Below are 262554 nucleotides of genomic sequence, written 5' to 3'. Positions count from 1 at the left end.
TGGAAGCTGATCTCACAACAAGGAAAAAATGAATTTAAGTTGGCGAAAACTTAAGTCACATAAGCTTTCATGATTCACTATGTTTGTGTATTTAGTGATGACTCGACTAAGAATATGGGATTAGCCAACTACAAAATAAACTGCGTAACATGGAGCACAATCAATTTAAATTTGCAAAAAATCAAAATGTTAAAAATAATAATAATAATAATAAAAGAAGAGATTTAAAATTTGGTTGTAAAATATGTTTTACAACTTGGTTAATTTTTTTTTTATTATTAGTATTTATTTTGCTTCCTTTTCTTCACAAAGTAAAATAGCTTTCCAGCATTCTTGAAACAATCGCACGAAAGTTTGCGAGACTTACAACAAATTTGTTTAATCCAACTTCATTCGTGTAATAGAATAAAGAGAAATTTTTTTTTTAGAATGAACACTTTTTGTTCACTTTTTTTTTTTTTTTTTAGTATCTAAGAGTTTAAACCACTGGGTTTTTGTAAATGTCTTTTAAAAAGAGCTAAATCCTGTTTATTGTTTTGACCTTACCAAATTTATTTAACATAAACATTTACATCACCAAGTTTAAAGAAAAAAGAAATTTAAAGTTGAAATAAAGAAATGATAACATCACCACACTTCAAAGTAGCATAGTTTCATATCTCCTTATCCAAGTCGTTCCACTCAAAAAACGTGTTATAATGCAACCACGGATTCATATCTGGACGGCTAATACCGTAGTCCAGAGCCCGAGGCTTAAATAAATAAACTGTAATACGAACCCTCCATTATATGAACATTGAACACAAAACTTCCTTTTGCATTTTTTTCCTCCCGTGGTGTTTTCTAATTATTTTTTAGAAGTCCCAAATTATTTGAATATTTACTCAGTGGAATGAAGTTTAAATATTTTTTAAAAATAACACAACAATATTTATGATTTATTTAGTTAATCACAAATTGAAATTAAAACAGCGAACGTTTAGGAAACAGGAAATGAGCCTCTTACCATTAAAAATAAACTCAACTTGTGTTTCCAGAACAAACAAAAATATTTTTACTTGCAAAAAAAAAAAGCAAAAAATTTGTTAAATTTTCAGAGAGTAGCTTTTTTTGGTATTCTCAACGAAATAAACATTTTCAAAATTAATAAAGAACGGCGTTGTTCTTTTTAATAAATTATCCATTTGTTACGAACAAAATTATTTACAAAACTGTCTTTACTAATATATATACTCAGGGTTTTAGAATTTACACAAAAACTAAATGTTTTTGGGTTCTGAAACTCTGGTCCCATTTCTTTTTTTCTTATCTTTTAAATTTCAAAAAAAGCCTTTTTATATTTTGCAACCTAAAGATAATTAAAATTGATTGGGTTGTAATTTGAGTGAGAATTTGAAAGAGCTGATCAACATTTTGTTAAAATATACGAATTAGGCATCGGCGTTTTGTTTTCCTGTTAACAACAAATAATAAAAAACAAAAACAAGTAAAGTATAAGCAATATTAGTTCTATATTAGTCATTTCTATATTAGTCATTTGAAACAAATTGAAATCAAAATATTTTTTATCTAAAACATGCAAACATTTATGGTTCCAGAAGAAAACTTGCGATACCTCGTATACCTCATTATTTTGTTCCAATCTTTCAAAGCATTATTCACTCTATTAAGTCAGTTCAAATTGTATTTCAAAAATTACATATTATGTATGAACATAAAAATTACATATTATGTATGAACATAAAACTTTTCGACCCAAAAAATCTTCCTGTTTTAAACGCTTAAAAAGTTAAAAAAAACATTCTTTCGATTTATTTATAAGGAAATATATATTTACCGCACGGTATAAGTATTTATTCATTAGAATACATACAACAGTTAGAAGGTCTTGCTAACTTAAATTTGCTTAACAAAACTTCAACAAATTTTGGAGTAAACGATAAATAAAGATTTTAACAGTGGATATAAAACTAGAACCTTGTACGTGATTGGACCAGAAACTTTAAAAGATTTAAAAATCAACCGAAATAAATTATTCTTTTATATTTTTTACGTTTTCAGTAATAGAACAAATAAAACAACATAACTCGCAATTTTCCTAATTTGCAGTCTGTCTCAGTTTAATTACCATGCGGTATTTGAGGTACAGCTGGAGAAATTGGATTTTGCTAGATCTCAAACCTGAAATAAAATTATAGTAAAAACAGCTTCAATTTTTTATTGTTATTATTCAAATTATCTCTAAGAAGAAGAGCTTCCAAGATTGAGAAAGAATGAATGAATTTGCTGATTAAATTAGGGGATGGTCTTCAATATACCTCTTCTTGAGCCAATAATTCTTTGCTAAATGTGTAAAAAAACGTTTTATCGACCGTAGATGGTTAAGGAAGACCCTGTTTATCAAATTAATAACTTTTATTTTTAAGGATGTACAATAGCGGTGGACAGTTCTTTTCAAAGTCATGTTTTGTAAATATGAAAGAGGAAGCATTATTCATGCAAAAACGATCATTTGTATCAAATAAAATATAAAGCAAATATAAAAAGTAAAACATACAACACTTACGAAATGTTTAACTAAGTAATGAGAGTTTACATGCATTTTTTTTTTTTTTTACTCTCTCAATCCTAATGCTTTAAAAACAAAAAGTAAAGATTTACATAGCAGCTGAGTTATCGAGGTTTTCTTCTCTTTACAAAGGGGTTACATACATATATGTCACATATGCCATGACATGCATATGTTTTACATACATATGCCATGACATGCATTCATTTTACATACATATATGCTCTATACATATTTGTTACATACATTTGTGTTGCATACATAAACATTTCAGATTTGTTTAGAACGTTTACTTATGCACGTTTCAATCATTTTTTTTGCTACGTCGGTGTTTTTGATGTTTAAAATGCGGTGTTTAAAATGCGAGACTCTTCTTTCTATTTCGTAATTTATTATAAGAAAGAAAGAAGATAGAGAATGTATATGTATTATATATATATATATATATATATATATATATATATATATATATATATATATATATATATATATATATATATATATATATATATTCTAACTTCTTTCATTTAATAAACAACTTTCATTAAAGTAATTTTGCATTTCCTTTAAGTGTTCAAATTTTCTCAATCTCTCATGTACATTCTGATCGTTTTTCCGGCTGAACTATCAAATTGCTTCCCAAATTAACAGCTCGCTGCTAGAAAATAATTTTTTTTAAATATTTCATTGAATATTTTTTCATTGTTTTAACATCGGAGAAAAATATCGAGATTCTTCCTATCGCTGATCATTTTTCATTTTCATTTTTTATTTGCGAACAAAGTGAATTCGTTAAGATTTTTTGAATTCGTATAATAAAATAATTTTAGTTTTTGATTTCGCGAGATTTAATAATATGATCGTATTTGTTAAATAAACAGATAGCAAGCAAATTACATTTCATAGAATCATTTTTAATGTCAAAATGTCATTTTAAAATATAAACCTTTTGTAAATGTTATATATATATATATATATATATATATATATATATATATATATATATATATATATATATATATATATATATATTGTTTCAGAATAAATAGTTAAAGTACTTTACTTGTTGTGCTTTGCATTTAGATAATTTTTTTTCCAATCATTTTAATCCATTGATGAGAGAAAATAACGTCGGACGTATTTGTAACAGTTTCATATACAAGCAAACACGGATCACTTCACGATGATAATGGATACAAGCACAGTCTTTTGCGTATAATTTAATATGAGGCTCTATGGTTCAAACTTGCTGCACCTAAAAGCGTCATTACAAGTAAACAAATTCGAAGAGATATTTTTGAAAGAAGTTTCTAATTTCCTTTTTTTTTTTTTTTTTATTCTTTAAAAGTGCATTATGTTCTGAACACAATTCCATTAATTTTTTTTTTTTTTTTATCGGACAACGGCCACTAACTGTAACATTTATGACAGCATTTTTACTAATAATATTATCTCTTTACATAACTGTATATATGTATATATATATATATATATATATATATATATATATATATATATATATATATATATATATATATATATATATATATATATATATATATATATATATATATATATATATACATATACATATACATATAAGTATTTGTGTATAAGTTTACATATAATTTATCTTTTATTTCTTAAATTTATTGGTTCAAAATTTGTACGGCAGCGCTTTTAGTTAATGTCTAAATGTAGATTTCCATGTATACATTACGCTCTTAGCTAATTTTCTTGATGCTTTTTGTAAACTCTTCTATTTGTATCTTCATATGCAATATGCCTTAGTTTCCATCGTATATTGACGAAAAGGAAGTGAAAAATGATATTTAACAGTAGAAAAGGAGAAAGTTAAAAAAAAAAAAAAACAGTTACTGAATTTACATATTAAAAAAAATATTAAAGGAGTTTACAGATTAAAAAGTATTAATCAAATTAATCAAATTTAAAAGCAATGAAACATTTTGCTAGCAAGTAGGAGACTTAATTAAAAAATGTTTTCACCTTTCCTTACTAGGTTGAACAAGAACGAGAGCCACCATGTAGATGTGGTTTGGTTGCTACAAATGAGTATTAATAGAAATTAAACTTAAGAAATCATCTGACATTTTTTGAGTAAACCAAACTTATGTATGAGCGCAGAAGATAGTAATAGGAAGCATTTAGAGAAGCTTCGGATATGATTTACACATGAGGATAGAATAGAAAATGTTTGAAAATTGATTTTATTACCTTTCTTTTAACAAGTTTATATTTCTGCTTTATCTCATGTTTCAAGATTTTTTTTTTAATAACAAATGAAATTAACATTTAAAATTACAAAACTCCTTACAATAAAAAAAAAACGTCGAAACTCCTTTTTAATTTCTTTTATTATTATTTTTCTAAATTTCACAATGTTAAGATTTTAAATTGCTTCATGAGTTTTGCTCGTTTAACAGCAAGTCAATAATAGAAATTGAATTCAATTTATCCAGTCAAATTTGAACGTGGATTTTTGTTTACGTTTTGATTTTCTTTTCTTTGTTAAAAATAACGAACACGAGTCACATCATTAAACTTATCTTAACTAAGCAAATATAAAACAATCAGTCACCAAGGTTATTTCACCATTAAGTCCATCCATCCGCCAAAAAAAAAGTTGAAGCCCCTGACTGAAATTTAAAAGAATGATTCGAACGTGTTACCTAAATTACCCAACCTTAAATAATAAACTTGCATGAGATTTTTGAAAGTTAAAAAGACTTATTACATGAAGCTGAAACTTCTATAAGTTTATTATTTAGATGAAGAAAAAACTTGTACTGTAAATTAGTAAGAAGCCAGATTTGCTTGAACGAGAGTTCTTGATTGGTTATTTTTGGTAAGTGGAACAGTCAATGCGGGATGAAGAGAGCGCTGAGTTTAGGGACCTAAATCAACGTTCATTAAACTCTAGAAAGGTAATCCAGACAGAAAGAACGTTGCTTGAAAGTCAAAATTTGCTAAGGAATGTGTAACAGAGCATTTGTTAAATCAACCCTCTCAGAAAATGGATGGCGCATAAGCATCATACCTATACTCAGCCATCAAGGCAAATGGTGAAGGTTTGACAAAAAGTAAGAAGTGGTGGTCCTGGCTCAGCTTTTGGTTGAAATAGCAGTGTAAATCTTGGTGATAGTTAGAAATACTAAAATGAGAAGTTGAGAAAGGTTCCGTGTAAACAGCAGTTGGACATGGAAAAGTCCGACATGCTAAGTGATACTAAGAGAAAGGTAAATCCGGTTTAAAAGTGTGTGATCCGCTATAGAAAAAAAATCGGAACTCCGAACCGTAATACGGATATTCTTGCTTCATTGTTAGATGTATGTTAGACTGAACATTCTGTCTGTTTATTATTTATTTGAAGTAGAAATTTGATACTTTTGTAAGTTTATTTATTTTAAATCAGAAAAAAAATATTTATTTTTCCCACAATAATTACCTACATAAAGTGTCAATATTTGAGAATCAAAATTATAATTGTTGGGTAAATATGTAGCGGCCCCGTTTTTTTATGAGATAACTTCTACCATTTTAATTATAGGCTGTCACTAAAGACGTCACTCTTAAGCCTTCAGTGCCACGGAGACTGATCGTTTACCTATAAATCGTAATTTAAATCAAATCTTTGTTTGTTTTTCTTATTTCTATAAGCTTAGCGATGTTTACATATATATATATTAAAAACTCCCCTACAAAATTATCCACAAACACAGGTTCAATTAATTCTAATAAAATCAATATTAATAAAATCAATATTAATATCACCTGGAGCAATTACCTCATAATAATTTAAATCAATAACATGAAACGCAAATCATATTTAAAAATTAAAATAAATTGAATTAAATACCTAATAAAACCCATTAACTGTAAGTAATCTTACAATTAAAAAATAAATTATACTGAATTATACTTAACTATCCACTTAAAGTAGTAAGTCTAAATAATTCTTTTTCCTTTTAACATCAGTGACAAAATATACGTGGAGAAATCGCCCCCTCCCCTGGTCTACCATACTGTTCTGCTCACGCTAGTAAAATAATTTAGTTTAAATCAATTTTTTTCTTCGTGGTTTTGTTAAATAAAAAGAGCTATCGTTAATTCAAAACCAATGTTTCCAGCGAGATTACATTCGATCACAGCGAGATCACTCAGCAGTTGATAGTGATGCTAATTCAGATCATTTTTTTATAGTCATTTTCGATCGTAAAATAACTTTCTGTAAACTTCAATTAAATAAAACTTTTTGACTGATTGAACTAAAAACCAGGGGGTGTTTTAATCTTAGTAGAATCTGTATTTGTATTTGATTTGGACATCGCATTTATGTGTTGGTAATTGCATCAAACTTGAAGCTGGCTTCCTTTAACAAATTACCCCTTGATGCTTGACTTAATTTGTAAACTGCTTTCTGTTTTTTAAATTCACCAGATGACTCAGCCATGATTTTCATCTTAAGTTCAATTGAGTACGGATTGGTGTAGTATCATGCAAGGCAGGGACAGTAAATATAAAGGGGTTGGTACCTTATCAAGCATGTTATTTATGCTTACTAAAGCCTAATACATGCGCCTATGAAAGCCAAATCCCCTCCCCTTCACCTTTCATCCTAAATTTGGAAATTTGTCTACGTCGATAAGTATAAAATATAGATTCTATCTTTTCTCTTAAATAATAGATCAATCCAACTTCAATATTTATATAGTGTGAATTATTTTGTATAGCCAAAAAAAAAAAAATAATAACTTAGGATTGAAATATCCAAATAAGTCTTTTATTAATATTTTGATTAAGAATACTTAAGACAAGATTTAATTTAGAACAAAATGAACGTTTTATGGCAGACTTTTTTAACAAAGGGGAAGTAAAATTCCTGGGTGATTTTTTCTCACTTTGGAATATAAGCTTTTTTTTGCGTATAAAACGCTCGCCTCTGTTGTTTTGAACCAATCAAATTTCAATAAATATCGTTTAAATGTTTTCATCGCAAATTAGTTCTTCCAATTAACCGAAATAAACACGGTGATAGAAACAGTTGCAGGATATTATATAACAACAGCATATATTGTATTTGTAAATCGCTTTTTATGTAGTTTTTTTTTAAAGGGGATCATCTTTAACTAAACCGGAGTCTTTTCTCGCGCTTACAGCCAAATCCATTACTGTACTTAATGCCAAGAGTTTGAAACGTTCAACTGTTGCTTTAAAATGATATTTGAGGGTCCAAGTATGTTTTAACTTTAAACAGTAGTGATTTAATGCCTCATAAGAGCCACGAGTGGCATTAAAGTTAACTTCTTCAATGGTTTCGCTAAAACATACGTCGACGTCTTAAATAAACGTCGACATCTCCAATAAGCTGTGAATATTCCAATTCTTCGATTTTGAGAATGCCAGTGTTGAGAGCTTGCAAAAAAAAGTTTTTGAATCCCACTGAAATTTTTACCAATAAATGGTAGTTACGCAGGAATATTAATTATAATAATTATAAGGTATTACAAGAGCACTAGCTCCAAAATCAAGAAGATCACAGATCATTCAAAATCAAGAAGATCACGAGCACCATTTAAAACGGGGCAAGAGAAGAATCCATTCTCCAGTTAGGGAAAATTCTCGTTCATTTTTTTTTACGAACAGCAACCATCTTAATTCCTCCCCTTCCCCCTCCCCCCTCTATCTAAAACACTTAACCTTTCTTGCATTCATTAACAGGAAACTTCAAGAAGAACTGTAAAGGAATTCTTAGCTTAGAAAAATACAGTAGCCGTTCGGGAAATTTTGTGAACTTTTTTTCGATCACCAACAACTGGATTGATTTGTAGTTCCTAACGCTCTAACACTTTCAGTGATTTGATCAAATTTTCCGCATCAGTAGCATTCCATTGTAAAAAGAACCAAATCACACGCATTTTATTGGGACCTAATTTATTCAAGTACAGCAAGCATATTCTTAAAGTGCTTTGTTAAAACAAGTTTCTAATAACAACAATCTTTTTTTTTCATCAATGAAATGAATTCTCAACTTTTAAGTTTAAAAAAACTTTTAAGTAAAAAAAAAACCAATAAAATAAAAAAATAAAACTAATTCTGCTTCTTCTTCTTATTTTCTAATGGTTCTTGATCTCGATTTATCCAGCTACAAACCTTCCTGTACACACACCCGTATGTCCCCTACGACTGTAACTCGTCCTTCCCGTTTTAACTCTTCTGCAACCTCCTCGTAATCTGACTCCTAGCTTCTCTTTTCGTAAACCCATCCTCCCTTCTTTCGCCTTTTCATGCCCTCACTTTATGCATTGGATTCTTTGTGTTGGGCGTCGGCGTCTTTTAATTTTCGCTGATTCGTGTTTTAAACGATGTTCGATTTAGGTGGTTAAGCTACAAGTGGCATCTTTTTTATATTTTCGACCGGAATTAGTTTCCTAACAGAGATAAAGGAAATCGTATAAGAAAGTATTTTGAATAATTTTTTAAGTATTTCGACGAGTTTCATGAATAATGAACAGGTTTTTATTAGACATTGAGCTCTTTTGAATGTTAACATTTTTATTTAAGTTGCTGAAAGATATTTTCTTCGTTTTTAAATCAATCGGGTAAATATTCTTAAATACGATATCAAAGTAAATACATATCAATGATCGAATACTATTTACATCAATCACGCTTAAACGATTATCAAATGATTAAAAAAGATATTTCGGTGTTATAATCTCACCAAATAAAAAAACTTACGATGATTAATAGCAGCAGATTATAATAAGTTTTTGCGCTTTTAAAAAAAATGTTCTTTAAACTTTGTGTTACTCTTGTCTTAATTTTTGTTTACCTTACATAGCGACATGAATGCAGTTTATGCAACTTATATAAAAGTCTTGTTTTTTTTGGCTATTTACACCATCGTCCTCTTTCGAATTCTTTCTTATTCTGTTTTACCATATATAAACAAGGAAACTGTTGTAACTTATTCCTGTCGACCGACTGTTATACAAAATAAAAACCGTACTACAAATAATGTTCAAAATGGCTACAAAAAAAAAGGTAAATATCGTCATTGTCTTTCGTTTGTTTCTTTGTTTTTGTGTTTTTTTCTTAAGGTTTTTTGTAAACAATTGTACATTAATAAATTTTACTTATTATGATGTATATGAAAATTGCCGGAACGCCGGTATGAAAGTAAGTAAGAATATAGTTGTCACCTTTCACTGTCTTTTCGTTATAATCGCTCTTGCCAGTTGGCAGTGGTCTTTTGTGCACTCTTGTGTGAAGAAGTTTTTTATTAATCATAATCATTTTTAAAAGATTGTATATTTTGTTTTTAAGATTATGTTTGTTTTTAAGATTGCATATGTTTCTTATTAACCATAATCATTTTTGAAAGATTGTATATTTTATTAGCATAATACAAAATTATGCATTTTACATAACAAATTTTTATGCAAAACTGCAGAATGTTTTTAAATGACGAAATATTAATCATTAAAATTGGCAATAAATATTGATGTATATCAAAATAAATAAACAATAAAAATTGAAATAAGAAAAAAGAGCTGTAAAAGATTTGCACATTTCCTCTTTATTTTTTGATTACACAATTAAGCAATTAAGGTATTCATTACAGTCATTATATTTATTACATTGTTATATTTATAAAATTTGATATATTTGGCTTGTAGATTCAAAACATCTATTTATTAGCATATTTAAATATTAATTAGATAGTTAGACCGATTAAAATAATAAAATAGATTCTCATGATATCCTTATGATATATGCGTCTGTGGCAGGCTAAATAATCTCTTAGAAAGGCTTATTTTCCCACTGCAAGGTTTTCTTCTTTTCACAAGAAAAGTTATTAAAATTTTTTCTTTTCATTTGAAGTTTGGAATTAATTAGCGTTTGTTGGTGAGTAGGGGAGGATGGGTAGGAGTGAGCCTAGGGTAGGAGTGAATCGTTGATCCTACAGCTAAAACGGGAAATTAATATTTTAATCCAGCTGCACAGCTTGGGGAGGAATGAGCCATTTCTTCACGGGTAGGATTGAACCGCGGGTCACTAATCACGTTAAAAAAGTTTTGACTTCAGCGTAAAAACATATTTAAGTTTGACTTTTATATCTTACTATATCATTAGAAAACTCGTGTGCAACATTATATTCATTTTTACCATATGTTATCATGCCTCAAGTCTATAAAAGAACCATTTCGAAAGCAAAAAACTTCCAGTAAAGATATGAAAGATGCATTACATTTAATCCAAAAAGGAAAAAGTATTAGAGAAACTGCAATAACTTCCGAAATACCCTATCCAACGCTTCGTCGGTATTGGAAAAATTTTTTGCTTGATGAAAATAAAAGACTTACCCCGAATTATCATGTTAAAAGAATATTTACAGACAAGCAGGAATTAGAATTAAAGGAATATATTTTGATTTGTTCAAGAATGCTCTATGGCCTTCCAATTAAAGAATGTCGGTGTATAGCTTTTGTATAGATGTATGTATAGATTTTGTATAGATTTTGTATAGATGGTGTATAGATAGTTTTATTACATCTTAACATTTGGAAATAATCATTTTTCATAGCAGATTTTCTTGTTATTTATGTTACATTAGTACTTAATTATGTTATGTTCAATTATAAAGTATTTGTTACTTACTTAGTTTTCAATAAATTAGTTAAAGAAAATATCTAATTTTAGTTTTCTAGTAATCAAAGATAATGGCTCACTCCTACCATTTGCTTAGTTCACTCCTACCCATGAATGGGTAGGAGTGAACCAGTAGCAACACCTGCGTTAATGTTCAAGTTATTAAAAATCTGAAGATATTTTGATATTTCATCTAGTACTATTAGAAACCTAATACCTTAGGCTCCTTATCCTATACTTTTTACACTTTCGGTTTTCTTGATATAATCGATTTAAAAAAAAGTAGCTCACTCCTATCCATCCTCCCCTAACTCTAGCAGCGGTTGCATAGTTTTAGATAATTTTTTCAAACACCGGTGCTTTGGGAATCGTTTTTAAAAAATATCTTTTTTTTTTTTATTGACTAGAACATTCTCCACGGTGTACGTTAAAAAATTTTTTGAACAAACTTACCCTGATTTTCCGTTTCTTTATGACTCCGTTTTTTTCATTTTAAAACCCTCAAAATGGTTTTATATATCACATTAAAATTTTTGATTTTAACATATGATTATTTATGTTATCTTTAATTTGATTCAAGATAGCAAAGCAACCCCCCCCCCCCCTAAAGGGACATTCTGGGATGAATACGTTTAAAGCTGTCAACGTTGCTCCAACATTTTTTTGCTTTTTTGAAACACTTATCAAAAAAAGTTTCTTTTAGCAAAAAATCAACTGTTTAAATGGAAGATAGAATTTCTGACATGTTCTTTTGGTCAAGTTCAGATCTTTAAGTCTCATATTAAAGCGACTGTAAATCTCGTAGATTTTTTTTTTTTTCTATGAGAAAAATGGCCTAAATAAAATAATAGTTTACATAAACAACGAAAAATTACTTATATCAAAAATTTAATTAAAAAAAAAAAAAAAAAAAGATTAATTCAAAAAAGTCAAATTGTGTCATTTAAGCTAAATTGTTATTGCAATGATATTAGAAAGGAGGCGCCAGCAGTTTTTTTTCTTTTCTTTGAATGAGTTTTTAATTTTAAAATGAGCTTTATAACTATTAACCAAAAAAAAATATTTGAAACTCGATTTTAGGAGATTCAAATATGATATTTTCGCTAAAACGGTCTACCAAGATCTACCATCTTTTTATAAATATTTTGATTGTGTTCTTAAAAGTATGAATGCTGGACATGACTAGTTTATCATTTTCGGTCAAATATTTATTACTGTCTTTAAATAAATGATAGCACAAAATACCTAGGAAATTTGAGAAAAATGGCTTCACCTTCAAAATATAATGTTTGTTGTTTTTTTTTGCATAAACCAGGCGAATTATAAAGACACATTGTACAGAAATTGGAAATCTCCAAGGAAACTATGCAAAGTACTCTGGAAATCTATAAAGAAACAAGCGACTATAAAAAAAAAAAAAAAAAAAAGCACCGTTAATCCTTCCATGACTACAAACGAAAGCGTGATATTTAATTCGACCGACACTTGAAGACGACGATAGAATAATCGAGAGCTGATGGCAGAAGTTGACAAAAGTATAAGTTAACAATGATATATTTATGAAGTTTTTAAGAATTGGATTAAAAATTTGAAATGCTATGAAAAAATCATTGCTACGTCACCAAAAGGAAGTAAAAAAAATAGGTTTTGGCTGCATTGCACAAAAATTAAACAATCAACCTACAGCAGGACAGATGAATCACAACTTCAAATATTTGAGTCGAACGAGGAGCTCTCGTTCGTTGTCCTAAGAGTATATTGGTGCATCGGTGAAGCATCGAGGCAGATCAATCATGGTTTGTTATTTTTTTGGGAACAATCAGGAGTAGAGGGATATTGTGACAATTTAAAGTGTGACAGTTCAGAGTGCACTGTCTTCAGGGGAACGTTTAAAAGGGCTAGGATTTGTATTTCAGAAAGACAACAGTTCTAAGAACTCTTTAAAACTTTCCAGAGTAAAAAGATGCACGAAAAAGATAGAAGACGAACGCTCAGTTACATGAAACTATTTACCTCAATTATCAAATTTCAATTTCATTGAATTGTTGTGGGAGATCATCTATAACAAACCATCTGCTCGAATAATTGAAATCTAATCTTTGGAAAACACCACGAGTTTAGTGGAGCCAGATTGAAACCTATATTGTGAGGATAGCGTTTCTTTGATCCTCGAGATGTTGAGTTTGTTAGTTTTGTTTGACTTTTCCTCAGTATGTGAGTGGGCGTGTGAGAATGCGTGTGGTTCGTACTTCTTACACTGTAGATCCTCGTAAAAATTAAACGCAAAAAACTTAAATAGCATGATTTACTAACTTCTAAATCGAAATAAAATAATGGTACTTACAGCAGGTTTTTCTGATCTTTAAAAATACTTAGTAAATACTCTCAAATAATGCTAGCTTTTTCAAATATAGATAGTAGTATGTATTCAAACGTCTTTCAGAAAAAATTCTCTTTTACTTTCTTCGAAGTTATTAGCCAAAGTTTCTCTTTATATTAGAAGTATAATCAGCATGCAAGTCTTCTGTTCTTCCTATTTGAAAAAATTGTATAAAGTTGGGTTGCATTTTCAAAGTTTTTACTCATTTGACGTCGAATGACTGAGTTATAATTACAAGTGCTTATAACCATCATAAATGTTTTATATTACATACTATTGCAAAAAATCATTAATTAAAACTTGCCTCAAGGTTTTTTTTTTATCTAATGTTCTATTTCAGGTTTTTTTAAAAAAAAGATCTTAAAAAATAATTACTGTCATTTAGCTTTGGAACCGATCTTTCAAAAAGCTCTCAGGAAAAAAAGAAAAGTAACTCCAACACATCCTCCGTTCAAAATACTCAATAATAAACTAGGTATGACTTATAGTTTTTTAAATATGTATCGAATTGGTCAATAAGTCCAGGGATTGATCGACAGATGGCGCTGGGTGGTTTGTTGAATTTAAACGTGGCCGTACACACCAGTTCGGAGAGCCTCAAAACATAAAAGTTTGAGTGTTTTAAGCTTTGAATCATTTCTAAGTTTAAAACACTGTGTCAAAATAAAAAATTTATTAAAATAGTGTCTATAATTAAACTTAGGCAAAGGCTGTTTCAAAATTCTAAATATTATAGGTTTTATTTACTGTGGGTTTTTTTACAAATTACAATTACACACAGATTGAACAAATATTTAAAAAAATTTAATCTCATGAATAAATTTTTGAATCAGTTTAAATAAATCCATAGGTATTTTCTCAGTTGATTTTTTTTGTCACAAACACTTATTCTGAAGTAGCAAGGTTTCAATGTTCATTAAAGATGCAAGAGACATGTTTCACCTAAATGTGCTTGCTATTGTATTCAACCACACGTCTTTCAAGCCAATTTCCATATTGTGGATGTAATTTTGAATGTTTGTATCTTTTCCACTGAACAGAAAAATCGTGATGAAGAGTTTCTAAAGATTGTTCACTGAAAGGACCAAGGGATTTTTTCTTCATTCTGATAAAATCATCAATGTGAAAAAAAAACGATGTGCACTTTTGGTGTCACACTTAAAAATCCTAGACTTAAAAAAGATGTCCGAAATTCTTAAACTTTTTTTTCATATTCCTTGTCAAGGACTTTTCCAAAGCAGGCTCTAACAACAGCACTAAATTTTTTGAATGCATCAATAATGGCCAAAACTGATGAATCTTGGTTCTCAAAGAGCTGATCTATCATTTCAATATTTTTCAGGAGTTTTTGGCTATCATTGCCAGCAAACTGTCCGCCATGATATGGTTGGATTATGATGTTGAGTCTTTTTGGCCACTCATCTGCTTCTGGCAATGCTTCTTTTAGTGCTTTAAATAAGTGATTTACTATCCCAATAAGCAGATGAAGTTCCATTGGGGATTTAGTTCGAAAATGAATTTGCTTGGATCAACTTTTAGAAGCGGTTTATGGACAACATTGTTGAAAAACGTTGCCCCACTAACGTCACCACCTTTTGAACGAAAGTCTGTGTAATAATTTTGAAGGTTAGACAGCGTCCTGAGCGCACCTTTTTCAGCAAAGTTCTTTGCTTCACTATCACTGTATAGGCATGGATGTGAGCTTGAGTGACTTTGCAAACCACATAAAATGTTAGAAACTTTCAAGTCGCAAGAGACCACAAAGTCTACATTTCCAGGTTGAACAAGCTTAATAAAGTTTTTGATGTTGCTGTAATTCTCATGTAGATCCTCTGCAACTGCAATTAGAAATTGCTTTTTAACTTCACTGTCTTTTAGAGCTCGAGAGGTGACACTTTTTTTTGAAGGTGGACTGCTTGAATCATCTTTATCATTCATTCTTTGAAGACTTACTGTAAGCTTTAGGAAGCCTCGACCTCCATCAATCCCAACTTTTATGAGATGACCTGCTTGAAGTTGTCTCTTAAGTGAAATTTCTGTTAGAAAGTCAGAGAGATTTTTGCAGTGAACAACTGTGTACTCTTTGTATGGCATTTTTTCGCCTGATGATGCAATTGTAGTCTTTGTAAAAAAATTTGCAAGTTGCAACCCTGCTTCATGAAAATTTGCACAATAGTTTGGCTCAAAAAGAGGCGATTTGGAAACCAAATTTAGTGTTGTTGCAAGTTTTTTGACTCCAATATTAGACATGCCTGTAGCTTGCTAAATTTGCACCAGGTCTTGGCCACTTAACTTATACTTTTCTGCAGTTGTTGATTTTGAACATGATGCTCCTAAAGACAAATTTTAAAAAACCTTGTGATGAAATGTAATCTTAGAACAGACAAAATGGGACCATTAAAAACAGGAAAGATACAAAATTTAAGTTACTGAGGGTAACAGGTTTTCTGTTGAAATTTCTCTAAGGTTTAATTTCAAAGAAGTAGAGTTGCATTTATGAGGTAAACCTTTCCCTTGTGTTGACAAACAATCTGAAAATCTTTCTAGGGGATTTTTGGGATTTGAAGTTGTAGAATTATCCAAAGGATGTTTTTCAGTCAGATTCAGCTTACCAATTTGGCAGTTACAGTTGGAACCTCTTGTCACAGTCTTGACATAGATAGTTTGAAAATTTTAAAGAGTAGGCAGCTTGACAGTAACTCCTCTTTCAACCCTTCTAAGTTGATTTCTACACGTTCCACACATTTCAGTTGGAACTCTAGAGTCCAAAAAGTCAATGTCTATTGCAAAAATGTTTTTGAATCTCTCAAAAACTGCACCAGAAATTGGTGAATTGCACTTTTTCATACATAAAACACACTGTTTTTCTACACTCTTTGTGAGATTTGGCACCATTGGGTATTTTGAAAGAGTCCAAATAAAGTTAAAATTGCAAAAAGTACTTGTTTGTGCTTTCATTTGATAAAGCACTTATTTTATTGTCAGCAACTAATAAAAAAATTTATGCTTTTACAGCTTCTTTATTTCACTGTTAAATGACATAAATATGTAAGACTGTAACATTAAGTACTAAGCAATAAAATGGACCTAGCTATTCAAAAAATATGGGCTTAAAAAACGTTTAAAACACTTGACTTTTGAGAGAAAGCGAATTAGCAGGTAAAGATACCCCTCGGGTTATGCAATTTAAAATGGATTAACAACAAAAGCAATCTAGTTTCATTTTGCTTATTCATTATGGTCATTTTTTATCAAATTTTATTTTTTCTAGGGATTCTCTATCAAGTTTTATAGTTATTCATAAATAAGTATCATCTTTTCTTCCTTATGCCTTTAGGAAAGGAGCCAATAAGATGAGAAAATTCAAAGTCATTTTTTTCCTTGGACGTAAAAAATGACTTTGAATTTTTGAAAAAAATGACTTTGAATTCCTTGGACGTAGGCCGATGAATTGAAACACGGATGTATGGGCTACCAAACCCAATTGGTTTTATTTTTTGAGCATGACTTTTATGTTTTGAGGCTCTCCGGACAGGTGTGCGTAGCAACATCAATGATGTTGAACACCAGGGATCCCATTATCAAGTGACTACACTTGAAAACATCCCTCAAAAAAAGTGAAGACAACTGTTAAGTGAAGTTGCAGGGAAGAACTGACATCCTAAAAATATTAAGAAGCGATATATGTAATATTTTGCATGGAACATATGTGCGTGAAAAAACTATTTTTCCAAATGGGCGTTGTGTGTGCTGTGGGGCAAAATCAAAAATGCGTTGATAACTCGGAACACTCTTTGGAGCTATTTAGATTGAGTAAACAGTGTATTTTCCGTTGGTATAAAATATGGGTCCCCAATTACTCTCCAGAGTTAGGTCGGCTCTCAGTTAAAGGGTAAAAAGCCGTCCGAGCGTGAAAGCCGCCCGTCAAAGGTACAATAATTGGTCGGAAAGGTTAAGGCGTGTTTTTTATAGGATGCGCGAGGCAAAATATTCACTGATTGTCTGTATAAAAGAAAAAATATCAATAGTAATTTACACAGCGTTATTGGAAAGATAGATGAATGAAAACCGAAAAGAAAGGTTCCAAAATGGTAAAGAAGAAAGTTCTTCTTCACCACGACAATCAATTGGGCTTACCATTGCTTCCTTTCCCATTTTACTCTCTAAAACTGGTCCCAGCGCCTGTTAAATACTTACAAATCTTAAAAGAATTCTCCATGGAAATAGATTAAATAACGAAGTCATCATAAACTAAAGCATTTTTTAGAGGTCTCGACAAATCCTTTAACAAGAAGTCATTGAAACTTTAAAAAGGCTTTTGAATGAATGACTTGAAAATCTTACAGCAAGAAATTCATCAAAGTATTACAAAACAGTTTGAATGAGTTACTCTTTCAGGAAATTATGTTGATGAATAAAGTTGAACTTAGCAAAAAAATTTTTTTGATGTTTAGTCCCGGGACTTTTTGATCGATGTGTCCATCTTCAATTTTGAAAGGACGAGTTTTATGTATTCACACCCAATCTCAAAATAACAAGTGGGGTGTAAAAGTGGGGTGTAGTTCTCTAAACATTGTATTAGCATATTTTTCTAAAGTAAGATTTGTTTTTCAATGATTTTCAAGTCAAAAGGACTTTTATCATTTAGATTTTTTTCAAAAGGTTCTCAGCAAAAAAGTAAAAGCCGTGCAAGCTTCAACAACCCATTCACCAATAAAGGTGTCCGATATACAGGACGGTAAGGTTTAAAAATATGAAATTTTTTAGGCTGCCGCTTAATTTTTTTATTTGCATCTTTTAATAAGCCAGCTTTAAGGTTTAATAGAATGTAATTAATTCTTTTCAACAATACAAAAAACATTAACTTTAATATTCAATTTTGTTAAATTGCTGACGCATTTTCCTTTTTTTATTTGGAATAATTTCAATAAATCCTCTTAGAAAAAAACCATATTCATACACTACTAATGCTTTGAGCGAAAACTTTATTAAATGAAAACTGACTCACAGAACTATATAAGATAGAAAATGTTTATGTTCAATTTTAAAAAAAAAAAATTTTTTTTTTTTCGTTTCTACATTCAAAATTACTCAACCGAAAAGTGTTAGTTTAGTTTTATTTCCTTTGGCTTATGTTTGTGAAGTTTTGGATAACTTTTCCTTCGTTATATGAAAATCGGTAAAGTCGACGTAAATAAATCTTTCAAGTTTGAGTTTAAAAAATAGCATAATACTTTTTATCTTATTTACATTCATAATGGTATTGTGTTTCAGATTCTTTAAAAACTTATAAAACATTTATTCGTTTAGAAAAGAAACAGAGGTTTTTTAAGCTGAAGGAGGGTGTCCCGTACTTGATTCTAACTTTCACCCCTTTTTTTGGTTCTTCGCAATGGCCGTATTTCAAGCCATCCAAATGCAAGTTTAATACCTCATTTATTCAAATAACGCACGAAAAAATGGACTTCAGTAAAAGTAACTTGGTGTTTTTTCATTCTCAAAATATGCCATCGATTTCAATGTTGCAAAATCTTCATAGAAATCGGAATAAAGATCAACTGTGGGTTTACTTTACTGCTGAATCTATAATCAACAACCCTCCAGTGGATGACAAAGGCGAGTTTTTTCAAATAATTGCAACATATGGAGCAAGTAGTGATATTTTTATGCCTTATAGATTTCATGACAAAATAATTGCAAGAAAAAGAAATGCTATAAAAAAAAACTACTTTGTCAGTAAAACAAATGAAGTCGCATGGCTTGTTAGTAATTGTAATGGATTTCATCGAAACGAACTGGCAAGAAAACTTATGCTTTATGGAGTCAAGATTGAAATGGAAGGCCAATGTTCGCATTTTTTCCCAAATCAGATTTTTAGATCGCACCCGCTTGATTTAAAAACCTTCAAGTTTTATTTTTCAGCAGAAAACTCATTGTGTGATGGTTACGTAACTGAGAAGTACTGGGAAAACCCTTTTGACTATGATATGATTCCAATTGTGCTGGGGGGATCCAACTACTCTAATCCAATGATAGCTATTCCTGGGTCCTTTATTGATGCCATGAGTTTTGATTCTCCTAAAGCACTAGCGGAACACATTTTGGATGTTAGTTCAAATGCGACCAAATACAACTCCTATTTTGAGTGGAAAAACAGTTGGAAGCTGGACACAGACAACTATTACTGTTCATTGTGTCGATCCCTTTTAAAAGGATTTGAACTTCGAAAAGATGCTCTCGCTACTACAATGGATATTCAAAAGTGCTCTAAACCAACTCAATTTTTTTACTCTTGGATTAATAAAGCAAGCTAAATAGTTATATATTAATACTTTAAATATAAATATTTTATTTTTAATTGAAGTTTATTTTGTCTTTAGTGCTTCTGCGCTTTTAAGAAGCTTTTTTTTACTGTGCTATTACGAACAAACGTAACTGAATGACTGGGTTCACTGAAATAAATAGTGTTAATGTACTAATTGTTCACTACATTTTGTACCTTAAATTTTAAATTGATGAGATTAACAGATTTATTTCAAATCTATTTTCAGCAGAAGTCAATATTATAACCGAGGAGAAGAGTTCTCGTGTATTGGTACAACAATACCCTCATTAATGCTTAACTCCCCCCACCCCCGTCCCCCCATTGAAATGCTTTCTGACAACCAGAAAACATTAAAATGATAGTTGCGACCTTAAACTGAGCATTTAGATTAAAGATTTAGTTGAAAGTTTTGAAAAGTTTCTTAAATGAGCCAACGCAAGTTTAAAAATGAAAAGAGGTTTTTTTACATTCGTGAATCTACATGGCAGTGGATTATTCAAATTATTCATTGTATGATCAGATCTTAAGGACTCGATCTTAATGACTCGATCACTCGGTCAGATCAGCCAGCACTTAAACTTTTGTTGTTGTTGTTTTTTTTATATATATATATATAAATTAAATCAATAAAATTACATATTTAAAAAATCAGTTTTCTAAAAAAACGCTCCCAATTAAGAATGTTTTTACATTTTTAAAAAGTTGGCGAAATTTGTAAATTCTAAAAAAAAAAATTCCGAAGGGATAATTTCAAAATAAAATCATTTATTTTGAGGATTCGAGGACAAATTGTCACCAAATTTACATTTATACAATTTGAAGCCGACAAGTTGTATAACGTAATTTGACTGCAATAATTATTGCTTCACTTTCAACCGAGACTCACAAAAAATTTGCTTAAATTCAAGTCTTAAAAACCTGTTCTTTTTAAAACTTTTTAAAATTTAAGACAAACATGCTTTCACAGCGCGTGCAGCAAGAATGAATTAACCGTATGAATATAGCAAATTATACTTCCTTTGGGAAATTTACAAATCTTAAAAGAATTTTTAATTTCCCAAAGGAAGTTTAATTAAAATTAGAAATTTAAAATTAAGAGTAAAAAGTTACAATAACACGTCTTGAATGACTCCGTCTCCTTCTTAAAACGTGTGTATTGCTCATTCAATAATAACTTTTGACTTCGAGTCAGTTAAATTTTGTCTTTCTTTGAACTGCTTCAGAGACAACTTAATGAGGGTTTTTTATTGGTTTGTGTTCTCTTAACTCGTTAACTTTTTAATAAAGATTTTCTAACAGCGGTATGCATTTAAATACTAAGCGACGTGAAAACAAAAGTAAATGGTTAGTTGGAGAACCGGGGCATCGATCCCCGTACCTCTCGCATGCTAAGCGAGCGCTCTACCATTTGAGCTAGTTCCCCTCTCTAAGCGCAGAAAATATTTTTTTATTATATAAATTTAGTAATAAAAAAAGATAAAAGTATGGTTCTGGACTGATCTTGCTTCATGGCATTATTCTAAGAAGAGCGATACAATAGAGATGTTGCTTCATGGTATTATTCTAAGTAGAGTGATACAATTCGAGAGAAGAGCGATACAATAGAGATCTTGCTTCATGGCATTATTCTAAGTAGAGTCATGGCCTACTTTATTTATACGGCCGGATGTTTTGCATTTTGAAAAAAAAAATTGAAGGCCAGTTTTCAAAATCGTAATGTTTCGAAAACTTAAGACTTTTTGAATATTTGCAAATGTATTTTACTTTCTAAATTTAAAAAGTCGACAAAAGTGGTTTATATTCATAAATTTAGATACTAAGCGAATATTCTATAAGAAATAAATAGATATCAAAACAAGCCTTTATTTTAAAACTTAGAATTTAAGTAAACAGACACAATTTAAAAAACAAGAATATTTATATAAAATATTTAAATCTTTTTCTTTTTTCATCAAAATAAAAAGTAATTGTATTATATATAATTTATTGAGTTTTTTCAAATTTTCTCTTTTTAAAAGATTTTACATGATCAACAGCTACTTCGCTGGTAGAGATAATTCTTTTATTATTAAGGAAAATGTTGATAACAATTCTTCCAGCAAGTTTTATCCCAGTTTTCTCATGCATGGGACAAGAAAAAGTCTGAAAAGAGTCACAAAAGTGATTTAACAAATATTCTAAAGCTTGTCTTGCATGTAAATTAAGTTTCTTTATTTTGTTATAAGAGTAGTCAATCATAGCAAACGATGTGCAAACATATTTTCTGACTCGAGTTAATTATTAGAATTAAATATCTTGCTACTATACAATGTCTTGCTACAATACTCGGTGCTAGATTCATGATTTCTGGAGTACACTGAGTTGTATCGATATCAAGAAGAAAGTTTTTCAAATCTGTTAAATTATTTTCTGACTTGAGTGGTACTTTCAAACTATCATCAAAGTTAATACTTTCTTTAACTATACTTTTGATTTTTAACATTTTTTCAGAAATAGAGACATCTTTTAAACCAACCAAAAATCTTCCACCACTCATTTGTCTATATTGTCCAAATCTCCTTTCTAATGGGTCACTTTGAAACCTCCCAGTTAAAACAAAGTTATATCCGTCATTAAGTAAGTCCTCAATCAATGAGGCATGACAATTAAGTGTTCTTATCAATGCTGCAGCTGTTTGAGCACTTAAAGTAAACTTCTCACAGTTTGGTACCTTTTGCAATTGCCAAGCTTCAATCCAGTGTGCCATTTCCCTAAGAAATTCAGGTTTTTTATCTCCAGAAACAACTGCATTACCTAAAATATTACACGTTGAATACTGACTTTTTGAATTTGATAAAACCCACCACTTGTAAAATAATGTCAAAAAATCTGCACTACATTTAAGATCAGGGAAATATGAGTGAATTGCTGCAGAAGTAGTTTCATCAAAAATTGCAAGTGCTAAAGAAACGTTTTGTTTAAAATTGCCTGGATGTAATACTTTCATTGTTATTTTTGGTGCTTTACGCAAACCAGCATCAAGAGCGAGGTCTTTTTCATAAATATTGTGGAAGGTGCTCCATTTTATTTCTCCACCACATACAATTATAGGATCTTTAAATCCATCAAACTTAAAATCTGGAAATAAAAATCTTTTACAATTTAACAAATTATTTCTGATATTTTTAATAAGATGTACAACATCAAAACAAAGGTAAATCTTTTTTAGATTGTAAATAAAAAACAAATCTTCAGCTTGTTGATTTGATGCACAAAGGATTTTTTAAAACAAGAAACATTAGAGGAATGGTTGTCACACACAATAACTCTAACATTAAATTCACATTCAGTTAGAATACGAAGACATTCAAAAATTTCTTCTTTCAACCATTCAGCATTGATTGTTTTTTTAGGTGATGATTTAATCACATATGGAATGTTTTGTTTCAGGCCAACTATCATAAAACAAACTATTCCATTATACAATTCTCCAGACTCATCACTACCAATCATCTCTCCACCAAAATACTCTTCACATTTTTGCAAGTACATTTCATCAAAAATCAAGCAAATGTCTTGAGATATCTTCCCTTCTAATTTTAAATGTTTTGCACAACTTAGAGCATCAATATTTCCACTAGTTATTTTTTTAAGTAAAGATATTGATGGTAAAGGCAATTCTTCACGCAAAAGTTGGTATGACTGTGTAGAAGTATATCGTAACATCAGTGAATACTTTATAATATTGACTGAAAAAATAGGTTTCTTCATATACTTAATTTGCTGTAATTCAGTCAATATAGATGAAAATTGTTCAGCTTGTGATTTAATGTAGGTAGGAAAATTATAAAGCATGCTTTTACGAGATAAACAACAATCTCTTCCATGACAAAACCACTGAGGTAATGGTAGGGGTGAACCTTTGTAAAATAATTTAACATGCATCTCATTGTTTATGCGAATGCACTCTGTAACTTCAGAAATAGATAAAGTACTATGACTCAATTTATAAAAAATTACATGATCATCATACTTCAAGAATGAAAAACCATCTGGAGCAAGACTTTCAGTAATATCATCAAAGTTTATAATCAAATCACTCAATAAAAACTGTCCATATTGATCTGGCTGAAATATTCTTTTAGTTGGTGATTTTCTTAACGAATTAGAAGATTTTATAAGTTGTGATGGACTTTCTTCAGGCAAATTTGTGCAATCAAAAATAGTTGGAATAGGCTTTAGCTTTTTTATTAATCGAAAACGTTGATTCGTATTACCTTTCTTATAATATTTTTTTTCAAAATGTTTGATGCATATTACGGAAGTATTTGTAGGTGTCCAATCTTTTCTATTTACAAATTTAATCCAATTTTTTTTCAACTCTTCATTTTTTGGAAACGAAAATACTACTGTAGATACTTCACCATCATAATTTGAACGACAATTCACAATACAACATTTGTTAACCATATTCTTTAAAACTCCAGTTGCTCCTTTAAAAGCGCTTTATGAAAAAACTGGCCTTCTATTTTTTTTTTCAAAATGCAAAATATCCGGCCGTATAAATAAAGTAGGCCATGGTAGAGTGATACAATTCGAGAGACACCAAGTTCAAACTAAAAGGCTTAACCCTTTGTGGTCCAAGGTGTGACAATGATTTTTTTTTTTAAATTGTTTTATTTTTTTTTTAATTTGTGATAAATCTACATACAAAAAAAAAAAAGATTTAATTTTTTTATTTTAGCTGTCTTAAAAATTACTATGGGACAAATAAGTCCCGACAGGCATTATCTAAACCAACAAAAAGTGTATATTATTTACAATGTACAGATAAAGTTGTTCATTCATGAAACTCTTTAAAGCAGTTTCTTTTATCATTTATACATAAGAAAATTTTACAAGTGCTACACTTGAAAAATGGCCTTGCTTCAATCTTCTTTTTTGAACAAACTTCGCACCGTCCTCGTTTTCCATCATGATGTGGCCAATGAATTCCAAGATGTTCTTTACGAATTGATGGCACTACTGAATAATTTGACTTTCTTCTTTTGTTAGTAGTAAGTCTGTTGGAAGGAGATGATGTTATTGGTCTGCCAAGATTTGGTGGCTTCCCTTTCATAACCATGGATTGTGCAACTGATCTTCGAAAGTCAAGAAGATTTATATTTTCATTGGACATTTTTTTATAAACAACATAAGCATTGCAGATTGTTCGCTCAACAAGACCAAAAAAAATGCGATGCCACCACTTTTTGGATTTTCTAGAAGTGCCATATAGCGAACAAAGCATGTCAGCTTTATCAACCCCTCCCATAAAGGCGTTATAATCTTTTACTGCTTTTGGACCGCAAATCATTGATATGGTTCCATCCTTGTTCTTTCTCTTTATTTCTGATGTATCCGTTCCATGATAGTTTGAAATGACATGAACAGGTTTGTTATCCTTCCATTTAAAAACTACAATTCCATCTTTGGATATTCGATAATCAAAGTCGCCTCGCTTTAGGCACCTATCTTTTATAAAGTCTTGTGGCAGGTACTTTCTTTTTGTACGCAAAGTTCCACAACTTAGAACCTGATTAGAGAGTAAGTATTCCATGAGCGGAACAGATGTGAAGTAATTGTCAATAAAAACTTCATGAAACTTTCCTTGCAATGATTTTGTCATTTCATAAATGACTTTTTCTCCTAAACCAAAATATTTAGGCATAGCAGGATCAATTCTACAATTATCTTTTCCTTGATAAACCTCAAATTTGTAAAGGTAGCCATCCATATCTGCTAAGGACCAAAGTTTATAACCTCTTTTTGTTGGTTTCACAGGATTGTATTGCTTTAATGAGCTGCGCCCTTTGAAAAGAATCATGCTTTCATCAATACTAACGGAACGTAATACACTGTACAGTTCAGTAAACTTTTTATTCAAGCTGTCAATTAGTGGTCGCATTTTATAAAGTTTATCAGTATTGGTATCTGGAACTGCGTTATTGTCATTGACATGGATATTAGATAGTATCTGCAAAAATCTATTTCTAGATAATGCATTTGAAATAAACGGTACAGACAAATCTTGCTCGCCATTCCAATAATGTTTCCATGATGGTAACTCGTGATACCCCATCACCATGTTAATCCCCATAAATGCGAATAATTCAGCTTTTGACAATGCAGAAACTCTTTTTTGTGTCTGATTGATATACAAATTACTTTGGAACAAGATGGAATCCATTATTTCATTATCAAAATATTTTAAAAAGTAATCAACTGGTTTTTGGCAGTCAGCAAAATGCACTTTGACAGGTCCTAAAATATTAATGTAAAATAAAGTGAAATCATGTGCTTAACTATTACAAAGAATAATAAGAAACAAATTATAAATGTTATTTGATTAGTGAATGTATGTGTACATTCACATTCAGAAAAAACTCATAGAGAATATATGTATATATTCTCAATGAGCTTTTTCTGGATGAAAAATAAGCAAAACAAAAAAGCATTTTGAATTAATAAATAGAAAGGTACCTTCCGGTTGATTGAAGCTTGAAACAAATTCATTCTTTTCAATCTTGCTCCACTTTCTATCTTGCTCTACATTATAGTCATTTTTACCTGAAAAACTATTATAAGTATCACAGATATTGCCATCATATGAATACTCAGATGACTCATATTCAGAAACATCTACTTCAACTTGATTGGATAAGTCATCATTACACTGTTGTTCAGCTTGCAGTTTATCTAGTTCAAAATTCTCATCATCATCTGAATAGTCAGATAAATCACTGCTGTCTCCTAGGGGAATATCTTCTAAGATTATTTTTGTAGCTTCGGCAGCAGTATAATACTTTTTATGTTTCATTATTATTATCTCTTGAAGTAAATAAAATCAAATTAATAATACCAAATTAAATAAAATACATCCAAAACAGAGTTCCATAAAACCTGAAGGGACATATATGTCCCACAACAAAGTAGTGAAAATAAACAACCTAGAACAAACTTTCACCTATAAAATTTAATATATATTGATCATATTACTATTAAAGAACACAACAAAAAAGTTTGGGAATTCTGTAATAATTTGATAATGAATAATAAAGTTTTTTCTTCGTACTAAAATCAAAAACATGCGCATATCAGTTTACCTTTTTAAAAACTAGTATTTATGCCATAAAAGTACTATATATGCCGCAAAAAGTTGGTTTGAGATATAGCCAAACAATTATAGAAATGACATAATCAAAATATTTGACTTTCTTAACTTCAAGTGAATCGCCATAGAGCCTTAAGTAAACTGGGACATTTATGTCCCGTCGGACCACAAAGGGTTAAACCGACCAAACTGCCCCACAGTTCCGTCCCATTGAGAAATTTGGGGAATTGGCAAAGGATATTTGCGTAAGAGTGACAAAGCAATAAGTACAGCTAAAGATTTGATTAGAGAGTGGACATTAGTAGGGAAAAAATTGCCAAAGACACTGTGCAGAAGTTGATGTCGTCGACTAGCGTAAATGTTCGCTTATTTGTTCGAAATAATATAAATTATTAAAATAAAAAGCTTTTTTATAATCTTCAAGTTCCTTAGATTAAAAATAATATTGAAGTTTTTGTATTAGTTTAATTATTATTATTATTATTTTTTTTTTTTTAAATTTTTTAACATTCTGAATTTAACGATTGCATGCTTTAGGATTTTTTTAGAAATCCAGGAATTGTATAAATGTTGGACTTGCTTAAGTTCTTGAAATTTCATGTTTTTTACGGCTTTTCTGGACTGATGCAGTTCATTTTTTTTTAACTTTACCAGTACAGAAGTCTTTGCGATAATGTACATGCATGGTTACGCCAAGGTTACGCCATGGTTACGCATGGTTACGCCAAGGATATCTACGATAAGTAAATTTGTCAAAGATTTCGTATCCAAAATCCTTAGCGAATATGAAAATAGTCATATTAATTTTTCGTATACATTCAGATAATCCTAAAAATCCAAATGATATAAAAATAATGGATCCCCGTGGAAAAACAAATAGAAGCGCGGTAAATCACGTTTACTTTACTTATGTTTTTCACCTTTACTTATGGTTTTCGCCTAAAGAGACCTCGCTGTGGAGAAAAAGGTAGAAAGATAAAAAAGGGAGAAATGTTTCTGATGTAAAAAAAACTCTTTTCTTAAATTTCCTGTTGTTAAGTAATTTTACATAAAAAGTTTCAGCTGTTAAATAACTTTATATATGACCTAAAAATCAATAAAATAACTGAAAAAATAAAAAGCAACAAACTGAATAATACCGACTTTTTCACCAGCAGCAACAAATCGTCAAAAATAACACAAAAATGTCAAAAACGAAGTAATACAAAACTGTCAGTTACAACGTGAAAGTCGTCAGCAAAGTGGAAAAAAAACATTGCAGAAAATTAGTGTTTACCCCGCAATAGCTTCAATTTTTCAATGAATTACTAAAACCCTGAACAAAGTCATGATGGTAAAAAACGCAGCTCCTTTGATAGTCGCTATCCCTTTCAAAACTGGGAGAAAATTGGATTCTCTTAAATTCAAATATCATCAAGAATTTAGGGGTGAAAAATCAGTTGATTTTTTATTGAATCAGGGGTGAAAAATCAGTTGATTTTTTATTGTGCAGAGAATGTCTCTTCAATGAAGTTCCTTCAGTCGAACGAAAGCTGTATATTTGCGTTCGGACGTAAATTAGATAACTTGATAATAAAAACTTTTGCAGTCATATTTTCTTAAAGCGATTCAAGTTCGAAAAAATGTGCCTAAATAAATAAAACGTTTTATTTAGGCACATTTAAACTTTTGGAAAATTGCTTTGCGGACAGATAAGTTTAAGTTTAATTGTTTCCAGTCTGATGAGGAAGTATATGTTTTTATTTAAATTAGTCTATATATCACGGATTTTATTGCATCACGAAAGCATATATCTCGGATTTTGATGTATTACGAGAACATATGTCATGGATTTTGTTGTATTACGAGAGCATATATCACGGACTTTATTGTATTACGACTAATTAAATGTAAAACTGAAAAAAAAAAATGAAAAAAAAATAAATAAATAAATATGTTAGGCGTCACTACTATGACTTGCCGATTCTGACGCATTGACATTTTCTTAATACCGCATTGACATTTTTATAATTCTGCATCCTGATTTTCTGTAATCATGAATTGTGAATTCTGGCGCATTGACATTTTTATAATTCTGCATCCTGATTTTCTGCAATCATGAATTGTGAATTCTGGTGCATTGACATTTTTTTAATACTTAATGAATTCAAGATGGCGTCGTGTTTTTAATTTTCTGCAATTATTTTTGTTGACTTACCTTTTTGTGTCTCTACCTCGTGTTCTGAGCCAAAGAGTTGATCATAGTCCATAAATGTAAAGCACGGTTTTAGTTTGTAATGTCCAATGGCTAGCGTGTGAATTCCGTCTTGCAAGATGTGTCTTTTGTCATCGTTAGCGCTGAGTGCGACTTTGTTGATTTCTTCGGTGTAAATGTTATGCTGATGTGATCGGATAACGTTCATAGCTGCAAGCTTTTCATTTCCACTTAATAAGCAGTCTTTATAATCTTGATGAGTGATGTGTTTTTGAACGACTTTATTTTTAACCCCTTTGCATCTTTTCTCTTCTTTTTCATAGGTTTTGTAAGAGTAGAGCTTAGGACGAAGTCCAACAAACTCTTTAATTATTTTTCCACAAGCCTCGTCTTTGAACATACCTATAATCTTATTATTTAACCCTACTTTAAACCCAGCGTTTTCAATAGCAGGATGGTCTTTAGAAAAGTTGCTCGTGTCAAATTTGGTTTCAAGATCGCCAGAAATGTCTTGATAAAAATCTTCCGTTTCGATTTCATAGATGAGCGAGTCAGTGTCAGTCATGAGTAGTTTCGCGCGATCTCCGTATTTAGGTTTGATATAGTTGTAATGGAAATCAAACATCAAAGTTTTGCTTATGTCTAGAACGCTTAGTCCTAAGTAAACAGGCTTGTTGTAAAAGAGTTTTGTTCTTTTCATATGAACTGCAGTAAGGTTTTCATCAAAAATGGTATTTCTATCATAATTAGACTTTCTTGACAATTTCAAGACTTCTTTTCTTGTGGTGATTAGTTTAATATCAACATGCTTTCGAATATTCTCCATGGTTTTTCCAAAGACAGAGTTATTCATGAGTTTAAAAAATTCTTTTTCAAACTCGTTTTTAGCTTTTGCTCTTAATCCAGTGTTGAGATCGATGTATTGTTTCATGAAGGGTTCTTCTTCAAAGGTAACACCTCGATGAATTTTAGTAGTGATCAATCCAAGTCGTTCATAGAGTTTTAGGTTTTCATGATGAATGACGTATTTTTCTTTGTTGTTTAAATTAGGAACGAGCTTGTCCACTTTATTAATTTTTAGTCTTTCAGGAGCTAAAGGATAGTCGTTGTGTAAATCGTGTAGGCTTTCGGGATAGGTTAAATCGACTTCGAGAATACAAGGCATGGATTTCCAATTAGCAAGCTCCTCTTCAGTCATCCATCTGAATCCTCTAAAAGGAAGAGGCTTACACATAGCCCATCCATATAAATTATTTGCGTCTAAATACTGAATGAATTTCGAAGGTTGTGAAGGATCATAATCACTCATGTATTTGTTATTAGCAGTTCCATGTCGTTTGCTGATCATGCAAATTCCACCGCGTATCCCTTTTTCTATCATATTAAGCATATCAATATCAGACAGAAGCTCTAACCGAATTCCAGTTAGTTTTAACATGGCATCCCAACCCAAACCAGGTGAGGTGTAATACCAAGCAGGATCAAGTTTGTAATAGGTACGGCACACGTCTCTGAAATTTTCAAAGATATCAGCAAGTATCAGCACGTCTGACTTGTTGTACAGTTCTTGGTAATCTTTAAACGTTTTACATCCAAATACATTCCAAACGTTTTGCGCATGTGCATAGTCTTCACAGCTTATCCCCTCATCATTCAGTTTGGAATAGAATGCTTCAATAGGAGGTAATTGCGTTTCGGAGAACTTTTCAATCGAGTCCACCCAGTCATAAGGGTAAATACCTTTTTTTCTTAATAAATCAAACTTTTCTCCAGAGTAATATTGAGCAACGTTTTTACATTGGTCGTTGTTTAGATTTTTAGCTAGATCTTCTAACTTGAAACTCATGAACCTGTAGCTATCGATAAACCTCAATTCTTTCCATACTTCCTGAAGTTTACCTTTCTTATTAATAAATTCTCTTACTTTGATTTTTTTCGAGAAACTGATATATTTTTCTTCATTGTTGGGTATGCAATTGAGCTTTCCACCTAATTTCTTGATGAACAAATGACTGTCATAACCGGACAAATTATGGAAAATGATGGGTATGAATTTTGGAAGTTTATAATTCAAGTTGCATTTGTTATGAGCAGCTCCTCGATACTTTCCAGTTAAATGACAGTGATCCCATACTTTGTCACTGTTAAGATCTGATTCACAAATATGACATAGAGTTGCAGTCTCAAAATTCTTTTCATCCTCATCCGTTACCACTTTCTTTTTTACTATATCAATCTTGTCGAGAATCTTTATAAGGTCAGCTTCAAGCATGGTTATAAACTTTTGAGCTACGTCATCCTCTTCGCTTTCAGCTGTGTATATGACTGGTTCTCCTTTTTAAAGGCTATCGTCAAAGCATTTGATATAATAGCAGAAGGAGCTTGGAACGTGCTTTTGATATTGTCTGGTGTACGACTCTTTCGAATTCGGTGTGCAAGTGTTAAGAGGTTTGATGAAACTTTCAAAGTCTGCATATACAACGTATGGAACTCTCATAGACTTGTTATAGTTTTTAAAATGAACGGTCGTTCTTTCTTTAGGAAGTTCGATTCTTACTGCATCGTTGTCATAGCAATAAGGTTGATGCTGTTGAAGCTTTTCTTCCTGGTCATAACCTTGTAAGCAATTTCTGCAATAATACATTTTGTGCTGATGATTTGATGTTTGTGTAGATAATAACCGACTCAAACTTCTAATCACGCAATAATGGTCAGTGTCTTCGTTTGAAATAAGCAACAAATCAATGCAGTGCTTTCGATCTACAAAGTCAGATATTTTCAAAGGGTAAAGTTTTTTATTTTCATACCCAAAGACGTTGATGCTAATGTCTGGATTATTTTTCTCAAACTTATTGATTTTATTAAGCTTGACAGGAAACTCCATTCCTTCCCAATTCAGTTCTTCTGATTTTAGAACCAAGTCTTTATCAATTCTTTCGTTGTCTCTATTTTTTAAATTCAACGCTCGAGTGACTGACCATTTAAAGCATTGATCGTCCTTGTTTTCCATGTTGATGATTGCCTTTTTGTCTTTCAGCTCTTTAGGCAGCTCAATATAGGAAGAACCGCTGATAGGCTCGTAATCAGTAAAGTTAATGTCCATTCTTAAAATCTTAGATATAGTGCAATTAGATCCTAAAGCATTGTATTTAACACTATTTTCCAAGACTTTTCCTTCCATTTCATCCATGAGCTCTCTTACATTTGTAGTTGCTAGAACAATCTCTGATCTTGATGAAAAGCTTGCTTCCCGAGTCACTTCTTCACCAGTCATCATGCTTACAGATTTCATTTCACACGTTAAAATAATTCTTACCTTTGTATTTCTTTCCCCTTCCATGGTTTGAATGGCAGACTCTCTCACCAAATTAAAAAAGGATGCAAGGTCTTGATATCGAGAAGAAGGTCTATAAGAAAATTGTCTCACAGAACCCTCCGCTGAATGTTCAGTCATTTTAAACTTTACTTTAATCGGCTTTGGCAAGGGCTGTTTGTATACTGTTTTTGATACAAGAGATTTGATAGACTGTATCTTTTTATCGATTTGTTTTGCTGATTTGCTTACCTTCTCCTTGACTACTTCAGGAACGTAGGGTTCTATCCAATCTTTAACATCATCAAACTTAGTTTTAACATAGGACGCCACACTTTTTGCAGCTGTCTTCAGACTTGAAAAAAATGAAGGTCTTGGTGTAGGAACTGGTCTAGGTGTTATGGCAGGTGTTAAATCTAAAACAGGTTCGTCAAGGATAGGCCTTTGCAAATGAATTGGTTTTGGAGCAATAGGAGGCTTTCGCACAACAGGTTTTGGCGCTATAGGAGGCTTTTGTACTGCAGAAGAAACAAGCCTTACTTTTGTTGGCTTGATTGAAACTTTTGTCGGCTTGATTGAAACTTTTACAGCCGGTCGAACAAACCTCATCACAGTAGGTCTACGAAAAGAAGCAGGAGCAGAGACAACTCTAGGAGGCTGCAAAGCCATTATAAGTTCCCCCTTTCTCATTTTAGAGTATCCTCTTATTTTCTCCTCTTTAGCAATTTCTTTTAATTCTCTCACTGTTTTGTTTTCCATTTTATTAAAACAAGATTTTATTTATATCATTTTTCAATTTTTTAAATTCGATATAAGAATTTAAAAAGTTCTTACTCCAGAAATCTCATATTTGTATCCATCTACTATTTTTCCATTTCTACTTTCAAAGTACTGCCATCCATGTCCAGTCTTTTTCTGTGATTCATAAGCAGACTTGTATTCCACCACCTCACCAGTATCAACATGAGTTATTTTTAAATTTAAAGGATTATTTCTAATTAAACCAAGTCTAACATATTTAGGATCAAGAGGCTTCTTTTCTTTTTTCTCATTTTTTCTCGGTCTTCCCACTGGTCTCACCTCTTTCGAGTTTTCCAAAATGGCATCTTTATCAATCAAGTTGTTCTCAAACGCAATCATCATGAGCGACATTTTATTGTCTGACGTTTTGGAAACATTATTTTCTTTTAACAAATTTTTCAAAATCTTTCTTGTGTATGTCATATTTTATTATATCAAGATTTTATTTAAATCAATTTTTTCATTTCTAACATCTGAAGAATTTACATGGATTTGAAGGATTCTAAAGTTTTCATATACAATGTCATTGGAACCTAGTGAATGATTTAAAATTGCGCTTTTTAGATTTCCAGAAATCTTTTTCTTCTCCTCGAAATCACAATCAAAACCAAGCACATAATTGTCAATCATTCTTAGCTTTTCTTTTTTAGGCAAGACTTTCCAAGTACTGAGATGCTCTTTGATTTTCTTTTCCATTCGTGAATATTCTGTCTTACCACTCCATACAAGTAGGTAAAGCTTGTCTCTCTCTTCCTCACTGTACTCTTTTGGAATATTAAAATTTCCGTTTTCAGTGACGTAAACAGATTCGTGAAACACACCTGTTTTTCCAAAAGCAAGAAGCTCAAGATGTCTTTTTTTATTTATGTCAGTCTCTTTGATACTACATTCTAGAAAAAATGGGAAAAACTGTTTCATTTTATTCTTACTGCAAATGATTTAAATCCTTTTTCGGTCTACCCACAGGTCGATCTTCCTTCACGTCTTTAATCAATATGTTTTTATCAATCAAGTTGTTTTCAATCGCAAGCATTAATAATGACATTTTATTGTTTGACGTTTTGGAAATTCCGTTTTCTTTCAGTAATTTTTTCAAATCCTTTTTCGTATATCTCATTTTTTATTTTAAAAATATTATTTTTGAGTCCTTTGAACTTAATAAACAACATTCATTCTGCTTCCATCTGATTTAAGCCTAAGCATCTTATCGGAAATGAGAACAGCAAAGGCTTGCGTGTTTGCAGGAACGTTTGAGTTAAATGTGGCTTTTATTTGCACATCTACCACTGAAGTTTTCAACCTCTCTGCCTGCTTGCTTACATCAAAAACAAAAAGAGGACAAATGTATCTATAATTTAGAGCAGATATATTGGGTTGAGCTATAATTTCGTTTGTTCCATAAAGTTTATTGTCAAACTTAGAAGCATCTCTATAAGCTCTTGAGTATTTGTTGTTATTAAAGTCTAAATTGTAATCGACAGCAGGATACCTTTCACTGTTTAAAGTGACATATATGTTCTTCAAGTCGCAGTGATTAAAGACTGAAGGATTCTCTACTTGACTTCCAGATTTATTGGTTTGAAATCCAACAATGACATACCTAGGTCTTTCACTAGCAGATCTTGCGCTTAACCTCCAACTAAAGTTGTTGGATACTGGAACAGCGATGGTGTCACATTGTCTAGATCTGAACGAAAATGGAACATCTACTTTTGATTCAATGATTTTGTAAAGATTGTTGCTAGCTGCTACAGAGGGTGTGACATGAGGCATAAACAAAGATAATTTAGTTAGGTCTACTTTTCCTGCAGCTGTTGCTTCTGTTCTAAAAATAGCATCACTATCGCTCTTTCTCACAAGAGCAAGTGTATGCTTAAATCCATAGAGCACTTTATCATAATCATCGCAAAATCCAAAAATGTGTTTTAAAGGGATGCAAAACGAAAACGTTCCTTTTTTTTCACCTTGCTTGATGATGTAGTCTTGTCTTTGCTTAAATCCAGTGTTGTTGACAAGATCTGCTAAAGCTGTTGTGTCTCTTTGCCACAGCTGATTCATTCCTTCAGACACTTGGAACTCTACTGGATATTTGAGGTAACCAATCATGGTGGTAGCTTGTCCAGGTTGGTAAACAGTCTCCACCTCTTGATTCGACAACTGATAAGAAATCTGACTGAACATATACATAATACCGTTGTTAACAAGAGCAACGACGTCTGCATCAGCGTAGGAAGTTCCATCCGTTTTTAAAAGTATTCCTTCAACCAAAAGGTAAGCCTCAGATGGAAGCGTGAACAAATCTTGCTGTTCAATATTGATTCTTATTTCTCCATCCATGTTTAGATCCTTATCCACTGACTCGTATTCATGAAACTCGAATCTCTCAATTCTTTCATCTACAATATTCTCTTCTGTAAAATTTAAAACATCGGAATTTGCCATTTTTATACATCAAAGAAAAAAAATTTTTTTACATCCTCATGCAATCAAAAGTCCATTTCCTCTTTTTACCAAGTCTTGTATTCTAATCACGTTGTTCTTTGACAATCCTGATCCAAACATAGAATATTCATCTATAACTGGTGGTGCTGCTGCTTTGTTAACAATACTTGAAATAATTTCCTTGCTTTTAAGACTGAGATCATTCTTTGCAGCTTCATGCGGTTTTGGAGTTCCAGTCTTAGCATACAATTTCTCAATGGTCTTTTTACCTTTATCAATAGCTACGTCTTTAGCAGTGGAAATGGCTGCAGAAGCTAGCTCTTTTCCTGCAGATTTAGTAGCCATGATAGCTTCTCTTCCTAGTTCAGTTTTTGCAATTTTATTAGCTAAAGTAGATGCTGCTCTTGAAGCGCTTGAAGATGCTGCTCTTCTCAAGAAATTCTTAAGCGTGTCTATTATTCCACTTCCACCTACAATATGCTTCTTAACATATCTATTTCTATAAACGATCATTTTTTTATTTCCAAAGATTTTTTTATTTCATATCGATATACGCCATCATAGCCTTGTACTCGTCTTTATTAATCCTATTCTGTCTCAACAGCTCGTCGCAAATGGAAACAGCCACATTTCTAGATCCTTTATTTCCAGCATGCCATGCAGCGATGCTCAAGTTCAGATTTTCCACAAGAGCATTTGGATCGCTTGGAAGAATAATCACACCATTACCTTTTTTGACTTTGGTTTCACTTTTAATTTCTTCCCAAATAGGCTTTATAAGCTCTCTGTATTTTAGACCTTTGGAACCTTTTATCTTGTTTGATTCTGAAAAAATAGCACCAGAGTTGAAAAGAATTTTTGTATAGTTATCCTTATCTTCTTTGCTTATAGCGCTGCTGTTCAAAAACTCTTTTGAAATGTTCGGATTGGTTAGCAACTCCCAAAGACCTTGTGTTCCTTCATACTTTTCTCCTCCAACAACGATATCATTTCCATCCACCTCTAACCCCATTTTTCCAATGTACATTTGTTTACCATATCTATTAATTTCATAAGTTCTTTTTTTTTTAGAACTCTTATACTTATTTAAATAGACGGATGAAATGTCTCCTAAATGATTTGTCTCATCAAAACTAGGAGACACTTGTTCATTGCGACTTTCTTCAATGCTCTTGATCATCTTTTCATTGCTTTCAATCAGAGGCTTGTAAAGCTTGCTCAAATCAGTCTGAAGATTAGCATCATAAATATTCTCATTCAAACTATCTTGATAGATTCTTTTTCTTCTTTCAACAAATTCTTTCACCAGTTCATCCCTCTTGTTAGGGTCTAGTATTTTAAAAAAGGACATTTTTTAAAACGCAAGAAAAAAAACCTAAACGTAAACTTATCTACGTTTAACGACTACGTTGATCCTTTTTTAGATTCGCTTGCGAATCCGTGGAAAATCTATGATTTTTTAAACATGTTGTTGAACGCTTTTATTGCATCTTCTCTTCCTTTTTGTATCAACGACTCTTTAGTTATCTCGTCAATGTTGATTTTTGTTTTAGTTCTTATTTCTTTCATCAGACTCTTAAACTTTTGAAGCTCGTCTAAAATCAATTCATACTCTGAATCGCTCACAATGTTGTCTACTAATGCCTTTGAAATGTGGGTGTTGATGGTGTTCAATTTCGACTCGGCCAACACTTTAATCTTTTCATGCTTCTCCGCTTTTAATGTCAGTTTTTTGTTGACTTGCCCTCCTACAATGGATAAAAACCCCATTCCAATAGCCACACCTTCACACGCAATCGCAATAGGAGTAGCAGCGATGGTGCTCAAAGTTCCAATTCCAACAACTCCAAGTGCAACACCACCTGCTTGCAACGTAGAGTCTACAAAAGAAATGATTCTGAAAGCGCGATGATACTTTTTGCTGAGATGCACTCTCTTTTTCCTCTCGTTGTCCATCTCTTTTTGAACCTCGCTTATTTTTTGAAGACGGTAATTATGTCCTCCATCATCTGCAGGAGCTGTTGGAAGAACTGGATAAAGTTTAGATTTAGCATCGTGATTGTATTCCATTTTTATTACAAAAAAAATATTTTTTTTTTCACTCATTAATGAAATTGACAAAGCCTAAACTTTCCCCTTTTTTAATAATAACATCTGACTTGCTGTTACTATGAATTTCCATGATCATATTATCCACCGACTCTGATAGTATGATGCTTTGATTGAAATAATCCAATTTAGATTTTATGCTTTCTCTCAAATTCACTAAAGCTAATCCGCTTTTAAGTTTTATTCCAAACATAAAATTTAATTTCTGATGACTCAGACGAAGTAGTGTGATGTCTTTTTGAGCAAATATTTCATACTTACTTCCCACTTTTACAGGAGGGTGCTTCAAATACTTGTCGAAAAAAAGATATGATTTATGACGAGCCTTTCGATCGTTATTAAATAATTTTTTATACACACTATTTTCCATTTTATTATCACAAAAAAATTATTTTTATAATACACCATTTTATTCTCCACATGTAAAGAATAAAATGATTTTTTAAGCAGCAGAAGCACACACTCTCTCTTCATCCTTTTTAAAACCTTCAATCAACGCTTCAATCTTTAATCTATTTCTTTTCTCCTCCTCATTAATGTATTCTACGCTTACATTACGCATATCTTGTAAAAATTCATTATATATATAATCATCATATTCATTTTGTTCTTCAACACTCATCGAATTGTAATCTAAAACTATAGTATCATTGTAATGTCCATTGTAAGACAAATCTTCAGGATCATCATCATCTTCAGCGTCAACAAATATAAGTCTATTGCGAGGACGTATTCTGTTTGCACTCGCTTCAATATTATTGTTAGGTATATCCTCTGGATCATCATCTTCAGGATCAACCAACATATGCCAATTGTAAGACCTATCCTCAGCATCATAACTATCATCGTCTTCGCTTTCATAGAGTTCATCGCACTGATCTTCTAAAAATTCATTATCTGACATACTCATTGTTATTTTTTATATGAAAAGAAATTTATTTAAGTCATTTTCAATTTTTTCTTTCATCTGTACATTAGATCCGTTTGCGGATTCATGGAAATCACTAGTGATTTTTAAGCGTAATAATAGACTTGACCTAGAAGAAGGTAAAAGCTTCCGGATTGACCGACTTGAGCATCACCAGAGTTGAGCGTGACAACGAGTCTTCTACCAGCTGCGACAGTAGGCATAGAATCTGCTTCTCCGAAATTTCTGTAAAAAGAGATGGTAGATGTAGAGCCGATGGATGAAGTGGATTGATACAACAGCCCTGTCGATTTGTTGTTGAATGAAGTTAAATTTGCTCCATTCCATGAGGACAAGTAAAAATCTTCCAGTCCTGAGGAGGAAAAGAAGCATGTGCTGTCACCGTCATATCCTGAAAAGTAGGTGTAATTGTTGGTGTTGTATGGTGTCCAAGGAGCGAGAACGGTTCCGTTACCTGGAGGTACATTTCCGTCGTACATTCTGACTCTAGACTCCCACCAGTTTCCAGAAGCGCCAATGATGTGCATCCTGATGTATTTCAACGACACGCCATTTCCTTTTCCGTTGGTGTTCAGCAAAACGTATTCGCTGCCATAAGCGGTGTTCAAATATCGAAACGTTCTGCAGTACAGCTTGTAAAGAGGGATGGTTGCAGGAATGGAAGCAAGTGTGGAAATGAACGGTTGAATCCAATACGTGATGGCAGTAGCATTTCTGTTGACGAGCTGAATGGAGACGTCGTTTCTGAAAGGCATGTCCAATGTGAAATATCCTCCCAAGGAAGTGGTGTTATACATGTTGCATCCCTGCAAAGAATTGGCGTAAAAAGCTCCTCCCAAAGGAGAAAAAAGCAAATCAGTAGCAAGTCCTGTTTGATCCACACCGACTCCTTCTGTTGTTTCTGCATAATTCCCTACATTGATTTCTCCGTCAGTAAAGATTCGAATAAAAACTTGGCCGGGAATATTCGTACCAGAGGAGCTGTATAAAGCCAGCCACAGTCTTCTCAACACTCCTGATTTTCCAGAAAACGCAAACACCGGCGAAGTGGTTAATGCTGCCACTGTCTGAGACTTAAACCCTAAACTGGTAAAACTGGATCCTGGAACGACACTGGTCAGACTCGATTTTTGTAACAATAAGTCTACATAATTCTTTGTCGATCCATCTTGCGCGTTGGTTGGATCAGTCACGTTGATCAATTTATGAGAATTCAAATCCAAGTCTGCTGCACCTACAGTTGTTCCACCTGAAGCATGCGTGTCTACGTAATTTTTCGTAGCTGAATCCGAAGCTGATGTAGGCTCAGCTAAATTAGTTAATTTGTGCGACGTCATGTTAATGTCGGTGTATGAAATAGTGTTGTAAGAGACTTTGGTGTCTACATACCCTTTTGTCGCTGCGTCTTTTAAAGCGGTGGGGTCGGAAACGTTGATCAATTTGTGGCTATTTAAATCCAAGGCTCCAGTGATCGTGCTTGATCCATCTACTTTCACATTCATGCTCGAGCTGACGTCAACATAATTTTTTGTCGTGGCGTCATGCAAATTAGTAGGTTCGTTCAAATTGATCACCTTGTGAAAATTCAAATCCAAGTCTGCAGTTCCAATCGATGATCCTCCTCCTGACGAATGCGTATCTACATAGTTTTTCGTAGCAGCATCGTGTGCGTTAGTCGGTTCACCTAAATTGATGATTTTATGAGAATTGTAATCCAAATCTGCAGTGATGGTGCTGTTTCCATCTGTCCTGACATAGAGATCACCTGTTATGGTTGTTGATGAGGAAGGATCATAAAAATACCTTCCTAATTCAGTTCTTCCAAATTTGTCAATCATTTTTTAATGAGAGGAAAAAATTTTTCACCAAAGTGTGTTAACAACGCTTTGAAAGTTCACCCCTTCCTGTAATTTTTTCAAGACGTAGAGACACAAGTGACCACAATAAGACGTATCACCAAATTGAACTCTCTCGCTGTTATAATAAGCAGGGCTTTTCAAATAATGAACGAGCTCGACAAGAGGAGGCTGGGCATAAGAGTCAAAGCTGTATTTTTTGTCTCCATCTTTATACCAACAGACCCAATGAAATCCATCTGTGCTAGAATCTCCCGTGTTGGTAATTCCACATTCTTTTTTTCTTGGCTTTTTAGGCAATTCATCCCTCACAAAAACACCTCTAAAGTTTTTAATTTTTAGCTTTTTTGCAGCCTCTATTAATTGAAAGTTGGTAAGAGGTTTGTTCGGTAGTACAATCCCTTCAACGTTGATCATTTTTTAAAATTCAGAAAAATTTTAAAAATTTCACATGTGAAATTCTATGTATTCAAAGAATCTAAAAAAATTTTTTAATCCTGCTCTATTTCATCTGATTCTTTCACCTCTAAATCAAAGTCTTCACACAGCATCATGCTATGAGGCAAAGACGCATTTTTTATGATGACAGCCTCCACCAGTTTAACTTGAATAGACACAATCGAAGGACCAATATACACCCCCTCAATTCTAAGTCCTCCAATAGCATAACATCTTTGGTTGATAAAATCATGTCCAGAGCATTTGACCAAATTTCTATTACTGCGTTCTCCTTTAACTCCATTTTGTATATCAAGATTTGTTTTCTTTCTATGGAATAAAGAAGTAATGAGTATTTCATCTTGCACATTTTTAGTAAACGTCTTTGCATAAAAGACTGGTGCAGATTCAGCATTATCAGCTTTATATTTTAAAATACTCAATTCTTCTGAATTAATTTGCTTTTTTCTTCCTCCTTTTTTAAGTTTGGTTGACAATTTATCTACTTCACCTCTAATGAACAAAGTAATCTTTTCCATCATGCTAATAAACTTTGCTTCTTCTTCTGTCTTTTCCTTTTTAGCATCAAAGCAGACAAAAGACATTGAATAACCAGTCAATTTTTGTGTTGCTGGTTCTTTATTCTCGCATACACCATACGAAAATAAGATGGGAGATCGTAATACAAGAGGAGCGTCGCCATTGGAATAAGAATATTTTAATGGTATTTTTTGATAAGTTACTGGTTTGGTCGCTGAGTAAATTTCTCCAACTGATAATTTGCTCTCATCAAAATTTTCAATTGTAATAAAATTCATTTCTTTTCTATATACAAGATTTTTATTTAACTCAAAATAAAAAATTTTTTCTTGCCGTACAAAACGACGCGACTATTTTTGCAAACGTATCAATTCTTCATTATTCACCCATGAGTTGAAAGAGTCTGGATATCCTAGCCATTTGACTAAAGATCTGTTCTTTTGCTTTCGAATGACTTTTTCAATTCTGAATATGTCTTGTTGCGTCTTTTGCATTTCTTGTTCATAAAATGTACCTTGTATTTCTTCATTGTTAGCATCAGCTATTTTATACGTAGGTGGATTCGTATGCTGAACATTTGTCACGGTAAAAACCTCTTCAGTCCATCTCGGCGTATACCCCTTTTCAAAATGAGACTTCTTTTTTACGATCCTCACTTTGTCACCCATTGAAAATTTTGGTTTTGCTGGTAATGTTTGATCCTTTCCATACAGGTTCCACCATACCCTACCTTTATTCTTTTCATCGCTAGCTTCCACTGGAGTCATTTTGATGGAAGAGTGCTTTGTGTTGTTGTAATTTTTCACCATTTCATCTAATACGTCAATGTATTTATTGGTGTTGTTGGCTGAAAAATATTTAAACATTCTCTCTTTCATCGTTCTATTCCATCGTTCAACAACAGAACTTTTTTCTTCATTTTCAGTGGAGTATAATTGCACACCTAGAGCTTGTACATGCTTGTTATAAAACTCTTTACCTTTATCCACCCACATCTTTGTACACTTTCTCTCCTCAAATATTTTTCTTAGAGCGTTAGCTACATCAACTCCAGTTTTACTCTTTAACGGAACGATCCATCCATACTTTGAAAACACGTCGATCACCATGAGCAAATATTTTACCCCGTTGTTGAATTTTGAAAACGAATGCATGTCAACCAAATCAGCAGCCCATATTTCGTCGATGTCGTTCACAAACACTTTTCTTCTTTTAAAATGATGAATGACTGGTTTATGAAGCTCGTTTGCAAGCTGATCCGTCCATTTCAAGTTCTCCGGTGCTTTTTTTTTAGACCTAATCCGAATTTAGCTTTGGCTTTGATGATGGGAGTGATCAGTTTTCTTTCGTTAATCTCTTTTTGAGTAGGGTTTGGAATGGAGTTCATTTCTTCAAGCATCATTTGATCTGCTACATTTCTGCTTTTAACATCGTTTAAATATTTGTAAGCTAAATCGTGGTGGTATGCTGCATTGTCCACTCGATCTACTGGTTTGCTCCAATCTTGATACATATCGGTGGATGTGAGTCTTTTGTCCAAGTTTGTGCCAGGTCCTGCAAAATTCATTCCTGGAATGTGCATTTCTCCTGGAAACTTTGCCCATGGAAGCTTTATTTTTTTTGAAAAATTGTTGATCGATTCCACCAAGTCTCCTCCATTGACTTCATTCGCAGAAACAAACTTGCATTTGCCTCTTCCGCAGACGGCACAAGCTCCTTTAAGCATATTTCTATTGCTTTTGCTTATAGAATGGTATAAGTTGTTCGTTTCTGTTATTTTTTTACATTTGACACAATACATTTTTTTATATTCAACATAATAAAAAATGGAAGTGATTGATTTGTCATGGAATGTAAATAAAAGCAAAAGGAAAAACAACAAGCTTTTGCCTAGAAGTATACGCGGAATCATTATTGGGAAATCAGGATGTGGGAAAACAACGTTGCTACTCAATTTACTTTTAAGACCTGGATGGTTGGATTATAACCATTTGCAAGTTTTTGGAAAATCTCTTTTTCAGCCAGAATATAAAATACTCAAAAGCTCGTTCGAGAAGAAATTGCCAAAGGGAGTTATTCTTGATTTGTTTAACATTCAAAGCAAAATTGAGGAATTAAACGTAAGCCCTGAATGTGTTATTAATGAAATTTCAAAAAAATGGGATAACACGGAAGATATGGAATGCCAATTTTTCGAAACGGCTGACGATGTGCCTAATCCTGAAGATATTGATTCATCCAAAAACAATTTAATGATCTTTGACGATTTGCAATTGACAAAACAAAACAAATGTGAAAAATATTACATCCGAGGAAGACATTCTAACGTTGACTGCTTTTACCTCGCTCAAAACTATTTTATGCTGCCTAGACAAACCATTCGAGAAAATGCCAATTTCATTTGCTTGTTTCCTCAAGACTTTAAAAACATAAACCACATTTATCAAGATCACGTTTCAAGCGATATGAAGATAGAAGAGTTTAAAAAGTTTTGTAAATATTGTTGGTCTCAACCTCACGGATTCGCCGTCATTGATTTATCCTCTAAAAAGGATTGTGGAAAATATCGAAGCGGATTCGACAATTTTTATTTTCCCAACTCTATATAAAAAGATGAGCGGATTTTATCTCCTTGCAAAAGCAAAAAAAGAAACTCCAACCATAAGAAACAGCGTCATCCAAACCGAGTTTGACAACCCTATTGAATTTGATCCTAATAAAAAGTATGAAATGGCTCTTGTTGGCTTTGACACTATTCACAGCTATACCAACATCAATTCGACAAATAATGTTTTCAGATACAGTCCCAACGCTGGTTCAAACAGCTACACCATTTACATCGAAGAAGGTGCGTATGAAATTAGCGAGATTAATGATTATCTTCAGAAGGAAATGGAAAAACAAGTTGGAACCTTGTATAGAAAGGATGGTGTTGTTATCGGTGGAAACCTAATGACTTTAAGATCTACTCTGAAATTTGGAAAACCTGGAACTACAACAAAATATTGGGTGGATTTCAACGTGAACAACAGTTTAGCTCCTGTTCTTGGATTTAATAAAGCAGAATATACCTATGTAGAGAAAAAAGAAGATCCAACAGATCCAAATAAAGTCACAAGTTATATTGACTATTACGAGTCTGAAGCACTTTCGAGAATAGACGATGTAACCATCATCAGAATCACAAACGATGCGATCGGAGCATCTTATGATAACGGAAAAAGAACATCTGACATTTACTCTTTTCATCCTGACTCTCCTCCAGGCTACAAAATTAGCGAAAAACCCTTCCACTTGATATACTTACCTATCGTGGTGGGTAGAATTTCAAGAATGGAAACAACAATTTTAGATCAAAACAATAACTTGATCGACTTTAGAGGTGAAGACATTATCCTCAGATTTCACGTTAGAGAAAGAATAACATCTATTCTTCAAGATCTTTTTACGAGCAGCGCTGTTCAACGATAATTTTTTTTCTTTTATTTAAAAAATGAGTTACCAAAAAGTAAAATTAAACATTTCACAAAGTCAATCTGACAAAATAAAAAAAGCGATTCAAGACAAGACTGATGTTAATATAAGACTATCTCATCAAGACTTGAACGGTGAACATATTCTCGCTATCACTCATGCACAATTGAAAAAAATTACAAAAGCGTATGAAGCTGGTAAAGGTGTTACACTCAAACTGAGCAAAAGACAACTTGCACACAACTCAACCATTGAAGGTGGATTCATCGGAGCTCTTCTACCGTTACTAGGTATGTTAGGCAGCACACTTGCAACAAGAGTAGTTCCAGCTCTCGCCACTGGATTGTTAGCAGGTGTAGGTTCTTCTGCTGGCTCTGCTATGGTTGATAAAATTGCAGGAAGAGGAATCGTTTATTTGAAAAAGAATGGAAGTGGGATGAAAATAACTGCTGCAGGATCAGGAATGTTTTTAAGACCTTGGGTGAAACCTACTATTGGTGAAGGACTCTTTGTTAAAAATGGAAAAGACTATCAATCTATTGGATCTGGATTATTGCTAGGACCAAACTCACCCTTTAATAGCATTCCCTTTTTAGGTGCTATTCTATGAAAAGCTATTGTAAATTTTATATATAAAGATATATAAAATTATTCTTTACTCTTATCTAAATTTGCTTTCATATGACTAACAATTTCTCCATTATAATGGTGATAAATTCTTTTTGCTGAGAAAGCATTCGATAACCCTTTAACCTTTGTTTTTCTCATTTCAATACGATTATATTTATCAAAAGTAGATTTTAATCTTCTTAAAACTTCTTCTAATGGTGTTGTTTTAATCATTTCTATAAACGATATTTTAACACACTTTGGAATCTTTCGAACGTTTTTTTCGAATTTAATATATCGACTAGATTTCTCAGTAGAACATTTCACTTCTTCACCACTAAGCATGTTAATAAGATCATCTTTATATATCGTATCCATTTTATATAAAAAGAATTTTATTTAAGTCATTTTAAAAAATTTTTTTTTCAGTATCGTCAACAGTAATAGAACAAATACGATGATGAATTAAAAGAATGAACTCGCTCTCATTAAAAAAATGAGCATTGTCTTATTAAACACGAAAATCATGGAAAAGTTTGACAAGGATAACATTGACGATATAGAGCACTTAAAATCCATTTTTCTTCTTTTGGAAAACAAACACAACCTGTCAGAAGAAGCTCTAAAACATCTGATGGAGATCAAGGAAGAATTGGATAAACGTAAGACCGAGAAAATGACGTTTATCGCCAAGACAAACCACCTTATCCAGCGATATCAAGACATCCTGCAGACGCAGCTTTCGTTTGAGGATCGTGCTAAATTTGACGAAGAAAAAAACCAGCTTCAACGTCAATATTTTACCATTGCAGAAGAAACGCTTTCTCAACGACAGTGGACTGATATTAAAATCACTCAGAAACTAGTCTCGCGCACCAAATGTAAGTTTTGCATCAACGATGACCCGAGTCAGTTTGAAATGGACGACAGCAATAAAAAATACTGCCTCTTGTGTTCAGGACAACAAGAAATGTTAGAAACGACTGTCCCGTATAAAGACTACGACCGATCCAATTCAGTGAACAAGTACACTTACTCGCGCATCATTCATTTTCAAGAATGCATCAAACAGTATCAGGGTAAACAAAAATGCAAGATTCCTGAAGAAGTCTTTGAAAAATTGGAGAAAAAATTCAAGGCGCTCAACTTGCTGATCGATTCTGAAAACACCAACGTGAAATACTCTCGCATCACCAAAGAACACATTTTGATCTTTTTAAAACAACTCAACTACACGAACCAGTATGAAAATGGCAACTATATCTATTACATGCTCGTCGGTAAACGAGACGATATAGAATATCTGGAAGAGCAGTTGATTAAAGATTTTAAGGATCTGTCTTTCTTGTACGATCTGGTGTATGGAAAAGACAAACCGAAGGAATTAAAAAGAAAAAGTTTCATGAACGTGCAGTACATTTTGTTTCAGCTGCTCCAAAATAGAAGTCATCCATGTCGCTTGGAAGATTTTTCAGTTTTAAAAACCATCGACAAGAAAAGATTTTACGATGACATTTGCTCCCATTTGTTTGAAAAACTCGGATGGAAATTCACACCCACCTTTTAATTATAAAACCGTGCTTTACATTTATGGACTATGATCAACTCTTTGGCTCAGAACACGAGGTAGAGACACAAAAAGGTAAGTCAACAAAAATAATTGCAGAAAATTAAAAACACGACGCCATCTTGAATTCATTAAGTATTAAAAAAATGTCAATGCACCAGAATTCACAATTCATGATTGCAGAAAATCAGGATGCAGAATTATAAAAATGTCAATGCGCCAGAATTCACAATTCATGATTACAGAAAATCAGGATGCAGAATTATAAAAATGTCAATGCGGTATTAAGAAAATGTCAATGCGTCAGAATCGGCAAGTCATAGTAGTGGCGTCCAATGAAGCAAGAAAACAACCCATCGCATGCTCTAAAGACGGTGGTGGTAATATTAAGGTTCGGGAGCTATATCTTGGTATGGTATCGATGTGCTGGTCAAAATTGATGGAAATTTGGATCAATATATATACAAATATATATTACAAAACCAAACTGTTACTTGGGTTTTGAAGCCAAACATTTTTTAACAGTTTGCTATCAAAATGTGCTGAAGTAATAAAGAATAAGGGCTGCACAACAAAATATTAATGTTAGTTTTAATGTGTTGATGAAAACCTTTATGCAGCGCTATTTGATTGATGTAGTATATCTATGATCATAACTTTTCGTTGTACTTTGTAAACATTTCAATGAACTATAACTATACCTCAGATAAAAATGATTTTTTTTCCTAGTGGTTTATAGATAATAAACGGAAATTAATTAAATATTGTTTTTTTTTTAATGTTCATAATAAAAGAAGAAATAATGTTAATTATTTTGCTATTTCTGTAATTACTACTTTATATATATTGTAGTTTCGCATAAAAAAGATCGTTTTTTAGTTGTGCGTAAACGTCGATGTATCTTTGTAAAATTCAACACAATTTATGTACAAATTAATTCCCTAGGTATTCACACATATCTTTTCACACATATAATTATTTACAAGTAGGCATTCCCTAGGCATTCACACATATCTTTTCAAAAATACAATTATTTACAAGTAATGCTATAAGGCATTCACACATCTTTTCACACATACAATTATTTACAAGTAACGCTATAATGACATATTCTTTACACATAACTTACGCACATAACTATTCACAAGTAACGTTATAATGACATATCTTTTACGCACACAATTATTCACAAGTAACGCTATAATTACACTCCCTCTTGGTCATAACGACCACTTCACCTCACGGACTATATCGCTCAGGTGCCATCCTTTTTCGGGTGCTTCTTCGCAACATTGGCGTCTGGTTTGTCTCGTCTTCAGGTAACACAACGCACAGTTCTTCATCATCCTCTAGATCCTCATTCGACTTGTTATCAACTCTGACGGGTCTTAGGTCGCGTATGTGCCGGCATACTTTGTCCACTTCTACCGTTTGCTCCGAAATGATTCCTGTAATTCTCCCAATCTTGTATTGAGAGTCACATCGGTTGTCCGGGGGCTTTACCCATACTTCATCGCCAAGTTTAAACTTGTTGGTGATCTTCTCATGAGGTTCATATGCGTTTTTATCGTCGTCAATTCCTCTAACTCTAATTTCGTAATGGTATAATTTATTTGCGGGTGCTGTAGATGACTTACAATGGTCTTTTGGGCTGACGTTATACCAATAAACTGCCTCGGGTATGCTGCACGGAACTCTCTTCGCCGTTCTTTTCACTGTTCGATGGCACCGTTCTGCAATTCCATTCCCTGAAGGAACGTAAGCGCACCTGAAGCGAAGTTTAACGCTCCATTTGTTCATAAATTGTGAAAATAATGTGCTTCGAAATGCTGTATCATTATCCGTCAGAATTTCGTTTGGACCGCCTCGTTCAAGAAAGATGGCGTTTAATTCCTGAATGACACATGCACTAGTTTGGTCTTTAAGATATTATGCCATATTGCATATCGTGAAGGCCCACAGTCATTCAGGGTAAGAAAATGTTGCCCCTTATAATGAGTTATATCCATACCAAGCCGTTGCCACGTCCCTTTTACTTCGATCTTCCCTTTCGGCCACTTTATCGGACTTGGATCAATTGATTGGCAGGCTACACATTTTTCAACCACTTGCCTGACTTCTTCCCTGCTTACTGATGGGTCAATTCTACGAACAAAATACAATGTTCTCTTCACACCATAATGTCCCGTGGACTTATGAACATGGTTTATTTCTTTGGGAGATAGAGAAGCACTAATCGTTCCACCTGCAGCAAGTTCAGTGGGCTTATCGATCATTTTCAACCAACTTCCAGGCACTCGAGTAAGTACATCGGCTAAGTTAGACTCCGAGGGTACTAGTTTAATATCCACTCTGAGTTTGTATTCGTCCACAATATTCGTAATGGTCTGAAGCCGTCTTCTAATCAGCATTTCGTTTGAAGCCTTTGTCTTCAATCTAGATTTTCCAGTCAGTGCATCGGTGACCCGATGTAATACTGCTTTCGAATCAGTGCAAACATGCAAGACATTCATCTTCCAATTGAGACCCATGTTTAGTCCTTTGATTACTGCATCGAGTTCAGACATGTTTATATGTGTTGTATCATCTTTTCTTAACCAACAAGCGTCTTCGATTATATTGCCATCAACTTCGATACTCACACCTAGCGCTAGTGAACTAGCATCCACCCACATTGTTGCCTCGTTGCCATAAACATTTCAAACTCCTTTGGAAATGAAGCTGTGAAATCCTGAGCCGTTATATTCATATCATGAACATCTATTGACAAATCGCTTTTTAGACCAAGTAAACATGTTTGTTTTATGAAAAAAGAAGCATGTTTACTTGGTCTAAAAAGCGATTTGTCAATAGATGTTCATGATATGAATATAACGGCTCAGGATTTCACAGCTTCATTTGAAAAGAAAAATAGAGAATGGATAATTGCGTGGAAATGGAATACCAAACCTGAAAATCTGGTGAATAGAATTGCTGAATATACCATCCCCATCGGCATAAAACACGATTACGAAAAAGAAATTGAAGGGTGGATAGTGAAAAAATGGCTGCAAAAGTACGAAGCGAAAAAACACGGTCCAGTAAAAGGTTTGGTTCCACTTATGGCAGTGGTGCAGCAAAACAAAGGGAAAGTGCGACCAGTGTTAGACTTCAGGGAGCTGAACACGTTTATTGAACCATTTACGGCGAACACGGATGCATGTGCTGACAAACTTCGAGACTGGAGACGGCTTGGAGAAAATATTTCAATTATTGATTTATCTTCGGCCTACATGCAACTCAAAATCAGCGAGGAACTCTGGGCTTACCAAACTGTTGTGTTGCGTGGACAGAGATTTTGTTTAACACGTTTGGGATTTGGCCTGAACGTTGCGCCCGTTATAATGAAAGCAGTTTTGGACAAAGTTCTATCGCAAGACGAAAAGATCTGGAAGGGAACATCATCATACATTGATGATATTCTTGTAAATGAAGACATCGTATCAGTTCGCAGTGTACTTGATCATTTGGATATGTATGGACTACATTGTAAGCCGGCGGTTCGTGTGTCCGAAGGGGCGAGAGTTCTGGGATTACAAGTTGGAATTGAAAATAAGAAGTTATTTTGGAAGAGAGACAACGATTTTGGTGAAGTTCCAAGTTCTCTAACGAGGCGAAAAATCTTCTCTTTATGTGGAAAAATGACAGGGAATCTTCCAGTTTGTGGTTGGTTGCGTGTAGCTTCGTCATTCCCCATACTGGCCACCATTTCGCCGAAATAGCTTGTAGTTTCGCATAAAAAAGATCGTTTTATTAGTTGTGCGTAAACGCCGATGTATCTTTGTAAAATTCAACACAATTTATGTACAAATTAATTCCCAAGGTATTCACACATATCTTTTTACACATATAATTATTTACAAGTAATGCTATAAGGCATTCACACATCTTTTCACACATACAATTATTTACAAGTAACGCTATAATGACATATTCTTTACGCACATAACTATTCACAAGTAACGTTATAATGACATATCTTTTACGCACACAATTATTCACAAGTAACGCTATAATTACATATATATATATATATATATATATATATATATATATATATATATATATATATATATATATATATATATATGTTTAGCAAACGATTTACCTAGATTAAATATAGAACTTATTGGGAAATGAACTTAATTTGTTTTATGGCAATATTTTATGGAACGACTTTCTTATTTCTGTTGAAATTTTATCTAATAATTTCTTAATTATTTTATGTTAAATTCACTTAACAGATTGCATAATTCATGCAAATGGATTGTCTAAATGCCTTTCATATTTTTCAGCTGCACTTTATAATGTTGTTTTTTTTTGTACTTTAAAATGTAGGTCAGAATTTTTAAAGAATACAAAAATTATAATTTATGTTATTCAAAATGCTTTTTAATCTTGCTTTTAATCTTGTTTTTAATCTTGTTTTTAATCTTGCTTTTAATCTTGTTTTATCAAAGGAAAATGCAATAGTATTGTATATAACCTAGTATAATATGGACCAATGGAGGGGGAAAACATGGACCAATGGAGGGGGAAAACCTTTTAGAAGCGGTAATTGAAAAAGTAAATGAGAAAACGAAAAAAGACGAAAGAAGCAGATGAATAAAAAAAATGTCGCAATAAAAAAAGAACAATTTATCAAATGCAAAGATCAATGTCAATGTAAAAAGAAGGTGTTTTTTATCTGGCTACAGCAGTGCCCTATTTGCAATTATGTTTTAAAGTCAGTTTGTACCAAGCAATCCTGCAAAGTTGACAGTTTTAAACTAATAAAATGATCGAAGCCTCTGAATCAATAACCAATATCAAGAGTTAACATTTTTATGAACCGTTTTTTTTATGAAACTTTTTCTTATAAAAATTTCGTTTTTTTTGTAAATTTGAAATTTATTTGATTTTTGTTTAACAATTCTTAAGATTAAATTCGACAATTCTTAAGATTAAATTCCACAATTCTTAAGATTAAATTCCACAATTCTTAAGATTAAATTCGACAATGAAACCCAATGTGCTCCTTAAAGTGCAGGTCAAACGTTTTTGATCATAACTAGAACAGTAGTAGAATTTAGATCTTGTTTCTAAGTTGAAACTAATTCCTTCTACTGTTAACGGTTACCATCTATAGTCTTTACAATTCAGTTCTTCATTTTAGATATCAACTTCATATTTTACCGGTAGGACACGATGAAATTCAGCGCCCTTTAATCGTTAATTACTCGAAAACTACTTAATACATTTTTCTAATTTTTTTTTTGTAAGAGGAAGCTAATGTTTGTTGTTTTATTGTGCTGATATTAAGTAGTGGTTGTAATTGTTATCGGGTTAAAACGAGTTAACAAATATTAAATTAAGAAAAGATTTTAGAATTTTTTCTTCAAAATCTATTTTTGTCACAAGTTGACATTTCAAAATTGACTCTTGTTGCTCAATCATCAGTTGGATTTTGCGGCGATGTAAAGAGAATTTTTATCTATTGAAAAAAAAAAGCAGGAAGTGGAAAGAAGAAAGGATTTAAAGATGGATATAAAGCGAAATCAATCATTCGCTCCATAAAGACAAGTTCATGCTAGTCCCAGAGATCTTGCAAGACAATTTAAATGCAGACAAGTTTTGATTGGAAAACTACTTAAATCTGAAGAATGTAAAGCAAAAAAAAAACTTAAAAGCGATCGATTAATGGAGAAATTAAGCAATTTGTCTTTCAAAAAAGCTATACAGAAGTTTAACCCGAAAAAACTTCTTACAATTGCCAAGCCAGCAATATTTTTATCAATCGGGTGCACCATAGATTACTCGTAAGACTTTGAGTTCAGATTTGTATATAGAAAAAGCTTTAAGAAACGCCTTTTGCCATTTAATAAAAAGCATGTTATGCCCACAATGTTTTGGCCTGATTTGGCTATAATCCAAGTCTCTAGAATGGTATGAATAAAATGGCGCCGAATTGGTAACTAAGGAAGCAAATCCTCCAAATTTTCCTGAGCAGTGAGTTATTGAAAGTTATTGGTCAATTATAAAAGAAATTCTATTGAAAACCAAAAAAATCATCTTCAGATAAAGAGGGTTTTAATAAAAAGTGGACAGCAGCTTCTAAAAAAGTAACACGAAGCATGATCTAGGAGATGATGTCAAGTACTTGCAAAAAATATTCGGTTTCTATCTAAGCGTCCAATTAAAAATGTAAAAAATGATTGAAATGAATAAATGATTTAGTTAGTTTCCTTCTGCAAAAAAATGAGAAATCTGTTGAGTAGTTTTCGAGTAACAAACAATTAAAGGGTGCTGAATTTCATTGACCAACTATGTCAAGAATAATCTCATCCAGTAATGTTAGCTTTTGACCCCCCATACAACTTTTGTTAGAACCTGTCACCTTTGTAGTTCCACATTTGATGTTGTCCAGTTGCCCTATATCTAAGTAATACATTTTAAGTTTATAACATTTTACAACATTGATGACATCCTATACTATGAGTGCATTATTGCAGTGTCGTAGCATAGATCTCACACCGTCACTATTTACAACTTGAGCAATAGGTCACTTTTATACTATAAAAAAAATATTGCCAGGTAGTTTTTATATGGCCAGCAAAAGTCCAAAATGTAAATAAAACAAAATAAAAAAACAATAGATTAACTAAATGATCTCTTTTGGTATTGAATGAATCCACTAATTTTTTTATCGGCAAGTATTCACGATTCGAAAAAATATATTGATAGTGGAGCTGATTTGGGGTCATTGGGTTTTCGTCAATTTTTTCGAATCCGAAGAAATTAATCGGTTTTAAGATTTTTGTAATTCCGATTGGAATGAGTTTGATAGTAGAACCCCAAGGTTGGAAAAAAACTTTGCTTGGGTTTCTTGAAAAGGTTAAAAGAACGATAGAAGTGGAATAAAATAGAATGATTGAGCAGCGTATTAAATTTCATTTGAAAATGATTACAAAATGTACTTTTTAAAAATGTAAATTGATAAAACTTTGTTGTTCTTTTACAAGGTTTTTTTCTACGTAGATATGATCGAGTGGATGGCCTTCGTTGTTCAAGTTATAATTCGCGATCAAACAGGATAGCTAAACAAACGATTGAAATGACGTCGTAAAATTTAAAAACTTACGCTCTCGAATAAAATCGCAAAACCGTGCGGAAAGCGGTTTCGCTTCCGTATTTTTTGTAATGCAATCCTATTTATTTAAACATATAATCAAAATAGCAGCCAAATAAATAGCTTGAGCTATTTAAAAAGACAATGTTAAAAAATGAAGCTTAATCATTTCTTTTAAAAATATCAACAAATAATTCAACGTTTATTCACAGTGAGTCTTTACAAGAACTGCATCAAAGTCTTCGTTCCTGTTATTATATGTGAAGATTTTCGAAAAGTTACCCGGTGTTCAGTATAGGTATGTAATTACGCGCTGTTCGTTGTATTTGTAAAGGAATAAAAAATATCTTCAAATAAATTTGACTTTAAACTCGATCGTCATCTACGCCGAAACTGTGTCTGTTTCGATCGTCATCTACACCGAAACTTTCTTTTTCGTGACAATGGATATATTTTTTACAAATCAAAAACAAAACGTGGATGCAAATGTGAAACTTTAAAAGCGGAAAAACATGTAAACATGTCTTTATAATTTAGTTATTTGCCTCAAACGTAAGCCAACATTCATAAGGGGTTGGTTGAATTCTTTTTAAACGCCGTTCTCTTTGTCGTTTTATCCACCACACTGCTATCCTTTTGAAAGGATTCGTGACTCTAATCATAATTGTTATGATTACGTGATGCTGATGCAGAATTGAAGAAAATTACAGCTTTTGGTTTGGTTTTCAATTTTGTTAGTTTGTTCAACGCCTTTTTAACCAAATACTGCGCTATTATTATTAGTGGGGAAGTATTTTTATAACGTGTTAAATATCACCTATCAGTTAATGACATTTTTCACTTGGACATAATTGGTGCTATTACACTAATTGAATCAGTGTTTTTTAAAAGGGCTGGTTTGCTCAAAACCCGTTTTTGAGAAAACTAAAAAAAACTCTTTATATCTTTTAATATTAAATATACAGAATTTGTGTAATACATTTTTAAAAAATATATGCAAGAGTAACATCTTAACAAACTTTGATAATTGTTATAACATTTCGTTTGTTAACAATTAATGTATGAAATTTCGAAAATTTGGCCCTTTTAAAAAAAAACGAATATTTCGAAATCGAAACTGCTTACATTTTCCGTGTTTTGCGGCTAAAAATACTAATCAGCTGGAGAGTGATTTTTTTAAAAAGGGCGTATTTGAAGCAAACTTGCCTTTTTTAAAAAAATCGAAAACTTTCAAGTGGCTTTATTTGTGTAAGAAGATAAAATTTAAACACATTTTTAACATAAACTGATGAAGCCATCAAAGAAGGACACAAAACACACAAAAAGTGAATTTCAAAAAAAATGTCAAATCAGCCCTTTTAAAAAACACGGATTCAATTATTTACAATATTATACAATTGAACTTTAAATGTTGACGATATTGTTTTGTGTTATGTATTGTGTTAGCTTGAGGCCAAGGACCTGAAATGTAAACCAAGTTACGAATGTAGTTGACGGATGTTCGTGAGCCACGAAGTAAAGTTAGTAATTTACGGACATTTGTCCGTATATTACGGACTGTTTTCAATCATGGAAAAACCAATGTAACTACGAAAATTTTTCTGTAGATAGATGTGGTTAACAAATGAAATAAATCAAAACAAAGTCTTTTGGCAACTATGGATACTTTTTTTTTTTTTTTTGCGGGTAAAATTTTTCAGTTTCAAAGCAAAAAAGAGATGATTTACTAATTACCTTTGATATCCTCCACTTTTACTAACTTCACTGCTGGTTGAATTTCAAGAAATCTTTAACGTGTTTTTGTTGATCTTCATCAATTGAAGATCATCATTTTCTTAGAGATAACTTTTTAATAAACCTTGCAATCATGCGAATTTTTTGGATAGTGGTTTTATTTCCATTCAGCTCAACAACTTCTTCATTAAGTGATAATTCTTCTTAATTGGTAGAAGTTTGATAGTTTTTTTCATTATTATCATTGTCAACTTCTTCAGTATTTTCTTCTACATTGTTACTACAAAAGTCTTTATCTTCTACAGGGTGCGTAAAAAGTTCCGGCACTCCTCTGGCAACGACGTTATTTCCCTTATATAAAGCAAACCGTTTATTTTTCTGCATTATTTATGCTCTTCTCTAATCTTTGAATATGTTTTAATATTGAAGTTTTTAGGTTCCATGACGAAATTAAGAGATTTGCGGCCGGCATTCGAGAGGCTAGCTAAAGAGAAAAAGAAAGCATCGGAGATCGCTCGTCTTCTAAATGTTTCGCGGCGTGCGGTTTACGATTGCTTGAAGCGACTTGAAAAAACTGGTTCCATTGATGATCGTCGACGTTCTGGAAGACCAAAAACTGCAACTTCGGGTAAAATTGTCAAAAAAATCCGCGACAATATTCGGTACAACCCAAAACGATCGATGAGACAAATGGCCAATGATGAAGGGATTTCGGAAGGTTCAGTTTGGCAAATCGTCCACATAAAGCTCGGAAAATACTTGTACAAAATTCAAAAAGCTCACGGACTTACTAAGTGGGTGAAAGCCATTTGTTTGGCCCGTTGCAAGGAGCTTCTCAAGCGATTTAAGAACCCGGCGGACGCCTCGACGATTCTCTTCACGGACGAGTGTCTCTTCACTGTCGAGCAATTCATGAACCATCAGAATGACCGGATAATCGCTGGAAACGTTCAAGAAGCAAACCAGAAAGGTTGAATTGCTTCAAAGACAGCTCACCCCCAAGCAGTGATGGTTTTCGGAGCGATTACAGGAGACGGCAAGATGACATTGGTTTTTGTCGATCAAGGAGTGAAAATCAGAGCTCAAAATTACCTGGATGATATTTTGAAGACAGAGGTATTAACTTGGACCAATTCACACTTCGGACAGCGGTTTTGGACGTTTTAACAGGATTCCGTCCCAGCCCACAAAGCAACGGTCGTCCAGGATTGGTGCAAAGCCAACTTTCTGGGTTTAATCACACGAGAAGAGTGGCCTCCAAACAGCCCGGATCTTAATCCCCTCGACTATTCCATTCGGGGAATTATAAAGGCCAAGGTTGGAGCTGTTCGTCATCCAAGTTTGAACTCTCTACGGCAAGCACTCGAAAAAGAATGGGCCACTCTTGACGATGATATGGAGTCCGCCGCGGTTGAAGCATTCCCAAAGCGCCTCAGGGCGTGTATCAAGGCGAAAGGAGGACTTTTTGAGATCTGACTTGTTTTTGTTGTTTAGTATGTTATCAAGAAAAAATGTTTAAACTTTTGGCACATTATGATGATGATGATGATGATGATGATGATGATGATGATGATGATGATGATGATGATGATGATGATGATGATGATGATGTTGATGATGATGATGATGATGATGATGATGATGATGATGATGATGATGATGATGATGATGATGATGATGATGATGATGATGATGATGATGATGATGATGATGATGATGATGATGATGATGATGATGATGATGATGATGATGATGATGATGATGATGATGATGATAACTCTACGTGTTTTTACGTCGTAAATACTGAGTGCGGTAACTTTTTACACACCCTGTACTAGATCATTTGCTTTTTCAGAAAATATATCCACTTCTGCCGAGTAAATTCCCTGAGAAAGACACGGAATCAGTTGATGATTAACTTAGACAATCTTACAGGTTTTTTTCATTACACTGGTTCCATCTGTAACTATGACAGAAACATGATTATCAAGATTTAACTTACTACCTTCAAGTTTTGTTTCAATCAATTTAAGACCATTTTCAGGTTTGATTGAGCCAATTATCTTCATCATTCCAAGGCAATATATTATCCGACAAGCGTAAACTTATGCACATAAATCTTTGATTTCAATTGAAAGTCAATTGATCCAGAGTAAGTTATTTGGCTAAGTTTAAGTTAGTAAGCTTATTTATTTATTTTAGTTATTTAAATTTGGTTTCTATTGATCATTTACCATCATTTTTAATCTTTTTTTTTTCAAATCATAAACCGTTTTTTGAAATTTTTTTTCTGTATTTCAAAAACATTGAAGTCATAATTTGAGTTGAACGTGGAACTTTAAGACCTTAAGCTGCCAACCCCTTTTTAAGGGGTTATGCTCATTAAACTTTTATTAGTAAGTTTCTTGGAAAATTTTCTGTTGAAATGTTCATGATAGTTCTTCCCATCTTCGTAGAAAATGGGAATGTAATGTAGAAATTTTATTTTTCACTTTTTTCATTTTTTAAGTTTTTCAACTTAAAAAATGAAAAAAGAAATTATTAGTCACGCAATGTTAATCTTGTGTTAACAATCGAACAGAAATATCGATCCATAAAAGAACAAAAAAATCAGTCAAGTTAATTACAGAGTAGAAGTTTAATTGCCTTGCTTTGCTTCCAACAACCATGTTACTTCAATAACCTAAGTAAAATAATTTTTTGTTATTTCTTGTTATTTTCTTTTTTGTTTCTTTACTATCTATCCTTAAGGGATGATAATTCATTAAAGCGAACTTATTGACTGCATTTATACAACTTTGAAAATCAGGGAAAGTATCTCCTAACTTTAAATTTGCGGCCATTTTTAAAAAATAAGTATTTACAAATGATTTTGCCATGGAAATTTATTTAATTTCAGTAAAAATACGCGCGTGTCACATGCCTAAAATAAGGTGATATGATTGGTGCACTGTAATAGCAATTTTTGCCGGTTTATTACCAGGGGCCAATGCTATAAACATAAAAAACGAAGTTTTTTCCGTAAAACACGAAGTTTTTACCGTAAAAAGCGAAGAAAAAAAAAGTCCATTGCTATAAACATTCAAAAAATTCCGTTTTTAAGATAAAAACTTCGTTTTTAAATCCAATGCTATAAACGAACAAGGGAATCGCCTTTTCAGATAAAAAATGCGTTTTTTCGAAAAAAAACTTCAGATAGATTTTTGATCTCAATTTTAGATATTTTCTTCGTGATTTTTGGCGGCCATTGCTGGAACAACGTTAGCGTTTCAAAATCATTGAACATTCTTTGTTTGTGTTTTTATGTAGATATTTTATAGATAAAACTGAAAAGGATTTTGGTAACTCCATAATAAACTAATTACTTAAAATCTGCATTTAATCGATTATTCAGTTCCTTGTTGTTTTTCCTTGTTAGGTTTTCGATAGTAATTTTGGTTAAACAAATTTTTCATAATGTTTGACTAAAGAAAAGTATAAATAGTCAACAAATATGCCATATAATACACAAATACACAAAAAAATAATACACAAATACACAACAAAATAAAATGCTGTCTAAAGAACTTAAAATGATACTAGCAATAAAGATTAGAGAAAACAAAGAGGTTCTTCTTGGGAAGCTTGGTATGTTTTAATTAGCAAACTATTTAAATAAAAATATGTATAATTGCATTATATTTTATATATATATATATATATATATATATATATATATATATATATATATATATATATATATATATATATATATATATATATATATATATATGTATATATAGGTAAGCTTTTTTAGGTATGATTCCTATTATAAAATAATATATTATTATAGAATATTTAGTATTTTACTATATAAGACTATATTATACTATATATTGATTATTTATTTCATCTACTTTTAGGTCCATCTATTACTATGAGGCATAGAAATAGAATTTGGGAAGACATAATGTCACATTTAAATAGTTTAGGGGCAAAAATTGAAGATATCAATCAGCTACATAGTAGAGAGTGGGATTATTTGCAAAGAGCTACAATGCAAAATTTTGCTAAGAGTCTAAAAACAGGTATAGTTTTGTTATATATATATATATTTATATATGTCTGTGTGTGTATATGTATATATATATATATATATATATATATATATATATATATATATATATATATATATATATATATATAATTAAATATTTTTGTATATATATATTATATATACAAATATATATATATAATTTTTTTTTTTTAAGGTGCTGCAGGGAGACAACTAACAGAATTAGATAATGTTGTTTTAGACATTATTGACAGGAAGTCAATAAATGTATCTGGAATCGATGTTCCTGATTTTAATATCTCTTTTTGTACAACAGATGATGCATTGTCATCCACTCCCAACCAACTTTCCACTCCCACTGCCACCCTTTCTTCATCAAGTAAAGAAGTAAACTTTACTTTGAAACAATCTTCTGATACAGCTTCTTTTATTTCGTCTATGTCTGGTATATTTTTCTTTGTTGGTTAAGACTAGTTGTGTTATAAAATACATATATATATATATATATATATATATATATATATATATATATATATATATATATATATATATATATATATATATATATATTCTATTTCTATAGTTTATAGAGTTAATTGATTGTTTATATTAGATGCAAGATTTGATTGTATGTCCTCCCCTAATTTAGACAATACCACTCTTGTTAGTGACAGTTGTCAGATACTTCAAGCTAATGCAATTTATAAATTAATTTTTTTTAAATCTCAGTTGTTTAATTTAGTTAATTGTAGGTTTTAGACTTATAATTATATAACAGACAACATCAATTTGTGCTTAATTTTTACACAACTAGTATTTCCAAAACCATTAAAAACTTCTTATTTTTAAAGGAATCTAAACCACCTTTCTTATTATTTTAGTTAACTGATCTTGTTTTGACACCTAGAATTAAATTTTAGATTCAATTCAAAATAAACCATCAAGGGGGGCATTAAAAAAAATTAAAAAGAAAACAAGCTAGAGAAAGTCTCCTGGTAGATGGAAGTTTTAAAAAATTGAAAGTAAGTGTTTTACGGTTAGAAAAAGAAAGATTAAAAAAAGAACAAGAATTAAGAGTAAAACTTCTGAAATTGGACGTTGCTCTCAGACAACAGCAAATTCGAAAAGAAAAGGCTTTAACAATATATTACACAACAGCAACAAAGCTAATGAATGAGAAATTGCAACCTTCAAACCAGCAACATTTTGTAAATACAGAAACGGTATTTTAAAATTAATTTGTAATAATATTTAGTATGACTTTATCATTAACAAATTTTTTGTATTTAGTATAACTTGTAGCTTGTATTTAGTATAACTTTATCATTAACAAATTTTTTTTGTTTTAGGAGGAAATTCTTGAGCATTAAGAGAAGAGCTACATCATAATTTTATGTTAAATTTCGAAAAATGTTGTATAACTATATTTAAACATTCACCTTGAAGGTATTTAACTGTAAAGCCATGACCAATTACATTTTTTAGTAACAATAAAAATATAACTTCAACCTGAAATTGTTCTTGTTATTTCATTTTTTTTATCACCATTACCTTACAGTAATAAGTTCTGTAAAACTTCACACAAACATTAAGACCAATGCTGTTGCGATGTGAAATAGATACAAGCATCACAACTATATATAACTATATATAAGGTATTGCATTGGCTAGTGGTTGATTTTAAAATTTAAACAAAACAATATCTTTCATATTTTAAATTTATTTTGTAATCTAGTTTAATATTAATACGATCATATCTTAATTTTATGCTATTAAGCATTTTTTACCTTTTTAAAATACTCTTAATAAGAATTGCTCCTAACAACAAAAGCTAACAAATCTCCTAATTTTTTTTTAAGCGTGTTCTATAAAAAAACAAAATACACATACTATATAAAAACAGATATAAACATATATTTTTATGGTCTAATATTTTATAAAAATTTCTTGCATTTATTAAAAAGTCATTGTGTGAATTTTTTTCCAATTTTAATTCAACTAATTTAGGCACAAATCTATGATCCATGTCCAAACTATTTTGATAGATCCTATGCTCTAGAGCAAATTGTATATGAATTTTTAAACAATACTTTTAAGTAAAGTAGTTAAGTAGCTGTAATCGTCTATTCAAAGCTCCATCATTCTGATTTTCTTGAGCTAGATTTTCATCAGCTTGTTCTTCTTCGCGTTCTTCAAAGTCATTACCGTTGTCTCCATGTTGAATACACAAGTTATGGATAACAAATCCACACATGATAAGCTTAGAGGCATCTTCGACCTTATGCAAACGAATTCCAGTTTTCAAAGCATAAAACCTGTTTTTGACAATGCCAAAACATCGCTCAATTATGTTTCTAGTTTTTCTCTGTGCTTTGTTGAAACGTTTTTGAGCTCCGTCTGGATCACCAGGAAAAGGTGGAATTAACCATTCTCGACATGGGTACGCAGAGTCAGCCAAAATTACAGCTCCATTAAATGGAAGCTCTCCAATTTCAAACTTGTTCCATAGGTTACAATTTCTTAGAACCTAATAGTAGTAAAATCACAATACTTAAATTTACTGTAAGTTACATTATAATACATTATATTAGTTAGTCTAAGTTACATTTTAATTAGCAATCATAATAGTTCAAATAGTATGTTCAATATGAACATACCGAAGAATGTCACGTACTAGTTGAATACCCAGCATTAGTGAACTAACAGTTGTAAAATATAACTTAGTGACAGGCTTACATGTGCATCATGCCACCTTCCTGGACTGTTGGTCGATGCATAAAATATGGACGTGTCGGGTCCACATACTGCCATTGCATTTATGCTATGGACATGATGGCGATTGATTAGAGAATCTTCATCTGCTTGAGGAGGGTTAGAAAGGAGTATATGAGACCCATCCAGAACACCACATACGCACGGAAAACCTCCGATTTCCATAAACTTTTGTGGAAGAGTGGAGCAATCATTCGGCCATTTTATGATCTCTTGTCGAATCTAATCTTATAAGATAACAATTTTTCTCTTTACTAAACTTAGTTTTTAATTTTCACACTAAAATAAAAATAATAAGCAACTTTATATGACATTGTAAAACTTTCAATAGTTTTATTAACTTAATACACTAACATTGAAAATAGCTTCTCCTACACTGTGTATAATACGATAAATTGTGTTGGTAGAGATTCCATGACAGTCTCTGAGAACATGAAAAAAAACATTTGTGCTAATAAAATGAAGAAATACCATTATCTGGAAACGTACTGAAATGCTTTTATTTCGCTTAGTATAATGTTGCAAATCATCTTTAAGCCTAGTTTCTAAAAAATCTAATACAGCTCTTGGTACTCGATACTGTTCTCGAAAAACGTTGTCAGAAACATCTTCGTTAAAAAAGCGACCATTAAACTAAAATGAAATTGAAAAACAAAACAAAAATATAATTTCTGCGCATATTTAGTATGATTTCTGATTTTGTTCGATAAAAAATCATTAAAAAAAAACATCAAAATTTATTAATTTTAAGTAATGTTTTAAACACCAACCTCTCGAGGCAATCGGTGGCGAAGCTCATTTTCATCAACTTCGAAATCTAAGTCTTCATCCGAAAAAATTAAATTCATGTTTCTACTTTAATTTTACACAGATTTTTTAAACACCGAATACTAGAATTTAAAAATATTCATAAAAATAGAATAGACAGTACAGCATACTTAATGACTAATAAAATTCATTAAGTAGGCCTAATAAATAAAAGTTACAATAAAAATTACTATTATATTACTCCTATATATTACGGATAAAAAAAGTTCGTGAATTTCAGTGACGTTTACGTTTTATGCTTTATAGCAATGGGCGAAAAAAATACAAACAGCGATAAATTCTTCGAGATTACGAACTTTTTTTCGTACGTGAAAAATTGCGTTTTTACGAAAGATTTTTTTTCTCGAAAAAAACTTCGAATTGTTTATAGCATTGGCCCCAGTGTATATGCACTGGTAATAGCACTGCCAAAATTTTTAAAACTCGAAAAACTCGAACTCGCCAAATTTGGCGAACGCATATGTGAACATGAACGTTACATGTGAATAAGAACATATAAATGCACATTATTAAATGCAGAAAGGATTCTATTAAATATCAGTTAGTTCGATTTATTTTAAAAGGCTGGTTTAAAAGTTGTTTACTATTTGTTACTACTATTTGTTAAAAACCGAAAAACCAAACGCCAATGATGACTTTTATGGTGAATATTATCTTTTAATCGGTCACTACTTAAAGTTTGCTGACAGGCTTACTCACTAACTATAAATATGGTGTAAATAAGAGAGTTGGAAATGTTGCCACAAAAGAAAGTAATTTTTTACATCTTGCTTTTCATTTTTGCCCTTATGGTTACAGTAACATATGTTTTTCTTCCGAATATCTTCACCCACCCAAGTTTATTTAGTAAAGAAGTTTGCAAGATCAATCGCATTACAAGCATTATAAATCCGGGTAAATTTTTTTGTTTTGCTATATATATATATATATATATATATATATATATATATATATATATATATATATATATATATATATATATATATATATATATATATATATATATATATATATATATATATATGATGAATATTACAAATGACATTTTTAAGTTTCATTATTATTCTTTTTAGAAAAACTACGTTATATTAAAATCAAAAAAGGTTTTCAATATTCTATATTGATATATACACCATTTTTTGGGTATTTACAATGGCCATATTTTTCTCTATCCAAATGCAACTTTAACACCTCACTCTTTCAAATAACATACAATAAAGCAGACTTCTGTCAAAGTGACTTGGTCATTTTTCATTCTCGAGATATGCCATCAATTTCTGAACTTAAGTATCTTGATAGTGTTAAAAGAAAAACTCAATTGTGGATTTATTTTACAGCTGAATCTATACTCAACAATCCTCCAGTAGCTGATATTAACAAATTCTTTCAAATAACTGCAACATATGGAGTTGGTAGTGATATTTACATGCCTTATAGATTTCATAGCAAAATAGTTTCAAGAAAAAGCAATGCTATAAAAAAAAACTACTTTGTAAACAAAACAAAAGAAGTTGCATGGTTTGTTAGTAATTGTGGTGGAAATGCTAGAAATAAATTGGCAAATAAACTTATATCTTATGGAGTCAAGATTGAAGTTTCAGGAAAATGTTCACAACTTTTCCAAAACAATGATGATTCAAAATATGTTCCGAAACCAAAATCCTCCCATTTTGATTTAAAAAAGTTTAAGTTTTATTTTTCAGCAGAAAACTCATTGTGCGATGGCTACATAACTGAGAAGTACTGGCAAACTCCTTTTAATAATAATATGATTCCAATTGTGCTGGGCGGATCCAACTACTCTAATCCAATGATAGCTATTCCTGGGTCCTTTATTGATGCCATGAGTTTTGATTCTCCTAAAGCGCTAGCAGAACACATTTTGGATGTTGGTTCAAATGCGACCAAATACAACTCCTATTTTGAGTGGAAAAACAGTTGGAAGCTGGACACAGACAACTATTACTGTTCATTGTGTCGATCCCTTTTAAAAGGATTTAAACTTCGAAAAGATGCTCTCGCTACCACAATGGATATTCAAAAGTGCTCTAAACCAACCACTGTATTTAACACTTGGATTAACAAATGATTTTAATGTATTTCTATTAAGTATTCTTTAATGCACATAGTGTGTGTATGTGTCTGCCTCTCCATAGGAACCATATCAAATTTTTCCTTAGTCTGTTTTTAATGTCAAAGTTATTTACAAAGTTTTTTATGTTCTCTATATAAAATTTGATTATCTTTTTTGAACTATTTTTTATTTTTTTAATTTTTTATATTTTTGGTTTTTGATTTTCTAAAAAAATGTTAAATAATGTTTTGTTAATGTTTTGCAATTTTTTTAATAAATTCTTTTTCTGTCCAATTTATATTAATATATTTTAATTATTAAATTTGTACATCATGTATATATTGTGTTTACATAAATAACCAGTAAGTTATAGATTCAGGTTTTTTTTCTAGCATTAAAAATTGCTTGAAATGCCTGACAGTACCAATTACCTGCAGTAAAAATATTTACAGCTTATATTTGCAGTAAATTTTACATTTAGTTCAATTACAATTTTCTAAATATAAAGTGTCAAGTGTGGTATACACCCAGAAAAAAACTCCTCGGCTGTACCTTTTTCCCAAGTTCGTCTATGTAAACGGCATACAGAAATAATATTGTAAACTGCTTATCTGATGAAGTATACTACAGTAACAAAATATAGCAACAAAATATAGCCACAAAAATTTATTACTATGTTAACAAAAGTTAAAAGTTTTTCTTTGAAAATTTTTGTCGCAATTTTCTATATAATTCTGATTATCGAAACAAACAGCGCATAATTTGTACAATTAAAACTATTAAATTAATACCCCTCCTTTTGTCTGAGAGCACTTTCTCCGATCGCCCGAGCATCGCTAATCACAAGGTTTTTTGTTCTATCTGTAGTAACTTGCGCCGATTCTATTGTCTGTTGTTAGTGTCGTCTATAAATTTCGTCAAAATTTTCGTTTAAGTTTTTCCGGTGTGAGGTAAACTTTTTATGGAGGTAAACTGAGTAAAGGTATTACGTCATACAGAAGAAACTTCTTAACCAACTTATGCTTGAAATCATTAAAAATTTGAAGAAATAGGCGTGGGTTTAGTGCTAGCGTAAAATAATAGCAGCGTCGGTGATGAGGATAGCGGTGACGTCTAGAAAAATATTCTTAATGAAATTATTCACACTGCAAAAAAGATACAAATCATTCCTAATAAAATTTTTTCGCTCTTGGAAATATTTGTGATGAAGAAATCGAAATCGAAACGCTGGCATGCGTTTTGTATGGTGGAGAAATGAAAACTCATCAGCCAATTCACACTTTGTCAGTTGTAGATGTACTTTGATACAGCCACGTAGTTAATTATCATCTATCTTTAACAACCGGTTATCTTAAAGCTCTCTAGTGAATGACTGAGAATTTTTTTCCAAAAATATTCGCCGAATACTTTTTTTGTGTGATGATTCACACTGAATTAATTACATACAATTCTGTGTGAATCATCACACAAAATTACGTCAATTAGTAAATACAGTTACCTTGTTAAAAACACAAATAGATTCTTAATGCAAATAATAAAACCATTATTTCCTCAGTTCAAAAAATATAAAATACTTATTATTCTGCATTATAGTAACTACGAATAGTATTTTTTAAACACATTATTCTAAACCGATATTAGGCTCAAGATAGCTTATTATTACTGCTATTATTATTATCAATTATTATCATTATTAATTATCATTAATTATTATTGTTATCATTATTATTGTTGACATTATCATTAGTAATATATATTTGTTACAACAAAAAATAATAATAATTGACAAAATACAAATTATAGATTGTCAGATTACAGTTAGTTTTTGTGAAGCTCATATTGCAACTTTTTCTAAGGAAAGCTGCGAGCTGTAGTAACATTAAAGCTTATCGAGGTTCGCTTTAAAACTGTTGACAGTTGGAGAACTAATTACTTTATCTGGTAACATGTTCCATGCCTTGGCAATGCGGTTGTTAAAAAAGTGGAAACGAGCTAAATTGTTTCTGTACTTCTCACGGTGATGAATTTCTCTGTGATTTGCTCTTGGTGGAATTGTGATGAGGGGAAAGTGCCAGTTGACTATGTCGATGTTATTAGTAAGTTTATATTTTTGAATGAGGTCACCTCTTTTACGACGTTCAACTAGAGAAGATAGGCCAAGATGTAAACATCTGGACTTGTAGTCTAACTTTTTCAGTTTGTCTGGTACTTTTGTTGTTCTACGCTGTATTAACTCAATAGTTTGTTCATCTTTCACCAAATGGGGGTTCCAGGCCGGAATCGCAAACTCAAGTAAAGGACGAATGTAGGTGCAATAGAGCTGTTTCCATAAAGAAGCATCACGAGATTGGAAAGTGTGTTTTAGGATGCCTAGCATTTGATTTGCTTTGCATGAGGCAATGATGGATTGGGTTTCTACTTTAAGATCATTGGTAATTTGAATTCCCAAGTCACGCTCAGAGGTGGTTGCTTCCAATGTAGTTCGAGTCGTTATTGAACAAGGGCCTAATTACTCCATTGAGTACTTGAAAGGAATTAATTTTTTTTGACCAAAGTGCATAACCTTGCATTTCTTTGCGTTTAACTCCATGAGCCAAGATTTAGTCCAATGAACAATTTGGTCAATATCTGATTGGAGTTGAAGTTGAGCAGCAAGTGAGTTGACAATGCTTAGGATTTTAGTGTCATCAGCGTAGATCTTACAACTGTTTTCTTTGCTTATTACATCCGGCAGATCATTGATGAAAATGACAAATAAAATTGGACCCAAGACTGATCCTTGTGGAACTCCACTTGTCACAGGTAACCAATTCGATTGAGTGTCACCAAGGATGACTCTTTGAAACCTGTTGAGTAGGAAAGCTTTTATCCAATTGAGAAGATTGCCTTCTACATTTTTAATTTGTAAAGCATTCGTTGATGTGGGACTTTGTCAAAAGCTTTAGCAAAATCCAGAAATATGACGTCAACTGGTAGCTTTCTGGCTACATTTCCAGTCAAGAAGTCCATTGTTTCAAGGAGATTTGTAACGCATGCTTTTTTTTCTAAAAATCCATGTTGACTATTTGATAAAAGTTTGTTTGATATTAGGTGCTGCATAATTGCCTTCTTAACTAGTTTCTCCATTATTTTACAAGGAATTGAGGTGAGGGATATTGGTCTGTAGTTTGATGGGTCGATTCTAGAGCCCTTCTTAAATAAAGGTGTTACATTTGCTTTGGACCATGAGCTTGGAATTTCACCATTGTCTAATGACTTTTGGAAGATGAGAGTAAGTGGAGAAGACATTGAGGTAGAACAATAGCGTAAAACGTGAGGACTGACATTGTCTACACCAAGTGATTTAGATATATCTAGTGCTGAGAGTTCCATAATTGTGGCCAGAGTATCGAAAGATATATTATTGAGGATTGCGTTAGTTCTACGATCAAAACGGGGAAGATTGTCATTAGATGGCTCTTTGCTGAAAACTGATTGAAATTGATTGTTAAGTGAATTGGCTATTTTAATTTTGTCAGAACTAATGATCTCACTGGAACTGGTGATTCGCATAGATGAGATCTGATTTATTACAGAGCGTTTACTATTTATGTATGTAAACAGTCTTTTAGGGTTACGCTTATCATTGGCAAGGGCATTTTCGAAGGATTTCAGAGAAGAACGACTTAGTTTTTTAACGAGCTTTCTAGTTTCTCTATATTTCACAACCAGGGATGTAATTTTCCATTTTGAACTGACGTTACGAGCCCAGAGCGATTTTTTAAGTCGAATAAGAGATAATAGTTCTTTTGTCATCCATGGTTGTTTTTTGGGGGATGGTTTGTTCGGCACACGAGGGATGAATTGATGACAACATTCATTGTATTTGTTGAGCCAAAGTTGGTAACATTGTTCTACGTTTAAGTCTTTAAAAATAGATGACCAGTCAACCTTATTGAACTCTTCGTTGATTTTTTCGTAGTTACCAAACTTGTATACAAATTTAGAGCTGTTGAAATGTGATAATTTTACACTGGAAGCCAGTTTGTAATGCCAGGTGATAGAACAATGATATTGGTCAGACAGACTGAGTGGAGGACCGATGTTAATTTCACTAGCACGATCAGGAGAGTCACATATTATGAGATCAAGAGTGTTTGTCATAGGGCGATTAGCAGGCTTGAAAGTAGGGACAGTGACGATTTGGTAAAGATGACAATCTTGAAAGAGAGAGACAAATGAAGAGCTGAGACCAATTTTACTAGAGGAAAAGACTGAATTGGAAGTCCAAGTAATCTCTGGAAAATTAAAATCACCGGCAATGATGATACCATTGTATTTTTTGGTTGTTACTAAAGTTTTGGCATGGAAAATAGCACTTGAAATCTCTGAGAAAGCTTCGATATCGGAGGATGGAGGTCTATAAATGCAGCCTAGGAGCAGAGTTTCATTCATAAGCTTTAGTTCGATCCATAATTGTTCTGAATAGTAACGAATAAAATCTTTGTGCAGTAGGGATTCCTCTATTTGGTTTGAGATGATTTTATTGTTTGTGTATATAGCTACACCTCCTCCAATTTGGTTGCAACGGTCTGAACGATAGAGGTTGTAGTTCGGAAGAGAGGGAGTTGATTGGTCATTGAACCATGTCTCGGTGATAAAAATAATGTCAAAAGAGTTGTTTTCTGCAAGTAAGGACAGTTCGATGAGTTTTATGGGATTGAGGGAGGTTGCGTTGGTGTAAAAGCACGAAAGATTAGATAATTTAATGGAAGAGTTGGCCTTATTAAGGAATGAATTAGTGGGATTTTGAGAGCGACTGAATGGCTTCAGCAGCTGACTTCCATTTGAGGATTATTATTTATATTATTATTATTATATTTATTATTATTATTATTATTATTATTATTATTATTATTATTATTATTATTATTATTATTATTATTATTATTATTATTATTATTATTATTATTATTATTATTATTAATATTATTATTACTATTAATATTATTATTATTATTATTATCATTATTATTATTATTATTATTATTATTATTATTATTTTTATTATTATTATTATCACCATTGTTATTTTTTGAATATATATTTCTTCTTTTTGATAAACGCCGAAGACTAAATTTCTGTTAAACAACATTTTAAAAAATTTACATAATTTTCAATCATGCTCTGCAAATTTAGCTCACTAAAAAAGTACTGTACACAGGTAAAAAAAGTTGATACTTTTCAAACCATGAATTTTTTAATATCAATGAATATTTTATTTTCAAACTCAAGCCTATGCTAAAGTTTTTTTCACTTTTCTATAATTGAAAAGCTAATTAAAAAATTGACATAAGTTAATAAAATAGTTACAAATAATGAAAATCGTGCTGAAACTATAATTTAAAAAAGGACATCTGAATATCATACTCAAACTCAGCTCATTCTATTAATTCAAGAGTTGAAGATTTTGGTTGGTTTGGAGCACTTTTGAATATCGATTGTCCTAGCAAGAGCATTTTTTCGTAGTTTAATTCCTGTTAGAACTGTCTGACAAAATGAAAAGAAATAATTATCAGTGTCGAGGTTCCAGTCTTTTTTCCAATCAAAGTACGAATTGTATTTGGTTGCGTTAGAACTCACAGTCAAAATGTGTTCCGCAAAGGCTTTTGGGGGATCAAAACTTAAAGCATCTATAAAGGATCCTGGGATAGCTATCCTCGAATCTGAATAGTTAGATTCTCCAAGATCTTGGTATTGGATCAAGTTATTGATATAATATTTTTGTCTACAATGCTCCAATACTTTCAGTTACATAACCATTACATATCGAGTTTTCAGCAGAAAAGTAAAACATAACTATGCAAATCTAAAGAGCAAAGTCCTCTGTCGCATGCCGGTACAAAGTGTTTAGGATAACGGTAAGAAAATTGACCAGCAACTTCAACATCAACACCATAAGACATCAACTTTCTAGCCAAGATATTTCTTTCATCACTATTGGAATCGCTATGAATCCACGCAACTTCTTTAGTCTTTGTTCCAAACACATTTACTGTTTTAAAGTTGTTCGGATTGTTGCCTTTGCTATGAAATCAGTATGGCATAGAAAAATCAGTTTCTATTTCGTAAGTTGCAGTCAAATCGAAGTATTTACTAGTCCTGTTCACGAAACAATTGTTTTTAATAGACCCTATTGTAAAGTAAATCCATAATTGTCCTTTTTTTCGATGTTTCAATAGTAAATCTAGTTCAGATATCAAAGGCATATTTTGCGAATGAAAAAATTACGAAATCACTGCTTTTGAGATCATTTTTATCATAAGCCATTTGAAAGTTACATGTGTCAAAACCGCAATTGTTTGATGATTGGAAGAATGGCCAAACTTTTGCATCAAAAAAAGATGTATAAATCAATAGAAGATATTGATCATTTGACTTTTTAGAACCATGTGAGACATCTAAATATAAGATCAAAATAGTAAAATATGTATCTACACATCCGAGTGCTTTCCTAGAAAAATAATGAATATCGAATGACGAAGAAGTTCTATTAAAACATTAAAATAGGTGTCTAATAGTAATAAAAATATTAATAATAATAATAATAATAGTAATAATAATAATAATAACAACAACAATAATAATAAAAATAATAATAATTATTATTATAATAACAATAATGATAATAATAATAATAATAATAATAATAATAATAATAATAATAATAATAATAATAATAATAATAATAATAATAATAATAATATTATTATTATTATTATTATTATTATTATTATTATTATTATTATTATTATTATTATTATTATTATTATTATTATTATTATTTTCGTTATAAAAATAGTAATAACAATAACAACAATAATAATATTATTATTATTGTTGTTGCAGTTATTGTTGTTGTTGTTGTTACTGTTGTTGTTGTTGTTGTTGTGATCATTATTATTATTTTCTTTAGTATTTTTTATAATCATTATTTTTTTTATAATATGTATCCCGGCATTTATTTACATAAAATAGCCATAAGACGTTCTTAGCCCTAAAAATTAGAGCTCAGTCGTTATATAGAAGATCTTTTTTTGAATATATGAACTTTTGTTAAAATAACTTTTTTTACTAAAATCTTATCATTTCGATCAAGATATACCTGCATTCTCTATAATTGACTATTTCTCTGATGTTACTAGATTTTTCTTGAAATATTCTTGTTATTAAGTGTTTTGAGTAGATTTCGCTTGCTGATTCAAAATAAACATATATATATGCAATTGTTTCAAAAAATAGTATGAAAAGAAATACAAGTTTAACAACAAATTTAACTGTTCCATAATTTTTCTTTTTCTTTGTCCAAAGTCCAAACCTTTTAGTTGTGTTCGATCATGCAATCTCAAATAAAAAAATTTTTTTCTTCAATTTATATGCATATATATTTTTTTCGATTTTTTTCGAATTCTACATCGAGCAGAAGTCTGAGTGCAATCGGAAACCGATATCGAAACCGATATAATCTGAAGGGAAAAAATAGAATCTTCGATTAAAATGGATAAAAAACTGATTAATATCGATTACAAAATTGAATTAAAAAGTGGAACTTTTTTCCCTTAAAATCTTTGTAAACCAATTATAATCGATCTAAAACAGATTTTTTTTTCTTCCCCTTTTGAATACGCGGCAGAGAGTAACGAAAAACTAATTTTTGAGGTAAGAAAAATTTTTCTCCTAAGTTAAAAAGTTATTAAATTATAAATTTACAATTTTTTATTACATCATCGTTTTGTGTTAATTGGTTCGTGTTTGACTACATTACACATGTAAACGTCATGCGATAAGAACAATCTGATTTTTCATTGCTTCTACTAAGACATTTAGAATCACTAATTTTACTTTCGCTAATTTTATAATTTAACTAAAGGAAACTTTTCCTTTTAAAGTTTCGACTGAGTGTTTTTAATCGACACTAGGCATTCCACAATATTAGTTTTAGGAGTAGTAACCAGACTAGTCTATGGATAGACTTACAACACAGACATAGACAATTCTGTATGTTGTAATGGACACAACAAATGTTTAATTTTTTGTCCTTGTTGTGTCTATCAAATTTTTGATGGTGTCCTAAGATTGCTCAGTTAAAAAATAATTTTCACTTCATAAGTCTACAAAGCATAATTTTTTGTCTATTTGGTGTCTATGATTTTGTCTAAATTTACTTGATTTCATAAAACCAGAAATATTGATTTTTGCCAATAAAATCTAAATTACCCAAAAAATCCCTTAGAAACAAAAAAGAAAATATACGATACATTATATTTGAATTTTATTTCATGGTAAAAATGACTTTTATGGTGACAAATTTAAAGTGGTGACAAATTTTAGGACGGAATATGACAATAATGTTTCCACAAATAGTTGATTTTCCAAAATTTAGATCCAATCATAGTCAGATTCACAGTCTGAGGATAGAATGTTAAGAAAAATCCCAAACTGGAGAGGGCATTTTAAAAATAAATTTTCACGCACATTCACTGAGAACTGAAAAACAACTGAACTGAGTAATTAATGAACTTCAATTGAGCACAAAATAGTCCATTTTGAGGTTTTTAAATAGACATTAACTTTTTAATCAACAGCACACGCTGGACAAAAAATTAAAAAATGAACTTCTGTTAGAAAAACTGTATTTTTAATTTTGTGCTCGTTTTCAGTTTTTGAAACGATGCTGCAGTGAAAATTTAATTACTCGTTATAAGTCCAAATTATATATGAAATAGATCTTCTATACCTCATTAAAAAATCGAGATTGTTCATTTAGTGTCCGTTTTTAAAATGATTGTCTAGAAAGACAAACATTTTTTATAGACAATTCATTTTTGATAGTTGTAATTAAAATTGTTGCAATTAGTGCTTTGTCGAAGTCTATTTTTGTCCTTTTATAATAAGGCCATTAGAGATTGTCTGGTTGCTATTTAGGAGAAGGCAGACGTCCTAATTGTGTGGATATCGCATTCTAATTAGCATGATGTCGCGCCAAACAGAGTAAATTACGATTCATTTGGATTTTATTTCTTTTCATAATGTATAATATGCCATAAATACATTGGGACTCGTGGGACCATAGTGTGCGTAAACAAACAGGATAGCAATATAGTATCTATAGCAAGGGTTGTTTGATATATACTTCCTTTGTGTATTTATTTTACCATATTTGTTTTTTTAATCACCATAGTAAATACATAATTTATACAGTAAAATGTATGTGTAAATAATATGTATAGTGAGTAGTTATACTCACAATATATGTTTATATAAGTTACTAAGTATGCATACTAAATATACATACAAATAAAACTAATATTTTAATGTATTCATACTTAACATATAAGTAATGTATAATAATAGTTATTATTTACATGTAACATGTGCATATATAACATTTATGTAATGCATAAAGCATATACTGTTTTGTGATAGAAACCTTTAAACTAGGGTAATGACTTTTTCCCTTTTTTTATTATATTCAAATGGCCATGGAATCATTAGATTCGGTTTTGTTCACAGGTAAACAAAAATTTTTAAAATTATTTATTTGGTAAAAAAATTGCCTATGAACAAAATATTCACAAATATGGTTGAGATTACTTCATTTAATACATAAGCACTTTATGTTAAAGACTATTTTTTAAATTATAACTGAGAATAAATTCTAAATATGTAGCATAATTGTCATCAAAAAATTAAGTATTTATATATTGATTAATTTTTTTGTTTTTTCATTTCAAAAAATCAACATTAAAGCAAAACATTCTTTATCCTAGGACAAACAAATTATTAGATGAATCTGTCAGGATTCCTAAATGAACTATTTTTCTTAAAAGATTTTAAATGTAAAATTATTGCTGGAGAATTGATTGCAATCTAGGCCAAATTGAATATCCCTTCAATAACTCATAAGTCAGCTACTAGGATGGTGCAAAATCTTGTTTCAAATTATCAGAGAAAACATTAAAATCCATAGGATCAAAAGGTGCTAGTAGCTTTTTCTGTATTAAGTATTCTATATTATGTATCTGTATCAAATATTCTATATTATGTATCTGTATCAAATATTCTGTATCAAATATTCTATATTATGCATCTGCAGAAAATATTCTGTATCAAATATTCTACATTATGTATCTGTAGAAAATATTCATCTAGAAAGGACTGCTTATTCCACAATGTTTTGGTTGTCAACACCAGGTGCTAGATCTAATTTTTAGACATAAAATGGATTTCATTTTAAAAGATAAAATTACATCACCAAAGATCATCTTTTTTTTTATTGAAGAATTAGTGATGCATTACACTCAATTGATAAATGAATTTTAACAACCTAAGATTTCTATTCGTTCCGTTATATGGTGTGGTGATATGAAGTTTTTGTGGAAATATGGACATTACTATAAATATTATTTGACACATAGAAAATTTCCAAAAATACACTTTATGGCTCTGCATCATCTGAGTAATGCTAGGTGGAACTTCAGAATCATATCTTGCTTTCGTTCTGATTTTGTTCTGCAGGCCAATTAATCAAAAAGTATGTGACTTTATAACAGTAACATCAATGAACATTTGGTTTTCTGATCAATATTACCAATCTCAGACATACACTAAAATCTCCATAGCTGTTTAGAATTAAGAAAGGGTTAATAAATGTTTTCTTTAAAATTGGCAAGATGATTACACAACACTTAACCTTATACTATCAAATATACATGCAGAACATGTCATAAAATATGTTCAAGATATTATAAAACAAAAAAATCCTATAAAATATGAACAAAAGGTTCCTACTCTACAATTATTTATCAAAGTGAACTACTAACACAAGCCATTGGTTTTTATCAAGCATTTTATTGGACATATATATTAGCAACAATTTTTGGTTTACGATTTTTTTTTGAGTTATTAGGGGGGGGGGGAAGGATCTTTCTGATAAAATCACAAATGAATGTTATTTTGTTGAGTTTTGCATAAAACCTCAACTTAGTAAAGCATGGCTGTGATGGTTTCAAAAAGTCATCACCCTACTGTATATGCATGGCTATTTGTCTATGTTTTTAAGTAGTAATTACACTTTCTTTTTTTACATTTTAGATGAGTGCTGCAATTATAGCATTTGAACAAGATGTTGCAGCATTCATGCTAGAAGTTAAATCCAAAAAAAAATCCAAACGCAGCAATAAAAGAAGGTATAATTTATTGACAATATAAGTTGTGATAGTGATGTTGATGGTGATGGTGATGGTGATGGTGAAGGTGATGGTGATGGTGATGATGATGATTTTTAAATAGTATTTTTTTCCCCAGTGTTCCAGCACTAATTAAACTTTGGGATACATATGAATCAAGTGTTCACAAAGATCTTTTTAATCTGAAGCTGCTTATGATGGGGGATTTTTTACAAGCTGAAAAGGTATTATTCAAAATAATGAAATCTGAAATGTTTTATTGTAATTTAATAAAAATAGCCATGCTTATATGTCAAAAGAAATATTATTGTTTGTAGCAGTAAATCATAGAGCTTACATGTTAATAGAAGTATTAGTTTGTAGAAGTTTTTCAGTTCATCCAGTTGTAGAGAACATCCCCTGATAACTAGAGTTAATGAGTGTATTATAAAAACTCAATGAAGTTGCATAAATATTTTTAACAAAATATCCTAAACTTGGGTTGTGGAATAATAATTCTGTACCAGAGTGGTATCTGGCAATGTATGCCTTTCCAGATAGTTTGAGCCCCAGTCAATTTAGCAAAATGAAGTTTTCTTTATACAAGATTTATAGCCCTATTGAAAAAAAAAACAACTAATTTTTAGATATATAAATCAAATTAGTGAATAAATCAAAAGTTTAATATTATTAAGTGAGTTTAAAACTTTAAAAAAGTTTAGAATGACTATGAAAATTAAATTAACAGATACAAAAACAAGTTTCAGTCTTTGAAAATTTTTGCTATGAAGATTTAAAATCTGCTACAACTAATTTTAAAGGTTCCATTTGACTTAATTGACTTGATTGTTAACCAGAAGGAATGGTGAAGGCTAAACTTATTTATTTTTACGGTCAATGTACAATTACAAGTAGCTTGATAAATTCTTGTTTAACTCAGTTTGTTTAAAATCTACTGTTTACCTGAATGAACTTGCAAAGTAATATGCAGAATTTTATGATAAGATTTAGAATTAGAATAGAAATCAGAGAATCTATATTCCAACAATATATTTGTGACTTTTATTATTAAAATTTATAGTTTTACAAAGAATTATCTTAAGTGCTGTTGCTAGTGTATTGTACTAACAAGTGTTGCTAGTGTATTGCACTAACAAGTGTTTCTAGTGTATTGCACTAGCAACAGCTATTGCTAGTGCAATACACTAGTATTTGATATATAGTAATCTAATTGGTATTTACATATGTTTTACTTTACAGTGTTATGTTTATTAATTTTAAACATGCTTTTTTAAAATGGTTTTTTAAAAGTCTTTTAGATAAAGGGTTTTTTTTTAATGCTTTGATCCAGTATTTATTATGCACTTTTTAATACAAATGATCAAGACATAACAGTGGATCTAAGAAACTGAATTTTTTTAAATTGGTAATACACAGGTTTACAAAATGAGGTAGTGTATTATTAATATTTTTTTGATTGAAATTAATATAAAAGCATGAATATATCTTTAACGATTTGTTTTTTATTTGATGTTTCAGGAATTTGGTATGGCGGCATATTTTTGTTTCGGATGGTACCTTCAAAAAAGACATTCCTTTAAATATGAGGAAATATTTGACACCAATCATTATATCACCACATTATTCAGTGGCAAAATACTTAATGAACTCACGGTATGTCTTTAAATTTGAAAATACCCTAACACTTAGTTACAATTATCTATTTAGCTAATTACCTAAAATACTACACAATTTTGGATTCACATAATCATTAAAGCGAAGAGGTCATATTACATAGTTTTTGCCTCGTTTATTTTTGGGTATAGTTTTACATAAAATAACACAAAAAATTTTACAAAGTACTCTCACCAAACTACTGATAAAAAAAATTATTTACAAAATGTTACATCTATTTCAGTTAAAAGCTCTCATGAGTTTTGCTTCTTGTATGGCATTTTATTATATTGATGAAGATCCTTGCTTTCAGGTGATGGTTAATTATTTTCTTTTTTTTTTTGAAAATGACTTTTAAGTATCATATGAGTGCTATTGTAATGTTACATTACAGATTTCAACATCAAATACAAAAATTGAACAAATGTTGAAAATATTGCAACAAACATCTGAGATGGCAGTTAAAAAGAATGCTTACTGTTGGCTAGTATTTAACTGTAAGAATAACTTAAAAATGATTTTTTAGGGTTTTTTCACCATGCATTCAGAATTTGTTTTAGAGTACATCAGAGGTTTTAAAAAAGGTCATCAAATGTTATTTATATAATAGGTACTTACATATGTACAACATTTGTATAAAACTGATGCTTCAAATGTTATTTGATATAATAGGTACTTTACATATATACAACATTTGTATGAAACTGATGCTTCAAAAATTATCAATGACAGCTATCGACTATCTAATATGGTGTTGTGTTTGTATGGAATCTTCTGTTCCACTAATGACAGTGAAATATTTGAAATGGCGCACTCAATTGTACATAGCTACAAGTGAATGTTACTATAACTTAAATTCAGGTGTGTGTGGTGAGGAATTTGCAAGAAGAGGGCTACAAAAGGTGATAAATAAATAATTAGTATTAGAGGAATTCTAGTTTTTTTTTAACTAAAAAAGTTTCATGTGTTAGTTGTGTTCATTCTCTTTCCTTTTTTTTTCTTGTCTCTAGGTTATAGAGTTAGAAGAAATTGAAAAGTTAAGTTCATCGTCACCATGCTTGAATAGGCTTATGATATTTAAAGAAGCTTTTCTTAAACTAAAAATTACAATTTTTAAGAGAAATGTTATTGAAAGTAGAAAGCACGCAAAAGGCCTCCTGCGGCCAAAATTTAAACTTGCTTTTAATGATATTGCTCATGTGAGTTTTAATTTTTTTTTACAGGTTGCATTTAAAAACCTCCTATTTTCTACATTTGTATTATTGAAAATACTGCTTTATTACATGTAATTTTTTTAAAATTTAGAATAAGTGGCCACGTACATTGTGTGAGCGGTTACTAGTTGAGCATTTTAATGGGAGAGCTGCACAATTCTTAGCTGTAATAGAGACTATTGCAAATAAAAAACTAGAAATGATCAAAGCCAAAATTGTTGAACAAGAGCTTGATGATTATGAAGAGGAAGCATTATCAGAACTCTTTTTTGCAGGTGCTGAGCTGGCCATTTTTGGTAGCTCTGCTGAAACTCCTACAAAACAAGTTAACAAAATCACAACAAGCGAATCTTCAATTTCATTAGCTGCTGCAGGTTTATTTTTTGAAACTTAAATTTTTTAAATTTTCAAAATTCTGCTAAATTATATAATAATTGTAAAACTTGTCACAGAGACTTCAGCATAAACTTTTGAGCAATTTAAGTCAAGAAATAAGTTCAGAAATGGACAATATTCATCCAGCATTTCAGAATCAAACAACAGTTTTGTCTGATCATTTGCAAATCCAGCACTAATGCTATACCCATTATTTGTTCTTAATCTTTATTCTAAATATTTATTATTATTATTTTAAAAGGAAAGTTAAGGGAGACAAAGTTTAATATTAAAAGGGAAGTTAATGGAGGCAAAGTTTAATTTGAAAGTATTTAAAGTATTTTGTATTTTTTATTTTCAAATTTGAAATTTTGTTTATCTTTCTCTCATGTGATAAATCATGAATAAGGTTTAAAAGAATTCCAAAGCATTTTTGAGGAGGTCACAATTCATAAGTAACAGTCAATAAACAGTCCAAAACTTCAGAATTAAGAAAAAAAAAACACTTTACTGGTGTTTTAAAAATATTATTTAGACTTAAGAATAGGTTTGTAGCTTTCTTGCAGAGAACACAATGTTGCAATTGTAAATCTTCTTTACTCATAATAACTGTGCTCTACAAAAGTTTTGCACTCAATTTATATTTAACAAAAATACCTCAAATATATTCATAAAGAACTGCTTAAACTATACTTACAAGATTTCCAGGAGACTATGTCGATTTCCACTTTACATAATTGCTTCCGCTTAGTGTAATTATAAGGTCCTATAATAATATGGTGAAATTTATTTTTATATAATGTTCCCAATATATTGGTGAAAATTTAAATAATTGGTTAGGAATTATGACTAATATTTATGTGATTTATTTGTTTATAGTTCTGGTATTTTTGTGTTATTCACAATAAAACAAAAAAGTTGTTTCATTTTGTAGATGTGTTAAACAGTATTAAATTTATCAAAAAAAATTATCTTAAAATATCAGTTCATAGTTAATTTAAACAAAAAATACATGATTTTTTTAACCTTATTATATAATTTAAATTTTATTCAAAAAAGTCATTTTTATTGAAAATAAACTTCCCTAACCAATATGATATAAACTTCCCCTAAACAATCTGAAGTTTAATGTAAGATTTTAAAATTTTTCTGTTTGCAAACTCAGTTTTTTATTTTTAGAATCTGATTACATATCTTTATCTTCACTAAGCCGATTTTTGATGCTGGTGTTTATGCACGAAAAGTGGGAGATTTTTGACAGTTTAATATTGCCAGTTCTTAATGAGTACGAAAATGTTCAAGAAGACATCCAACATTTTCTTGAACGACAAATTCTGTTGATTCTATCAGCACTATCAGTTACAGTTCCATCCTATCTGATAAAAAAGTTTGCGGGACAAAAAATAAAGGATAATGAAAAATCAAGTGAGAAATTTAGTTATGGATTATAAAATATTGGCAAAATGATTTTTTTTAAATCATCAGAAAATAACTTTATGTTAATATATTTTAACTATGGCAACTACTTTTTACACTTCACATTTTTTTTTTTTTTTTTTTTTTTTTTTTTTTATATAGAAAAAGAAGTCAGATGTTCTGTAAATGAATTGCTAACTGCTTCAAAATTGCTTTATGATTTTTTATCAAACAAACACTCAGTAGGTTTAATTTACTACTGTCACTTTTTTTATTTTTTTCTCTTTTGTAATTTGTTTTTATACCAGTTTTTCATTTTTTGAAGGATGTTCAATAAGTTTTTTGTTGCTTGAAGGATGATATCATTTTCTGTTTTTGATGCTGAGAAAATTTGAAAAATAAAATTAGATATCAAGTTTGATCTTTGTCCCTATTTTTTCAGGGTATTTTTATTTCCAAATATTACAATTTGCTTGTGGATATTGTAATTTTCATATGGTCCGCATGTAAACATCACTTTGCTCATACAGTACCTCAAGGGTCTTTTCACACTTTGCTTCAAGAACCAGATTTTTGTGTGGTATTTATTGGCTTTTTATTCAGTAACATTTTTATGTACATTATAAACCCTTTCTGTAATCAAATGTTTTACAACAACTATAAAAGTTAAAGTAAATATTACCATTTATCTTTGTTTATATTAATCACAATATTAATCACAATATTAGTTATTAGACGTTCTAGTCAAGACTCAACATATGATGGTGCAAGTTGGAATTCAGAATGTTAATTTGAACCTTTTCATAGAAGCAGCACTAATTACATCTATGTTTATTGAGCAGGTAAAAACATTGAAAATGTATTTTTTTGTTTTAATGTAATTACTGTTTATTTGAATGATAATTTTTTTAATTTTATATTAAATATGGTAACTGAGAACATCAGGTTAACAATTTGATTTATTTTTTATTTAAAGTTAATTCAAAAGACACATCTTGACGGTGGTACATCTGTTTCAATCCCACCTGAGATTGTTAAACAAGCTGCATCTGTTTTGAACATTAAAGAGAATACTCTTTGCTTCTTAGAGTTCATTGATAAGTTACTTTCCTCTTCTTTGAAATTTGTACAGACTGCAAGAGATAGTTCTATGAAATTCAAAGTTGGTGTTGGTGATAACAATGTGACAGGAAATAATACTATGGTAAAGTTTTAATTGGTATAGTTTTTTTTTTTTTTTTTTTGCAATTAGTACAATATTTTATTATTTGTTATATTATTTCTACTTAATATGATAATAAAATATCAAATGGTTTTTAAATATTGAATGGTAATATTAAATGTGCTCATGATATTGTTAAATTTTATAGTGTGTAATATTAAATTATAAAGGAGAATATTGTATTATAAAGGAGAATGCTAACGAAGAAGATTTGAATGCAAGAAACTGTGTGGCTCTACATCTAGAATTAATGTTTAAGCAGCATTATGTGGCAACATTAATTAATTTTTTTGCAACCAAAGAAGGTATCTTTTTTTTAACATTTTAATGAATAATTTTTTTACAGGTTAAATAAAAGTATGTGACTTCAAACCCCACCAGCCAAGTAAGTGATTGTAGATCCGCAATCAAGATTACTATTTACATCATCAACCCAAAACATTAAAATAGTTAACACTGCCATTAGGATATTATGTTTTTTTTTATCTGTTTACTCTTTTATTACTAACAAGATTTTACAATATATTTTATGTTAAAAGATTAATTAGTTCTGTTAAAAATTTGATTGAGTTTGTTTCCTCAAGAAAAATAGTTTACAATCATTTTATTTTGACTTTTTTTTAAAGTAAAGACCAAGTCTACTCCAACAATGAAGAAATCACAGTTTGCTAAAAATAAGCCAAAGGTAATTTAAGTTTAAATTTTTACTTAAATGAAAGGTAGATTTCAAATTTATGCTAAAATACTTTTAAAACTTCCTATTTTTTCATTTTTTAAACAAAAGTTGTGTAATAATTTGTTCATAAAGACAGAATTTTGTTTATGGCAAACTATTCTTCTGGGTAAAGTTACTGAGTTTGATTTTTGAACTCATTTTAAAAAAAAAAGATGTAAGCTGAGCCACTACCCAAAACATCTCCGTTGATAGCAGTGTTTTACACTGATGATACAGTTTTGTATAAACATTAAAAAAAATAGAAATGCAAATGTATTAACATGTAAATAGATATGTAAAAGTATTAGAATTTCAAATAAATAGAATGTTTAAATTTCTTGAATAATTTTGTTCTTTTAGTATTTCATGGCAAATGATGTAAACAAAAACAGTCTTTCAAAGGCTTTATTTATAATGTCAAATGCATTGGTGAAAAATAACTGCTCTGATGAAACACTTGACTTATTAAAGGTTAATATATCTCATATGAGAAGGTTAATATATCTCATATGAGAAGGTTTTCTTGTTTGTTGTTGAGTTGTTGAAAATATAAATATTTATTTCTTAGGGTTTTTAGTATAAATCTAAATGAATAGAAAATTGACTGAAACTACCCTAATATACATAAATATGGAACATAAATGTATATATATATATATATATATATATATATATATATATATATATATATATATATATATATATATATATATATATATATATATATATATATATATATATATATATCATTCAGGATCTGTTGTTAAAAATTAGGAATTTATCAAGTGTTCTTTATTCTTTTTGTTCCATAATATTTACAATAACATATGTAAATAATAATACCTACAATAATTTATGTGCATAATAACAATATCTACAGTATTTTACGGAAATAGTTGTAATAATAATAATAATATCGACAATAATATATGTAAATAATAATAATATCTACAATATAATATGGAAATTTATTTTGGCTTGTGAGAGTGTAGAAGTTTGTGAATGTAAAATAAAAATCAGCCAGCATAGCTCTTCTCTTTGCTAAAAAGAAAAGTTTTGTTTGAAACAGTCAAAATTTTTTGCAAGGGCAGAAACATTTCTGAATAAGTTTTGAAAGTTAATTTCTAAACAGAAACTTATGTTTAAATAGGGGATACCATTGTTGACTGTCTGTAATTTTTAGATATTTCAAAAATATATATACTGTTTAAGATGCCTTATAAAACTAAGGTTTTTATAATTAAATGTTCTCAAATTTGGACCCCATTGTGGCAGTACTGTCTGAACACTTTGATTATTGTTTTAGTTTTTTAATTTACCTACAAACATATTGGATATTTGGGATCAAAGTTTTTTTGAAGCCCCCTTATGTTCTTATGATATTCAGTATTATTTTTATCTTTTTAGAAATCATCTAAGTTGCTACAAAAAGAGTTATGCATTAAAAAGAAGCTAGTTGAAAGTTCAAACATGTTAAAATTGCACTTGATTCCTCCTGCACCTATAATATTATCCCAAGGCTCAAACTATGTTATATTAAAGCCAGCAACTTTTGTTCCTGTAGATGGTATAGTCTCATACTACTCAATTTATCTGCGTTCAGCTGATGGAGAAAACATAACTGTGAGACAGGGTGATGTTTCATTTGAAGGAACAGGAGAGTTGGTAAGTTGAACAATTTTTTTATTTTTTCTTGTAATATTACAAAAGCTATTCTTACAAAAAATTTTAAAAAAACTTTAGGTGAGAAATACTTCTGATTGCTTATTCACAGTTAAAGGTTTAGTCCCAAATACAGCATATGTTGCTGCTGTTGCAGCATTCAATGAAAAACTAACTTTAATTGGAGGATCAATTGGTCATGCCACTAGTCCCTTTTTAACTATTAACTCATTCCCAACAATGCAGGCTTTTGCTTATCTTACTCAAGTAAGTGGTTAATTTGTTTTGAACTAGATGATGAATCAATCTATTTTGTTAAAAATGCATTTAACTGTATTTTAAAGATAAAATTTTTTGTTCATTTTTAAATAATGTTATTTAGGTTGCATACAAGTGTCGTGCATTTGAAGTTGTAAAAACTACTGCTGAAACCATTTGGAAGTATTTTGTGTTACAAGATATTGAAAGTACAACAACTTTACCATCCAAACAGAGTAAAGAATTCATTTTGAAAAGGTTTTTAATTAATTATTATGTTTATATAATGATAACTCTGAAAATACAGTAAATATTCTACAGTTTTGTATGTTCACTATATTGCCAGAGGATTATTTCTTTATTCATTTTCAGATGAGAAGATTATTTCTTTATTCATATTCAGAGATCATTCAAAAATGAATGATCTCTGAATATGAATAAATTCAACATTAATGAATTTTCAAGAAAATAAAGCATGAGTTTAATTTATAGCAATTGTTTATACTATTAGTGATAGTCTTAAAGCCACCTTTTGTGCCTTTTAAATAATAGAAATTTTGAATCAGACCTGAAATTAATATGAGTTTTGAATAAATCAAAAGTTCTATATGATTCTGTATGATTCTATATGACTCTATATGATTCTTTATGATTCTCTATGACTGAGAAATATTTTTTCAAAAATGCCATTTTTATTCTTTTCAAGAAAGTTAACAGGATTTTTTTTACTTTTTTTTTTTTTACACAAAACATCATAAAAAGTTAACAAAATATAAAATAGAAATGTTAAAATTTTATTTTATTTTTTTTGAAAAATAAAACTTTAACACAATACATAGTTGAATGACTTTTTATTGATGGAACACAACCTCTGTTCATTAAAATTTTAGATAATTTGGAAACATCCTTCTTGACTTTCGATAAAAGAAATTTAGTTTGTTCTAGTTTTTTTTCTTTTTCTTTTTTTTTTTCTTGACTTGTAAGAAATATTAAACTAGTAAAGTTATACACATATATACAACTATGTATGTATGTATGTATGTATGTATGTATGTATGTATGTATGTATGTATGTATGTATGTATGTATGTATGTATGTATGTATGTATGTATGTGTTTCATACATATTTACAGTGGTTTTTAAAATGATCATATTTGTGTGTGTGTGTCTATATATATATATATATATATATATATATATATATATATATATATATATATATATATATATATATATATATATATATATATATATTCCATCACAAAAGTTTAGATTTTTTTAGTTCTTGCTGTTATTTTTTGGAGCAAATAAATAAAATTTTGACAACAATTTTATTTGTTGTCACAAATTTTATTTGCTCCAAAGCTTCACAAATGAGTAGAAAAAGTACTTAATGTTGTGTCAAGCACCTCAACAAGCAGCCTCCCATTTTTTAATACTTTCTTTTCCTTTGTTATAAGATATTGATTCATCATATTAGTAAAAGTTATGCAATTAAAGCTTGATTTTTAATCATTTTTTATTGATTTTTTTATTTTTGTTTAATATTTTTTTAAAGTATGTTTTAAGTTTTTTTTACATTCTAACTCACAGTGGGTCATTTTTTGAAAGTTATTAAAGTAAAGTTGTTTTATTAAGGTTTTTTGTTAATGTTTTTAATTGAAAAAAATTCATATCTAGATTAAATGAGACAGCATTAAACAATTCATCAACTGTTTTGAAACGACTTTTTGTACAGACTGTGTTCATCAGTTCTGATGTTATAATTGAAGAAGAAAAACTATATTGGTATAAACTAACTGAAAAAGAGCAACTTGCTAACAGCCAGGTTGGTGTTTACAGTTTTGTAATGATAAGTTTTTAGCTTGTATAAACACAAAGAAGAAACCAAGATCATAATGTGAAAAGCTAACTTTGTTGATGCTTTAATGTAATCTGAATGATAAAAATACAGCAAAACTTTTTGAGGCTTACAAAATCCAATATAGGTTTATATCTTCTTTATGTTACAAAAAGCTGCAAAAATTTGAATTTCAAAAATTAAATTTCAACAGTATTAAAAAGATGTTTATAGGAAAGGAATGCGCTTTACTCCTCTTGATAGTTCACTAATGCTTATTTAAAACAACCACATATCAATGATCTGGAGAACAGTAAGCCATTTAACAAATAAAGTATATGGTTTATTATTAAAAACAAGAAAGAAACTGGTCAAGTTTGGTCAATTAGAAACTATCAGGACAATAATGAATTGCATCTTCTACTGAACACAGAAGAATTGCTCCACAAGTAAAAGAAATAGACTGTTACTGCCTCAGAAATTACAAATAGTATGAATAGTTCCTAAGAAGATCCAATACTGTGGTAGCAGTGAATAACAACTGCCTCGATAGATGGATGCAGGGCTTGATGATAGAATAGCTGCAAGGAAACTATTTCTTTGGGCTCAAAGTAAGAAAAAATGATATGAATAAATCATGATGACACAGTGTGGGTGCCAACTAACAAACATGCAGGTAGTGTCATGGTGTGGGGTTGTTTTGGTTGTAATAATACTGGTGGGATTGTTAAAGTAGACAGAGTAACAACAAAAGAAGTGTATTTGGGCATTTTTAAAAATCAAGCCATTCCTTCGGAAAGTTAGTAATTTGAAGAACCATTGATATTTCAAGCATTTGTTAAAGTTTTATAGATATCATTGAGTGAATTAAAAAAAAAATAGTTGAAAGAATAATTTGCCCTTTCCAATCACCCTATCTTTCCCATTTTGAGCTTTTATGGGATGAATTAGAAAGGAATGTCAAAAAATTAATCCCCAAGAGTGGAAAAGAAAAATGGCAAAAAAAAGATGAGAAAAAGATAAAACGTAGTTATGTATACATTTCAATTAGAAAAACCATTTTGGATTTTTTCATTAGATCCTGATATATAGTCAGTAGTGATATATAATTGAGGCTTGTCAGTAGTGATGGTGTTTCATTGTTATCACCTTATAGATCCAATAGGATCCAATTATTAACAGTTTTAAGCATGCAGCCTTCACATTTAACACAGCACAGTGTAATGCAGACATTTTATTTTCATCTTGAATATCAAGGTTTCTACTGGCTGTAGTCAAGAAGTTTTTTTAACATAATAACCTGGTGCTACTAGTAATAGAGAAACAGTGACTTAACTGCCTTCAATCAAGACAAGCTATATGACCTGTTGAATTACAAAAATCCTGTATTATGTTTGTATATTTCAGCATTATTGTATTTTCAGCATTATTGCATTCTCAGTGTATACTATAATGTCTAAATGTTCATTATCATTCAAGCAAATTATGGTGTTAGTTAATTTGCAAATGATAGTATTAACAATGCTTGGCAATAAAATACTTATTCTTGATTCATAATAATATGATTTTAATTAAGTTTTAAAAAAGGGCCAGAGTTTTGCTATGTATGATATTTTTGTTAAAAGTTTTAAACTTTATTGACCTTGAGGAGCCTGTAAATTATATTTAATTATAATGAATTTTTTTATTGATTATCCTAAGATCATAGAAGAACCTTTTTGGGGGTGAGTGAATATTCTCAAAAAACAAAAATTTTTGGACACATGCATATTCATACACAAGTATTTCCTCATAATAAATCATTATATTTACACATATACAGTTGTATATATTTAGCAAAGACTGCTGTAGTACTAAATACAAGTTTAATGATAAAGTATTAGCAAAAAAAAAAAAAAGCACTATTAATCAGTCTTTTCTTCTAAGAGGCTGATTTTTCAAAATAGGTCTCACAAATAAGTTCTGTGAGATTTATTTTGAAAAATAAATCTTAGAGAACAATGAGAAAATGAATATCAAATGCTTATATTAATGAATACATTGATATAAAATGATTATTCTTAGTACCAGGTTCTTTAGAAGATTTACATAGCAAAAAAAGATAATGAGTTAAAATTCTTAAATTTATGAACCTCAATTTTTTTGTCTAACATCTTCATCAACTTGTAGAAGTATTTTTTCTTAGTCCATAAAATTCATAGACTAAATCATTCTTTTTTTCAGCTGTTTCATTCTTTCAGTCTTTACGTGTGTAATCTCTGGTCAGTGGTTATATGAGATTTTTTAATGTTTGATCTTTTAAGTTGCATTTTCAATCATATTCAAATTTATTTCAAATCATATTCAACTTTTTCCCTAATATCTCTTTTTTCATTCAATACTTTTGACTTTTGGTCCTGAACCTTCTGTTGCTGCAGCAGTTTTCAGTTCAAAAGGTGTTTTGAATTCAACATGAAATCTATCTGGCCTAAGTAAATTCCTTTTTTTGTGCTGATGTCTGCCTTACAGTGAAATCCTAATAAATAAATGTAATTATTATTTTTTTGTTATTACAGTTACTATTATTGTTAATGTTACAATTCTTATTATTATTGTTTTTAACATTATTATGACATTCAATCTAATTTCATCAGGCTGTCCTGTTTAAGCTTTATAGCATCATGTTTTATTTTGTAGCTAAAACGTATAAATTTGTGTGTAAAGATTATTCTTGCAATTCAAGTCTCTGCAATGTTAAATGATGAGTCATTATGCGTGCAGGGCTGTGTGCAAATATTTGAATTATTATCTCCTATCATTTATTGGAAACTATTGATTTATCCTGTTTTACAGGTGAACTTTTGACTCTTGGTTTAATTAAAGTTCACTCTGTTTTAACTTATTATATTAAAGATCACTTTTGTATTAATCATTTACTTTAAAAAATATTAGGTCTTAGAGTATTTATTTGCAAGTTTACAAGAAATAAAAAACTTTCAAAGATTCAGCAGTTTATATTCAGATCCTCTGCAACAAGTAGTCAAGTGCATCACTAACTATGTTTCTAAGGTATTTGAGATTATGGGTGGATATTTTTGATAATAAATGCATGAATGACTTTGCATTTGAATGTATTTTAATTTTTTTACATGTTAAATTTTTAGGTTTTTATGGGTCTTAAAAATGAATCAGCTGCTACTCATGTGTTACAGCTTGGTAAAAAGATTTGCTCTGGGCCATCAAACATCTCTTCAAAAAATGTTGCTCTTGTCTCATATGATAGTGTTTCAGGTTGGTCTTCAAAAAGCAACTTAATCTTTTCATTTTTTTGTTTCAAAATGTGCTGCTTTTATCAAAATATAGAAGCAGCACATTTGTTTATTGATGATATTTTTTTGGCCTAAATTACCTTCCATTTTTAATTTTGTGCCCTTGATGTGTTTACTAAATTTTTTATGGTTGGTTAAGAAAATATGTTTCAGAAAATATGAACCAAGAAGGTATACCAACTGATTGGTTTCTTATATTTTTTAAAAAGTAAATAAAAATCTGAATTTCTATATTGTTCAGTACTAGCTTGAAATTAGTAGTCACTAAACCACAGTTGCCAGTGGTCACTAAACCACAGTTGCCAGTTGGTCTCCTTAGATTTTTATTACTTCTGGTTAAAAAAAAAAAGACCACTACAGTCATGTGATGACACAATGGTGCTTTTTGTGTTATCTGTGTTTTTCAGATTACTACGGCTTTTTTTTTTTTTTTCTCAGTTAAAAAAAAAGGCATTGCACTTTTTGTTTTATGTTTACTCAGAAAGAAACCCAAAGATTAATGAAAGGGAATATCCGATTATTTTAAAAACCTCTGGAGATAATCTAACAGCATTGCAGGCATATAAAGAAGGTTGGCTGTTTAAAATGTTTGTTTTTTTTAAACCAGTTGTAGAATTTTATCCATGAAAATTAAAATAATTAAAGACTTTAATTTGTTTGCAAAGACTTTTGTAATCTTCAAAGTGTATTAATTTAATTTTATTATAGCAAATGCAACAGTATTTATTGAAGTTTTATTAACCGTTCAACTTTGTGCGTTATCTTACTGAAACATAAAACTTTTACACCATTTAATATGTTGTAAAATATTTAACAGAAAACTTTTCACCATATTTTTAGCAAAAAATATGTTAAGGCACATGTGGAACTAGGTTTTATATGTGCCTTCCAACTCAATTCAAATTAGCTCAATTTAAAATTTTTTGGATTTGGTAATTTTAAAAACAACATTCTCATATGTAGAAGTGTTTACTTTTAAGAATGTATTCAGGATTATACCTGTTACATAATTAGTTGAGCACTATTAATCCTATTTGTATAACTGGTGTTATTTATGAAACTGGTTTAACACTTAATTGATCAAAATTAAGATCAAAATTGATTAATTGATCAAAACACGACTTTGACACTTTGCCGAAACCAAAATGTTAACGTTGAAAAATTGATATTATAACTTATTTTGATATTATTTACTGAAAAAGGAATAAACTACATAACACATTAAGAGATGTACGTTAAGTTGCGATTAAGCTGGATCGATCAATCTACTTTAGGGTTTATAGGCATATAAAAAATCTGGGGCTTCTAGTGTTAATTTGGCATTACACCAGTTATATAAACAGGGTTAACAGTACTGTATATCAAACAACATGTAATTCCAGTTTTTTTTACTCTATAAAATGGTGTAATATATCAGCTTGTTTTGTTAGATATACATTTTAAGATAGGTTAGGAATTTTACTAATGCTAAAATGGTGCTTGAGATATGAGTAAATATTTTGAATCAATATTTTAAGTCCAAGTTTGATTCAATGTAGAATTTACTGATTTCTTGTGGTCTTATAAATAGTTTGTAAGTTTCTTTTTCATCAGTTGTTAAGCTCAAGAAGCGGACAGACTACCTACAAAATGCTGTACATGTTGTTACAAAAGCTTTTAATGAAAGATCTTTTGAAAATGTTATTGAATGGACTGAAGAAACATTGAGCTCAATAAAGAGGTAATCAAGACAAAAGTTGTAAAATAGACAAAAGTAGTTTATGTGAATGTGGTTTAAATGCTTGAAATAATTGTTTGCTGAAGTTCTAGTATATGATATCTGATTCATGTAAAATTATAATTTAACCCTATGAAACTTTTATTTTAGGCGAAATGAAATGCTTTTAATTGATACTGTAAATGAAAATAAGCTTTCTTTTGGAAATAATGAAGAGGTACAAGTTGCTAAAATTCACCTTTTTTTCCTAAACATTTAGGAAATGTTTTTTTATTTTTAAAGTTTTTATCTGCACTTGTGTAAGTTGGAAGTGTTTTACAGAAGAAGTTTTTTAACATGTCTTTAATTTGCATATTTTCCAGGACACTAACAATAGTTCTGATGAGAACAATAAAGGTGGAAGTCAAAACATTCCTATTCAAACTAATAAACTGAAACAAAGGTCTAATTTAAGCAAGAAAGGAAAATCCAAAACATTGGTATTTTAAAATGAATTCTTTTAGAATTTTATTAAAGCTTTATATTTATAAGGTTAGTTCCCTAATTTGTAAAGGTATCCACTAGGAGCTTTTTTCATTGCAGAACAATTCAAAGAAAAAAAATATTCCTAAAGAAAAGGTTTCTGCAGAAGAAAATTTCAAGGTATCATGATAATAACTTTATAGCTTGAAATTATTTATAAAATTTAATAAGATATTTTGAAAAGTTATTAGATGGCTATTATTTGATTATTAAAAGTCATTAATTGCTCCTTAAATCTTTACTATAGTCATCTGTAGATATTTTACACAGACATGACAAAACTTTTACACAGACAGAAAATAAAAGATGCTCACAGAAACTGTTTATATAATTAAACAAGTTATTTATACAAATTAAGTAATTGTAATTGGTCACAAAAATAAATACCTAATACTTGGTTGCTATCCCCTTTGCTCTTTTTAATGCAAGGATTCTTCTAAGCATGTCAGTGATGAGTTGACAAATATCATCTTGAGGAATTTCTTTCCATGTTTGAGTTAATAATCCTAAAAGTTTGGCCTTAGAAGATGGCTTTTTTCCAAGGTTTAAGTTTAAGATGGTTTTCTGTAATATAGAAGCATATTAGGCTGAATTGATGTTTCCTTTGCACTGGACAAGCTCTGAGCAACCATCTCTCCAAATTGCCCCTTATACAATTACTGAAAAATCCCCATGTTTTACTGTTGGCTGCAGTCTTTTTAAATCAAAATCTTGGCTATAGAGTCTCCATACCCATACCCTTCCACTGTCGGAAAATAATACAAATCGTGATTCATCAGAAAAAGTTATAGGGTTCCAAAAGGTCACAGGCCTCTTCATTATCTCATGAGCCCAATCTTTTCTGTGCTTGACATTAGCTGGATGGAGTAGAGCTTTTCCTTCTTGCAGTTCTACCATAGTAGCCCAGCTTGTAAAGATACTTGTAGCTGTTCTTTGACCAAGATCAGCTTGTGCTGCTATGTCAGAGGCCTTGAATCCATTTCAACATTTTTTTTTTTATAAGATTTAAAGTTCTTTCAGAGGGCCCAGGGCAACCTGGATGAGGTTTTATGCATTCCTTACTTTCTCCGGTGAATTGTAAAATCACTCTATTAACAGTAGAAAGGGTTATTGAAAGATTTACAGATATTTTGTGTTGACTAAGACCACTGTTATGTTGACTCACAATGCATCCTCATTAAAATTCATATAGGTCTGATGCTGTTTTGGTTTGTGGCATGTTACAATATTTTTATATTCAATTTTAGTCAAGTAAGCTAAATTAACGTAACAATTTTATTACCTGTAAATAATATTAATCATGAATTAAAAGCTGAACATTTATACCTGGAATTTCTGCCATGTCTGTGTACTCTAATAGTAGTAATTTGAGTAGAATACTACTGTATTATCTGAGGGATATACAATAACCTGTGTTATATTCAGTGAATGCAATCCTCAGTATTATACCTAGTAACTAAACTTCATCATTCACAGGATGCAGTCAGTAAAGTTTTGCCTGGAATACTGACTTTTTTTAAAATGAAGAAGCAGCGAATGAAGTTTAGGAAGATTTCTCTTATTGAACTAAGATGGCGATGTCAGGTGAATGACAACATTTTTATAAGTTTTTAATTTATACAGAGTATTATTACAATATATCTTATCCATAGTATGTCTGCAATGTAGATTAGTATTAGCTATTCATCAGATAAATTTTTTTTAGTTAAACATAGTCAATGGTGAATGTTTTTTTCAATTAACATTGGAGGAGTTTAATAACATAGCAAAAAAACTTGGCTACTTAAATAGACAGCTTTACTATTCAAGTGATCAGCTTGAAAATAATGTTGATCGTAGTATAAGGTACACATTAAATAGTTTCAAAGTATTCTACTTAATATGTTAAAAAAAGATAATAATAGTTTTTTTTTCTATGTAATTTTTTGTTTGGCTTTGTATTTTATGATATCCTGGAAAACTTTCTTACAGCTTTCTGAATACATTATACATTCAGGATAAAAATAGTTGTCAATTAATAATTGCTGTAAAGAACTTGTTTTTTATTTTAGGGTCATTTCTTCAAATTTATTTACATTGGGATCAATTGGTGTATTACTTGTTGATTGGCCTGGTAGTATGAATGGGCCTGTAACAAAGATTGATGAAGCTGTTGAGGTTCAGAATGTTCTAGATACTTGGTATATTGTTGCATTATTTAAGATTTAAAGGCAAGCAGAAATTGTATGTTTCTTAAGTCTTATTCTTAAAAACATGTTTCTAAACTATATTCTTAAGTTTTTAGTGATTTGAATTTAGCTCACCAACTTCATGTACAGAAATTAATAATCAATCAGAAAACATCTACAACGGGTTTATTGAGAATTTTAAACAAGCTTGTTTGTGTCTTAAGAGAGCAATGGTTGGTTCTTATTTTGTCAATATTTTTGTGTAAATTTTCTACTTTAAAGAACAAGTTTGTGTAGCAAATTTTTATAGGGGCAAAAAAACTTAATTTTGTTTGTTTCCAAACTGATCACTAGACAAAAATTTGTTTCCTTTAAGTTATGGTTTCCTTTAGGGTTTCTTTAGCTAATTTTTTTATTTCTCAATGGTTTTTGTTAAATATAATGCTAATGAATCTATGATTAATGACTTTTTTATGAAAAGTTTACAAAAGTTATTTCTTTTTGCCTTAGAAGCATGCAAAAAATAATTGTGCGTGTGTTGTTTTTATGTCAAAACTTTGTTAAAATTTAGGTCCTTGCACACAGAGGGAAAAACTGGATGTTACTTCAACAAGCTTGTAATAATCTTTTTACCTACACTCACACATTAATTACAAAGGTGGTAGTGGTCAACTCCACTTTGGACAAAAATCAACTATTTTGTGCAAACTATCTTAGATCATTTTTCTACATGAATTTTTTTCATGCTGCTGATTTTATTTTGGATATGATGTCAGAAACTATGTTCAAGGTTTTACTGTTTAATTGATTTATTAATTACTTTGATTTATAAAAAAAAATCAACTATAATACAATATAATAAATATTATATAAAATATTATATAAAATAATAAATGTAATGAAATGTTTATTTAGGAAATGTAACAAGATTTTGAATTTCATTAAATTACTTTTAGAGCAACACTCAGCACAAGCAAATTTTTTCAACAGACTTTCTTTATGAAAACTCTGGAATAAGCCTTGCTGAAATGATGCGTGTGGTTTTTTTTGCAATTGAAATTTTGTTTTATGAGAAAAAGTTTGAGAAAGTTTGTTATCTTATCATTCAACTAAATGAGTTAACACAGTTGCGTTTTTGAAATTTAGATTATTTTTCTGTCACATATTATTAAGATGACAATAGTAATAATAATGATAATAATAGTAATAATAATAATAATAATAATAATAATAGTAATAATAATAATAATAATAATAATAATAATAATAATAATAATAATAATAATAATAATAATAATAATAATAATAATAATAATAATAATAATAATAATAATAATAATAATAATAATAGTAATAATAATGATAATAATAATAATAATAATAATAATAATAATAATAATAATAATAATAATAATAATAATAATAATAATAATAATAATAATAATAATAATAAAAATAATGATAATAATAATAATAGCTTTGATTTATAGTAATAAGGGTTGTAATGGTGATGCCTAGGTATTGATGATAAGGAAGATTATGGTGATAATAGTTTGAGGATGAATGTTGATAGTAATGGTGAAAGTAAGTTATGTAATCATATTAATAATCTTTCTATAGAGGATTCTACTCTGATGTTCTTCTACCATTGCTATCTTACTCTAAGCAATATCTAAATGATCAAAATGCTGGATGTAAAAAAAACTATATAGATATTATCAATCCTGTTGAGGCAACTAAATTACCTTCTAAAGCAAAATATACTTTAAAATTGCAAAATAATGATCTGAAACTCAAGATTACATCATCAGACTGTGAAGAAACCATAAAAAAGCTTTACAGTTCTTTAGAGATAAAAAGTTCCAGTTTGAGATCATTAGAACATAGCAGGCAGTTGCTGCATGCCTACTTAGCTGGAAGAATTGGTATCTTTTTTTTTTCATTTTAAAGTTGATTTAAATCTTTTTAGATTATTTGCTGAACCTATTTTATCTTTGTTGTAACCGTATTTATTTTCATATTAGGGGCTGGTAATGATTTCTTAGCCAATAAAAAAGCAGTTTCACATAACCCTGCAAATTTGCTAGAGAAAACTTTTGAAAATTTAGAAGAAGTTGAGTTCTATCCATTGGTATTGGACACTGATATAATAATAGTGGTGAATTCTTATGAGAAAACAATCATCCAGCTTCTACAACAACAACAGACAGAGGTTGCAGCACAAGCTATGAATGAGCTTGGAGATGTTTTCTTTCATAAAAATGATAAAAAGTGAAGACTATTTTAGACATTTTTACTTTCTTATACTTTTTGTTTTCTCTTTTTTATTTACAAACTTTTTACTGTTTTCTATGAAAAAAAACTTATTATTTGTTCTTTGTAGAAGTGCTAAGATCTGGTGGTCAAAAGCTATTGATTGCATCTTAAAAAAACCAGAGGGAATAAAATCATGGCGTGAGCTTGTAATAAAAGATGAAAAATCAATCCATGCTTATAAGGAGTTATTTAAGAGATGTAATGTCTGGGGATGTCTTTTAGTTGGTGTGCTTGCTGCTAAAATAGCAAAGTAATCTTTTTTATTTTTTTGTTATTTTTTTTTTTTTTATTGTTACTATTTGTTATTGTGGTTGTTAGTATTTATTTTTTTATTCTATTATTAACACCTTTGGTATTTAAATATATAAAAAGGCATAAGCTAGTTATCTAGCTGCCTATCTTTTCTCATAAAAACTCTAATGCTTTTTAATTAAAACAGATATACTTATGAGAGCAATGTAAGTTTGTGCATTGATGCATGTCAGATGTCAGCAGCTTTCTTTAAGGTCAGAGTTAGTTGTTTACATTACCTATACTGATCTAAAAGGATATTAATCAAAAGTGCTTGTCTAATCAATGCAGCAAACTTTTGTATTTATTTTTACAGGCGATATTTTGCTGCTCTTTAAATCATCCTTTATTATTTGCTTCATACATAAGTTACCAGATTGGTCCAAAACATCCAACCAAACATATTTTACCTGGCATTAATATTTTTTTTGATGTTCACCGTATCAATTGTGCAAGTTTAATTGTTAACATGATCTGGGTTTGCAAGCAACTTTTAATGGTGGGTTTTTATATTGAAATTCAGCCATTACTGACATTTGCGCAATATCTTTCTAGTCAAGTCTGTCATCATTTGTTAAGTGCAGTTGAAGTAAAGCTCATGCGCATATCCTCGCTTGTTCATCTAAGTTTTTTAAATCTTGCTGTAAACAACTTTGTAGATATTGTATCAGGTATTGATCTTCCTGCTCCAGCAGATGTTATTCGTAGTGAGTTTTCTTATGATTGGCCTTTAGTTCAGGATAACGTTTTAACTTCGTATGATTTAATTTTTGCATTGTGCAAGTTCAAAGTTACTTCTTGTCATTTGGTTTCATTTGGAAGTTTGTTGTGTCATCAAGTATCCATACAGCAAGCTGCATTGTTGTCAGCATTAGCTTCTCTTATATTTGATTATCCAGAATTTACTAACTGTGATATGAATTGCAACAAAATTCACAGCGCATCTGAAGAAGATCAAAGTAGCATCCTGAATAAGAAGAGCTCTTCTTTAAAAGGTTCTGAGAAAGTATTAAATTTCAGCTTGTTATCTACTAATGTTGATCAAACTTTAACATTGAGTAGTGCTCAACTAAGAGGCAAGTTACTCTGCACATCTACAAGGATTTTGGTTGATGTCTTAACTAAAGTTTCAGAAAATTGCTCAGGTGAGCTGACAATAAGTAATTACTTGTGTGCTTTGTTAATTCAACTTGATATATATATGTGTTTGGGTTGCTCACTTTCCATAGACAAATAAATAAGGCCATTTTATCAAGTTCTCTTTTGTTTTTTGCTCTTTTTCGTATAAGTATTAGGATATTAACATATTTAGCGCTACAAATAAAGTTTTTGTGTTTAGTGCTGCAAATAAAGTTTTTATATTAAGTGCTGCAGGTAAATCAAGACGACTATATTTCCTTTATGGTTATCTATCTCTTTTTTCTCTCTTGCGCCGCTTATACGTAGTTATACAATTTATATACATTTTCCGAATTCTATAAGGGCCTGTTTATATGGACAAAGGCTAGCCCGGAAAACGAGCCAGTTTTATAATTGCGTTTACATGAATTTTTGCCAAAAAAATAAAAAATGGTATCGAGGTCAGCCTGGCTTTTTCTAGCAGGGCTGGCCTCTTTATCGGTAAAATAATAACTTTAAAATCGTAGTTGCTGGTTTAAAACTGGCAGAACTGATTTATGGTGGCATAATATAATAACTGGTGTAGCTCCCATTGATGTATGGAAAACAAATTTTAGGCTTTCACGGTTTTTTTTTCATGAATCTGGTTTCAGAGTTAAGCCCTTATTTATCTCCTGACCCTTTTGAGAGTTGTCAGCAGTATAAATAAAACTGCAAATAATAAAATCGAAAAATGATTGTAAATTATAAAAGCAGAACAACTAAAATTTTAAGTACACGGAAGTTGCCAGTTTTATTATTAAATTTATTATTTTACGCGGAAGCTTTCAAATTAAAAAATGTTAGAATTTGTACGCATGCGTACAAATTTGTGTAAGAAATAAACCAGCCCTTTTGCCGAGATCTCGGCAAAAAAACAGTGAGATCTCGCTATCCGGGCTAGCTCGTTTATTCATATCATGGACCTATAAGAGATGGACATGCAACTTATTGTTTTACATCAAAGAGGCCGCAGAAATCAGCGAGCCATGCGAGTTTCCGACAAACTCTAAATTTTCACCCGTCAACAAAAAAAAACTACTAAAATGGCTGCCCACAGATTTAAAACAGAAACTCTGATCACGTGATATTAGTTTAAACTTTTATAGCATTTGTTTAATAAGACTGTTCAGGATAAAGTAACTACTTCACGTGTTGACAAATTACTAAACAAATTACACCAAGGTAAAGGAAATTAGTTGTCGGCACGAACAGATTGATTATTTTTCCAAGATAAATATTTGTAAATTTGGGATTTTTTTTCGTGTAAATAAAGTTCCGTCAATGATAAAATAGACGTTTAAGGATAATTTTAAAATGACTAAAAAAAGTAAATAAAATATAAAGAAGATTAAATAAAATTTTTTGTCTAGGTCTGGTTTCATTCAACTCCTTGGTCCTTCATTCACCAGCCTTAATTTTGTGTATTTTTTGAGTATTTTTTCCGATGTGTCGCCATTTGTTGCCTCGACAACTCTCTGAGCTCCATAATATATATTCCAGTATGCATTATTTTTTAGTAGGTGTATTTTCTAAAGGGATTTTTTATAATTCATTTGATAACGCAAAACCTTTTAAAAAGTTATTCAAGTTTATAATTATCTTTCAAAATGTGGCCAGATATTTCATGTTTTTGTTTTTCATATTTCATATATTATTTCATTTGTTATAAAAGGCACATAATAACCCATTTGTTTTTGTGAAATAAAAATTAGTTTATATATAGCTGGTAAATCATGTTATGTTAAAATTAAATATTTAGTTACTCTGCGGTTTGCCATAAATTGGCTTTGCTAAATTCTTTAAAACTGTGACAAATTATTTTTTTCTTTATTGTATTTACATTCATTTTATGTATAAGTTATTTATCCTTAACTGTATATATTTCTGTTGTTAAACATAAAAATAGAAAATTCTATAATATTTATAAACTAGAAGTCTACAGCAATATAGTAGATGGAGTAGTTCTCTGGACATGAAATCAATATGCTATAGGTAGCTACAAAACTAGTTGATATTTTGTATTATTTATTACATCTCTAGTTATAGATGTACTAAAGTAGTTAAGTAAATGATCTCCGTTTCTGTATTATAATCAGCGTTATTTCTTAAAATATTAAGAATATCCAGATATATGAAATTAAGCTTAAAACCTGATTCTATTGCTGTTATCTTGAATAACTAAAAGGAAGTTGATGTGACTGGTTAGACGAGACCAAAAACTTTCGACGAATCCGACAGACTTTAATATAATTTAATTTCTATTCTTTAAAACAAAAGATTTGTAACAATGCGCAACGAGCATGGTTCGCAAAAAAAACAATAGGTTGCACGTCCATCTCTTCTAGGCCGATGTTTATATGAGCTTGGTTTCCAATAGTTGTAGGAATGTCGTACAACCATGGGCGCCGGCAGGCAGGGGCAAGCGGGGGCAGCTGCCCTCCCCCCTGGAAAAGTAAAATAACAAATTTTAATATTCACAAAATTTCTTTTAACTTTTAAAAGATTTTATTTCGACATCTCATCAATTTAATTCATTTATAGTTTACTCACCGTAATGTAAATGACTACAGTTTAAATGAAATATTACTATCAAATGCAATAACTTCCATGATGGCGGAAGCTTTTTTACAAAGGCATATTTTATATTTAAAAAAAAAGATGTTTGAATGAAAGTTTAAAAAAAAGTATGAAAGAAAAATAAAAAAGGAATAAATAGAAAAAAACAATAGATAAATGAGAAGTATAGAAAACAAAAAGAAGAGAGGAAGAAAAAAAAGGAAAATAAAGGAAATAATAATAATAATAAAAAAAAAGAAATCGAATTACAATACCAAAGTTCTTACGCAAACAAATAAACTTCGAACTAACGAAGAAAGAATTGGATACAGTGATCAAATTTTTTAAATTATCTTTTAATGTGTCAGTTTCATTTACTTTTTATGCTGTTGTTTTTTTGTTTGTTGGCAAAATGTTTTTTGTTTGTATTGTATTTCTATTTTTTTTTTTTCCAATTTATTGTGTTATATTCATTTTAACAATACCATTACCTTGTGTTTTTTGCTAGCTAAATGTTGATTATTATAATTATATACATGGCCGCTGAGAGGGGGTGGAGGTGGGGGGTGGACGGGGAAGATTTCTGGGGCCCCGTGTGTGAACAAATTATTTTTTAAAGTAGTTTTTAAAAGATTTAAATAGTTTTGACTTTTAAAAGATTTAATTAACTTTTATTTTTAATTTTCAATGACCAGAGCACGCTTCTTTTGGTCCTGGGTATATAATTGATCATAATGAGGGCCCCTTAAGAATACTTTCCCAGGGCCCAAAATTTCTCTCGGCTGCTATGATTATATATATTTAATTTGATTAATTTGCATTAACCTGCTGTATTTTAATTTTTGTTTTGTTTTTTGGAATATGTCTAATTTGTATTTAATAAATCATTTAATGTTTTTTAACTAATCATTTTATTATTATATAATCTAGCATTATTAGGTATAATTTAGCATTAGCATTATGAGCGTTTTTCTGGGCTTTGCATGCTGAGCGTGCATCGTGAAAAAATACGCTCCAGAAAATCTGAATTTATGGAACAAATTGTAAATAAGTTTGGCAGTGAACGCAGACGACTGCAATTTCTATTTACTGAATAACAATGATTTAATTCTTGTTTTTTTATTTTTACATTTTCTTTAATTTTCTATTGCCACTGGTCTAATAAAATGACTTGATTAATTGATGCATTTATGTAGTTTTTGAAATATCACTGTTGAATTTTATTTTGCCCCTCCTTGTAAAAAATCCTGCCGGCGCCCATGCGTACAACAGTTGCACAACAACTTTGTTTTATAATGGAAACATTTTCTAGTGTAAGTTGCACAACTTAACGTCGGTTGTACAACAAATTTTATGTTGTACAACTGCAGTTGTGAGTTTTGAAAAAAATCTATTTCTGCAACGGTATTTTGTGTTTTTTGTGCAAAACGCGCAGCTTATTTTTTTAATGGAAACCACACAATAACTGCCGTACAACAATAAAGTTTAAAAAGTATCGCCATTGTGAGGAATTATTTTAACCTCCCCTGAGACACTAATGAGTCATTACTTTCTTTATGAACTTGACAATATTTTTCCCATCTGACTGCGAATCATACAATTTACAAACTCCACTCCCCTTTTACACAGTAGTACAACCGCCTTATTTTAACACATTGAATACATTAAGACCATACATACATTAACAACTACATACATTAATACCTACACACATTAGCACCTACATACATTAACACCTACACACACGCAAATTGCATCTTGAAGACGTTATTCACAACACCATAATTTACAAAGCATGGCGACGGTTCCATCTTGTGTGTTAGAAAAAATCTCTAATGCAGATTTTATGAACGAAGTTCAAAAGTTTCCAGTTTTGTATGACAAGTTTGATAAGGAATTTAAAGACAAATGGAAAAAGAAAAATGCATGGGAAGAAATTGGTTGTCTGTCAAACTTCTCTGCTAATCAAGCGGAAGAAAAGTATAAAAGCATTCGAAGTAGTTATGAAAGGTCGCTGAAATCAAAATGAAATATCTCATCAGGTTCTGGAAGGAATTCAGTTCCACCTCAGTTTCTTCAGCTCGATTGGCTAAATACTTTTATAGAACACCGTAAAACAACATCGAATATTTGTTCACCTTATGATTATAGATTAAAAACAACGAATTTGGAGGAAAACGTTGAGGTGGTTTGTGAGCAAGTTGAAAATATTCATTATTCATTGAACAAGGAGCTAAATAATCATTTATCTGAAGATGTGACTGAAAAAAACGATTATGTTAATTCTTGTGTGCAAGTAGAGTCAAGTGAATTGACAGTTCATACTGATAACTTAAAGAAAAAGAAAAATATTAGATTCTGATGATTTACTTGACAAAACTTTAGTGAAAACATTAGAAATGATTTACTCCAATATTGAAAATCCGACTGAAGAAGAGCAGGATGAAGATTATTTATGAAACCATTAATAGCACAGCTAAAGCGATTAAACAACTATTCCAAAGCCTCGGCTAAAGTTCAAATACAAGCACTTCTTCTCAAACTAGAGTTTTCAGATAAAGATGAAACAATCGAGCCTCTCTGTTTAACCTATTAATCTGAATAAAAAATGTAAATATTACATTCTAGCTTATTATTTTCTTAAACCAACTGATGTGAAAAGCTACACATTCTGTAAAATCCTTTGTAGTTGTAAAAAGAAGAACCTGATTTTGCAGGAGCCTCAATGCGTACATGTTTTCCATCAATAGCTCCTATGCATTGTGGAAAGTTCCAATTCTGATTAAACTCTTTAATGATGTTTTGCCATTCTTTTATGTCATTTGGGGCTCTTGGAAATATTTTTTTGAGAACTTCCCATATAGCACAACAAGTTTCTTCGATTATATTACAAACTGTAGCTCTCCCAACTCGAAAATAAAAGGACTGAGTTTGTTGTGATTCTCCTGTAGCCAGCTATCGAATTGTAATAATTACTCTTTGCGATGGACATAGAGACTCTCCACTGGGACAATACTTTTTCGTTAATGAAGATCCGATTAATGAGAAAAGGTGTTCAAGTCTGTCAGGAGACATTCTAAAGTATCGATAAAAAAAAGTTCCCTATCGAATAGCATTATTTCTTGCACCAAATAACTAAACGCACCTTGCTTAACGCGAATTTTAGATAGTTCTCTGACCCAAAACATATGCTTTTTTTTCTTTACGCTTTTTCGGCGTCTTAAAATTAAAAGTTTAAGAAAAAGTCGATAATTTAGAGTGAGATTTTTTTTTATGACGGCCATTTTTTGTTTGTTTACACTGTTTTTTTTTGAAAGATTTTTGCGCTAATTCAATCTAATGGAAAGATTGCGTTGCACAACAATTTACCGCACAACAAATCAAACGAACTTTGCACGATTTTTGTACGACATTTCTACAACTATTGGAAACCAAGCTATAAACGCAAAATAAAATTAGGTTAAAATATTGATGACGTCGATATCTCGGCAAACGGGCTGGCTCCGCAAACGAGCCAGCCCGCTTTCCATATAAACAGGCCCTAGGCTGTAATACAAATTATCTTACGCAATTGTTGTGACATAAGTACAATAATTAACCGTAATTAAATATAGTTATAAGCTATTACAACACTGTAAATAAAGTTTTTATGTTTAGTGCTGCAAATAAAGTTTTTTATGTAAAACCAGCTAAATTGTTTCTATGCAAAATGATTTTTTATGTTTCGAAAAAGAGATAGATAAATAAAGCACATAACAAGTGCGTTCTGACTTTAATAATTAAAACTGCAGATTTATGATTGTTCATTAGTTACTTATTCGCTTTATTAGTTCAATCTGATATGTATTTAACACAGATATCCACATACACACACATGCATAAGAAAGTACCAGTACTCACAGACAGTGTATTTATTCTATTAAAGCTACTACCTCATGGCAGTTGGGATTGTTTGTTCAATGTCATTTGGAGTTAGCATCGATTTATGAACAACGGTTACTATTTACTCAATCTATTGAGCGCATATACTTGTGTCTTCAAGCGATGACTTTTTGTTGTGTAAATGAAAATCAGTAAGTATGTTTATTAACTTTAATTTAATGGTTATTGCAAAAAAAAAGTATTTTAACATTAACAAATATATGAAGGGTCCAGGGGAAAAACGATGAGATCTGCTCATATCTCCAAATGAGAACCAAAAATCTCATTTGGAGATATGAGCAAAAGAAACTTTAACAACTGATTAAAACGTGTGCGCATATTAAGTGCGTATAATATAACTATTCCGAGATATAAGGCCGGGTGAATAAAAATGAGCAATTGCTTTTACTCAGTAATTGGTCAGCTTTACGTGAACAAAAACTTCAGCAGTTTGTCTCATATTTTTATTCACGTAAAGGTAAGCAATTTACTCAGTAATTGCTCAATTTTACGTGAATAAAAACTTAAGAAAAGTTGTTGAAGTTTTTATTCACGTAAAGCTGACCAGTTACTGAGTAAAAGCAATTGCTCATTTTTATTCACCCGGCCAATAGACTTTGTAGAATAAAGTCCACTAATGCGTTTTAAACGGTAATAACGCGTATTTATCATTCTTAAATTTCTTTTAATCAATAAACTTCATAATAATATATGTTAAAGTTCAATTAATACTAATTTAAGCAATAACTTACAGTAAAAAAACTAAAGAGAGACAATGTATGACGCCACGCTGTAAAGAGATGGGATGGGCAATTTTAAAACGCATTTTTTGGTAGGATTGCCATCGTTTTTTTCCTTTCGCAATACGATATTCTGAAAGGCGACAAAAAATGCTACTAGATGGCACTAGCACAATTTTTTCAGGCAAATTTGGAATCTCATCGTTTTTCCCCTGGAACCTTCATACTAATTATATTAATAAACATATTTTTTGTAAACTTCTCGAGTTTTAACTATAATATTGAATAGTTAACTAAAAATTTAACTAAAGTATTGAATAATTTAACAAATTCTGCATTTTTTAAATTTCAGATTAAATGACAACTCAAACGCTGTAGGTGCTAAATATACTCCTAATATTCGTGCATTTTCTGACCTAAGTGTGATTACATGGATGCAATGTAAGATTAGATTATGCAGTTTTCTACTCCAAACCACCGTTTTTCAATCCACAAATGTTTCAGTTAATGATTTCTTTGAAAATCTCACGCAAGCTTTAATTGAATGTAAAACCTTCAATGATTCTACATCTCTACTTGAGTTTGAATTTTTAAAAACAAAAAGTAACGTGCGAAAGGGTGACGTGCCAATTGATGAGGTTGTCGTTAGTTTAGAGGTGCATGTTTGTTTATAGCGTTTTTTTTACTTTTTTTTGCTGTTATAGACTAATTTTCTTTATTTTTTTTATTTTTTTTATTTTCTTTTTTTTTAATATGTAACTGCATTAATAAAAAAAAAAAAAAAAATGGGCTGAATATATTTTATACATTCTAGGAATTAAAAAACCTTATTCTGCAACTTCCTGAAATATCTCTACCAACAAAACATTTACTCTTTGAAGTTGAAACTCTAGAAGCTGACTTCCGAGCGCTGGATTCTTTGGATGTAGCCATAGAACGCTTTTTATCATTAGAGAATGATATATTGCAAGAGGTAAGCGTGTGTATACATGAATTATGATGACGGCTTTGTGTAAAATAGATAAGCTCATGACCTTGCGTGTGACTTTTTCTGAGCCAAAAAATCTTTTGTGAGTGTAAGAAATTTTAATCCAAAATTTTGTGAATTTTAAGAAGTTTTTTTAAAATTGAAAAAAAATAAAATTTGTGTAAATTCTAAGAGATTTTTCTGAAATTTATCCGAAAGTTTAGTATAGTTTTGTATACAAAGAGATTTTCTCTTATTTCCGACTTGCAATATTTATGATTTGTTGTTTGAATTTATCCGGTGTTTTCCGAAAAGTTAAAAAAAAACTTTCAAACTTTAGCTTCACTTTGTATCACTTCATATTATCCGAAAAATGTATTTTTACAAAAATATTTATTGCTAACATTTAAGTTAAGAGCTTTAAAAATTTGCGTGACAAATATTTAATTTATTAATGAACTGAATTGACTAATCGAGGATTTGCATTTCTTCGAAATCATGGAATTTTGTGTTAAAAATGATTTCATATTAAAAAATGTAACCAAATGTAAATAATCCGGGGGTTACATTGAAGTTTTATCCATTTTCGTGAAACTTGTTAAAAATATTTTCGTAATCTGATTGTACTGAGTTATGTAACCTTATTTCATTTAAAAGCGAAAGAACACCTGTTATTGAAGTCCTGAAAATGTAAATTATTCAAATAAAAAGAGATTACTTATTTTTATATCAAAAAAATACATTTTTGTTTATTTCTAAAAATTTCATGTTATTTAAACTAGATGAAATTTTTTTTTTTTTCTTTTTTTTTTAATTTGTTGTTATTCGTTTATTCCCTTAATAAATTCGATCACTTCCAAAACGTTTTTTATTATTATTTATTCGAAAGTATTTCGAAATAATTTTTTCCGGTATTTCAGAAAAACGTTTATCCGAAAATTATCGGATCTGAAGCTTAAACTAAGTATCTAACGCAGGTGCTTATAATACATTTATAGAATTTTTGATATATTTTTTTATCGCACTAAAATAATTTTTTGTAAACAATTGCGTTCAATTTATTTTTAGCTGCTAATTATTTATTTAGATGTTTTTTCGTGGCCATCAGCTAAATGTTGACTGCAAATATCCTCTGTTGACTTCTGAACACTCGAATTCTCAATTGTTCTCTATTTTTTTGGCAATAAAATTTCGTTCCATACGCATTCAAGCTCTCTCTATCTTCTCTGCTACAAATTATGCGCACAAAGAAGATATCCTCTGCCATTTACTGGATGACATATCTTTGTGTTTATCAACTTTTTATTCGCTTGCTTCAAAGGAAGCACTTATGGCTGCAGAAATAACACTTTTGAAAGGTTTTTAATTTAAATCTTTTGCTAAATAAAAACTGAACTGAATTCTCTAAAATCTAAACGGCTCGCGGGTTATATTTCTCTCAAAGTTATAATGAGTGCTTTATAAGAAAAGGGACAGATTCAAACACATGTATGTTTGTATATTTCACATGTGCGTTTATACATATCACAAACGATGATAAAAACAGATAAGAGTAAAATTTAAAGTATACACATGGACGTAAGAATTAAACAAAGTAAAAGATTTTAAGTTAAAAACTGTAACAATTTTTTCATTTGTGTAATTATCATTTACGTCGATAAATCTAACTTTAGTTAAATCTATTTAAGAGTTTAGTTATTAACTTCTAAACGCTAATTTTTTTAGGAGGGCAAATCATTTTGCGTGGTAGCGTATGTATGCATTATATATTATCATGCATGTGCCGTTTGTGTGTAGACAGGCATTACATAAGTGTATAAACATAAATCCCTTAATTCATATAGAGTTGTTAGTATTCCTTGAATTGACGATGGGCTGTTGTGGGTCGTAGTGTTTCCACCTCTGTTTAAATCTAACTTTAAACATGATTACGAATATTCTGAGCCTAACTGTTGTACTTTAAAGACTTGTAATAATATTCTAAGTATTTTATAGGAAAAATTCAGCGACTTCTATTGGAAACAGGCCGATTAGAGATTTCCTCGTGTTTAGAGACCTTTGCGGACATTATCTCAACAACTTGTTCCCTCACTGGCGATCTTAGGTAGGTATTAAACCCATGTGATGCACTGTATATATAAGTGATGCACTGATGCACTATCTCTCTCTCTCTCTCTCTCTCTCTCTCTCTCTTTATATATAATATATATATATATATATATATATATATATATATATATATATATATATATATATATATATATATATATATTTGTTTATTTATTTATAGTGCATTGCAACAATGTTGCAGCGAAATAGCTTTGGCACTGTTTTACAAGATTGAAAATTCCCGCAGCAGGGATGCGAAAACAGTTAGCGAAACCAATATATACCGTTGCTTGGCTTGGTTGTGCATACACACAGCGTCGACTATCTCTGATTTCGATCAAAATAGTGTATCGTTTTTCAATGATAATACAGTTGTTATAAGTAATCTTGAAGATTTTCCGGAATTCTGCCTAGAAGACCTCGGGAAAAACTCTATTAATCTGAACGACGTCGTGCATTACATCACCCAGCTGCGTCAGAAGAGTAGTTTATACTCGTGTTTAGAAACTGTTCGCGAGAGAAAACTCAGTATCGTATTCCCAAAAGGGTATTTTAATCCTGCTATTAAATTGCGAGCTATGCATAATTATCTTATGACACGTTTTAATGAATATAACGAGCAGTTTTTTGCAGTTTTGAAATTTATTTCAAAATTCGCGCACTTCTTACACCGTGGAACAAAAAGTCACGATTCTTATGCTGACGTGTATGAAGATGGTAAGGGTTGATTAGTAATCATAAAATATTTTAATCGATTTAAGGTTTCTAAGGCTTTTCAGTTTCATTTTATTTGTAAAGAGATTTAAGAAAGTTAAACTTTCACGAATACGTCAAATGCAACGCTTACATTTGTTGAAGTTCGTGTTTCTACAATTTAAAAACTATGATTTATTATATTTTAGACTGTTTTTCCGATGTTGTTATTTCAAATATCAACCAAGTGGCGGTTTATTGGTATACTTCGGACTTATTTTACACTAATAATTCCGCTTATTTATTTTTGGCTTTAAGTAAAAGCAAAATAGACCTTGCAAAATTGCAAAGAATGCGTAACGGTGATATCTCGAATATCATTGCAGTGGAAGCCGTAAGTGTTGCGATTAAAACAGTTGCCCTACTACATGAAAAACTAGTTAAAACCATGCTGCTTATGGGTGTACAAGGTAAGAGTTCGGAGTGTTGTCACTATAACGAGTTTTAGAATTGTCACAGTTTTACGAAATTACTAAAAAACGTCAAAGTTACGGGAAAAAAATTACTACCCTGTTATAGCATTTAAGCATTTTTGTGACCATTCATATTGCAGCTAAGTATTTTTTTTTCCTAATTCTGACCTTTTTGAGTGACTTGTAATTCTGAAAAACGTGTTCAGAGCTCCGTCGAAAATTCTAAACTCAGCTCTTAGTTTTTTTTTTCTCTCTTGTTTTTTTCTTTTTAATAAATCTTAGTATAATGAATATTATTCTCATACTCTGTTCAATATATTTCATTATAAATATATTTCATTATAAATACGTTAAAGTTACTGTAACTTATCAATTATAGCATTACATATTACGTTATGCAACTTATTGATAGTGAAAGGGCGTTTTTTCTTTTAGATTATTCAAACAGTTTTGCACCTTTGTTGCTTGGCTCATCTTCACATATTAAAAGAAACGAATTTTCAAAAGACACGAAAGTTGACGAGTTTGGAAAATTTAGAAATGAGCTTGTTGAAATATTATCCGAGTTTCAAAGTCTATACGGCAAAAAGGAAGTAAGGTTTTAGCTTGAAATTAAATACCTTTTATTTCAAACTTACATGTGTGCAATATGGTCAATCGCGTGTTAGGTGTTAACCTTGTGAAAATTGTTTTTTTGTATATTTAGCTCATGCCTTTAGAGTTTTGTCAGAGAAACTTGTGTGATCTTGAAAAGCTTCTTAGCATTAACTGTTGTCAGATTATAATGGTTACAGATTCACTAGTGAGCTGGCTTGTTCATATGTTCGGCCAAAGTGCTTAATTAAACAGACTTTGCAACTTCTGCTGTTCTTTTGTATGAATGTTTTTATATTTTGTGTAAATGTTTATTTACAGTAATTTTAAAATTTAATGTTTTAGGGATGATTGGAAAACTATTTGTTATTTTAAGCAACACCAGTTTGTTTGAATTCTTCGACTTTTTGTTTTTCTTTTTTATCAGATTTAGTGTTGGATGGGTAATGAATCATGCGGGATGAGATAATAGATCGTGCGGACTTTCCCAAGTGTATTACTTGTTTTGTTGTTGTGTCTGTTTTTATTTGATGAAGTGGGAAGGGAAAACGGGTGGGAAGAGGAGGAGACAAATAAGCGAGTTAAAAATCGACTCAAGATTTGTGACACTCGTTTATATAAGTTGTCATTAATAGATAAGTAGATGAAAGCATTCAACTGTCGTATGACCCTCGAAGCACGCCCTTCAATTTGGACATAAAATTTGCTTTTTATAGTTTAAATGCCGATATGTTTAAGTTAAACCTTATAGAATAAATATATTGATGAAAAAGTATATAACCCAACTTTGTGGGTAGCGTGTATAGGAGTGAATAAATGATTTTCCTTGGAATCAAAATTTCTTTTTTAATTCTAAAAACAACAATCCTGTTTTAAATATTAAATTTCGTTCCTTCTTTTTTTGTGAGCATTTATTATTAATAACTTCATAAAGTAAAAAAAAAAAAAAAAAAAAAAAATATCTCCTCCTCGACAACTGTTATTTTAAACCTTAAACAACAACGTTACTTTCGTTTTCGTGAAATCTCGTTCTCATGAATACACCTGCGAACATCTAGAGATGCTCCAATTATGTTGTGTTTAATTTCATTTCGGCTAAAAACTTCTTGCACAAAGTTTTTACTTATACTAATTTTTTTGACATCTAATGTTGCATTGTAGTTTCTTCTTCAACAAAGATCAGCTCGTAAGTTCAATATTTATATTGTTAAATTTACAAAAAAAAGTGTTCGAAAGCGACTTTGCATTTCTTTAATGGTAATTCAATTTTACTGGCGTATTCGTTCAATTTATTTGTTATTGCTTTTTGTTTGGTTAGCTTTTGTTTCTGGTAAGTAAGATTTTTATTTTCGCAGCCGTGTTACTTGTTAATAATTTATTTATAGCTTTTATTATTTTAGACAATTTATAATCGTTCGGATTATTTCACAAAGCAGCATTTTGATGTTAAGCGGGAACGACTGAAAACTTTTCAAATAAAAGGCTGAAGTAACTTTCTGTTTCGTTGTGAGTTGCTACGAGGGGTGCAGTTTTATGGAGCGGAAATTTAGGTTATAATTTATTCTGTTACCGAACATCTAAAGCTTAAAAAAATTGCGCGGAATTTCTATGGAGAATTCTACTTAATTTGTGCTTGGATTTTAGAGATTGGATTGTGTAGAGATTTTTTATTTAGTTCTTTTTGATGCAACAGTTTTAGCTCTCGTGCTATTGCAATTGTTATAGCTATTAGTAAAAATTATAGTGGATGTAGATTGGAGATGTCTCTAGGGATACGACTATCGTCATCATCGTAGGTACTTTTATTAGGATAGTAGTAAAGAGAAAAATCTTTTTATATTTGGAAATGCTAACACTTCCTGTTTTTCAGTTCAAAACCAACAAAAGCATCTTTTACGTCGTGAAAACATATTTACGTAATCCAATAAATAACACTTAGAAAAAGTTTTTTATAAAAAAAAATTACAATTGAAATGTGAAACATTTCTTTTTCATCAGCGCGGTTGAAGATTGTGTAAAATGGATTTTTTTTTTTTTTTTTTTTTTTTTTATTTGGTAAATAAAACCAATTTATCAGACCAACGAGACATATTTGGTGTGTTATGTTAGAATTGCACAAATGTTTCAATATACAACCAAATTGACGTAATGAGAAGTAAACACTAAGAACAACCATTCCACAGCGACGTAGTGCTGATATCCATCCTAGTGTTTGTTATACTTAATTGTCAATGAAAGCCGCATTTATGTTTAAAGCAACCTGGCCATTTTTTAAAACCAAGAACTGTATAGTTATGGCAAGTTTAAAAAATCTACTTTAACATAGAATCTAAGCAAGAAGAATTTTTAATAACAACAGCGCCGTGCTAAGGCGCAACAATATTTGTAATGAGGTGATACATAAAGGTCGCAAATCTCTATAGTACAGCAGCTTTTTTTAAAAATATTCAGGATTTTATTGTTAATACAAGTATATTTTTAAGTTAAAAACCTTTTTAGATTTTTACTAATTAATAGAATATCAAGAATTCATCCATTAAAGGTGTGGATCTGTTCTTTAGATTCCAGTCTTATATGTGGTTTTTTGGACAATTTTCTTTTCGCAAAGTTATGTGATTTTTTTATGCGGTTGACTTAGATGAAGAACCTCTTGCGTCTTAGAAAGTGTTCCTACATTTTTCGTTTTGTGGACTGACATAGAGACATACAAACAACAGTGGGCATTTTTTATATTTGTCATGACAAAGTATGATTTATAGCAATTCAACGGAAACAAACGTATACCCTTCGTATGGAATCACCGTTTTCTTGACAAGTATCTTTGTTTGGTTGGTTGTTATATCTCTAACTGGTAATCTACTTTTATGCACAATAGTTTACCGTCGAGCAGCAATGAGATCTGGGATCAATTTGCTTTTGACCAATTTAGCATCGTGCGATTTTCTTACTTCGCTTATTGTTATTCCTGGTTCACTTTTGGTTTTAAATGTTAAAAAGTGGTGTTTAGACGAAGTGGTATGTGACCTGAGTGCAGCGGTTTACACGTTGTTTCATTTAGAAAAAGTTCAGATGTTGCTGATTCTAACAGTCAACCGGCACCTCATTATAATCAAAGGGAAAGACAGTATGACACAGAATAAATCTTTGATGTTTATTTTATTTAGCTGGATAATATCGTTGCTTACATCGTTGCTTCCCTTACTTGGCTGGAGTAGGTATACTTTCAAACCCGGCTATGTGCAATGTTTTTCGGATTTTAATGACCAAACTAGCGCTAGCTATGTCGTGTTTTTTTCCCTTACTCAAATCTTTTTACCTTCGATTGTTTTGGTGCTACTTTACTCACAAATGTTAAGAACCGTGAAGCGTAAATTCTCTCGTGTGCAGCACAATGTACCGGTTTCACAAACTTCTACTTATAAAAGCTTTAAAAAGATCGTAGATTTCAATTTTAAAGTACGCACAACACTCACGTTGTTTCTAATTTCGCTAACTTACGTTGTGACAGAAATTCCGCTTGGAATTATGAATATAATTTTATCCGTGGAAGGTCTTACTACTCCTCGCTGTATCACCATTTACTCGTATTTTGTCTGGTTATCTTTTACGCATTTCGTAATATATCCAATATTTTATTATTTCCAAATGACAAAGTTTAAAGAATCCGTACGACAATTAGCACCAAGTTTTTGTGGATGCGACTCCCTGATCTGGAATAGTAGGAAAAAATGGCGAGTGTGTCCAGAGAATTTGTATGTTATAAAAAGCCAAACTTCTGTTTGTACTTAGAAAAGGTTGCAATTATATTTCTTACATGAAAAACGAAAATTTTTTGATTTTTTGATAAAGTTTTTCAATTAGCGGCAAATTTACTTAATTTTGCAGGTATGTGGATTTTTTTTTTTTGTAGATAAATAGTTTATGCTTTTTTAATACAAAAAAGTTCTAAAATTTTAAGATAACTTAACGATGACTAATGATAGGGTAAGCACTAAATAATAACTGCTGCTAAATGTAAGCACTAAATAATTACTGCTGAATGACTTTCACTTTCTTTTTAATGAAATCATTAGTTGAAGTTAAGGGTGATTATAAACTAGTTTCAAAAAGCTGGGAAAACTTTTCTGTAATTCTTAATTAAATGCTTCTGTTACCCGGTCTTTTTAACCAAATCACCAGCATAATATTACATTTGGGTGAGAGACAGAGGCAATTGCAGTGGGTTCTCTCCCCCCCCCCCCCCCTCTATTTTCTAATTAGCCTCGCTCCAAAGAAAAGTATGCGAAATATTTTTTTTGAAACAATTTAGAGTAAACTGGGATTAGTGTAAAAAAAAAAAAAAGTGAACGGTTCAGCCATTTTGTTTCTTTGCATTTAATGCTAAATCAAAAATTCTTTAAGTAGGGTGTGGCACCGCATTGTAGAGAATTTTATGATTCATCTAAAGGCGTGAATATTATTTTGAAAAATTTATATTCCACAGTAAACTTTAAAATTCTCAACATAGTAAAGAAAAAAAAGAAAAGAAGACTCTAAATTCTCAAAAGTAAAATTAAATTTTACGTAACTAAAAACGCAGAAAATTTTTGATGGCGACCAAGATTCTCTTTTCAAAACTGAATAGTTCCATGAAAAATGTTTGAGCGATAAACCGAGAAAATGTTTATCTGGTGAAGAGTTAACACGCGCTAATTGCTTACACTTAGGCTAAGTTAATTAATAATTAAAACGCGCAAATCAAACGTTGTTCAGATTCTTTCATTCTCTTTGCTAAGTCCAAAATTTTTACACTTTAGATACCGTGGTCACACCACGATAAATGAATTTGTTGCAATATTTCTTCACAGACGAAATAACCAGAATTAAGACAACACTATAACACTCCGTTTTGATGTCTTCGTCGTTTAGAAATAAACACCTCCACTCACCCCACCACCCCCCGTAGAGAAATATTTTTGATTTTGAATGATTTATATTTTTTACTTTTAATTTACATAAATAAAAATTATTGAAGTGAAATAAAAAAAACAATAGTTTAAGATAGCCGTCTAAATTGTTTTCGTGCTTAGAGATGGCAATGGTTGTAAAGAATTTCAAATTTGGTAATGGTTTGAGAAAATATTTCAAAATGAAGAAATTGATGGTATATGTTTTTGTAATTATTTATAAATATATTAAAAAATGTGTTATAGGAAAATCTTAAGGCTGATGAGTGAAATAAAAACAGAAGACTTAATTATCAGCCGCGACTTGCACATCGGTCGACGTAGTAATTTTACTATGAACCAAATAAGCATAGTTGTTCGCCTCTATATCGTTTAAGTTGTACTTATAATTGACCATGAATCCGTAGGATGAATCCAAGCCTCTCTGATTGGTGTTGCCAAGCCAGTTCAAACGCCACAATATCGCGCCGTTTCGTAGATGAAAGTGAGCTAGAAGAAGACGAAACTGTGTTCTTAATTTCAAAGAGAAAAAAATCCAAATCTTTGAATTTTTTTTTTTTTTTTTTTTTTTTTTTTTTTTTTTTAGCAATTCAAATAAAATGGATGTTAAGACGACCAAAAAAAAAAAAAAACTTCTCACCAACAGGGTCAAATGCTAAGCCTCTTCTTTTTTCCCGAGATAAATATCTAGATGTAAATATGAAGAAGTCAAGCGACAGTCGAACATGAAATGAAAATGATCACACAGTAATAGATTTAGATTCGATTGCACTTAAAGTACCTCGCGCATAACTTTTTCATAGGAACTTCAATTTTATTACAGAACTCCTTATTTAAATGCCACCCTTCAGTTGAAAGGATATTCTGTATACAAAAAAAAAAAAAAAAAAAATTAGGACCATTTTAATCAAATTAAAACATAGGAAAAAGAAACTTCGTTATTTTCATTAGAAAATAAGAGTTTAAAAAAGAACAAACCACGTACTTTTAAATCGCTACAGCTCTGCAGATCGAAGCCAGTGAACGACTGAGGAATCGTTTCTATGAGAACAGAGAAAAAAACTTTGAAGAACTTTTTTTTAAAAAAACTCTAAGTAAAAACTCCAAACAAAAAAACTCCAAATAAACCAGCAAGTACCTACCCCCTGAAGTTACAATTTTCAAATGATAATCCAGCCATTTTCTGAAGTTCGGGACTGGGGAGAGAGTAACAAATGTATCTAGGCTTGCAAACTCACGTCTAAGTTCTTGAACGACTTTTTTAATAAGAAGGTTTCCTAAACCGATTCCATCCAACCCTGAAAATCAAAGATTTAACCTCTAATAAATAGTTAGCATATAGATATTCAGAGAGTGTGTAACAAAATATGTTTACAAAGAAAACAATGTCAAAAACTACCTCTCTGTATTGATGATATTGAGTAAAACGTCGCAGTTTTGATTTTTTCTTTATCTTTGAGGTTGTTATCTGTTTGAAGCACTGAGCTTATATTATTTGGTATGGTATCACCAAGAAGTGCGTGTAAAACAACTAGCGGTTCGTCTGGTAGCATACGATGTGTAAACACAAACACTCTTCTCCTATCACCCATACGCTGCCTCATTTCAGCCCATGAATTAATGGGATGAACAGCTTCGGACTTCATAACCTAATTCAAAAACTAAGTAGAAACTACTTTCTTAACTGCAATAAAAGAAAAATTTGTAATAATAATTTGTAATAATTATTCTAAAAAAGAAAGTTAATTATCCACGTAAAAAGTTAATTGGAATAATTATTGCTGATGAAATGTTTTGCGCTCACACTTAAAACAGTAACAGCTTAAAGAAAAGAACCTTTTCAATAAAACCAGCGCTTGTGGTGCTCCAGGTGATCTGTTGAAGATCCATGAAACCATCTGCAAACCATTCAGCAAGATGTTTTCTCAGGAAATTGTCAAATAAACGAAAATTAGGGCTGTTGCGATCAAGCATATTCGATCGAAACAAATGCTATAAACAATATCACTATTATGTTGTGATAAGGATAATAAATTGAACTAACTGTTTAAAATATCATAATTTATGTAAAATAATCAAAAACAAATAAAAATTAAAACCTAAAAAACATTTTATAAACCTAAAAATGAGCACAATATTTTCATTTCTGAAGTTGTAGATGAATATTTACCAAATTTTCTATATTTACAAATTTTCTTAACTTGCTTTTTAAAAAATGTTACAAATAAAAATATATAGAGAGATATATATAAATAGAGAATTTTAATAGAGGAACTTGCTTACTAATAAATCTTTGCGCATATTGACAAGGAAACCAACCCCTTCAGGTAACTTACTGATATCATCAAAAAGATGCTTGTAAATTGGAATTAAGTTCATTAAAAGCTCTTCCTGGTTTCGGTTTACCAAAGGACTATCCTCAGTCTAAACAAATTTACAACAGATGTTGTATATTGCTTATAAAATATGTGTATGAATGACTTTTGTTTCAGATTTTAACCATTTAACACTTCAGAAAGCTGAATTTTTGAGATTGAAATTTAACATACAATTGTTCTAAATTGCTTACTAAACTTTTTTGTAGCTTCACCATACTGGTTTCCACAAGCTTCATATCTACACCAAGATTTGTAGACAAAGCCTGAAATAACTCAACTTTGCTATTCTAAATACAAAACAACATACAAAACACCCAATACTAATTAAGCAACATCATACCGACATTATTATCTTCTGACAGTGGAATAAGATTACAAATTTAATTTAAAAAAACTCACTGCAGTAGGTAATCCCTTATAAAATGAAACAAGATCTTTTGCAAAATACTACAAAAAAAGATTTAGATATAAAACAAAAATCAAAACAGTTCAAAACATTCAAACTCTACATTTTATTTGAAAAGAAAATTAAAAAAAAACAAAAACAACATTTTACAATTTGTATTTACATAAGGAATCAAGTCTCCACTTTCTTGACTTCGTCTTGCAGACAAAGCAGTTGAGAGTTTAACTTTCAATTCATGACCATCTTGACCATGATTATCTTTGTTTAGTAAAAGTGAAACCCAATTGGTGTTTTTCTAAACATCGCTAAATACTGTATTAAAAATGAAGACTAAATAACTACAGGAAAAAACTAAGTAACATTTTTGAGCATTTTTGAACTATAAAATCTTGTCTATTTTTTTTTAGTCTATCAAAAATTTGCCACTAAATTAACTTTTAGTTTACTATTTTTAATGATTCATTTTTTGTCCAAAATTTTTTTTTTTTTTTTGAGGATTATCCTTGAGCTTTGAGTCTTTTTTATTAATTGATTACAAACCAAAATTGTGGAGTAAATTCTTCAATGAATCTTTTATATCAAAGTTTAGTCTACAATCAATATCCTCATCAATACCAGAAGTATACATGGATTTTCCAAATTTTTCATTTGTTATCTAACCACTTGCTTACTGACTCCCAGGTTTTGTTCCTTTTTTCTGGCATTGAAAATTTACTTCAACTTTAGGTACAAAAATGCTTTTCACAACATGATTAAAATTTTTCTTTGCTGTAACAAATTGATAAAGATAAAATGAACAAACTGCATAAGATAAAAATGATCACAGTTATTTAAACTATTTCTCTCCTAAGAAGAATCTGTTTTCATCTAAAACTAAACTTAGAGTACTTATTAAAAAAAGCTATCAAATATTTTATGATTTCACTAGCAATCCCAGATATGTTATTCAATAAACTTATTTCAAAAAAGATCTTGTATATCTAAATTTAATTAAATTTTCACCCCTTAAAAATGCTACTTTGTTACTTATTTATGATTAAAATTTCATGTTCTCATGGTCATATATAAATATACAAAAAAATAATAAAATAAAAAATGACACTAATCATAATAAATTTTTTATGACAACTTTTTGAGACAAGAAAACAAATAAATAAACAAAATATAATGTAAAATATTATTACCCTAATATTTAAGTCACTTTTTGTCCCATACACCCATTGAAAGTGTTTGAGATGTCTTTGTACACAGACAGAACGACAAAACATCTTTTGAACTGTGTTGTTAATTTTACATGTTTTTTAATTTCTAAACAAATCAATCATAAAATTGTTTCTCTTTGAGAACACCTAAAGAATCCTAAAAGAAATTTTTATTATGTTTTTTGTATTTTCATATTCAAAACTACTTATTACTACTAAAACATTTCAACACTTAAAATACAAATATCAGTAAAAGATAAAATAAAACTGCATTTAAGAAATCAAAAGCAACGATTAAGTGATTTAAAAATATAACAAGATATGATTGGATAATTTTTAATAACTTTCTATTTTCCAATTAACATGAAGAGAAAAAAAAAAAAAAAAAATCATGAAATACTGATCATTAACTGCAGACCTTTTGAAAGTTTTTTGGAACTTAACAAATCTTTGAATTCCTCAACATTTTTTTTGACATTAAAAAGTGAATGATTTGACTTTAATAAAGAAAGCAATTGTCTTCTTATAAATACTAGGGAACCAAAATACCAATCATTTAAAGAAAAACAATCAGGACTACTACATCTAACAATAAAAACAGTGTGTGACTGAATGTTTTATTTTAAAGGGTAAAAAAAAGATGACAATATACTTAAATAAATCTAAAATGAAAGTCTGATTTAACAATAGAATAATGGCTTCTAAAAGTTCATTCAAGGGTATTCCAAAAAATAGAATGTTGCCCATGCAGTACCCCTATGCAAATCTTATATTTTACAATTTTCTGCGGTTTGCAATCAAATAATTCTTCATAAAACATCACATCAACTGAACTTTCAAATTTCAAGGTTTTGATTGGTGTCTCGGTTCTAGTTCAGAAGCAGGTGTGTCAATCTCCTCATCATTATAGATGTTTTCAGCCTGAGAAGTAAAAAAAATAAGTAGAGAAGAAAGCTTGTATAATAATTTTTATTTGAAAAGCTAACACTGAAAAGCTGTGCTAGGCAGACAACGCATACTACATAGACAAGGTTACAACACTGAAAAGCTGTGCTAGGCAGACAACGCATACTACATAGACAAGGTTACAACACTGAAAAGCTGTGCTAGGCAGACAACGCATACTACATAGACAAGGTCACAACACTGAAAAGGTACAGGAAAATCAAGAATAAAGTTTTTGACACTTACCATCTGCCACACTTGCATGATATTATCTTCTGATACACTGCATATGACCCATGGTTCATTGGGATTCCAGGCAAAGTCTGATATTTTTGCTGTGTGTCCACCATGTATAAACTGGAAAAATATTTGCCAGAATTTAATTTTACTTTATTTAAAAATGAAAACTCTTCATGTAAATAAAACTCACTAATAATTCAGGAGGGCCATCTTCAGCATCTTCTGCTGTTTGTTCTTCTCCAATTTTACTGAAATCAAAAAATATGAAACTGTTTTCTAAATTTAATTTTAAAAATGTACAAGAGTATAGGTTATAAAAGTGATCATGATGACCACATGTAGATGATGGATCACAAATAAACAGTATTTTCCAAAATTATTTACAAAAAATGGACTTACAAGATTAAAACAACTTAAACAAGTATTTATTACAACAACTACTTTTAACTAATATCACTGATAGTTAATTACAGATTAACTTTTCAAAGTGTTTCAGAGGCAAGAAACTGAAGGAAAATTTCAAGCTGTTCATATTTGCTTTTCTTTTTTTGCTTTTGCAAATTGAACTAGCAAAATAAATTAAAAATTGTTGTGGTATCAAACTTTCATCTTTTCCCACACTCTTATAAAGTTTTTATGAAGTCATAATATTTTCTCCTACACTCTCCTAAAATCTTTAAAGTCACCTTAAGTCCCAAACATGGAGCCTTCGATCTGTACCACTGGAAGCCAAAATTGTTTCATTATGAGGAGACCATTGAACCTACAATAATATCCCCAAAAAGCATTTAGAAAATAATCAAATAATTAATACCATTTATCTAGATAATTGATTCAAAATTAAAATTCTTTTCAAAAGCTTCATTATCAACTTTAAGCTTTTTATCTGCATATTAAAAAAAAACAAAACAAAAAAACAACTTAAAATTATAAAATGAATAATTATAAGTATTAATTATAAAAAGTTGTAAGAAATTCAATATACAGCACATCTTCATCCATTAAAACATCTAAAACAAGCACCTGAAATATTTCATCTTTATGAGATTCAAATGAGTGAAGTTTTAAACGCAAATTACGCAAGTCCCATAATGCAACAGTCTAAAGCATTTTAAAATATAAATAAAGATAAAGTACTTTTGTAAAGAAAAATAATAGTTAAATTAGAAACTTAAAAATGTAAAAATAAACAACTGTTTTACCTTGTCTGCAGAACCAGTTGCAAGTATGAACTCACTGTAAGGGTTGAAGGAAAGGCAGTTGACCTATGTTTCAAAAACAACTGTGTTTAATCCTTAATCTATTATGAATATATGTACCACTAGAGTCACATTTTTCATGCTGAATAGTTAGTAACTTATAATAAAATAACCAGAACAAAGAACACATACTTCAGCAGTATGAGCATCTACAGTGTGACTTGGTTTATTATTGCTGCTCCTCCTCGTGTCCCAGCTTAAAATAAAAGATCAAAGTTTCAATAAATAAAAAAGCCAACCATACATACATTTGCAACAATCAAATGCTTTAACATTAGAGAATATTTTATTGACTATTTATGCCTAATTTAGAAAATTATGAATTATTCATTTTATCATTAAATCATCACAAGTTGTAATTTTATTCTATGATTTATATAGAATAAAATTACAATAAACCTTATAACAATACTTATAAAATAATACTTATATAATAAACCTTACAAAAGTGTTCTGTATAACTTATATTGTTAAATAAATTATTACATCATGAGTTTGTGATCATCTGCAACAGATCCAAACAGACTTTCATGGAGTAAATGCCAGGAAACATCTTCTACAACATCAGAATGACCATTAAAAATACGAGATGCATCAAGCATTTTTGCTTCTTTAGCAGCATTATTAAGATCCCATAAACATATGGTGTGATCATCAGAAGCACTTAACAAGTGTCCTGATAAATTTGGATTCCATGACAACCCATAGCCTTCTTTTGAATGACCTTTTAAACGTAGCTCTGGAGTGCAGCCTGTGGAAGGATCTATTAAAAAAAAAAAGTTTATTATAATGCAATAATAAAAATGTTTAAATAAATAATACAAATACATAATACAAACATTTAAACACTCAGACTTTTTAGTAATTTTGATGTTATAGACAATAATAAAGATATAATAAACAGTACTAAAAAAGAAAATAAAAAATGCTAGAAAAAAAATACTGCAAGAGGGAAGGAGTGAGGTAAAAATAGAGAGTCTGAACTTTATTTATAACACTTATATAACAAATAAAATAAATCCATGGCAGATAATCTATAACATTTAAAAAATATATATATAAACTACCTGGTTTTGAAGGGTGTTTTGTATAATCAAAAATTAAAACATCAGAAGTAGGAGTTTTAGTAGCTATAACACATGGATTTTGAGGCATATAACGGGCTCTATATAAATAATTATAGTAACTAAAAACTTCAGCTCTTAATTATTTAAAAAAAAAAAAGGCTAAAATTTTTTTACTAAAATTTAGAAAATGTTACCTGTTCACTTCACCTTCATGATTAATTTTAATTTCAACATCAATTTTTCCACTAACAGTACCAAATCCACCAAACTCTATAACAAAATATTTTTTATTATATATTTTTTTTACATCTCATCTTTAATTTGTAACTTTTCATTTTTTTTACCTCCTCTGTCATGGTCATAATGGCTGGCATCAAAATGTGTTTCATCATTTGGTAATTGTACAGTTGCTATTACAAGATGGTTTTGCTCATCAGAACTAGAGAAATAATTGACTATAAAAAATGAAGAATACTTCAAATAATTTTAAATTGTTAAGTAACTTCTAATAAAAAAAACTTGATTTCTTATCAATTTTAAATGCTTTAATAAACATTACAGAAATAAACTTTTTATTCTAAGAATGTATAAACCATTTGATCAACACCAAGCCATGAATATTTAATACATAAACTTTGTTAGTTGAATGAGTTCAACCATAAAATTGTATATATTAGTAATCAAACAGCTTACGTGTGTGTTCCTAATATCAGACGATGAATGGAATAATCTTTTCCTTCAGGTCTAAAAATTCAATCATTGAAAAACAAAATAAAAAATACCATTAGAGATTTTTTAACTTATTGAATAAAACTGTGTATTATGTATACAGGGTGTTTGAAAAGTAATGCACAATTTTAACATAAACTACCAAAAAGAAAAAATAATCAAACTACAGTAAATTTGATTTCAAAAACACAACTAAATTAGGAATACTTTTTGTAGTTTATAATAGATGCTTGAAATGGCCTCCATTTTCTTGCACAGCTTCCCAATTTGCCACCAAATTGTTGAAGGCTGTAGCTGTTTTTTCTTTAGAAATGTGTGCTATTGCTTACTTAATGCAGATAACTAATTTTTCTTTAGATTTGGGCTTATTGCGATGATATACTGTAGCTTGCAACTCTCCCCAGAGCCATAAAGAATTATATAAATTAAGGCCTGGGGAACAAGGAGGCCAGAATTGTATAAAATTTCAGTCAATAACTTGATTTATACCAAACTGATTCTGGTGCGCCATCCTGAATGAAAATAACTGACCGCAATTTCTGTTTTCTTCTCAATTCTAGTAAAAGGTGTTCTTTTAGCCTGGCAAGATATCTTTCACCACTGACAGAGTCATTAAAGAAGAATCAAAAGACATTAAATGTCTTGAAAACACTCATCCAAACAGTGACTTTCTCTGAATGCAGTGGTATTGTGTAACTACTTCCTTAATAGCGTTTAATGATCAAAATCCATACAAATATTGTTCATGATTACATTCTCATTAAAAAAAATCTACAATGTAATATTTCTTCCTATTCTAGAAATATTCTCATTGGTTCATTAGTAACAGACGAATGAAATTGTGCATTACTTATCGAACACCTTGTATTATGCAAAATAAACTTAACATTTTAAATGATAAGAATAATAAGAACTTTTTAATAAGTAGCAACTTTTTATACTAACAGTATTTTGTATAAGACTTTAGAAAACTCTAAAATAAACAACCTGAAACATTTTCTGTTATATTTTTTTAAAACACAAATTTTCCCAATTGAATTTCTATACAACACTATTGTGGAGTAGATTCTCTCTTCTTTATTAAAAGAAAAATCTGTTTAATGTAGACAACTTTTACTAATTCAAAATTTGACAAACCTTGTAACATCAGGAAGCCATTGTACAGTCAGGCTAGGCCATTCTAAAGCATGTGTCATAACAAGATCATATAAAAATGGAGTATTTTTTTTCCATATTTTGTATTCTTCATTTATAATTCTCTCCTCAGCAGCATCATCATAAACTTCTAAATAAATTAAAAAGAAGCAAAAATAAAACAAAATTAAAGAATTAGAAATTTAAGGAAAATATAACCAAACCTGCATTTACTTTAAAATTAATTCAGTAGAAAAAAGGATTTTAAAATTTATGAGAAAAAGAAAACCATTATTATTAATTCTATAACTATTTTAATAGTAATAATAGAAATAATGATAATAAAAATAATAATAATAGCAATAATAATAATAGAAATAATAATAATAATAATAATAATAATAATAATAATAATAATAATAATAGTAATAATAATAATAATAATAATAGTAATAATAATAATAATAATAATAGTAATAATAATAATAATAATAATAATAATAATAATAATAATAATAATAATAATAATAATAATAATAATAATAATATACTTATATATTATATAATAATAATAATAATAATAATAATAATAATAATAATAATAATAATAATAATAATAATAATAATAATAATAATAATAATATTATTATTATTATTTTTATTATATAATATATAAATATATTATTATTATTATTATTATTATTATTATTATTATTATTATTATTATTATTATTATTATTATTATTATTATTATTATCATATTATTATTATTATTATTATTATTATTATTATTATTATTATTATTATTATTATTATTATTATTATTATTATTATTATTATTATTATTATTATTATTATTATTATTATTATTATTATTATTATTATTATTATCATTATTATTATTATAATTATAACTACTACTATAAATAAAATGCAATTATAAATAATGTTAAACAATAAATGTTATAAATCACACTCTATCTAAAGATTACATATGAAAAAACAATATTAAAATCAAGACTGAGTTAAAGAAAATTTCACTAAAATGCAACATTTAGTAAGTTATATATATATATATATATATATATATATATATATATATATATATATATATATATATATATATATATATATATATATATATACATACATACATACATACATACATACATACATACATACATACATACATACATACATACATACATACATACATACATACATACCTACATACATACATACATACATTTATAATAAGCTTATGATATATATCATAATAATTATATTAAATAACACATAATATATTTATGATATAACTTAGTGTTAAAAAAGGTTCATACAAACACGTACTGTAGCAAAGCCTATTTAAGCTGCCAACTTTGTTAAATTAACATGACATTATACTAACTTCAAAATAAACTGCATGCTGGTGAGATTTTTTTAGTATGGACCTTTTGATGATTCATGCAAAATTGATTTGTACAGATATGAAAAATGACAAAAGACTTGTATATTGTTTATGCAACTTAGACAAGAACTGTATTATAAGTTGTAACATTTCATAAACCTTTTTTTTCCCCCATTTTTTAGAGGTTTTTACATCATTCTGTAATGCCTATCTATATATCTTTCTTCTTTTTTTTTTTCTTTTTTTTTTCATTTTTTTTTTCATTTTTGTATTTAAAATTTATGAATCTTTTTTTGTTTTACAACACTATTAGGTTGAGACATTGTTACACATGTGCAATATTGTATTAAAATGGTAGACATGATAAACATGAAATCTACTAACATAAATGATAAAAATGCTTTCAAATAAAAATTTATGCTAATATTCAACGTTAAACTATACCTGGGACATTTGGAGCGCTTGAAGCAGCCATAAAAGTGTTGTTTAGATAAAACCTCTTAGTTCTTTATGTTGCCACTTTGAATTTCTTGATGGCGGGAAAATGCTAGCATCAGCGTGTTAATTTCCTCGGTGTCGGAAAAATTTTCGTCAAATTTTCGACATACCTTAAAGTCTTTCGAGTAGTCTCGCGTTAAATGGTATCCTTGATTCAAACAATTTTTATACTTGAATTATTTTAAATAACTTTCTAGGTTGTCGAAAGATCTAGTTTTAAAAGTACCAACAGTACGGTCGGAGCTAAATTTTACATTTGATCTTAGGGTTTAAATATTCAATTAAAATGGTTCTTGGCATTGAATTGAGTATAATCTCAATTTAAATATGAGTGTAAACTCAATTTAAAATCTGGTCAAATATCTTTAGAGACTTTTCCTGTTTTAAGTATGAGCAGTAAAACATGGTGTAAATTAGTTTAAAACGTATTTTAATACAAAGTCTCAAGTAAACGCCAAAGGGCTCACAAGGTGTAGCTAAATCTGTTCTAAATATAATACGATCATTTTTTTGTTCACAATAAATATTTTTCAGCTTTGTGTGATTAGTATTTGACCACGAATTTTTATAGTAAGCTAAGTAACTATGAACTAAAGAAAAAAGAAACACTTAATGATTTACTATCCAAAAACAACTTTACTCAACGTGGCAATATGGTGAGGAGGGAAAATGAGAAAATTGTAAACACTATCTTTAAGTTTTACCCGACTCAAGCATATAACATTCGAACGAAGTAAAAAGCAACAACAACCAAGAAAAGACGTACACACAGAGACTTATTGAATTTGTCATATGAATAAATGGTACAGCGAAAAGAAAAGTAAAAAACAACAACAACCAAGAAAAGACGTACGCACGGAGACTTATTCAGCCTGTCATATAAATAAAGGATGAATAAGTAGCAAAACCGTAAACAACCGAAAACTATAAAATACTCAAAAAAAGAAGAGAATAGGTAAGGTAAGAGGAGAGAAGAGGACGAAGAAGAGAAAAGAGATTTAAAGGGATTTAAAGAGAATTTTAAGAGAAAAGAGTTTAAAAGAGATTTAAAAAAAGATTTTATGAGAAAAGAGTTTTAAGGAGACTTTTTAAAAGAAAATTTTATGAGAAAAGGATTTTTAAAGATTTAAAGAGAATTTTATGAGAAGTATTTATGAAGATTTTAAAGATATTTGATAACTTTAAATAAGCGTTATTATCTATATTGATTTATTGATATTTGTATGAGTTAATATTAAAAGAATATATATTGATGAGAAATATTTGAGAATATTTATTAAGAAAAATAAGTAAGAGAAGAAAAACCAGTAGTAAGTATTTTTGTTTGCGTTTTGATTATTAATATTATCGTTATTATTATTATATGCGTTAAATATTGTTATTGAAAAGTTTGATGCTCTAACCGCGCACCTGACCATATCCGCACCGTTATATATCACTGAGGGACAGAACATAGAAAACATTTAATAAAACCCCAAGACCCCCAACCTTGTTCCCAACCTCCATACATCTTTCCAAACAACACTCTACAACCCAAACCTAGCCCTTTCCTAACCAATACTCCACAGACCATCAACCTTGTTCCCAACCTCCATATACCTAATCAACACAACACTAAACCCAAACCTTACCCTTACCCTTTCCTTCAAACAATAAGAAGAACATTAAATCAAATAAAAAATGTATATATATAATTTAACAAAATCCCCGCCCTCACAATATCTTTGAAGATTATACCAAATCATCAACTTTTGTGATTTTAAGCTATATTTGGTTTTTTAATCTTTGAATGATAGTTTCTTACTTTTAAACCACTAATTTACTTTGACTAAAGTATGTTGAAGATGATTTTTATGAGAATAGAATAGATTAGAGTTGACTGCAAACAAAACGAAATTTAGAAGGTTTGATGTTAAGTTTTGTATATTACAAAGATAATTATGGTCCTAAAACAGGGTCTATAGGTTATAGGTTTTTGTTTGGTTGTATGCTTGCAAGCCTCTCTGTTGACTGTCTTTGTCATTTTTGTGCTCAGCCTGATGGGTTACAACAAAATATGTCCAAAGGCTCAAAGAAATCTATGCATATCTTCGATTTCTCAAAAAAATATTTAAAGCGTATATTTTTTTTGTCCTGTTTTTTTTGTCCAGGGATTTATATTTTGTTATGATATCATGATTAAACTACACTTTAGCAATAAAATGAATTATAATAGTAAGTAGAATATAATAGGGATTTTTTGAGATATCTTCGATTTCTCAAAAAAATCTTGAAAGCATATATTTTTTTTGTCCTGGTTTTTTGTCCAGGGATTTATATTTTGTTATGATATCATGATTAAACTACACTTTAGCAATAAAATGAATTACAATAGTAAGTAGAATATAATAGGGATTTTTTGAGATATCTTCGATTTCTCAAAAAAATCTTGAAAGCATATATTTTTTTTGTCCTGGTTTTTTGTCCAGGGATTTATATTTTGTTATGATATCATGGTTTACGGTATCAAAAGCTTCCGACAGTATTTTTAGGCCAATGCCTTTGCCTCTGCGCCTCATTCTTATCCGAATGGCTTATTTTTTCAAAATTTATATCATCACGGTATAAAGACCTTTTTATAAAATTTTAAAGTTGTTTAACGTAAAAGACTCCTCTGGCCGGCTTTGGGGCTCTAGGTACAGCACTGTATGCTTAATAACTTGAAAAACCAGCTCTATTAACTTGAAAAACGAGCTCTAATAACTTGAAAACAAGCTTTTAATTTGAGTTATTTGTTCTTAAAACATCAAGGAAGAAATGAGTATTCAAACGCGTAATTCTAAATTCAGATTTTTCAAGTGAAAAATAATGTGCACATTTAAAAATATTTATGAAAGTAAGAAATTCCCTTCATATTTCTTCATCAGATTTTATTTATAATTTTTTATTTAAAATAAGTTTATAGAAAAAAAGTGGTTAAAAGGATTTGTTATAACACTATACGACATGAAACGTAAACAAGAATTAGTAAATATTTCCATTAAAATTTGGACAAACTAATTTGAGTGATTTAAGTTTTAATCATTTAAGCATCTCAAAGTCTGACGCGTTAAGAATTAAACTAGGGGAAGTGGCGCTGTATAAGATACTGAAAGTACCTTATACCAGTAGCAAAATGAGCCTCAAAGTTTTTTTAAAGATTGTGTTTGCACATTAGAATCAAATGATTCTATGATGGTTATTTTGAAACCATTAGGGCTTATATATTCAAGGAAAAGCTAGTTTTCTTATTTCTTTAAAGAATACAGAAAAAGATTTGTTTGGGAAATTGGTAAACGATCTATTGAATAACATGTTCATTAACAAACACACCTTTCCACCCTGTGTTTGTAGAACTGTTAAAGCATTTTATTGATGCGTTGTTTGGCATATAAATAAATGATTATCGTCAGAAAAAACATTTCTTATTGCACGCAACATCGAAATGAAGTTGGCGACAATTTGCATTTTGTTGCTTGGAGTAGTTTGCTCTGAGCGAGTGCATTACTATGGGTAATAATTTAATTCTTTAAACTTGTTGTTCAATACAAATCAGTTTCATTTCACAAACAATATATTTTTATATTTTCATTACACATTTATATACTTGTTGTGTTTTTAAAAAGTATTGGTCAAAAGTTAAAAGGTTTTTAAATTTCTATTAGGGATAAAGTTTTTCAAATAATTCCTTTTACTCAAGAAGAATCAAATTGGTTGCACTCCTGGATTGAGTCTACTTCAAAAAAAGTAAAATGTAACTTTTCTCTAATGGTTTTTTATTTCTCTCAGTTCAAACAACAAACAGCAAAATTCTTTTACATATAGCTAGATGTCTGGAGGAATCCAGTCGGAGTTGGTCGTGCAACAGATATTCATGTCCGAGCTGCTGACGTGGAGAGTGTGATTGAGATCTTAAAATACAAAGCTATAAATTTTACAATAACCATTGAAGATTTAGAGAAAGTGATTGAACAAGAGTATTTTGAAAACCAGCTCTTTTCATATAACGCAGGATTGTTTAATTTTGAGAAATTTAACAGATATTCAGATGTAAGTAAACCCTTCAAGTAAAAAGGTTTTTATAGAAATTAAATTCAAAAAAAGCGCGAAACTTATATCTTGCTTTTTTAAAATTTTCTTTCATAAACTTTAGATTGATGAGCAACTAACCCGATTTGCAAACACAAACTACAACCATGCCAAAGTCACTAAGTTTAATATGGGAATCACGTTTGAAAGAAGGGCGATTAACGGAATTAAGGTGTTTTTATTAGTAATATTATCATTATTATTATCACTATTATCCTTATTATTACTATTATTACATATATTATTATTATTATTATTGTTATTATTATCATTATTACTTTTGTTATTATTTTTATTATTACTATTATTATTACTATTTTTATTATTATTATTATTATTATTATCATTATTATTATTATTATTATTATTATTATTATTATTATTATTATTATTATTATTATTATTATTATTATTATTATTATTATTATTATTATTATTATTATTATTATTATTATTATTATTATTATTATTATTATTATTATTATTATTATTATTATTATTATTATTATTATTATTATTATTATTATTATTATTATTATTATTATTATTATTATTATTATTATTATTATTATTATTATTATTATTATTATTATTATTATTATTATTATTATTATTATTATTATTATTATTATTATTATTATTATTATTATTATTATTATTATTATTATTATTATTATTATTATTATTATTATTATTATTATTATTATTATTATTATTATTATTATTATTATTATTAGATAACTGCAAAATCAGGTTCAAGCTCAAAGCCAGCAATTTGGGTTGATGGAGGTATTCATCCCAGAGAATGGATTTCTCCAGCAACAGTGATGTATCTGGCAAAACTCGTAAGTTCTTTTTCTTTTATTGTTCTCTTAATCTTGTGTTTGTGTAAAGATACCATTTACGCTATGTACAATACTCTTTTCATTTTCATTTGCAACTGTAACTTTTTTTTTTTTTTTTTTTTTTTAAAGTACCAATTGATAGCATTTGTTAAATAAAAGCAAATTACATGAATTTATGATTTAAAATATTATTTTGTGCACTTTAAGTTTCTTCAACCAATATCAAATGTCGACAAAGTCCTCGCAAAATACGACATTTATATTGTCCCAGTGGTAAACGTTGACGGCTACGAACATACGCACTTTTCGGACAGAATGTGGCGAAAAACTCGAAGCAACTGCAGAATAAGTAGATGCTGCGGAGTTGATCCCAACAGAAACTGGGCTAACAATTTTGGAGGTAATTTAAGTCTAACAAAAATTTATTTCGGCCACAGATTTCGTTTTGTTTATATCATTTTAATGTCCTCCCAAAGATTATCTAATGTTCTCCCGAAGATTATTTAATGTTCTCCCAAAGATTTTTTAATGTACTGTGAACTTTATATCCTTTAAATCCGTAGAATAAAATTTATAATGCAAATAAAATATTTTATCAAAAAATATTAAAAACAAAAGATATTAATAAAAATAATGGAATATTTAAAACAATGAAATATTATATAGCATATATGTTCAAACATATACATATACATATATATGTATGTTATTTGTTTGAAGGGAGTGTTTACACAATTTAGATTATATTAAAATGATTTTATACAAATTTTAAAAATAACTATAATTTGTTTGAGTGCAATGTGTGTGTGCAAATGTGCATGCATATGTAGGTGTGGGGTTGGGGGTGGGTGTAAGTAAATATTTATATAGAATGTACAAGCCAAACTAATATTAACAAGCATGCGATTTAATAACTATATAGCAATTGCCAACCCGTATGTTAAAGTAGAAAAATATTCATTCTAAAAACGGGAATTTTTTTCAAGAACTTTCGGCCTTTAAGGGCATCTCTGTCTAAGACGAAGAGATGCCCTTAAAGGCAGAAAGGTCTACCTACTTTCTTTTTTTTTTTTAGTTTATATGTTGCTGCTTATTTAGCAGACTCGTTGAAACTGGGGGATGGAAGAAAGCCATGAACACTAATATTCTTCCTAAAATTATTTTGAACAATTTTCAATTTTTTCATTTTTTTGGTCAACCTTTGATATTTGTAACGAAAAATTTATTCCATATCAAAGGTTATAAAAAAAACATCAAAATACAAAAATGATGAAAAATAAAAATGATGCAATTTGACAAATCCACTTGCTTTTTAGTATTTACTTCATCACGTTTCATGTTTTAAGAATCGAAATTTAAAGCATTGAAAATTTTTATTTAGTTTTATAGCTTTTTTATCCACAATTTATTTTATCTTTAGGGCCTGGAACTAGTACTGATCCATGCAGTGAAATTTATCGAGGACCACGAGCATTTAGCGAACCTTGCGTGAAAGCTCTTTCGGATTACTTAAAGGCTTTAAAATCTTCACCAGGGGGTCTGAAGTCATATTGGAACGTTCATGCTTTCAGCGAGCTTTTACTCACTCCAATTGGATATACTACCGCTCTTCCTAAGGATTACAATGAAATTGTAAGATGAATTTAAATGATAAAGTAATAAATAAATGTTTTAATAATATGAAAAAAAAACCATGACATAATGCGCTTGTTAAAATATTATGTATGTATGTATGTATGTATGTATGTATGTATGTATGTATGTATGTATGTATGTATGTATGTATGTATGTATGTATGTATGTATGTATGTATGTATGTATGTATGTATGTATGTATGTATGTATGTATGTATGTATGTATGTATGTATGTATGTATGTATGTATGTATGTATGTATGTATGTATGTATGTATGTATGTATGTATGTATGTATGTATGTATGTATGTATGTATGTATGTATGTATGTATGTATGTATGTATGTATGTATGTATGTATGTATGTATGTATGTATGTATGTATGTATGTATGTATGTATGTATGTATGTATGTATGTATGTATGTATGTATGTATGTATGTATGTATGTATGTAGAAAAGAGTCGGCGATGTGTTTGCAAGAGCAGTTCAGAGAACTCACGGAAGAATCTTCCAAGTTGGTCCACCATCACATATTTTATGTAAATTATGAGCTTAATTATTTAAAACTTTTCTTCTTTTTTTTTTTTTTTGTTTTGTTTTAAGCTTAATAAATATTGTAATAAGAAAGAAGAGGATTCCTTGAGTAATACTCTAGATTTTAATGCTGTAGCAAATGAACTTTATAACTATTTTAGATTCTGTTGGAGGTGGTAGCATGGATTGGACATACGAAAACTTAGGGGTGGTCTATTCTTACGGCCCTGAATTACGCCCGTCAAGAAACGCCGGAAACGGATTTATTGTTTCACCAACAGAGATTCGTTTTTCAGGAGAAGAATTTACTGCTGGATTTATAGCTGCAGCCCTTGAAATGAAATAAAAACTTTTAGCAACACCTTAAAATTTAAAATACACAAACAACTGAATTTAATCAGTATTTTAATAAAACGTGCTAAATCCTTTTAAGTTTTTTTTTGTGTATATCACGACACTTGAAGTGCAGTCACGAACACTCATTTTAGATACAACTCTTTTAAAAGCTTCCTTTTATCCTTAGATCGATATTTGGACCACTAAGTAAAGAAGATGGGTTCTTTATTTTTAGTGTAATAGAGCTGTTTAGAATAGTAGAGCTTAACTTTAATTGAGTAAAATTTAGTGAAGCTCTTGAAATGCTGTTATACTTTACATTTTTTTAAAATACTTTTGATTTGGTTGAAAAGAATGATTGGTTAATCTCGCATTTACTCAGTAAATAGGATTGGTTGATCTCGTACTTACTAAATAAAGAAGATGGCTTTTTATTTAGTAGGTACGAGATTAATACGTTGACCGCCAATAGGAATTTTCGTAAAACGTCCAAAAATTGTATTCACGTTTTTAGGTTTAATTTAACATAATGGGTCAAAATATTTTTAAATTATCACATTAGATTTGAGATATTTTTGAGGTGATTTATTGTGTTTTTTGATGTGTCAGCCACCGGTGGTCGACGTGGCCCAATTGGAATACCTTGGTATCGGCCACACGGCGGTCAACGTGTTAACCAATCATATTTTCAAGATAAAAATATTTTTAAATATTTTAAACATAACAGTTTTTCAAGAGCTTAACTACATACTACTCAATTACAAAACTCTTGATTAATAAATAGCAATAAGGTTTTTGTAAAAGGTTTTTACTTATAATAGTAATTTGAAAGTCTCACATTTTCCACATAAAATCCCAAATGAATTTGATAAACCAGTGGATCAATAATGGTGTGTTAAATCGAAAAATTTGAAATCAAAGAGAATTTTGAGAAAAAAAAAAACATTTTAGGTGAAATGTTGTGTGACTGCCTAAAGACTGACAACATACACAGCGAAAAGAAATAAAAAAAGATTTGTATAGATTGTAATTATTTTTTAGTTTAGGTTTATTATTATTTGAGTTTATGATGAGTAGATCGATACCTCTTTCAATATTTCTCTATTTTGAATTTTTTATTCGCGCCCAACCTGTTAAACGTGTAACTATTTAAGCAATCACACAATACTTTGACTTTTAAATCCGTTTGGAAGATAGATATCGATATTTTTATAAAATAACTTTGAGTTTATCCATTTGATTTGGTATCATTTCAAACTGTTTTTTATTTCGTTCTTTAATTTACTTGTATATTTTGATTTGTTTACATTAAAAAAAAAATCTTATTTTAAAAAAATATCAATTTCAAAACCAAATTAGAATCCAAAACAATTTTCGTAAAGGTCTATAAAACCGTCAGCCGAAGAAAAAGATTTTTCTGGATTAAACAAAAAATTTTTTTAGAGTTTGTAAGAAACGTGATCAATAGAAAATCAAATCATAAATATTTTTGTTTTCATTTTTTGTTCTATTTAAAAAAACAAAAAAAAGCAAAAACAAAAAAACAATTTTCTTTTGTTCCTCAATTTGCAAACAAATAAAATTTGTTTACAGTTGGAATTGGCTAAATTACAACCGGCCCTACAAAACCCGAGATAAAATTTCTCCCAACTTACAATATACGCCTGGATATAAGCTGTTTTAAGCAAAATTACTTACATAGGGTTCTGCAGATAGAATTACTTAAACTAAAATACTGAAGCTGGTGGCTTAATGGATTTATTTACCTATCACGCAAGCTTCAATATACAGTTATCAAAAGAATGTAAATTTAATTGAAAAGTGATCAGCTGAACGACTAAAATTTACCAATTCAGTCCAGTGAATAATTCAGATAAAATTTGTCCTCTAAAAAGGAAAGGTTTTTCAAAATTAGAAACTTTATTTTTGTACCGAATAGAGAAATATCTTATGTTCTAAAACATTTGCTAAAAATCCATCAGCTAAAAAGATGTTATTCTTCAGCTAGAAAGATGTATAGATTTTTAGCCAAGAGGGATGTTTAGATTTTATCTAAAAATATTTATCCTTCCGTAACCGTGTAACCTTTTAAAAAAGCATATGACAGCTGTGGCAAAAAAACTTTTGGCTTCAAAATTAAACATAATAAATTAGTTTAGAATATGGAAAATGATGTACTATTTTATGTTATTATATGTGATAAACTCACATGATTCTAAAAATGAATATATTTTTCAATTAAAATAGTTTTAGTTTTAAAAAGTTGGCTTTTCTAATTTTTAAAGAACATGTCAATCTCCTTATTTTCTACAGAAAAAAAAACCATTCAATTCTATCTCTGATAAAATATTATAAAGTCTCCAGATATCCTTCTTTGACCAACAGTAATTTTCAAATAGGTTCACATATGCTTATTCTGAATAAAAGTTCGACTATTTTGATGTTACTATCAGTGTTTAACTTTGAAAAAATATATTTTAGCGTGGGCCTATTGGTTTTAGTAATAAATGTTTTAAAACTTAAGTCAGTTGGGGAATATTATGGCTTGTCAAACCGGCTTCCCTAATGAAGTAATTTGAATGAAGCAATTTTCATGGCGCGGATTCCGCGCTTCATGTTTACTATATTCGCTCCTGTTATAAGTCTTCCTAAATACTTTTTAACAACCAAGTTCTTGTTATTCACATATTATGTTTTTGCATGTTTTATGATTTAAATAATTTTTTATCCCAAAATGCGTTGGTATTATATTTTAGTCCACGGAACTTCATAAAAACTTCTTTGTCTTTGTGTTAAATACAACTCAACCGAAGTACATGGCTAGCTTGTTTTAACGTGTATGATATTCTTCATACACGTTAAAACAAACTGTATAAGTTTGTATATTTATATATCATTAAATATTTTTAGTTCAAAAAACCTTTTGTTTTTCATTTTTCGTTAAAAGTATTTTAAAAGAATCTTAGCTCTTGTCAAAATACGTTTTATTAACTTCATTCATTCTCTTATAAAAGTTGAGAAAACTACGTTTTTCTTATATTTTGTTTGAAACAGTTTTCACAAACAGTTTTTGTGTAAACAGTTTTCATTTTTTTGTTCTATGTGAAATTTACTAGAGTATTTTTTTTTTTAATTTTATCAAAAAATATTTTTCTTTATTATCAATAAATATCTCTATTACACCTAAAGTTTCATATGGACTTTGTTGAACTTTAGTAATTTTGAATTTAAAAAAATTAATGTCTGGTTTAAAGTAAAAACAACCAGGTTTTTTTTTGTTTTATTTCAAAAGTTCAAATTCCCTCTATGTTGCAATTATTTAGATAACCTTTAGTTGCATCGTCTTTAAAATTGCTTGTTCTGTGTCTCTTCAATAAGAAAAAGAAGAAACCAAATAAGCAGGATTTTAAACAATTATTTCTGTCTTCAAGTTTTGCAAAGGAGGTTTGTCAATTGAATTGCTAAAAACATTTTCTAGAATAACTAACACATTGAAAAACTCCTACATTAACTTTAAATCAAAATAAAAAATTAAAAATACTTGACTACCTATTAATATTTGGTTTAAGAAACATAGAAAATTTGGTTTAAGGAACAAAGAAAATTTGGTTTAAGGAACAAAGAGGATTTGGTTTAAGGAACAAAGAAAATTTGGTTTACTTCTAAAACCTTTTTGAATGTTTTAAATATCTGACCTACCGTAGACAATATTTTTTTAAAGTAATAAATAACTACAACCCAAAAAGTTGGTTAAAAAAAAAAAAAAAAAGAAAGTTCAAAGTGAAAATTTTTTATATTTCATATTTCAAAATCAATTTAGAATCAATGCATTATAAAATATTACCCTACTTATAATTTTAAAATACTTATAGTTTTTTTAAAAAAATAGATTGTACACAATTGCTTTTACTATGAGATTGTAAATAGTAATAATAAAGAACAGGATATATATTATAAGGTGATGCAATAACACAAAGCAATAAAAGTTTACTTCATTTTTATAGTATGTTTCTTATATAATTTGAAGATGGTGATTTCAATGGTGATGTTTATTTTCATGTTGCTTTAGGCATTTCATTTTTACAAGTGTTCTTTTTTAATTGTAAATAGGACAATTATTTCCTATTTCTTTATTTTTTTAGGCAACCAAAGTAGTTTTATAATCATCTGTTATAATGGCTTTTAGACTTCGTAGATTATCAGCAAACTGGACCATAGCTAAAAAAGATGTGTAACTGGGGTTCCTGATTTTTTAGGAAACATTAGGGTTAAAGGCTACAAGAACTAGGAATTGCAGAATGGGGCCAAAACTATGCTATTTATATTTTGACTTCATAAATCTTAGTGTTATTAGTGGGGAAAATATAAAAGTAAAAATTGCAGCTGTATATAAATTTATAAAAATTATGAATATGTGAATTTAAATTCAAACTCAATATATATAAATATTAATTGTACTGCTTGAATCTAATTAAATACTTTATACTTCAACCACCTGGAGCACAATGTGTTTGTCTCCAAAGCTTTTATAGCTTGACAAAAACTGTAAAAACTTTTAAAATAAAAATACAAAAGTTGATCTGGAAAAATCAGAATGAAGCCGGACTTTCATAAAAATTTATTACCTAGTTTAGACAAAACAAACAAATAAACTTTTAAATTCCTGTTGATAACGTGTCAAGTAAAGGCTTTGTTTACAAGTTCCTACTAAGTTATTATAGATTAAGTACTTTTTTTAAATGTCGTACATTTTGTTTTATTTTTGATCAAATGGTTTTAGATTGAATGGAAGGGGGAAAAGTTGCTTTTTAAATTAAAATCAAAACTTTTTAATCATGAAGTAAAAAGCACTGGAAAAATTTTTTTCAAAAAATCCTCAGAGACTTGTTTTAAAAAATAACTGTTTTTATGATTTTTTTTTTTTTTTTCATTTACTACTTAGGTCGTTAGGAAAGTTCGTAGAACTTCATCTATAAAGATACAATGAGACAGGAAATAATTAAATATTTATATATCATTTTAAACTGCGTTTAATTATGAACATTTTAAGTACTTGTTGAAGTATTTTGAATGTTTATTAAAAAAGTTATTTAAATTTTACTATATACGTTTTTAAGAAAAAATTTAAAAATGGATAAATTTGAATATCGAGCATATATTAAAACCCGTGCTCTACTTGGAGTTTCAGCACAAGCCATAACCGATGAGTTGGCTTTAGTTCATGGTGACCAAGCTCCAAAATATAGTACAGTTGCCAAGTGGGCTACTTTATTTAAAGATGGTAGAGAGAGTCTCGAAGATGATCCTCGCTCAGGGCACCCTCAAACCACGTATACAGCTGAGAATATTGAACGTGTGCGAGCCATTATTGAAGAAAATCCTCATGCAACACATGATATAATTGAAGCCCTGACATCGATTAATCGCTTTAAAATCAACGAAATCATTCACAACGCACTTAAAAAAAGAAAATTAACATCACGTTGGATACCCCACGAGTTAACCGATCAAAATCGCAAGAATAGAGTTGAGGCATGTAAGGAAAATTTAGTTCTTTTCAGAAACGGTCCATGGAGACTATGTGACATTATTACAGGGGATGAGTCGTGGTTTTATTTGAGACAAGTTGGACACAAGTCGGCTAACGCTAGTTGGGTCGGTGAAGGTGAAAGTCCAAGAACTATAGTAAGATGCGACAGGTTTCAGCCGAAAAACATGTTCTACATCTTCTTCAAAACAACAGGTGTTGTTCATTTGGGTTATGTTGAAAAGGAGACACCATTACTAGCGAATATTATATAAAAAATTGTTTGAAACCTCTTATATGCGAAATAAATAAGCAAAGACCTAAAACAGGCACTCAAAATTTCAAATTTCTCCATGATAACGCTCGACCCCATGTGACTGAAACCGTCACAAATTGTCTAAACCAAGCTGGAATTACAATAATTCGCCACCCACCATACTCACCAGACTTAGCTCCATCCGATTATTGGCTATTCGACTTGATAAAAAAAAATCTTGATGACGATACTGACGTCGAAAGTCAAAAAACTCGCATAACGAAGCTACTTCAAAGTATACCCAAAGAAGAGTATAAAAAAACGTTTGACAAATGGCTTGAAAGGATGCAACTTTGTATAGATAACGATGGACATTATTTTGAACATTTGATAAAACAAAATTAAAAAAAACTCTTCTTTTTTTTTTTTTAGAGGGGAGTTCTACGAACTTTTCTAACGACCTAAGTAGTTGTTTCTCAGTTTGTGTATTCTATTAAAATTTTGTGATTCATTGTGATTCAAATCTCAAAAAAAAAAAAGCAAGTTATTTTCTTAATTTCCAGGTACTAACATCAAATTTGTTTTCAACGTCTTATAAAGTTTAGTTTTGGGTCAAGACACTTTAGATATTTCCATAGATATTGTTTGTTTTGTAATATATATTCACAGACATAGTTCATATTAATATATTCATATACAATGTCTTCTGATGAAGATGATGATCAACCTTTTGTTAAAAAGCAACGCCTGTTTTATGGAAGTCTTGAGGAGCAGGAAAAAGAACGTCTAGAAAGGGAAGAAAAAGAAAGGCTAGCTGGTGAAGAGTTATTGCGAGCTCAGGGAAGTGAATCGAGTGAAAGTGAATCAAGTGATGAAGAAAAAGCAGAGAAAAAGAAAGTAAAACAAAAGAAAAAAAAAGGTCTTTTTTTTTTTAATCTTTTAAATTTGAAGTATATTATATACTACAATAGATTGTATACTACAGTAATAGAGAATATTTATGGATAATGTTTAGGATACTAGTTTCAAATCACCAGTTATTTCAAAGGTTTTGTGGCCTTTTGATAAAGGTGTGGCCAAACATCAAAGTAATATACTTTGTGCTCTTTAATGGAGATTTTATTGTCATTTGAGTAGCAGCAGTACATAATCTGCATATTGATGCTATTTCAATAACAACAAAACTTTGAGAGAAAGAATTTTTTTTTTTTTGAGAGAAAGAATTTTTTTTTTTTTTGAGAGAAAGAATTTTTTTTTTTTTGAGAGAAAGAATTTGAGAAAAACTTTGAGAGAAAGAATGCATTCAAAGAGTCTTGTCACTTTTTTTTTTGATAATAAGACCAAAGCCAATAATGATAAAAAACTTTTCAATAAGCTAATTCGATAACTTGCACAAATAATTTGATAAGAAGCTTGGTGATTTTAAATTCAAATTTAAACAAAATAAATTTGGAAAATTGATTTTATTCCTTTTTTTTTTGTTTGTTAATAAATTTCCTATTTTTAAAATATTTACAAAAAAAGAAAAAAAAAAACTTAAAACGTTTTGGACAACAAGTTTTTTGGAAGTTGAGTGTAATTCATTAAAAGTTTAAAAAGATCTTTTGATTTGGGACAATCTTATAGTTTTTAATGGTGCTTACCACCAATATTTAGCATGTACCAAAACAGCAAATAAAACAAGAATTAAAATCTGCTACTTTTTTTGTTATGAAAATTTAAGTTAAAGTTCAAATTGGGCAATGGAAGTAGATTAAATTTTATCTGTTCTTAATGTTATATGCTTTATTATACTTTACTTTTAGTTGTTAGGAAGTAATTTTTTAAACATATATTTAAAGACTTTGCTGATTCTGGTATTGATTAAAATTTTTGCTGTTCTAGATTCTGATGATGAAGGTGGGCGTGATATAAACAAAATTGCTATTAAGAAAGCTATCAAGGCTGGAAATATAAACATCACTGATGGCGACACTCTAGAAATGAAAGCAGATGTGTCCTCAGAGCGTCAGCAAGAATTGATGGCTGAGTTTGAAAAGAGAAAAATGTTACGATCTATTACTGTTTCTACAGATGACAGTATTGTAAAAGCAAAGTTAAGAGAGCTTGGTCATCCTATTTGTTTGTTCGGAGAAGGTCCAGCTCAGAGAAGAGACAGGCTAAAAGATTTGTTGCTTGTATTTGAGCAATTATTGCCTGGCTTTACTTCTCAACACCATGAAGAAGAAAAAGTAGAAATCGAACAAGAAAAGGAACCAGATGAAGTTTGGTATCATGAGGGTCCTTTAGCATTATATGAAGCTAGATGCTTTATTGCAAATTATTCAATTCCACGTACACAGGAGAGGTTGAGAAAAACAAAAGAGGATTTGAAAAAGTTTGAATCTGTAACTGCTGCTAAGGTTCAGGAAGTGCATCGTAAAACCCAATCCTTAGTAAATTTTTGTAGTCAAATAGGGGATAATCGACCATTATCATACTGCCAATTTTCCCCTGATAGCAGTGTTCTGGCTACAGCATCATGGAGTGGGTTGTGTAAACTGTGGTCTGTACCAGATGGGAAAGAAGTTCGTGTTTTACGTGGTCATAATGAACGTGTTGGTGGGATTGTTTTTCATCCAAGAGCAACAATTGATTTAAGTCCTAGTCTTGTTAATATGGTTTCTTGTTCAGTTGATGGAAGTGTTCAGTTATGGAATCTGGAAGATGAAGAACCTCTTGGCAAAATTGATGGTCATGATAAGAGAGTATCAAGTGTCGCATTCCATCCTTCTGGAAGATTTTTGGGTACAACTTGTTTTGATAAGTCATGGCGACTTTGGGACTTAGAAAAGCAAGTTGAAGTACTCCATCAAGAAGGACATGGTCAGGAAGTGTTTAAAATTTGTTTTCAAGAAGATGGTTCTTTAGCTGCAACATGTGGTTTTGATGCTCGAGGATTGATTTGGGATTTACGAACTGGAAGAAGTATATTTGCTTTAGAAGGACATTTAAAAAAAGTATTAGCAATTGATTTTCATTCAAATGGGTTTCAGTTAGCTACAGGAAGTGAGGATCAGAAATGTATGATATGGGACCTACGAAAACAGGAAGCTATTTATACTATACCAGCACATAACAATCTAATTTCTCATGTTAAGTTCTGTGACAATATTTTAGTAACAGCATCTTATGATGGTTTAGCAAAGGTCTGGTCATCTCCATCATGGGCCCCATTAAAAACTTTAGCTGGCCATGAACAAAAAGTTACTTGTGTAGATGTTTCACCCAATGGGAATTTTTTAGCAACTTGTTCTTTTGATCGTACTTTTAAATTATGGGGCGCTGAGTTTTTGGTCTGAGTTTTGGTGTAAAACTTTTTGTTGTTGAATTTGATTTTTCACAGCATTTTACTAATAGTATTTCTTATGTCCTTTCTACTAAATCATTAGTCTCTACATGAATAAATAAATAATTCAATTTAGATCTCTTCGTTTGTTTTATTTTATGAGCATTAAAAACCATTTTTTATTGACAAATAAATTGGCATTATATTCTATTTGGAAATTAAATTGACGCTAAATCTTTTTGTTTAATGTAGTAAACATTTTTTTTTTTTTTTACTAAAAGTAAAAACTTGTTTGTAAACTGCTTTTGGAAGCGCTTGAGTGTAGAAAATTACATGATCAAATCATACATTAGTATAGATCACAGCAGTGAGGAGCAGATGTTGGGTGCCAAATTGATCTCCTTAACTCCATTTTTTTTTAAATTAAAACTTCTCAAGCCTTCCTGTCCCTACCCCAAAGCTCTGTACATATTTATATGAAAGGTTTTGTTCATAAACTTTGTACAGGTCTGCGTTCTTCAGCTAATGACCCTTACATTTATATTAAAAATTTTATTTATATTAAAAAAAATAAAATAGGACTTTTTTTACCTCAAAGTTTGGGAATCTTACAAATATTTTATGCTTAATAAAGAATTGATAATATATTATGTTCAATAAAGAAATAGGATGAGTGATATTAGCGAGCACGATAGTGACAGTGATGTTGAAGACAAAGCTAAACACAAGAAAGAAGAAAAATTAGATGAGCAATCTGGTAGGCTGTAGTTTAAGTTCAGATTTTATTAAAAATAGACTTCTGATCAATGTTTAGCACTTAGGTATAGCTTTACAGGGAGTCAAATAATTTTCTCTAAAAGTTTAAAAAATGAGACTCTTTTTTACTTTAGATATTGTTGATATTCTTAAAAAGCAAGCCGCGAGTACTTCTTCCGATCCCAATAAACCAGAGTGGCAGCATTATCTTGAACAAAACTCTTCTACAGAAGGGTACACATATACAGACCCAACAGATGGTACAATCTATGAATGGGACCAAGTAAAAAGAGGGTGGATTCCAAAGGTGATTTGAGATACTTTGAATTTAGTTTGCCTAATGTTTGAAATTCAAAAGCTTCAAATATATGGAGGAATTTTGTTTGCAATCACTGTTATGTCTATTATGAACAATCAAAACTTTTAGTTGCTTTTAGATTGATGATGACTTTATAGCTTATTATCAAGCTAACTATGGCTTCACACCATCAGGGGAACCTAACCCAAATGTAAATGTAGTAGATAAGGAAGATGAAAAAATTAAAGATGCGCAATCAACTAAAAAACCCAAAGAAACTGAAGATATGAAACAGAAAAAACGAAAAAACGAAGAACAAGAATGGTTTGATATTGATCAAAAAACCAACAACAATGTTTATGTTACAGGACTTCCAGAAAGCTTGACAGAGGAAAACTTTGTAACTCTGATGTCAAAATGTGGAATTATAATGGAAGATGACACAGGTGTTGTTTTGAATTTTTGACTTATTTTGTGTAGAATTATTTTCATAACTTGTTTTAATGACAATGTGTTTTAAATATTTTATGTTTTTAATGTTTATCAGTTTATCTTATTTTTATTTCAGGTGCAAAGAAGGTGAGATTATATAAAAACTCGGATGGTACTTTTAAAGGAGACGCTAGATGCTGTTACTTAAAGGTTTCTTTTAGTTTTTTCTTTTCAGACTTTTTTTTTTATTTTCACTTTTAACTAGAAAGCATATCTTTTTACTTTGATCTTTTTTATTTAAGATTTTTCCATTCTATGTATAAATAGATTGATTTTTTGAATGTTTCAAGTAAGTTAAATTGTTGACTACAAAACATATTGATATTTATTTTATCAGAAAAAATATTTTTATTTTATAACCTTAGTTACTCCCTTCTTCCTTGATTACTTTTTGGTTGCTCCCTTTTTGGTTGCAATAAAAATGAATTAATGTTTACCTTAAAGGTATTTACAAGGTAAAAATTCTTTTTAGCATGAATCAGTGGGGCTAGCTTGCAATCTTCTTGACGAGAGTGATTTTGAAGGATCAAAAATACACGTGGAGCAGGTAAACAGTTGTTTACAGAAAAACATTGCTCCTTCTGGTTTGGATTTTTACTCTTCTTAAGAATAATATAATGGTTTTGTTAATATGGATTTTTGGTTGGTTAAAATCAAAGAGATTTCTAATTCTATTTGTTTTTATCATGCTAAATGATTACCGCTAATATTTTAAAGGCAGTGTTTCAACTGAAAGGCAACTTTAATCCGAGCTTAAAGCCAAAGAAGAAGAAGAAGAAAGTGAAGGAAGGGAAGGGACAGGACAAGTATTTTGAAATTTTATTCTTTCATATTAAATATTTAATATTTACTATTAATCTGTTCTGTTAGAGTTAAATCAATTGAAGGGTCGAATCGCCCGGCACTAAGTTATATTTTCCTTTAATCTAGACTATTGGATTGGGTTGACAGACCGCAAAAACGAAGCAAATTTGATCGCATTGTCATACTGAAAAATATGTTCGATAATAAAGAGTTTGAAGTAAGAAAATATTAAAAATATTTTATGATTTGGTAATGAAAATTCTTTGTGCGTGAGGGGGTGGGGAATTATTTTGATGTTTTTTAGAAATTTAAATTTGCGCTGGTGCATTTAATTTTTGTAAACCGGTTCTTTGAGAACAGTGAGATTTTTTTTTTTTTTTTTTTTTTTTTTTTTAGAATGATCCTACATTAATAAACGAATTAAAAGCAGACTTGAGATCAGAATGCGAGAAATTTGGGGAAGTAAAAAAGATAATAGTTTTCGATGTAAATTTTCATTTATCTTTAAATTTTTTCAATTACTTAGTTTAAATTAGTTTGCATGCGAACCAGTTTTCTGAACTTAAGCATGGTGTATATGTAGAGAAATCCTGAGGGCGTGGCATCCATACTTTTCAAGGAACCTGAGTTTGCTGATAAATGTATAAAGGTAAAAAAATTAACTAAAAAAAGCTATTTGAAGTTTTTAAAAAAAAATTGATTTTTTTTAAAAATCACATCGTTGCTCTTTTTCCAGGCATTAAATGGTCGTTATTATGCGAAAAAAATCTTATCTGCGCAAACGTACGACGGTGTTACGAATTATCAAGTCCAAGAAACTGCAGAAGAAGAAGCGAAACGATTACTAGAATGGGAAAAATTTATTGCAGAGGGGGAAAAAACGTAAATAGCGTTTTTATGATTATCAAAGATAATTATTGAAAAAGATTTTATGTTTTAATGCCACTTTATTTATTCTGTTAATAGATGTTTTTTTGCTTTTTTTTTATTCGTCTTTATTCTCTATTATTTATAAACTTATTGTAGGTATAAGTTTTGTCTCAGAAAATTTTGGTAATTTGGTGTCTTACCCTGAAACTGTAAGAACAGTATAACGAATCGTCTACCCGTTTCCACCCTATCATCGAAGTTTTTTAACCATTAGATACTAGTTTTTTGAATTATATAGACTGTTACCAAAGACAGTTATGCACTAATTCTTTATGAAGCAATTATTCTTTTGTCACTAAAGTTACGAACCAATCATTCTTTATGGAACAATCATTCTTTTGTTACAAAAGTTATGTACCAATCATTCTTTATGAAACAATTATTCTTTTGTTACAAAAGTTATGAACCAATCAATTTTTATGGTACAATCATTCTTTATGAAACAATCATTCAAAGACAGTTGCCGATTGCACTTACGTTTTTAGTTTTGTGAAATTTGTAACAGAAGATTTCTGCACATAAACATTTTAGAAATTCATTGGAAATGATAGGCATCAAAAACCACTTGTTCTTTCCAATTTTAGAATTCATGTTTAAAGAACTTTCAGGATAAACTAGATCAAAAACCCCCGAACGAATCATCGGAGAAAAAATCCAGGTAACAAAACCTCATTAACATTCAATTTTCAGTTGTTGTTGTTGTTGTTTTTTTGGTAACACTTTCAAAAAAAACTGCCTTTTGCATCTTTGAAGCTTTCGTTTTTTTTTTGTTGTTTTTTTTTTTATGAGAAAATCTCTTCAAACTTTTGCGTTTTTATGAATTGCTTCGCACAATTAACAAGACCCTGAGAGTGAAAAAGATTTCCTTACCCCCCAGGGAATTTGAGAAGCCCTACTCCCAAAAGTGCAAGTACGAAATTTTCCAAAATGAATGACTGAGAAAAAAAAAAAAGTTTTTTGAAATGATTTTTAGCCATCGCGATTTTTATCAATCTGAAATACTTTTTCCATTTTGAATTAAAACTCATCAAAACTAAACCATTAAAGTAAAAGAGCAGTGAAAGGACTTGTTAACAAAAGATTGGTGTAAAAAATTCAAAGATGATTCGCTGAGTTGGAATTCTACCACAACAGCAGGTGTAACAAAAACAGAAAACCTGTTTGTTTTCTAGGTTACCATGTCTTTTTTAAATTTCAGATTAAAGTGAAGTTTTGCTGGTTTTCGTACTTTCTTTTACGTTAACTAACGTTAAAATATAAGTTAATTATTGCTTAATTATCTTTAGCGTTAATTACAAAACGTGAGAATACAAAGTTAACTATTACTTAATCATCTCTTAAATTTTATCTTACAAGAATGTAACCAAAAAGCAAATTAACCACGCTGCATTTAATACACATATAACTTCAGTTTTTAAATCAAATTTTCTTTTTCACTTTTAATTTCGTCCCTCACCAAGGTTTAGTCTTAACTTAGTAAAAGCGGCCAGGGTCGAAGGATCAGGTACCTTTTGAATAAAATCTTCACCATTTCAGTGCTAACCACATCCAGTATTGCTAGATTGATAGTGAGCAACCAAAGTTTTTGAGCCAGATCCGTGCGGTTTCTAAGTTTTTTTTTTTGTTTTTTTTTGTTTTGTTTTTTTTCAAAAAAAAAAAAGGAGATGCCTCTCAGCCACTAATCCAATTGGAAGAGTTCTAATTACGCACTAAACACTTCAATAATGCTTCAAGAACTAAATATACTGCTACTCGTACTAAACTGTGCCAAATCGACATCCTCGGGGAAATTGTTTATTTTTTTTAGATTAAGATGTTGTGCAATACTAACTTGCAACGTGGTATGCAATTTTGATTTGAGCAAGGTAAACCTTGAAAAAATGCATACTTTTAACTCAGTAACTTAAGGCTCATAGTTTCATTCGTTTCGCACGAAGAGACTACTAAATGCATTTGTAAGAATTTCCTGATGTCGTCTTCGAAATTGGATGATCATATAACATACGGCTGAAAATAATAGACTCGAAAGTTAATAGATCTATGATCTAAATTAGTTATGCGGTATACAGTACCGGATAAAAGATTTTGAGAGCTTTCAAAGCAAGGAGCCTCCAAGGAGAGTCGTTTTGCAAACGTAAATTTTTGGTTTTAAATTTTATTCTTTTAATCAAGTATAAAATGGATTAGTGTCTGTCAACTACTGCTAATTACTTAACGGACATTATTTATAGTAACAATAATTTATAGTATGGATATTATAAATATAAAATTATTTTTTGTTAACAATATTTATGATTTATATAAACTTTATTAGTGCCACAAAATACCAGAACAAAAACAGTCCGAAAAAAACGCGTAAATGCTATTCGCTCTTTGGTCACAGTCCAGTATTTTATCTCATCTCTTATCTCGTTTATCACATCATCGACGAGAGTATTTTTTTTTACGACGAAATGTCATTAAAGCAAAAACAAATTTTAATGGGCTGATTTGTTTTTCGTGCAATTTTACATGCTTGTCAACGTGGTGTTTCGAAATATGTTATTCGCTTGAGCCGGGTAAAACGTAAAGTTTATGTTTTCTCTCATTTTTCCTCCTCATACAGTTTAAAACCATTTGAAAGCTAGAGAAATTCTTGCATTGACTGACCAAAGTATTAAAAGAATTTTTTAAGATGTAAAAATGTTTCTTAAGTTCATTTTATAAAAATTATAATTGTGTTCAAAAAAGAGTACGCACTATTTGATCTGATGAAATATTTTCATTAGTAATTGTAATATTTCAAGTCGATCATAAATTAATGTATCATTTGGTGTTTTCATAGATAGAGATAAGTTTATCAGTTGTTTTTTTTTACTTTTGAAAGTTGATTTTTTACAAATGCGGTGTTTTTAAAATACTTAGGCAAATAATATTTTCGCCTTTAAATTCTGGAAGGAAAAGTTGTTAACATATTTGTTGTTCTTTTGTCCGTGAAGCTGAAGATCTGAAGAAAACTTTCTATGCTACAAAATGTTTGTAAGACGTTGATGAAATTGAGTTTACTTATTTTAATCATAATATAATCATGATATTATCAAAATTAAACATAATATTATCATAAAATAAGCCTAAAGATTAAAACGAATAAAAATATTTCGGAGCAACCAATCTAAGTATGCTGTAATTATTCTGTTAAAGTTATATCCAAGAAGTCATCAAATATTATTTGCACACACACGTACACACACATATTAGAATGGGATATGTGTTATATAATTGACCCAGAATATATTTAATGTATGTATTGGTTTTCCTCATTGCTTGGTACTTTTGCTTGCCAACGTTTAATACTTTTATGATTAAAGAAAAAAAAATTAAGTGATAAGAATAAGTCATTATTATTATATGTTAGCAAACCGTGAATTCCTCAATTTGTCATCATATAGTACTCAATTTGTGTTTATAGTTTACATATGATTTGAAACTACTGAGATGCATAAAATGTAAACTACAGCATTAGTCGTTACTTCGTCCACGGTTTTTAAGTGTAAAAGGAGGAAGGTTTTGCTTCAAAAAGCAATTTCTGGGATAAAATATAACCGATTGGTAGTTTTTCTTAACAGATAATTTGACGAAAATTACCTTCTACCAAATAGTGTTGAATGTGCTGTTGTACTACCTGGATATAGAAAAATTCGGTTTACTAGGAATCGCAACATTATCATTACAGGAAGTTCTCGCTTTTAGAGAAAGAGCACGAAGCCTTGAAAATTTCAACTTTGATTATTCATCAGAAAGTTAAAAACTTAGTTCGAAAAATGGAGAAATTTACAAAAAAATACTCTGAAAGAAAAGCTGTTTCCAAGAAGAAAAAAAAGAAACAATTGTTTCTTCATTCAATGATCTCTTCGACGTTGCACACGATCACAATTAAGGAGGATAAATCATTCTTAACTTCTCAAAAGCAAATAAATAGATTTGAGTTTGTGGGTGGAATTGATTTTAAGCACTTTAGTATAGAAAAAAGAAGAGAAACGCGTGAACGAAATGCGTTGAAAAGAAAACAATGCAGTAATACTGAACTAAATGAAGCACCTAAGCATGAAAGTTTTTTTTATAAGCATGATAGAGGAATTTATTTTCTAGAAATATTAAATTGATATATTTTTAAGGAGAAGGGTGGAAACGTTTAGCGATTGCTTGGAGTACCGCAAATCTAGTAATGTCTAGTAATGGATGACAGTAGACTATCAAAATTTACGAATTGATTAACACTTAGCACTTAGCAGGGAAGGTAAAAGCGCTGTACTGAGATAACCCAGTGTCAAACACTGGTCGAATAATCATCTTGTGTCTCTTTCATCATCTTGTGTCTCTTTCATCATCTTGTGTCTCTTTCATCATCTTGGCCGAATAAACTTTTAAACATTTTTCAACAAGCTTCACAAAGATTCACAAGATTCATTCAGGCCTCAGATTCACAAAGGGATATTTAAAAATGGCATTGACGAACCAACAAATAACGAAACGTTGAATATCGATTGGAGAAATATTCTTAGTTTTTTAAAAAGCTGTTATGGTAAAACTGCAGCCTTGAGAAGATTGTAAAGAGCTTTTTGAATTTCCTTGGTGACGCTCCTTTTCGAGGAAATTTTTGAGTTCTCGACACCATTCAACATGCGAGGTGAGTGGGAGAAGTTTTGTGCGCCTTCTGCTGTTAAAGCTTCGATCAACGATTCTCTGAAATATTTATATTTGAATAAAATTATCTATATATTATATTTATAGTATTTATAGATATTTATAGTATTTATAGATATTTCCGATATCTTTGAAAAGGAAATGAGTTATTTCATTTCTAGGAAAACCGCAGATTTTTTCACAAGATTAAATTTATTAGAGACCGCCGATTCGTTACTGTTTATCGGTTTGCGGATTGTGCACCGAATTATCTATGCTAAACGGTTCAAACTACTTACGGATTGATTTGATCCGAAAATAATTTATCGGAAAATAATTCGTTAAAATTTTTTCGGATTATTTTTTCGGATTGCAATCCGATTCGATACTTTCGAATCGGATTGCAATTCGAAAAATTTTTTTCGAACTGGAATCCGAACCGATATTATTTTTACGGATTTATACGGATTCAGAATAAAAAAAGCTTTCGAATTAAAATTCATTTTTATTTATTTATAATATTCAAATATACAATGAAACGAAATGATTTCCTTGTTAAGAAATAAAAAAAAGTCAAAATCACACTGAAAGTTAATCATTTTCCAAATTCATTTCCTGGCCACACAATGTCTTGAATTTTACTGAGTTGCTTAGTGTTTTCTTTCATATATACCAACATCTCAACCTTTGAGATTGAAAGATTGGTTCTTCTAGAGCTGTATATATTCCCTGCTGTTGAGAAAACTCTTTCAGATGTTGATGATGCAGCAGGTATACAGAGGTTTTTTCTGGCCAGCCTTGACATTATTGGGTAAATATACTGGTTTTGTTTCCAGAATTCCAGTACATTTGTATTTGCTGGAACTGGTTTTGAATTCAAATACCCCTCAATTTCAGTAGAAATGGCTTTCTTGGTGCTTGTTTCACCTCCAGGATTAATGTAACCTGCACCAAACACTTTCTTCCTCAGTTGTTCAGTGAAATCAAAGTCGTCATCATCTTCATCATCCAACATTGAAGGGGAAGGAGTGCTTTGGCTAGCCAAAATTTCTTTTTTTGACAGTTCTTCCATAGCTTTTTTTACTGCAGTTTTGACTACTTCAAATTTTTCCCCCTCATCCACAAAGCACATGCCCTTGCTGTTAGGATCTAAAAAATGAGCTATAGAGAATTCAATATTCATCAACTCCCCTTCGAATCTTTTGTTTAAATCTTCATTGAAGTAGTGAGCAAGCTCTGATGACACCTCGGTTTTTGGCTTGATCATCTCCCTTGCTAATCTTCCTCTGATGTTGTATACGCAATTAATAACGGAACAGATGCTAACATTCTTTTCACTGCTGCATTTCTCAGAGAATTCTGAAAAGCCTCTCAGAAGCCGGATGACAGATTGAATAGATTCCACTTCATCATCTGTTGGTAAAAGATCTGTCAACTTACAACCTCCAGAAACAGTAGGGTTCGGATTCTTTAAAGAATGCATCGCCGGAAGAAGATCCACCACAGACTCAATTTGATGGAGGTCAGAGTTCCATCTTGTGGGGCATCTCTGTACTAACTTCGTTCTGGAGTTTTTTAAGGCTTTGGCAGCATTAACTAAAGTCATAGCTTTTTGAGAGGACTGGTTGAAGTGACCTACTAATTTTGTTATTTTGTGGTTGAGAATTGACCATTTTGGACATCTTTTATCATCGACAGCACCACTGACAACTAGATTTAGACGGTGGTCGACACACCAAATTGCACTTTGAACCCCAATTGATTTCCTAACACCTGCTTAGACATTAGCTGCACCGTCGACTGTTATCCAGGTTTTGACTCCAAAATCAAGTTCCAGTTTGTTGATAGATTCATTGAGCTTCTTGGCAATATTGTCGGCAGTATGTTGTTCGGGGAAGTAGGACATTTCTACCAAGAAGCGCTTTAATTGGAACTTTGAATCTATATAGTGGAGTGTAAGGCTCATGAAAGACAAATTGGTGTGATCAGTGGTCCACACGTCGGATGTAAAGGCCACTCCATCAAGATTTGACTTGTCTGAATTGAAAATGTTTTTTACTTGTTCCTTGATGAATTTAAAAAGGAGAGGAATGTATTTTGTAGATATATTCTTTGCTGTAATGGCTCTGAATTGACCGTTGGTTGCAGTTCTCATCATCCGGGTGAATGCGTCAGTTTCTACAATAGAAAATGGTTGAGTGTCCTCAATCACCCATTTTGTAATGTCAACAACAGTTCTTATTTGATTGATGTCAGTAACTTCCCATTCAGGTTTGGTAGCCTGTTTTCTGCCTTGCAATGTCTGTGTGTTGGAAGTGCCACAAGTTCCACTTGGTCCAGGCTGTGGCGATACTGGTGTATCTTTTTGTGTCTGTGGACATCTCCTCTTTTTTCCTCTTTCTTGTGTTTGTTCAAAATCTGAGTCTTCAGAGGCAAGCTCATCAAAAATGTCTGGTATTGTTGATTTTTGCTTGTCTTTCCTTTCTAATTGTTTATATAAATTCAAGTGGACTCTTTTCAAATGGTTCCTTAAAGGACTTGTGGTGCTTTTATTGATTAAGTATATTTTGCCACAGGCCTTGCATTTTGCCTTGTTTCCCTCCACATTGTTGAAGAATTCCCAAATATTAGACAGCTTAGGCATCTGAAAAGAAAAAAAAAGTGAAATGAAAAAAAAAAAAAAGAAACGAATCGGATTGAGTTTGCCATATCGGATCGGACGAATATTTCGGATTATTTATTGAATTTAAAATCCACAAAAACGGATCAGATTGTTAATAAGGATTACTTTTCGGATTAAAAATTCGAAAACACGGATCAAATCACATTTTCGATTTACTGACTTTTTATTGAAATATTTGCCTCAATATTTCCTTAATATTTGCCTTAATAAAACGTGATAGTTTTTGATGCATACAAACAGTTTCCGAAAAAGAACTAATTATTTATTAAGTTATTTGAAAATTTTCCTTAATATTCGTCTTAACAATAAATGATATTTTAGAGGCATGCATAAAGTTTTCAATAAAAGAACTAATTATTTGCCTTAATTATTGAAATGAGCGTAACAATTTTTCAAACTAGTTTTTATCTCTATTTCTATTTTTATTTCTGTTAATATTTAAGTAGAAGAAATATTACAATATAAATTTTATCGGACCAATCCACTAATTGAAGCAATCCGCAAAGCGAAATAATTCGCAAAGGAATTCGATCCACAAAAAAAAAAAAAAAAACCCGCAAAAATTCAGTTTGAAATATTCTTAACTTTTAAATCAAATTAATATAATAATGGCTTACCGTAATAAATGTAGGTGAAGAATAGTAGACTTGATCTGTTGAACGAATTGTTGTATGTTAAGATTTCCAAATAGAACTGATTGAAAATAAAAAAGAAATCCACTATTTATAGGACGCGCACATAATAAAAACGTAATTTTTTTGGACCACACCATTTAATGGTGACGCGAACGGAACGCGATTCGTATAATTCGCTAAACGAATTAAAGTTAAATTGATTTGTAAAAATTTTTCGGATTGATAATCCGAACAGCGAAGTGAATCCGCAAAAAAAAAATTCGCTAGTGGTTCGTAAATTAGTTTTCGGATTATTAATCCGAAAAATTTTTACGAACTGACTATTTTAATCCGCAAAATAAGTCGGATTGGCTTTTTGCGGATTTTACGAACCGAATCGGCGGTGCCTAAAATTTATGTTCAGATTTTTTAAACAACTGTCTTCTGACCTGGAAACATAACGATTTATATCAGAATGGACTAAAATTGGTCAGATCATTTCAAGGTCGTAACGATATGACCGAAAGAAATTCATTACATAATAAAATCATAAAACTCGAAAAACCAAAAACTAATTTATAAAGTGTTCCCGTGTCACGTGTCTACGGGAACACTCTATTACAAGTTATGAAATATTACCGGCGCCAGATTCAAAAAAAGGAAACCTAACAGAAATAAGTAATTATGCATAATTATATCAGAATATCATATATAAAACTAATTAACAATAAATCATTGACAATTGAGTTTAAAAGATAATATTCTTTTCCGTTTATTTTAAAGAAGAAAATATAATAAGCACAAGCATTTTTTTTTTTCTGCTCAAGCAATGCATACACTTTCTCATTTTTATCTTTTATGAAAACATGCAATTGTTTAAATGAGGCACGCGAAAGGACAAACAGCCGACTAGCATCTATTTTGCCACCTAACGGAATGGCTCCAAGTTATACCTTTTAACCACGGTGATAAAGTCACCAAAAGTTAGCACAATCAATGATGAGGATGATAATGATGATGATATCGAAACTAAAAAAAACTTATGTTTTTAAATTTCTTCTATTGTGATTATAAATATTGTGAAAAAAACTGAATCCAAAAAAAAGATATCTGAAATATAAATAGTATAAATGTGAAATAGTGTAAATATGAAAAATCACTCCAATGCGTCTATAATCCTATTTCTGCTCAACGATGCGGACCGGCGAGACTTTGTCAAAGACTAGAAATTGACTTGAGGAATGCGAAATATATAATATGACTTAAATAAGTGCCACTTGTCTCCAGTTATTTAAATAGAGTTAAACGGCATTTTTTTCTGGCGCCAATTTTTTTACTGAAATTTTATTTTCTTTATTGAGAAGCATTTATCTTTGGCTTTTTATGGTCATCATTATAAAAGTTTTAAATAAAAAAGAACACGAAATAAAGTAAACAATTTTATAACAAGCAAATTAAAAAATTTAATACGTCATCTTAATCTTGATCGCTGGAAAAACCAGTTTGATGCCTTGGCGGTTGTATTTGCCTGTTCTTGTAGTACCTACTGTTTGTACTACTACAGCTAGAAAATTTAAGTAAAATTAATTTTTCTATCCAAAACAAGCAAAAAAAAGTTCCTTTTTATATATGCGAAGAAAACTTGGAGGCGCTAAAAATATTTTTTTATGACCTGATTTGATAATTAAGTCTACTTTACTACATATGCCTTGCTTGTAACCAACCTCCAACCCAGCCTCCCCATTTCTTTTTCCGTCCTAATTTAAAAAATGAACAAAACAAGAAATAAAATACTTTCACCGCAATTATTTTCTCAATATATTTAATTCTGGGATGTGGATGAGCCTCTATAATTATATCTAAAATTAATTCATATCTATCTATCTATCTATCTATCTATCTATCTATCTATATATATATATATATATATATATATATTCATCTTGTAATTCATTTTGAATTTTAAAAATGTTTATATGGGCTCATCCACACTCCACACCTTTTCTCTCTTATCTAAAGCTCTAGGTATGCGCCAGAGTTGGTTCCCGGTACATAAATTGTAGAAGAGTAAAACTATTATTATTACTTTTTTTGTTAAGAAAGTTTTAAAAATCGAGAATTTGAAGCTAAATTTAAGAATTGGTTTCAAATTTTGATTGACATTTTAATTTTCATTCTGTTTCTGATTCTTTTTCTAAACCCAAGAAAAAAACGAGTTTTAGTAAATGAACTATATACAGTTTTTATTTTCAAAAAAATACATGATATTTGACACTTGTTTTATAGGCCATTAGGGTGCCTTGATTTAATATGTCGATCTAAATCACGACGTCGTACAAGAACCTTTGTGCAGAATTGGCACTTATAAGGTGTATCACCAACAGCATGTAGACGAATATGCTTTGCCATGTTGGATGGATCGCCAAAACGTTTTTGACAAAATTTACACCTCAGTGGCTTAAAACCTGTATGGATTCGCATGTGAATCTTTAATCCATACTTTCGAGTATAAAGTTTCCCGCAAAGTTCGCATAAATAACCTTTGTTGCCAACTTTTTTTGAATTCATGTCACTGACCACATCTTCGTTGCACGGAAGTTTCATTTTATCGATTATATTGTGCGATCCGATGATTCCGTTCAGATTTAAATGTCCATCGTTATCTGCGTTACTGGCAGAAAAACTTATATCACTGCCATACTGCATGTTCATGTTGGCATGTTGGTACAAATTGTTAAAAACGTTCGGATTGGAACATTGAGAATAGTTGTACTTTTCGACAAAAGCGTTCATATTTGAAATAGGGGGGCTGCACATGCGAGGTTGTTGGATAAACATTGTGCTGGGAAGTATATCGTGCTGTTGAGGTGAGTATCCGATATCGCTAAAACTAGATGGCCGATGCGAAATACTTGGCATATGCGATAGCTCGTTGCTAGGGGATGCAACGTAACTTACTTTGTTTCCGTAGGTGTTATAGGTGGTATCTTTATACCCGCTATATTCTCTTGAAGCGATATGCGTGAATGCGCTGGAGTGAGCTGGGCTAAAAGAACTGCCTAATCCATGCACAACTCCAAGAGGCGTCAAGGGGGACAGTACTGGAGAAGCTTTGTCACTGTACCGAGACGGCGACTTGCTGGAAAGTATTAATGCAGGTAGATGGTTTTTAGGCAATGGTAAGCTACCTGTAGGTGAGTGAAGAGGTGAATGATTTTCTTTAAAGTTAAAAACAGGATCGTTGAATGAAGAAAAGGAGTAATGCGCAGAACTCATATTATTGACGCAAGGGTTCATATTACTCACTGTAGTGGATATATTAACACTTTCTTCGTCAGGATAGTTACTAATAAGTCCATTCCAATTACCACCGTCATTATGAAAATCTCCATAGTTATTGGCTCCGGATTGAGTGTCATTGTAAATCGCTTCATTCGCAACATGCGATAGATCAAAAAAGGATTTATCTCGAGGTGAGTCCTCATCATTTAAATACACTTCATTCTGATCTTCTTCTTTAAGTGCGAGAAGACCTTTAGGTAAATTTACCGGTGATAAGAGATTATTATAATGTTTGGTTATAAACGCAGTCATTCTTTTAACATTCGTTCGTTTGTTCTCTAACTTTACGTTCGCAGGTATGACGCGTAATTTTATACGCAATTCTTCCTTCTCTCTGAAAATAGAAAAAAATCTTTAGCCAATCAAAATACTCTATTTTAAAATAAACCAATGAATATTAATGACTGTGATACTTTGGAGTCCCATGGGCGCCTCTCAATTGAAGATGGGTAAAGTCTCCGCTAATTGTTAATTTTAAATGCTAATTTTAAAAAAATTCTATGCGCTCGAAGAGTCTAGCAAAAATCTTCCTCAATGAATGCTTCGCGCTAAAATATTCCGAAGTAAAAGGTGAAGGTCAGAAGAGCAAGTTGCTCCCTTAAGTTTTTGAAGAATTTTGAAATAAGTTTTTATGACTCGATTTTTAGGTTGCGGTTTTGCATAATATGAGCTCTCTTTGTTTGATAGCACGTGTTCTAAATGTTTTTTAATTTTACACGGCATAGTATGCACAATCAGTTGATGCACAAATATAAAAAATTATTCCTGGGTTCGGATAGAGGGGGAAAAAAAGGTTATAACATTTTATATATTTAAAAACCTTATATTATGTAAAAAATTATCATTAATAATAATAAAAATAATAATAATGATAATGATAATAATAATAATAATAATAATAATAATAATAATAATAATAATAATAATAATAATAATAATAATAATAATAATAATAATAATAATAATAATAGTAATAATAATAATGATAATAATAATGATGATAGTAATAATAATAATATTAATAACAATAATAATGATAATAAAATAATAATAATAATAATAATAATAATAATAATAATAATAATAATAATAATAACAATAATAATAATAATAATAATAACAATAACAACAACAACAATAATAATAATAATAACAATGATAATAATAACAATAATGATAATGATAGATTTCTTATTTTTACAGAAATAGATTTATTACTAATATAAAGATAGATTTATTAATATAAAAATAGATTTAAAATTACTACCAAAAAAAATTTTCAAAAAAAAAAAAAAAAAAACCTTTTATCAATAACGTTATGCTAAAAAGAAAAAAATAAATAAACATAGTTTTTCATGGTAGGTGCCAATAACAAAGAATTTATCGACGAATTTTTTTTTTTTTTTTTTTTAAGAGAACGTTTTTTTTTTTAGGACTAAAATGAACTCAATTAAGTTCATTTCAGAAAATGATAAATCTAATGTTTCGTGTGGCTTCTTGTTCAGTAGGAAAAATATAATTGTTTATTTTAACAATTGAAGAGTAATTTTAGCATAAAGATGTCTTACTGACGTACCTGTATCAACATTAGCACTGACGTATCAATATTGGCACTGACGTACCTTTATCAACATCAGATAAATCCTGGTTATAAAAACCACCTGGGATCTAACAGGTGGGATTTTTAAGAGCCAACTAAAAAATTATTAAAGTTACCCCCTACAAAAGTTTAAGAAAAAATCAAAACGTTTACCGGCGTTCTGTTCAGCTCAGCGATTTTTTTAAAATATTACTTGCAATTAATTTTATTTGCAATTGAACTTATCATGTGCTAATCAAAATTATCTTTTTTCGAGAGATCTTCATTTAATTTTTCCTCAAAACCAGTGAAAAAAACTAAAAGTCAGTGAAAATATCCAACTGTCAAAATAAAAGCAAATAATTAACGATTTACTAAAAAATGGCGTTGAATTATGTTGCTAAAATGATGCGCATGAATGATTTCGAAAAACATCAACTTTTTTAACAAAATAACCCAAAGATTATATATCTGATTAGAAGGTTACCTAGACTCGTTTAAGTTCCATTTCTTGTATCATGAATTCCCTTTATTCGATATAAATGTTTATAATAGATTTTTGCGACTTAGTTTCTTTTTAAAAAATCTAGCCATTTTCTTTTGATTCAAGTCTGCGCATGACTTGACAAAACTATTTTACGTAATCGATGAGAAACAAATGCTTTCACGCGATTTTTATTTTTATTCAGTTTTTTTTTTCATTTCCGAGTAAAGTTTGATGAAGGTTTAAAAGAACCGTTCTCGATTTTCACTTCACGCCAAATGCTTATAAAGTGTACTCTCTTTTTTTTTGTATCAGTTGTGGTATAGCAGGTAAGCAGGTCCAAGAATTGAATTTTTCATGTTTTTTTATGAAATGTTAAGTGAAGTCGTATTCATACAAGCGTGAATAGCACCCGCTCTCGGCAAATTCTTTTGCTACAGATTTGAAATATTAAACAGTTTCTTCAATTATGATTGCATAAATTGTATTAAATAATATTTGAAATCTAGATTGTTAAAAGAATCGTAAAAACAGTTAATTTAAAAGCTGCTTAAATTTCCTTGATTTAACCTGTTTTTGTGTTAACCTGTTTAAACTCGTTTCTGTAACTTTAAGATAACAATCAGAGAAACAAACAAAAACGTCAACACTCAAGCAAATAATACGAAAAAAGATGACCAAAAAAAAAAAAAAAAAGTTAACACTACTGTTACAAGTTTTGGAATAAATTTTGTGTTAAAGGCCAACACGGAAGTGGAGAGAAAGAATAAATCAGTGACAACTCTCTTTTACTATTATCAATTTTTTAAAATAGATTACAGTTTTGAAATTTTCAAGATGCCATTTTGTTTGAAAGGTTGCACAAATAACTTTTTTTTAAATATTTAAATAATTAAAGAATACTCAATACCCTTATTGAATACCTTTTGTTACGAGCCTCAAACAACGCTGCAACAAAGGGTGAAAATAGATTACAAACGTTTTAAATTTTTGTAAAACCAAATAAAAAAGAGTAAGAGTCATTCAGAAGTTATCACTCTCGCGAATTCAATGAACCGCGAATTGTCACGCATCAGTTATTTGACTTACGAGATTAAAATAAGGTTCAACATTTTTTTTTAAATCTTTGCCAAATGGCTTAAGATTTCTACCTGTAAGTAATAACTTCTAACGACGATAATGTAAAAATGTCTTTCCCTATTTTATTCTTAAATCAAAAATAGAACTTTTTAAAGCTCTTGAAAAAAGTTTTTACCATCACCTTCAAACTAACCTACCCTACCCTAATCTCACTCACCCCAACTCCAACCTCACCTTTTCCCACCTCGGACTCCATCTTTCCCTACCTCATCCCACCCAATCTCACTTAACACTACCCAACCCATATTTCAGCCCCAATTCACAATGGGAAATCAAATACCTAAAAAATGAGAAAGTAACTCACTTTCACCCTTATTTTAGCGTTTTCCCAATCTATGAGATATTAAGGTTTTCCCAATATATGAGATTTCAAAAACACTTAATTGTAGTAGCTTCATGAAGTTAGATTTTTTAAAATAGTTTCAACAAAAATTTTATTATCATTAAATAGACATTTCAGAAGAATTACTAAAATTTGTAACGATTACATGTGGAAAATCATGAAAAAAGTGCACACACACGCTCACACGCACGCACACATGCACACACACAGGCACACACATGAAATTTCAATTTTTGCGGGAAAACAAAAATTTCTAGCTTCTAAAAAAAAATAAAAATTTGAACTTTCTTGAAATGTTGATATTTTTCTAGTCCATAGTGTCTACTAACTCCCATGATAAGTAGGGCTGCTACCGTTCGCTACCTAAAGCGATAAACAATTTTGAAAAAAAAAAGATTTTTTAAAAGGAAAATTATTTTTATAAAAATAAAATAAATATAAATTTTTTTTCCGTCATAAACGAAACAAAAACAAACTTTGACGCACGAAAAATTAAAGTCAGGAAGACCCAGGGTCTATCATGGTGTGCCACTAATTAGTGCTTTAAGAAGAACCTAATTTTTGATCCTTGAAAAATTGAGAATTAAGAATAGAACCAAAATCCCGTACCAAGTTTTTATTTTAGATTTAATTTCAAGTTTTTATGGTTTTAAACTTTTTAGCAACCTGAACTTAACGGTAGTTTGCAATTTTAATATTTTTCAAGATTTGCTTTTCAAGTAATTTTTATCTGCTTTTTATACACCTTTTTGTATACATTTTTATATTGTCTTTAATGATAATAAAATTTCAATTATCTTTGGACGAAAAACGAACGAGAAACTTTAAGTTTTAAAGTTTAGACATAATTTAAGAAAAAATGTTGTAAATTATGTATCTTTAGCATCCCACGGATCAGCCGCACAACCATTTTCCACAGTTTAAAGCAAAAAACACAGTTTTAAGCAAAAAGCACAGTTTTTTTTTAATCTACAAGGATATTGTAGTGAACTAAGAATCGGTGGAAATCATATTAAGATAAGTGGTGGAATGTTTTGAAGTTTTAAAAAATACTTTAAAAAATATAGATAGTGAATTCAATTATATTATAACAAGATTTCAAAAGAAGACAAATAGTCAGAGAAGACCAAATTCATGTTGCAAGTGATAAAACTTTTTTATTATTAATTTATTATCGATTTTTGCAACAATTACTTATTTTACAATTAATTATTGCAAAAATCGCTAATAAAAAGATTTTTAATTGCACAGATCCTTCAAATCTTTAAAACTAGAAATTTCTCTCACCCCTTTTCCTAAATACATTCTATATACCTAACAACAACTTCGGTCAGTTTTTAAAACTTTCTAAAATTTCGTCAAATTTGTTTACTAAAAGAGATCTAGCAGGGCGCCACCTGGCAGATCTAAACACAAAGTTCAAATTGATTATTCGAAGACTCGAATCAACTTGTTTAAGACTTGATACTCATAGAAATACAACAATAATATTATTGGCCACCTGTTTCAAAGAAAGGTTCCAACTGTGTACTTTACTCCACATACATCACATCTTACTTGATCATTAATCCCGTCTCATCCCACCAAACCCCAGACCCAACAATATTTACATCGCAAGTATCAAGCAAAAACCAAAAACCATATAAATTGAAAGAATTTCATTGAAATTATTTACCTGATTTCATTCTGAGTCTGAAATCCAAATGGATTCTGGGACACATTCGATGTAGTTAAAACTTTCATAACACTGCAACGAGAGAAAAAGTCGACACAAATTCTCTTTTGCAGTATTTTTTTAAAATTAACTGGACATGCAACCTTAAATATGCCTTGTGAAAACCCTTTTTTAAATCAGGAACGTTGATAATTAGAATGATAGTCAACCCGAATTTAGAAAAAAATTTGCCACAGATGTTTTTCCACTGATCAAACTTCTATAAATATGAACAAAAAAAGAAGTAAAAAAATAGGAACAAAACATCAAGTAAAAAAATAAGAAAAAGCGAACTGCAACAACAAAGTTTGTATTTTTAAATGTTCCTCTTCACTCAGCAACAGTTTGAATATTGAAATCGCTAAAAAAATTTGAAATGCTAAATTCCATCTGGCAAATCTTCGCTCTTCCCTTTCCTCACCTCCAACCTCTACATTCCACTTTAATTAGATAAATTTTGTTTATATTTTAGTGCTTAAGTTTAATGGTTCGCTAGAAGATTGCGATGTTAAAGATGTCTACGGTTTCTTGAATTTTAAAAAAATATAAGGCTCCTAAGAGAAAAGTTGAGACTTACGTCAAAATTGCTGGTGGTTGCGGGTGTTGAATTATGAAACTTTTGCTTTTTAAACGATTTGTTATTGTAAATATCCAAATATTCTTCTCAAAACGAACTTGTTGCTTAGTAACAAAAAATCAACTAATTTTATTTAAATAAAAAAGAAATTAATTCCATAAATCTTCTCAATTAAAATTTCATCACTATTCCACTCTGATATATTGGGTAAAAATGGGAAAGATAGTATAAATTCTTAGTCCGATTTTCAAAAAATTTAACTATTGGAGTTGTAGTAGTAAGTAAATATAAAAGCATATCAAGAAAGTAATTTTTTGTTGTTGAAAAAAAGGCAGTTTATACAAAACAAAGAACTCAACCTATTTGGTTTCCCAGAGAATTTTGAGAAAAACAGTTATGCAAGTAAACCCCTATCTTTAAACCCCTATCTTTAAACGCCATCTTTAAACGCCATCTTTAAACGCCATGTTTAATTTATATTTCAAACATTTAAGTCTTAAGCATTAAGGAATTTTTATAACAAAAAAATAACGGAAAATAATAAATATTCGCAAAACCCATTATCAAAGATGGGAGTATTATCTTTAGTTTCTGGAAGAATATATATATATATATATATATATATATATATATATATATATATATATATATATATTATATATATATATATATATATTGCCTTAAGAAGTAGCTTTTTTTTGTAATGATCCCATATAACACAACTAGAAGCATATGCTAAAAATTTAAAGTCTAAATCTTGATTAAAAGTTAAGAAATTGCGTTTTAAGCGTTGAATATTTTTAAAAAAGGATTTTGGGTGAAAACAGCTCCGAAAATTTTTTTTTAAAGAAAAGATAATATTATCATTCTCGCTCGTTTGTTAAGCTAACGAACATTAATGTTAAGTTAACAAATTGAACCAAAAGTTGATCTGAATATTTGCAAATATATTAACCAATGTGGATTTTCTTATGCCTTTAAAAATATGGTTATGGGGCAGTGCTGCTGTGCCGCATAGGCAATGAGACTGCAGCCTAGAACAACCAATTTAAGAGTTAATAAAATGTGTCTGGAAAAAGTCTATTTTAATGTTGCCCACTGTGTGGCGACATTTAAATAGATTTATTTCATAAAAATTTGTTTAAAAAGGTGAAAATATTTACTGATTTATTATTATTTAAACTTTTTGTCATATTTTTTATCAAAAGGAGGGAAGGGGGGGGGGGCAGCAAAACAAAGAAAACCAAAAACAGTAGGCATGATAATTTATTTTTCAATCACCAAACCATCTGACATCAATTAAACTTTAATTGAGAAACATTTTATTCAATAAGGGCGCCTTTGTTGTCCTGCACACGCGTCTAATGTCGTTGCAACTGTTTAAAATGAAGTCTCTAGATATTTTGTCCCATTCTTAATACTTGTTTGAGATTATTGACACAAAGATGAGATATTCTGTTGGTTGAGTGCTCCAGTTTGCCCCAAATTGCATAGTCCAGGGGGTTCAAGTAAGGGCTGGATGAAGGCCAAAAGGTAGCGAGTCAAATATCTAAAAATCCTGAGTCTGCACATAATTCCCATTTGGGTCGTTCATCATCAGCCATCATGGCAAAACTTCGTGAAGCCGTGGGAAACAAAACTTTAACTCCTCATTTTTAAACAGGTTTAAAAAAAATGGAAAAGCATCTTTTTTCTATCAGACGTCACAACTCCCAGAACCATGATTTGAGCTGGGAGCTTGGTTCTAAAGATTCTTTTCACATCAGAAAATGATTTAATAATGTAGCGATTGCTGCGATGACTTAAAGCCGAATCAATAGAAAATGTTTTTTCATCAGAAAAGGTTTTTTATGGTTGATTCACGTAGCTTCAGGTAACGCGACACTTTTTTGGCTCTTTCATGTCTTCTGGATTTCATTTTTTTGGTCAAAAGGTGTTTTGAGATCCTTTTATATGACCTTAGTAGTAAGTCAGTATGGAAAGCTCTTCTTATAGCCCGTGAACAAACGTTCATGTCACAGGATAGCTTTCTCATGGATTCCGTAGAATCTTTTAATAACAAGTCTTCTAAACAGCCCCACAAGTCTTCTGAACGATTCCCAGTTGTAACAAGTGGCAAAAAACGAAGGGTTTATTTTTTAAATTTTTCATCAAGTCCTTAGACACACTAGCAATAAAAGACGTTCTTTAGACACACTAGCAATAAAAGACGTACTAACAATGGAAGATGAGCAGTTAAGTGACGATGTTGAAGAGGAAGAGTGTTGCTGAGATTTTAATTCTAATAAGTATGCTTTTAACTAACCAAACTTGCAAATATCTCTTTACCTAGATAAACTGCCGATATCTTATTGATGGAGTTGCCGCAACTGTCATTAAAAATCAAAATAAATATGTTCTATGCATTTTATAATTACATTTTTATACGTTCAGCTAAAATCGAAATCTGAGTAAGCGTTGATTATATTTCTCTATGGAAAATATTCTATATTTCTCAATTCTTTTTTTTCTTAAAACAAAATGTGAGCTTTTGTGTTTGTTGTTCTCTGTAGTAAATGTAGTTTTTGATTTTAGATTGTTTAATTTTGTTTTTGTTTATATGTTACGCCCTAAACTGAAATCTATTATCAGTTTTGAAACTTTTATTGAGTCTGTAATCATGTAACGTCTTGTTCTTGCCCTTGACTTTGCTTTAAGGTTATCCTTGATGATGATCCTGATGGTACACTCAATTAATCCAGCTTCCCTGGCCGTTTTTCTCATAGATCTTATGAATTTGCTTTTTTATTTTGACTTGAGAGAAGTACCTCTTCCAAGTTACTTCTGACGCTTATATTTGTCATCTGACTCATTTTTCATTCTGTAAACTGACCCCTAACTGCAGCTTAAAACATTTGCGATATTTGCAGGCTTTATTCTTACGGAGATCAGCTCTTTGATAGATTTTTTATTGATTGTTTTTGGCACAGTTCTCGTTAGCATATCTCAACGATTCATCATGATGGAGCATTTTAAACGAAATTCCTTACGAGTTTTTACATACCCTGTAATATAAGTATTTCGCTATAAAACATTGTTTATATTTTGATATTTAATGAGTCACTTTTTGAAATAAAGCTACGATTTAGATTTTTTAAATTTTTTACAGTTCCAATTTTCCAAGGCATTACTTTTGGGAATTCCAATTTTAATCTTATTTTGTAATATGCGATTGTTGTTCAAAGAATAATTAATTTATAATTTTGATACATTGTTCAATTAAAAACTGCATTTAAAATTGTAATACAGTTTTAATTTAAGACTAAGATTAATCATCCTTTGTCTAAAACAAATTCTATGTACATCGAGGTGTACATCGAGGTTACTTTATATTGCAGGACAAAAAAAGACAGGTTTTAACTAGAATAAAATAAAAAATAAAAAAAACATTTTTTTTTAATTTGATAAGTATAAAAAACAAACTGAAAAAAAACCCGTAAAACTTAGAGAAAATAAATATAATATTCAAATAAGCAGGGGGTAAAGTAAACTTATTTTACTTTAAATTACTTAATTATGTAAAGTACATAACTTTTTGACGCATAAGATTTAAATAACATACTTTTTGGATTCTTTATGTTGTTACAGTTCATGGTCAACATGAATCATTTATGCATGCAACTTACAAAGCAAAATGTGCCAAAGTATTTAATTGTAAAGTTGTCAATAGGGAGCTCAAGCTCTAGTTTAGAGTCTGAACATGGAGCAAATATAAGGAGCTAATACGCAACCCACCCAACAACAAGTCGTCTTAAAGACGAATTTAAGACGTCTTGAAATTGGTCTTAAAATCGTCTTAAACTGGTCTAAAATGAAACACTGTAAGTTGTCTTATTTAAAACGTCTTAAAGTCGTCTTAACTGGTCTAAAATGAAACACTGCCAGTCATCTTAACTAAAACGTATAAAAACGTCTTATGTTGTGTGGGAAGGAGCTAATAAGTCCCTTTAGCATAAGATATCAGGAATACAGTGTGACATACAGTTCTGTGACTTAAATTAATCTTAATCTAGTGATGGAGAAGTTTCGACTTCTCCTTAAAAAACTTGTTTAGCCTCCTCAACTCTAATCTGTCAAATGACTTGTGCTGACATATAATTGATGTATAAATGACCTGTAATAGGTAGATAATTGGCTGGAGGTAACACAGTTACCATAATTGTTAATTATTGACCGATAAATTACTTTATAGCTCGATTTTTAATATTATCTTTGGGTTTTGTTTTATTATTTTCGCACAAGCAGCAAAAAAATATCACAATGATTTTTATGTTTACAGTTTGATCAGAGTTTTGTCTCACCATTTTTTAACAACCTTTTTTGCTTTTTTTTTGTCCACTCCTGGCCCACTGTGCATGGAAAAATTTTCAAATATCAATTTTAGTGAATTATGAAAAAAAAAAAAAAAAAGAATAATAATAACGCTAAAAAATTTATGAAACTTTAAATTTAAACAAAAATTAAAAAAGTTGGATTAAAAATATTTATGTTTTATTTTACCAACCAATAGTTTGGGACCTCTTTAAAATAATGCATTTCCATGTAATTTTCAGGCGCTAAGTAATCGTTATTGAGTTTTTGCTCTCGTTTGGTATCAATATAATACCTTAAAGTATCGATATTGAAATCACGCGATACTGGTATCGAAGGTATCAGTTATATCGGTTTTCACTCATATAATTGATAGTCACTAAATAATCGGAATCGCGTAAGTCGATACCGAGAAGGATGGTCTCGAATAATATAGTATCGCTTATATACAAATGTCAATACCATCAATATCAATTCGATACCACACGATACCAATAGAAAAAAGAATCGTATGCTATCGAAATGTCGCATAGTTACGTTTGTTATCAATAAGAAAAAAAAAGAAAACTTGAAGTTTTAAATTTATCATGAACAAACTACATTTAAGATTTTTGGATGTTTGGTTAATTTAACCTCTACTTACCTATATTTTTTTGTTGAAATCCCAGATTAAAAATGTTGCAGGTGGATGATAAATGATGATTAGTTTACTTAAGTTGTTGAAACTTAAACGCAGAATGAAAGACCATACCTGACGAGAAACACGATACCACTTAAGATTTAATTAAAATAACGATGCCAGATGAAAAATTAATTCACTGAAGCAATACCACACGATAAATTAAATTAAAAATTGAGATACCGTTGAGACATTAAATAATAAGTATGACGTCATCGATACTTATAAGATCATAAGATCTTAGGCATAGGATCCTTGGGAATTTCAATTATACTACGAGTCAATTATATAACTTTCAGTTATTACATAAATTTACTATTTCAAGTTATTGTTTATAAAAATGAAATAAAAATTCTCGTAAAGAACCGAGCTGCGATACTAAATGATACCATCAGTACCGAAACGATACCTTCGATACCAGAATCGCGTGGTCTCGACTTCGATACTTAAGTATCGTGTCGATACTAGACGAGAACCGAGATTCGGTATCGATTAACTTGTGGCTTTAAGCGGTACCACACTAATCGAGACCATCCCTCTAGACATCAACTTACACGATACCGATTATCTAGTGCCTTGTAATTTTGCATGAAATGATTTGAGTTTTCGAAAACCTTTTGAGAGTAAAATGCAGAAAACAACAAACAGTGGGTAAATTTTTAAAAATTCTGACCAAAGTAAGAAAAAAAAAAATTTCTTTGAACTTGTTATTTTGTAAAAACATAAACAAAGGCCAGGTGCATTTTATTACGTAAGAGAAAAGTTCATAAACTTTACCAGTAACTACATCCACACAAGTCAAGCAAATGCTTTGTGATTTTATAAACAACGAAGTTTTTGCTCAAAAATGTCGTTGTTTCGTTGTGCTCAAAAAACGGTATTGTTTACAAAAAAAAAAAAAATTATGATCAATGAAAGAAAAATAATGGACAATCCTCTTCAAGTTATTTTTATAACTTTTCAGTAAGAATTTTTGTGCTTCTTGTTTAAAATTTTAAGTGTCAAAAATGTACACAAAAAAAAGTTCATTTTTTAACTTGATCATAACTTCAAAATCAAAACTTTCAAGCAATCAGAAAGTTGTGAATCTGCAATGTTCCCCACTTTCTATCCCCACTAATTATTTTTTAGACATTTTTAATAAAAGTCTATTCTACTAATTCATGAAAATTTTTTTTTGTCTATTTTTACATAGTAATTTTTTCTTGTACATGTTATGATTTTTTGGATCCATAATGGCGGAAATTCTTTTACAAAATAATCAGTAAAATTGCATATTGAATTAGATCCAAGGTTTTTTTAAGAAACTGACTTTGCAAAATGCAATAAAACAACTTTAATTAAGGATATTGCATTTTTACGTTTTTGTATTATCATATGTTTGTATATATTTTTACATTTCTTTTTGACATTGAAATAACAAAAAACATAGTTTACTTTTTGTTTAATTTAATCTTTAATTCTATAAATTTGTAAATTGTGTTTGAGTTTTTCATTCAATTTTATTTCAGAGTTCGCATGGAAATTCTTTGTCATTTATTCAATTTTTCAATTCATTTTCATTCTAAAGTTCAAATGGAAATTCTTTGCAAATTATTCGTCTGGAAATTTTTGAAATTTTAAAAAACAAAGATTTAGATAACCAGCTTAAGGTTTTGCAATCATAGTTGTGTATACAAAGACATTTATTTCCAGGTTCCAATAAATGCTTGGAAAAATTGAAAAAATTCTTCACAAAATTAAAGTTAAAATGAAAATAACCGAACAAAAATGACATTTTTGAAAACACGAGTCTTAGCTGAAAGCTTCAGTAAATATTGCAATAAGATATTTTAAATTTCTCTCTATTAAAGTTTTCAAATTTTTTATTTGTATTAAACAACTAATTTTTTTTATACTAAATGAGCAAAAGAGAAAAAAGTTCAAATGGAATGGGTCAACTGTTTTTAAATTTCGATCTAGCAAGTGAATGAACGAAAGGCTGAAAAACTGAGGAAAGGCGTTCTATATTTAGAAACTAATATTAAGCGCAAATATTTATGTAATTCAACTGATTTTTCGATTTATGGCAGGTTTTTTCGATTATTTCGGCGATTGCTGTCTAATCTTTTCCTTGACAACTCAATGGGTTTCAAATTCAGGGATGGAGGGGAGCATTTCTCAATTTATTGCTTGCCCTATCGTTCTTTCTTTCTATATATTCTCTACATATTGTTGGAGTGTGTTTTCTTTTGGTCCAAAATCCAAACAAAGAACAAATTTTTTCGTAACCTTTATGAGTTTACTTCTAAATATCTCTTTGATTTTGTCATTTAAAAATAATACAATATTACAATAAATTATTTGAAAGTTTGAAAAAAGAAATATCAAAAGATTATTTGTGATGTAAATGTTTTTTTGTTTTTTTTTAAAAGAGCTTGGTTACAAAAATCGTATTTGTAACCAAGCTCTTTGAACTGGATAATGGGGTTTGAAATAAGCTCGTTAAGGCACATTGAGCAAACGCAATATTTCACACTGACATTTTCCTTAACGAAAAAGCTCCAAATTAGCAACACGCTTATTCGATATGCTAAAAACACAGTACAATTAATCAATATCAAAGCGAAAATAAAAATCTCTTAAAAAATCAAGTCTCTTAGGTTTGCATAACGATGTTTGTATAAATGTTACAAATGAAAATCCGATATGGTTCTTGTTTCACTAAATAAATAGATGGCACATAAAAATGTGATGATTTAAATAAAACAAAAATTATTTTGCTTTATAAAAAACTTATAAAAAAACTTTCGTTACAGAAAACTGAATTTTAAGCCAGCTGTTTTTTTGTCACCCTGTATATAGTTCAATCATAGGATTCAAAATTACAGATTAAAGTGGGTCCCTAATCGGGTTATATTCAGTTTAAGTATGGGTGACTATCGATATAATCACAAGTGTGCAATATAAACTATTTCTTGATTTTAATCATTAGAGTATTTTACAAGTAAGTTAAGTCTCTGCACCAGTAACATTTGACATTTGTTAAGTTTTACATTTTTTATACAGTTTTTTCTAAACAGAAATGAAAAAGAGTTGAAATTGATGGAGCCTTTTGCCGTAATAAACTCAGTGTGCCACTTTGCTTATTACTGGTGGTACTTCATATGTAAAAATTTACAAATGTTTTCCGATTGAATAGTAGAATCTAAGTCAGATCTCAGTCGCCGCTCTTCTTGGTTTAGACCTCTCTCAAGTCCATGTTGTAACTGGCAGAATAACCACAATATGTAGAATCGTATACAATTTGAATAGAGTGCAACAGACTGTTAAAAGTGCAGCAGACTGTTAAAAGTGCAGCAGACTGTTAAAAGTGCAGCAGACTGTTAAAAGTGCAGCAGACTGTTAAAAGTGCAGCAGACTGTTAAAAGTGCAGCAGACTGTTAAAATCTCTAGAATGTTTTGAGTTATATTTTTTTTCTTTTAATTAACCTCAAATTTTCTCATACTTTAATCTCAACATCAAAATTTGATGCAGTGTCACTTTGCACATTGAAGCTTTTTTTGGCAGCAACTGATAGTAAACGTTGTTCGCACAACAAAGATTCCTTATTTTTGAGAAAATTATAAAACGCAAAAACTTTTCCGTCTTTAAACCTTCGCAAAAATGAGCATGCGCAAAATCCGGAGCTCTTAAGTTACACGCGAAACTCTTTTATGAATGTTTTTTTTAACTACAGTATGCGAAAGATTGCTTTCTTTAATTTCATAGCATTTTTTTAATTTTTTTTTACCGGCAAACTAAAAACGTGGCCACACCTGAGAAATTAAAACCAAATTTTCTTCTTATGATTGTTTTTAAGTAAAACTTTTCAGTAACAAAAAATTTAATTTAAAGTTATGAATAATTAATAATACCAATCTTTTTAACATTTATAATTAATATCAGATTTAATATTAATATTAAATTTGCCTTTTTGATATTCAAATCTAAAAGTTGATGGATTTAAAAGGCCTACGTTTAAAGTTTTCTATGTGAACCTCTTGAAACAATCGGGTTATATATTCGTGCTTTGTTAACTACTAAAAGATGGGACGATGGTATTAATGAGAAGTTCTTGTTTTTAATAACCCATTTTTTCACTCAAAATCACTATGACAACGTGAACTAAGTTTATTTTTCCAAAATTATATTCATTTATCGCCAATGTTTCCCAAATTATATTAAATTATCGGAACACTGTAGAAGAGCAGAAAAACTTTTACCTTAAGTAAACTTTACAGAACGTTTCATTTTTACAAACTTTTAATCTGCGAGGAAAATTTTCGGTAAGTCTCAACAGAATATTATGTTTTTCCATTTGAAAGTTTAGTGAGTTCTTTGCAAAACAATTGTTGCAACGTTCGGCTAAATATCGATTGTTCTGTGACAGAAAATCAATAATCCATTCAAATCGGAAAAGGGTAATAAATGGTCAATCATAGTTCCTCTCTTGCGCCTCAGAATACTTTGTTAACGTATAAAAAAAACTGCTTTCAACCATTGCTTAAAATCATTTTAAAAATGTTAGAAAAGTTTTGTATCTGATTTTTTATTTTTATTTTTTAATTACAAGCTTCAATCATTGATTACACGGTCACAAACCAGAAGAAAAAAAACTCGTGGTGAGGCAATTATTAACAATTGTTGCAATAAGAACGAAACAACTCCAGAATTGTAAATGTTAAGGGGTTTTGGTAACATCATCTTAAGAGAATTGATTTATGTGATTGACAAGACAAGCAAATGCATTCAAAAAAATCAAAAAAATGGCATCAAAAAAGTGGCATTAGACCCCTCACAACTTTTTTGTAAATAGAGTGCCCTTTTTTAATATATCAAATTACAATGATTATTTACTTAAAAAGTAAAAACTTTTCTTTCATAAAAACTTATATTTTATATTTTATAGTTAAAAGAAGTTAAAAATAATATTTTCAATGAAGTCTGAAAAATAAGAGATTTTTATTTTTAATCTAAATAAAAGTCTTTATTTACTTTTAACATAATCTTTTAACTTTATATATTTCAAATGTATTTAAAAAAAATCAAAATCTGATTTTTTTTGTTCAAATTAGAAGAACTTTCTAAAATAAAATAGTATATACATATTTTTTTATTTTAAATATCAGCTAAAAACATGTTCCACTGAAATCCAAGGAGATATGTGTTTTTTTCATTTAATAAACATTTTTACTTTTAGAATATGAAGGGAAACCTTACGCGCGCGTGAACGCATATGCGTGCGATGTACGCGTCAAAAGTCCACGTAGTAAACAAAATTTTAACGAATTTGAATTCTTTGATTCAAAAAAACTATTATTTCCACATAAAATATGTTTATTTACAATGTTTATCAAATTTTACTGAGTTTTTACCGTTTTTTGGTCATCCTAAGTCATTGTGCATCGCATTAGCATACGGTGACATTTTCAAGACAAATAATCATATTTTCGCTTTATAGTTCATTATGATTAGATAAGATTTCAGAGGATGCATACTATTGTTCCGCTAGGTCAACCCTATCACACCACCAAAGACTTTTCTTGGAGCAAGGGCTTTTGTCGGACAGAGGTTTGCAACTTTGTATAATACATAATCTACCGTCACCTAAATGTAAAAACTGTGATAATATCTATCCAAAAAATTCAATGTTTTTCCAAAAAACAAAATTTTTCAGTAAACTATGCAACGCACAACTACCTTTTTCTAAGTATTGTGCACGTAGGAAATTAACCTCGTGCTTTGATCATTAAAGGTTATTTAATATATGTACAGCAGTTAAATGCAATTGTCAGCTGCAAGACTGTTTCATATTTTAACTATTATTCAGCTGAATACAAAGCAACGGTTAACTGTCATCGCAAAATTTAAATTATTTATTCAGACTAATGAAATTTAATATTGTAATTAAATGTTTTTTTAATGCAATTTAAGAAAACGATGAAAAATCTCTGCTATTGCATTGGGGGTGACTTAGTTCGCGGTTGCAAGATAGACAGGATGACAGGATGTGCTCATTTTATTGCTGACCTAGTTTATTTGTTGCACATCATAGCAATTCAGTTTTTCCTCAAGGACAATACTGTTTTTAACGTCGGTTTGCTACGACTAAATATTTCAATTAAGCATAACTGCTTTTTGGCAAACAAAAATATATTATAATTCCTGAAATAAACAATTCAAGCCAAATTTGTTAAAAATTAAAACATTTTTTTATATTTTTGTGAAAATTATTGAAATTTTCATATTTTGTAACTAGAACAGTTTTACTTCAGGACAAACTGCATTGCTAAGCCATCTGTGTGTGACCAGGCCAAACTAACCTTTCTTAGTTCATCTGGCCACTTAGAGTTAGTGTAAAGTAACTGGCAACTTTTCAGTTTTTGTGGAAGCTGAATAATAAAAGGAAAATCTGTTATTGGTCAATTAATATTTGATGTTTCGTTGTTTTATTTTTCTACTTTTGTTTGTTTGATCTGTAATAAAAATTATGGCGTAATAAACTTTGAAGCTTTTTCCAATGAAATGTTTGATCTGTTCAACTAAACTCAAACACTTTTAACAGCCATGTTTTCCACTTCTGCAATGTGTTGTACCTTGGGACAAAATTACTATTGTGTCATGGGACATCCTTAGGTACGTATACTTAATTTTTTGACAAAATACATTTATCAATTTACAGAGCTGGTGTAATTCCATTGTGGAAAGCACGTGAACCATCCATCACGTGGTTAGTAATTTTTATATTTCTAATTAATCTCCAACTTATACTATTTGTGAATACGTTTTAAGTGGTTTTTTAATGACATTTTTTCAGGGCTTGTGGATGATTATCTTATAAAAGAGTTCTGTTTATTAAAAATAAAAACATCTAAATTCATTGTTGTGTTTATCGAGAGAAAACTACAGTTGGGATAGCTGCATTTTATGCTAATCTATTCATTTGTAGCCAATGTATATAGCGCTAAGTTTAAGATCAAACTTCATAAGCAAGCTAATTTGTTTGCTTTTTCTCTCTTTTTAGAACAAGAAGAATAAAAAATTACAGATAATGATAAGGCTCATCAACCAACACCTGTGTAGTGGCAAATGTAGCCTAACCATCATCATGGAGATATGAAGTACAGATCCTTTGAACGTTTGCATAATAAACATTTACAGTTGTAACTTCAGAAATGGTTAGCTTATTTCCCAAAGCTTCAGCCAAAATGAAAATTTCATAGGGTAGATTGCCAGGAAAAATCAGAATACTTACAGATACACAAAAAAAGAAGTCAGTTGAAGAACGAAAAAAAATTAAGGTTTTAACAAAGTATTGAATTTTATATACAAATTGACATTGTATATGAAATTCAAAAATTTGTTAAAACTCGAAGGAATTCTTTCTTATTGAGAGATGAAATGCCCTATGAAATAGAAGAGGAAGATCTAATATGTAAATTACGTTCAAATTAAAAATTACCATCACATTCACGAACCAATGAGCGTCTAAAACCTGGTATTGTACCTTGGAATACAATGGATGGGGCGTAAAATGCGATGCATGGGGCGTAAAAAATTAGTTATTACTCCCTTGTTAAAAAACATACCTTAAATTTTTAGGCTTTGTTGTGCTGTCTAAAAAGTAGCATTCAAAAAAACTCATGTAAACCTTGCACCAAAATGAACATATTTGTTCCTAAACTGTCCCTAGGAACAACAAATGTCCATTTCGAAAAAAAAAAGGGAAATTTCTGACAACTATTTTCTTTTCAAAAAGTTACTTTTATTGCTATGCCAACTTATTCTTTGTTTACCTGTATCCTGTCAGGTAAACAAAGAATAAGTTGGCATAGCAATAAAAGCAAGCAATAGTTGAAAACTATAAAAGCTCAATAAAAAAAAGTTAGAACATTTTTTGTGGGTCAACGAACTAAACTAAGTTTTTTTGTGGATAAAGCAAAAAGAGAAAAAATTTTTGATAAACAAAAAAAGCAAAGAGTTAGAGGTCAGAGGAAAATTTTGACTACAGAAAATTAAGCGGAATTTTTGCCGTTTCTAATAAAGAAAAAGAAGAAAGTTTCCTAACCAAACAGTCCCCAGAATCTCAACCTTTATTTTCTTATTCTTTCTATTTAACCCTCAAACCCATACCTCCTTAAACCTCTACTAACCCATCTATTACACAATCACACTTCTGACGATAATGATACTTTTAAAACTACCGCCTTCATTCTACAACAGTGTCACATTGAAAACTACCGCCCCTCACAGTGCATTAACGAAAGGAGCGAGGCAAAAAATGTTTTAGAACATTTTCTGCATCGCTATTACAAAAGTTAGTTTAACTCAAATGGAAAAATCGAAATAATTTTGTGCGTGTATTAGTTCAAAGTGAACATCAAGTAAATAAATTTATCTATTCTTCATCAAGCCAATTAACTTATCTATTTCTTTGTGTGGTTGTGTCTGATTTGTGTATGATTCGTGTATAGCTCGTAAATGTTTCGTGTACAGTTCATGCTGTTGTTGTGCTTATATATGGAGTTGTTAAACGAGTTCAATTATTTATTATAAATATTATTATACAATATAGTTAAACACATATCGTAGACCATAGCTAGTAGTAGATGAAGTGCTCGAGTCTGTTGTTGTTTGATAGTTGACTGCAAGATAGGAAGATGCTCCGATAACCATGATTCCCAAGGAGAACATTAATTTTTTATATAATACTAACCAATTCAAACACGATACGTTTAACATGATTTGATTAGCGCAACACATGTAATGGTAGACCCGTTGACTTCTAACACTTAAATCAAAATATGCATAACAAATAATACTTGAAACTGGTCTTTGTCGCCTCTTGTAAAATATTTGAAAAATGCTTGATAAATATTCCAAGATGTTTAACTCAAATATATCATTTTAATAATTTCCCAACACATTTAGAAACTCGCAATCTCATTCAAAAATACTTATATACTATTCTCAACATCTTAAAAAAATCTTCTCTTCTTCTCTTCTCTCAAAAACTTTTTTTCAGATCTGAAACCTAAACAAAATAAAATCGAAGCCAGTGTAATGAAAGGACAGTGTTTGGGGCTTGTTAATGTTCTTAAAAAAACATCATTTTAACATTTCTTGTAAGGTTATTGTATATGTTCAATTAGATAAATCAGATCAACACAAATAAGTTAACAAGTTATGAAATAATATAGATATAATTTATATCAAAGGACGAGCATCTACCTGTTTTTTTTTTATCCCATTGCATACCATTCTATGAGGGGGTGGTGCAAAAGATCAAGCACCAGCACGGTATGCGTGTGATACAGCAAATATTTAAATACGCTTTTGTTTTAGAGGATGGGAATAGTCTTATATCTAGTTCTTGTAATCTTCTATAATCTTAGTTCTGCTATTGGTAAGATTTATTATAGATTGATAAGTTTCATTTTTTGTGCTAAATATCAGCTGGTTCAAACTATAACAAGAGTTATACATTTTTCGAGAACTAAGAAACTTTATTCTTTTGTTTTTTAGGTTCTCTTGGCATAACAAACTTACGTAGGGCGTCACCAATATATAAAAACAGAGTTGATATAACTTGGGATGCCATTCCTGATGCCACTCTATACCAAGTCATGGTTATAAAAAATCCTTTTCCACAAGTATTCAAACAAAACGCTTCAACAAATATAACGGCTATAAATCATCTTAATCCAGGATCCACTTGCACAATTACTTGTATAGTTTTGGAATTCAACAACACTATTGCTTCATCAGCAGTGTTGCTAAATAGTTTGGTAAGGCTGACGATGAATTCAGGTAAATCAGAATAATTTATCTTATCATTTTTATAAAGTTTTAAAAGTTCTTATTGGAAGTCTTTAAAACTCTACAGCGACAATTTAATAAGATGATAAGATAATAAATAATAGTTTTAAAATTTTTAAAAAAGGACTTTTTCAATTTCATCTCAAACTAGAAAATATGCTTTGCACTTAGAAAATATAGAAGAAACAACAGAATCTATGTTTTGTAAAATAATAGAGCTGTGTCACTCGTGAGCAAATTTATCTTACTTAGATGCATATCCTGACATCACAAACGTCAAATCATCGTCCAGAGCAACAAGTCTCAACGTCTCTTGGGATAACTTCACCAATGCCACATTGTACAAGATCGTTTACACTGGAGGGAACATTACTGAAGAAAGGGAATTAAAAACCAAGACGAATTTTATAGATATAGTTGGCTTAACAAAAACTACTAAATACAACGTAATGGTTTTGGTGGCTGAGATAAACAATGTAACACCAGAACGTGCGGCTCAAAGCAATTGGTATGCTTTTAACACAACATCTGAAGGTAAGCTTCACCAACCTTCGTCGGGAATCGGGACATGTTCTTGATATGTTCTAGAGAGATCCCGGTTGCTTTAGATGTATCATTGAAAATTATATTTTATTTAATTTTAAAGAAATTTGCCAACTATCTATGGATAGAATAATGTTTATATACGTCGCATAGAAAATCAAACGAACAACATTCATTTAAGCTTTGAGAAGATGAGTTATCACCAATGAACTTGAGCAAATGAAATTGAATAATTTTAAATGACTGAGTAAAGATCGTTTAGTCGGTTTAACTGTTACATATATTTTCAAGTGAAGGTCGTTATCAAATATTTTACGTTGAGGACGCGAAAACGAAACATTTTCTCAACAAGAAATTGAATTTTCTTAATTAAAAAAAATTTTGAATTTATTTAAATTTTGAATTTTGATTCTAAATGAATTGTTCTCCAAAAAGTCTAATCTTCAAATTGATGACGGCTTTATAAAAATATGGCATTCTTTCCATCAATTTTTTAACGCTTCCTATCTCAATCCATGATACCAGAAGGTTTTCTCAAAAATCAGATTTTTATTTTGGGCTCTTTGCGCGCATGGTTAAATCCAGATCATCTTATAACACCTTAATTGGATTTAAACTTTACAATTAAGGCAACGATTTCATATAACTGATTTACCTTCTATCTTCTACTTTGAAATGGAGTGTATAAACATTCCATTCATAGTATCCTTTTCCTTATCATTTTAATCTTTTCTGCATTTGTATTGATTATTAACTTTATTACAGATTTTTAGATCTGCGCAGTTCCATTAGAAACGTCGTTATTTATTGTTATTGCTTTTTTTGTTAGGTGGCCAACCAAGGATGGTCTGCCAAATGCTATCGAAGCATATCATTGGATTAATAGTTTTTAACTTTTTCGCTTATTTCTTCGTATAGTTTTATAAAATTTTATATAACTATGTAAAGCCATAAAATTTTTAGAATTAAGATTGTGGCTTCATTTGTTTTCAATTATACAAAAATTTCAGCCTTTTTTTAATATAAACTATTGTAACAGACCATTACTTATCATTACTTATTCATCATCTACTTTTATTCTTTGTTTCTTTTTTTAACTTTGACCTTCTCAAAAAAAATGTTGTGTCAATTAAACTTCTATATTTAAATGGTCATGCATTGTTCTACGTTATTTTTGAAGTAAATATTATACTTTTAATAATAACTTTATTGATTAATAATTTTAACACAAAACTAATGGAGCAAAGTTTTGTTTTCGTGAGCTTGAGTGTTATGGGTGATGACATCACAAGATGTCGTTTTTTTATTGTTGTTTTTTTATTGTAAAAGTCTTGATGGCAAAAATTATTAATAATATTTATGCACTAAAAAATTATTAATAATATTTATGCACTAAAAAAATTATTTTTTTTTTGTTAAACCACATCAAAATAAAATTTCACGAAATATTTCACGAAAGCTGTAAAAATATATTATGATTACTTTATAAAATATTTCTAAAATGAAGTTGATAAAAATTGATATTGATCGTTTTCGAGTATTTTGTAGTTCGAATTTTGTAGTTCGAAAGTCACTCAATTATATTATTTAACAATTACTGAACTAGATAATGCCAGCCGTAAATGATTCTTATACATTATATTCTAGATTTTCAGTTTAGTTAGTATGAGACATTTAGAGTTAAATATATACATAGTGAATCATTAATATGAAAAATACGGATAGCACAAGTAAACAGGAGTCTGGGTTCAGCATGCTCAATTGTTATTTTTTCTACCTTTTACATCTTTCTACTTAAAAAAATATATTTAAAAATTTTTATATAGTTTGTTACAGTTCCTGTAACAAAGTATATAAAAATATTTAGAAATTAATATCTTCTGAGACAATATGGACTTTTTCGTATTTACTTTATCATACGCTCATCATATTACCTATAATAAGGATCTCAAAGACTGTCTTGATGAAAACGTTCATCACGTTTTTCCATATAGAAGAACAAGGTGAACGAAACTCTCATGTTATGAACTTAGACTATGAGTGCTGTTTGGCAATGCGCTGTGCCAGTTCTACAGTCTCACAGGAATTGGCAGAAAGAAGCCGAGCGAATGAACTCCATTGAAGGCTCAACTGCCAAAGAATAATTTGCTTGGTTACATGGCAATATCCAGGTCCATTTATCAAATTAGTATGCAATAACTTACAATTATGCCATATAATATCAGCTAAATAAATTAACGAATTCTTTATATGTACAAAATTTTTATTTTAACATACAGTAAGTTCTAGCTGTCATGGACGCACCCACTGTTACTACTTTCGTTATTGTTTTCATATGATTCAAATGTTAACAAGAACAGAATAGTTGATGCTCTCATGGCCCATATAATACTAAATATTTAGAAATACAAAGTTTCTAAATATTTAGCTTTATATCAAATATTAAAAGCAATTTTTGAGAACGTGAAAACAAGCTGATAATTGGTGTTAATGATAAAATTATAAATTCACGGAACTGATATCATTAAACGCTTTATGCCTTTTAAGCACACCATGCGGCTCTGAGGTTAATCTAATGTTAATTTTGAAGTTGTTTTTACACAGCACCTTAATACGACAAAATGTATTGAATTGTCACACACTGTTGAAAAAACTTTGAAAATTTCCTTTACAACCAATTGCGAAGTCTTGTTTTTGCAAACTAACTTCGAATATTTGTCTCGATGTTCTTTTGTTATTCATTTACTTACATCTTCAATTATATCCTCGTTGCAGCATAAGAAACCCCTATTTAAATGGTATGCTTGTAAAAAAAAAATACAGAACGATTGTTCATTGATGAAGTTGAATTTATGGTGATGCTTCAAAAGTTTTTTTCTCCGTCATCAACTATTTTTCGGTCGCGTAATAAATTACTTTACTACGCGACCGAATTCTTTGCTCTACTCATGGCTTCTACATTTATAATTTACTCAAATCTATTTAACTCCTTCCTTGTTTTTGATTGTTTTCATCATTTTTTAACTTTTTTCAAAACTTTATATATATATTTGAATAGCATTAATAATTTTTTGGAAAATGACAACATTTCAAAGTCTTTCCTAATATGTATAATTAAAACACTTTCTCATTATTTACAAAGAAAAACTATTGCTATACAGAATAATGCTAAAACAGTAAATAGTGAAAAGATTTAAGTACTCATAGATCATAAATTACCAATATTGTAAATTGGTTTTTACTATTGATTATTTAATTATGGATTTTACCAACAATGAGGTGATAAGTGACAAGCAACTTACGATAAAGTGTTAAGTACCAATTAAATTTAGTAAGAACTGGAATGAAACATAAGATAACAGAAAGTAATGAGTAATGATGTCAAAACTAGAAAACGAAACATGCGCGAAAAAAATCACCTTCAACCAATTCTGACTAATATTATTTATTTGCAGTAAGGGTCTGCGTCTCGGAATCGTTTTCTCGAAATGAACCGGGAAAAGCGTAATGAGACGAGGAATTTCCCGGAAAAAAATTACGAGACAAAGGAAACGATTATCCCGGAATAAAGTTATAAATTGGGACATAAATTTTTTCTCGAAATTTAAAAACTGTGTCCCGGATAATTACAAAACGTTACGAGACAGATCAATTATATTAACAAGATATCTAACTCGCGCTTTCGCAGTAAAGAATATTTTTTGCCAATCAAGTTTGTTTTGCCAGCCAGAAATGAAGCACAGTGACTCAAAACAACAAACAAAATGGCACTAAATCCCTCACAGTTTTTTGGTAAATATAGTGCCCTTTTTTAAATAATATTAAATTAGAATGATCATTTATTTAAAAAGTAAAAACAGTTTTTTGATAAAACTTTTGTTTTACATTTTATGGTTAAAAGAAGTTAAAAATTTTAATATTATTTTCAAAGAAATCTAAAAAATGAGAGATTTTTATTTAGTAAAAATGGAAAACTTTTGATCTAAATTAAGGTCTATATTTACTTTGAAGATAAACTTATAAGTTTATATATTCTTTGAAGAAATACAAATGTCAATGAACCCATAAAAACCATGTCTTCCGCCATTTTTTAACAGTGGTTTATTATATCAAAATAAATGAAAATGGCGGAAAACAAGGTTTTTCAAATTTCTTGAGTTTTTTACTTGTATGACTTGTTTCAACATATCAAATATAGTTTCAAGAAACATATTTTTATCATCATATGCTACTTAGAAATTTTTTAAAATGTTTTAATTTGAATAAGGATTTACTATTCAAGAAGTGCTAGATATTTGAGTATTCTGTTTCAGTTTTTTCTATTTATAAATAGAAAAAACTGAAACAGAATATAACGGGGGCCAAAATTTTTAAATTTTAGCTGCGTTAGGCCCCCTTATATTTTGTTTCAGCACCCCCACCCCGTTTGTATGTATATAAATGTATATACATATATATATATATATATATATATATATATATATATATATATATATATATATATATATATATATATACAGATATATATGTAAAAACTATTGAAGAATCATTTAGCAACATTATTTAAATAATAAATACTAATATTTTTTTGTATAACAGTTTAATGAATCCTTTCGAGTTTATTCCGTAAGCGCACATTCCGAAACGCTCCTTCCATAAGGAACTGTTTTGCAAGTATTCTTTCGAAATGATTTGTTTCGCAAGTTTCTTTTTGTAAAGAGTTATTACGGAATAAATATTATTTATTTTTTTCGTATAACGCATTACGGAAGGTGAATTTGCGCAAGAACAACTTCCGCAATAGCAACTTGAAATACGGAAGATAAAAATGCGAATTTTTCGTAAGTTTTTGTTTACGGCGAACAACCCTAACGCAGACCCTTAATTTGCAGTCTGTCTATAGCAATCGAGTCTTAATTCATGGAGTTCCATAATAGCTTCAGTTTTTTTTAAGCCTTATGAAAGCTCTTTTCTTGTCCCCAGAATCTGAGTCAGTCGAATCAAATCAACATATACAATTAAGTAAACATTCTACATTTGTAATAAACATTTTATATATGATTATAAATTTTATATATGCAACATACAATATATTATACATGCAATATACAATATATATACATTTATATATATATTGTAGTTATACATTATATATATAAATAGTAATTATGTAGTTATACATTATTACATACATATTTATATAGAAGTAAATGTAATTATGTATAATTATACAATAATGTATAATTATATAAAGTATATAACACTGAGGAACAACTTGAAACTTTTTTTCTGTTGATGTCGATTTTTATGCTGGTTTTAACTAAAATTGACGCGCTGATTCCAAATTTGGCATCTTGTTTTTTTTCCAGCACGTCAAGTTTTTTTTTTTTCCAACATGTCAAGTTTTTTCTGCGCAGCTCAACATATAAGGAAAATTCCATTTTTTTTAGAATTTTTTTTTTTTTAGAATTTGTTTTTATCTGTAGTAAAACTTTGTTTGCATTGATTCTGATTGGCAGTTGCAATTGAAAGTGTGGTGAGTGGTGTTTACAGCTTCCAATAGGTCAGTACAATTAACATGTTAAAGTTATATTTCACTGTATGCTATTTTTTCAGCTTATATTTTACTGTATGCTATTTTTTCAGCTTGTAACTATTTTATCTTAGTATTTTACTTACATAAGAACTTACTAGAACTAAAATGAACAATGGAGATAATCATTGAGATGTTGCAATACAACAAACACAACTGGATCATCTGTGTTGACCTTAAAATGGTGTGCTTCTTTCTTGGTCAGCAAAGTGGGAACACAAAGTATCCCTGCTCTCTCTGTATGTAGGATAGCAGAATTATTTGTCTCTATTCAATCCAAAAAAGCATTGGATGGAGACAAATTGGCCCCCAAGATCAGATCTTAAACCTGGAGATCCCAATATTCTACATAGCCACTGGTTGACTGGAAGAAAATAATATTCCCACTTCTGCACATAAAACTAGGTCTCATGAAGAAATTTGTAAAAGCATTGTCTACAAATGATAAGTGCTTCAAATATATCATCTTGCAATTTCCTGGACTTTCAATTGCAAAAATCAAGGCTGGTAAAGTGGATGGTCCACAAATTCGGCAGCTTATTAAAGATGAACAGTTCAATGAAACTATGCAGACCTTAAGAATAATGATTGGTTATCTTTCAAAGATGTTTTCAATGACTTTCTTAATTACACATGTGTAAGTAATTTACGCAGAAATTGTTCAAAAACTATTAGAGAGCTACAAAGCACTCGGTTGTAACATGACTATTAAACTACATCTTTTATATTACCATCTTGTCAGCTCTCTAGAAAGTCTTGGCACTGTTAGTGAGGAACAAGGTGAACGATTTCACTAAGATTTGAAGGTTATGGAAGGTTACAGGGTAGATTATCATTTGGTATTAGTTTTCATTTCATAGGAATTTAAAACTAAAATCGATGAATTTAAGTAAGTTTAAATATTCCAATTAAATATTTATCACGAGATTGTGTTTGAAGACAAATACATTGTCTGCAACTTTGCGAAAGAGGGATTTAAGCTAGATTTTTTTTCTAGTTGGTAAAATTACATTTTTCCCCTAAAGCGTAAGTGGAGTGCGTTTAATGTCTTCCAAAAATATGTACTACAGACCGCAAAATTTGTACGAAATAAAAAGGACGACAATACTTTTTTTTTGTAAAGAACAAATTACAATCAAACTATAGAAATACAAAGTTACTCCAGACGATAGTTCGCATAAAAGTTATAACCTTATGTAGCGATCATTGTTACGTCACCTAAAATGGACACAAAAAAATTATAATAAATAATCAAGGTAGAAATATGTTAGAACTAAACTGATTGGTAATTTTCCGTTATATTGCTTATGCTGCGGTCAAAAATATGTCTATAAAATACCCAGATTTAATAGCTTAATTACTTTGAGTGTATCAAAGCCTTTGAGTTACTGTTTTGCACTTGATAATTACTAAATAAAGACTTAAAATTTGATTAGAATGATTATCAGGATATTCTAGAAATGCTATCCATTTTCGGATAATTAAGAATTTTAAAAATTTTTCTGGTTTACTCTGCTAGCAGTGTTGATTTTAAAACAGCTCTATTCTGCATCAAGTTTATCAGTGGTTCTCATTTTACTTGCTGTAAGTAAAAACACTGCTAGAAACACACTCAGTATTTAACTGAAAACTTTTTTAATGTTAAACAGAAAGCTCACATATATTCATATATTGAGAAATTATTTAATAAATTCTATTTAAAAATCACATTTTTAAGCCTGCATATGTGTTATGTGTGAGAGTGTATGGTGTTGCAAGAATGTGGATTAAGCATATAACTTTTAACTTGAAACTAAATTATTTGAAAGACCTGTTTATCTTCGTCTTTTCCTTCTGCTTTAACAAACTGAAATAAATAATAAGATTTAATCTTTTTACAGAAGATTCATAAGATTTTATTAATAACATCACAAGCAAATATGGTACGCCTGTGTGAAAATTTAAGTAACAACAAAGGTGTCATTATTTATATTTATTCGGGTAATATTTTTTTACTACCTTATATTCATATATCTTAATTTGATAAACTAACAATGAATAACCTGTCATAATATGGGTTATAATTTTCACTCCTATATTATATTCAATCTCTTTAGTTTCTTTATGCTTAATGGATGGCCATATTTGTAAATTTAATCATGCTATCTTAATTGGAGTTAATATGCAAATTAAAACAGATTAATCTTAAAAAAAAGTTTACTTCAAATGTTTACAGACTACCAACAAATGAAATGCACAGATTTCACAGAGTTGTTATAATATAAGTAATGAATTTTATTGGCCATATGACTAACATACAATTTTACTGGCATTGCGATTAACTTTTTTTGCTCTTATAATTTTAATACAAAAATTATTGACCTCATGATTAAAATATAGCTTTATTGGTCTTGTGATTGACACAAAACTTTATTTGCCTTATTATGAACATACAACTTTATAGGCCTTTTGATTAGGCTGAATGCAAAGATCCCACCTGACTCTTTTACACTCTTTGGGCAAAAATTATTAAAAGTTCTATATGATAAAACTTCTTTACAACTTAAAACAATAATTTTTCTGGAAAATAAATAAAAAATAACTAAAATATACAGAGCTAAATATTTGTGGTACTTCAAATAGTTTTATTCCTTAAGTCACCAAAACAAAACTAACAAAGAAAGGTACATTAAAAAAAAAAACCACCTTTAATTTAAAAAAATAATAAAAAATTAGTGAACAAATAATCTTACAGTTACAATACTAAGATGCTACTTGTTTTGACACTTAATGAGCATTCGACTTTAGTTTAATGTTTATTATTTGATGATCAAACTTTATTACTAAAAATCTTTATTACAAATGATTAAAAGAACAGAAAATTTAAAGCATAACTTCTTAGAAACTGTTCAGATAAATAAAAAAATACAGTTTAGTAATAGTTTATCAAATTTCTTTTACCTTGCTTTTTAGAATGGAAAGTTCGATTTCAAGTTCTTTGTTTCTCTCTTTCAATTGTGATATTTCCAGTCTAAGTGCTTCAACATCGGAAATTTCTGGTGGTCCTCCAGCAATATGCTGCCTCAAAAAGCTAAATGAAACTTGTTAAGTTCTTAATATAATTGCTTTAGTTAAAAGTTCTTAATATAATTGCTTTAGTTAAAATTTTTTTAGCCTGCAAGTCATTATGGAGGTGCAACTTATTATAAAAATGTGAAAGGATACTCAACTGCACTTGATGGTTTTTCAGGCTCTTCATAAAGTGCCACAAGAACTAAAGAAAAGATTACCATTTGCTAAATAATTTCATACTATAATCTTTTGTAAAAATTTAGGCAAATACTAGAATTAGCACTAAGGCAGTAACCACCTTTAGTTAAAGAATCAAGGACACCTGACTTCTCCAGATATCGACGAAACTCTTCTCTTTTAGAATCAGCTGGCTAAAAAAAACATCGTTGCCAACTAGAATTAAATAGCTTGATAACGAAAAAAATCATCAACACAAGTTATTTTTGGTAGTAACTAAAGGTTTATTTCAACCCAAAATATAATTAAAGATGACGCTATCTATATGTTAAAATTTTCGAAAAGATCGAAGAAAGGATAGCACAGCTTTTAAAACCATGTCAATTTTTACCAATGCTAAAATAAACAGTTACAATGCCAAAAAAACACCTTATAGTTGTCGGCGGTGAAATCCATTTTTTATCTACTGCGAAAACGTCACATTAAGCATTATCTTGTAGATTCTAGGAACCGATCTGAACGGTTACTAAGAAACAACATGACCATTGTATTTTTGGTGAGTTATAAAACCGGTTTAAACCCCTTTCTATGCTTTTATAACCTTACTGTTATAACCATCCCCTACTAACAATACAATCATAGAAAAAATTTGAGAAAGATATCGAGAAGTTTTACAATAGCATACAGAGGGAAAAACTTCTTAAGGAGAATTTCTTATACCTCCGTTAGTTGACAATGCACGAAATTTCAAAGCGCGAAATAACCACTATAGTTTCCGAAAGTTTGGTATTTTCCTACCTCTTGGTGGTGTAAATGTTTTCTGATAGCTAAAAGATGCTAATTATTAGATAATCAATATTTAAGATTGAACAAAAAAAGCTTTATTTTATGTTTAAGCCTGTTTTCTATCCTCTGGTATAAAAATTCTTTAGTTATAACCCTATTAAAAAGAATGTATGTATGTATGTATGTATGTATGTATGTATGTATGTATGTATGTATGTATGTATGTATGTATGTATGTATGTATGTATGTATGTATGTATGTATGTATGTATGTATGTATGTATGTATGTATGTATGTATGTATGTATGTATGTATGTATGTATGTATGTATGTATGTATGTATGTATGTATGTATGTATGTATGTATGTATGTATGTATGTATGTATGTATGTATGTATGTATGTATGTTTTAACAGGGGACTGGGTCTAATCTAAGAGAAAAGATATTTAGGAACAAATTTTAAATTTTAAGAAATAAAAAAAAACACAGTTTGTGCAAAAACTTTATTTCATAAATTATATCTAACAAATAACAATTAATTAATTAATATAAAATCAAAGATAAATCTTGAGGCAAATGTAGAAAATTACGTCACTTCCTAAAATTAGAAAAATATTTATGTCAAAAGTTTATTAAAAAGAAACTGAGGGACAGAACGAAGGTTTAAAAGTACCTGTTGGTTATTCTTCTTTCTGTTCCGCTCTTGCCAGCTAAAGTAAATAAGATTTGGATTAAACCCTTTGTGCACTTGTACTTTACTTTAAAATAATTATGTTAAAAGAACCTGCTCGCAAACAATTCCTCCAGAGAAATTAACACGATTATTTAAGTGTGTGTGCGTCTCAAGTTTTTATAACTTTAATTCAGCATTAGTTATTTCCACTATCATAACACAAGTCAATTTACGAGTTTAAACCAATAGAAGTTTTTACTTTGCTTTTGAGATCGTCAACTTCAAGTTCAAGATCCCTGATCCTGTTTTGCAATTGTGATATCTGTTCTGAATCCGAACTCTCTGGTTGCACTCCGCCAATATGGTGTTTTACAAAACTAAGCGTGTCAAGTTTTAATAAAAGAAGTTTTACGTAGCTAAAAGCTTCAATATTTTGCAATATTTGAATGTTTACATATATATATATATATATATATATATATATATATATATATATATATATATATATATATATATATATATATATATATATATATATATATATATATAAACACACACACACATAAATATCTTTTACAAAAATAAAGAGTATAAAAGAACGCACATTAAGCGTGACCTAAAAAAGTTGAGAAATCATAACATCATTTAATTAAAATCCACATTCAACTTCAACATACAGAAGTTAAAAAAATTAAAATAACGGAAGCTAGATTGTGATTTTAAAAAAAGCGCAACGAGATGACCAGACTTTAAATGATTATAAAAACTTACTTTAAATGAACTACGATCAAATGCAGATAACATCTCTTTAATTTGTCAAACTGCAGAATGGAAAAAAATCTACTTTTTGTTGAATGTTATAATTTTCATAACGAAATTTTCAAAATAGTTTTTAAAAAGCATATTATTTACTGGCGTTTTAACTTATTCACAATTTGCTGGACGCCATAATGTGCGCCCTTTTTTACGCACTTTAACTTGTGTGATATAAAATATTAAAAAAAACTGAAAAGATACTCGATTGCACTCGATGGTTTCTCAGGTTCTTCGTACAGTTCCACCAAAACTAAATGCAAAAAAAAAAAAAATGGTGTTTAACATTTTTAAAGTACCTAATTTTAAAATCTGGAAATAAAACCATTCATGAATGAAACATTGTTTTACTTTGGAATTATTCTTGTTTGTCGATAATTTTTTCGACATTATTAATGCAATTTTTTAATTTAAACTAACCTTGTTTTTGTTTTTAAAAAATATTTAAAAAAATTAATGAGGTTTCAGTGCTTGCTAAATGAGTAATTTTTTTTTTTTCAACTAAAACTTCAAAGCGCCAGGATCTAGACAACCACTCGTTACTACTCGTAACCACTCGTAACTACTCGTTACTACTCGTTACTACTCGTAACTACTCGTAACTATTCGTAAAAATTACCTTTAGTCAAAGAATCAAGCACTCCTGATTTTTCAAGGTATTTACGAAATTCTTCACGCTTTGATTCACCAGGCTAAAATAAATATGGGAGAATATATTATAAGTAATAGTATTTGAATACGTATAATGTTTTAATATGGTAACAGTAAATAAATAAATGAATAATAATAATTTATACTATAATTTAGATTGTAAGAGAGAAGCAATAGAATCATGAGCGCAAATAATCAAGCTATAATGGAGTTTATTTACCTTAAAGTTGCTGTCACCTCAAAATTTACGCACGTGGTGTTTAGCACACTCTCCATTTTATGTTGGAAATTAGAAACTGAAAATTCCTATAAACTAAACATCTTGTTTCCATAAAGGCGCAGACACACTACAGATTTTAATTACCCCAAAATGAATTGTAATTAAAACTTTGTATACACAGCTATAACTTTCATAAAATCTATTAAGAAATATTACTTTTCTTTTTATTGGTAATCGAGTTTTATTTTATTAGTAATCGAGTTTTATTGTATGGATTTTAACCATTAATATAAATTGCGAAATTCTGGTTTGAATTATGCCTTGTAGGATACTTTTAAATTATTTAAGATTTTCTACGCAAGGTTCTTAAAATCGATGCGATTGTCAGTGGTAACAATGAAGTTTTCAAGAAAGTAAAATACAGACCGTGGTGCTTTGCAAACTAAGTAAAACATCACGTTTCAATTGTTTTCTAAAAATCTTTATAATTTTAGTAATCTATAGTATTTTTCAAACCAAAAAATTTCATTGAAACATTGTCTACTAGATTTACTAAAACTAAAAAGTAAATCTCTCTTCTGTTTAGCTTGTTTTGAAATAGGCTTTAAAGTGAATAATGCCGATCACTTTTAATCTTAAATCATATGCGCAACGAATCTTGCGGTGAAAACCCTCCGTATCTTATATGGCTATTTTATGCAATAGACCTTTGATGAACTAAATTGACTAAATTGCAATTTCAAATAAGTTTAAAAATAAAACCTCGCCTTTTTAACCTTAAAAAGTAGAGTTTAGTGAATATTTGACCTGCTTCATTTCAGTTTAAGTTTAAACATTCTAATGTCATAATTATGATTGTTGAAAAGTTAAAGATACTGTGTACTTACACGACTTTCTTGGGTATTTAAATGCTGTTCTGACTCAAACATCTTTAGAACGTACCTCAGGCGCAGAAAATAAGAAATACAACAAATCTAAATGTGGTGCGAAAGGAAAATATGTTGAATAACACGATATTAATCATGAAACCTTATTCAGAAATTTCCCAGCAACGCACTAACACCATGAATTATTAAAACTTGAAACTTATGTCTCGCCATTTATAACATTTTGACATAAATTCTAGGAACCGTTCTTAATTACTTAAGCATCGAAAAAAAGTTTGTAGTCATTTAAATACTACACTTATAAATTAGCATAATTGTTAACATAATTGTATAAATTAACATAATTGTTAAATTACACAGAGCAAAAAAAAATTTCTTTATCGATTAAATGAACTTCTTTAAGATCTTTTTTTTTTTGATCTAATTTTTTTGATGATTACAGATCAGCAATTGTTTAAAAGTAGCACGTTGTATACCTAAAACTTCGCTTAAAAAAAAGTTTGACTGAATTCGTCATATTCAACAAAAAGGGAAGAAGAGGGGGAGTTAGATTACATCGGATACTTGGTAAATGATCTATTTCACTCTTAGAAGTATGTATAAAGTAAACAAATGCTAATAAATGTGTAAAGGTAAAAAATCATTATAAATGTAAAAGCTCAATTTAGTTTATTATAAAAGTTACATGAAGAGGACTTCCGACTCTTCGCTTTCTCTGCTTACATCATGACACAACATTAAGAAATAGTCTGCCGACATACAACCGCTCTAAAACTTAAAAATATTAATGTGTTAAAAGTAGTAACCAGACTAGTCTATGGATAGACTTACAACACAGACATAGACAATTCTGTATGTTGTAATGGACACAACAAATGTTTAATTTTTTATCCTTGTTGTGTCTATCAAATTTTTGATGGTGTCCTAAGATTGCTCAGTTAAAAAATAATTTTCACTTCATAAGTCTACAAAGCATAATTTTTTGTCTATTTGGTGTCTATGATTTTGTCTAAATTTACTTGATTTCATAAAACCAGAAATATTGATTTTTGCCAATAAAATCTAAATTACCCAAAAAATCCCTTAGAAACAAAAAAGAAAATATATGATACATTATATTTGAATTTTATTTCATGGTAAAAATGACTTTTATGGTGACAAATTTAAAGTGGTGACAAATTTTAGGACGGAATATGACAATAATGTTTCCACAAATAGTTGATTTTCCAAAATTTAGATCCAATCATAGTCAGATTCACAGTCTGAGGATAGAATGTTAAGAAAAATCCCAAACTGGAGAGGGCATTTTAAAAATAAATTTTCACGCACATTCACTGAGAACTGAAAAACAACTGAACTGAGTAATTAATGAACTTCAATTGAGCACAAAATAGTCCATTTTGAGGTTTTTAAATAGACATTAACTTTTTAATCAACAGCACACGCTGGACAAAAAATTAAAAAATGAACTTCTGTTAGAAAAACTGTATTTTTAATTTTGTGCTCGTTTTCAGTTTTTGAAACGATGCTGCAGTGAAAATTTAATTACTCGTTATAAGTCCAAATTATATATGAAATAGATCTTCTATACCTCATTAAAAAATCGAGATTGTTCATTTAGTGTCCGTTTTTAAAATGATTGTCTAGAAAGACAAACATTTTTTATAGACAATTCATTTTTGATAGTTGTAATTAAAATTGTTGCAATTAGTGCTTTGTCGAAGTCTATTTTTGTCCTTTTATAATAAGGCCATTAGAGATTGTCTGGTTGCTAGTTAAAAGGTATTAAGTCCAGTCTTTTTAGTTACTTTCAGACAAAAATTTTACAAAGTTTTTAATCGAGCGGAGCTTGATATGTGAAGGAAAAAATAAAATCTTAACTGCGTTTACTATTGCAACGAATTTTACGCTGCCTCTTCCGCGTCCGTATATTGTCCTTCACGGTCGTTTAGACTTTAGAAATAAATGGAAAGTTATCATACGCAAGCGCAGTAGAGTTAAAAATAATTTAAAATTTTTAAAATGGCTACGGATGCAAAACTTATCATTGACAACGAGTAACTTGTTTAATTTTAGATAATTAAATAGGCTTTTAACTATTTTTTCATGAAATTATTTTGAAAATAACTTGCAGCTGTACGAAAAAATTTTTCAAATAAAATACAAGACCTCTGAATGTGAATAATATCTACTTTCAGCTAAAGCAACTTTAGTGTTTTTGTTTACAATTTTTAAACCTTTTTTAAAATATTTTTGAGCGTATAAATTTTTTAATTTAAATTTATTCAGCAAGATGAACCTTTTATCTTTTTTGCATTTTTTGCTTATATGAGGATTCAATTTTTTTTGCAGGGTTAAAAGAAAATCTTAATCATTAAACTTTTGTAACCTGTTGCTATGGTACTCTTTTCCGATGTTACTATATATATATATATATATATATATATATATATATATATATATATATATATATATATATATATATATATATATATATATATACATATATATATATATATAGTATAAACACTTATCTATTTTTTTTTAAAACCTTCTGAAGGAGTTAAACAGACTGTCAAAGAACAAAAAACTAGATAAATGTTTGACTTTTTTATTACTGCTCTCTTCTTTAAGAATATTGAGCACTCTATTTGTAAAATACACTAACATTGTTAGTGTATTCGACAAATAGAGAGCTCAATATTCTTAAAGAAGAGAGCATAATATTGTTATATGTTAGTAACATAATATTGTATAATATTTTATAACATAATATAGTTATATGCTAATAACATAATATATATATATATATATATATATATATATATATATATATATATATATATATTGAGGCAGTGGCCTTATTCTTCACAAAAATATTAATTAACAAATTATATTCAGATTATAATAATGTAAACTGAGGTCTAGCTTTATTTGTATCTTTGTAACATTTATAACATATAGAAAGAGCGCTCCGGTAGGAGCAGGTAAAATCCTTAATTTTTAAAATTCTGTAACCGTTTGCATAGCAGTATATTGGTTAAGTTATTTTACCTAAACATGCATATTGGTTAAGGTATTTTACCTAAACATGCACTGATTTTAAATTATCATTTTTGGATTCTTTATTGTTTCGGAACCTTAAACCTTCAAACCTTTTTTGAGTGGCGCTCAAAAAATGTCTTTGGCCCACTACATGATGACTTGACCCTGGTTAATGTCACCCAGTGTAGTGCAAATGACAACTGTAAATATCTGAAAGTTATAGGGAAGTTTGATTGTTCTAATGATAGAAATAAGATTTTGCAATATCAGCATAAATGTTGATGTATTAAATTTGTATAAAATTGAATTTTTATTTATTTATGCCTAGAAACTAAATGATGGAAGAAGAAAGCGTGTTAGAATAGGTTTCCATTTAGTACAGAGACAAAGGGCAGTTAATGTTTTTCTTGAAAGCACATTGTTTATTGTACAATAACATTTTTTACACATTTTTGGAGGATGGACAAATTCCAAATCTGTCATTTCAACATGAAACAGCTTCTCTAATTTTACTTTAAGAATTTCTCCTGTAAAATAATGCTTTTTACCAAGTAACTGTCCACAAATTCTGCAAAGGAGTTTAATATTTTTGTTGTGAAGTTCCATTTTATCTAATATTAGACTATTTAAAAAATGGTATATATATACAATTATATATGTTTTTTTTTACAAATCCTAGTAATTCATTCATATTTATCAACCAATTCCTATATATTTATACTCTTTTTGAAATCTCTTTCTCTATTTCTCTTTATAATATATATATATATATATATATATATATATATATATATATATATATATATATATATATATATATATATATATATATATTAGGGCGGGCCAAATTTTTTGTCGAGTAGAGCCGCCCCCTAGGATGATTCTATGGACAATTCTAAGCAACTTTGGTAAAGGAACCATAGGTCTATCTCGATTTTCGAGTCTCCCACTTTTCAAAAAATGATTTTTTCCCATAACATCGTTTTCATTCAAAATTCGATTTTTTATTCATCGTTATATTATCTTTTTTATGTGTATATAGGGGGTTTTTGGGGTCGAGAAATTCATTTCTGATCTTGATTTTTACCTTTGACCACCGCCAGAGGCCGTTTCATGCATATTTTAACTATTTTTTGTCTGTTTTCCGAGAAAAATTACAAGTTTTTCGTTAAAATTGATCTTTATTTTATTTTTTCCACAGAAATTCAACTTAAAAAATAAGAACATGTATAAAAAATTAAAAAAAAAAAAGAATTTAGTAAGAAAAAAAAGCGACAAACTGTTGTTGCTTTCAAATCAACGTATTTAAAAAAAAAAAATTGGTAAAACATTATTACCGACATATTTGGCCGAAAACCAAACTGGTTCTTAGGGGCGAAATGTCGTTTGACATTTCGCTATCAACTATATACTGTTTCCGTTGCTCATTCATTCTAGAAAAATCTGCGAATGTTAACACATGAATTTTCAGTTTTGGAAAAGAGAATAAAATTAATCTTAAAAAATAATCATCGTGCGTATTTACTACAATATTTTGTATGAGAGTATTTTTTTGTTTATGTTTTGTAAACAAAGCGTCTTCGAGTCATTTATTTAGCTTCGTTTTTCGTTTCAAATAAAAATTTGATATTTGAATATAAATAAAATTGTCACTATTTTTACCATTGTGTATTTGCCAATTTGTAGGTGGAAAAAATATATTCAAACCAAATGCTTTAAAATATACTAATTTCAGTTATTTTTTAATTCTTTTAGTAAAAGTATACAATGGATCCAAATGCATTGCCGTCTACATCGCAAACTGCAACAACATCAACAAGGACCGAAAGTCATTTGAAGCATTTGCCCTCGCACGATGTTGCTGTTTTTGGTGCATCTTGTGATTTGAGTGGACTAAATCTGCCAACGAATTAGGATATTTTAAGATGTTTTTTTTCTTGACCGAACGTGCTAAAATGCAAAACAAAATGTTTTCGTATAAAACATTCGTACCGCACGTAACAGACAAATTGATTGAAATTTGGAGTCAACTTGATGTTGGAATTCTAACAAAAAAAAGTGTTGTTAGAAAATTGGGTACATTGATTGAGAAGTATCAAATCGAAACGAAACATCCAAAAATCGCCACATTCAGAACGTTTGCGCAATCTACTAAAGAATTATTTTACATCGGCAAATGTCAATGTGACTCGAAGGCAGCATTATGCTCATGTGGATTGATTCCAGATCGTTTGAAAGAGTTCATGCGAGATCAGTCTACTGTCAGAAGATTGACGATACCGGAATTCGAAGAGCCAGCACCAACGTCAACAATGGTATCAACAAGTGTTGAAGAAAGCCATTTAGCATATGAACCAAGTACTGATACAGATGAGCCAAGTACAAATCCACAAGATGTTCCGCCAGTGATACGAGGACCGTATACTCCCAGATACGATGCTTTGAACTTCGCTGCGATGTGTGATCGATTTGGTGTGTCTGATAGAATAGCAGCAGCACTCGCAACATCTCTTATGCAAGACATTTACGTAAAAGATGAACATGGCAATCCTATCATCATGGATAAAAATAAAGTGCGTCGAGAAAAAGCCAAATGCAGACAAGAATTGCTTCTTAAGCAGTATGATGCATCCAATTTGATAGCATTTTCATTCGACGGCCGAAAAAATGATGCTTTAACAATGGAAAAAATCGATGAGAAGTTCCATGCAAGGATCTTGAAAGAACCACATCTAGTTGTTTTGAAGGAACCAAATTCTCAATTGATAGGCTACACAAAAGTCAAAAATGAAGATGCTGAACACAAATTGATGACATTGAATGCATTTCTCGTCGAAAAAGAAATTGCTTTCGATGCATTAATCGGCATATGCTGTGATGGTGAGCCAACAATTACTGGCGGAAGAAATGGGGTTTTGCGTCGTTTTGAATTGCATTTGAATAGAGCGCTGCATTGGTTTGTGTGCCTTCTGCACTTCAACGAGCTGCCATTTCATCATTTGTTTGACACTTTGGAAAGATCATCGACCACTGGACCACGAACAACAACCGGAACGTTGGGCAAACAAATTGAAACGTGTGAAAATCGAAAAAAAAATTTTTCTCATCATTTTTTTCCATTATTAAATGGTAAAATTGCATTTAATTCATCTAATTTCTTTTCTTTCAGCTTGTACATGAATTCGAGATAATCGTGCTAGAGAACATGCCACCTGATTTAGATCCATTTGAATTATCCACCGATTCAAAGTACTTATACAAAATGGCCAATGCAGTTTCAAATGGTGTTGTTCCTGCGGATTTGTCTCACATGCACTTCAACATCAAGTACTATAATTCGGTGGTCTTCGGTAGTGTATTATTTTACAAATTCATTCGTTAGAGACAATATTTGGATACAAATCTACGCGGAGTTGTGAATAATGTGAGGAGGGAAAACTAAAATAAAAACGACGATCGATAGAAAAACATACACAAGATGATTCACCAATTCTTCACATAAATAAGTGATAAAGCGTTAGAAGAAAAGTTAAATACAACTGTGGAAAAAAGTAAATACGAAGACGCGTAAATGGTAAAGCGATAATAAGAAAAGCTAAAAACAACGATCGGAAAAGACACATACAAGATGACTCGTCCACTATTCACATAAATAAATGATAAAGTAAAAAGAATTAAGTTAAAAACAACAACTGAGAAAAGACGTAAACGTGGAGACTCGTAAACGATAAAGCGACAATTAGAAAAGTCAAAAAACAACGATCAGAAAAGACTTATACACGATGATTCACCAATCTATCACGTAAGTAGACGATAAAACGGAAAGAAGAAAAGTTAAAAACAACTGAGAAAAGACGTAAACACAAAGACTCATAAACCTACCATATAAATAAATGAAAAGATATCGCAACAGGAAAACAACCAAAAACTATAAAAGCTCAAAAAAAGAAGGATTCAAAGAGTTAACTGGAGTTAAGTGGAGGAAGAGTTAAGAGAAGAAGAATTAGAGTTTTTAAGTGAAGTTTTTGGGAGAAGAGAAAGAGTTTTAAAGAGATTTAAAAGAAGATTTTTATGAGAAAAGAGTTATAAGAGATTTAAAGAGGATTTTAAAGAAGAAAAAGAATTTTGTGGTAAGAAGAGTATTTTGATGAATAATCAGTTTAATAAGCAGTTGAATAAAAGAATAAAAGAAGATTTTAATATTGATTGTTGGAGAATAACCAGAAGATTTAATTAAAGAAGAGATATTTGTAATAAAAGAAGATATAAAAGAAAGAGGAGTAATTGAAATAAAAAGTATTGAACACTGCAAGAAGCGTAAGAGAATATTATTTGTATTATATAAAAGTTATAAGAGTAAGAGTGCTACCCTTACACATTAATAGAACATTTGTTGAGTTTTATTATATTATAGAATATACTGAGGACGGCGGTTATAAGTTTAACCAAACTATTCCCAAACCTAGCCCTTTCCTAACCAAATACTCCCCAGACCATCAACCTTGTTCCCAACCTCCATATACCTAATCCAAACAAACCTTAACCCAAACATAACACCAAACCCAAACTTCCCCTTCCCCTTCCCCTTCCCCTTTACTGCAACACAATAAACATAATAATAATAATAAATAAATAAAAAAAAAAAACGCCACCCTCACAATAATGTCATTAAAGACAATTCATATTACGCACATTCCGAAAATATTTTGTTAGCTATGTTATTTGATGAAAAAAAAGAGACACGAAACATCGCAGTCAAGAAAATTTTAAAATACCGAAGAAATCTGTACGACCCGGGACATCTTAGAGTTTATCAAAAACCTTTGATAAACTTCAATTGTACAGATTATACGAATATGATTGATTTAAATAAAGATGATGTCTTATTCGAACCACCGTTTACGCATAGCATTACGTATGATCATTTGGAATAATATTTAGAATACGATCATCCACCATTGCCTGATCCAAGAATTCCGGTACACATACAGGTAACGGAAAGACATGTTCAATTGCTGGCTAGCGTTTCTAAACGTGTTTTAGAAAAAAGTCGACACAGTGTTATGGCAGTTTCATCGGAAAGCCGTGCAAAATACCCCAGACTTGAAAGCAAGAGAGACTTTCAAAAATAACTTATTTTGCTTTTCTTCCACTAAATTCACTTTTTTTTTTATTTTTTTACACATGTTCTTATTTTTTAGGTTGAATTTCTGTTGAAAAAAATAAAATAAAGATCAATTTTACCGAAAAACTTGTAATTTTTCTCGGAAAATAGACAAAAAATAGTTAAAATATGCATGAAACGCCCTCTGGCGGTGGTCAAAGGTAAAAATCAAAATCAGAAATGAATTTCTCGACCCCAAAAACCCCCTATATGCACATAAAAAAGATAATATAACGATGAATAAAAAATCGAATTTTGAATGATAACGATGTTATGGGAAAAAATCATTTTTTGAAAAGTGGGAGACTCGAAAATCGAGATAGACCTATGATTCCTTTACCAAAGTTGCTTAGAATTGTCCATAGAATCATGCTAGGGGGCAGCTCTAATCGAATTTTTCGGCTCCATACAAATTGGCCCGCCCTAATATATATATAGAGTCACATCGGAAAAGAGTACCATAGCAACAGTTTACAAAAAGTTAACGATTAAGATTTTATATTAACCCTGCAAAAAAAATTGAATCCTCATATAAGCAAAAAATGCAAAAAAGATAAAAGGTTCATCTTGCTGAATAAATAAAAATTTAAAAATTTATACGCTCAAAATTTTTTTAAAAAAGGTTTAAAGATTATAAACAAAAACAGTAAAAGTAGCTTTAGCTGAAAGTAGATTTTATTCACATTCAGAGGTTTTGTATTTTATTTAAAACATTTCTTAGTACAGGTGAAAGTTATTTTCACAATAATTTCATTTAAAAAATAGTTAAAAGCCTATTTAATTATCTAAAATTAAACAAGTTACTCGTTGTCAATGATAAGTTTTGCATCCGTAGCCATTTTTAAAATTTTAAATTATTTTAAACTCTACTGCGCATGCGTATAATAACTTTCCTCTTACAAACGACCGTGCCTTAAAGGCAATAATATAAAGATATTATTAAAAGTTATTTATTACACGTCATTGCTTAAAGGTAGCAAATCACATGACCGAAACAAACACGACTGTCCTAAAGACAGTAAGCAACAGTGCTATTTAAATTAATCTCGCATACCACTTAACCTGAAGTGGTGTTAACATATTATTGTAGATCTCCTTATCCAAGAATAGATAGATTTGATATATTACATATATAGTATATATGAATAGATAGATTTGATATATTACATATATAGTATATATGAATAGATAGATTTGATATATTACATATATAGTATATATGAATTGATAGATTTGAGTTGACCTGTTTTTGAACTTCTGATTGAATAGTCGATCAACAAGAAACCACTCTGATACTAGATAGACTTGTGAAATGCCTATAAGAAAAAGCGTCAATATAATACAGTAGGAAATCTGTTTTGAAGAATGTGACTAAGTATAGTTCTAAGATAATAAGTATATGATAGGATATGCTTCTGCAACAAGTGTTTCTTTTTTGTTTATTTTTCAGTCAGAAAACAAGAAGCTGCACTTTCTTTTTCGAAAAAGTCTATAACCAGATGATTGAGCTCTTCCTGATTAAATTTCCGCGGATTGTTATCTCTATCATCAGGAGTCTGGATCTTCTGAAAGGTTTTTTCTGCCAAATCTTTTCTCTTCTATCTCCATTTCATCTTGTATGGATTTGAATTCCATCTTACAAAGGAAAAAGAGACTGAAAATTTATTGTCATGTGTTACTGGTTTAAGAGCTTATTGTAGGTTACAATGGATGATCTTGTGTTTATTCTAAGCAGAAATCGTAATTGTCATAGTGATTCACTGGTTCTTTTTATATCATCAGAACAATCAAAAACAATAAAGTTTTTCTATTATTCAATCAGACGCATAAACCTTTTGAGCACGAAGTACAGATAACGTTAGGGGGGCCCAAGCCTTAACTGAATCGGCGAGTCAGCATCCAAAATAGGTGTATTTTACATAGGCCATTTCTAATAGTTCTTCGTTGTGATTGTAAATGAACTACAAACGTAGCAGAAAGCATGATTTTGATTTTTAGACGACCGTGGCATGATTCAGGTCAATATAAAAAAGAAATAGAAACAGAAGACAAAAACAGAGTTCATAGAAACAGAAGACAAAAAGTTTTATTACATCAGGATTTGTACAACAAAAACAAAAAAAACAAAACAAAACAAAAATCCCACAAAAATAGTCAGTCTTTTCTCAGAAACTAGGCGCGCTGGAGAAAAACTAAATGCATATTCAAGATCTGTGTCCAGAATACTATCTAAATCACCAATTCAAATACTTCAGTTTGGTGATCTAGATATGTTGATAAAAAAAAACCTTGTTGACAAATATTATCAAGAATTATCAGACGCAATTAAACGACGCATACCAACAATTAATTTTGTAACATTGTTATCATTACGTTAATGCGTAAAATCAATAATTAACAACAATCAAGTCGTTGAAGATAAGCTTTGAAACCAGCATCTTTGTATTTTATAGCTTCAGTCACTGGGTCTTCAGCCATATAAATGCCTCTTCCAACTATAATAACATCACATTTTCGATCTCGAACTACCACATCTGGGGTCAAATATTGCTGACCGAGTTTATCTCCAGTTTCTGATAAATTTACTCCAGGTGTCATATATATATATTTTTCTCCTTCAATAAGTTTTGAAGTGGATATAAAGCCTATGACAAATTCTGAAGACCTTTCCGCTATCTGCACAACAGCTTCAGAGTAAGCTGCATCTGTTAATGCACCTGAAGAAGACATCTGAGCAATCAACAAACAACCACGATTGTACCCGCAGGCCTCTTCTTTTAAGCCTAAAACAACGCCATCCCCAGGAATACCATGTGCATTTATGAGGTCAGCCCAGTCTCTTATTTTATAGATACCATGCGAATACTGTTCTTTAACCGTACTGCCAATATCAGCAAATTTCCGATCTTCGAAGATGACAAAGTTATGCTTTTTAGCTAATTCTTGTAGTGATTGAATAAATTGTGGAGAAAAATTTGCCATTATGTCTACGTGAATTTTCAACACACAAATATGTGGCCCAATTAAGTCTGCTAGTCGAAGTAGCTCAAGACAATCTGTAACATCAGCTGATAAAGCTAGATTAGTTTTTTTATTTTCCATGAGGTCAAAAATACGTTTTGCAACTGGATTAGTTACCAAACCTGCTCTTTCTTTATAGGATAAAGGCCTTTTCTTAACAGCAGAATTAGAACAAACTTCGCTGTCAGATCTCGTTTCAAGTTTACTTTGTGAAACATAAGAACAGAATTCATCAATGATATTTTGACCTATAAGATTTTCTCTGGCTAAAAAATTAAGAACTTCCTTTAATTCAAACACACTGTACAAATTTATGCCGTCTTTTAAAAGACGATCTTTACCGCCTTGATCACGATCTATCAGAACAACAGCATCTAAAGATAAAGATAAAGCATCTAAAGATAAAGCAGCATACGCTATTAAAAAAAACTTATTTCATGTAACATGCAACTATTTGCATAGCAACTAAATTGAACATATGGTTAGTAAAGATTTTATGATGCACTTTATTATTTAGAAGAACTTTTTTCCCTTTAAAATAGTGTAAAAACATGATTCTCTTTTAATTACAATTAATAAAATTAGTTTTTTTGAGCAAACAATAGATTTAATAGATAAAACATGAGAATACTTCACTTCAACTTAAATGACAAGCTTCAGAGTTAATGACAAGTAGGAATGTACTAAGTTTATTATGCATTGGAAATGGACAACAACCTCTGTTATTGTTTGCAAAGATGATCAAACAAATTGCATCTGTGGTTACAAAATGACAATTAATAATGATAACAACAGCTACACCATTCTAAGTACACAATATCTTTTTTTTACACTGAAAAGTTTAAACGCAATCATATCTACCAATTCATGCACTGTAGAAGACCATTTACATTGCTTGGCTATTATTGCAAAACTAGGTGATTACTGAGAAGTTGATATTTAAGACAGAAACTATAAAAATTGATCTTTATTACATACTGTCAAATCAATTGCAAAATAGCTTTCAAAAGTTACACACAAATGAAATTTTGCCATAAAAAAAAAAAACTTTTGAACTAAAAATAATTTCCAAACCTAAACTAAAACTTCCAAAACTTTTAAATGTTTTTAGCAAAATTAAGTTTTCATTAGAAAAATCAGAATTCCATGTACTTGTATGCATTATCATCATTTTTATATTTCTGTATTAGAAAATAATAATAATAATAATAATAATAATAATAATAATAATAATAATAATAATAATAATAATAATAATAATAATAATAATAATAATAACATTTAAATTCAAAATATTGCATTTCAAACTTTTAAACTAAAGGATTTAATTACATTTTACATTTTAAATAAAGTAATTTTATTATCTCATCTTTAGTTATTTAGCAAGTGGATTCTACTTTGGAACCACTTCTTATTAAACATTTTTAAAATTAAAGTAGCTGCAGAGTTCTTTTATTACGTGTAATATGCAGAACTTCAATAGCTGACTTCTATAACTTTGCTTGTTTTAGGCACAAACTAAATTTAGGGAATTTTTAATCAGCTTTTTGAACAAATCAACTGTTCTATAACTGATCTTTTTTTCCCTTTAAATCTAACTATTTTATTGTGGGCCTACAATATTGCTTTTTTTTTTAAGTAGTTATCATTATTAGACTGAAAAAGACTCCTAACATCAAAGTTCTTAATACTTCACCTTTGAGAAAACCAGTTCACCAACAAACAAACAAAAAATTACAAAAAAATTGTTTTTTTTTTTTTTTAAATTCTGGTAAATTTACTTCCTTAAATTATAACATATTCCAAAATGAAAGTTTCAAGTTTAACATTCTACATTAGGCAGTATAACCTAAAGAAATGTAGAGCAAACTCTGCCTACTCACCATTACCATCAAATACTTACCTTCCTGATTTAAATATCCTGGAAATACCAGATGGATTGCATCTACATTTACACACAATGACCTAAAAAATGGCTTAAAAACCAACCTGGATAAGGTGGTTTAAGACCGTAGTCTATAGAAAAAAACATAAATAGGTATGAGAATTCATAACACTGCATGATTTCAAGATGAATTTGAAAATAGCTCACCTGTAACTTTCAAATTTACTTTGTTCAATTCAACAGCAGTTTCATAAATACTACCACCGCTCGTTACAACATCTTCAATTATCAAACAATTTTGGCCTTCCTTAAAATCCCCCTCAATCATTTGTTTTATACCATAGTCTTTTGCCTCACGTCTGCGAAGCACCATTGGAACATTATGATCCACCGATAAACATGTAGCTATAGGTAAAGCTGTGTAAGGTACACCACATATCAGTTCAGGCTCAATGCCTAGAATTATTAAAATGATTTCATGCCAACATAATAATTGTTTAATATTTGATAAATGCATATTTCACATATAATATGGATATATGGATGAAGTTTTCCTAAAAAGGAGATTTTGGTGCATGCTGGATGCATACCAAAGAGTCCTAATATTTTTAAGCATTTAGACTCTTTGGAATGCATCCAGCATACCAGAACTCTTACTTTTTACCTGGACATATCTACTACTATTTGTTGACACAGCATCAAGTTAACAAAAAATTGTTACAGTAGACATGTATTTATAAAACTCTTTTATAATAAAGGCAATTGTTGTAGTTAAGTAAATATATATTGAAATATTATGTAAATTACTAGTTGGAAATTTGTGTTTCAAAATCAATTTTTTTATGAAATTGAGTTTAACTAAATGTATAGTTTCTTTAATCCTGTTAGCAGATAATAGCACTACACTTTAACTTGATGAATAAATAGTTATTCTTTTAAAGCTAGCACTGTATTTGTTCTTTTTAAGCTAGCTCTATATTTATTCTTTTTAAGCTAGCTCTATATTTATTCTTTTTAAGCTAGCTCTATATTTATTCTTTTTAAGCTAGCTCTATATTTATTCTTTTTAAGCTAGCTCTATGTAATATGTTTTGCTAGAGTTTATGTAATTAGAATTATATTGTTTAGCACTCCTTGAGCAGGCACCAAGAAGTGTTAAAAATAAATCTGAATAAATTTGCAGCAAAGTGTGATTAGTTGGTGAGCATTGTTGCTCTTTAAACAAATTAATTAAAGAACAACAATAACTTATAAAAAGGGTTTACTAAAGAATTTATAGTGAAATTCGTTACACACATAACGTAACAATTTTTGTTAATGAAAGAACCAAGAAATTCTGAGGATCTCATTCACAATAAAATATCAACTAACCATGGTCAGTTACTGTCTCCCAGATCAGATCACTAATTTGACGCAGTAACTTTGGATGACTAACTATTACTCTAAAACTGATGTATATTGGTGAAGAAATGCCTGATTTTAGCTTGAAGTTTCCAAATCTAAACGCATTTACATCGAATAATTGTTTTATTACTGACTGTTTGTCAATCATTTTCGTGAACCGTGGTAGGGATGCGTTTCTGCTTATCGAACGAAAATATCACTTAGACCAGTGGTGCGCAAACTGGGGGTCGCGACCCCCGAAGGGATCAGGAATAAATTTGTGGGGGTCGCCGAATTCAAAGAGATGAACTTGAGAATAAAAAATACAAGACCATAGAGAATCAGCCTAATACCTTTTTGCATAAGGGGTCGCATATTAATATATGAGGGGTCGTATATCAAAATAGTCTGCGTACCACTGACTAAGACGGCAATCAAAGTCCATTCGTAAATTAACTCTATTATTACATTTTTTAAACTTGAATGATATTTTTCTATATTAAACCCTTTTTTTTTGTATATATGATTATTGATAACACTATGCTACCATTTTTTTTTTGTAAATAAATAAACTTGCAAATGTGTAACTTTTATGTATGTAAGGAAAAAAACCTTATAATGTTTAGTTTTTGGGACATTTTTTTCTATTGTAAACTTTTTTTTTTTGTCATAAACAAAAACTAAGAATAAAAAAATTTAGCCGATAAAAAATTCGCCACTAGGGCACGAAAACTACCCCCATCCAGGCAGCCGTTCCTGGAAAACGTATTCAAAGTATTTTTCAGTGTTTTTTTAATTCCGGAGTAGTTCACTGCACGTATGAGCCTCCGCCAAGACGCACCATCGCATGAAAAATACATGAATTGTATGCAAAGGAGAAGACAATAAAGGCAACGGCGCACAGTGAGTCAAAATCAAAAAAAACCGGCAAAAAAATCCCCCCAAAAAAAACAATTTCTAGGAACTAATAAATTGTGTTAAAATATAATTAATGCCACCAGAAAACTGAAAACTATTGCTTTTTGGTTCATTTTTAAGGATTTGCCAACTTTTGTAACGCTTCCTTAGACACATTATTTATTTTTTATTGCGAAACTCGCGTACAAAATGCTCGCTTTTGTGTCACTTTTTTAACGTTTATACGGTTAAAAACAGTTCAAAATTTAATTTAAAGGCATATATTTAAAATATTTAGTAACTATAAACAATGTTTTTGACACTGCATTTTGATTTTAGATGTCATTCCTAAGATCTTAAAAAATGTGCCAAATATTGATTTTTTTTTATTTCTTTAATTATGAGTTCGTTTGAAAAACTAAAAGATTTCACAAGATTCCATGGTAATTTTAAGATTTTCCCAATGATAGGTATATATGAAAGCAGAAAAAAAAAATCAGTTCCCCACGTTTGCCCCAATTCAATATAAAAAAGTCGAATGTAAAATTTCGTACTAATTCTTTTTCACACACTTTTCAGACTACATTAGAACTACAGAGGAAACTTGTCACAACTCAAAAAACAAAATTCAAAAACTTATGCTCAAACACATGCTAATTTTCAAACCTCAAAAAACAAAATTTGCATAATATGACGGTCTACTTCCTGAACTAAACGTTTAAAAATAAGACTTATAAAATAACGAATAATAGTTCATTACTAACATTCATCATAAAAAGAATACATATAGTTAGGAATTAAGAGTTAGGAATTAATCATGATAATGTACTTGAGGCTCTTCTACTTGAGTTTAGTAGATTGGAGGGTGTAGACAATGAAGCTTATTGATGAAACTAAAATGATAAATCTTAAGAAAACTCTATCAATATTTGATTATAAATTCAAATCTAAATTACTGAAACATTCATGAGCCTTTTCTAGATTTCTGGAACATGACCGAAACTGGTTGGATAAAGAAATAACAGTTAACAGAAAAGACGTTTTAGCAGGTCCAGGTAGAAAGAGCAAGGACTGGAAAGATCTGAGTGAGAGAAGCAAAAGATCTAAGTTAGTAATAAATCAATTGATTTCATATATCATCTTGTATAAGTTTACCAAGTTGGCTGAACATCCTGCTGAAGCATTGGCATTAGCTTCAATAAGAAAAGCCTCTAGAAATCCTACCTAGAAAGATTTTATTTTTGTTATAAAAAATGCTACAAATCCTAGCAAAGTTAAAAGCTTGGAGGTTAGTCTTGGAATTAGTATAAGTGCGCGTTTTGGTTTGAGGAACCCAAATTTTTTTATTTAAAGTAATATTTGTGCGCGCGTAAAAGACTCTAACAAGTATACGCGCGTGTAGTACGCGCTTTAGATACACGTAAAATATATTTAAAAAATACTTGGTATAGTTTTTATACGTGGCACTATATAATAATTGGGATCGAGGAATCTAATTTTTTTTAATTTAAATTGTTATTTGCGCGCGTAAATGGCACTACGACGCATACGCGCGCGTAGCACGCGTTTTGGGTACGCGTAAAGTTAGTTTCTAATAAACAAACTTAAATTTTCTGACCTAAAAATACTAGAAGTGATGTATCACAAGTTTATATTTGATGGTAATATCACTTTTGCCGTTTTTTCACCTTTCACCTTTCTGATTCACTGTGCGGTGTTCAAACATGCACAAACTGTTGCTCTCAGACTACTGGACATCCTTGGGTAACTATAATTACCTCAGAGTTACTTTGCATTACATTGATGAACAATGGAAACTGCATTCACATGCTCTGACAGTAATGAAGACACAAGAAAGACATTTTGCTGAAACGTGCGCAGAACACTTTATTCATGTTGCACTGCAGTGGGACATTTTAAATAAAGTCAGCACACTTAGCACAGATAGTGCAAGAAATATAGTCGCTGCTGCAAGACACCTGCCTTTTGAACGCGTCCCCTGCGTCGCACACAGTCTCCAGCGTTCTGTCACAGTATCTCTGCATAGCAGCGCGTTTGATAATACCCTGCCCAAATGCAGAAAGGTGGTGGGCCATTTTAAAGATGATCCAGCAAGTGCTGCAGTCGCTTATTCAAGACATTCCAACTAGATTGAATTCGATTTTTTTGCGTTGTAACAAGTAAAAAAGTTATGCATACGACTTTATTTTTTTATGATTTTTTTATTGTTTGCATCCTTAACAGTCTAGCTGCCACCAGATAAAAAGAATTTGATTAAATACCGAGTTGATAATCTACCAGTTCATTAAATTTGATTTTGTTTTAATGTCTTTTAAATAAGTTAGAACTAAAGTCTTTAAGATATCACTTTCATCTCTTACCTACCGTAGGGTAAAATCGTCCTTCGGCCTGGGGAGCAATGGCGCGAGGTTAGAATTATTTTGTTCTATCTCCAGTTTTAAACGTTGGGAGAAAGTTTTTGATTTTTTTCTAAAATTAAAAACAACTATAGTTTCAGTTTTTAAAGAAATAATTACTTAAGCTTTAAATAATTTTCTCCCAACGTTTAAAATGGGAGATAAATAATTCTAACATCGCAATGGCTTTATATTCAAGAATTTCAGGTTACTTTTGTTCCATAACCATATTATTGGTGGGGAAGAAATAATTCTGCACAGCTTTTTTCGTTCTAACAGTATTGGCATGCACGAAAAAATATTACAATTTTGCTCAAGATTGTCCAGATCCATAGTCACTCGAATGTTATCAATAGAGTTCTATAATAACCGACAAATGGTCTTTCAATCTCAACATAACAAACCCTCTTGGTTGCATCAAAGTGTTCTTTATATAGGAAGTGGGAGATTCTACTGCAGTTAAAATACATTTTACGTTTGTATATTATGCATGAAGAACTCTGGGGAATAGATTTTAAAGTTGTTCAAATTCCAAATCAACTTAATACAAATATTTTTGTTATTTTCATTTTGAACATTGTATTTTAAATAACCATGATTTAAAAGTATGAAAACAAACAGATAATTGTGAAAATTGTGGAAACAAACGGACAATTTAGTGTAGCCCGCTGCACTATGGGATAAATTAATAAAAATTGATCACAAAAATCAAAAATCACAATTTTTTTATTTTCAATTTAGATATGATTTTTTGTTAACTAGGGATTATAGAAATTTGTAGCTAAACGAACTTTGAAAATATCTCTCACGGTATTCATATTTTGTAGGAATACCGTGAGAGAAATTTGCATAAAGAGAAAAAAAAAGAAAATTTCTGATATTTTTTGCAAAAAATTTGCACAAACAAGTAGAAGCTTTTCCCACAACACATATTTAATAGTTACAAATGTGATTCTTAGCAATTGATTGCAACTGATCAGATCTATATTTCTTCACGTATAAAACATTTTAAGAAATATTTAGAGATACGGAATTTGGGGTTATTACCATATTTTTAGCTTTACAAGACCCGCATTCTTTATAGTATCAAAAAGTATCAATTATTTTGGTACCAAATGAAAGGTGAATACTCTGGGTTTCAAAAAGGTTAAGGTTACATACCCCTCAAAATCCCCGTTTGAGAGTTAAAGAATTTCAAACAGAATGATAGAATTTCACAAAAACCTCAATTTGAGGGGGGTGTAAACTTTATAAAGTCATTAAAGCCGATCAAAAAAATATTATTGAATCAAATTTGAAATTTGTTGATGAATATAAATAAAGTTTAAAATTAAAAAAAATATAACAAACTTGACTTATTGCCCTAATATTTGGGGCTGGGGGGCTAACATTTTGGGGTTTTTATTGTTCCCAGTCTCCAATCACCGCAATTTTTGCGTAGCATCCTCATTCCTTATATATATGAACATACTTAAATATGGAGTTTTCTTCATGTTTCAAAGTTGCTTAGCTCAAACATAAAAAAAAGTTGTCTACGGCCTTGCTAATACATGCATGTGATCATCTTTATCATTTGATTTTAAATCAAATATTATTTCTGAAAGCCTACATGCACAAAATATTTATTTAAGTATAACTCGTTTTTAAGTAAAAACTCTTGCTGCCCTTAATTGTCACGAACATTTGGACTTTGAAAAATTTGGTTCCTTCTGCCATGAAACATATTCCTTATCAGTAAGTATAAATGGTTCAAAATGCCTTCCTCTCTTCATAAAATTCTTTGTCATTCAAAAAACATTATGACACTACCATTATCACCTGGATTTTTTGGTGAAGAGGGAGCTGAATCTTGTAATAAGTACTATAGGCAGAATCGTAGATATCATTCTCGAAAGTGTTCTCGTAAAAGTAATTTGCTCGATGTTTTTTATCGAGCATTAGATTCATCGGACCCTATAGTGTCTTCAGCAAAACTGGATGTGAGAATGAAAAGGATTAAACATCAGGTATCAGGTGCTGTCAAAAATTTCCTATTATTTAAAAATTATGAACAAGAAGCTGATTGGGACTCTACAACTGAGGAATCAAATTTCATGGATTTAAATTAAGGTTCTCTTATTGACTATTTTGAAGACATGGACTTAGATATTTAGCAGTAAATTTTTCATATTTATTAATTATTAAATAACTGCAATATCTACCTACTTATAATATCTTATAATATAATTCCTAATGCCATAATAAAAAACCCAAACTATTTTTCATCTACTTTTTATTGAGAACATTTCAAAAAATTGAAAATTGGATGGAGTTCTGCAGAAAGGAACCAACCCACAAAATCCTTTCTAAGGACTAAGTCCAGTCTTCAAATCTCTAATTTTGCAAATATTCTGATGAAAACCAATATGGGGTTTTTGTAATGACATTTACAGGCATAAACAAAAAAAATAATTATCACAAACATTTTTGTGCGAAATTTGTATACTTTTGTCCCATAGTGCGCTGGCAAAAGTTCTTGCATAAAAAAAGGCCATATAAACATCTTGATTTTTTTCAAATGACGATTTAAAAAAGTGATTTAACTCTGATTCCGACACAAAGTAGCCAAAAAAACAGGCGAAATATATACAAATATCACGTTTTTTCAAGAATTTTTTTGAAATAGAAAAATATAGCGTTTCTTTTTCTTACTGAAGTAGGAAGTTTCTCAATACTATACATACAGAATAAAAAAAGAGGTCTTTTTTTTGTTACTTTTGGGTTGATTTGTAAATAATTATTTGAATACAAGTATTTTTTATTGCTTAAACTTTATTCTAGAGGACCGATTTAATTCTATTCTTTAGAATCCAATTTGTATGTATGTATGTATGTATGTATGTATGTATGTATGTATGTATGTATGTATGTATGTATGTATGTGTGTGTATGTATGTATGTGTATGTATGTATGTATGTATGTATGTATGTATAAAATCTGTGTGTGTTTGTATGTCTGTATTTCTCTCTTTATCTTTTAGAGTAAATATGTTAAACTTAGATCTAATGGATCCTCATCCATGTTCCAGTACTCCAGCAATATAGACTTATCCCATTTATAATCCAAAAATTCAAACAAAAAAAAAATGTCTAGTTCAGATGATAACCTCATATGTTCCAGAAGATGTCTTTTCATCTGATTTAAGTGTTGTGGTATGACAATCCAATCTGAAGAGGGAAAAAGAACTTGCTTCTTATCAATACGCTCATGGTTAAACTAGAAAAAAAGAGGACCTTTCTAAAGTAGATCCTTAAGCAATAGTTCCTTCAAATGGTAATAATCCTGCAACATATTTTTAAGAGGTGGAAAAATGCAAATCTAAAAAGATAAAATGTCTAGAAGTGTTAAGAATCTTTTTCTAAAGCTTTCTGAAGGATATGATAGCACCCTTTAAAAAAACACCTGGTTGAAGATTGTTTAGTAGTAAAAAACGAGTTATGTTCCAAAATTATGTTCATAGTATTGATTTAATTTTTAAAAGTTTGTTTTTGTTAAAACTGTTTTTGATCTAAAATTTAATTTGGAAAGTAATTTATCTTCTGGCCTTCAATTTTTGCAGAAATCTTATTATTTATGAAAATTTTATGCAATATTTAGATAATCTTAAATTTTTTTGGTTATTTAAGAAATGTTTTTTCTTTTTTATTCACTAAAACTAAAACACATATGAAAGTATGGTATGAGCACCAGAAACAAAAAAACACAACTGGTAGAATTAAGTTTTTATGAATCATAATTTGTTATCTCTCTTAAGAAATGTCTTAACTGTTGTGTTGTTAATTACTACTTAAATTTTCTATTGTATTAATTTATGTGATATGGATAGATGCAACCATAGATGTTATTATTTCAATTTGTTTATCTTATATCTCTATGAAAACTTTTAAAAAGTTAAAAAATTGATGTTATCTGCATCCTGAAAGATTTGACATAAATCCAAACCCTTCAACATTAAGCAAAGAATGGATTCACTGGTTTAAAACTCTCAAAAATTTCTTTTTATCTTCAGAATCCTCAACTGACAAAAAACTAAGAGTGTTAATTAACTTTGTGTCACCGACTGTTTACAAATACATATTCAATTTGCTGACTTTTAAAAATGTAATTAAAGTTCTCACCTTGTTGTCATTAACAACAACAAAAAAAAATATTCACATGGCATCAGTTAGCAACACATAAACAACAAACTGGTGAAATGCAAGATAAATTCATACAAGTTGAATCTGAATTTTTGCAAAAGATTGCAACTTTAAAACAGTAAAAGTCAATCTTTACTGTGATAAATCTATTAGAGAAGCATTAATCACTGGCTTAAACTAAAGTATAATATGCTACTGGAAAACAAGATGCTAGCACTGGCATTGGCATTCAATCAAGCATGCTCATTGAAATTTATATAAAAGCACTCTGAACAGTATCATTCTAACCTACCTCAAATCAATCCAATGTGTAATGTAAGAAAAAACAATGATTATCAGCAAACTTTTCCACCGACCACAAAATTATGTTACTTCTTTGCAAATTTATGCAGTGCTTGTTCTGCTCAAGGTACTGTTTGTCACAAATTTCAGAAATAAGGACATTTTACAAAAGTGTGTAAATTGAACAGATCATTAGCTGTTGCTAAATCCAATTTTATGTTTGCAATAAGTACTGAGCCCACTAATTGCCCCTTGCATGTAATTCAGAAAGTGAAAATAAATGAGCAGAATTTCTCTGCATTAGTAGATACAGGCAGCTCTGACAACTTTATTAACATTGTTGATAAGCACCAAATCCCATATACAAAAAGTAGCTGTGGCGAATCAATAGCATCATCATCATCATCATCATCAAGAACAAAAATTCAAGGCTACTGTAAGGTAAATTTGACTTTCAATATCAAAAAGTATGTTATCACCTTGTCAATCTTATCTTATGTGCTGATGTTATCCTTGTTTAAGTTTGAGAAATGTCGTAACTTTTGTTACTCACCTTGGAGGTCATAAATTGTGATCACTACAAACAGGTAACATAAAAAAATCCCTTTGATTCTATACAAGATGGCAATCAACATTTTATTAAAGATTTTAAAAGTAGTGAATCCTTATTGACTAGTGATAGTAGAGTTTATATATTGAATACTTTGTCTTTCAAATGCATTTAAAGTTGAAAACTTGGGATAGTAACATCTGGAATAATGCAAAACCAAACAAACCAAAAGCAAATACAATAGCTTTTAAATCGAAAAACCTATTGGTCGAAAACTGAGAAATCGTGTTACAGGATGCCTTACAATCAATACGCTCTTAAAATAGATAAATGCAATTCTACACAAGTTCTTCAATTTTCCACAGAATCTACAAACGGGCAATCTACCTTAACCGGGTTACTAGAACAGGAGAAAGTATTTGTAAAGAAACACCTTCGATCCAGCATAGAAGCAGAACCACAGTACGCTCACATCAAATATCCAAACAGACAAGAATCTACTGTATCCATCATTTTTAGCACCAATAGGAGGTATTAAACCTCGTAATTCAAATACTAAAAATGCTAATAGTTCACACAGGGTTATACCTCACAGTTTAATAAACCCCTAATAACAGACGAAGAAAGTTTGCTTGATCCGGAATCTAACATTGAAGCTCATTCACAAGTCTAACCTATTTATCTTCCTGAATGATTTCAACCAACCCGCAGAATGCCCCAAAGATACGGATTTGAGGACGAATAATTTTATTGGTTGGAAGAATGTTATGAATCATAAGTTGTTGTTAATTATACATCTCTCTTGAGAAATGTCATAATCGTCACGTTAATTACTATTTAAATCTTCCATTGTAATAATCTTTACGTGATATGATAGATAAAACTTTTGGAATTAAGAAGTGTTATTATTTCAAAAGTGAATATGACAAAGAATAAAAATAACAATTTAATGGAGGTGAGACAACAATAGGTTATTAAAACAGAAACAATAAATTGATAGTTATGGTTTTCACTCATTTAATAAATAGCGATTAAGAATAAACGGATAAAGCAAACTCTTTCCTAACTCTCAGATAAAGTCACCTTGTTCTTGGTCTCTTAGCTAGAACCCTTAAACACTAAAAATAAGATAACGTTTGTATACTGTGAATAAAAGCTAAGGCCTTATCTTTGTTTATTTCGAAAAAAACGTAAGGCGACTTCTTTTATTTTGCTTGAGAAAAAGCTTAACAATAGCAACGTTGGAGAAAACTGCGAAGGAGTAAAATATATATTTTCTTGAAATTTGTAACCCATGGTTAAGTTCTAAATGAAGAGAAAACACTTATTCACATCAGAAACCCCGGGAATATGAAATTAGCGCAAAAACTCCCAGCACAATAAACCATGTGTCCGTCACTCACATATATTTAGTACCATTTCAAGTCCTAACTCCTTTATAAGTAATTTTTGCAAATTTTTAAACCTTAGGGATACTTATTTACTCTATATAATATTGGCAGCATATAGCTTACTTTTTATATTTCTAAATACACATCTCCTTAATATAAATGGTTAATTTTTTAAAAAAAAGTTTGAATTATAAAGCATTATTGTCAATTATATGTTAAACAATTAGAAAAATCAATATTTTAATAGTTTCTAATGCTATAATGTAAAATTATTTCACTTTTATACAATATATTTAATGTAATCATATACACAATCTGTATTTTACAATATTTCATTTAATGCATGTTAAAAGTGCAATAAAGTTAAATGTGAAAGCCTTTGTTAAATTCACACCTAAGTTTTGCGTGTAATGTGCATTTGAAATATATATTACCTTTATTTTATCTACATTTATAATTTATGTTAAATTTAAAACATTGCTTTTAATTGAAAATATATACTTTAAAATAACTTTAAATGTTTTTACTTTTTTTTGCTGTTTAGATTACATCAGTAAATAAGTATAAGGACTAGATTAAAACCTAAAAATGGCTTTAAAAGAATTGAAAAGAATTTTATAAATAATATTTTAAATATAAACACAAATAAACTATAAAGTAACTTTTTTTTTTAAATTAAGCAAAACTTCCAGTAATATGATGAATTAATTTTTTTACTTGTTTATTTTTACTTTATTTATAACTGAAAAGTTCTCCTCTATATTTTGAAATCGCAAAATCTTTGATAAAGTATTATTTATATAAATTATGTAGTTAAATTGTTTATTTGGTAAAGTTTTATAAAACAGTTAACGATAATTTAATATAAAAGTAAAAAAAAAAAAAAGACCACGTGGAAAAAATAATATGACATTAAAAATGTTTTTTAATTCTCTATGATTTGTGAACCCCTAAGCTAGTGCTTTTTTTCTCTATGGTTATTCCTACACTGCAGGTGTGTATATACATACATATGTACATACATACATACATACATACATACATACATACATACATACATACATACATACATACATACATACATACATACATACATACATACATACATACACACAGGACTTGACATTTTCACATCAGAAAGTTAGTCTGAATTTCAATAGAACATTTTGTGGTTGAAGTAAAACAACCTCTTTAAAAACTTAGCTTTAGCCCCTCTCCACTCCTTTTTTCTGTATAAGTTAAAAATTATATATATACGCACAACTTTTGTATGCATGAATTATGTTTAGGTATATAAATATTGTACTTTGTAGTTTTATTATAAATATTGTGCTTCATGAAGTGTTTAATGTAGAAGGAGTATTAAAAAAACTCAATAATATTTTGTTGAAACAGTAATATGGTGATTAAGTCTATGTTAAAATGTATATTTCTTTAGGTCCTGAAAAAGTTAATGTTAAAATGTATGCACTGCTAATATAAGTTATGATCACTATGTTTTACTTATGTGTAATTTTTTTTACTAGGTTTAAAAAAGCTCTTCATATCATTTTTTTTGTCAATATTATTTTATAGTTCACTTTTTATTTTGCTGTAAATTAACAGAATTTTCACCATTTCATGATACTTTGACAGAAAAGCTGTGAAAAAGTAATTTTGTCAATCACATATTTTAGGTTATTAAGTTTTGAAAGTATTTAATAAAGCATTGTAAAAATGTTTTATCTTCCTGTCTAAAAAAATGTCTAATTATTATTTCAGCATATTTTATTTACATAAAGCACATCTACTTTGAATTAAGAGCACATCTACTTTGAATTAAAAGCATGAAGTGATTTTTTAAAAAGTTTTCTTTCAATTTAAATTTGAACCAGAATTTTTTTTTTGAAGAAAGATGTATTGTAAATTGTATGTATGAGATTTTTAAAAATTATTTTTGAATAAAAGTCTATTGTAAATTGAATATATGAATTTCTAAATATTTTTTAATGTTAACACAAAATATGTGTCTTAATATTTTTATCTGATTTTGAAATAGTTTAGGATCCTTTAGACAAATCATTCTTCAAATTATAAATGTTTAAACTCCATAAAAAAGTCCATAAAAGCTTATGTGACTTGGTTATAGATTTTCTCTAAAAAAAATTTACAGCAAAAGAAAGAGAAACATCAAATAGGTGGTGACCCCATGTAAGTATTAGTGTGTATATATGTATGTATGTATGTATGTATGTATGTATGTATGTATGTATGTATGTATGTATGTATGTATGTATGTATGTATGTATGTATGTATGTATGTATGTATGTATATGTATATATATATATATATATATATATATATATATATATATATATATATATATATATATATATATATATGTTATATCCACATATGTATATATGCATGTGTGTATGTATGCATGTATGTATGCATGTATTTATGCATGTATGTATGTATGCATTTATGTATGTATGTATGTATGTATGTATGTATGTATGTATGTATTTATGTATGTATGTATGTATGTATGTATGTATGTATGTATGTATGTATGTATGTATGTATGTATGTATGTATGTGTTTGTGTTTTTAGGCAAGATGGACAAATGCTATAGAGATTATTACAGAAAAAAGCGCCATTCATTTCAGAAAGGTAATTTGTTTTTTGGCTAGTAATAAAGAAGCAGAGTGATAGTAATATGGCACAAATAACACAAACTTAAGTTAGTTGATTTTAGTTGCCGATCAAATTAACTATACCATTGGCTATATGGTAAAGTTGAAGCACATTTTATTGGTTTTAGAAAGTGCTCATGTAATGGCTGATCAACAAAATGCATTGAAAAAGCAAGTTTATGTATAATCAGTGTTTTGTTTCATACATCCTAAATGGTTTTTGTTTTTATGTTTGTTCACTGTTTGTGTGATTTCTGCAAAAAATTACTTCAAAAATACAAAAAATTTCCTCAAAATTTGCTTAAAGTGTTTTTTATACAAGTAAGTATGAAAAAGTTTCAAAAACTCCTTAAAAAAAAAGTTTGTTGTTTTTATCAATTTTTTTTGCTAAAGTTTCATCAAAAAAAAGGTTTTATTACATTTTTTCATCTTTTTATTTTTATCAATGCTTTATACAAGGAGTAAGCTTGCTAGTGAAATTTCTCTTTTTTAGTTTTTTGATCATTTGATATGAAGTAATTGTGTAGAGTAATAAATTAAAAAATTTTTCAATGGCTTTTATTATGCTTCATCAAAATTATCTTTTGAATAGATGCTCAAACTTCTTACAAATAAGTTAAAGTATAAGTATTTTGGACCTACCAAGCTAATCAGTTGAAATCTGTTTAAGTTAAAATTTAAACTAAGAGTTCAGCGTCAAAAACTCTACTCAAGTTAATATATTTTTAGGTGATAGTTAAACAATATTTAACTTAAAAAAACTCTACTTTAAGCAATCATTTCTACTTAAGCAAATTTTAATTTTGTTATCTAAAACTTTTTATATTCTGCTATTTAGATTTGTTCAAAAGCTTTCTTTTACTTTGTTATTTTAGGGTCTCACATTAGTTCACCACCCACTAGTCGTTATTATAGTCATGGTTCTGAATCATATGACAGCTATTACAGGCAGAAAGTAAATGGTGGAAACTACCAATCACAAAAAAGTGGTTTTTTGGGGAAAATTCCACCCAAAGTTTCAGACAGAAAGTCAAAAGATAAATACCCACCTTCCAATAATTTCTCACCTAATGAAAGTTATAAAGGTCAAAATTTAAAAAGACAAAATTCGGTCAACAATAGTAGTAAAAGTGGTTGCTTTTTGCCTCATGATAAAGAAAAAAGCTTAACAAGAAATGATGATATTATGTTTAGAAGAGTAAAAGATTCAAATCATGAGCGAGATATTTTTGTAACAACTGAAAAGACATTGAGTCAAAATAAGCTTGAGGAAGAAAAAGTAAATTATAATCTGCACTTGCAGGATATGAAACATTCGACTATTTTTGGAAGTAGTGATGATAAAATAGAAGCATCATCATCAGAAAATAAAAATTTGATTGAAAAACCTGCTAATTCTGAGCCTATTGAAGTAATCAATAGACAACATGCAGCCAGCAATTTGCATAATCAGCAAAAGATCTCTAATCAAGTAGATAAACCTAAAGAATATTTAGTCAAAGATTCAAAAAAGTATGATGACTTAACACAACAAAAGTTGTTACTTAAGCAATATAAAAAGAACAATGCAATTCTTGCTCAAAACATCAACACTCTTTATATGCTCAGTCAACTCAACACTGCATCAAATATGCCAGTGACTGGTGTGAATCCTCAATTAATTTCCCCAATGAGTCCTCTTACACCCAGTACCCACTCTATCATGTCACCTTTGACTTCACTTGCACCTAGCTTAAAGCCTGTTATTTCATCCATTAATGTATTTTCCTCTAATACTACTAGCACATCAAATCTGTTTACATTGGTTTCTCCCCCTCCGCACTCTCATTCTTTGACAGCTGAACCAGAGAAGCACTTAAAACAAAACAAACCTCAAAGTTGTGCACCATCATTTGGATATGAAGACATGTTGATTAAAAAAGTAAAGAATGGATTAGGGTCAAGTGATTTGAATGTAGATCATCTTATTTTGTTAAAAAATGCTATTGATAGTACTTTAAGGAAAAAGATTTTAGAAGGTTCTGAAAATAATTTGACTGATTCAAATTCAGATGTTGAAAGCCATACATTGACACAGAAAGCGTCTTTAAAAACTCAAGTTGATGCAGATGTAATCTTAAAGTCGTCACATTTGAAAAGCTCCAGAGTAATTGATTGTCCTTCTACAGTTTTTCATTCAACAACAACAACATCTCTAGCAGGTAATATCAAATTACCTTATTCTTCGTCAAGTTCCTTTTCAAAAGTAAATTCTTTAGTTACAGCAGTTGAAAAGCCAAGTAAGCTTTCACTTTCAGATTATCATAACCGCCGTAATCGCTGGAGTCATAATAACTACGCAAAATCATTCTCACCAGCAGATAGTCAGCTGGTAAAAAAAAAATTATCAAAAACTGACCTCATGAATACTTTGGCATGCAATAATGACGCTGTTTCTGGTCACACAACACCTAGAAAATCAATTTTAAAAAGTCAACAATTGATTGAAGTAGGAACACTTCAAAAGTCTGGTGATAACTTTCCTGACAAAGGAAAGTTTGAAACAAATAGTACCTGTATTTCTGATGTAAAAACTATTAAAAACACAGATATTGAAGATGAATATTTGGCATTTATGAAATCCATAAATGAAGTTAGTGACAATGAAAAAAAGAAATCAAACAGTAATATTTTAAATAACAAAAGTGATGATGGAAAAAATAAAAGTGATGCAATTGCTTGTAGTAATAAAAAACCATTTCTCTCAGAAAGTAGTGTGAGCTCTAATCAAAATCTCCCTGAAAAAATTCATTCAGAAGTGTTTAAAAATACCAATGAGCTTGTTGAACAACTTGCATTCAATAGTATCAGAGCAGATAGACCATCTGCTACAGTTACATTGCAACGAGCTAAATTTGAGATAAAATCTAAGCAAATGGGTATAACACCAATACTTGCACCATCATCACATAAATCTAGATCTTCTTTAACAATAATACCAGAAAAGAAAGAAAAGAATTTGAAAAATGAATTTGAAGCACCTGTTGTTGCAGATAAAGTATTATCAATAAAGTTATCAACAGGACTTGATGGTTCTGGAACCACTAGTTGTGGTCTCACTCCCTCTACTAATACAACAGCTATCAACAAGGGTGTCTTAGGAGTAAACACATCACCTGATAAGCAACAAACAAAAAACCACAAAAAGCCTCCACTATCTACAAATTCCTCAATTAAAGCAATGCCGTTTATAAAGAATTCTAATGTCTTACACATAAACCAGCATAAAGGTGCCAATGAATCAAAAAAGAACAATGTAACAACTCAGCATTTGAAAATTACTGAATTAGGTCAACTAGATTCAAAAAAATTCAACAAAAATAATTTTGAAATAACTGAAACTGCTTGTTCATTTCCAGTTAAAGAAACTCACAAGAAAGAAACTTATAAGAAAAAAGCTCATACAGAAAGCATTGATTCAGAATGTAATGGTAGTAGCAAAGAAAAGACTAAGCTTTCTAAGCCTATAGATGAGAAGTTAAGGGCTAATTTACCCACTGTTAAATCAGTTAAATTAAATAAGAAAACTGATTTATTTTTGCCTAAAACATCTATTCCAGAAAATAAAATAAACCAAGGGACAAGTAGCGTAACAGAATATACTAAACCTGCTAAACCATGCACGCTAGAGAATAAAATAAACCAAGGGACAAGTAGTGTAACAGAATATAATAAACCTGTTAAAACATCTACACCAGAGAATAAAATAAACGAAGGCAGTTGTGTAACAGAATACACCAAACCTGCTAAAAAGAATTCTAAAAAGTATTGTGTTGACTCAACTTTAGAACCAATTTTAAAACAACAAACATCCAATAGTGAAAACATAGACCAAAAACTTGATTCAGGACCAATTTCACCTCAAATAAAAAACTTCAGTAAAATAAAAAAAGATAAAAGAAGTTTAAAAATTGTTATTAAAACAAAAAAAAATGTTGCTGAACTTTTCTATAAACATGACGAAAAAATTCATGTTGAACCAGTTGTCCCAGAATCTGCGTTAGTGTCTATTAATTCAGAGGAAATGAAAGAAGAATCCTGCGAGAATAAAAAGCCAGTGTTTGATCCAGAAGTGGAACCTCTAGTTTTGGGGAAAAGAAGATCAAAAGCTACTCTTAAAAAAAAAGCTTTCTATGAATACCTTAAGAAAAGGGAAGAAAGACACAAAGCTGCAAAGGCTGCAGCTGAGAGATCAGTTAAAAAAGAAGCTGAAAAACATCTTAAGAAAAAAGTAAAAAAGTTAAAACAAGACTTTGTAATCAAAGATACATCTTTTGCATCTTCTGTTGAGTGCTTAAATGAAGATATTACAAACAATGATCCTGATAATCCAATCAATCTCATTCAATCCTCTCCTTGTTCAGTTCAATCTGTCTTCCAAAAAAGTACAAATTACCAATGTAAAAAATGTGAAGATAGTTTTGCCACCATGCGTGCTCTCACCAAACATTTGCTTGTTCATAGCAGTTTTTTATCAGTTTCTCAAAATAAAAAAACTGAAATATTACAAACACTTGTTGCAAAGGAAAATGAGTTTATTTGTGTAATATGTTCTGAAAGGTTTCAGTGTCTTTCAGAACTCAATGCTCATACATCAAAGATTCATCCTGAGAAAACTTTTCAATGTAACAAATGTACCCATAGTTTTGTTTCACCACAGGATTTCTGTTTTCATTTAATGAATCAACATGGTATGAGTTATGAGGAAGCTTCTCTAGCCAGTTTAGATGCTGGATTAAAATCTGAACATCAGAAGACTTCAGAATTTGAAAATAAACCTTTATTAACCTTCAAGTTGCATGATAACAGAGTTCTTTCTCAAAGTGAGGCATTAACCAAAAAAGTTAGTGGGACCTCTAAAATAATAAAAGCGAAAGAAGTTATCAAGAAAGTAAAAAAAGCAAAAAGGAATCTGGAAAACCAACTAAAATCAACAAACAGTACAAAGTCAAAAAAGAACGATGAACTACTGGTGTCAGTGCCTCTTGCATCAGATAGAAAAAGCATAAACCCTTCAGGTGTTGGAGTTTTAAGCAAATCAAATAATAAAACAAAGAAAATAGGGTTCTATGACCAAGTTGAATCAGTTTTTAGAATAAAACCAGGTTACATTAAGAATGATAAGCCACAAAAAGAAAATGAAGCTGTTAAACAGAGTTTACCATTGGATGTGGCGTTGTCAAATAATGCTCTAGAAGATATCCACAATCATGGTAAAACAAGTTCAGAGAATCTTACAGAAACTCAAATATTAAAAAAAGATAATAAATCTCCAAGTTCCAAAAATTCTGATCTGGTGTCAATAGTTAAAAAAAACACCACAGTTGAAGATTTTGAAAAGCAGCAAGATGAGGAAAAAGAAAAACAAAAGATAAAATTTGACTGTGCTGAGAGGACAGCAAGGATGTTAGTAAGGAATCAACGTAAAAGTTCTACTGATATATACAAAAACAAAGATTACAATAGTTCATCAGAGTTTAGCAAAGATTACATTACTATTGAACAGCTGGATGCATTGAAGGTTAAAGTACGAGTAAAAACATCCGATAAACCAGAAAATGCAAGTACAGTTGATTTTGACAGCCTTGAGACAGACAATGGAGCTCCAAATAATAAACGCTCACGAAAATCTAAAAAACGTAAATTTAATCGTAAAAAAACTTCTCAAAAATCGAGTGACCAACCTGCAAGAAAACGAAAAAAGTATTATGTATATGAGCATGAACTGTATAATATGCAAACTGAACCAAACTTATTAAATTCATTGAGCTTTGATAGCAGTAATTTGGGTCAAACATCATTGGCAGGCTTGTTTAATGAAAATGAGAATGAAAAGATTTTAGCAACTTACAATAATCTTGATTATGATCCAGATTATGATTATTCAAAAGACGCAGGGGATGTTTTTTTGACTGAAGATGAAATAACATCAAGCTTGCTTACACTTAATGACAGCTCTATTAATGCTGATACATTATCTAGAATAAAAGAAAGTTTTCTTCGTGTAGTTGAGCACGATGTTATACTGATCCTTGAAGATATGGTGACATCAGTAGCAAGACAGTTAGAGCCAACAATAAATAAACCAGGTATTAATGAAAGAAATCAGATATCAGTAAAAAGCCAGACATATCAAAATATTCTTTGTTTTATTCCTTTTTCTACTTTTGAGCATCTTTTTTTCTTTCTTTTGAATATTTTTTTACAACCTTTAAAAGATTTTCATGCAAATATTTCTCAAGAATATGCCTTACCAAGTAAGCAATTAAATCAATCAAATTGCATAGTTTCCTGAAAGAGGATACTTTTTCTAAAAAAGGAATCTTGTTTTGGGTTAAAATGCATTTTTGAAAGTTTTACAATGACTTTGAGGGCATATAACGTCTTTATTAAGTACTTTCTTAAATAAAAAATGTTGTTGTGTATATATATATATATATTTTTATAGCAAAGGCATTGTCAGTTACATTTAATAATGATGAAAATGTTGGCTTATGTCTTGTGGAAAATGTAACTAAAAGTATTGCCAAAGATGCTCTAGATTTTGATGTTAAAGTGAGACTTGATGATGCCGACATTTGCTTTAAAAGTGTTCAAATTCTCTTAAATGAAATCTGTGAGGTGGTTGTTCAAAATATTGCTAAGTCTAAAGATGATTTCATAGAATTGCACAAAGAGTTATCATCTGAATCCCAAGTATACTCTAAAAATGAGATAAAGCAAATCAAAGAGAATATTGTATTCATGGAATCTCAAAATACATTGTGTTCTAAATTTCCAATAAGAGAAACTTATGCAATTGATTATGTAGCTCAAAACTCAGGATTTTTGTTTAATACATCTCATTACAATGATCTCATAATTAAACACATACCAGAGTATGAAGTAGTATCTGATGTAGCAGCTCTGTTACAAAATCTTCTAGAAAATGTTTTAGAGCAGTGTAATGAATCTTTTGCAGTTAACAAGGTAAACTTTATTTCTATTTTTCCTTAAAGTAAAAAAAAAAATGTTTAAAAAGATATCATTGTTTACATGTGAAAATAACTCCCTTCTCCCTTCTCCCTTCTCCCTTCTCCCTTCTCCCTTCTCCCTTCTCCCTTCTCCCTTCTCCCTTCTCCCTTCTCCCTTCTCCCTTCTCCCTTCTCCCTTCTCCCTTCTCCCTTCTCCCTTCTCCCTTCTCCCTTCTCCCTTCTCCCTTCTCTCTTCTCTCTTCCCCCTTCACCCTTATCCCTTCTCCCTTCCCATTCCCCCTTCCCCCTTCCCCCTTCCCCCTTCCCCCTTCCCCCTTCCCCCTTCCCCCTTCCCCCTTCCCCCTTCCCCCTTCCCCCTTCCCCCTTCCCCTTTCCCCTTTCCCCCTTCTCCCTTTATGTCAGGACATGTGACTTAGCATTTAGTTTTTGTTCAAAATAATGTTGATTTCCTGTTATTTAGTTTTTGTTCATTATAATGTTGATTTCCTAAATATTTACCCAGAAATGCTCTCAAAGCATTTTCATTTTTCAAAAGTTAATTTCTAAAACACTAGAAGTCTACTTACCAAATGTTTTTTTACTCTCTTGATTTGTTTTCCTTTTTTATTTGTTTTATTTTTTATTCTTCTAATTTAAGGAAAAATATACAGTGGTTTGATTTACTTTAGAATGTAACAGTTTCACAGATTAAGACCCCTACCCGTTTAATATCAAGTGATTGTTTTGTCAACGATTCGACCGGCCAAACTGAGCAAAACGTACCTTATCAATATATAAAAGAGCAAATGGAATTCTCTCTTGCAACAGAAGATTTAACAAATGTAAATTTAAACAATCATTTAACTACAGAAACAAAATCTGTTAATCAACTTGATGATTGCACTTTTGAAAATGATTCTTGCGTCGATAAAGTATTGAGCATGTCGACAAGCAAAAGAATCGATTCACCGGACCTCCAGGTAGAACAAATAAACTTTGAATCAGGTTTAATGGATTTAAAAACTTTGAATAAGCCCGTTTTAATTACTGAAGCAGATACGTTCTTTATCAATCACGTTACAAACTCTTTTAAAAAGGAAAATTGCTCAAAAGACTTTTTAGAACCAAGTAAAAGCTTTCATGAAGTGATGTCAAGCAAAACAGCGAGAGAGACAAGTTTAAATGTTGATATCTCTCCTACCTTTTCAAATGATTCTAACGATGAAGAGTTTGTATTTCCTATGTCACTTGAAGAATCATCAAAAGATGTTTATAAAAGTAATCTTTCTCTCATGTCTGATGCAGAGATTAAAAAAGAAGTATTTGATGATGAAGAGATCGATATCCATCGATATGATATTCAAAATTTCTCTCAAAAATCAGTGAGATACTTTTCAGAAAGTTTTACTGGCGTAAAAATTGAAAAAGACAAAGGGAGACTTTACTCATGCGATAAATATGACGTAAGTTCAAAAAAGAGCTTTAAAGAAATAGACTCATTTTCACAACAAGGCTGTTTACACGCTGAAAAACTTTTTAAAAATAAAAATATTAATGCAAATCAACGACATGATGATCCTAAGAATTACATGTCAACATATTGCGAGTGTCCAAATACTCTTAACAGTCTTCCTAAAATAAACGATGTTCAACCTTCGGTTTCTTTAACTACACCAAGCTGTCTGGCCAGTAAATCTAATATATCAAAAGAAGTTGAAGTCAATGTGTTATTTACAAAAAATACTAAAAGGAAATCTTCCCATACCTGTAAAAAATGCAATACGCAATTTCCATCTCTAAAAATCTTCTGTCGACATCAGATGTTCTTTCATAGAAATCGCTTTAATGACTGCAAATGCCTGATATGTGGTCAATGTTTTCTTAGACGATTTTATCTACATTCGCATTTAAAAAAACACAGCGAGTTTCAACACAGATCTAGTTTAGCGTTATAGTTTACTTTGTATTTTATTGCGTTACTAACAGATTTCAATTCTCGATGATTCTTCTTCCTCGATGGAAGATTGATGATTCTTCTTTAAAATCCAAAAATGCTTCTGTCGCCTTTTTTTTATACTTTTTTTTAGCAGACTCGTTTCTCGAGTGTAAATATTTTTCCATTTTAATATATTTTTGTTTATCTTAATTTTATAAAAATGCACCTCTGCTTATTGTTGTGTCCTCTAATAAATAAATAATCCTCTAATAAATAAAAAATAAATAATAAATAAGTAAATAAATACCATTGTATTCCTTATATAGGCATTGTAGTTTTCACAATTTTTGTTACCAATATAAAGTGTCCAACTGCTGTTGGACATTTTTTATTGATAACAAAGTTCAATTTTTCTTTTTTATAATGGTTTTCATTTTAGGAATGAGAATGTTTTCACTAAAGCTTTTCAACAAGAAAAAATTCACCAAGAAAAACACGTGTAGCTTCATATTCATCGTTGCTAAACGTCAACCTCGTCGCTTTCTTCGTTTTGCGTTTTTTTTTTATTTGAGAAGGCTTCTCATACATACCTCTTGAGCCCCTAAATAATTCCGTGTGTGTAGCAATTCCGATATTCACGAGGGAAAATAAATTTTTTGAACTAAACTATCATTTAAGTACATCCACCTGATATCTTGAGGAGACAACGATCGACGTCTCCATTACTCCGCCTAAATTGTGCCACTTTTTAGTAGCAATTGCTGCAGCCTTTTCGGCAGGTAAATTTCAAGAAATTTGATTTAGGTCTGGAAACGAGTGTTTACTTTTGTTGGATCTTTATAAATATCTTTCAAAACAATCTCCACTCGATACTCACAAGTGATCTTTTAAGGTCAATCTCTAAATGCATACTTTTACATAAACTGAACTATTTTTAATACTTTTATACTAGATCGCTTGTTTTTAAAATAATAACTTTTTTCATACATTGAGGATGGATTAACACAATTATAAAAATGGTACAGAAACTAAATTCAATGTTGTGAACCTTGAGATAATTTCAAGATGTTTGAGATTCAGTCGCACCTTATGCTGTCGAATTTTCTTACAACTTTTTTAGCCTCATGTCTTTTTTCTTTTGAGTTATTTGTAAGTTGATTTATTGTTAATTTGAAGAAACAGTGCGATATTTAGAGTTTAATATCTCAAACAAATAACTTATAATCGTCTAAAAATCTGTTATAGATAATCTATAATCTTAAAAATGTAAAGTTATAGTAATATATCACCATATAAAATGTGGCAGATTTTGGACAAATATCCATTTCAGCATTTGGTGTTATTTTTAAATTGTTTTGAAAGTATTATTTACAATTAATCTTTAAAAGAATAAGATTGCAACGCGGAAGTAAAATTTGAAAAATGAAACCAATCTATGAAATAGTTTCTCGATAACTTTAAAACTATAATACTACTCTTTTAGTAATACTCTTTTGTCGGTTAAAGAAAAATTAGGTTAAACGAACTTTAGCTTCTTCGGGCTGTTTTCTTTGAGTCCGAACTCTTAAAAGATCAGACGAAGCTAAGTAATGTCACATCAAACCTCCATTTAGAATATTTTTTTTCGTGTTCTTGAATTTTTTTTACATTTCTATCTTAAATCTGTAAGTTTTAATACACCAATCGAAGAAACCTTTAATTATTTTTTATTATCACTTATTTTGATTGAACTAGATAATAGGCTTTGTAAAACTAAATTTTTGAAAAATTTTGTTGAAGCCAAAAATTTGTAGCAGATGTGGCATGGATACAAGAAGGAAATACTTTGTGTCAAGTAAAAACTTAAAATCATATTGTTTGATTTTACTTATAGACATAAACATGAGTGAGCTTTACACCCCTTAAGGGTGCAGGGGAACATGGTTGTTTTGATTCATTAGATGATGTTTTTAATGTCGAGTGTGGTTTTTTTTTCATCATTTATCTTATCCAAAAATGATTTAAAAAAAATTTCTTTCAAGATTTTAAGATAGGTAACAGATAACGGAGAATAAAGTTAAAAATGACTTTAAAAAATAGCATTTCTTTCAAGATTTTACGATAGGTAACTGATAACGGAGAATAAATAAAGTTAAAAATATAGCACATAATATTCCCGATATTCCAGGTTTTCTTTCACAATTGAGCATTATCATATATCATTCAGCAGAATAGAAACGAAGTCTTAAGTGTGTTTATTTGCAAAATGACAATATTGTTGGTGCTGCATCAGTTGTATTTTTATTACATTCAGGAATAACTTATAATGACATCAAAATGGCAATTGAGCTATTATATCGCGAGTGCAACTGAAACATTTGTGTCTATCTAAGATGGTCAAAATCCTTCATAGTCAGCAGAGTGGTTTTGCACTCTTTAAATATTTAACAAGCTTGAGATCAACTTTTTATACGAAGAGAACGCCACCAAATATTTAGGGAAAAACACGTGATGGCTGCTGGAACATCAAACGAAATTATTTAGGCAAAGTCTACAAATGCAAAAGCCACAAGCGAAACTTCTTACCAGTTTACATGCATGTATATTTATGAGCATGTACTTTTGCATGTTTTTGAATGTGAACCATTTTAGCTAAATCAATAAACACTAATAGTTTGGCTGAAATGTGTATATATGCTTATCCTTTCAATATAAACATTTGTAACAAATATTCGACTTATCTTTTCTTTTTAATTGATTTTGTTACTTTTTGTGTAAAAGCGTTGATGTTTTACTTCCTTGATAAACATTTTAATAAAATGCCAAAATTTTTCAGAAACACAAAAAAATCTGATTGCAGATATGAATTCAACAAATTGGGAAAGAACAAGAGGTAGTATTAGTGATTATTATCATCAAGCAATCACTTTTTTCTTAGAAGCTAAAACTACAGACCTCTGCCGGAAAAAAAACTAAAGACCTCTGCCGGAAAAGAAAAAAAAGAAAAAGAGTAAGTCTTCCATTTAAAATTTTTTTTTTATCTGCATTTCAAAGCCGAGAAATAAGAAGTAAAAAGTGAAAATCGATCGTAAATATTTTCAAAATAAATTATTTCTTAAAGATTTTACTTAATAATACATATAATCCACAAGCCTGTCATACAACGTAAAAGATTTACAAGAGATAGAGTCATAAAAGATATCAAATTATAAATTTGTAAGAGTATATAAAAACGTATAAGAGATAGACGTGTAAGTAAAACCTATAAGAGATAGACGTATAAGAGATAGACGTACAAGAGATCGACGTTTGAGAGATAGACGTATAAGAAGATGGACATTTGAGAGACGTAAAGTGATCGTCTAGCAGAAAAAATATTAGATCTCAAGAATTAACGCTTCACTGATCATGCATGTCATACTTCAATGAACGAATGTTAACAACCTGATTGCTTGGATCGTAAAAAATCAAAACTCATAACTTTTTTTTTCTTTCTTTTTTTTTTTGAATGATCTAAAGTGATATGTATACCTATAAAGTGTAAACAATGTATACCTACAAATTATTTTTTGTAAATCATAAACTTGAAGTTAGTAAATTTAGTAAATATTATTATAAATTTAGTAAATATTATTATAAATTTAGTAAATATTATTATAACTTTAGTAAATATTATTATAAATTTAAACTTAAAACTATTTTAAATTAACAAAAAATCTGAAAAGCACTAAAAATGTATCACCCCAATTGTGTTAACCAGATATTTTGCATTCTGTATCATAGCTTACCTTTGTTAAAATTTTTATAACCAAAAAATTGAAAGTCCTCAAAAGTCACAAATCTTTTTTTTTGATAGGAAAAATATTAAAAAAATAAAAAAAACGTTAAGCATTTTTTACTTTATTAATCCAAACCAGTTTGAAATACAGAATGCGATTGGTGAAAGAAGCGCTTTAACTAATTATAACATAGACAAGTTTGGTTTGATTTCCAAAACTCCACCTAAATCTTGAATTAATCAATAAATCATTCATTTCTTGTCATGATTTAATTTTTAATACCTATCCATTTTATGTAACTTTTAACTTTGTTGAATGGGGACCATTTGAAAATCTGTGTAATATGCATGCAGCGGCAATCAAACAAAAGTTGGAATGTAAACATATAAAACTGGATTCGCGAGTCTCTTCAACTCGATTGGTAAAATTTCTTTAGTAAACTTTTTAAATCTTTAATCACAAAAAATTCGATAAAGACAAACCTTTACTTTAACTCCCCAAAAAAGCATTAACAAAGTTTTTTTTCATAACTTAAAAAAAGTCGAATGCTAAAATCACAACCATACATCCTCATCATTTTTAAAATTTTTAATTAGTATTTTTTAACTTAGATGTTTTTACGAATTTCGATTTAGTTAGACTAACAGCTTATCTTGTAAATTTTAAAACAAAGAAAATATTGTTGTTGATATTTTAAGCATTTATTTGTTTAAATTTTTTAAACTATTTAAAGAAATGTTTGAGAAAAAAAAGTTTTTGGTTATAAATTTTTTTGTTCCTTACTTTGAAAATTCCGATCAACACCGTTTTTGTTATGAACTTTTTTGATGTTAAATTTCTTCGCTACTTTTTTTTAAAAATTCATGAAAATCACTTTTAAATCTTACTTTTTCCTCCATATTTTTAAAAAATTGAAAAGAAATCTTCATGTAAAAGTCACTTTGATATATAAAACATAGTGACTCCAATTTTGGGGGACGCCCCAGTTGGTTGAGTAGAATTTCTGGAAGACACATTTATAAGATGCGACTGAAGAGACCTTGACCGACGCGTCGCACCGCTTGTCGTCAAAGACCGTCCACTGTTAGCCAAAACCTAAAGTCTTGTTTCCAGCTGGCACCACGAAAAGGAGGTGTTAGGATTTCGCCTGCATACATACATACATACATACATACATACATACATACATACATACATACATACATACATACATACATACATACATACATACATACATACATACATACATACATACATACATACATACATACATACATACATACATACATACATACATACATACATACATACATACATACATACATACATACATACATACATACATACATACATACATACATACATACATACATACATACATACATACATACACAATTAACATGACAAAAGCCACAAAACTTGAATGAGTATATGAAATTTAAATCAAACTTGATTTAAAAAATTGTTATTATTATGAAGGCGGCGAAAACAAGTTTGAATTAAAGTAGAGAAAGAAAAAGCACAATAAATTCCATTCACTAATGCAATCTTTCGAAATTTCAAAAGCCATTCAAAAATTTTTCAGTAGTTGCCACATTTTTTGAAGTGTTTTTCAATTTGATTCAGTGAGCCATTAATTCGCTACCGGTAATCAATTATTCAGTCCCCAATTAGGGGAACTAACCGAAAAAATAGTTCGACAACTTGCAATGTGATGGAAATTCCTTACAAAGTAGGGCTGTAAGAATATTAATTAGCGCAGATTTATACTGTGAGATCAGTATCTTATTTCAAATGTGGAACATAAAATGTTGTATGTGCAGCAAACACGTAAATATTTAACATGCGTATTAAATGCTATGAAATTGTATGCTTTAACAAAGCCTTAAAAAAATGAATAAACAAGAAAAGAAAGTTATTTAAACGAGATATTTTTAACAAAAAAAAATTATCAACATGCAAAAGTAGTGAAATTTGTAAGCGATCATAACTACCTAGCTGATGGCCACAAACAGACAAGTGTAGACTTGAACATTAAACAAATATCATATCAAACTCAAACAATGAAAACAATAAGTTAAAGTGTGCGTGATATTTATTAAAATGAATAATGTTAAAGATGAACTTTACAGATATAACCTAAAGGTGTATTTGCATTAAAGTCTCAAATTGAAGAATAAGCAAGATGGCAATTTAGCATTTTTGGTTTAAGGTAAGTGGAAACTGGCCTTTCTAAGTTCTATTTCGTGTGACCTCTAACATAAAATTGCAACTAATTTAATATCCATAATTTTCAAATTATGATCTCAGAGTAGTACAATCTATACAAAAAAGATGTGTTTGTATCGCTATCGTATGTATACCCCGCGAAATATATATATGCATACTTCTATCTATATTGTTAAACAGTTTCTATTTTATTCCATTTTCTATTATAAAATTCTGCATGCCTACAGAATTTACATAATTTATACAACAATAGCCACATAATTTATACAGTAATAGCCACATTGAGCTAAGGATTTCAATATTGTTTAAATATGTAATTTGTATATATGTATATACACACACATATATGTATATGTATATGTATATGTATATGTATGTATGTATGTATGTTATAGTATGTATGTATGTATGTATGTATGTATGTATGTATGTATGTATGTATGTATGTATGTATGTATGTATGTATGTATGTATGTATGTATGTATGTATGTATGTATGTATGTATGTATGTACCTACCTACATACATACATTCATGTATGTATACATTTATTTATGTATATATGTATGTATGTACCTACCTACTACATACTTACATACATACATGTATGTACCTACCTACATACATACATTCATGTATATATACATGTATTTATGTATATATGTATGTACGTACCTACCTATATACTTACTTACATACATACATATATACATACATACATACATACATACATACATACATACATACATACATACATACATACATACATACATACATACGTGTTTAGTTTAATCAATCTACATACTTATTTAAAATGTTCACCACCCTTAACTATTCCTCTATGTTTAATAAGTGGTTTGCTGTTTAAAATAAAGTAGTGAAAGTTGTACTGATAATAGTAGCACTGAACAAATGTTTTTTAGATAAAACTGTTTACAAACTGCCATAGTTTATATTTTATAAAGCAGGAAAAATTACTTTAAGCAGCACTTAACCTCTCATTTAATCAACACCATAAATATTTTAAATCATTTGTTGTTATAATAAGTTTTAAAAAGATTTCAAACTTTTTCAACCAAAAAAACAAAAAGCTAAAACTTACACTATAAGACATTTAATTTTTTTTTTTTTTTTGTCAATTTTAAATTATGCAATATAAAAAATGTTATGTAACATTAAAAGGAGTAAAATAATGCTATAGGATATTCTATAAGGGAGTAAAACTATGTAATAATAATAATAGTAATAATAATAATGATGACGCTGATGATGATGATGATGATGATGATGATGAGATGATGATGATGATGATGATGATGATGATGATGATGATGATGATGATGATGATGATGATGATGATGATGATGATGATGATGATGATGATGATGATGATGATGATGATGATGATGATGATGATGATGATGATGATGATGATGATGATGATGATGATGATGATGATGATGATGATGATGATGATGATGATGATGATGATGATGATGATGATGATGATGATGATGATGATGATGATGATGATGATGATGATGATGATGATGATGATGATGATGATAATCATAATAATGATAATAAACATAACAATAATAAAAATAATAATAATAATAATAATAATAATAATAACAATAATAATAACAATAATAATAATAATAATAATAATAATAATAATAATAATAATAATAATAATAATAATAGTAATAATAAGCAGAGAGATAGATAAATAATAGTACTAATAATAATACCAACAATAATGATAATACTAATAATTTCACATTTTGTAGTTTTGTTGTTTTAATATTTATTATGGTATTTTTTAAAAATTTGAAGTTTATTTAAACTAAATTATTCAGGACTTAATAAAAACCAAGAATTGATATTAAAAAATACTTCTATATGCTGTCTATGATATATGAAGGCTTGAATGAGAGCTCTCACTAAAACAAAACTTATTTAAAGAAATACTCTAACTTAAACCATTTTTGTTTGAACCTTTTTTTTGTTAATTGGGTTTAAGTTTTAAAATTTAGAAACTTTAATCAATGTTTTTTTTCCTAAGCAATGCAGTTATAAGTTTTTAATTACTATATATAAATATTTTATCAACTATATGTGGCAAAAACTAAATGCATGCTGTTACATTAGTTTGAAAAAAATTTAAAAAAAAAAAATTTATTTAATACTTTTTTGATTATACTTAAAGGTTCACAGGTTTATAAATGTCTTAAAGAATTTATTGGATGAAATGACTTCTAGGCATGATTCATTGGAAAATGACAATGACATAGATAATCCTGATGAAAGAGTATCGTTATTAAATGATGAAAGTTTGAACTTAAACGAGGCTGAGTTATATGAAAATGCTGTTGCTTCATGTGGGTTTGGTTACTTTCAAATAAAGCTTCTTTTTATTTGTGGGTGGGCTATTGCATCTGATTCTGCTGAAATACAAGTTAGTGAAAGTTTATAGTATATTTATTGATGCTAACAGTAATTTAACATTTGTATTTTAATTTTATTACTTTCTCTGCAAAGTATTGCAATACATTGCGGCCTTAAGAGCGGAATTTACTTTAAATAAATGATATAATGACATGATGTCTTGGTCATTTTTCCAAAACTAAATATTTCCAGATCTTTGATCCTTGATCATCTAGATCAAAAGATTTTGATAGCTAAAACATGTTCTAAAGTGTTTTGAGAAAATCCGTATTCTTGTAGTTTTTAGGTAGTAGATCCCCTTTGCCATGAATGGACTCCCATTTGGGACCCTATTTTCCATGAATATATTTTCAGGTTTAAGAAATTTAAACCTTTTAGTAGGAGGGTGATTCCATGTGAAAACATCCAACTTTTTTTTGAAAATGCAACCCTAAGTCTCAGATTTTTCTGATTTTTAAACCACTTAAAGATTTTAGTAAATTATGAACATCCTGAAAATTTTATCATCTAATTTCAATCGGTTCCTAAGATATAGCTATTTTAAGTTTGCCTCCAACCAACAAAAATCCGCCATTTTTAAAAATGGTTTTGGTCCTAGTTTCTGTTATATGTGTGTTGGAAAGCTGAAAATTTGTACCTTTACATATTTTGGGCCCACAAATCCAATGAAACAACTTAAAATATTTAAAAACGAACATAACACCTAAAATTTAAATGTTTACCACAATTTTACTGGGGTGAGTCCAACCACAAAAATGCCAATGTAGCTCGACTTTTTTTTTTTTTTTTAGAATTTGTCCTGAGTAGTTAAGTTTTAATAAGTAAGTCTGCTTCTTGCCTCATTCATGGCTCATCCTAAAATTATTTTACGTTTTAAATTTTATAATTGTTTTAATAATAAGTGTTTATGAACCAAAAAATCTCTTTTTTCAAAATTTTTAACTATTTTTTTTGAAAATCTCACCTTCATAACAATAAACCAATATTCTTCTGCTCTTCAACCAGAAAAAAAGAAAAAAAAATTACCTGGAAATTTTTTTTGAAAAATTCTTGATTTCAAATATTGTATTGTTAGGATCTGATGTGTAGCTACTGAAATAGTTCTACTAAAAAAGAACAAAATGCTGCTTTTATAGATGAATTTTGTGGTTTGTAAACATTAACCAAAAAAAAAAAAAAGTATAAATAAACTCATCATTTCAATTGGTTGACATAAAAATACAAAATACAAAACTTCAATGAAACTGGACAACTTTTTGGGTTGCCCCAAGAAGTTTTTCTTTTGTTATATCAATATTAAATTATCCATATTTCAGAATCTAGATCAGTTGATATTGGCAGATTTTGAAAAATTTATGAAAGTATTTTTCAACAATTTGAAGCAAATACTCTTACTTTCCTTCTGTTTTCAAGCTGAAAGCAATTCAGTTTTTGTGTTAAAACATTAAATAAGTGCAATCATTGTTTGTCACTTTCAATGATTTAGTAATCTGTTTGCCTTGCGGATATTCACTTTTGTCTTCCCACTTAATTGGATCTGTAATTGGAATTTCAAGCAAGTGAAAGAATTTTTTTCTGTTTTCCTTTTGTTTTTATATGTGATTAGATGTGATGAGGCACGAATTTAATCATACAATAATCCTTAATCTGATCACTGTTGTTTCTTTGTCTCTTTCAGTTAACTTGAAAGCCTAACAGACCTTGGAGAATCTTTGGCAGTCTCTGTTTCTTTAAAAAAAATTTATATATTTCAAATGCAGTTCTCTAAAACACAGGCTAAGTTTGCTAAATTAACATTAGATTGGCTTCTTTGTTAATTTAAATCAACAATTTGCCAGTTAATGCTCTCAGGGATACTTTTCTTGCTCATTTGATCAGGTTTGACATTTGATTATTTCAAAACCGACTTAACATTTCATTAAAGTTTTTTGGTGGGCGTAATTTATCAATTACATCCACCAAAAAACATGTAATTGATAAACAAATGTTATCATTTTTTAGAAGAAATTTTTTAGAAGTTAGATATATTAAATAAATTAAAAATGACACAGTTTAAACTTATGATTAAATATAAATAGAAGAGAGGGAAGAGCTGGACACGCACAAAAAAAGGTGTCAATAAATGGAGAAACTTTTACTCTAATTGTTAAAAAAAAAAAGGTTTTTAAAATAATTTTATCATAAAAAAAAACTAGACCAATATCATTAAAAATTTATCCTCATAAAAACTTTCTGGATTTTTTTGAGATGAATGTATTCTTTTGAGATAAATATATTCTTTTTAAGACGAATATATTTGTTCAAATTGTTAAAAAAAAAAAATTCCTTATTTAGTTCTTGTTCTCGCTTAAAAAGCAATACAAAATCAACTTCTTAAAACTAAGTGGAAAAAAATTGATAAGGAAAAATGTGTTTAAATATGTTATACATAGCCAAAATTTTATGTATCTTCCATTTCCAAAATTTTAAGACGTAAATGTATCCAAATACAATTCTTGCTGATGTCAGATTTTTTGCCCTTTCTCATCACCTGTGGTTCTTCTCAGAATGACTTGTAGGTTAAACGTTTTTTGATGATAGAGTCACATCAAGAAAGCCATGGCAGTTCAAGATGTCAGATTGCTTTAATTAAAAAATACAACCAATGTCTCATAAAGAACAACAAACAAAAGCAGATTCTGTTATGTTTTATTCAGAGCAATTGACAGAATATTACAAGTTTTTCTAAAGCTGAATTAGAAATAAGTAGGATAGCAGACATTTTTAGTTTTAGTTTATTAAATTAAATGGCTCTTAATGATTTAATGCTTGTGGAGAAATTAATTTTAACAATTTTTATTTCTGAGCTAATGCTCTCTTTGAGCATGTATGAAGGCAAGATCTAATATTATTATAAGCCTTTCTGAACCTTGAAAGTACTATTAGGTTGATACAGAAAACTTGTGAATTATTTTTCCTTTGAAATCTGATACTTTGATGTTCCTTTGAATCTTTCAATGTTTCCGATTTTGAAATACAATTTTGCTGTTAGTAAAGAGGTAATGGTGACTTCATCCAGGACTATAAAATTTTATCAATAACCTGAGCTCACACAAACTGTATAACCAACTTCATTATAGAAGTAAACAAATTTTGAAAAACAGTTACTATTGGAAGGTAATTTTGATTTAGCAATCCTAGATATCATGACTGGACAAACAAGATATAGAGTGTTCACACCTGTCCAAAATTGGAAATAATTACTCAGAAGCTTTCCAAAAAAACCCTTTGGAGGGATTAATCTACATATATTCCTTATAAGAAAAATCAAAAAATTGAAATCCTTCATGACCATCCGAGCAAGAAATTTCAATTTGAAAAAAAAGCTAAGGCCACAAAAAATCCTCTTTGTCTAATTTAACAAAGCTGTTGCTAGATGTATTAAACTATGAATTTTATCTTTAGAAATGATCAATAATGAATGATAAATTCAGTAAAATGTTTTAAAAGCATCAAATTAAAGGGAATGAATAATATGATTTAATGAGATAAAGCAAGAAATTTTCTTGAAAACTAAAAAATGTGCACACTTTTCTGTAGATTGGTATATTTCTATTTATTATTTGAACACATAACAAATACAATGTTACAAAACAAAACAATTTCTTTAAATTTTCAATATTAATGAAAGAGAAAAACAAAATCACACAAAAATGTACAGATGAAAGATTTCTTTACTTGACTTATATTAACGTGCTTGCTGTTGAAATCTACAATGCAACTAAGCAGTTGTTCTGAATAGTCTGGATGACACATAGGCCTTTTGTATCTCTCCCAGTGCATTCTAAAGCTGTGATGAAGGGCCTCTGTTGCCTGTTCACTGAATTGTCCAAGAGACTTTTTGTGACAATCAATGAAATCTTTGACATGAAAGAAAATAGCATGTACTTTTGGTGTGCCACTTCCTTTTGTCAGTGAGAGGTAAGCCAGTTGAAATAGCTCAATTTTGTTGGAGTAGTTTGAATCCAGATGATTTCCAAAGCATGCTCTAACAACTGCATCAAATTTTCTCAAGGTATCTATGAATGGAATGACATGAAAAGCGCAATCATCCTCTGCCTGTCTCTGAAGAATGTCAACATTTTTAGGAGTTTATGGCATTCATTACCAGCAAACTACCCTCCATGAAAAGGAGGTTAGTTTGCTGGTTCTCTTATACTTCTTTGATGTGAAGAGCTTTGGGCCATTCTTCTGCTTTTGGCCAGGAGTCCTTAAGTGTCTTAAACAGATGATTTACTACACCAAGAAGAAGATGTAGCTCCATAAGTTGTATGATATCAAGAACAAGAGCATTGTCAGAAAATCCAATAGGGGCTCATATACCACATTTTGACATTGTTTAGCCTTTTTTGTGTCTATGTCAGCTGCTTTAAAAGAGGCATAAGATTTTTTGATGGATCCAAAAATGTGAAGGTTTCAATATTGTGATAACCTATTGCAGTCAATGTCACACCAATTGCAAGGTTGTGAGCTGGCATGTGACTGAAGTCCACAAACAAAGTTTGCCACCTTCATGTCACTTGAAAGAAGTCAAAAGGTTCAGAGAGTATAAGAGAGAGTATTGTTTTCAAATATTCATAGTTTTCTGGTTCATCCTCTGCAACAGCAATAAGAAGTTGAGACCCCACTCCACTGTCTTTGGCTGTCCAGGATGTTAATGTCTTCTTTTCTGGTAGAGTTTGAGCTTGATTTATCTTTTCATCTTCTTGAATTCCAAGGCTGAATTTGAGAAAACCACCATTAATTCTAAGATTCATAATTTGTTCTTTGTACGCTTGTCTTTTAAGCAAAATGTTGTTGAGCAGAGTTGAGCAGAGTAAGGTTTTTGCAGTGAACCATGATTTCCTTCCTTGATTAAGACTTATCATGAGCTACAATGATGTTTGTGTGAGTGAAATTTCAGATAGTTGTGTACCAATTTTGTGAAGCTTGGTTGATATTGTGGCTCAACAACTCTCAATTTTGTGATATGATTTAATATTGAGGCCAGCTTTTTGATGTTAGAATTAGTGTTTGCCTGAATGTTTTCAAGGTCACCAAAGAGTCTTTTTGCACTGGCAGCACCTGTATGAATTGAATTAAATAAAAGGTATAAATAAATTATCTTTAGGTTTATGTTATATGCAGAAGTTCAGGTTTGATTTAAAAGGGTAATATTTGCTAAGGGTTGGTTTTATTGTCAAAAATGTAGATTTAGATTCCTTTCAGATAAAAGGTTTGCAATTCCAAGTTATCTGGAGTGATTGGCAAAGGTCGCCCACCACCACTTTGTGCAATTCTAATGGTTCCATGAGGTAAGTCTTCCTTTGAAGAAATGGCTGCTGAAGCAATCTTTTTACTGACTTTGGAGTCTTTTGAAGATTATGTCTCATACTGATTGCATTGATGAGATACCCCTCTTCCAATTAAGGAGAGGCAATTTGAGCATCTACTTTGCTCCGGGAATGGCAAAGACTGTTGTGGAAAATCAAGTGGATGCCTATGAATTGCTTTCAGGTGTCCAATTTTACAGATGAGGCAGTCGCAGTGCTGCCCTCTTGTCTCTGGCCTAGGCATGGCAGTTGAGAAATCAAAAAGTGAAGGGACAGACTTTTGCCATTTTTTTTTTTTTTTCTTAGAAGCAGTCCAAGAATGACACATTCCAAGTGGGACTCGTGTGTCAGAAAAGTCAGTATCATCAGCAATCAGATTCTTTATTTGGTCTATTAGAAAATTTGTTAGCTTTCTAGAACATTTCTTTATACAGAGGAACAAACTGAATTTCGACAGTCTTCATGATTTTTTTTCTGAGTTTGGCATTTTTGTGCTGTGCATTAAGAGAATCAAAACATTAATACTAATTGCAATGCACTTTCCCTTAATTTGTATAGAGATATTAGTATTTTATTAGGGATGTGTCAGAAAAACTTTATTTTACAAAATATTTGAAAAATAAACTTGCTCATTTCTTTAGCAAAAGCATATTTTTAGAATTGAAATTTCTTGCTTGAACGGTCATGAAGGATTTCAATTTTTTGATTTTTTTTATCAGGAATATATGTAGATTAATCCCTCCAAAGGGTTTTTTTTCGGAAGCTTTGGAGTAGTTATTTCCAATTTCAGACAGGTATGTGTTCAAAGCCTTGGCTTCAGGTTTATTCTTTTTATTTTTGCTTTGCAATTATTAATTAATTAAATTAAATAATTAAAGTTAGATTAAAGACATAGATTAAAATAATTTTTAAAAATTGAATAATTTTTGCAAAGATTTTAAGGTTTTTCATATCAAAAAAGAGACATCATTTGTAAACATTTTTATTTTGGCTATTTGTAAAAAAGTGGTAAGCAAAAGTTAAAAGTAAAAAAAAAAATTGAAATGAATTTTAGAAATAAAGATTCCAATTAGTAAAGAAAGACACATACCCCATTTCAGCTGCAAAATTTTTATCATTTGTGAATGCAAACTTGTATTTGTTAAGGTGTTGATGCACAAATTTCATAATAATGTAATGAGCTACAAATAATTTTATTCATGCATACAAAAAAACAAGTTTACAAGTAAAAATAAATAACATTTTAAAAAAGTTTTGTAAATTTTAATACTCATTGTTCATTTTTCAAAAAATAAAATAGAAAACAATAATGACTGCCAACATATCACTGCTGAACTAAAAAGGCGCCACAAATATGAATGTTCAAAGGCACCACAGTTAAAGTATTCTTTTAAACACATTAAGTACTTTGATCAAAATTGAATTGTTTCAAAAACATACTAAATTTTATTAAATGTTAAGTGTAACTACATGTTAAACAACTCTGTAGCTGCATAGAAAACAAAAAGCGCTTGATAGGTTATGACTTTAAGCCAAAAAAAAACTTTAAAGCTTTAAGTAAAAGATAAAGATTTTGGTATTTTTTGTTATAAAATTTAGACGGTTTCATTTGTACTTCCATCTGCGTGTGATTTGTTGTTAACATCAAATGATAAAGGATGGCTCAATGCTATTATATTTATTGGCATGATATTAGGAGGGTATGGTTTTGGCGGAGCTGCAGATGTTAAGGTAACTATTTAAAGTTGTTTATGCTTTATAACTGGGTCATGAGACCTGTAAGCAAGTGAAAGCTGTTTTATGTGAGTTGAAATCATTTTCATTAACATAATTTTTTAATTTTATTCTAAAGAACCTGTTGGTTGCAGTTAACTTGTTAAGTTTAAGACAATCATTTTTTTTTTTTTTAAAAAAAAAAAAGAGCTTTTTTTAAATTGAATTTTACAAATTGTTTTGAAACATGCCCCCCCCCCCCAAAAAAAAAAATAAATAAATAAATAAAAAATAATAATAATGATAATAATAATAATAATGATAATAATAATAATAATAATGATAATAAGTTTCTCTATATACATAGGACATAGGACATAATCAATGTTTTGATTCTACATTTTAATCTAGGGAAGAAGATTTATTTTGCTGATGTCGATGTCTCTCAATGGGTTGTTTGGAGTGTGTTCAGCTTTTGCTCCAAAGTTTGGTTACTTTCTTATTTTTAGGTTGCTAAGCGGTATCGGGTAAGAAATCTGTATTATATTTTGAATTATCTTTTTTTATCTAATTATTTTGTAGTTAATAGTACAATAAGTTGAAGGAAAAAAAGTGTCTTATTTATATAGCGTTGGAGCTGCAATGCCTGTATTGTTTTCTTACTTTGTGGAGTTCATGTCGATGAACCGACGAGGTCCAATGATTGGTTTTATGGCCAGTTTTTGGATGTTTGGAAATATCCTAGCATCTGCTGCCGCTTGGATAATTATTCCGAGAGTTCATATTGGTTTCTATATTTTTGGTTTATGGTTTGGCAGCTGGAGAATATTTGTAGTAATATGTGCTATCCCTAGTTTATCATCTGCATTCTTCATTTTTTTCATGCCTGAAAGTCCCAAATATCTGCAAAATGTAAGTTATTTCCTTTATAAGTACAATATTCTGCATTGGTGGTATTATTTGCTACATTTTTGCAGTAGAAATTAAAGTTGTATCTAAAATACCTTTACGTTTTCTTAATAAAAATCGATTACTTTTAAGACGTTATGTTGCAAAACCATCAACTTCCAAGTTGCTTAAAAAACTGTTAAAAAACAAAAGCAACATATAATCTTCTTTGTGGCAGAAGTTTAAGTTTTTGAAAGTTTTTAATTTTTTTTTTAATTTTTTTTTTATTTTTGCTTTTCTGTTAAAAAGTAAATTAAAGCGCAAATGACAATTCTTCAAAATTTAAATTTCGAGATTTTAATAATAAACCTAATAATAAATTCAAAAAAGTTTAAAATTGAGTATAGTATAAGAATTATGTAAAACTCAATTCTTCACCTACAAAATCAATAAAAAGGTTTCAAATTGAAAAAAACAATGCCTCATAACTAATCTTTAACATAAATCTTTAGAAAATCAAATTTGAAATTTTTATGCTCTTTTTTTTAAATTGGCTAAGCTGAAGAACTGAAGAAGTAGTTAGAAGTCTATTAACCATCAGCTTTTAATAAAATATGTTTTAAATATTTTTTAATTTTTCACTGATAAAGCTAGTTCTGTTATTATTAGTATACTTGTGTTAACTGGAAATTTATTAAAATAATTTTTAGATTGGAGAATATCAAAAAGCAGAAAAGGTCTTCAAACAAATGTTTCGATCTAACTTTAAAGAAAATAATACAATTCCTCCTGAGGTTTCTAAATAAGTTTGTATTTTTGTTATGAAGCCATTCATTCTTGTTTAGTCTATGGTGGATTTAGTTGTATTTTAGTAACATGACCACTACTAACTGTGGTCATGTTACTAAAATACAACTATTTAAAACATATTAAAATTTTTTTTGTGAAGAACACATCAAATAAAAATTATGAGAAAAAAATTTTACATTTTAGATTAAAGAATTTGGTAGTAGCCAAGCACATGCTGCAACACCAACTGAGAATAATCATTCTGATACATGCAAGTGCAGTCAATGTTTGTGCAGTTGTAGCTTGACTCTTAAAAAGGTGAATATTACTCTTTAATGAAAAGTTACACAGCAGATGTATATTTTAGCAGTGATTATTAAAGTTTAGCAGTGATTTCTTACTAAACAGCTCAAAAACTATAAAAGTAACTAAAAGCAATTTGTTCCTGAAAGTTTATTGAAATTCTAAAAAAATAACATAATTCAACAGCCTCTTATGTCACCATGGACATCAATACAAAACTTACCTTTTGGTCATTTTACTTTTGGCATTTTTTTATTCTTTATGCTTTCAAATATTCTTACAATAAAAATAGAATAATTGAAAAATTGATGGCATCTACAAAAATGGTTAGAAAATGTAGTTTAGAATCTAAGATAACCTAATGTAAGGTTATCCCAGATTTCTTTAAGAACATTCTCTAATCTAGCTTATTTTGTGACTTATCATTATTATTACTTATTATTAACTGTATTATTAAGAAATACAGTTAAGTTTTTAGAAAATATAATCTTCTAGCTGATTACAATATTTTCTCAATTTTGTGTGGATACCTCGTATGAGTTTTTGGAAGATAGTTTTTGTAAAAAATTTTAATGCCACACCCCAAATTCATTGGAATTGATTGATGCATGCCGAACTTTTAGCCTTCTTACTACTTCTACAGATTTTTTCATCATTTGCCTCACATTTTTGATGTGGTTGAGGTCAAAGCTATTTGTGGCCCACAATGAAACTTTCTGTTTTGAACCCTTTATCCAACTAATTGTTACACTTAAAGATTAGTTGCTCCATCTTAAACAAACATAAAATGGCTTTAAGTCAGATTTTCTGATTTGTATCTGTTCTATATATATTTCACTGTTACCATTTTCATGATTTATGATTTACTATTTTCATGATTTATCTGTAAATCAGATGTTCCTTTATTGCTGATGGCTCCCTAGACCATAATGTCAGTAAACATTGGACAATAAGTAATAACAACATAGGTCATGTTTTCTTTGTTTTTAAACAATACAATTACTTTATTTCATAGCTTTAAAACTTTCCCATCCTCCTCCTGGTATCAGGATGGGATGTTTAATTTTACCATTTTCCCCAATACGTTTGATAGTTTAGTTCTTGTTCTTTTTATAAACAAATGTTTACTAACTATCCAAGCTTCAACTGTTTTTAAAAGATTTTAATGACCTAAGAATGATAGGGCCCCATTCAGGTTCCCCTACATATAAATCCAATTAATTTTAACTATTTGAAAAATAAAGAAAAAAAAACTTATTTTTTAAAGTTAGTATCTATGTTCATAATTGTTCATGCTTCTTGATATATACTACTCTGACATGCATGTAAATCTAAATTTGTTTACAATAATCGCTAAAATCTTCATTATTAAGGGCTCTTTTTTTTTCTTCCAGGTTGGTGGTTCTACAAAAAAATTGTTTCAGGAACCATACTTAAGAACTACACTCATTCTTTTATTTGTATGGTTTACTCTTTCATTTGGGTGAGGTTTTTTTTAAATAGTTTATTTGTATTGTAATTAATTTCAAAATTTAACAATTTTCGTGATTTTAGAAAATGTATGTACTTATAGTTATTATGGGTTATGGATGTGGTTTCCAGAAATATTTCAAAGAATCCAACAGGGTGGATCAAGCTGTGGTAGCAGTAGTTCTGTAAATGAAACAAAAAGCATATGGTCATGTTCACAACAAGTGGAATTCGGGACTTCAGTTTATATGGAATCCTTTTTAATAGCTCTATCAAACCTTCCTGGAAATATTGTTACAGTTTTAATTATAAACAAACTTGGAAGGCGGCAGCTATTAGGTGACTCTTTTATTAAAAAAAACATGTTGATAGCTGCATTTTATTTTTATCCAATATGTCTGGACAAAATCCGTTAACTAGTATTTGTCTAAAACCTACTTTTTGTAGTTGTTGCTAGTAATTTTCAACATCACTTTAAAGTTAATGCATATCACTATAAATTTAACACATATCATGTTTAAGTTGTTGAGAATAAAGCATTAATTGTGGTATGATGTATTAGATGTATTTTTTTGTAAGTATATAGCTCTGAAAATGTACATTCAAATGCAACGTTCTTAAATACAACTTTAGCAATATCAATGGTGTTTTCTGGCATCTGTGTATTTTTTTTCTGGTTTGTTACAACTCCAACGGAAATGCTGATCATGTCTTGTCTTTTTTCCGGTGTTTCTGTCGCTGGTTGGAATGCTTTAGATGCTTTAGCTCTTGAACAATATCCAACAAACCTGAGGTAACTTTTTTTTTTTTAAATAATTTTGTTTTAGGAGGGTTTAACATTCTCTTCCCAATTGATTTGTATATTTCTTATTCTTTTTTTATTCTTCTCTTAAAATTTTCTTGATCGTGCATCATCTTCCGATTTGATTCTTGGACTTGTGTATTTCTTTTCCTGTAATTCATGTACATGACAAAAGATGCAATTGATGTACATTATAAAATATGGACAAAAGTAATAGTCAGGTTCTGAGCTGCAATAAACATAAACTATAAAAGCTGCAATAAACATAAACTATAAACTTGCTAAATAAAGTAATAGTTATAAATATCATTTTCAGTACAGAAAAAAACTGTTTCTATGTTATTTTCATAAAAAAAGATTTTCAGGGAAATTGATTACTAATGTAGCATAATAAATGAACTCTCTTTTTACTTTGTTACCCAGTTGCCCTTGGTATAAGCTCAAATATAGAAATTGCAAGGATTACATTTTTAGGCAACACTCTGTTTTATAAATTGTGTATTTTATAAGCTGTTTTTTTTATTTTTTATTTTTTTAAACAAATTAAAGATCAACATCATTTGGTCTACAAAGTGGAATTGGTAGAGTTGCTGCCGTTCTTGGAAATGTAGTTTTTGGTGAAATGGTTGACCTACACTGCTCCATTCCTCTTTTGACGGTGGCTGTAATGCTCTTTATGGGTGGTTTGTCAGCAATAAAACTGCAAAAGACAGACAAAACAGCTCTAAAATAATGTATTTATTTAATGATTTTATATTATATAGTATATATTAATTAAATTATAAAATGATTTTAAACTGTTTGTAATTTCAACATCTTTTTCTTTTTTTTTTCCTTTTAAGAAAATTATTTCTTAAATTATTTATATCGATGTGACTATTTTAATGATAGTAGCATTTGAAATGACATCTTACAGTATTTTTTAATGAAAAGAATATTTTTCTATTTTATTGGCAATAAGTGTAAACTCCTTCAAATTTCATATATTAAAATGAATTTTACTAAATTAGAATGATGCTTTGACATATTTATTGTTAATAAGTAATATTTTGGTTTGCTTTTATATTTGGACAATTCATAGTAAAAAACCTGCTGTCAAAAGTCAATATTATTATTTTTACAACTTCAGCATGTTACTGTTTTATTTTACCTTGTAAAAATATATACAAAATATAAAAGTGTTAAATATGAAATATTAAGTCTTTTTTATACTCAGTTATTTATAAATATAATTTCATTTATGTATTAACTTTTGTTTGTTTGTTTCTTTATATTCATTTTTTTTTTTTAAATTTTCAGAATGTCAGGTTTTTATTATTTTGTAATTGTTGGTGGTAAAGATAATCCAGTTTATGAGATGGAGTTCAATAGTCAACCAAGATCAAGTTTAGACTCTCATGGAAAAGGAAAGGATGACCACCGTCATTTGAATCAGTTTATTGTTCATGGAGCTTTGGACTTAGTTGACGAACTGATGTGGACCAGTAATAATATGTATCTTAAGGTTGTTGATAAATTTAATGAGTGGTTTGTTTCAGCATTCATCACTGCAAGTGGAGCAAAATTTATGATGCTACATGATCTAAGAAATGACGAGGGAATAAAAAACTTTTTTCAAGATGCATATGAGACATATGCAAAACTTTTAATGAACCCTTTTTATGAGTATGACTCAAAAATCACATCAGCAGTCTTTGAAAGAAAGTTGCAAAACTTTGGGAAAAAGTATTTATCTTTGTGATATTAAATAGTTTTAAAGTTTCTAAGTTTTAAAATCTTAAGTTCAAAAAATGAACTGTAAAAAATTTTTGTATTTAAAAATTTATCTCTTTGGTAATTATTCTTTACTGCCTCTTGATAGAAACCACGTGTGATTTTGATAGGAACCATGTGTGATCATCATGAGTTGTGTGATTCCATAATGGTTGTGTTTTCTACACCTATTGATATAATCTTAAAAATATCTTAAAATCTATCTTTATATAAATTGAAGATATAATCCAAAGTTACAAGATATTTTGCTTTTTGCTATTGATCTTACTGTTTTAAATATTTTAATGTTATTCATTTATTCTCAGTACGGCTTGAGTGTAGGTTACTACAACATTTGTTTAGTTATAAATAAAATGATTGCCTATAACATTATCCTGAAATTAAAGAGTCCTAACCTGTCTCTTTGTTGCAGAACATTTAGTAGTTACTTGCATCCATCTAAACATTTCAAGCCCAAAAGTGCTCTGTTGGTAGCTAACAAGCAGTTAGCATTTATTTCTGGGAGAGGTAGCCGGTACTCAACTGTTCAATCTTCACCCAGTGAAATAAGTGACAATGACTTTCGTTTGATTTATGAAGGCCCACTGTCCAAAAAAATACGAGCTGTTAAATTATTTTCAATGTCAACTTCAATTTTGTCTTTGGCTTGTGCACCTGTGCTAATATTTAGTAGCAATCCAGAGACTTCAATGCTCCTAAAGACTGCTCTCGCTTCTACTGTACTTAGTATTGGTTTGTCAACAACATTCTTTTTGCATTGGCTTACTCGTGTTTATGTCCACAAGATGTTCTTTCATCCACATTCAGGAACATTTGCTGTTGAGACTTACAATTTTTTTGGCATAACTACTCGTAGAAGATTTTCTGTAGCCGATGTTCAAATACCCAAAGTGGAAAGTGTCTTTTCAACTTTCAGTGCTCACAATATCAAATACTTTCTTCATACTGACTTAAAGGAAACAGATCAAATATTGACTTATGTTAAAAATTTTAATACTGAAGAAATGCAGAATAAGTAAGGTTGTAGTTCTATAGTAGATCACTTTTTTAATAAGTTTAAACATATTAAGTCGTCTATCCTTTGTTTTGTGTTTTCTAGATGTTTAGTTGATGTTGATGATGTTGAGCTAAACAAAACCCTTTTTTTTTTAAAAAAAACAAAAATAACATAAAATTAAGTCACTAAAAAGGGAAATTTCTTTGAAAAAAAATTTAATTGATAAAATTCTTTATTAGAATGATAATGATATAGCAGAATTACTTTTTAGAATTATTTTTTGTTTCAGTTGTCCGTTTATTTCTACTTTGCAATAAAACTTTTTTGTGTGCAGATGCTTGATAGATCCTTATTTGTTTTTAACATAGAATTACGTAATTACTGGTTTTATGAATTTTGTGGATCTTGCTTTAATTATTTTTAAAATGTTTTCAAACTCCTGATCTTTAACTAACCTTGCAAATATAACCAGAATATTTTTAAGTCATTTGTTTTTTGCCAGGCTTATAATAAATAAAATGTCACTGAAGACTTTGCCAATTCTTTTCCTGAATCTTGGTGGGGAAATGATATATATCCTTGATCAACGGTTGCGTGCACAAAATGTACCAGAAGAGAAGTCAAAAAAAGGTAAAACAGTTAATATTTGTTCATTATCATTACCAAATGTACCAAATGCTTACTAGAAGGTTATTAGCTAACATTTATGAAAATCCATTTTGTTTTCATCTCATAGTTCTCTATGATATTTTGGGTTCTATGTTAAATACAAAGTTTATGGAAGAACTTTTTAAACCTCAAGATGCTTACTCAAGGAAAGCCATGCGTACAGTATTTGATCGTGTAGCACATACCTCTATTATGCGTTTAAATTCTGCTAGCATGGATAAGGTATTGATTATTTACAGTGTAACTTAGTAAAGCAGTTTATCAGCTGCTTTTACATCCTGATGTTTATGAGGATAGTTAAAAGTAAAAGGGTGCAGTTTTTGTACAAAAGCAAACATCCTCTCATATACAAACTCACTAAACTAATCAAGTTGTTTGATTTAAAAAACCTGATTAGTTTAGTAACTGTTAGTATATGAGAGGATTTAAAGTTCTGTAACTTTAAAATTCCTCAGTGTCTTGAGAAAATCTTACCACACTACAATATTTACCACATGAATACACTTTTAGAAACTTATGCAAATAAAATAATAATTATGTCACGGCTTATACACAGTATATTACTCTTGATTTAAATAAGCATAATTTTTTTTAATAAATGTTTTTAATGACATTTGTAAAATTAAAAAAGAAATATAAATATCTTCAAAATGGTAACCTTTTAGCAAACATTTCATTACAATTACAATTAATCATATGGTTTAATTTTATTGTTATCATTTTTTACAAGTAGTTAACATTAGTTGATTAACATAATTGTTATCTTGTAGATCTGCTGAAGGCATGGAGTAAGTTATTGACATACTCCTTCCCCTTCCCTTCTGCTACTCTCCTCTTTCCTCTCTTCACCTGCACACTTTTTTAAAAAAAAAATTGTACACAAATTGATGTAAAAAGTTTTATCTTTTAGCTGTATGATCTGATGACAATGGCTTTTAAGTATCAGGCAAGTTGAATATTTCAAAACATGTATAATAATTTATAAATACAAGTATTTACTTGAAGTGATTGAACAGCACTTGTTTAATGTGATTTAATAGAAACAAAGACTACATGGGAAGACCCACAGTTGTTCACTTTTTCTACTTTTTAGAAAAATGGAAATTTGTGTTCGAAACCTTAAGTAGTCTTTAATGTTAAACATTTTTAAAATAATGGTGGTGTATTTAGCTTGTATTTTGTCACAAGTAATAGGTTTTCTACTTTTGAGAATGGTGGTATATTTGGCTTGTATTTTGTCAGAAGTGATAGATAAGCACCTTTGCATGATAAAAAAGATCCAAATGCAAAAATTTATGAAATGGGGCATTTTTAGTCTTTCCCGTGTAGTCTTCAAATGATTTGATTGAGTTAATAAAAAAAACAAACATTAAAATTCATACTCTTGTTTAATCAAAAATTATTTGCATTATGTGATCCAGGTCAGTTTGAGTAAACACCCATTTGAAGTATTAATGATAACCCTCAATCATATGGATGCTATTCGCAATTTTGCAAAGGGAAGCAAAGAAACCCTTGATCTTGTTGAAAATGTTTACGAGTTGTTAAGAGAAGTATGAAAAATGTTTTAAAAAAAATAACAAAATGTGTGAAGTTCTTTATGTTGTTTATAATAATTGTTGTTTAAGAACATCAGTTAACAGCATGGATGTTTTTTTAATACTAGTAATTTTTGATACTGCTTATTGAATGTTATCATTGAATTGTTCTTAATCACTGGCGAGTGTTAAGTTTGATTCCTTTACTGGTTTCTTTGCTTCTGCAATGAAGATTCTACTTTTTTCTTATACCATATGGTGTGTTCCCACATTTTTGTTGTTTCTTATTTAGTGATTTTCAAATAATGGCTTCCATTTAGGGCTAAACATTCTGTATGGTATATTCAAAGGTATCCTTCAACAATATTATCAAGGCATAGCTACCCAAGCAAGCATGCAATCTTGAAGTTATGTAGGTGAAATGAGTGCAGTGAAATGAGGCTGCATCTATTGAATGAAAAATGTTAATGTTTTTAAAATATTTTTTGGAAAATTGGAAAGGCTTGTTTTCCTTTTTTTCAAAATTTTGTTCATTTCTGAAAAGTTTGGAGAGAAAAAAATTGGTATTAGATTATGACCCCCTGCAATAGAGTAACATTATTATAATTTCATTTTCAAATCTTTGGCAATTTAATAATTGAAATTAATACCTAGATTTACTAATACAAAAGAATATTCATCCATCCATGCTATTAAATGATACCTTTATACTTTAGTACATAAGCAATATTACATTTAACATTTTGATTGCATCTAATGATTGCATCTTTTATCTTTCAAATGTTAAAAAGTGCATTTGAATATTATTATTTTAGAATTACATTGATATGTCATTTGGACAGCTGCAAATAATGCGTCACACTTTGATGTCGTTCCTTCAAGATTTAAACATTCGGGTTTTTTGATTTTACTTTTAAATTTCTGTTCAGTATTTTTTATGTCATTTGTTCAAATAACAGTTGTAAATTGTAGTTGTAAATAGTAGTTGTAAATTGGCAGCTTTAATTTTTTATTCCTTCTAATTTTTTTTATTTTCTTAGGTTTCTATTTTTCTTAAAGAAAAATCTCAGCTCATGAATGGACGCTTTATTTTGCCATGTGGTGGTCAGCTGCCATGGGGAATTGATGTTCCTGGTACTATAAGGTGTTATTTTCATAAAAATATTTGTAAATATTTATAAGGTGATGCTCACTGCGTCAAATTTATTCATTTTTATTTATCCTTCTCAATTTACAAATTTATTTCCCACTCCTTCTTGCTTTAGAAACCTTTTTTGCAACCTTATTTTACAAATTTATTTTCCAACTTTTCTAATTTTACTTACTCTCCTTTATGTTTTGCGACTTCTCATCTTTTATTTTCATTCTTACATGTTTGCAACCTTATTGCAACCTTATTGCAACCATTTGATATTTAAAAACAACTTTTTAGGTTGTTCAACGAGAATGGAGAACAAGTAAACACAAGGAACTTTGATGCAAGATTTAAGTACAATTTGGCTAATAAAATTGGCTCGATTGAACCATTAGGAGACAGAATGACTAACCTTGGCTGTAATATGCAAGAAGTTTTTCATTATTATTTTTGCTTATGCTGATGCAATTTATAAAACCACAATCTTCTTTTTTTTTTTTTACATTATATCTCTTAACGTTTATTGTAATTACAGAGTGAAACTTTTAAACAATTTTAAAAGATTCTTACAGCTTCAAAAAAGGAAATGCTGTTAAAGTAATAAAGTTTTGAGGTAATAAAAGTATTTTTTTCTCTCCAGGTATATAGCTCAGAGGAGCGTGGAAACGATTATTGAAAAAGTGAAGACTAAAGGCACACCTGTTCTCACCGAGTCCGTAAGTGTTTGATTTGTGTGTTTATTTTTTTTTTATTATCATTTTTAATGTCTAAAGATCATTTTTTGCTTATTCCAGTTTCCGATATGTAATTTTTCTGATATCCATCCACTAATATCTGAGATTCGTTTGCTTTGTGGTAATTTACATTTAGATTTTACCTTTTTTTAGGAAAGTCTTTCAAACCCCAACCAACTTGCCAAAGCTGAGTTGAAACTTTTAGAATACCTTATTAGCGGGGAAAAAAAACAAGGTTTTTTTTATTTCTTCGTTTCTCTACTTTTTTTCTCGTTAAATTATAGAAAATAAAAAAGAAAAAAAAAGAAAGGTAAACGACGCTTGAGGATAGAAATCAAATTAGATTTCTAATTTTTGATAAAAATTTAGATCAGCCTTCCTTTCGACTAAATCTTTTTGAGACAGATGAAGACGAATCGTAAGAGATTTTCCAAAACTTTGTTTTTAATTCGATGTTTAAATATACCATTAAAAGCCAACTGTTTTAAGGAGCGATTTTATCTTAATTTTATGAAACTTTGCGTAAACCGGAATAACGAGTTGTTTAAACCGGAATGACGAGTTGTTTAACGTTTAGAGCTGCTGAGAAAGCATATTGTAGTGTTCGCCACAGAGAAATATTGGTGGACGCCACAAATGTACGTTGCCTTTTTCTGCGTTAATTTTTCTGATAAAAAACCGTTTGGCATTTTGTAATCTACTTTTTTTTTAAATTTACAGCGTAAACAAAACAACGCAATATCTCAACTTATAGAAGAGTTTTCCATACAAAGATTAGAATCGGGTGAGTGAATTAATTTTTACGGTTTTACAAATGTTATAATTGCTCGAAAACCCCACAAACATCTTATAGCTTTTTGTGTCTTTTTAACTAATCTGCATTTTTTCTAGGCTCAAAAGGAGACGATCTATTGGAACTTATGGACTCCACCTAGGTCATGTGATTACATAGTTTTTACGAAATTTAAATTATTCAGAATAATATATTTATTAATTTATTGCACGTTTAAAAAAATTATTTGTACAGCGTAAAATAAAAAGATTTTAATGAAAAACGATCACAGTGTGCATTGAACCTTAAGACTAACCTTTATTTATTACTAAAGCCTAACCTTTATTTATTACTAAAGTCTAACCTTTATTTATTACTAAAGTCTAACCTTTATTTATTACTAAGCTATCTTTTAAATATTTTTTCTTTTAATCTTCGATTTCTAAATTATCTCTTAAATCTCTTTGTAAAGACGATTTAATATACAAATGTAAAGACCATTTAACATAAAAATGTAAAAAACTAGGACCACCCGTTTTAGAACATAATTAAAATGGATAAAGGAAAAAAACTTTTCAGAGATGTCAAACAGCTTACTCTATCAAATGTTACCTCTTAAAATTTGGTTTCCGATGAAATTTTTCTCGAACTTTCATCAAGTTTTGATCTATTTTGCTAAAATTTAAAGGGTTCGAATAAACGCTTAAAGTTCGATTCAAATTTCATAAAACTAAAAACCTGAACATCACTCCAGAGTTTAAAAAAAAAAAGTTACTTAAAGTAATTTAGAAATAGAAAGTAATTCAAATTTTAAAAAAATATTTTTTTCACTATTTTATTAAATAGCTACATTGAAACAGTACGAGATCTATTCAAGGTAACAATGGTAAAAACTATAAGTGAAAGATTCCTCTCAAATAATCTTTTGTTTTCTAGATAGTGAATCCATATTTAATCTTCTGACCATTCAAGCAGTCGTTTTCTTCCATTTCCGATAAGGATGTGTTATTTTCGGTGAGGGGTATGTTAATTTCCGATGAGGATGTGTTATTTTCGGTGAGGGGTATGTTAATTTTCGGTGAGGATGTGTTATTTTCGGTGAGGGGTATGTTAATTTTCGGTGAGGATGTGTTATTTTCGGTGAGGGGTATGTTAATTTTCGGTGAGGATGTGTTATTTTCGGTGAGGGGTATGTTAATTTTCGGTAAGGATGTATTAATTAGTTGTACAAGCACAACAATGAGGAGATTTTAAGGTGGTCCTATACTAATAAAACCAAAATTTTAAAAATACACTCATATTTTATGATTTTCATATAAGAAATAGTGTTTTATATTAAAAGCACAGTAAAGGAAAAAAAAATAAAAAAATTTTTTTTTTGGTCAAAATTTTGGGTCCATGAACCCTAAAAATGGACTAAGCGCTGCGATAAACAGCCTGTAAACTAATAATGGTATGATCATGAAATTTTCACAGCTTTTTAATATCAGATGATTACACTCACCCTGCCAAAATCAAATAATTTAACAAACTATTGAAGCTTTTGTAAGAAAACAGGCTTAAGGCCTAAAAAAAAGCCCTGAAAAGGCTTAGAACCTAGACCTTATTTTTAGAACCAGTTAACTAACATGAATTCTTTTGGTAAGGTGAATGTGCATATATATAATAAACAACTCCTGAAAATTTCAACACAATCAGACAAACCAATCTCAAGATATTTATCGCAGCGTGCTTAAAACTCACATATTGAGAAAAACAATTATAAAGATTTTTAATGAAAAAAAAATTTTTCAATATATAAAAAGGTCAAAAAATTATTGAAAAACAAAACGACTTGAGAATTATTGAAAACACAGGAAAAAAAAAAAAAGTGAAAACTCTGATATTTGAAAAACAGTTAACCAAAATAGAATTATTCAATGAAAAAAAGCTTGAATATAAAAAGATAATATACAATAACTACGTTCTTGATTCCCATGATGTACAGGCATTGCATATTTTTGAAAGAACTCGATAGTCAACACATTTCCCTGAGTCACTAGCAATAACAGTAACAACACCATTAAGTGAGGAATGACCCCTTTTTTGCCAAGTTCCATCACAGGAAACAACTACATCAGCTAATACATTAATATCAAAATCATTTGGTTGGATATTGTTGTTAAGATATCGAAATTCATTTGCTGCATTTTTGATTTTCACATCAGCTACACTTTGGTATATCATATGAATTTTATCTTGAATATCATTAAATGCTTTTATGTTCATTGGAGGAGGTAAGTTCATTAGACCACAAAATTTTTCCAAACCAGAATGACCTTTTCCTATCTCTCTTATGGCAACAACAGATCTATAATTTATTTCAAATGGTGACATTCCTGGACCTTGCTTTTCAATCTCTTTGCTAGAATAAAAAGACTGTTTCCAATCGCACGAAGATGTTGTACAAGAAATGTTTAAAAACACAGCCAAGCCTTTCTTTTTTGATAAATCAGTTGAGATTTCAATTGAATTATTATGACATTGAGGACAATGTCCAATCAAAGTAACAATTGATTTTAAAATGTCTGTGTCAATAAGTATAAAGCATGAAGGCAATTTATTTGAATCATTATTTTTTGCATTACTATTTTTACTGCTATGTGATAACTTTTTTGAAGATGTTGATGCCAAGATATTTGATTGAGTTGAGTTAGTGATTTCCAATTTAGAAGTTAAATTGATGCTGACTGTTGATGCTGAGGAAAATTGATTTCCTCTAAAGTACTTTTTTTTGAAAATCCTGTTACAACCTGCTTTCCTTCTTAAATTTGAATCACATTTATTTTTTCCCATAATAAAAACAAGCACGAGGCACAAAGTATAACTCAAAGCTGATTTTTCTATAAGTAATATATGTAAACATAGTAATTGTACTTAAAAATCATGGCTTATTTAGGAAAATAAACATGAAACAGTTACTGGCACCAGTGTCAAAAACTAAAAGTAAGTGGCGCAATATTCTAAAACGCCTATTTTCTAATATAAACAACCCGTTGCTAAGGCCGTTGCTAAGAAAATTATTTAACTTCACTGTGAAACTTGCTATTTTAGAGCATTTTTAAATTCACTCCCTATAATGATCTATATATATTTAGAATGTAGAATGTTTGGGCTTCAAGAATATGCAATTTTTGAAAAATCGATTTTTTTGATTTTTTTTAGTATAGGACCACCTTAACAGTACAAAATTCTGCTGCTTTCTTCTTGACTTTAGAAGTCGAGCAAAGACAACTTATTACATAGTTAAAAATAGTTCAACTTGTTATGCTCCTGCTTCTGGTTAAAAAATATTTCTCAAATCAAAGAATAAAGAGATAGGAAAAAGCCACATTAAGATCAACTACTAAAAAATGTGAAAATTAAAGAGCTTGAAATCCAAGGAAAAGATCTTATTACAAAATGTTTAAGAGAACATAAAATTGCAACCTGCAAGAAGCTTGTAAAAAAAAAGTTATTGAGATATGAATCTCTTGGTTGTCTCTGGTGGTCTCTAAATTTGCATTTCTTATTCTCTCATTCTAGACTTTTTCCCAGACAGGTTTGGACACGTGATGCTTTTTTGTAAGACTTTTTGGCAAAAAGACTTTTTTTGCTTTAACAGTTATATCGTATTTAATCGGGAAATATCTCTCGTGAAAAATATAAACAGAGATAGAGTACAAAGAATATAAACAGAGATAGAGTATTTCCTTCTCATAAGTCAGTGCTATTTCCTTCTCACAAGTTTGCTGGCAAGTTTCTTATGTAGATGATTAACATTTTGAGGCCTAATATTGAAGACCAGCTTCACTGAAGTATTATTGCGCCAAAATTCTTTAAATTGGAAGGGCACCACTGCTTATGGAACATTTTTTTAAATAATTTCCACAAAAATTTAATCTTTCGCTACTTGCAATAAATTTTATTTTTGTTCTTCGTGTTTTTTTTTATGATTTTGTTATAATCTGTCATGAATTTCTTTCAGCCAAATTGTCACAAACTTGTAATGATTGGATCAATTTTAGTCCATTCTGAAGTAAATAGTTGTGTTCCCAGGTCAACAGTAAGTTCCCAAGTCAACAGTTATTACAGTATCGGACAAAACATGGTGGACAAACTCAAATTTAGAACAAAAATTGATCAAAAACTTAAAAGAACTAGTAAAAGAATTGAACATATTTTTTTTTATGTAGTTTATTATGTTCTTAACAAAATTTAAAACGTTTGAATCATACTAAGAATCACAAAAATAATTTATAACACATTTTTCTTAACAAACTACATTTTTCCTTGGACAAAACAAGGTGGACAAATCAAAACGAAGCTTTTTTTATAAGATTTCATTGTCTTTATTCAATTTACCGTATTCTTTTGTTTTCACTATCATAACATTACTCTAAAATAATAAAATAGATTTCGGAACGTCTGGCCAATTATTTTTTCAATTAAACTAAAAATAGATTTAACTCGTGAATATGGCGTAAATTGCAACTTAAAATGGCTTACGACAAATTAGGAAGTGTTTTACGTGAAAATATTATTAAAGATTTTAAAAGCGGAAAACCTCTGAAAAGCTGAAATTTGTAGAAAGTATAATATAGCTAAATCGACTGTAAGCAAAACTGTCAAATCATTTGATCTCGTGATTGCTATAAAACAAACCATCGGGGCGGACGTCCAAGAAAAACATCACAAATTCTAGATCGAATAATTTTTAAAGAGCTTAAAAAAGATCCATTTTTGTCATCCACAAAATTAACCGAAAAACTTGAACTACATATCTCTAATCGCACTGCGCGACGAAGAGCTAACGAAGCAAAATTGTTTTCTCGAATGCCTGTCAAGAATCCACTAGCTTCTTTTTAAAATAGAAAGCTAAGACTTGCGTTTGCCGAAGCCACCAAAATTGGACTGTGAACCAGTGGAAAAACATACTTTTTAGTGATGAATCAAAATATAACCTTTTTGGAAGCGACGGCAAGAAGCGAGTCTGGAGACCAAAGAACACCAGTTTCAATACTAAATATACCAAGAAGAGTGTTAAGCATGGAACGTCTGCTATGGTTTGGGGATGTTTCTCAGCACTAGGAAATGGTCCTATAAACAAAGTTAATGGAATTATGGGCCGCTTTGTTTACAAAGATATAATGGAAGATGTTATGTTACCACATGCTGAATGGGAGATGCCCCTAAAATGGATTTTTCAACAGGGCAATGATCCCAAACATAAGTCAAAAATTGTAAAACAATGGTTTAAGGACAAGAATATCACCATAATGGAGTGGCCTGCACAAAGCCCTGACTTGAATCCCATAGAAAATTTGTGGGAAATAATTGACAATAAGATTGAGCGTGCAAATGTGAAGACCAGTGAGGAATTATTTGAACAAATCGAGAAGGCCTGGCGAGAGATTGATATGAGAATTGTTGACTCATTAATTGCGTCTATGCCTCGAAGAATGAAAGCAGTAATTAAAAGTAAAGGAGGTCCTACCAAATATTAAGTTAACTTTTGAAGTTTTTTGAAAAGTAATAAGATAATTTTTGAATTTTTTTGAATTTTCAGTCGATTTTTTGAATGTCCACCTTGTTTTGTCCGAAGAAAAATGTAGTCTGTTAGGGAAGATGTGTTTTAAATATTTTTTAGTGATTTTTAGTATAATTCAAAAGTTTTAAGTTTTGTTAAGAACATAATAAACTACATAAAAATTAATATATTCAATTGTTTTATTAGTTTTTTTTAGTTTTTGATCAACTTTTGTTTTAAATCTGAGTTTGTCCACCATGTTTTGTCCAATACTGTAAATAACCACAAAAAAATAAAAAAATCTGTCGAAAATGAAATGTTTCAAACCAAACAATAATGAAAATCAATACGCGCATTCTCAAAAAATTCGTTCCTATAAGTAGTGGTGTTATCCCATTTGGGATAACACCACTACTTATAGGAATATATAAACACTATAAGTAGTGGTGTTATCCCATTTGGGATAACACCACTACTTATAGTGTTTCCATTAGTCAATCATTCGCAAATTTTGAAGGAATTCGTTTTTCATTTATTAAACCATCTGATGAGTTTTTCTAAATAAAAAAAAAAAATTTTCACTTCGATAATAAGGTCCAGCCACGAGAATAAGCTTCACCCTTATATACAGTCTTGAATAAAAACTCAAGCAACTTTTTACTTGAGACCATAGATACAACGTCCGTAATTTTAATTTACTTTACTTAGCTCTTTTGCTTTTTTTGTTTCTATCATTTTATCATTTGATTTTTCCTCAAACAACTTAGCCTTGTTTGCGTTTTCAAATGTGATATAATGCAAGTTTTTCCAGACTTTTAATGATTTTTTAAATTGACTTGTTCAATGATAATTAGATCCGAAATTAAATGAATTCTAAAGATATTTTATAAGATGACTAAAAAGTTATTTTACAAGTGAACAGGTATTATTTGCTGTTCATAAATAAATAAAATTAAGATGATGTATTGTCTCTGTTATTAACGAGACGTTTTGTCTCTGTTAATAACGACATGTTTCATGAAAATGCGAACTCGACAGACTAAATTTTGTTGATATTTGGTTGACGAAACAAACAAAACAAATACAAATACAAACCAAACAAACAAAACAAATACAAACCAAAACCAGATACTGGTTTTTATATAGTTTGCATCGTGATCTAGATCGCATCTAGCGTACCTCCTTTATAGTTATCGCGAATTTGTCGCGATAACTTTTAACGAGGCTAACAAGAAGCAATGAAATTCTGACCAATAGAAAGTT

The 262554-nt window shown here is 29.7% G+C and overlaps 25 protein-coding genes, 1 non-coding gene and 2 pseudogenes across 50 annotated transcripts; 17 read left to right on the top strand and 11 right to left on the bottom strand.

Annotated features, from left to right (window-relative positions):
• Nucleotides 1-9309: 9309 nt before the first annotated feature.
• Nucleotides 9310-20245, top strand: LOC149884460 (lewis-type alpha-(1,3)-fucosyltransferase-like). Of its 3 annotated transcripts, none has more exons than XM_090096475.1 (4): nucleotides 9310-9634; nucleotides 14008-14097; nucleotides 18271-18360; nucleotides 18933-20245. In XM_090096475.1, the coding sequence occupies exons 1-4, from the start codon at nucleotides 9436-9438 to the stop codon at nucleotides 19934-19936; spliced, it is 1383 nt and encodes a 460-aa protein (XP_089952601.1). In that variant the 5' UTR covers nucleotides 9310-9435; the 3' UTR covers nucleotides 19937-20245. The 3 variants fall into 3 exon arrangements, with proteins under 3 accessions (XP_089952601.1, XP_089952603.1, XP_089952602.1); XM_090096477.1 differs by having other exon boundaries at nucleotides 18285-18360; nucleotides 18933-18987; XM_090096476.1 differs by having other exon boundaries at nucleotides 9538-9634; nucleotides 18285-18360.
• Nucleotides 20246-21297: 1052 nt separating this feature from the next.
• On the bottom strand, nucleotides 21298-21370 carry Trnaa-agc (transfer RNA alanine (anticodon AGC)). Its single transcript has one exon. It is a non-coding gene; the product is annotated as a tRNA-Ala (tRNA).
• An 807-nt stretch (nucleotides 21371-22177) lies between these two features.
• LOC149884459 (uncharacterized) lies at nucleotides 22178-24396 on the bottom strand (annotated as a pseudogene). Its single transcript, XR_016455035.1, has one exon. The product of XR_016455035.1 is annotated as an uncharacterized LOC149884459 (transcript).
• Nucleotides 24397-34542: 10146 nt separating this feature from the next.
• On the bottom strand, nucleotides 34543-35724 carry LOC149884458 (uncharacterized). Its single transcript, XM_090096119.1, has one exon. It carries the CDS (start codon nucleotides 35722-35724, stop codon nucleotides 34543-34545), a length of 1182 nt encoding a protein of 393 aa, XP_089952245.1.
• Nucleotides 35725-54670: 18946 nt separating this feature from the next.
• LOC149884457 (uncharacterized) lies at nucleotides 54671-59063 on the top strand. The gene is made up of 2 exons (XM_090095818.1): nucleotides 54671-54795; nucleotides 56668-59063. Exon 2 carries the CDS (start codon nucleotides 57743-57745, stop codon nucleotides 58067-58069), a length of 327 nt encoding a protein of 108 aa, XP_089951944.1. The 5' UTR covers nucleotides 54671-54795; nucleotides 56668-57742; the 3' UTR covers nucleotides 58070-59063.
• Nucleotides 59064-59236: 173 nt separating this feature from the next.
• Nucleotides 59237-61800, top strand: LOC149884456 (uncharacterized). 5 transcript variants are annotated; one of them, XM_090095815.1, is made up of 5 exons: nucleotides 59237-59858; nucleotides 60134-60298; nucleotides 60482-60672; nucleotides 61206-61508; nucleotides 61635-61800. In XM_090095815.1, the coding sequence occupies exons 1-4, from the start codon at nucleotides 59783-59785 to the stop codon at nucleotides 61239-61241; spliced, it is 468 nt and encodes a 155-aa protein (XP_089951941.1). In that variant the 5' UTR covers nucleotides 59237-59782; the 3' UTR covers nucleotides 61242-61508; nucleotides 61635-61800. The 5 variants fall into 5 exon arrangements, with proteins under 5 accessions (XP_089951941.1, XP_089951940.1, XP_089951938.1 ...); XM_090095814.1 differs by having other exon boundaries at nucleotides 60482-60730; XM_090095812.1 differs by having other exon boundaries at nucleotides 59364-59858; nucleotides 60482-60730; nucleotides 60899-61508.
• Nucleotides 61801-64321: 2521 nt separating this feature from the next.
• LOC145187026 (3-galactosyl-N-acetylglucosaminide 4-alpha-L-fucosyltransferase FUT3-like) lies at nucleotides 64322-66314 on the top strand. Its single transcript, XM_090095811.1, has 2 exons — nucleotides 64322-64779; nucleotides 64959-66314. Exons 1-2 carry the CDS (start codon nucleotides 64620-64622, stop codon nucleotides 65972-65974), a joined length of 1176 nt encoding a protein of 391 aa, XP_089951937.1. The 5' UTR covers nucleotides 64322-64619; the 3' UTR covers nucleotides 65975-66314.
• A 2534-nt stretch (nucleotides 66315-68848) lies between these two features.
• On the bottom strand, nucleotides 68849-70393 carry LOC149884455 (uncharacterized). The gene has a single exon (XM_090096115.1). The coding sequence runs from the start codon at nucleotides 70391-70393 to the stop codon at nucleotides 68849-68851; it is 1545 nt and encodes a 514-aa protein (XP_089952241.1).
• A 999-nt stretch (nucleotides 70394-71392) lies between these two features.
• Nucleotides 71393-75331, bottom strand: LOC149884454 (3-galactosyl-N-acetylglucosaminide 4-alpha-L-fucosyltransferase FUT3-like; annotated as a pseudogene).
• On the top strand, nucleotides 74980-114901 carry LOC145186833 (cilia- and flagella-associated protein 54-like). Of its 9 annotated transcripts, XR_016455102.1 has the most exons (51): nucleotides 75746-75977; nucleotides 77093-77187; nucleotides 77306-77411; nucleotides 78706-78840; nucleotides 79085-79153; nucleotides 79235-79337; nucleotides 79513-79742; nucleotides 79851-80039; nucleotides 80146-80428; nucleotides 81609-81854; nucleotides 82008-82087; nucleotides 82288-82425; nucleotides 82574-82687; nucleotides 82822-83049; nucleotides 83258-83372; nucleotides 83694-83752; nucleotides 84143-84253; nucleotides 85190-85447; nucleotides 85526-85711; nucleotides 85827-85960; nucleotides 87384-87531; nucleotides 90220-90375; nucleotides 90475-90591; nucleotides 90687-90813; nucleotides 91333-91422; nucleotides 92445-92571; nucleotides 92719-92785; nucleotides 92931-93047; nucleotides 93151-93210; nucleotides 94567-94674; nucleotides 94796-94935; nucleotides 95142-95270; nucleotides 95389-95491; nucleotides 95830-96048; nucleotides 96215-96384; nucleotides 96879-97183; nucleotides 97283-97529; nucleotides 97642-97824; nucleotides 98014-98080; nucleotides 98182-99010; nucleotides 105508-105655; nucleotides 106596-106899; nucleotides 107058-107216; nucleotides 108298-108568; nucleotides 109206-109314; nucleotides 109501-110036; nucleotides 110222-110482; nucleotides 110921-111078; nucleotides 111192-111359; nucleotides 111507-112629; nucleotides 113641-114901. XR_016455102.1 is itself a non-coding variant. In XM_090096345.1 (50 exons), exons 2-49 carry the CDS (start codon nucleotides 77093-77095, stop codon nucleotides 111324-111326), a joined length of 8469 nt encoding a protein of 2822 aa, XP_089952471.1. In that variant the 5' UTR covers nucleotides 75746-75977; the 3' UTR covers nucleotides 111327-111359; nucleotides 112480-112629. The 9 variants fall into 9 exon arrangements, 6 of the variants coding, with proteins under 6 accessions (XP_089952472.1, XP_089952474.1, XP_089952473.1 ...); XM_090096345.1 differs by lacking the exon at nucleotides 113641-114901 and having other exon boundaries at nucleotides 112480-112629; XM_090096346.1 differs by lacking the exons at nucleotides 75746-75977; nucleotides 111507-112629; nucleotides 113641-114901 and adding an exon at nucleotides 74980-75115 and having other exon boundaries at nucleotides 111192-111474.
• LOC145186835 (high-affinity lysophosphatidic acid receptor-like) lies at nucleotides 112656-114901 on the top strand. The gene has a single exon (XM_080063117.2). It carries the CDS (start codon nucleotides 113828-113830, stop codon nucleotides 114866-114868), a length of 1041 nt encoding a protein of 346 aa, XP_079919243.2. The 5' UTR covers nucleotides 112656-113827; the 3' UTR covers nucleotides 114869-114901.
• Nucleotides 114902-116031: 1130 nt separating this feature from the next.
• Nucleotides 116032-120122, bottom strand: LOC145187042 (malonyl-CoA decarboxylase, mitochondrial-like). 2 transcript variants are annotated; one of them, XR_016455106.1, is made up of 12 exons: nucleotides 119994-120122; nucleotides 118973-119104; nucleotides 118803-118850; nucleotides 118595-118690; nucleotides 118309-118449; nucleotides 117862-118017; nucleotides 117425-117674; nucleotides 117168-117345; nucleotides 117011-117066; nucleotides 116807-116889; nucleotides 116666-116712; nucleotides 116032-116514 (listed from the first exon to the last, which is right to left on the bottom strand). XR_016455106.1 is itself a non-coding variant. In XM_090096350.1 (12 exons), the coding sequence occupies exons 1-12, from the start codon at nucleotides 120075-120077 to the stop codon at nucleotides 116312-116314; spliced, it is 1452 nt and encodes a 483-aa protein (XP_089952476.1). In that variant the 5' UTR covers nucleotides 120078-120122; the 3' UTR covers nucleotides 116032-116311. The 2 variants fall into 2 exon arrangements, 1 of the variants encoding a protein (XP_089952476.1); XM_090096350.1 differs by having other exon boundaries at nucleotides 117168-117323.
• LOC145186834 (histone-binding protein RBBP7) lies at nucleotides 119994-128096 on the bottom strand. The gene is made up of 14 exons (XM_090096351.1): nucleotides 127238-128096; nucleotides 125389-125536; nucleotides 124216-124266; nucleotides 123867-123961; nucleotides 123717-123792; nucleotides 123523-123620; nucleotides 122942-123218; nucleotides 122588-122651; nucleotides 122399-122461; nucleotides 122220-122297; nucleotides 121883-121959; nucleotides 121387-121444; nucleotides 121203-121313; nucleotides 119994-120932 (listed from the first exon to the last, which is right to left on the bottom strand). Exons 1-14 carry the CDS (start codon nucleotides 127266-127268, stop codon nucleotides 120855-120857), a joined length of 1305 nt encoding a protein of 434 aa, XP_089952477.1. The 5' UTR covers nucleotides 127269-128096; the 3' UTR covers nucleotides 119994-120854.
• Nucleotides 128097-130679: 2583 nt separating this feature from the next.
• Nucleotides 130680-134849, top strand: LOC145197926 (carboxypeptidase A2-like). The gene is made up of 9 exons (XM_090096050.1): nucleotides 130680-130822; nucleotides 130975-131056; nucleotides 131135-131359; nucleotides 131463-131570; nucleotides 132136-132243; nucleotides 132451-132643; nucleotides 133664-133875; nucleotides 134338-134422; nucleotides 134579-134849. The coding sequence occupies exons 1-9, from the start codon at nucleotides 130755-130757 to the stop codon at nucleotides 134761-134763; spliced, it is 1266 nt and encodes a 421-aa protein (XP_089952176.1). The 5' UTR covers nucleotides 130680-130754; the 3' UTR covers nucleotides 134764-134849.
• A 5034-nt stretch (nucleotides 134850-139883) lies between these two features.
• LOC149884453 (histone-lysine N-methyltransferase SETMAR-like) lies at nucleotides 139884-140555 on the top strand. Its single transcript, XM_090096113.1, has one exon. The coding sequence runs from the start codon at nucleotides 139884-139886 to the stop codon at nucleotides 140553-140555; it is 672 nt and encodes a 223-aa protein (XP_089952239.1).
• Nucleotides 140556-141077: 522 nt separating this feature from the next.
• Nucleotides 141078-143928, top strand: LOC145197054 (U4/U6 small nuclear ribonucleoprotein Prp4-like). The gene is made up of 2 exons (XM_090095851.1): nucleotides 141078-141455; nucleotides 142421-143928. Exons 1-2 carry the CDS (start codon nucleotides 141236-141238, stop codon nucleotides 143875-143877), a joined length of 1677 nt encoding a protein of 558 aa, XP_089951977.1. The 5' UTR covers nucleotides 141078-141235; the 3' UTR covers nucleotides 143878-143928.
• A 429-nt stretch (nucleotides 143929-144357) lies between these two features.
• LOC145197055 (17S U2 SnRNP complex component HTATSF1-like) lies at nucleotides 144358-147197 on the top strand. Its single transcript, XM_080073764.2, has 10 exons — nucleotides 144358-144621; nucleotides 144755-144927; nucleotides 145058-145364; nucleotides 145487-145560; nucleotides 145883-145957; nucleotides 146128-146216; nucleotides 146341-146431; nucleotides 146611-146700; nucleotides 146798-146863; nucleotides 146951-147197. The coding sequence occupies exons 1-10, from the start codon at nucleotides 144534-144536 to the stop codon at nucleotides 147098-147100; spliced, it is 1203 nt and encodes a 400-aa protein (XP_079929890.2). The 5' UTR covers nucleotides 144358-144533; the 3' UTR covers nucleotides 147101-147197.
• A 10122-nt stretch (nucleotides 147198-157319) lies between these two features.
• LOC149884452 (uncharacterized) lies at nucleotides 157320-161499 on the bottom strand. 4 transcript variants are annotated; one of them, XM_090096234.1, is made up of 2 exons: nucleotides 161432-161499; nucleotides 157320-158779 (listed from the first exon to the last, which is right to left on the bottom strand). In XM_090096234.1, exon 2 carries the CDS (start codon nucleotides 158695-158697, stop codon nucleotides 157384-157386), a length of 1314 nt encoding a protein of 437 aa, XP_089952360.1. In that variant the 5' UTR covers nucleotides 158698-158779; nucleotides 161432-161499; the 3' UTR covers nucleotides 157320-157383. The 4 variants fall into 4 exon arrangements, with proteins under 4 accessions (XP_089952360.1, XP_089952358.1, XP_089952359.1 ...); XM_090096232.1 differs by lacking the exon at nucleotides 161432-161499 and adding an exon at nucleotides 160512-161010; XM_090096233.1 differs by lacking the exon at nucleotides 161432-161499 and adding an exon at nucleotides 160199-160496.
• Nucleotides 161500-173469: 11970 nt separating this feature from the next.
• Nucleotides 173470-181199, top strand: LOC149884451 (uncharacterized). 3 transcript variants are annotated; one of them, XM_090094481.1, is made up of 6 exons: nucleotides 173491-173619; nucleotides 174463-174494; nucleotides 178680-178739; nucleotides 178859-179143; nucleotides 179405-179686; nucleotides 180525-181199. In XM_090094481.1, exons 3-6 carry the CDS (start codon nucleotides 178682-178684, stop codon nucleotides 180611-180613), a joined length of 714 nt encoding a protein of 237 aa, XP_089950607.1. In that variant the 5' UTR covers nucleotides 173491-173619; nucleotides 174463-174494; nucleotides 178680-178681; the 3' UTR covers nucleotides 180614-181199. The 3 variants fall into 3 exon arrangements, with proteins under 3 accessions (XP_089950606.1, XP_089950608.1, XP_089950607.1); XM_090094480.1 differs by lacking the exon at nucleotides 174463-174494 and having other exon boundaries at nucleotides 173470-173619; nucleotides 178679-178739; XM_090094482.1 differs by lacking the exons at nucleotides 174463-174494; nucleotides 178680-178739 and having other exon boundaries at nucleotides 173482-173619.
• Nucleotides 181200-186378: 5179 nt separating this feature from the next.
• On the bottom strand, nucleotides 186379-189042 carry LOC145186869 (c-Myc-binding protein-like). 2 transcript variants are annotated; one of them, XM_090095034.1, is made up of 6 exons: nucleotides 188946-189042; nucleotides 188638-188710; nucleotides 188493-188541; nucleotides 188229-188358; nucleotides 187099-187134; nucleotides 186379-186506 (listed from the first exon to the last, which is right to left on the bottom strand). In XM_090095034.1, the coding sequence occupies exons 1-6, from the start codon at nucleotides 188970-188972 to the stop codon at nucleotides 186498-186500; spliced, it is 324 nt and encodes a 107-aa protein (XP_089951160.1). In that variant the 5' UTR covers nucleotides 188973-189042; the 3' UTR covers nucleotides 186379-186497. The 2 variants fall into 2 exon arrangements, with proteins under 2 accessions (XP_089951160.1, XP_089951161.1); XM_090095035.1 differs by lacking the exon at nucleotides 187099-187134.
• Nucleotides 189043-189794: 752 nt separating this feature from the next.
• LOC149884450 (c-Myc-binding protein-like) lies at nucleotides 189795-192692 on the bottom strand. The gene is made up of 6 exons (XM_090095036.1): nucleotides 192550-192692; nucleotides 191411-191483; nucleotides 190996-191044; nucleotides 190238-190355; nucleotides 189979-190015; nucleotides 189795-189903 (listed from the first exon to the last, which is right to left on the bottom strand). The coding sequence occupies exons 1-5, from the start codon at nucleotides 192589-192591 to the stop codon at nucleotides 189986-189988; spliced, it is 312 nt and encodes a 103-aa protein (XP_089951162.1). The 5' UTR covers nucleotides 192592-192692; the 3' UTR covers nucleotides 189795-189903; nucleotides 189979-189985.
• A 109-nt stretch (nucleotides 192693-192801) lies between these two features.
• Nucleotides 192802-199981, top strand: LOC149884449 (uncharacterized). 2 transcript variants are annotated; one of them, XM_090095032.1, is made up of 3 exons: nucleotides 192802-192822; nucleotides 192992-193116; nucleotides 197350-199981. In XM_090095032.1, the coding sequence occupies exon 3, from the start codon at nucleotides 197520-197522 to the stop codon at nucleotides 198783-198785; it is 1266 nt and encodes a 421-aa protein (XP_089951158.1). In that variant the 5' UTR covers nucleotides 192802-192822; nucleotides 192992-193116; nucleotides 197350-197519; the 3' UTR covers nucleotides 198786-199981. The 2 variants fall into 2 exon arrangements, with proteins under 2 accessions (XP_089951158.1, XP_089951159.1); XM_090095033.1 differs by lacking the exons at nucleotides 192802-192822; nucleotides 192992-193116 and adding an exon at nucleotides 194504-194606.
• Nucleotides 199982-202818: 2837 nt separating this feature from the next.
• LOC145186872 (uridine 5'-monophosphate synthase-like) lies at nucleotides 202819-207301 on the bottom strand. The gene is made up of 3 exons (XM_090095031.1): nucleotides 207036-207301; nucleotides 205872-206120; nucleotides 202819-204153 (listed from the first exon to the last, which is right to left on the bottom strand). Exons 1-3 carry the CDS (start codon nucleotides 207214-207216, stop codon nucleotides 203153-203155), a joined length of 1431 nt encoding a protein of 476 aa, XP_089951157.1. The 5' UTR covers nucleotides 207217-207301; the 3' UTR covers nucleotides 202819-203152.
• A 10648-nt stretch (nucleotides 207302-217949) lies between these two features.
• LOC145187194 (uncharacterized) lies at nucleotides 217950-228606 on the top strand. The gene is made up of 5 exons (XM_090095588.1): nucleotides 217950-218953; nucleotides 219361-219420; nucleotides 220319-225571; nucleotides 225931-226451; nucleotides 227125-228606. Exons 2-5 carry the CDS (start codon nucleotides 219366-219368, stop codon nucleotides 228388-228390), a joined length of 7095 nt encoding a protein of 2364 aa, XP_089951714.1. The 5' UTR covers nucleotides 217950-218953; nucleotides 219361-219365; the 3' UTR covers nucleotides 228391-228606.
• Nucleotides 228607-236535: 7929 nt separating this feature from the next.
• LOC145186590 (synaptic vesicle glycoprotein 2C-like) lies at nucleotides 236536-249963 on the top strand. The gene is made up of 11 exons (XM_090095056.1): nucleotides 236536-236819; nucleotides 243760-243891; nucleotides 244285-244400; nucleotides 244503-244785; nucleotides 245472-245555; nucleotides 245755-245868; nucleotides 247248-247336; nucleotides 247427-247662; nucleotides 247957-248116; nucleotides 248675-248859; nucleotides 249425-249963. Exons 1-10 carry the CDS (start codon nucleotides 236613-236615, stop codon nucleotides 248856-248858), a joined length of 1605 nt encoding a protein of 534 aa, XP_089951182.1. The 5' UTR covers nucleotides 236536-236612; the 3' UTR covers nucleotide 248859; nucleotides 249425-249963.
• Nucleotides 249426-250975, top strand: LOC145186592 (trafficking protein particle complex subunit 2-like). The gene has a single exon (XM_090095058.1). The coding sequence runs from the start codon at nucleotides 249426-249428 to the stop codon at nucleotides 249864-249866; it is 441 nt and encodes a 146-aa protein (XP_089951184.1). The 3' UTR covers nucleotides 249867-250975.
• On the top strand, nucleotides 250183-250975 carry LOC145186591 (transmembrane protein 70, mitochondrial-like). The gene has a single exon (XM_080062742.2). It carries the CDS (start codon nucleotides 250183-250185, stop codon nucleotides 250915-250917), a length of 735 nt encoding a protein of 244 aa, XP_079918868.2. The 3' UTR covers nucleotides 250918-250975.
• Nucleotides 250976-251321: 346 nt separating this feature from the next.
• Nucleotides 251322-256029, top strand: LOC145186662 (protein OSCP1-like). 2 transcript variants are annotated; one of them, XR_016454744.1, is made up of 13 exons: nucleotides 251322-251525; nucleotides 251632-251786; nucleotides 252475-252510; nucleotides 252986-253117; nucleotides 253918-253998; nucleotides 254143-254246; nucleotides 254535-254656; nucleotides 254878-254953; nucleotides 255125-255206; nucleotides 255341-255389; nucleotides 255549-255609; nucleotides 255692-255755; nucleotides 255863-256029. XR_016454744.1 is itself a non-coding variant. In XM_090095057.1 (13 exons), exons 1-13 carry the CDS (start codon nucleotides 251414-251416, stop codon nucleotides 255904-255906), a joined length of 1125 nt encoding a protein of 374 aa, XP_089951183.1. In that variant the 5' UTR covers nucleotides 251326-251413; the 3' UTR covers nucleotides 255907-256029. The 2 variants fall into 2 exon arrangements, 1 of the variants encoding a protein (XP_089951183.1); XM_090095057.1 differs by having other exon boundaries at nucleotides 251326-251525; nucleotides 254535-254663.
• Nucleotides 256030-262554: the final 6525 nt, after the last annotated feature.

This window comes from Hydra viridissima, unplaced genomic scaffold (genome assembly GCF_058129835.1).
Source record: "Hydra viridissima isolate aposymbiotic clone 2 unplaced genomic scaffold, HvirCarnegie_v1 scaffold_8, whole genome shotgun sequence".
In the NCBI taxonomy this organism is placed as follows: Eukaryota; Metazoa; Cnidaria; class Hydrozoa; order Anthoathecata; family Hydridae; genus Hydra; species Hydra viridissima.
Note: the sequence above shows the minus strand (reverse complement) of the source record. Positions and strands in the feature narration are given on the sequence as shown.

Bases quoted from the DNA above. Each gene is read 5' to 3' on its own strand.
- LOC145197054 (XM_090095851.1), top strand. From the start codon at position 141,236: ATGTCTTCTGATGAAGATGATGATCAACCTTTTGTTAAAAAGCAACGC. The intron at 141,456-142,420 runs GTCTTTTTTTTT...TTGCTGTTCTAG, and splicing joins AAAACAAAAGAAAAAAAAAG to ATTCTGATGATGAAGGTGGG.
- LOC149884457 (XM_090095818.1), top strand. From the start codon at position 57,743: ATGTTTAAACTTTTGGCACATTATGATGATGATGATGATGATGATGAT.
- LOC149884458 (XM_090096119.1), bottom strand. From the start codon at position 35,724: ATGGATGGAGAAATAAGAATCAATATTGAACAGCAAGATTTGTTCACG.
- LOC149884453 (XM_090096113.1), top strand. From the start codon at position 139,884: ATGGATAAATTTGAATATCGAGCATATATTAAAACCCGTGCTCTACTT.
- LOC149884451 (XM_090094480.1), top strand. From the start codon at position 178,682: ATGGGAATAGTCTTATATCTAGTTCTTGTAATCTTCTATAATCTTAGT. The intron at 178,740-178,858 runs GTAAGATTTATT...TTTGTTTTTTAG, and splicing joins TAATCTTAGTTCTGCTATTG to GTTCTCTTGGCATAACAAAC. The intron at 179,687-180,524 runs GTAAGCTTCACC...TTTTTTTGTTAG, and splicing joins TTTTAACACAACATCTGAAG to GTGGCCAACCAAGGATGGTC.
- LOC149884449 (XM_090095032.1), top strand. From the start codon at position 197,520: ATGTTTTTTTTCTTGACCGAACGTGCTAAAATGCAAAACAAAATGTTT.
- LOC145187194 (XM_090095588.1), top strand. From the start codon at position 219,366: ATGGACAAATGCTATAGAGATTATTACAGAAAAAAGCGCCATTCATTT. The intron at 225,572-225,930 runs GTATTAATGAAA...ATATTTTTATAG, and splicing joins GCCAACAATAAATAAACCAG to CAAAGGCATTGTCAGTTACA. The intron at 226,452-227,124 runs GTAAACTTTATT...GATTTACTTTAG, and splicing joins AATCTTTTGCAGTTAACAAG to AATGTAACAGTTTCACAGAT.
- LOC145186592 (XM_090095058.1), top strand. From the start codon at position 249,426: ATGTCAGGTTTTTATTATTTTGTAATTGTTGGTGGTAAAGATAATCCA.
- LOC145186591 (XM_080062742.2), top strand. From the start codon at position 250,183: ATGTTATTCATTTATTCTCAGTACGGCTTGAGTGTAGGTTACTACAAC.
- LOC145187042 (XM_090096350.1), bottom strand. From the start codon at position 120,077: ATGTTTTGTCGTTCTGTCTGTGTACAAAGACATCTCAAACACTTTCAA. The intron at 117,675-117,861 runs GTTCTTTTCTTT...TTTTTGAATTAG, and splicing joins GCGCTGGTTTTATTGAAAAG to GTTATGAAGTCCGAAGCTGT. The intron at 116,890-117,010 runs GTACGTGGTTTG...TTTTGTATACAG, and splicing joins AGAGCTGTAGCGATTTAAAA to AATATCCTTTCAACTGAAGG.
- LOC145187026 (XM_090095811.1), top strand. From the start codon at position 64,620: ATGTTGCCACAAAAGAAAGTAATTTTTTACATCTTGCTTTTCATTTTT. The intron at 64,780-64,958 runs GTAAATTTTTTT...TATTCTTTTTAG, and splicing joins TACAAGCATTATAAATCCGG to AAAAACTACGTTATATTAAA.
- LOC145197055 (XM_080073764.2), top strand. From the start codon at position 144,534: ATGAGTGATATTAGCGAGCACGATAGTGACAGTGATGTTGAAGACAAA. The intron at 145,365-145,486 runs GTGTTGTTTTGA...TTTTTATTTCAG, and splicing joins TATAATGGAAGATGACACAG to GTGCAAAGAAGGTGAGATTA. The intron at 145,561-145,882 runs GTTTCTTTTAGT...AATTCTTTTTAG, and splicing joins CTAGATGCTGTTACTTAAAG to CATGAATCAGTGGGGCTAGC.
- LOC145186590 (XM_090095056.1), top strand. From the start codon at position 236,613: ATGACTTCTAGGCATGATTCATTGGAAAATGACAATGACATAGATAAT. The intron at 244,786-245,471 runs GTAAGTTATTTC...AATAATTTTTAG, and splicing joins GTCCCAAATATCTGCAAAAT to ATTGGAGAATATCAAAAAGC. The intron at 248,117-248,674 runs GTAACTTTTTTT...AACAAATTAAAG, and splicing joins CAATATCCAACAAACCTGAG to ATCAACATCATTTGGTCTAC.
- LOC145186833 (XM_090096345.1), top strand. From the start codon at position 77,093: ATGAGTGCTGCAATTATAGCATTTGAACAAGATGTTGCAGCATTCATG. The intron at 79,154-79,234 runs GTGATGGTTAAT...GTTACATTACAG, and splicing joins ATGAAGATCCTTGCTTTCAG to ATTTCAACATCAAATACAAA. The intron at 98,081-98,181 runs GTCAGAGTTAGT...TTATTTTTACAG, and splicing joins TGTCAGCAGCTTTCTTTAAG to GCGATATTTTGCTGCTCTTT.
- LOC145186872 (XM_090095031.1), bottom strand. From the start codon at position 207,216: ATGATTGACAAACAGTCAGTAATAAAACAATTATTCGATGTAAATGCG. The intron at 206,121-207,035 runs GTTAGTTGATAT...TAATAATTCTAG, and splicing joins GGAGACAGTAACTGACCATG to GCATTGAGCCTGAACTGATA. The intron at 204,154-205,871 runs GTGAGCTATTTT...CTTTATCTTTAG, and splicing joins AGTAAATTTGAAAGTTACAG to ATGCTGTTGTTCTGATAGAT.
- LOC149884455 (XM_090096115.1), bottom strand. From the start codon at position 70,393: ATGAATGAAACTCTGCTCCTAGGCTGCATTTATAGACCTCCATCCTCC.
- LOC145186662 (XM_090095057.1), top strand. From the start codon at position 251,414: ATGTCACTGAAGACTTTGCCAATTCTTTTCCTGAATCTTGGTGGGGAA. The intron at 253,999-254,142 runs GTTTTTTGATTT...TTATTTTCTTAG, and splicing joins TTCAAGATTTAAACATTCGG to GTTTCTATTTTTCTTAAAGA. The intron at 254,247-254,534 runs GTGTTATTTTCA...ACAACTTTTTAG, and splicing joins GATGTTCCTGGTACTATAAG to GTTGTTCAACGAGAATGGAG.
- LOC145186835 (XM_080063117.2), top strand. From the start codon at position 113,828: ATGATTTATAGCAATTCAACGGAAACAAACGTATACCCTTCGTATGGA.
- LOC149884456 (XM_090095812.1), top strand. From the start codon at position 59,783: ATGCTGTCTAAAGAACTTAAAATGATACTAGCAATAAAGATTAGAGAA. The intron at 60,299-60,481 runs GTATAGTTTTGT...TTTTTTTTTAAG, and splicing joins TGCTAAGAGTCTAAAAACAG to GTGCTGCAGGGAGACAACTA. The intron at 60,731-60,898 runs GTATATTTTTCT...TGTTTATATTAG, and splicing joins TTTTATTTCGTCTATGTCTG to ATGCAAGATTTGATTGTATG.
- LOC149884460 (XM_090096475.1), top strand. From the start codon at position 9,436: ATGAATGCAGTTTATGCAACTTATATAAAAGTCTTGTTTTTTTTGGCT. The intron at 9,635-14,007 runs GTAAATATCGTC...ACTGTCATTTAG, and splicing joins AAATGGCTACAAAAAAAAAG to CTTTGGAACCGATCTTTCAA. The intron at 18,361-18,932 runs GTAAGGTTTAAA...TTATTCGTTTAG, and splicing joins GGTGTCCGATATACAGGACG to AAAAGAAACAGAGGTTTTTT.
- LOC145186834 (XM_090096351.1), bottom strand. From the start codon at position 127,268: ATGGCTGCTTCAAGCGCTCCAAATGTCCCAG. The intron at 123,962-124,215 runs GTAAGCTGTTTG...TTATTTCTCTAG, and splicing joins CTGATATTAGGAACACACAC to TTCTGATGAGCAAAACCATC. The intron at 120,933-121,202 runs GTAAGTGTCAAA...TTTACTTCTCAG, and splicing joins TCATGCAAGTGTGGCAGATG to GCTGAAAACATCTATAATGA.
- LOC149884450 (XM_090095036.1), bottom strand. From the start codon at position 192,591: ATGTTTGAGTCAGAACAGCATTTAAATACCCAAGAAAGTCGT. The intron at 191,484-192,549 runs GTAAGTACACAG...TATTTATTTTAG, and splicing joins TAAATACCCAAGAAAGTCGT to CCTGGTGAATCAAAGCGTGA. The intron at 190,356-190,995 runs GTATCTTTTCAG...TGACACGCTTAG, and splicing joins AAACCATCGAGTGCAATCGA to TTTTGTAAAACACCATATTG.
- LOC149884452 (XM_090096234.1), bottom strand. From the start codon at position 158,697: ATGACTGCGTTTATAACCAAACATTATAATAATCTCTTATCACCGGTA.
- LOC145186869 (XM_090095034.1), bottom strand. From the start codon at position 188,972: ATGGATTTCACCGCCGACAACTATAAG. The intron at 188,711-188,945 runs GTGTTTTTTTGG...TGTTTTTTTTAG, and splicing joins TCACCGCCGACAACTATAAG to CCAGCTGATTCTAAAAGAGA. The intron at 187,135-188,228 runs GTAAAAGAAATT...TATTTATTTCAG, and splicing joins TTTCCATTCTAAAAAGCAAG to TTTGTTAAAGCAGAAGGAAA.
- LOC145197926 (XM_090096050.1), top strand. From the start codon at position 130,755: ATGAAGTTGGCGACAATTTGCATTTTGTTGCTTGGAGTAGTTTGCTCT. The intron at 130,823-130,974 runs GTAATAATTTAA...AATTTCTATTAG, and splicing joins GAGCGAGTGCATTACTATGG to GGATAAAGTTTTTCAAATAA. The intron at 133,876-134,337 runs GTAAGATGAATT...GTATGTATGTAG, and splicing joins CTAAGGATTACAATGAAATT to AAAAGAGTCGGCGATGTGTT.